Here is a 264,677-nt window from a genome sequence, read left to right as displayed (position 1 = left end):
GTAGATATTTGAGACCTCAACCTTTCAACCAGGCATACCTGCATCCAAATCTGACTTCTACCAATAACTAATTGTATTTACTTCTGAAGCTGACCCTCTGATGGCTATCTGCTAAGTGGAATGGATAACACTACTTTTGCAAGTGGATTCTAAAGGGACATGGGCTGGAGCAGCATTTATCAAAATGGAGTCCGTGGACGCCCTTTGCCATATCATCTAGAAGAGCACTTCTCAAAATTCACTATGCATAAGAGTCACCTGGGTATTCTGTGACTGTCCCCCTTCAAAGTTACAGAGCTGCATCATCCCATACAGTCCAATACAGCACTCACTAGTCACAAGTATTTAAATGAATTAAAATTCAATAAAATTGAAATCTAGTTCATCATTCACATTAAAAGGGCTCAATAGCCACATCTTTCCAGTGGCTGCCTTACGGCAGAGCAGTTGCAGCATATTTCCATCTTCACAGAAAGTTCCATCATTTAGAGCATTGACTAGTAAATGCACCTGAGATATCTGATTCTCGGGAGGATGTAATTATGTTTGATCTACTATATATTATTGATTAAGCCCCTAAAATTTTAGAATTACATGTTAATATCTAAATTGATAATTTACAGTTTGTTTTTGTCCTATGCAGATGAAAAGATTTATGTCCAATAGCAAAGAACCCTAAATGGCATTAGCCAGTTTTCCATCTAACTTGACAATCTTATCCAACATTCTTTTCTTCCCCTGGTGATTTTATATGTATTTATACATATATAATCTATCTTTCCCTTTGAAGCAGTTAGTTTCCTCACAAATAAATCTTGGACATTTGTTCACTGTATTTGTTGAACATCATGTTTCTAATTTTTGAAATTTATATTTTGACAGGGGCAAACTATTTCAAATAATACTTCGAGGAAACTAGCCAACAAAGCCTCACTTGGCTCATTTGTAAAATGAATAATTTCTAAAACAGAAATCATTCCTCATAGGTTCTTGAGAATTAAATGACATAATGAATATATAATATTTACCACAGATCTTGGCAAGGAAAATTGCCAACTAAACGTTAGGAATTTGTTAGCATTATTATTTAAGACTGTATTTCTAGATGTCGAAACATCTCAATTCCTCCTCTTTATGTGGCTCCATGAGAATGCTGGAAGTATTCAATGGCTTCTGGGCAAAATGCCTGATTCTTCCAACGTTGGCTTCACTCTATCTGTGCTCAGTACCTTCTCATCCTTTCTGTAGCAGTGGGAGAAGTTTTCTGACCAAGCTGTGAGGGAGTCTTCCAGACAGAGACCAACTGAGGAGAAACACCACTGCTTCTCCCTTTCCCCTTCCTGCCAGCCCAAGTCATTGACTCCGCACTTCCTGCCTTGCACTATAAACACTGTCCAGCTGCTGCCTGCCTTCACTTAAGCCTTAACCATTTAACCTCTAGGGACCTTCTCCTAAGAAATACTTAGAACATTCTTATCCTCTAGGCTGGGGCAGTGTTCACGAATTTTTTTCCTCCTTTTCCTTAAGCCTCCTTACGCATTCCATGAAGGCCACTTGCACTGTTCATACATAAAATTAGAATTTTTGTTGTTGTGAATTCTGGGAAAGTTGCCAAAAATAATTTTTCTAGCGCTCAGAATGGTTTGTTGAATATCTTCTATGTGTATAACTCTGTATTTTATTTATCATCTAAGGAACTACCCAACGAGGAGAAGAGAGGAAATTTTTGTTCTCTGTTTTCCAGAGTTTATACAACCAGACTAAGAAAACTCAATCTAGAGTATACCTTGGCAGAGTTCTGGCACAGAAGCACAATTCTGACCTTCACAATAAAGATGATGAAGACAGTGTTGAGTTAGAGTCAAATATAGGAACCCTGGAGGAAGTCCAGCAGAGCACTGAACCAGAGCTTCCCAGGGTGGCCCTCCGAGGTCCAAAAAGAAGTCCTCAGCTGAGTGGGCCCAGAAGCTGTGTTTCTGGTTAAGACATCAGGATCTTAAAATTGGAGTGCAATACCTTTAATTAATATTTAATCAATTTCAGTAATAGTGGGATGGAGGAAGCAGAGGGTATGAATTAAGTTTGAAGCCAAATACTCATATTTTGCCTTTAACTCACAACATCACATGTAGTTTTTAGTTTGATCACAGAACTCACATTCTATTTCAATTTTCAGTTGCATCTGAAAACAAATTGTCCTTAACATATTGACAAATGCTAACGCATCCTATTAGGATGTTAACAATGTGGACAAATGTCTAAGTAAATTTGGTAAATTCCAATTGTTTAAATCCCAGTTCTATATTTCTAGCTGTGAAACCTGGAGCAAGTTATTTAACATCTCTAAACCTGGTTTCTTCATCTGTGAAAAAGAAAAATAATATAACTAACATATAGGGTTGTTGTGAGGATTATATGAATCAACACATGTAGGACATTTAATATTGTCTGATACATTTTAAGCACTCAGTGATAGTGGCTATATTAATTCTCTTGTTTTTATATTTTTGCGATGACGCCATTTCACCTGAAATCACTCAGGGTTTTACAATTGTGGCTTTTTAATATTTGAATAGAAGTTGGCATGCTGTAAGTATGAATATTCAATACCAGTCTGTCATACTAAACAATGAAACACAAGGCAATGGAGTCAATCTCGAGTGTTTAAATGAAGAAACAAAAAGCAGAAAAGGGTCAGAGTCATTCCATTTAAGATGGATTCAGTAAGAATCAAAGAATGTTCTAAACCAAATGCCAGGCTTTGTATGTATATATTTCACATATATATGAATATGCATACATTCCACGTATACATACGTATATATACACACACAGATATACATATGTATATATAATAGGAATTGTTTTTGGAATTAAAAAGTATAGTGTTCTTCAGCAACAATTGCAAGAAGATAAATTTTAGTAACGTAAATGGTAACCTGGTTGGAAAATCAAAGAGAAAAAGAAAATAAAATCTATTTCAGAAAGTGACTTCAGGCTATTACAGATGCGTTTAGGATTAACTACACAAAACTGAATTTACACATACACACCTTCCTACTAAAAATAGCTATAGATTTTTATGCTTGTTACACTTAACACATATGTGCCTAGAACCTAAAACTACAGTTGTCTTATCCTCCTTTGCTTTGAGCACAAAGCAGAAATGAGTCCAGAAAAAACATGATGTGTGCTTCCCCAGAGTCCTACAAGGAACAGAATGAATGCTGTCTTCTGGAAGAAAGCAAGGCATTTAAATTCAGAGAAGAGAGGTTCTCAACACTGGCTAGCTATTTTTAGCTCAAGCTGTACTTTAATTTAGAAACAATGCAATTGAAATCTTGCCTTTTCTTGCATTGCATGTGTTTTAATGGCAGGAGACATCCATACATATGGAAAAGGAATTCTCCAAAAGCAGCATTTTAATAGTTCTTGAAGAATATATAATTCTAAATATGGTTGAAAACTAGGTTCAAGCTAGTTTTGAATGTTTTTATTTGTATTTTTTTTCTTTAGTTCTTGATGCATGGTCCTAAAAGACAAAGATGTTTTTCATTGGTTTATTTAACTATAGTGTGGTGAGAGGATATGCCGACCAGCACCACAGCCCGATAGCATAGCAGCCTCACCTCATTGTCTGATGCCTGGCTTGGGGACCAGAGAGAGATAAAGATGTGGGGAGTTCTTTTGGCTTCCAGAACAAAGGAGCTCCCTCGGCTAAAGAGCAGCAGGACACCTATTCTATTAGCTGGAGTGACTCGGCTGCCACAAAGATCTCTGCTCCTAACTTCCATGAAAACAGTTTAAATTGAAATTAAAATTCATTAAATAAAAGTTAATTTTCTCAATAGACACATGCAGTTAGAGGCTACTAACTGTATGGTGCAGAGCCTTTCCATTATCACACAGTTCCACTGGACACAGCTGGTCTACACCAATGACAAAATAGCATTAAGTAGTTTGTGAAAGTACTAGATAGGGAATCAAGAAGCCTAAAATTTCATCCATTTTCAGCATCTATTTTGTTTTTTTGAGCAAGCACTTTGACATGAACTTATTTAGCTTATGTGTACTAAATATTATTTAAACATCTTACAAATAGCTTATCCTCACAACAGCTCTAGCAGCTGGTACAGTTATTTCCATTTTCCAGATGAGGACACTGAGGCACAAAGTTGCTAAGTCACTCACGAAGCTGGTAAGTGGTAGAGCCAGGATAGGTACAAGGCGTTCTGCCTTCAGAGTCAAGGGTCGTAACTACTCCTAAACGCTGCCTCTCTTGAAATCCATGTGATTGGGAGAAATTGCTTCACCTCTGCACTTGTCTGTAAAATGAGGAAAGTAAACCAAATGCTCTCTAAGTTCCTTTCCACTGGCAATGGTCTGGGGTTCATTCATTTACACAATTGTTATTGAGTGCCTACTCTGTGCCAGGGAGGATGCGATATGCTGGATATACAGCAGTGAACAAACAAGGCATAGTCCTGGCCCATATAGTAAAAGGAGTAGACACTCACTAAACCCATAAATACATGTAATAGTGCTGGGAACAACGTGACAAAGGACGGGGTTCCAGCCCAGCCCTCAGAGAGCTGAGGTGGGCGCAACCCCAAGTCCAAAGAATACACTAGGCAAAGAGTCAGGTGTGGATTTTACTGGGACCTAATGAACTGGAGAAGTTCTTTCCTGGTGGCGGGTGCCTGGAAAATGGAAGGCAGTCTCCACAAGGGGAGTGCAAGGGAAAGCTAATAAGGGTTTAGGACAAAGACATTCCATAGGGTGTGAGATCTGCGTTTCATCAGGGTCTTGGGGCACAGGGGCCTGGACGTTTGTTATCAACAGTGATCAGGGGAGGGGAATCTTAATGGTTTGTTTACAATACCACCTGTACATTCTCCCTGCCCCCCAAGAGGTCTGAGGAACTTTGACTTCTGTCCTGGTCATTGCAGGTGGCTGTGTGCAGTAACTTCTTCTCAATATGGAGGGATACCTGGCCCCTGGCCCCCACGGATGCCTCTGAGTACTTTGAGGGCATGGAATAAGGAGATCTGAAACAGGCAGGGAGAATAGATGCAGTTCTTTGGAACAGGCAGACCAGAGCAGCACGACCAGGACTGAGAGAAGTGATCGTGGGATCGTCAAGCTGTGCTGGCTGTTGCATTCCCAGTAAGGGGCCCGCTGTGTCCCCATGCACCACCCCCCACCACATTTGCAGTGTGTTCCCCCTGGATCTGTGTGGGTAGGGAGTGGGTCTGTGAGCAGGACCCTAAGGGATCAAAAATTGCCATCCCTGCAGGGCAACCTTCTCTCTAATTTGTCCAGGTTCATGTATCCTGGGCAACCACTGTACTTGCCTATGTCACAGTTAAAAATGGAACAAGGCTAACATCTGTAAAGGGGATCAAAACCCTTTGGGTTTCAGCTTACAGACAGGGGCCATGTGCACACACGCATATGTCAGTAACATTAGTGTGTGACATGGTGAATACTGGCAAAGACTCAGCTGGTGGACAGGAGCTAGAAGCTTTGTGTTTGAGATTTGCTTCAAGGGCTTCTGAAAACAGAAGATTTTCTCCTGAAAGGGGGGAATGATACTCAACTCTGACAGTGAGAAGTGTAAAAAAAAATGGAGCAGACAGGAAACCCATTCTGAAGGGGCTCTTTTGCCTCCCCCCACTTCCCAGTCATGGGCTTTCCCCAAGGCTCAGTCTTCAGTTTCTTTCCCTTTAGGAAATGCATCTCTTCCATGTCTTTAGCCAGCACATCGGTAGATGGTACAAATGCAGACATGAAGCCAACAGGAAGGTACACTACTCCAGCCCTGAGCCACTCTGGGAAGAAAGATTCCCTTCTGAGAGTTCACTACCCACTCAATGTGATGGCTCAGCGAGTGATCCTACAGAGGCACTTGAAATGGGGATGCAAACTCAGACGCCTACAGTGGCAGACGAGAAACAGATGAGTGACAGTCTGGGTGGGGTCCATGGTGACCTGGAGATTGTGGGCCGCTACACTCCAGCTAGCAGATCCATGTTTCCACTTTTTTTTCTTCTTCTTCTTTTAAAAGGAAATCAGATTCCCTTATTTTCATTTGACATGTAGGCGACTCATGTTGCATGCTAAGTGGTACAAAAGCCTATCTGCACATACGGATGTCGTGTTTTGTTCTCTAAGACTTGATAGTCTTATCATATCTAAAGAAAGCGGTTGCCTATGGGCAGAGCTGTGGTCAGAAGTAATGCATAAAGAAGAGAGGAACTGAGCATAACAGGAGTCATGGTCTGTAGTTTGGCAGTATCAGGTGAAAATGGCAGAAAGATCCCAGTCCATGTAGCAGGCTCAGGCTGAACTAGCAGCACAGAGATGTATGCCTCAGAGGATCATGGCTTGATGATATCAGCTGTCAATCATGATGGAACAAACTGAGCTACAAGACAATCAATGTGTTTATTTGGGGCCTTAGAATTGTGATTCAGGGAGCACAGATTTAGGTAGCAGCCCAAATCCTGTCCCATCTTGACACTTTCAGGCAAGGGTTGTTTTGATTTATTGTGAAATATAACATATATACAAGAAGCAATAGATGTCAAAGTACATTTTAACGAGTAGTTATAGAACAGATTTCAGAGTTTGGTATGGGTTATAATTTCACAATTTCACGTTTTTCCTTCTATCTGCTCTAGGACACTGGAGACTCATTTGTTAAGTCCTGTCTTCTCTGTTACAATTCCTCCCTCTCCTTTGATCTCTCTCCCAATCTTTCGGGATATTAAGGCTATACCTGTTCTAATTTTTTCATGTTGTAAAGGGGTGTTAACAACATAGGATAGAAGGATGGAATTGGTTAATGTTCTTGGAGAGGCTGGCCTCTCTGGGTTTCAGAACTTATCCGGCCTCCTTATTTGGAGGTTATAGGCTTCAGGAAAGTAAAACTTAGTACATGAAACTTTTGTTGAATCTCAGATAGAGCCCTAGGCATTCTTTAGGGGTGACAGGAATGATGTTGGTTAGAGTTTGGCAAACCATGTCAATTAGCAATATCTAGCTGAAGCTTGAGAAAGACTAGCCTCCAGAATAACCTCTCGACTCTATTTGAACTCTTTTAGCCCCTGATACCTTATTCTGTAGCATCTCTTTCCCCCCTTTTGGTAAGGAAGGCCTTGTCAATCCTAAGGTGCCAGGGGCAGGCTCATTCCTGGGAGTCATCTGCCATATTGTCGAGGAAGAATTTCACCCTTGAATGTCATGTCAAGGGGGGGACTTTCCTTGCAAAGTTGGTCTTAGAGAAAGAGAGACCACATCTGTTCAACAAAAGAGGTTCTCTAGAAGTAACTGTTAGGCATAATTATAGGTAGGTTTAGCTTCTCTATTACAGAAATAAGTTTCATAAGAGTATGCCTCAAGATCAAGGATGTGACCTACTAACTTGGGAATCCCTAATGTTTGAGAGAGTTTCAGGGGTTTCCTAAGTGGGAAAGTTCAATAGTTCAATATTTTTTCTCCAACTCCTCAAGGAAATTTGCCAATACTTTTTTTTTTGGCATGGGCAGGCTCCAGGAATCAAACCCAGGCCTCCAGCTCAGGAGGCGAGAATTCTTGCCACTGAGCCACCATTGCACCACCCTGCCAATACTTTTTAATTCTCTTCCCAACATGCCCTGGGATGCATCCAGTTATTACATTAGGCTATAAAGATTTACAATCCCTAGTTCCCATTCTGGGCTCCATGTATTTGGATTGTTTAAATAAGCCATCTAGGTGGGTTGATTTAAATGTGGGTATAGAAGGGGCAAGGGCTTTTAAAAAAAAGATTAGATAAATTGTTTGTCACTGGTGAATATTTGGGGATACTCCAATTGTCCTTCAGGTTAGATAGGCTATTGAGTATTTTATCTTGTAGTTTGTTTTTGGTGTGCAGACGTCCTTAGGGTTTTGAGTAACATTATTGCTTGAGGTTTTGCATACTTCAGCATTTCATGATACCTGAGTGAGATTTGCTTAAGAGTAACTTCCGGAATGACTTCCTGACTCCATCTTAAATCTCTTAGCCATAATAACTCTATTTTGTTTTATTTCTTTTTACGTAGCCACCAGGATTACCCAGTTAACTCCCTTCATTGGGCTTGGTGTTCACCAAGATACTTCAGCTTCTAATTTGATTCCCCAAGAAATGCACACAGATAGAGAATGCAAGAATATCTAGTTTATTTGGTAGTTTAATTTCTTCTTCTCAAACAATAAATTGCCATTCTGATTTTTAAAAATCAATCTCTTTTTGTTACACCAAATGTATCCACCAGTACCTCATCATCTAAAACTTAATTGATGGTTAAATTTCTAAATCTGTGGAGTTGCCATCAGTTGAGACTATCAAAATCCTCTTCCCAGTGAAAAAAAAGCAAGATGCAGCAAGTTGTAAAAAAGTGATGGGAGTAAAATACCTATTTGCTTATATTTTCAAAAAGAAACACTGGAAGTTAAACCTAGACAGATGAAAATGCAAATGTAAGTGATTCCTCTCACTCCTTATTATATAGTTTTGGATTTGGTATCTTGAAAATATTTTACGTTTTTGAAATACAAAATTAAACGGAAAAGATAAAAAAATTTTAATTGAAATGAATGTTTTTAACTGCATGTCAAGGTGATGATACAATTGCACAGAGAAAACAATTACTTCAAGTTATTAGTATAGAATTTTGACTATACATCGTCAGTAAATTATATTCTAAGGATGAATAGAGTTGCAAAGAAATCATAAATTTTATGCATTCATAGTTTTTTGTTAATAGTAATATCAGTATTACTCTGAAACTATTTTATACATTGTAGGATAAAGCATTTAAGTAACTATGTTAATGTTGTTGGGAGCCAAGAACATAAGAAATACAAGTATATTTTATCAAAGTAATTTTATATTTAGAAACTGACTGTTATGTTAAATTTGAATTTGAAATACCAGAACAAAACTGTGATTTTTTTTTTCCAGAAATATCTATTTCTTAGCTCTGTCCAGTGAAAAGTCCTAGAAGGAATGACAGCACAGATTGTGGCCTTTAAATACCACTTCCCACTCAAAGAACCAAAGGTCCTTAGAGGAATGAGTGATTCCAGTTCTGGGACAAAAAATATGGTACAAGATGAGCTCAAGACAACTTGTTCCAGAACGTAAGGAAGACATCACAGACTACTGAGATTGTGTCAAAAGGATATAGAAGCCAAGGTGAAGAAGCTCCCTGTTTTGGTTTACTAAATCTTCCAGAAAGCAATATACCAGAAATGGAATGGCTTTTAAAAGGGGAATTTATTATGTTGCAAGTTTACAGCTCTAAGGCCATGAAAATATCCAAATTAAGCCACCAACAAGAGATTACCTTCACTTAACAAAGACTGATGTCCTCTGAAACACCTCTGTCAGCTGGGGAGTCACGTGGCTGGCATCTGCTGGTCCCTTGTTCCTGGGCTCTCTGTTGCTTTCAGCCTCCATTCCTGTGGGGGTTCCTCATGTTGCTTCTCCAGGGCTGGCTTTCATCTCTTGGTTTCCCTTGGTTCTCTCCAGGTTCTGGCTTGCTTACCATCTCATGGCAATGTCAGCTGGGGTCCAAGCATCTCCAGACATCCATGTCTCTGTTCTCTAGAGCAACTGTTCTCCAAGCATCTACATATGCTCACTCTGTCTGCTCTGAGGCTTTTCTGTCATATCTCAGGTTTCTCCAAAATGTTTCCCTTTTAAAGGATTCTAGTAAACTAATTAAAACCCATCTTGAATGTGTAGAGTCATATCTCCATCTAATCATAAGATCACAGCCACAACTGTGTGTCACATCTCCAGGGAAACAATTCAATTAAAGTTCCCCACCCTAAACAATAGGTCTGGCACCACAAGATTGGATTAGGTTGAGAGGTTATCTTGGGGGTTATTCTTACACATTACATAGACATTCATTTTTAGTTTATGGTGTATTGCAGTGGCTAGAGGGAAGTACCTGAAACTGTTGAATTGTGTTCCAGTAGCCTTGATTCTTGAAGAAGACTGAATAACTATATAGTTTTTACAACATGACTGTGTGATTGTGAAAACCTTGTATCTGTCTGATGCTCCTTTTATCCAGGGTATGGATAGATGAGTAAAAAAAGAAAATATGGATAAAAAATAAATAACAAGGGAAATAAAGGGTAAAAAATGAGTAGACCGAATAACAGTGGTCAATGAGAGGGAGAGGTAAGAGGTGTGAGATGTATGACTTCTTTTTTCTTCTTTTTTCTGGAGTGATGCAAATGTTCTTAAAATGATCATGGTGAAGAATACACAACTATGTGATGATATTGTAAGCCACTGATTATATAATACGATTGGACTCCATGTATGTGGATTTTTCTCAATAAACATATTTTTAAGAAAAGATTGGATCACGATTAAATCATGGCTTTCCTGGGGTACATAACAGTTTCAAACTGACACACTCACTCTGATTACAATAGAATAATTTGAGTATCAGAAAGAATGACTGGAATTAATTGAAACTCACCCATTGTATAAAAACCCAAGAGTTCATTCTGAAACTTGAAAAAGAGAGAGGCTACCCTCCCCCCAAATACCCAACATTTTGGTCACCACTGGACTTAAAATAAAGACTCATTCTGAAAATTAATAATTACAGAGAAAAAAATAAGTGTTTATCTTGCATGTCCTGTATACTGAACTGTATGTAAAATGGAAAGAAATAGGAGGTAAAGTCAGGGTTCTCTAGAGAAACAGAAGCAACAGGAGATATCTGTAAATATGAGATTTATAATAGTGTCTCACACAATCGTGGGGATGAAAGAGTCCAAAATCTGAAAGGCAGGCTGCGAGGCTGGCAACTCGGATGAAAGTTCTCCACAACCTCCACGGGAGAGACTTGCTGGTGGAAGAAGCAGTGAAAATTCTCTCTTCTTCCTTGAAAGTCTTCAATGGATTGGGTCAAATCCAACTGATTGGATTCTGTCACTTGTGGAAGACACACTGTTAGTTGATTGCAGATGTAATCAGTCACAGAGGCAATCACCTGACTGATGATTTCATAAACCAGCCTTCTTGTTTATCAACCAGACACGAAATATCCTTGCAGCAATGGTCAGGCCAGTGCTTGGGACCACTGGGCATCATCCCCTGGCTAAGTTGGCACCTGAACACAACCATCACAAGGAGGGAGGTCTATTCTAGATTAAAGGAGATTTAGAAGACATAACAACCAAGTGCTCTCTGTGCACTTTGGATCCTTGAATAAACCAACTGAAACATTTTTTTAGATAATCAGGGAAATTTGACTACAATTTCCTTTGATAAAAGGAAAGTAATTTTGTTTGGTGTGAAAAGGGCATTATGGTTATATAAGAAAATGTCTGTATTTTTAAAATAAACATACTGAAGTATGAAAGAGTTGGCCTGATGTCTGAGAATTCTTTTAAAATATTTCAGGGAAAAAAATGTGATAAGAAAAAAAAAGGAGAGAAAAGACAAGGATGGCAAAATTTTGATAATTGTTGACTCTGAGCAGTAGGTTTATGAGAGTCATTATTCTCTTTCTACTATTATATTTGAACACTTCCATTAAATTTTTAAAAAAATTATTTGCCCAGGAGACCAGCTGGCCTTCCCCAAGACTGATACCCCCAAGACAGAACAGTACATGTCTCCCTTTTCACCCTGCAATAATATTTACAATGGGCAACTTTCAAATCTCAGCTGAACCACTGACCATTCTCTCCAGTTCTAATCACTTCTCTATAACTACCTATTGGTCTTTTCCATTTAGACACTGTCAGTTAAAATTCATTATGCATAAAATCAAAGCATCAGTCTTTCCTTGAACTAACTCTGCCTCCAATCTTCCCTGTTTCTGTGTCTCAAATCTCCTAACCACCACTATAAAGCTTTAGTCAAGTTGAACTTCTCCATTTTGTTAATCTGAAATAGTTGCATAAAACAATTTCACTTTTATAAAAAAAAAAAGCACAGGGCCATGATGGTGGCTCAGTGGCAGAGTTCTCGCCTGGCATGCTGGAGACCCGGGTTCGTTTCCCAGTGCCTGCTCATGTTAAAAAAAAAAAAAAAAAAAGGCACAGACATATGAAAAGGCAAATAAAACTAGAAAGTTCAGAATTGTGATTAAGTTGAATGAAAGGGATTATAATATCAAAGAAAATCAGTTTTGAAAATTTGCCTGTCCCACCTATCCCTGGAAATCATTGTGATCAATTGGGGGAAAAGTATACTTGGAATAATCTAGCAATTCATAACTTCCTAGTTTAGCTGAATTTAGCTTTATCTATCATTAATCCTACAAGTAAAAGAAAGCAATATAGACACTGGGGAGCAATATTTCAATTGGCTGTGAGCAAATGAAAAGCAGATGGAAGAAGTTCGGCTTGTGACTCATTCTGCAATTTAAAGCCACTGCCCTTTAATTTAATCCTTTAAATGTAGTTATGGTAGATTTGCATCCTTGTATTTGGATAATGAGCCAATCCACCATGAGGGGAGAACGCTGTGCCTGGGGCTGCTGGCTGGCCTTAGATAGCTCTGGTCATTATGACAACTTAACTCCAACAATGATAATTACAAGGGTCTTAGAATAGAAATAAACATAGAGCAGATAATCAGACATGTTATTATTCACCACTAGAACAAATGGCAGGCCACGCCTGCTATGGCAGACAATCTCTGCTTAGAGATGAAGCCATTGAGGTACTGGCCAGTTACTAAAGCCCAGGATACTTGAAGGGACAGTGCAGTTGATAAGGATTTTTCCCAATCTTTTTATTATGAAAATTTTCAAAGATATAGAAAAGATTATAAAACTGTACAGTGACTACCATGTATCCACCACCTAAATTCTATTATTAGCATTTTGCTATATTTGCTTTATTAGATATCTATCTATTCATCTTTCTATCAATCCATCAACTATTTTTTTCTTTTATGCACTTCAAAGTAAGTTGCAGACATCAGTAAAACCTTATCTCTAAACACTTCGGCTTGCTTATCATAACTAGAGCTCAGTATTTGTTTATGGGATTTTTTTTTAAAGATAAATTTTGCATACAGTGAACTGCACAAATCTTAAATATGCCACTTAACAAATGCATGTATCTGGAAAATTGGGTTTTAATCTCTGGTTGAAATAACTGCCTTTTACTTTGAAGACTTGCATATGCCACCTCATCAGGGAATTTTATTGCAGTTAAATTTTTTTCCCAGACATTTGAATTTCAAAGATCATCAGCAAGACAAGCAATAGTTTACCAATACCTACCATTCAATTACTCCTCCATTCATTCAACAAATATACCATATACAAGCAATAGCAAACTAGCAAAGATAGTGATGATGCCATTCATGATGACATCCAAAATATAAAAATACTTCAGAATATGTTTAAAAGAGAAATATATGACACAAATATTATAACTTTTTATAAATATAAAAGATTTTAACAGGACAAAAATACATATTTCTGAGTGGAGAAATTAAACAATGTTAACAATGTCAATTCTACCCAAATTAGTTAATACAATTATAATAATTTCAATTGAAATATCAATGAGTCATATACCAATGGGACTTTCCCTCTAAAATATGGCCAAATTGTATGGATAAGCTCTGAAGGAAAGCACTTGTAAGTCAATCTACAAAGACTGGAAAAGGTATTTTCTTCCTCCTCCTCCTCCTCCTCTTCTTCCTCCTCCTCCTCCTCCTCCTCCTCCTCCTCCTCCTCCTCCTCCTCCTCCTCCTCCTCCTCCTCCTCCTCCTCCTCCTCCTCTTCTTCTTCTTCTTCTTCTTCTTCTTCTTCTTCTTCTTCTTCCTCTTCCTCTTCCTCTTTCTCTTCTTCCCCTTCTCCTCCTCCTCCTCCTCGTCTTCCTCCTCCTCCTCCTTCTCCCTCTTCAATTCTAGCATTCAAGGAAAGCTGTGTCATAACACTACCTGGATATAAGCTTAAGGAACAGACAACTCAAAGTCTAAATTCCAGTGATAACATATTAAAATATAAAAATGACCAGGTTTCAACAAAAAATTACAAAACATGCAAAGAAACAGGAAGAAATGGCCTAGGCAAAGGAGAAGATTAAAGCATTAGAAACCACCAACAAATGGGACCAGACCTGGGACATATTAAAGTCTTCTAAAACTCTAAATATGCTCAAAGAGATAAAGGAAAATATGCACAAACAACTAAAGGAAATCAGGAAAATGATAGGTGCACAAAGAGAGAATATCACTAGAGAGATGGAAATTCTTAAAAGGAACCAAACATGCAAAATTTAAATTTTGGGTAGCATATTATCTAATTTAACTAGTATGGTCAGTTTTGCAAAGTTCTCTTGGGGAACTGGGGGAAAAAAAGGAAATATCAAACTTCTCCATCTGGGGAATTCCTGATATTTTCCTGTGCTGATTTGAAAGGATGTATGTCCTCTAGAAAAGCCATGTTTTAATCTAAATCCCATTTCATAAAGGCAGAATAATCCCTATTCAATACTGTATGTTTGAAACTGTAATCAGAGCATCTCCCTGGATGATGTGATTTAGTCGAGAGTGGTTATTAAACTGGATTAGGTGACGACATGTCTCCACCCATTTGGGTGGGTCTTGATAAAAGAGGAAACATTTTGGACAATGAGAGATTTGGAGAGGGCAGAGAATGCTGCAGCACCACGAAGCAGAGAGTCCACGAGCCAGCAACCCTTGGAGATAAAGAAGGAAAATGCTTCCCAGGGAGCTTCATGAAACTGGAAGCCAGAAGAGAAAGCTAGCAGATGACGCTGTGCTCACCATGTGCGCTTCCAGCTGAGAGAGAAGCCCTGACTGTGTTCACCATGTGCCTTCTCACTTTTATTGTGCATTATATAGATATCACTTTTTAGTTTATTGTGTAGTAGAGTGGCTGGAGGGAAGTGCCTGAGACTGTCGAGCTTTTTCCAGTAGCCTTGATTCTTGAAGATGATTGTATGAAGTTATAACTTTTACAGTGTGACTGTGTGATTGTGAAAACCTAGCATCTGATGCTCCTTTTATCCAGGATATGGATAAATGGGTAAAAAAAGATGGATAAAAATAAGTAAGTGATGGGGACAAGGTGTAAAGTAAACTGGGTAGATAGAAATACAAGTGGTCAATAAGCGGGAGAGTTAAGGGGTATGGGGTGTGTGCTGGTCTGAATCTGTGGGGGACCCCAGAAAAGCCATGCCCTTTGATCCTCATTCAATATTGTTGGGTGGGAGCATTTTGATTGTTTCCATGAAGATGTGGTCCACCCAATTGGGGGTGGTAACTTTTGATTAGATGATTTCCATGGAGGTGTGTCTTCACCCACTGAAGATGGAGTTGCTTGCTGGAATCCTTTAAAAGAGGAAATATTTTGGAGAGAGTGCCCTTTTGGTAGAGCCATGAGAAAGCCAGCAGACGCCGCTATGTTTGCCATGTGCCCTTACAGCTGAGAGAGAAATGTTGAATGTCGTCAGCCTTCTTGAACCGAGGTATCTTTCTCCAGAAGCCTTTGATTGGACATTTCTATAGACTCATTGTAATTGGGACATTTGCTCGGCCTTGGAATTGTAAACTAACAAATTATTAAATTCCCTTTGTCAAAAGCCATTCCGTTTCTGGTATATTGCATTCCGGCAGCTAGCAAACTAGAACAGGTATGTATGAATTTTTTCTTTTTTCTTTTTATTTCTTTTTCTGGATTGATGCAAATGTTCTAAAAATGATCATGGATGATGACTACACAACTATGTGATGATATTGTGAGCCACTGATTGTGTGCTTTGGATGGACTGTATGTGTGTGAAGACATCTCAATAAAAATATTTTTTAATTAACAAATTTAAGAAAAGGAACCAAACAGAGCTGAAGACTCCAAGTTACATAAATTAAAAATTTCCTAGAGGGATTCAAAAGGAGTTTAGAGCTGCCAGAAGAATTCATGAATTTGAAGATAAGACCATTGAAATCATGCAATCTGAGGAGCAGAACAAAGAAAGAAGAAAGAAGGGTGAACAGAGCTTGAGGAACCCATGGGACATGATCAAGGTTACCAATTAGGCATTGTGGGAGTACCAGAAAAAGAAAGAAAGGGACAGACACAGTAGTCAAAGAAATAATAGCTGAAAACTTCCCAATTTAACAAAAAATATGACTATATACATCCAAGATCGTCAACAAACTCCAAACACTCCCACAACAACAAACTCCACCCACACCTTGGAAGATTATAATCAAACTGTCAAATGTTGAAGACAGAAAATCTGAAAGCTGCATAATAGAAGCCATGTGTCATGTAAAAGGGACCCTCAATAAGGTTTGATGCTGATTTTTCATCAGAAACCAGGAAGGCAAGAAGGCACTGGGATGACACATTTAAAGTCCTGAAAGTAAAAAAACAGCCAGCCAAGAATTCTATAGTTGGCAAAACCGTATTTCAGAAATGAGGGGAAAATTAAGACATTCTCAGAAAAACAAAAGTCAAGGGAGTCTGTCATCACTTGGCTTGCCCTACAAAAGATGCTAAAGAGAAATCTGTAAGTTAAAAGTGAAGGAAAATAGAAAATAGATTGAAGCCCAATGAAGAAATAGGATCTCCAATGAGAATAATGACATGGGAAAAAATAAATGCTAGTTCTAGTGTATTTTTGGTTTGTAACTACACTTTTTACTTTCCACAGGCTCTAAAAGGCAAATGCATAAAACGTAATGATATGTCAGTGGTTTTGGTATAAACACAAAGCACTACATAAAGACGGGGGGGTGGAAGGAACTATAACTGTGTTATAGGAACACAGTGTATGTATACTATTGAAGTGAAGTTGATATGAATTCAAACGAGACTGTTACAGATTCAGGATGCTAAATTTAAACCCCATGGTAACTACAAAGAGAAAGTATTGGGGGGATACACAAGCTCATAGAGACAGAAATTTGAATACAGTTTCTTGGGGGCTGGGGGAAGGCAGGGATAATGGGAATTAATGCAAAATATGGGTATGGATTCTGTTTGGGAAGATGGGAAAGTTTTAATAATGGAATGTGGTGAGAGTACTGTTAACATACTGACTATGAGTAATCCCTCTTATGGTATGCTTGGGAGTGGTTGAGATGGGGAAGTTTATGTTGAATATATATTCCCAGAATTAAAAAGGAAAGAGCAACTAAAGAGATAATGACTTATAAAGACAATACATGATCCTGGATGATGCCCAACAGGGGATGTGGGTGTGACCTTTTGATTAGCTTACTTCCATGGAGAAATGGCATGCCCAATTGTGGGTATGGCCCTTTGATTAGATGGAGATGTGACGCCATCCATTCAAGGTGGGTCTTGATTAGTGTACTGGGTCATATGAAAAAACTTAAATATAAACTGTAAGCTTTATATCAATGTTAAATATCTTGAATTTGATAATAATCTTATGGATACATAAGTAGATATCCTTGTTCTTAGCAAATGTACAAGGCAATATTATTATTTTTAATTTTTTACTTTTTTCATGGCAATTTTAAATGTTGAGTATAATGTATATAACTTATGCTCAGGTGTTTAGAAAATAGATAGATAGTGGATAACAGATATATGGATTGATAGAGTGCTGATAGGTAGACAAACAGAATGATGTGGCAAATGTGGCAAAATGTTAAAATTAGTGGATCTGGGTATTGAGAGGAGAGAAGTATGTTGGAGTTCTTTGTGTGGGGTTTGTATTATTTTTTAACTTCTCTGTAAATTTAAAGGTATTTTAATACAAAAAGTTTAAAAAGCTAATGTATACAGTGCTTTTTAATATATATGGTATTACTAAATATTTTATGGTTCTTAATTTAAATCTTATAATTTTTTCCTGGTAAAATAAATCGTTTCAAGGTAAAATAGAGATTGTTATTTTAGAGCCATGAATAGTCATATCTTATAAATGAAATTCATGTTGAATACTGAAGGAATTGACTTATTCAATGTTCTATATTTTGCTTTCCAAGTCTAAAGAAATTTACAGAGAGCACATGTTATACTGAATGACTCTTATTTAAAATGGGTTGGGTTAGATTTTGAAATAATGAAGTGTCTCATGCTTCGAATGAAAGCTTCTTTTTTCTTTCTTTCAATTTCCCTTAGAAAAAGCCATTATAAATAGGAGTGTTTTCTAACCACAATCCCAAATTCTGCAAACTTGATTTATGCCAAAATGTTTTTAAAATACTTGTTTGGTATTTAAAATTTCTGTGTGTATGTGTGTGAATAAGCCCACCTTTTATATGGTAAGACAACTTTCTAATTATTGAGAGTTGTTTATGAAGCTTTAGATTTTCCCTAGTAATTCAATCCATAGCAGTGCAGCAATTTGCTTGTGTACCTAGTTTACCGAATTTGAGTAATTTGCTTTTTAAAATGGATTAGCCGGTGTCAGACTGCCTAGTTTTCCTTCTAACTTGATTGTTATACTTTGTCACACCAAGTGAAATAGGACCAAAATCTGTTCCATCTCACCATGAACCCCTCTTGAATTTCCACTGGAATCTTATGAGTATTTGGATTTTTGCAGGAGATATCAAAGATTTTCTTGTTTCCTCTTTACCTTTCTTTTTATTATTGTTTAGCTGAAAGATAAACAGAGACGCTTCAACTTTAGATGAAGGTTAATGGCAGTACTAGGAATTGGAAAAGCTAACTTAAGAGTTCCTCAAGTTGATATTACAATTTTAAGATGGGGACAAATGAAAAATAAGCAGAGAAAAGTCTACATAATTGAAGATTGGTTCAATGAATAAATGCATGATTCTTTTAAAACTTTTAAGGGAAGAACAGCTAGTGGAATATTCCCAGCTGGTGGAAAGAAGGCAAACTAGAAGAACCAACAATCCAGCTTCAGCTTATGTTCCTTCAGCCTCCAGGCACACTAGGTTTGCAGTTTCTCCAGGCTGTCACAATCGATCTTTCCAATGAGCCTTCTCACAAACTATTCTTTCTCTTTTCCCTTATTTTCTTCAAGTTTCAGCTTGAATATCATTTCTTAATCCCTGGAAATAGGTTGGGCTTTTCTTGGTCTTCTGCACTTCTAGATGACCACTGTTGTTGGGAGGTAAACAAGTGAGCTGGACATCAACCTCATTTTAGAGATGAGAGACAAAGATAAAAACGAAGGTGATGATCTAACTAATACTGCGCAAATACTGAGGGACAGAGCTCTGACATTATTACAGCATGAGAATTTTAAGTTAGCAATTGGCTCTCATCCTTAACAAAACTTTCTGAGTAAGGTCCTCTAAATTTCTCAAAACAAAGAAATTGAAAAGGATGGTAATCATTGAAGGACAGACAATTCTACATTTGGGATGGGGCAAAATGTGATATCATTATTGACTAACAGAAATATTGATTTTCCAAAGAAAAGGAACAATAGAAAAGAACTTAAGTCAGTGGTTAACAGCTTAAATGTGATTTTTTCCCCTCTTAGGTGAACTTTTTATTTTTAAATTAGAGAAGTTGTAGATGTATAGAAAAGTCACGCTGAAAATAGAATTTCCATATGCATAATGCATACACACAGTTTTCCCTAACAATTTACATTAGTGTGGTATCTTTGTTATTATTAATAATAATATTGATAACAATATTATTGTAATTATTTTATTATTTCTATTCCATATAGTTCACATTGTTTTCACGTTTGTGTTATATACTCCTGTAGTTTTTTAAAACATTTTTTCTAATAATATATGTACACCATCTAAAATTTCCCCTGTGGTGATTTGTAAGTGTGTGTACCCCAGAAAAAACATGTTCTTTAATCCGGGCTTAATATTGCAAGGTGGAAACCTTTGGTTAGATTGCTTCCATGGAAGTTGACCCACTCAATTGCAGATGTGACCTTTTGATTAGATTACTTCCATGGAGATGTGGCGTACCAATTGTGGATATGATCCTTTGATTAATAGAGATGTGACTCCAGCCATTCGAGGTGGGTCTTGATTAGTTTATTGGAGTCCTTAAAAAGGGGAAACATTTCAGAGGAAGCCCAGAAGCTTGGGGAGCAGTTGCTTTAGAGCTGACAGAGATGCAGACATTTGGTCATGCTTGGAATGCTGAAAAAGAGAGAAAATGCCTAGACACAGATGTACGGAGAGGCAGAACCCAGCAGACATCTCTATATACCTTCCCATGAGACGGTAAGCAAGCCAGGAACCAGAGTTGTGTCCCAAAGAAGCTAAATGAAGGTCACACAGATGCTTAGAGAAGAAACCCGTGGCATCAGAAGTTGAAAGCAACAGAACTGGGAACAAGGACCAGCAGACACCAGCTATGTGCCTTCCCATATGACAGGCATTGGCCTTCCTTGAATCAAGCTAGCTTTCTCTGGATGGCTTAGTTTGGACAATTTTATGGCCTTAGAACTGCAAACTTGTAGCTTATTAGATTTCCTTTTTAAAAGCCACTCCATTTCTGCCATATTGCATTCTGGAAGCTTTAGCAAATGAATCCATTCCCTGTTTAACCTCATTCAAATATACAAGTGCTATTAATCACATTCAAATCCTGCTGCTACCATCACCACCATCCACTACCAAAACTTTTCCATCACCCAGACAAAAACTCTGTGCCAATTAAGCCTTAATTCCTTATACCAACCACCACCTCAGCCCCCAATAAGCTGTAGTCTGGTTTCTGACTCTCTGAATGTGCTTATTCTATTTCATATCAGTGAGCTCAAATGATATTTGTCCTTTTGTGTCTGGCATATTTCACGCAACATAATGTCTTCCAGTTTCATTCATGTTGTCGCATGTATTAGAACTTCATCCCTTTTATGGCTAAATAATATTCCATGTGTGGATATACCATATTCTGTTTGTCCATTCATCAGTTGATAGACACTTGGGTTGTTTCCATCTTTTGGAAATTACGAATAATGCCACTATGACAATCTTGATTGATATAAACTAAGGCTTCGTCCCTGTCTTTTTGGTATGTTGTGGCTCTCAACTTACAACATTTTGAGGATTAAAAATATATATCACTTTATTAAATGGCACCTCCTTGATGATGAGATTAAAAAAAAAACTCCTAACTTCTCTTGCTAAAAATAAAAATCCCACAGAGAGAATGAGAGTTGTTGGTTGGGGATGATGCGTCAGAGCCAAATAGCCCAGGTTTATACCATGGTTCTAGCACTAGTGAGCAGTGTGGCCCTGGGCAACTCTCTATTCCCCAATTTTCCCATTTGCTTAACCCATGGTAAGAACTAAAGAACTATTAGCTATCATTACTGCTGAAGAAATTATGAATAGTTTATTCACATCCTTTGAGAGTCCCAACCACATTACTTACATTATTCAAGAAATCTTGTGTATATACTATGATAATATTGATTTACAAGATGCCAAGGCACACCTCAACTTTACGCTCTAACAAATGATTCTATATAGTTGGTGGTGTTCACTTGTTATTAAATGGTTGCAATTCTCTTCTCCAAACACTTATCTCCAGGTACCCAATTGACCAAATTTCCTGCCTGCCCCTGAAATCTACTTTTCAACATACATTTGTCTTCCAAAGCCATTTAGATATCTAAATATGTTCATGTTCACTTCTTGTCATTGTTGAAAATTTATTTTGGAAGCAATATCATATGAGATTACTGGGCTACCAAATATAGGGACATGGGTCTTTATCGTGTACAAAGGCACCCAGCAGAAGAATAAAAGGGAGCTGGAAACCAGCTCCACTTTCCAGGCTGAGATCCTAGAACAGGGATATTTTGACTTCGTCAGTCCCATGGAAAGAAGGCCTAAGTTGTAAAGAGATTATTGTCCAAGCTATCGAAGGAGCTTTTTCAAAGTCACACAAAGGTGCTGTATGAGCTAAATGATTTGTTCAATTAAAAGTAGAAGAAACACTTATATGTAAAATGTGTAAGAGCTTATCAGAAAAAGTACATCCGTGAACTATATTCCTATACTCCTGTTTTCCACTTTTAAGCAATTCTTCTCACAAATTTCATGTTTATATATAATGAGTACTAAATCATTTATTTACCATTAGAAAGTAAAAAGTGGAGTTACAAATAAAAAATACAACAATACTGCTATTAACATTTACATATGTCATTATCTTTACCAGGAATCTTTATTTCTTCATGTGGCTTCAATCCATTGTCTGGTGTCCTTTCCTTCCAATCCAAAGAAGGAAATCCCTTTAGTATTTCTTTTAAGACCAGTCTAGTGGTGATGAACTCTCTCAATTTTTATTCATCTGGGAATATCTTAATCCCTCTCTCATTTTTGGCAGTTTTGCCAGGTATAGAATTCTTGGTTGGAAATATTTCTGTAAACACTTTAAATCTTGTGTTCCACTGACTCTTCCTTCCATTGTTTCCAGTAAGAAATTGGCACCTAAGCTTACTTAGGCTCTTGTATGTGACATGTTCCATCTCTCTTGTGGCTTTCAGAATCCTCTCTTTACCTTTGGAATTTTACAGTTTGATTATAACATGATGTGGCAAGGACCTATTTGCGTTTATTCTGGTTGGAGTTCATTGATCATCTTAGCTATATATATAGTAATATATTTCATTAAATTTGGGACGTTTTCAGCCATTCGTTCTTTGAATATTCTGACTGCCTCTTTCTCTCTTTCTTCTCCTTCTGGGACTCAAAAATGCCTATATTGGTTTGCCTGGTGGTGTCCAACAGTTTCCTCAGGTTCTCTTCACTTTTCTTCATTCTTTCTTCTTTCCTGTTCCCCAGACTGGATAATTTCAAATGTCTTATTTTCAAGTTCACTGATTCTTTCTTCTGCCAGCTCCAATCTGCTTTTGGATGCCTCTAAGGAATTTAAAATAGTATGTAGCATGGATTCTTCAGATCTGTTGGTTCCTTTTCATATTTTCTATCTCTCTACTGGTATTCTTTCTGTGTTCATCTACCATCTTCCTTTAGTTTTTTGTGTACGTTTTTCTTTAGCTCTTTGAGCATATTTAGCACCATTAAAAAAAAAACCTTTGTTTGGTATGTTCCAGGTCTGGTCCTCTTCCTTGATAGTATTTAATGCTTTAATATTCTTTTTGGCCAAGGCCATCACTTCCTGTTTCTTTGTATGCTATGAAATCTTTTGTTCTGGGCATTTTAAATTTTTCATATATTATCACTGGAGTGTAGACTCTGTGGCATCTGTTCTTTAAGCATGTGTCCAACTGGTTAAATATGACAGATTTTGTAAGATGCTAGCAAATAACAAAAAAAAAAGAAGGGAAAAAAAAGAAAACATCTTTCCCAGTCTCTGCTAATTGACTTGTGAAAATGGTGTCCTTCATAGTTTATCTATACAATGAGCTTAAAGAATAGCTTGAGCTCAGGGCATAACAGCTTCCCTGGTCCTTTCTGCACATAAATCTTGTCTTGGGAAAACACATTTGGTCCTTGGAATTCCTGTTTACATGGATATGAATGTCCCCTCTTTCCTACGTCCTACAGCCAATAATCCATTGCCCCAGGCAGCCACTTGATTGTTCTCAGCCACTTGATTGTTTCTAGCATAGTAAGTCCCTCAGGCCACTTTGGGTAGACATACATATACCCAGAATGTGAGTGAGGACTCTGCTCCCTCTGGAACTGGGACAAGGATCTGCACTGGAATTATAGGCCAGCTTTGTGCCAAGCATATGAGGGATGGTGGAGAGGAGGCCAGCCAGGCACCAAATGATCAGACCACTTTTAAACAGCCTTTTTTAAAATTCATTGCTTACACTGTTATTGCAATCTTTTATTTGTTTTACGAAACTCTGAAAAAAAATGCTCCTTTCAGTTGTTTCTGATTGTTCAAAGCTTCTGTGGGGGGATGGAGCCCTGAAGTTTTTCACTGTGCCACTTTGATTGATATGAGTGCTCATTCCCTTTTTGTCCAATGGACAAAATATAATGTTACCCTTTATCCGCTTTTTTCCTCTACTTATTTGTTTATTTCTTACATATACTCTGCTCATTTCGCAAAGGAGTGGAATATTTTTTCCCTTCTAAGCCCAAAATTATGATTGGCCACAAAAACCACATACAATAAAAGACAAAAATGAAATAGGAGTTATATAAGGATTGAAAAAATTATAAATAAGTAGTACTAAAATAAAAATTAATTAATATATACTTTATTATAAATAAATGCAGATTAGTCAATATATTAGAAATAAATAGTAAAGTTATAAATAAGATTAGGAAGGGGAAAAGCCCAAGGTCTTATAAAACTATATAGTTGTTATAACTGAGCCTCAAATTTCTGTCTAAATTGCGTGACAATTAGAGCAAAAGAAACAATGCACATAATTTCATTTTCCTTCATTAATTTAATGACAGCCTATATAGTGGATTTACTTGATGAAGCAATTCTTGAAATTACAAGTAACAGAAAATCTGTGATAAATAGGCAACTGTTTTTCATGATACTAAATATAACCACTATTATTAAGAATGAATAAATTAAACTGGATAATGGTTTAAATAATCTTTTGGCACTTGGATTATTTAAACGGTTGATTCCCATTTTGATTTCAAGAGTCTTTTCCTTTTCTAATCCTAATAAGGATTAAGATTATAAAATGTTAAAGTCTTAATATTTACCAAAATTTATTGCAATAATATACTTAAAATAATTTGAATTACCCTGCACCTATTCCTTCTCAAAGCTGTTTAGGTTCTCAAAATTGCAGAATTTAGAGATGAAAGAAAAGATTTTAGAGCTCTTCTAAGTATATCTGTTTTAGTAGTTATGGGTATATTTCCATAGTGTCTTAGTGCCTGATATTCATATAGTAAAATTTTTAAATTTAAAAAGTCATAGCTTTCATGCAATATAAAAGAATATATATCAAAGATTTGCTAGCCCAAGTTATTAATGAGGGAACAAGGATATTAAAACCAATTCAAAGGGCAGTGTGACGATGGCTCAGTGGCAGATTCTCGCCTGCCATGCCCCAGACCCGGGTTTGATTCTTGATGCCTGCCCATGGGAAAAAAAAATTCAAAGAATCTTTGAGAAACTAGGTATACATAAGAAATGTAATTGAGTTATACATTAAATATAAAATTAATAAGACCTCACAGGGTTGTTAATCTCTGCTCATACGGAGTTATAAAATAGCCTTGTAAATAAAAGTCAAGCCTAGCACAGACTGAAAGAATAGCCAGTATGTATTTTGTCTGTTTCTAAATTTCATATAATATTTCTGGCAATATTTAATTAGCTTTCTAAAACTTCTTGAACCCACTAAAGTCCCTGCTCTACCCTCGAGTTGTGAAACACAAAACAGGAATATAATTCTCTGGTAATGTTTGTTATTTTTTTAACTTAAAAAAAATTTAATCAGAAAATTCTGGTTAAATTCAATATTAATTCAAGTTCTTAAAAACCTTTTAGGAAAACTTTTTAGGTTCAAAGAGAAATGCAAGCAACTGCTGACAATTCTTCAGTGGAAAATAAGTTGCATTCCTAAAAAGGATGCCCTCGTAATTATCAACTCCAACTCTGTATCAGTTTTATTTTTCAAAAATAGGTTTCAAGATACACCAAAGAAACCATATAGATACTCTTTAGTAGTAAATAATTTAACAATGAAGTTTAAAGATATAGCAAAAGCCAAATATGATAACACACATTACTACTTTAATACATAAGCCTTTGCAATCTCAGAAAATTAACATGGGGAGATCTCACTGAATAGTAACATACATAAATGAGAACTAATAACAAAATCTGCATTGGTTTGTTAAGCTGCCAAAATACAATACAATAGAAATGGAATGACTTCTTTTTTTTTTTTTACATGGGCAGGCACTGGGAATCGAACCTGGGTCTTTGGCATGGCAGGTAAGAACTCTTCCACTGTGCCACCATTGCCCACTCTTTAAATGGCTTTTAAAAAGGAAATTTAATAAGTTACAAGTTTATCGTTCTAGTGCCAGGAAAATGTCCAAACTAAGGTAACCAAGAGGTTACCTTCAGTCAAGAAAGGCTGATGCTGTCTGGAATATCTCTGTCAGCTGGAAAGTCACATGCTGGCATCTGCTGGTCCCTTGCTCCTGGGCTCCGTTGCTTTCAGCCTCTGTTTCTGTGGGTGTTCCTCACTTGGTGGCTGTGGGCCTTCACTTAGCTCCTCCGGGAAACAACTCTGGGTTCTGGCTTGCTTAGTATCTCATGGAAAGACACATGGCAACGTCTGTTGAGCCCTGCATCTCCAAATATCTAGGTCTCGTGTTGGCTCTGTCAGCTCTCAAGCAACTGTCTCTAAGCATCTGCATCAGTTCTGAGCCTTCTCTAAAATGTTTCCTCTTTTAAAGGACTCAAGTAAACTAATCAAGACCCACCCTGAATGGGAGGAGTCACATCTCCATCCAATCAAAGGGCTACACCCACAATTGGGCATGCCATATCTCTGTGCAGATGGTCACACCCACAACAGGGAGCACCATATTTTCAGGGAGACAATCTAATCAAAAGGGTTTGCACCTTACAATAATGAATCAGGATTAAAGGACATGACTTTTCTGGGGTACACCACACTTTCAAACTAGCACAGAATCCTAAACATTTTCTCAGTGCTGAGCCACAAAATGGCGGTTTAGGGATACTATTGGCATGTAGTTTTTTTCTTTCCCACTCAATTGCTTCATTTAGATAAATCTGGCTATCAATGAATACATGCATAATTCTGGATAATTTTTTTCATACTCAATTTCTATCATTTCTTCCTGTTTACTGTTCCCCTCATTTACTCTGGCAATGTTTTTCCTTTGGTTTGGTCAGTTGAACTTAACAGGTTTGGAATCTAATTTGGGTGTCAACTCTCATTAAAGAAGTGCTTGGGAAATATAACCCTAGAAAAAGCAAATTTGAACAACTGGAACTGACAAAATTAAGCATCCATTTTCAGTGTGACAGTGCTCTGTGTTGGATGGCTTAGCACCAACAGAATGTCTTCTCTTGGGTTCTGTGGCCCAGTAGGATACAGTGTGCTCCTGAGTGAGAACTTTTTGTGCAAACACCCACCCACTTATGCTTTCAATAAATACAAAGCACCATTTTAAACCAGTTCAGTAGAATAAAAAAGTATTGTACTTCTATTGCCTGTTTTGCTTCTTGAACTGACATGGAAGACTGTTCATAAAAGAGGAGATAAAGCAGTTCATTGGGGTTGCTTCTCCAAGCTCTTTAGGCTTCAGTATTTTCTGCTTTTCGAGCCCCAGTAGTTTTTTCGCAGCAATGATGGTTTTCTTCATTAACATCACAACTGCCATGGGACTGACTCCCCCAGGACTGGAGGGATGGAACCTGCTTTCTTCCTAACTCTGTCAAAATCCACATCTCCAACGAAAATGGGCTTAGAGGTTACGGGATCTTCAGCTCTGTTCATTCCCATATGAATGATTGCTGCTCCTTCTTTGGTCCTACCTGCTATGATCAGATTTGAACAGCAGGAGAAAGGGTTGCATTAGAAGACAGGGTATCTGAAATGGAACAGACTAAAGAACAGATAGAGAAAAACAGTGGTAAAAATGGACAGGGTCTCAGGGAACTGAATGACAGTGTGAAGTGCAGAAACATAGATATAACGGAAGTCCAGAAGGAGAAGAGAAGGGGAAAGTGGCAGAAAGAATATTTGAGAAAATAAATGGCTGAAAATTTCCCAACTCTTCTGAAAGACATAGACATTCATGTCCAAGGAGTGCAACGTACTCCAAATAGAACAAATCCAAATAGACTTACTCTGGGACACATATTAACCAGAATGTCAAATGCCAAGGATAAAGAGAATTCTGAAAGCAACAAGAGAAAAGTGATTCATCTCATACAATGGACATTCAATAAGACTAAGTCCCAATTTCTCACCAGAAACCATGGAGCAAAAAGGCAGTGGTATGGTACATTTAAGATACCCAAAGAGAAAAACTGCCAGCCAAGAATTCTTTATCTGGCAAAACTGTCCTTCAAAAATGAGAGTATTATTCACGGGTAAATAGAAACTGAGAGAGTTCATTAACAAGAGACCTGTCTTACAGAAATATCAAAGGGAGTTCTTCAGACTGAAAGCAAAAAACAGGAGAGAAAGGCTTGGAGGATACTGTAAAAATGAAGATTATCGGTTAGGGTAACTAAAAGGGCAAAAAAGAGACAAAGATAAGATGTGCCATATGAAAGCCAAAGGAAAAATGGTTCAAGTATTACCTTTATAGTAATAACACTGAATGTTAATGGATTAAACTCCCCAACCAAAAGACACAGACTGCCAGAATGGATAAAAATATATGAGCCTTCTATATGTTGCCTACAAGAACCTGAATTATGGGTGTGATTATTGAAAGGGGAAGTTTAGGGTCATGTATGTCCTTAGAAGGAACGCTAGAGGATAAAACATGGGACTATCTAACCCAGTGATTCCTGTTGTGGATGATGATGGTGGTTAACTGTGTAAATATTAGAATATTCTTATGTGAACTAACACAAATATATGTCATCATTTCAAGGTGTTGAGAATGGGATGGTATATGGGAAAAATACAGCTAATGCAAACTATGGACTATAGTTAAATGTAATATTGTAATATTCTTTCATCAGTTGTAACAAGGACACTATACCAAAGCTAAGTGTCGATAATAGGAGGGTATAAGGGGAGTGGGACTTTTCTTTTTTGGAGCAATGAGAATGTTCTCAAATTGATTGTGGTGATGAATGCACAACTCTGTGATTATACCGAGAACCATTGATTATAAATTTTGAATGGTTTGTAGGGTGTGTGAATAAAAGCATTTTTTTAAATGAAAGGGAAGAAGCCTTAGTTTATATCAATCAAGACTGTCTTTTCCACCCTCTTTCTCCTCTCTCCTTATATCTAAACTGAACAGAGTAATTACCAGTATCCCAGTAGTCCAATAAATGGGAGAAGTGCAGCACAAATGTACTATTGAACCAAAACTGCAAATAAGTGGTTACATTTACAGGCTAATGTGGCAGAATAAATTATACAATATAATAAGTTGAGATGTCTTTTCAAACATCTGTGACTCAGGGTAAACCATAGGAAGTTTGAAAAAAAAATGCATTTCCCTGTTTTCAAAATAGAAAAACAGAAGGGACTGTAGACTTGCTTTTAGAACTGACATGGCTGCCTAGTGCTAATCTCACACTATAAGAAAACTAAAGAATTAAAAGCAATGAAATAATTTACATTTACAAGTTGCTTCAAGGAGATTGTAGGTGAAAGGTACTATGAACCTGTCTATATTATTTCCGCAACTTCCTGCAATTCTACAATTATTCCAAAACTAAAAGCTTTTTGAAAAGTCTGTTTGGTATAGGAAATGGACTTTTAAGCATAAAAGGAATTACTGTTTATATTTTTTAATTTAACAGGACAGGGAGGGGGTGTCTGTAGTCAGAACTTTGTCATTTTCATAGTGTAATAGATGTCCTATGGATAGTTCCCAGTGGCAGCAAGTACAAAAGGTGATAGAATGCTCATCAAAAATACATTCCATTCCCCTCTCCACGTGGGACATGACTCCCAGGGGTGTGGACCTCCCTGGCAACATGGGACAGAAATCCTAGAATGAGCTGGGACTCAGCACCAAGGGATTGAGTAAACCTTCTCGACCGAAAGGGGAAAGAGAGAAATGAGACAAAATAAAGTGTCAATGGCTCAGAGATTCCAAACAGGGTTGAGAGGTTACCCTGGAGGTTATTTTTATGCATTAAATCGATATCACCTTTTTGGTTAAGGCGTAACAGAGAAGCTGGAGGGAACTGTTTCAGTAGCCATGTTTCTTGAAGATGATTGTATAATGATATAGCTTTCACAATGTGACTTGTGATTGTGAAAACCTCGTGTCTGATGCTTCTTTTATCTACCTTATGGACAGATGAGTAATACATATGGACTAAAAATAAATTATAGGGGGGAACAAATGTTAAAATATACTTAGTAGATTGAAATGCTATTGATCAATGAAAGGGGTAAGGGGTATGATATGTACGAATTTTTTTCTGTTGTCTTTTTTTTTCTGAATTGATGCAAATGTTCTAAGAAATGATCATGATGATGAGTATACAACTATGTGATGAAAAAAAGAATGTTCATATTGTATGTTGATTGGTTTTATTAATAAAAATTTTTTAAACAAAAAAATAGTAAAAAAAAATATGTCCCATTGTTTAACAAAGTTAAGCGAATGCTCTACGATCTCTGTGAAACATGTTTGGAAGTGTGTGGTTCATGTTCTTCATTCTTCTGTAAGAGCTATTTATCTCTGCATTCAACTAAATTAGGTTCATATTTGAATTAACATTTTAACTCTGTAAAACAATATGTTTAGATATGTGTGCCAGTTTGAAGCTATCATGCACCCCAGAAAAACCATGTTTTAATCCTGATCCTATCTTATGGGGGCAGCTGTTTCTTTCAATCCTGAATCAGTAATGTAGGGCCTGAAACTTTTGATTAGACTATCTGCACGGAGATGTGACGTGCCCAATTGTGGGTGTGACCTTTGGTTAGATGGAAATGTGACTCTGCCCATTCAAGGCGGGTCTTAATTTGTTTACTGGAATCCTTTGAAAGGGGAGACATTTGAAGAAACCTCACAGCTGACTGAGAGAGCCAATGTAGATGTTTGGAGATCGAGTTAGAAATAGCTCGGGTACTAAACAAAGACTCACACAAATAGCCAGAACCTGAAGAGAAGAAATCACTGGCCCCGGCAGATGCTAGGCTAAGAGATGAAACCCAAAGTTGTGTCCTAGAGGAGCTAAGTGAGGGCCCACAGATGCTCAGGGAGAAAATCACTGGAATCAGAAGCTGGAAGCAATAGAAACAGGAACAAAGACCAGCAGATGCGAGCCACATGCCTTCCTATGTGACAGACATTGGCCTTTCTTGAATCAAGGTATCTTTCTCTAGATGCCTTAGTTTGGACATTTTCTCAGCAGTAGAACTCCAAACTAGAAAAAAAAGTCACCCTAGCTGAAGGCTTGAAATCTGAAGCAGTAGTCAAGGAGTAACAACTGTGAATTTTGTTGTTTTTAAACATTTTTCCTAATAAATGGCAATTAATGTTCATTATACAGATCTGATAAATATTGAAAGAAAAAAAGAAATAGTTGCTCACATTGTAAAACTGAGCAATAACTACTGTTGATATTTTGGTATATTACTTTTTCGGGTTTTTCCCCCACGAGTAAATACTTTATTTGTAAAAGTGGAACCATACTCCATTTTTATTTGGTGAGCTAACCTTTAAATTTATTGTATTGTGAGCTTTTCCCAAATTGAAAATAAGACTTTAATAGTACATTTTATTCCATTATGTGGACATATCATAATCTAGTTAATCATTCCATTCTTGTTGAATATATAAGTTATTTATAATTTTTCACTAAGATAATTAATGGTACAAACAACATTTGCATTACTTTAGCTTTGTGTATGTCTTCAATTATTTATTTGGGATAAATTTGGGGTCAAAGGGTTTTAATGTTCTTAGTACTTTTTGCCAAACCGTCCTATAGAACTAACCAAACATCCACCTGAATTTGAAATTTTGCTGGCAATGTTCTCTCCATTGTCTGCTCAAAGTCTATTTCAACTGTCTGTCCCTCAGGTCTTTTATAGGAGACTAATATCTACTCATCCCCAAAGGTCAGTTACAGGTAACTAGGCAAGAGCTTCTAATTATAGGCAACCACTCCTTGTCTTGAGAATAATGAAGATGGAAAATATGCAATCATTTTCAGAACCTTCTTACAACTACATTAACATTAGTATATGTTTCAGTTTCCCAGCTGCTACAAAAAATACCACACCATGGGCTACCTTAACAACAGGAATGTATTGGCTCCCAGTCTCAGCCTAGAAGAGTAGCTTTTCCTGGGGCTGTATCTGAAGGCTGGCCGCAATCTCTGGGGTTCCTGGACTTCTCCATCACATGGCAATGCTCATGGCGGCGTCTTCTCCTTTCCTTCTGTGTTTCGGTGACTGCTTCCTGCGGCTTCTCTTTGTCTCTGAATTTCATTTTGTTTATAAATAACTCCAGTAATTGGGTTTAAAACCTGATCTGATTCCTTAAGGCCAACTTGAAACAACATCTTCAAGTGATCCTATTTACAGTGGGTCCACACTCACAGGTCAGTGGTTGGGACCAGAACATGCCTTTGAGGAGGAACATGATTCAATATCCAACAGTGTCTTTTCACATTTTCCAAAACCATATTAGCCCAAACCGTACAGGATACTAAAGAAGTTCAAATGGGTAAAACTGGGGTGAGACGAGAGAGGAAAAAGTGATTTCCTAATGTTAGAGATTTTAAAATTCTGATGAAAAGGACCTTATTCATTGGTGCTTCTTAAACTTTAATTTGCTTATGAATCACCTGAGGGATCTTTTTAATAGGCAAATTCTACTTCTATAGGTTTGAGTTGAAGACTGTGATTCTGCATATCTAACAAGTGTCATGAGTCACACTTTCAGTAGCGAGGTTTAAAGGATTTAATACAACTCCTTCATTTTAAAGGAAAGAAACAGACCCAACAAGATTAAGACATTCAATTGAAATAATACAGTTAGAGCTTGAGTCAGGACCAGAATCCGAGTCTAGATTATGTTTTCCAATTTTCACAGGAAGACAGTTGTGAGATCACCATTGTAGCTTACATTGAATAGATATTTTCATTCTTTTTGTCCCCCCATTTGAAGTCCTAGGTCAAAGCACCTGTTGGGATAAAGCTAACCTGGGGATGGGGTGCCTCTTGGTTGAAACAAGCCTAGAGAATCTCTCACAGAAGATCCACCCAAGCATAAACTAAAGCTAAGGTAAAGAAGCCTGAGGACAAACAACTTCCCCATCTCTCCTTGCTGCTAAGTTTTCACAATTCTTGAAGGCAGTGATCAAGAAAACCCATGGGTAGGAAAGCCTCTGAAAAGAGTAGCATCAAGTAAAAGGTTCTAATCGGTAGGGTTCTAGTGTTAAGAAAGAGAATAGTTTTGAATACCAATTACTTAGTAGGTTCCCTGAAGGACTGAAAGACATGAAAGTAACAAGCAGGTTAGACTTAAGTAATTTCCAGGAAGGTCTGCTTGATTCCCCAGTAATTTTGGTTATGGAAATCAGCATCTCTTTTGCATTGATAGTTATCTGCAATTTCTCACTATTTTGTGAGCTAACACTGCCTGGCTGAGAGGTAATTTGGTGGATGTGAAAGATCAGCCATTTTTGGACTCAACATTTTGGATACAAGTCTCAGAGCTCTTAGGCAAGACGACTAAAATAAAGCGTACCTTACAGACCATTGAGAAGATTATATGAGCTTATGTTTCTAAGAACTTGGCAGGGCGCTTGGCTCCTAATAAACACTTAACAAATGTCTAGGGTTGTTAGTTTCACTATTATTACTAATGTGTACATTAACTCTTTTCCCCTCCTACAAAAGCAATGGCAATTTCATTTCAGACAATTGTCCCTAAACAATATGGTAAATCTCTTCTGTATGGAAAGACTAGCTAGCTAGTCTCCCAACATTTGCTGGATGCTTCTGCTTCTTTTTAATCCCATATTTTGAAAGATGTTGTAGAGGAGAAACAGATTCAGGGAGAAGTGAGTTGACTCCTGATTGACTCCCAGAGACAGCATTGCGTTGAATGACTATAAATACTGCTCCCTGACTCCGTGAAAGTACATACCAGTGATGAAACTTTGTTGAGAAATTGAAAAAAATTTTTGGGTTATCTTGTTCTTTCTTTTCTCAGCTGAACACCTGTAACACACATTCTTTTTTTGCCAAGGCTTCCTAGGCTTTCTTTTTTAAAAAATATCTTTTCTGATTTTATTTTATTTTTTGGCATTTATCACAATTGACTTTTTTTGTGAAAAATAACATATGTACAAAAAGGCAATAAATATCATAGTACATTGCAACTCAGTTGTAGAATAGATTTCAGAGTTTGGAATGGGTTACAATCTTTCGGTTTTTACTTCTAGCTGCTCTAAGACACGGGAGACTAAAAGAAATATCAATGTAGTGATTCAGCAATTATATTCATTTGTAAAACCCTACCTTCTCTGTATAACTCCATCATCACCTTTTATCTTTCTCCCACTCTCTAAGGATATTCTTGCTATCTCCACTTTCCTAGGCTTTTAGGGCAAGCTTTCTGCTTCTTTTAATTCCTTTGCCTTTGTTTATTCCCTTCCATCTTTATCTTTTTTTTTTATTCACAAATGGGAGTGAGGCTCAGTGGAAACATTTTCTTTTTTCCTTAAAATGATTTTGTGATTAACTCAAAACATAAAAGAGAGGGAAAGTGAACCAGTGCTTTTTATGGGTGAAGAAAATGAAAGCTCAGAAAGGTAGGTTCACGTGTCTGAAGTCATACAGCTAGCTCATAAGCAACAGAAGCAGAACATGCACTTAGATTTTTCCAACTCCATTGCTCATGTTCTTGCAAGCCATGCTATGCTTACTCTCAAATCTGGAGATAAAAGCAGCACACATATTATTATAACCCTAGCCAAAGAGGGCAGGAGTGACATAAGTTCACAAGAGCAGCATAACCAAATGTGCAGTTGAGCAGATCAGAGGAGGCTAAAAATTGCTTTGGGATGGGTCTCTGCATAGGGTATGCTAGTTAGTAGAAGTAACACAAGAGCAATGGGAAATTCCAGGACCTCTTCTCAGAAGTAGAAAAAGCCAAGTGTCAATGGAAAATACCGTAGTAGTGAGAGACAAAGCTGGAAAGAATAGGTTGAGGCCACAATAGAAAACTTCGAATGCCAAAATTGAGGTTAAAAAAAAAAAGATCTAGAAAGTTGTTATGTATTTAGTTGGTCTAGAAAGATTTATTAGGCGATAGTTGTCAATACAAGAACCAAGAAAGGTAGGCCTGGTTTTATGGAAAATATGTAAATCAGGATATTGAACTTCCTTGAAATTTATTTTTCAGCGTATTTGTGGACCCAAACAATAGGCATATCATTCCCCAAACAGTCAATTGCTTCCAAATATTAATACCTGAAGTCATTTTTTAGAATTATATGTTATTTAGGTATGCAATAAGGCCAAGTTTAGAGTATCATTTTTAAGTGAGAAAAAGAACAAATCTACAGTGAGTTTTATTTTTAGAGCTTTTGCTTTATCAACTAAACCAAAATGAAACAGTTACTCATAAATTTTTTTCTCCTCAAGTTCATTTCTGAGTCAATATTAAGTCTGACTCATTGTCACCAAAGAAAAGGAAACTTCTTGCAGAGACATGTGCAGCTGTCCTACGGTCAGTCTCTACAGAAAATATACTTACCTTTGTACAAGGCTAATAATGTAAATGCCAGTCAATTGAATCCTGATTTTGATTGTAAATAAAGTAATTCTGCAAGAATTGGTGAAGAGGACTAGAATTTTCTTTGCAAAATGAAATTTTGGGAAACGAGGCAACCAACTTGTTACTTGAGAGGATGCAAATTCCACACCACTGATTTATTTGCAATGAGAAAGTCTGTGAAATTCTCAGAAAGTAAGGTGGAGAAGAGCAATAGCCACAGTCAGTACTAATGCCACATTGCAGAAAAGGTAAGAATTAATGTCATTCTGATTTAAAGCTTTTAACTAGAAATCTACCTGATAGAAGGGAAACATCAAGTTCATTTCAACCAAAGTAAAACAGCACCAGTGATAAGTAGCTAATCCTGAAAAGGGAGGGCAAAAAGAGAGCAGCAGGAAAGTTGATGTTCCCAGGCTGAAAGAATTTGTGAAGTCTCTGGGATTTGGGTAAGTATTGGGGCAAGTTGGATGAGGGTGGGGTGGTTAAATACTCCACCTGCCTGATCTTCATTTATGAAATCCAAATTCAGGAGATTAATCAGAGATTCTGCCCTGATTTATTTAGAACGAAATACAACATTCAAAATGAAACCTAAGTGAAAGTGCTTGCATTATTGCTGGAGGATAGACTCCCAAGAGCAGAAGCAGGAGCTCAGCCAGGCATTGGGTGGGAACACTCCGGCCCCATATGTGAACTCCACATTTATGGGATATCTGACCCTACATAGGAGAGCCTCTCAGAAGTTGCAGTTGCTGGAGGAGGGACATGCTTCAACGCTGCATCTGCATAGCAAGAACACTCCTTTCCTTAAGTTCTGTAGTTATTGGGGGTAGCTAGGAGGACTGCTGGAAATGGGGGGGCAGGTGAGCGATGAGGAGGGTGGGAATTGAACCATACCTCCAGCCTCTTGCACTGCCTCAGGATCTTAAGCAAGAATCTTTACCCTGAGCCTAAATCTCCTCCTTGGTACAACGGGAGCCATAATATTACCTTATAAATCTGATGGAGATTTTAAGTAAACACTGAAGTTCTGACTCCTAAATGCTTAATAAACATATTGACATATTCATATTAAATGTAAAAGATATTAAAGGGGATATACTAAATTAGGAAATCTGTTCAAAAGAAGATTGTTTCTATTAAGAAAGGTCTTAATTCTGCCCTGTTCCTGGAGCATTTTAGATATTTGTTTTCATACATTCAGTCCTCATTGTTGATTTTTTTTTACCTAAAGCATTTTAAAGTAGAGAAAAAGCAGTGTTTGCTTAGACATCATTCATCTGCTGATACTGTGGCTCAATTTCCCAGGCTTTCCAACAGAGTACTTAAAAACAGGTGAGGATATCATACCCATTAGTGCCCTCAGCATGCTCTACAGGAACAAAAGCTGATTTCTGCCGGTTAGCTTCCTCCCATCCCAGCCCCCTGGGGAGAGTGAATTGTTCCAGAAACCCTTATTAACTGATGTTGAATAGTGAAGTGTGAGAGCAGCTCCCATTCTCTTCCCCACATCATGTTAAGAACTAAAATGGCAACACAAGGGAAATGCAAAGCCATCAAGTAGCTCAGTGTTCAAGGCAGAGTGTAAAATAAATGGCTCTGAGCTTAAAACTTGTGCCCTTGCATCCCCTCACCTCCACTCCAGCTTGACTATCTCATTGCCAAGAGAAGATTCCACTCCTAGAAGCAGCAGTGCTTAATCAGGCCTTTTTGTAGACTGGTTGTAGTCATTATTACATAGCTATGAGGATATCTTTTGTATGAGAGCTCATTAAATACTTAAAAATGAATGAATGAATAAACACAAGTGTGATTGCCTCTGCTCCCACAGACCTCTATTTTGAGCTGTGTGTTCATTTCATTCATATTCAGTCATTTATTGACCAAACACTGATGGGTGCCTACAATGTGAGGTGTTGTGATTGGATGGTGAATATATTGATAAGAAATATATTCCAGGAGCAGTATTATGGCATAAAATAGTCATGCAATTATAATCCTCTAGCTCATACAAAATAGCATATTATGTTCTAGGTTCTGTAAAATAGATACAATTATACAAGGGGAGAAGCTATGTAAAAAATAATTTTAATATATCATACACTTGACCTGAATCAAATTTGCTATCATTAACAATTTCACTTGACCTTCTTAGAACATATATGGGCTTTTGGAAACGTGATTTGGACGTTACAGTCCATTTAGAGAAGATGGCTAAGGAAGTCTGAACTTATGACTCCTTTCTCTCTTAAATATTCATCAGTGCAAGCAAAGCCATTCAAAATTATTCCATTAATCTTAGAATTTTATTCTAAAGAACAAGATCATTGTTTATTTCTGATGCAGAAAATACTGTTTCTACTGTCATATGAGAACGTTTAGAATGATAATTAATCCACACATCTCCCTTTCATCTTCTCCTATCTTGTAAGTAAACTCTGAGGTCCAGGCTAAGTGGCTTGGTATCAGACCAAAGCAATTATTTCCAATAGGAAACTATTAATGTTGTTATATTATTCTATCTCAGCTTTCACTGCTTCAGGAAAGTGACAGATTGTTGACAGCTATCAGAGTTCTTCACACTTTGTTGGAAAGTCATTTGGAAAATTACCATATCATTAAACTCAATTTAAAAAAAAGTCTCAAAACATCTCTCAGAGAACTTCCAAGGTAGGCATAAGATAACATCATTACTAAATATTGTCTTTGTCATCTAGTGTTCAGATATTGGTTAAGGGAATATGAGATTTGGGGGAAGAGTCCCCTCAGGAGAATGCATGGCCATGAAAACAGGCTAGTTCCTTCCTCTCTTTCTCCTCTGGAAGGGAAGTTGGCCCAATAGAGTTATTTAGAAAGTTCTTGTCTCTACAAGAAAAAGAGACTCATTCCCCAGCTGGATGCTTCCCAATCCAGGACTTGCTGATCTGCTCAGGAGGATGCGCTAAGAGAGCCTGGGCAGTGTCTAGGATAGAAGTATGGCATTGCTTAGTGATATTCCAGGTATGGAGGGGCAAGGACAGTACCCTCAAGTTCTTAGTTCTTTACAGATAGACAAGGGAGGACAGATGAAATTCTGCTAACAGTACTGCCAAAGGAGAAAAGAAAGGACCTATCAAAAGAGCAAAAGACCCAGGTGGGGAAGAAAATAGATAAACTAGTAAAGGATGGACCTGGAAATAAAGGTTGGGGGCAGATTATATAAGACTTTGCATGCCAGGTCAAGGCAGGTCTATGCAATTCAGTAAGTAATTGGAACTCATTGTAGGTTCTTTAGCCAAGAAGTGATATAATCACTCTTGTGTTTTAGGAAAACTAATTTGACAGAAATGTAGAGATTGGATTGGGGCAGGGAAAGACAGGAGGCAATGTGCAGGATGCTGACAAAGACACAAAGATAAACTACTGTGGTGAGACACTACTACACGACTATGTGAATTGCTAAACTTTAAGATACCGACAATACCAAATCCTGGGAAGTACATAGAGCAACAGGAACTTCCACACACTGATGGTGCAAATACAAAATGGACCAGCCTCTCTGGAAAATAGTCTGACAGTTTCTTATAAAGTTAAAAATAGTCTAGCCAATTGGCTCTTTGGGAAGATGGAGTAGGAAGCTCCAGGAATCAGTCCTCCACGAGAACGCCTCTTAAACAGGCAGAAACTGTCTGAATCACCTATTTCAAAACTCCAGAGTCCAACAGAATACTGTACATTATTCAGGGTAGAGTAGGAGAAAGAGGCTGGTAAACTACCATAAATACAAGTAAATCGTTCTCTCCAGGCAGTAGCTACCCTTGCCCACCCTCCACACTCGCAGCAGGCCACAGTGGGCTGACCCATGGCGTAGTTTAATGGTGTCAGAAAGGCACGTAAAATTCCACTTCCTCAAGAACCAGGGTAGGCTTGGATCAATCACTGGTCATGGCTTTTGATTTGCTACTTTGGATGCCTGGGGGCACGGTTCTGAGGGCAGCTATGGCTCCAGTCCAACCTGGGCAAAGGTGACAGAGAAGACTAAAAGGCAGGACTCGTCCTCAGAGCTGCAGAGGACAGTCAAGGAGCTTTATTCTAGGCAGTTCAAGAGCATGCAGCTTTGGAGCGCTGGGGGAGAAGTCCCTGGTGCTGTTTCTGGCTTCTCCTTCATCACCTCTCCAGGGCAGTGTGGAAGTGGCTGCTGTTCCCCTTTTGGGTACCTGGCCTTCTACAAACTGGGAAAGACTAGCCTGGGAAACTCCTTTCAGGTGTGCCCCTCTCCTAGAATTTGCCCTCTAGGCAAAAGCAGTTTGAGACATGAAAACAGTGTAAGAAACAATTGAGGCAGATAGCTTGAGGCAAAAGTTTACCTGCTTTACTTTCAGTAGTGGAACACCCAGGAGAGGCAGAAGTTCTGTCTCCTAAGAAGTAAGGGCATTCAAATTCCTGTAAGTGGGGATACTCCTAAGCCACTAGACAGCTAAGACCCAGGACATGACGGAGGCCCCAGAAAAGGCAGGGGGTACCCTGAACCTTACATTTGCCTTGGGCTGACCTTCATGGCAGGAGGGCTGGCACTCAAGAAAATCTTCATTCCATCACCAACTGGCTACAAACTCAAGAAACAGACATCCCAAGGAGTAAACACTAGAGTTAACATTTTAAAATATTAAAATGTACAGTGTGCAATGCAGGTACAAGAAATTAAAAAAATAGAAGAAACAGGAAATGAGGGTCTATCTGAAAGAAGAGGATAAAAATTCAGAAAACATCAATGAAGAAACCACATTGTGGACATATCAGACAAAGGGTTTAAAAAAAGACCCTCAATATGCTCAAGGAGATGAAGGAAAATGCAGAGGAAATACTAAAGGATATCAGCAAAACAATAATTGAGCAATGTGAGTCTAAGTAAGGAGCAGAAATTTAAAAAAACAAAAGAAGAACTACTGAGTTGAAGACCAAATAAAAAATTCCTAGGAAGGTTTGTTTTTCTGGCATGGGCAGGTACTGGGAATCGAACCTGGGTCTCTGGCATGGCAGGTGAGAATTCTGCCACTGAGCCACTGTCGCATTATCCCCCAAGAGGGTTTCAAGAGCAGACTGGAGTTGGCAGAAGATAGAATCAGAAAACTCGAAGACAAGGCAATAGAAATAAGTCAAGCTGAGGAACAAAAAGAAAAAATCATTATAAAAGCCAAAAAAGCCTAAAAGACCCTGGAACAATATCAAGGATATAAATATATGCATGATGGGGTCCCAGAAGGAGATGAAAGAGAGAAAAGGGCAGAAGGAATATTTTCAAAAGTAATGACAGAAAACTTCCCAAACTTAGCCAAAGGTGTGAATATGTATACCCAAGAGAACACCAAACAGAATAAACTTTAAAAGAAATACACCGTGTCACATGCTGGTCAAACTATCTAATGCAAAGAACATGGAAAGAGTTCTGAAAGCTGCAAGAGAAAAGCAGTGTGTTATGTACAAAGGAATACCAGTTAGATTAAACGCCAATTTCTCATCAGAAATCATAGAGGCAAGAAGGCAAGTATTTCAAATACTAAAAGTTCTGAGAGAAAACAATTTTCAACCAAGAACTTTATATCTGGTAACACTTTCTTCCAAAACTGAGGGAAGGATTAAGTCATTCTCAGATAAACAAAAACTAAGGGAGTTTATTACCACTAGACCTGCCCTACAAGCAATGCCAAAGGGAGTTCTTCAGACTAAAGGGAAAGGACCCCAGGCAGCAATTGAAAGTGGCATAAAGAACTACAGTAAAGGTAACAATTTGGGAGAATTAAAATGCCAATATTACTGTGGTGTATTGTTTGGCATATAACACCATTTCTTATATCCTACAGGTGGTAAAATGCAAATGCATAAAAATGAATGATGATCTATGGTTTTTGACAGACAAAACATAAAGATACAAATGGTAACAAGTAGAAAAACAGGTAGAGTGGGTCAGAGGGATATAGAAACTGTATATGTGCATGTTAATGAAATCAAATTGGTATCAAATCAAATATGACTGCTATATATTTACTAAGTTAAATTCTAACCCTATAGCAAAAACAAAGAAAATATGTTAAGAATACAGAAATGAGAACGGACTGAACATGATACAATATGAAAAATTAAAAAAAATGAAAGTAGGCAATAACAGAAGACTTGAGGGACAAAAAAAAGATATGACTTACAAAGACTAAATAACAAAGTGGCAAAAGAAAGTCCTGCAATATCAGTAGTTAATTTAAATGTAAATGGATTAGACTCTACAGTCAAAAGGCAGAGATTTGGTAGAATGGATGAAAAAAAAAAAAGCATGACCCAAACATATGCTATCTAGGATAGAATTATCTTAAATTCAGGGGCATAAGTATGTTGAAAAATAAAAGGATAGAAAAAAGATACCATGCAAGTAGCAACCAAAACAGAGCTGGGGTAGTTACACTAATATCAGATAAAATTGACTTTAATTAAAAAACAGTTATGAGTGACAAAGACCGTCATTAGAAAACAAAAAGGGGTCAATTCAACAAGAAGATATAACGATTATAAATATATATGCACCTAAAAACAGAGTCCTTAAAATATGAAGTAAACACTGAAAAACTTTAAGGAAGAAATTGATAGTTCTACATTAATAGTAGTAGACTTTAATACACTATTTTCAATAATGGATAGAGCATGTAGGCAGAACATCAATAAGGAAACAAGACAATATTCTAAGCTAACACATCTAACAAACATATATAGAATTCTTCAACAAACAACTACCAAACACATATTCTTCTCTGGTGTACATGGATCATTCTCTGGGATAGAGCACATCTTAGGTATAAAACAAGTCTCAATAAATGAAAAATATTTAAACCATACAATGTATCTTTAATAACCATTATGGAATGAAGCTAAAAATCACTAACACAGGGAGAAATGGAAAATTCATATATATGTGGAAATAAAGCAATGTACTTTTCAACAATTGATGAGATAAAGAGAACAAATTTCTAGAAACACACAAACTACCTATAATGACTCCAGAAGAAATAGAAGACCTCAACAAACCAATAACTTTAAATGAAATTGAATGAGAAATCAAAAACCTTCCAGCAAAGAAAAACCTAGGACTAGATGGTTTCCCAGGGTAATTATACCAAAAATCCCAACAAGAATCAATACCAATCCTGTCAAACTTTTCCAAAATATTGAAGAAGAGAGAATACTTTTTAATTCATTCTATGAGGCCAACATCACCCTCTGTAAAGGCCAGATAAAGATACCACAGGAAAAAATTACAGGTCAATATCTCTTATGAATATAAATGTAAATATCCACAACAAAATACTAGCAAAGCAAATTTATCAGCATATTCAAAGAATTATGCACCATATTTAAGCAGGATTCATCCCAGGTGTGCAAGAGTGGTTCAACATAAGAAAATCAATTAATGTAATACACCACATAAAAAGAAAAAAATGGGAAAAACACATGATCCTCTCATTTGAAGCAGAAAAAGCATCTGACAAAATCCTGCACCACTTCTTGATAGAAATACTTACAGTGCTAGGAATAGAAGGAAACATTATCAACATATAAAGGGCATACATGAAAAACTCATAGCTAACATCACACTCAATAGTGAAAGACTGAAAGCTTTTCCTCTCTGATCAAGAACAAGACAAGGATGCTCACCATCACTACTGTTATTCAACATTGTACTAGAAGTACTTGCCAGAGCAATTAGGCAAGAAAAAGAAGTAAATGTCCTCCAAAGTGGAAAGGAAGAAGTAAAACTTTCCCTTTTTGCAGATGACATGATCCTATGTACAGAAAATTCTGGATAATCCACAACGAAGTTCCCAGAGCTAATTAATGAAGTCGGCTTAGTGGTGGGGTACAAGATCAACACCCCCAAATCAGTAATGTTTCTACACACAAGCAATGGACAGTCAGAACAAGAAATCAAGAAAAAATTCTATTCACAATAACAACTTAAAGAATAAAATCTAGGGGTAAATCTAACCAAGGATGTAAAGGACTTGTATACAGAAAACTATAAAACACTGCTACAAGAAATCGGAGAAGACCTAAATAAATGGAAGGCATTCCATGTTCATGGATTGGAAGATTAAATATTGTTAAGATGTCAATGTTACCCAAAGCAATGTATAGAGTCAATGCAATCCTAATCAAAATCCCAACAACCTTCTTTGCAAAAATGGAAAAGCAAATCATCAAATTTATATGGAAGGGTAAGGGGTCCTGAATAGCTAAAGACATCTGGAAAAACAATAATGAAGTCGGAGGACTCACATTTTCTGATCTTAAATCTATTACAAAGCCACATTAATCTAAGCAGCATGACCCTGGCAAAATGACAAAGCTACAGATTAATAGAATCAAATTGAGAGCTCAGAAATCAACCTTCACATTTATGGACAATGATATTTGACAAGGGGTAAAGAGCACGCAACTGGGAAATAATAGTCTCTTCAACAAATGATGCTGGGAAAACTGGATCTGCATTGCAAAACAATGAAGGTGGACCTCTACCTCATACCATATACAAAACTCAACTCAGAATGAGGATCAAAGACCTAAATATAAAAGCCATGACTATCAAACTCCTATAAGAAAATGTATGGAAGCATTTTCAGGACTTTGTGCTGGGCAATGGCTTCTTAGACTTTATACATCAAACACAAGCAATAAAAGAAAAGATAGATAAATGGGACCTCATCAAAATTTAAAACTTTATGCACCAAAGAACCTTATCATTAAAGTAAAATGACCACCTACCCAGAGGGAGAAAATATCTGGGAAACAGATATCCAGTAAGGGTTTATTATTCAGAAAATATAGATAAAGCCTTCAACTTGACAGTAAAAAGACAAATAAACCAATTTTTAAAAATGGGCAAAATACTTGAATAGACATTTCTCCATAGAAGATATACAAGTGGCCAATAAGCACATGAAAAGATGTTCAACATTATTAGCCATTAGAGAAATGTAAATAAAAACCACAATGAGATACCATTTCTATACACTAGAATGGCCACTATTTAAAAAACATACAAGTGTTGGAGGGGATGTGGAAACATAGGAACACTCATTCATTCCTGGTAGCAATGTAAAATGGAGCAGGTACTAAGGGAAGACATTTACTTAAGTCCTCAGAAAGTCAAGTATAGAATTATCATATGACCTGGAAATCTTATTTCTAGATATATACCTAAAGGAATTGAAAGTAGGGACTGAAACAGATATTTTCACACTGATGTTCATAGTGGCATTATTCACATTTGCCTAAAGATGGAAGCAGTCCAAGTGTCCATCAACAAATGAATGAACCAACAAAATGCGGTGTATATACACAATGGACTATTATTCAGCCATAAAAAGAAATGAAGTCTTGGGTCACAGTGGCTCAGCAGGCAGAGTTCTCGCCCGCCATGCTGGAGACCTGAGTTCCTTTCCCTGTGCCTGCCCATGCAAAAAAAAGGAATGAAGTCCTGATGAAACTTGAAGATATCATGTTGAGTGAAATAAACCAGGCACAAAAGGACAAATATTACGTGATCTCACTGATATGAGTTCAAAAGAATAAGCAGACTCACAAAGTCAGAATCTAGAATATAGGTTACTAGGTGATGGTGTGTGGATAGATCAGAGTTGTGATTGTTAGAAGGTGTATGAACCCCCAAAAGACCATATTCTTTTAATCCATCCCTATTGACTGTAGGTCTGTTGTAGGTGGGACCTCTGATTAGATTATTTCTACTGAGATGTGATCAACCTCATTCAGGGTGGGTCTTAATCCTTTTTATTGGAGTCCTTTGTGAGAGGATAAATGACACACAGAAGCGAAGAAAGACAGAAGTTAACAGAAAAAAGGAAAACCTAAGAGAGAGAGAAGCTAAAAGAGAGCATGCAAAAGCCCAGACAGGAAGCCACTGATGCCAGAATTGGAAGCAATGAAACCTGAGAGGTAGAGACCAGCAGAGATCGAATGTGCGCTCCCATGTGACAGAAGATTCAATAAGTTATAAGCAGAGAGACCGACACATAATAGGTACTCTTTAAATAACAAGTCCCCTTCGCTTCCCCCTAAAAATGACAATGATAAAGCTCATGATTTAATCATTAAAACATAAAGTTACAGATGCAAGGCACTCTCTTCCACCCAGTTCCCAACCACTTTTTCTGATTCCTTGATCTGAAAAAGATTTGGCATTTCTCTTTCTCCTATTTAATGGGGAAAAAGCCACAACCATCAGGGAAAATGGAACTTTGAGGAAGAAAAAAAAAGTACCCATAATTTCATCGTCCTAACACCATGACTGCTTGCATTTTTGCCACGGTCTGGCTTTTATAAAAAGGGGTTACATTTTCTCCACAATCTAAGCAGGATATATTTCTCAGGGCATCATCTCTTTAAAGTACTAATAGATTTATTCCAGGTGCTAGTGGGAAGAAGCTGAAGAAAAACAAATGGAAGCCTGTGGGGGTGTTAAAAGTTCTTTTATGATATTCAAATCTTTTCCCAGCACAGAAACTTCACAAAGAACTCCTCTGCAGTTTTCGTTGCCCAGGGCTGTTTCTTTAAGTTGTTTGACGTCAGAGCAGGAATGCTATAGCAACAGTCTGTCAAACTGGAATTAACTCAGAAGAAAGATGGGGGTGGGGAAGAGGAAAACTGCTCCAGGGCGGTACTGCGTTCAGAGGGCGCAACTGGATAGATACATCTATTTTATGACCTTTTCAAACATAAAACATCGAAGGTAATGTGAGATTGTGCGCTTGATTTCAGATGCACATGGTGTTGGAAGTTTGCAGAGATGAGTGGCTTGACAATTATCAGCAAGGCCTTCTCGTGCCATCAGGGACAACAGTAACAATTACTTCCAAGTTACTGTTTGGAATCGTTTACTTAAAAGACAGATCAGTGCTGAGGTTACTTCATTTAGTATTTTAGCGCCTTTATGACGTAGGTTTTCACTGTCGGATTTCACAGATGAGAAAACTGAGGCCCCGAGGTGGTACAGGGTCACAGGACTAGAGAGAGTAGACCTGGGACTACAACGCAATTTTGTCTGACTCTGGGCTTCAATTTAGTCTCTAACATTTAGAATTCTAAATGTTCAACCTAAGCGGGATCCTGGGATCTTCTAGCTCAGCCCCACGACCCGGCCATCGAGCAAACTAAAGCCTGTGCGGTGCCAGGAAGGAAACCAGCTTCAGACGGGCCAGACTCAGGAGTCAGCTTTGGCCTCCAGGCGCCACACCAGCAAAAAACCGAAACTGCCCGGGATTGACTGTTTTTCTTCTTCTAGCAGGAAACAAGAGAGAAAATAGGAAGCAGCAGCTCTGAGCGGTTACCGCTCTCCGCGCTCTTCGCAGGGTCTGCGCGCGCCCGCTGCACGTCCCCGCCGCCCATGCGCGCCTTGGAGCCCGCGCCCCTCTAGTGGCGCCACGTCTCCGCCCCCGGCCGCGCGCTGCGGAGTCGGCAGCTCGGCAGCGCGGGCCAGGGTGTGGCCGCCTGGGCTCGGTGGGGCTCGGCGCTGCGCTGTGCTTTGCACGCCGGCTCGGCTCGCTGGAGGCCGGCGAGCGCCCAGCGCACCCGGCGGGACAGCCCGGCCTCCACGTGGCGAAGCTCCTTGCAGGTAGGTTGCGGGCGCGCGAGCTGCGCTGGGTCCGTGCGTACTGCTGGCCAACCCGGGGCGAACCCCAGGGGGCTGGAGGGCGGCCTAGGAAGATCCCCGACCCGGCTGCGGCTTGGAGCCGGGCGGTGGGCTCGGGGCGGTGGACCCTGCCAGGGAGAGTCGGACAAGTAGAGCGCGCCCCGGGTGCGCCCGGGTCGCGAGCGGGCACCGGCCTCTCAGCCGCCTCCTCCCGTACTTCCTGGGCCGCTCGGACCTCCGGCTCCGGGAAGCGAGGGGGCGGTGGGCACTCCTCGGGCTCGGTCGCCCTCAGGTTCCTCTACACGCCCCGATCCCCCTCCCGAGGCACCCGGAGCTTGAGTTGTGCGCCCATAAGGTAGCGCTGCTCGCGGATCGCCCAGAAGGGCTGTCGGGCGCAGAGCGTGAAGCCAGCTCGTCAAAGTTCTGCACCGGCTGCCCAAAACTACTTCGGTGGCTTCGAGTCTCCTGTATTTGTGAAATGATGTCCGACGTTTTTGGAGAAAATTAATGGGTTTCGAATGCTTGTTCAGTTCGGCCCGTAATCAAGGTTTTTTTCCCTTTCCTCTCCGCATTCTTTTTTCTGCTTCAGAACACAAATGATTTCCCTATAAAAGAAGATTGAACTTCTAAAAGTTTGAAAAACAGAGTTAATTTTTTTTAGAGGAGCAAAGCTTTGTTATTCTACATCTATCTTTGTCTCCACTTTTCTCTCAGTCCTTTTCTTTCTCTTCTAGTAAAGGATCTTCGCTTTCTTTTTTAGTAAAGGATGAGAATATATCGTTCTTCTTCGCAGCTACTGTCAAAATTAGCACCTACTGGGAAGTTTTTTCTTCAGACGTTCGGAAGTCTATCACAGTGTTGCAAACTGAGATTATGACCTGTGAGTACATCTAGAATAGAAATAGAATATGTACTTAAGATGAAAGCAACAGTCATTTCTGATCAGCTAGGGAAACCACGATCTGTATACATTTAAAATAGTTTGCTTTGCTACATTACAACTCCTCAGTGCGGGGCTTCTGGCTTGTTACTCATTCTAGACTCCTATAATTCGTTTCGGTGTTTGGTTAACCATCATTTCAAGATTTTCCAGGTTGCGTTTTAGTTTGTAGAGGAATTTGAAACTTTTAAAATGTGGTTGTATTGAACGTCGTCAATCCTCTTGTGTATATGCATTTATAAAACTGTCAAACCGGTCAGTATGGCTTGTGATACGTTTACGTTCATCTCTTTGTGAACCTTAGGCTTTATTTAAGTGACTACCCTCTGTCGTTGGTCTTTTCTAACCCTTACAATTGGTTTCTTTTAAGTCATTGACCTTAAATATGTCAACACTATTTTTACACTTTAAAAGTAGACTCTGGGGCAATTTTAAAATTAAAATTTGGAACCAAGTGTTTGACATTTTTCTGCTCTTAGGGAACACTGCCTGAGATGGTGTGACTGCTCTGATTTCTTCCAGGCGTGTTACTGAAGTCCACTGGTATGTTATTAGTTTCTTTCCCTTGTTAATTAGTTTAATCTGCCTTTGTTGTATAAACTAGTGAACATCCGTTCTGGGTCAGGGGAGATACTATACATTATTTTATTCATAGCACATGCTATCTTGGCCAAAGAGATGGTATGGATATACTTTTACAGGCGTACATCCTGAAGCATGTGGCTCAGAGATGTAAAGTAACTTGCGAATTGTCTGTTCTTAACGATTCTGTTAAGTAATTCAACTGAGATTAAATATGCCTTCCCCTGCATCGGTCCCTAACTTCATACAGGTTTTTTACTTGGGTTAACCTTTTAAAAAATAGCGTCTCTAGTTACCCTGTAGCCTCTTGCACTTTTTTTTAAATGACATTACTTATCTCTATTTGAACTTGTTCTTTATTTATGTGCTTTATTATCTGTCTTCTAGATAGAAACAGAATAAAGCTCCATGACGACGGGGACTTCTGTTTGTTTTGCTTCTTGCTGTAGCCTTGGGGCCTGGAATATGCCTGGCACATTATTGGACTCAGCTACTTGTTGAATGAATGAATACATGCATGAATTAATATTTGCCGACTCTGGCTGTATTTTAGCCAACTCTGTTTCAGATGGAGAAGGCTGTTTCTAGAGAATCCTATTATGTTAGTGCTGTTTACATTTTTTTGGAGTTGCTGCTGCAGCTTCCCTGGAAGCTAACTAGTTGTCAGCTTTGAAGGTTTCACATCACCTTTCTTTCGTCTGCCCTCTGGTGGAGGTAGGATCAGTAAGCAGTGGATGAGCAGAATAAGTCCTTAGGGAGAGACCCAGAATGGACTTTGACCCCAAACTGGGTCATTAACTTCTAAATTACAAAAACCTAAACAATCGAATTTTAGGTAAGTCTCCAAACTAATCATAATAAGATTGTAAAGGATGAAAAGAAAAAGGGCAATAGATTTGAAGAGCTGTCCGGTTTAGGAAAAAAAATAAAACTGTTAGCTCCCACAAATGTTTTTTTGTTTGCTTTTTTACTTTTTTTTAAAAAAAATTTTTACTGACAGATCTTCACACACATACAGTCCATACACGGTGAATAGTCTGTGGCTCACGATATCATCACATAGTTGTGTATTCATCACCATTATAATTTTTTTTAATTAAAATTTTTTTAGACATAACAACATACAAACATGAACATTCTTACCATATGATCATTCCATTCTTGGTATATAATCAATAACACATAATATCATCACATATTCATCACGAAGATCATTTCTTAGAACATGTGCATCAATTCAGAAAAAGAAAAAGAAAAAAAACTCATACATACCATATCCCTTACTCCTCCCTCTCATTGATTGCTAGTATTTCCATCTACCCAATATATTTTAGCCTTTGTTTCCCCTATTTTTTCTATACCTCTTATCATTTCCTTTCATTGATCACTAGCATTTCAATCTACTAAGTTTATTTAGCATTTGTTCCCCCATTATGTATTTATTTTTAATCTATATGTTTTACTCAACCATGATCATTTTTTAGAACATTTGCATCACTCCAGAAAAAAGAAATAAAAAAGAAAAAACTCATACATCCCATACCCTTTACTCCTCCGTCACATTGACCACTAGTATATCCATCTACCCAACTTATTTTACCCCTTATACCCCTTATTGTTTGTTTATTTTTTATCCATGTTTTTTTCACTCATCTGTCCATACCCTGAATAAAAGGAGCATCAGACACAAGGTTTTCACAGTAACACAGTCACATTGTAAAAGCTGTATCTTTATATTCTACAAATGTTCTGATTATGTAAAATAATTCCTGCTAAGTATACTTCTTTCACTTAAAATACTTTTAATATGCTTTTTATCTTTGGTTCAAAGACCTCTTTTTCTCAACTGTAATAATAATCTCAGTTAACATTTATTCACTTTACCATTGTGTCAGTTAACATCTACCAGTGAAGAATCCAGATTCAAACCCTGGCCATTGGGTACTCATTCTTGATCATTTCACCTCACTACCACCTTCCTTCTGTCCTGTGGATGTTACAGGCACAACACAATTTCCTTTGGTGCAATGGTTGTGAACAAAAAATGCTTAATAAGGTCACAGCATATGCTCCACATACCGTTTTCCCCATTGTGCATTATGGAGAGCATTTCCTTCCAGCATTGCTGAGAAGTATGTGTTATTTGATCTGTTTGAAGTAGAAATCACAAAGAATAATTTCTATACTTGTGCACTTCTGACTTGCTAAAGTAATATAAATTTAAAGTTTTCTTTAGGTCTCTGTTTAATATTGAAGGCAGTAAACAGCCTGAGACTTTCTGCTCTTTTGGCTTTAGCAGGGTTGACTCCTCTACTGTATGACCAGTGCCAAGGAAACTTAGCACACCTTGCTGGGTGTATCAGCTCAAGCTGTTCTAGAGAAACAGAAATGATAGGAGATTTATAGCTATAAGTATATAAAGACCTTTATTTTATGGAATTGACTCACAAGATTGTGGGGGCTGGTAAGTCTGAAATCTGTAGGCCAGACTGGCAGTTCAGACAAGAGTTGATCTTTACTTGGGGTAGAATTTCTCTGAGAAACTTTGGTTTTTACTCCTATGACCTTCACTGATTGGTTGAGGCCCACCCACTTTTTCGATAGTAATCACCTTTACTTAAAGCCAACTGGTTTGAGATGGAATCACATGTATAAAACACTTTACAGCAATACCTGGATCAGGGTTTGATCAAATAAATGCGAATACAGCCTAGCCGAGGTGATGCTGGGAGGGCCAGTTCCCACTGCATGCATAGCTTTCATTAAGAACCCAAAAGGAACAGTTTGTCAAGGGATATCATTTCATGTTTTAGTGTTGGCACCTTTACATAGAACTATAATGTTCTCTTCTTAATAGTAGTATCATATTTAATCATATGGTTGTACCAAATCTGTTTCCTATGATTTATATTGCTGAGTTTTTGTGAAACAGTTGAGTATTGAATATTTGTGAACATTAATCTTAGGTGTTCGAAGTATCCTGTTTTTAGAACCCTTACCATTTCTACTCTTAGCATTAGCTTGTCATATACCATTTCAGCTATAGAGAATGTATATAATCTGTCCCATAAAGTGAGAATACTGCCTGGCGAGGGATCAAGATGAGCGCTGCGGTTGCTACGCTCAGAGAGCGCCTGATTTCTGGGCTCTTACATGGGATTTTTTATATTTTTGCCTTGGGTAATGTTTAGCATTGATTTGACTAGGGTCTTTTTCTCCCCACCATGAGTTCTTCACCTAAACACCTTCACACAGGAATTGTTTAAAATGTGAAAATTGGGCTTTAGTGATTTGATAATGTGAAATTAAAAACCTAATATTGCGGCTTAAACTGAATAAGGCTTTGTTGTCTCACTGGCATGTGACAGAGACTATATGATGTATTTAGGATCATGAACAAGGCTTATAGCAATCAGTTTTTATAACAAGTAGCTTAGAATCTTTTTTTTTTACTTTGTAAAAATATACTTTGTGATTCTAGACTTCTGTTAATTGTATAATGTGTATTAAATGAAGCATGGTAAATAGCTAATTACTTAAGGAAATTGAAATTTGCCCCAAGGGATCTTCATTGCAGAAATTACTCATTAAAGAGGCCTCTGGGAAAGCTGTTGGGGGCAAAAAAAAAACATTTTTAAAAATGTGAAATCCTCCTTGTAGGTTGAAAAAGCAAAAAAATTAGTATGTAAATTTTAAGAAGTTGACCTTGTTTTTGTCAAACCTCAGAGCCGTTTCAAGCATGTAAATATCTTTAAAGCTTAGATCTTGATTTACCTGGTCTGTGCTGACCTTTACCTAGGGAAATTAAAGTTTCTCAGCAAGGACGTCATTATGTTCATATTATTAAATGTGCCACCAGGAAAGCCTTTGGGGAAAGAATGTAAACAAAGCAAAATAAAACAGGACCCTCCTTGCCTTCAGACATAAAGAAGGGGGAAATGTCTGTGTGTGTTTCATTCCTGGCTATGTGCTTATTGACCCTTTAGTAGAGCCCGTCTTTGTAGACTTTGGAGGTGATGGAAAGGCAGGTTCTGACCTGGTGGCGAAGCAGTGAGTCATGTATTTCCCTAATGCTGCTCCATAGCTGTGCTGGCACGTGTGACAGTGAGTGTGGCAGGACGGAAACAGCAATTAGAAGATCTGAGTAGGAGAACAAAACCAATTGCGAATGTTGGGTGTATCTTTTTTTTTTAACTCAGAATTTCCCATTTTTATCACTTACATGTATACAGTTCACTGGTATTTATTATAAATATAACTTACCAAAAGTTTTTGTTATCACCCGAACAGAAACTCTGTACCCTCACTAGGCAGTATTTATTCTTCTTTCCCTTCCATCCTCACCTGGTTTTGATTGCTTTTCTTGTGAGAAATTCTAACATAGAATTTCTTTTTATATATACATATATTTTTCTCAAGAAATCTTCTCACACGTATGGTCCATACGTGTGTACAATCAGTGGGTCACAATATCATCACATAGTTGTGTATTCTTCACCGTGATCATTTTTAGAACATTTGCCATCATTGCAGAAAAAGAAACAAAAAGTAAAAATAAAAAACATATAATGCCGTATCACTTTCATTGACCAACAGTATTTCAGTCTACCCAATTTTTATCCTTTATCCCCCCTTATTATTTATTTATTTAGCCTTATTTTTTTACTCATCTGTCCATACCCTGGATGAAAGGAGCATCAGACACAAGGGTTTTACAATCACATGCTCACATTGTAAAAGCTATATGGTTATACAATCGTCTTTAAGAATCAAGGCTAGTGGATCCAGTTTCAGGTACTTCTCTCCAGCCACTCCAACAGACCACAGACTGAAAAGGGATAGCCATATAATCCGTTAAGAATAACCTCAGGATAACATCTTGACTCTGTTTGAAATCTCTCAGCCATCGAAACTTTATTTTGTCTCATTTCTCTCTTCCCCTTTTTGGTCAAGAAAGCCTTCTCAATCCCGCAATGCTAGGTCCCGCCTTACCCTGGGAGTCCTGTGGTTGGGTCTTGAATGTAAAAGCCATGTTGGGGGGAGGGAGTTGGAGATGGGATGGAACCTCAGGTAACTAGTCTAAGTTAGTAGTTAGCTATTAGACTAAACCAGATGACAAGTGTATGCTATTTGGAAAAGAATGTGTGATCTTGAAGTAGCAGATGTGGATCTGCTCATCTCAGCCCAATAGCATCCAGGTGCACTTGGGTTTTCATTCCTAAAACCCACCAGATTTAGCTCATGCCTGGCAGCTGGACATTTTTTATATTAGGAAGAATGAAATCTGCATTTAGAGAACGACAGTGATTGCTATACAATATTGTTTCTACTTAGTATTGATAAATAAAAATCACCTTCTGCATTTCAGAATCCACGTTCCTTTTTAGTTAATTCCAAAAATAAGTGAAACACTGTTTTGTCTTGGTGGGTATTTTCTCAAATACTCTGCTCCTTTAAAAAAATTATTGTATTTAAGCCTTAACAATTTTCTTTAAGCATTTCTTCTTCCAGGTGTAATGATATTTCAGGATGAAAGGACTGCTTAGTTCTTAAGCTGTCCTTCCTAGCTCTGGTGTTTATTTCATTAGTATACTTCTAAACTGAGTGACCGCAAGAGCAAATAAGTACATTATTTTAAAGCAGGCTGTGGCTGCCAAAATAAATCAAGATTTTTACAGATACACTGTTTTCCTCAAGGAAAGGGAAGATAATACTTGAAATACATCGGGAAACTGCTAATGATCTCTTTGTAAAAAATATTGTAAGTAGGGAGTATTGAGAAATATGAAATTTATGTGGGAACTTCTCCATCTTTTGTCTCTATTGCCTCTTTCCCCATTCAGAGGCCACCCTTCAGGGAAAAAATCAAAATCTTGTCACAGTGCAGCTGTGGGAAATCAGTTTGCTCTATTTAAAAATCAAATTAATAAGAATGGGGGTAATTTTCTTCTATAATTTGCATCCCCTCATATCTTTATTTTAAAACAGCATTTAGATGTTTTGTTTAGGTAGGAAGATAATTTATTTGTTTGTAGGAACTTCTTAATGCATAAACACACATTCTTGAACTTTCCTCTAATCAAATAGTTGTAGATGTGTTTCCTCACATTAAAAAAGAGTCAGACCAGTGGTGATGAAACTCCAGAATGCCTCAGAATCGCCTGGGGAACCTGTTACAGCACAGATCACTGGCGTCCACCTGTGAGTCTGTAGACCTGGGAAGGGGCCTGAGGATGGGCATTTCTAACAGGTTCCCAGGTGCTGCTGCTGCCGGACCGAAGGCCACTGATTTAAACCACGTGGTTGAATTTGTGGTCATCAACCATGTTTCTTGCCGCCTACACCTGAAAGGTGTAACCTTAATGACACCGGCTCAGTCTGTGTGGTGGCGTTGCAGAGTGGAAGGTGGCTGAGGCACGGGAATGGACAGGCATCGGCTCTCCCTGTGAGAGAAAGGCGCAGGACTTCAAGCCGTTGAGAAGTTTGATTTCTACTTTTTCTCCCTCCTGTCCTTTCTCCCCCCTTCCAACTGTTTTCCCACAAGAGAGACGTGGGCTGTCACACAGGATTTTGTCCTCTCCCATGAAATAGAGCGAGGGAGGAAATACCGAGAGAAGTAGTTCCACTGCAGGTACCTGGGGTAGAAGGGCCACCAAAAAGGACCTCTTTTTGGTAGCGATTTTATTTTCCTTTTTTTTTAAAGATGTGTAACTGAAGGCTCAATAACTAACAAACTTAATAAATGCTGCTGCATCATAAAAAAAAGTAAAGGAAGGAGATAAATTGAAATGAATAAAACTTTGTTATACTAATATCCATCCCAAATGTGGATATTTGGAATTAATTAATCCATATATTTTGGTTATATTTTCTTAAAAATAAAAGATTTTAGAGTGAAGTAACTGAGCAATTAAAAAAAGAAAGAAAACCCTCTAGGCACCAGGGTTCAAGTCATTAGTATTTGTAGTTACTGTAAACAAACTTGGTATTTTCCTTTTTTTGAGTTTAAAATGTGATTGGATTATATATGGAGATAGAGATATTCTGAGTGATGTTTACAGTTTCAGCTTCTTCATGTGTTTCCCTTGTTGGTTCAGATGAGCTCTGACTTGAAGTTGTTCCAAGCATAGTTTTAAAAATGTGTATTATATAATCCCCCAGACAATACCACGGGGTCGATACTAGTTTTCCCTTGGTACACATGAGGGAATGGAGGGTCAGAGAAGGGAAACGATTTCTACAACTGCAGTTGTGTGACGGAGCTTTGTGGAGTCATATTCTGGCTCAGTTAGGTTGGGTCTACGAACACCATGCTTAACGTTACCTCACCTGCAGAGTGATAAGGTGTTACTAGCACCTATCTTCTGAGGTTGTTTTGATAAATAAATGAGTTACTATCAAGAGCTTTGAAGAGTGCTTGGCACGTAGGTATGGCTTATCTCGTAAGTGGCCAACTCTACATAGTATCTTTTGAATTCAGGTGCACTGATTTTTTTGCTAGGTAATCCTGTATATATAACAACCTCTCAGTAACAATTTGGAAATCCAAAATGTGCTGAAATTAAAATTTTTTCATAAACTATTTAGTGGTTAAAATATCAGGTGATCTGAATTTAGTTGGTGGCAAAATCTCAGGTGGATTAATGGGAAGCTCTTCAATAGTCTGTTTTTTCTCTGTTAGTGTGGATATACTTATATTTTGCTGCAGAAATATTGCTGCTGCTACCCCAGGGCCCGTTTTGGGGTGTTATGTGATATATGATAAGCATACCTTTCTAAAACCTGAAATATTCTAAATTCTGAAGCACATGTGGTCCTAGAGTTTAGGTAACAGATTGTGGACCTATGTGATTGTGTTGAAATGTCTGTCTTCCCTTTTTTCAGACTGTAAACCCCTTGAGAACTGGACCTGTATCTTATTCATGGGTAGCCCCAGTTCCTGGCAGACAATAGGCATCCAGTAAGTGTTTGGTGTGATTGAAGAATGAACTATGCCAGAGACATAGCAGATAGGTGAGGGAAAACATACTTGAGGGGCACTACCCTATTTATTTCTTGGAAAATAAACGCACACAAATCAGGCTGCTATTAGTTTGCAAGAGGCTGGCTTTTACTTGTTGGGTGCTTAAAATGCTCCATGTAATGAGTAATCTGGTAGCAAATTTAAAAGGAAGAAAAAACCCCCAAATTTAATGCCTTTTGCCACAATTACAGCATCTCTAATAGCTCTTTTCTTCTTTTATTGATTTGTTCCATGGAGCTCTAGATTTATGGTGAACTTCTTGAGAAAGAAAGCCATGTTGGTCTATCTAAATATTGGCACCTCTGGGTGCGTTTGGGACAGAGAGGGTGGAGTGTGGAGGTTATTGGTGGAGATGTGAGTTTTTAAATTCCTTGCCAAGAATGAGCATAAAAATGGAATGATCATATGGTAAGAATGTTCATATTTGTGTGTTGTTATGTTTAAAAAAATAAATATATATATAAATAAATAAAAAGAATGAGCATACAAGCTTTAGATACCTTACCTGATTGTTTTTTTTATTTTGTAAATAAAGTATAGGAATTATAGATCTGAATTGCAAAGACAAACGTATAATATTAGTGGATTCTAGTATTATAATAAACTTTTGAAATTAAATTTTCTAATGAATAGATTTCAACTTTTAGGAAGCAAAAATATTTTATGCCTAAAATTTTTAAGCAAAACTTGAAATATTCTTTCATGCCTTGTATGAGCTTTCATGATCAGCATGAAAATTACTAGTAGCTGAGAAATCCTTATAGTCTCTTGTTTCATATAGATTAAAATAGCTCTTCACTAAACAGCAGTATAATTGTACAGACTACATAATGCCTTGCTTTAGTGAAAATTCTGTGGACATTTTAAAAAGTGGAGTGAAAGGACCATTTGAATTATGCAACTGTATTTTTTTTTCCCATTTTACTTAGCAACTTGGCTTGGATACAATGGCTCATTGGTATCTTTTGATATTTGTAACTGGTACAGCTGAACTTTTTAATGATAACTGATATGCTGCTTTCTGCTCAACTTAAGAATGCTTTCACTATATGATAGTTATTTAAAATGTGTTAAATGAATCAAATATTCATGTTGAAAAAGTCAAGAAGTTAGTAATTGAAAATAAGAGCACTGTGCTCATATTGAACTAATTTGTTAGATTATTAGCCTAAAATTGCATAAGTCAAAAGAAGGAAAACAAGAAAAAAATGGCATGAGTCAGTCTCTTGAGTATCACTTCAAAGATTAATTGTGATAAACAGCTCAGATTTGATCTTGAGCAGAAATCACCACTGGTGAAATTCCTTGAATATTACACTGCACCCTTCTGATGAGATTTTTTGTGAAGGAAGGTAGGGCTGCCCGTCTGTATCACATGGTCTTATCTTTTTTTCTCCCTGGAGGGAAGTTTCTTAATTAGTTTGTTGACGATAGAGCCCTGGGGAACAGCCCAGAAAAAACTAGTCAGTGAAGTACGTACAGAGAGACTCCTGGGCGGGGTGAAAGCCCTGGGAGTAGAGTTTAAGTAAGAAGGGCACAATCTTTCAGTCCAGCAGGGAGGTTTCATACACAGAGTCAAAGCCTGGGTTCCAGAGGCACATATATATTGGGATTCAAATCCCATGGCAAGAACCAGTCTTAGGCAAATTGTTTAACCTGTCTAAGCCTCAGTTTTTTTACCTTCTTTATTTTGACTTCATTTCATTCCATTTATTTTGTTTTATTGTTTGCAGTGCCCTTCAGGTTGGGTTAAATATGAATGTTGGTTCATTACACCTACTTATCTTTGATACATGTATGACTCTTAAATGTTTGTTTGCTTATTGAGAACGTAGTAAACACCTGTAAAGCCAGTACCCCACTCAATAATCTGAAAATTAACAATTACTTGCAACTTGCTTTTAAAAAAATTTTGTTACATATGCATGCACTCCTAAACAATTTGTTATTTAGTTTTAGTTCTTCAATTTTGCAAAAAGGACATCATGCTGGTATGTGTCTTCTGGGGCTTGGTTTTTCTGTTTTGTTCCCCCACCCCCAACATTGTTTTAAAGATTTGTTTATATTGTGTGTAGCTGTAGTTCATTTCTTTTCATTGTTGTATAATAATCCACTGTGAAAATATGCTGCAATCTATCCATTGCCTTCTCAGTGGGCTTTGGATAGTTGAATCCATTTGGATAGTTTGTTGTAATAGCAGTAGTTTGTTGCTATTAGAAACAGTGCCACATGAACTTTGTTGTAGCCTGCTCTTGGGACCATGTGCTAGGGTTTCTTTTTAAAGGCTTGTATGCCCAAAGTAGAGTTGAATTGTTAGGTTGAAAGATATGCATAGCTTAACCTTTGTTAGATATTGCCAATTTGTTTCCCAGAGACTTGTCCCACCAGAATATGTATTTCCATGTTTTGACAACCTTGCCGACCCCTCTTGAGGTAAACATTTTTGTCAGTCCAATGTGTGTGAAATCATATTTTATTTTAACTTGCATTTTCCTGGTTTTTGAGACTAATTTATGTAAAGGCCAATGTCTTTGCAGTTTTACTTGTTTTCCTATTGAGTCATTAGATTTTTTTTTATTAGCTTCAAGGAATTGAACTCTAAATACTAATGCTTTATTTGAATTTTAGCTTTTTAGCAACTATTTTCTCTTAGTCTGTGGGAGAGTCCCCCATATGTTGATAGTATCTTTTTTAGAACAAAAGTTGTTTAATTTAGTGTCCAAATTATTGATTTTTATGGCTTGTACTCTTAGTATCTTGTTTTAAAAATTCTCTATCCTGAAGTCATAAAATTATTCTTTATTTTGAAATTTTCTCCTTAAAGATTTTACATACCTTGTATTAATTTTTTTTTTTTTTGCATGGGCAGGCACTGGGAAGCGAACCTGGGTCTCTGGCATGGCATGTGAGAACTCTGCCTGCTGAGCCACTGTGGCCCGCCCACATCTTGTATTAAATTTATTCCTACATATTGCAGTCAAATTTTCCTCAAAAAGTTGTATCCCTTTAAAAATTTCTGTGCCTTTTATTTCTTTTTCTTTTCATGGTTGTATTGCAAAGACCTTCAGTAAACTATGTAATACAGGTGGTGATAGAGGCATTCCTTTCTTGTTCCTGATTTTGGTTGAAAGTTTCCAAAGCCTTACCATTAACAATGATGTTTGCTGTAGGTTCCTTTTTTTTAATATTTTTCTTGTATATAACAAACATTCTTGACCTACAGACGTTCTATACACAATGTACAGTCAGTGGCTCACAATATCATCACATAGTTGTGTAGTCATCACCAGGATCATTTTTTTGAATATTTGCATCTTTCCTTTGTGTAGGTTCTTGATAGTAATTATTTGTCAGATTAAGGAAGTACTCTTCTGTGCCTAGAATTCTAACTGTTTAAAAATCATAAATTGTTGACTTTTTTCAAATGTTTTTTCTGCAAGTATTGAAATGATTGTATTTTTTCTGCTTTGGCCTCATGAAGCATCTTTCCTTCATAGATTTTTCTGGTTGGAATGGCCTTGAATTTTAAAGAATAATGCTGTCATTTTTAGAGTTAGTTTTCCTTGTGTTAAAAAATTTTAGTTTGATGTTCATCACAATAGGGTTTTTACCTTTTCCTCTTTACTGTCAACCATCAGAGGTTTAGGAGACCCCAGCCCAATTGTATTGGCGGCTGGGGGCTGCTGTTTTGAGGGACATTAGTAATACTCAGGTGCAGTTGCTGAGCCAGCTGCTGGTTTTGGCTGTAAGGCTCTCTCTGCTCCCTCCTCCCCCTTAGTTTTAAGTTGTAGCTCCAGGCAGTAGTTACCAAGCTTTTTTCAGTCTCTTTTCCTGGTAAGAAAATCCCAGTTTCAGGCGTTGAGCCTGGCTATACCTCCTTCTTCCCGTCATCATTCTTTGTCCAGTAACCATGAAGTGATCAATTACCCGGTCACCTCTGCCTACATCCAGATCTGGACCAGTTGATAAAGGTTAGTCACAAGGTTTTTACAATCGCAGGGACAGAAGATAAAAGCTGTACAATAATCAATTATAGAATTTCAGGTATTTTCATTTGTTACTTAAATATACCAGAAAGCAAAAAGAATATCTCCATAATGAGTCAGTAATCAAAATCATTCCTTAAATCCTAATTTCTAGGTTATACAAGAATGAAACATTTAAAATAAAGTTGCAGTTCTTTTAAGTCTGTCTGTATTATTGAAATAATATGCACACATAAAGAAGTTAGTTAAGTCTTTTCTCATAACCATATATCACTGGGTCAAAGTCATTAAAGATTTTTTCTCCTATTAAGACTTTAGCTGTGGAAGAACTGTCTGTTCTATGTTTTTATTTAGCATATTCATTTTAATATAATTTGCATGCCTTGCTAGTTCTTAGCATAGAAGGGTATTTTTTCCTTTTTTAATGTAAGGAAGTACTGAAATACAAAGTAGGTTGGTTGAAATGGTTTATCATTGATCTTAAACTCAAGTAAAAATTTTTCTTAAACCCAACACAAGTTACAACTTTTTAGTTTGTTTAAACAAGTACATTCATACATTTCATTCTTGCTGGCCAAAGTAGATATTCATATTTCAAACAGACTTTTTTTTTTTTTAGTTTTTAAAAAACTAAGTATTTTAAGTTGATTAGGAGATACTTTTTCAACAGTGAGTCTTAAGACCTCTAAACATCATTTTAAAACTCAGTTTGTTATATGTTTGTATAAATTACAAAGTTTTCTAAAGTTGAGGATCTTTTGGAACTCCCAGGTTCTTTGGGTACAGAAATATTTGATTATATATTAAACCATTTACTCATATTTGTATGATAACCTATAAATCAGTCTCAGCTCAATGAGTGAGTTTATTTATTTAAAGTTAAATAAATAGCATTATTTAACTTTATCCAATGACTGCTTTTAGCTGTAATTGATGTTATAACTTTCTTGTCTCATTCATTTATTAAAACTTGGTCCGGTTTAAAACTCTAATCTCAAATTAGATTTGTCTCCTCTCTTCTTTTCCCCTTAGCACAGCCTTGAGCTGAGAACCTAACTGTTGCAGTTGGGGGAGGGGCAGTGGAGAGCCTGGGTCTTTTGGCTTAGGAAATACTCCTTCCTTCTCCCTCTTCAAGACCTAACTCTTCTAGTGTATTTGGCATAGGAAGAAGGAAGAGAGTAACTGTCTGTATTTACTCTGTTGCTGCCTCCTCCCGTCTCCGTCCCCAGCACTGACTGGCTGGTTGTTGCCTTTTCTTTCAAGAGGCACTTCTGTGGATTCGTGAGATAACGTTTGGAAACCTCCACTCACTGTTGTTGACATGGGAGACTTACCTCTGACCACGTCTCTTTTATCCCTTATAATTGTTAATTACTGCTGTATAACAAATGATCACAAACTTTGCAGTCGAGAATAATACCCATTTATTATCTCATAGTTTCTGTGGTTCAGGAATGTAGGCAGAGCTCAGCTGGATACTGTGCTTCAGGGCCTCTTGTAGGGATCAGCCAGAGCTTTCAGTCTCATCTTGCCATGTGGACCTGCCTGGTGTGGCTCATTAAAGCAGGCAGGCTGGGAAGGCAGTAGAGAGAGTCTGAAGCAAGAGGGAATTACAGTCCAATGTAGTGCACTCCCAAAGGTATGCCACACAGCTTAGCATCACGTGGTCTTCGTTGCGTTCTCTCGGTTAGAAGCGAGTCACAGGCCATGTGCCCACGGGCCAGATGGGAGCTCTCCGCAGGGGCCTGATTACAGCCAGCCTGCCTTCTTCCTCTTCCTCACCCAGCGGCCTCAGGAACTCGTTCAACCTCAGTCACTTTCTTTCTTTCTTTTTTTTTAATTAGAGAAGTTGTGGGTTTACAGAACAGTCATGCATAAAATACAGAATTCCCTTATACCACCCTATTAGCCCCTTGCATTGGTGTGGAACATTTGTTATGACTGATATCACATTTTAACAATTATGCTATTAGTTATAGTCCTTGGTTTAACTTAGGGTTTACTATTTGTATAGTACAGTTACATGGATTTTTTAAAAAGTTTTATTGTGTTACCATATATACAATCTAACATTTCCCCTGTTAATCACAATCAGATGTGTATTTCTGTGCTGTTAATTATGCTCACAATGTTGTGCTAACATCACCATCTGTTACCAGAATGTTTCCAACATTCCAGACAGGAACGCTGTACATTTTAAGCCTTAAATTCTCATTCCCTGTTCCTACCCTGCACCCTATATTCTAGATTTTTTATTTTATTGGCTTGTGTATTCTAATTATTTCAGATCAATGAGATCATACAATATTTGTCCTGTTGTGTCTGGTATATTTCACTCAACATGATGTCATCAAGGTTCATCTGTATTATTGATTGTATTGGGACTTCATTCCTTTTTATTACTAAATAATATGCAATTGTGAATATATACTGCATTTTATTTAGCCGTTCATCAGTTCATGGAAACTTAGGATGCTTCCATCTTTTGTCAACTGTGAACAATGACGCTATCAACATCGGTGTTTGAGTCCTGCTTTCACATCTTTTGGGGTATACATACCTGAAAGTGTGCCAGGTCCAATGGTAATTCTGTACTTAATTTTCTGAGTAACCACCAAACTGTATTCCACAGTGGCTGTACCATTTTACATTCCTACTAGTGATGAGTGTTCCTATTTCTTCACATCCTTTCCAACAGTTCTTATTTTCAGTTATTTAATATTAGCCACTCTGATGGGTTAGAAATGGTCTCTCATCCTAGTTTTGATTTGCATTTCCCTGATGGCTGATGGTGTAGAGCATCTTTTCATGTGCTTTTTGGCCATGTGTTTATCTTCCTTGGAGAGAGAACTGTCAAATCTTTTGCCCATTTTTATGTGGTTGTTTATCTCTTTATTGTGGAGGATTTCTTTATATATTCCGGAGATTAAGCCTTTACTGGATATGTGGTTTCCAAATATTTTCTCCTACTCTATAGGTTGTTTCAAGATAATGTCCTTGAGATGCAGAAGTTTTTAATTTGATGAGGTCCTGTTTATCTATTTTTTTCTTTTGTTACTTGTGCTTTGTATGTAAAGTCAAAGAAACCATTGCCAAATAAAGGTGCTGAAGATGCTTCCCTATGTTTTCTTCTAGGAGTTTGATAGTTCTTGTTGTTATGTTTAGATCTTTCATTCAGTTTGAGTTGATTTTTGTGTAATGTATGAGATGGGAGGTCCTCCTTTTATTTATTTATTTATTTCACAAATGGAGACCCAGTTTTCCCAGCACCATTTGTAAGAGGCTCTTCTTTCCCAATCGGGTGGTCATTGCACCCTTGTCAAACGTCAGTTGGCCAAAACATTGCAGACTGCCACTGGGTGCCAAATTCCAACCAACGGTGTTCCTGAAACCTCTAGAGAACACCCTAAGCTCCGTGTTGCTCCTGCTTCTGTTCAGACAATGTGTATAATTTCTCACCCAGCTTGTGTCTTCCAGATTAGAAGCTTTTCACAACAGGCTTCTTCTCACCGGAGGCTACACTCCCATTCTGCACACTCAACCAGCTTCCCTTTATGGCAGTCAGAGACTGCAGTGCTCCCACAAGCAGGGCCTACAACCGCTGACAGCTTGAAGCAGCTCCAAGGAAGCTAAAACTCACTAAGGGGGAGTTGAGGTAGGGTTGGGGTTAGGGGGGTGGCTGGCTGAGCAAAGGGCAGATTCCCAGGAGTGGTCAGGCCTCAAGGAGAGAGATATCTCAGAAGAACAGCAGCAAACAGCACCTGGGGCCCAGTGACCCATCTGAGTGAGTCATCCATGGAGAAGGGTGAGCTGTCCGACCCACCAAAAGCACTCTCCACCACCAGGCACAGTCCTAAGAAGAGGGAAGGGGAAGAGGGAGAGCCCTGAGCAAGGAAGGGGGAGGCTGCTTAAATAGAACTTACCTATAAAAGCAGGTTGCCCCACTGTGTCAGGGTCTCTCACTCCTCAGCCCTCCTTTCCTTGTGAGTGCCCGTATGTTGGTCTCACATACATATCTAATCAATTTTCTGCCTGCTTACTTAATAAATAATAATGATAAATCAGTTGGCCATAAATGTGAAGGTTAATTTCTGGATGCTCAATTTGATCCCATGGGTCTGTATATATGTCCTTGTGCCAGTACCATGCTGTTTTTATTACTGTAGGTTTCAAATAAGGTTTTTATTTTTTAATTAAGAAAAAAAATTTTTTTTGTATGCTTTATGGTGGGTGTCACATTTTATTCTTTTTTCGTGTGACTGTCCCATTATTGGAGCACCATTTGTTGATTTTTTCTTGAAGTGCACAGGCTGGGAATTGAACCCAGCTCTCCCACATGGCAGGTAGGAATTCTACCACTGAACTACCTTTGCACCCCTGTAATAAGTTTTAACATTGGAAAGTGTGAATCCTCCAACTTCATTCTTATTTTTCAAGATGGCTTTAGCTATTTGGGGCCCCTTACCCTTCTGTGTAAATGTGATGATTTGCTTTTCCATTTATGCAAAGAATTCCATTGTTGGAATTTTGACTGGACTTGCATTGAATCTATAAATTGCTTTGGGTAGCATTGGCATCTTAATATTTAATATTCCAGTCTATGAAATTGGAATATCCTTCCATTTATTTCGCTCTTTTGTAATTTCTTTTGGCAACATTTTATAGTTGTCTCTGTAAAAGTCCTTTACATCTTTGATTATATTTATTCCTAGATATTTGATTATTTTAGTTGCTATTTTGAGTGAGGTTTTTTCCTTGAATTCTTGAATCTTGTTCTGATTGTTTATTGCTTGTGTATATAAACACTACTGATTTTGAGGGTGTTGATGTTGTACCCTGCCACTTATGCTGAATTTAGTTGTTAGCTCTAGGACCTTTGTTACAGTTTTTCAGAATTTTCCTCAAATAGAATATTGTCATCTGTAAATAGGGAAAGTTTTCATTCTTTCCAGTGTGGATGACTTTCATTTCTTTTTCTTGCCTAATTGCTCTGGCAAGAACTTCTTATACCATGTTGAATAATAGTGGTGATGGTGGGTGTCCATATCTTGTACCTACTCTTAGAAGGAAAGCTTTCAGTCTTTCACCATTAGGTAGTATATAGGCTTTTCATATATGGCCTTTATCAATGTTGAGGAAATTTCCTTCTATTCCTAGTATTCTATGTGTTTTTTACCAAGAAGTGATACTGGATTTTTTTCACTTACCTCTTCTGCATCAATTGTAATGATGTAATTTTTTTTCCTTCATTGTGTTAATATGGTGTATTATATTAATTGATTTTCTGATTTTGAACTACCCTTGCAAAAAGAGATAACTATCATATGTTCATGTTGTATAATTAAAAAAAAAATGCTGTTGGATTTGCTTTGTTAGTATTTTGTTGAGTGTTTTGACATCTATATACATCAGAGATATTGGTCTGTAGTTTTCTTTGTGGTATCTTTACCTGGGTTTGGTATGAGGGTGATGATGGCCTCATAGAATGAGTTAGGAAGTGTTCTCTCTCTTTCAATTTTTTGGAAGGTTTTCGAACAGAATGGAATTAAGTCTTCTTGAAATTGTTTGGATAATTCCCCTGAGAAGCCATTTGGTCCTGGGCTTTTCATTGTTGGGAGGGTTTTATTACTGATTCAGTCTCTTTACTAGTGGTTGGTTTGTTGTGATCTTCTGTTTCTTCTTGAGTCACTATAGGTAGTTTGTGTTTCTAAGAATTTTTCCTTTTCCTCTAGGTTATCTAATTTCTTGGTGTACAGGTGTTCATAGTATTTTCTTATAGTCCTTTTTATATTAGTGAGTAGGTAATAATGTCCCCCTCTTTCTTTCTTTTCTCGTTTTTTCTTCTAGCTGCTCTAAGACACTGGAGACCAACAGAAATATCAATATAATGATTCAGCAGTCATATTCATTTGTTCAGTCCTATCTTCTCTGCTGTACCCTTACTTCTCTTTAAATAACATATGTACATAAAAGCAATAAATTTCAAAGTCCATTGCAGCAATTAGTTGTAGAACAGATTTCAGAGTTTGGTATGGATTACAATTCCCTAATTTTCTATTTTTATTTCTAGCTGTTCTAAGGTACTGGAGGTTAAAAGAAATATCAGTATAATGACTCAGCACTCATAGTTATTTGTTAAATCTGACCTTCTCTGCGTAACTCCACCATGAACTTTGATCTTTCTCCTGCTCTTTAGGGGTATTGGGCTATGCCCAGTCTAACTTTTTCATGTCGGAAGGAGCTGTCGATAATATGGGTTTGGAGGATGGAACTAGTTGATGTTCTAGAAGGGCTGGCCCCTCTGCGTTTCCCCCTCTTCCCTTCTGATTTTCGTTATTTGTATCCTCTCCTTATTTCTTTGTTATTCTATCTAAAGTTTTGTCCGTTTTATTGATCTTTTCCAAGAACTGACTTTTGGTTTTGAAAAGAACTGACTTTTGGTTTTGTTGATTCTCTCTATTGTTTTTTGGCTTTCTATTTCATTTTGTCTGCTGTAATCTTTATTTCATTCTTTCTGTTCACTTTGGGTTTACTTTGCTCTTCTTTTTCTCATTCTTCCAGCTTTGGGGTTAGTCTCTGACTTTAAGTCTTCTTTTTTTTAATGTAAGCGTTTAGAGCTATAAATTTCCTGTCAGCACTGCCTTCACTGCATCGCATAAGTTATTGTTTGTTGTATATTTATTTTCATTTGCCTCAAGACATTTTCTAGTTAGCTTCTGATTTTCTCTTTAACCCAATGGTTTAAGAGTGTGTCATTTAATTATTACATATTTATGAATTTTCCATTTCTCTCTCTTAGTGATTTCTAACTTGTTGGAAAATATACATTGTATGGTTTCACTATTTTTGAATTTATTGAGACTTGTTTTGTGATCTAACATATTGTCTATCCTGGAGAAGGATCCATGTGTACTCAAGAAGAGTATGTATTTTGTTCTTGTTGGGTGAAGTGTTCTGTATATGACTGTTAGGCCTGGTTGATTTGGAGTATCATTCAAGTCTTGAATTTCCTTATTGATTTCCTGATTAGATACTCTATCTATTATTGAAAGTGGTATATTAAGCTCTTTTCCTATTAATGTAGAACTGTCAGTTTCTCCCTTAAAATCAGCTCTGCTGTTAGGTACATATATATTTATAATTGTTATATCTTCTTGCTGATTTGACTCCATTGGTCTATAGTGATGATCTTTGTCATTTGTAACTGTTTTTTGACTTAAGTCTGTTTTAAATGATAGGCTTAGCTACCCTGGCACTCTTTTGGTTACTATTTGTATGGTATATATTTTTCCATTCTTTTATTTTTCAACCTATTTTTGTCTTTGAATTTAAGCCAAGTCTCTTGTACACAGCATATGTTTGGGTCATGCTTTTTTTTTCTTCTTAATCCATTCTCCCAGTCTCTACCTTTGACTATAGAGCTTAATCCAAGACTCTCCACAGTCTGTAAGGAAGGTGCTCCGTCATCTGTGAAGCCTGGGGTGGCAGCACTCTTCTTGAACAACAGGGTGGAAGCCCTGCCCTCTGTGAGCTCCGGGGCAAACCAACCCTTTCCACATGCATGGTGGATCTGTTCTTCTGGCCTGAGACATCATTGCTCCAGACCTCAGCTTCCATGGTTCTGACTTTGAAGTCATTTTTCCTTTGATCTGTCCCTTTTAGTCCTGGCTGGCAATAATTCCATTTGTACAGATCTTACACAAAAAATTGTCAGTTTCGTATGTAGCACACAGGGTTCACAACCCTCAGACAGTAGGATTTTCCACAAATCCTTCCTGGTTAACTCTGTCTCCAGTTCTGACTCACACTTAAATGGCTGACTGGTTCCATGTTCAGTTAAATTCTCAAGGGACACTATTCTCTGGGGACTTAGTTTCTGGAAGCTTGGAATTTTCCAAACCATTAGTTTCTGGTTTTTTTGTACCCAAGAGTTCAGTTTTCAGCGTATCCCTTTCTTCCAGCACTTTACTGTAAGCTTCAAGGAGAAGCCAGGCTGTGCTTTCCACATTTAATTTGGAAATCTCTTCAGCTAAATATCCAAGCTCATCACTTTGAAATTCTGCTTTCTGTACAGCACCAGGACTCAATTTTGTCAAATTCTTTGCCATTTTAAAACAAGGATCACTTTTCTTCCAACCCTCAATCACATTCATCATTTCTGCCCAAGGTCTCCTTGGAAGAACCTTTAGCATCCACAAATCGACCAATAGTCTCTTTAAAGCAATCTAGGCCTTTTCTGTCAATCATCTCATAGTTCTTTACAAAGACGTTCCAACATTTTTGGTATTTGCGTATCACAGCAACCTGCATCTTGGTATGAAAATCTGTTTTGGTTTGCTAAAGTTGCCAAAATGCAATATATGAAAAATGGGTTGACTTTTACAATGGGGCTTTATTAACTTACAATTTACAGTTCTTAGGCCATGAAAATATCCAACTCAAGGCATCAATAGGACAATATACCTGGGCTCCAAAGACCACTAGCATCCAGGACACTTCTGTCATATGAGAAGACATGGCTGGCATCTGCTGTTCCTTCACTCCCAGGTTTCATGCTTCAGCTCCTGGTTCCAGTGGCTTCTTTCTGTATTTATGTGGGTTATCTCTCAGCTTCTCTTAATTTCATCTCTTATAAAGGACTACAGTAAAAGGATTAAGACCCACCTTGGGAGTTGAAATAACTTAATTAGAAAGTCCCACCTGCAATAGGTTTGTACCGAGAGAAATGGATTAAAAGAAAATGGCCTTTTCTGGGGGACATGATAGCTTCAAACTACCACAGTTGCCTTTTCTGTAGTTTTTAATTTCTTTTTCCTGCTTTGAACCACTGTCTAGTATCCTCTCCTTTCAATCTGAAGAACTCCATTTAGAATTGCTTGTAGGGCAATTATGACAAACTCTCCCAGCTTCTCTTTACCTGACAATGTCTTAATCTCGCCCTCATTTTTGAAAGAAAGTCTAGTTGGATGTAAAGTTCTTGGTTAGCAGTAGTTTTCTTTGGGCACTTCAGGTATTTCTACCCATTGCCTTCTTGTCTCCCGGGTTTCTAATGAGAAATTTGCACTTAGTCTAATTGGAACTCCTTTGTATATAACATGTGGCTTTACTCTTGCAGCTTTCAAAACTCTCTTTTTATCCTTTGCATTGAGTAGTGTGATCAGTATATGACAAGGTGTTCCAGTTTGCTAATGCTGCCATAACACAATATACTAGAAAAAGATTGGTTTTTGTAAAGGGGATTTATAATATACAAATTACAATTCTAAAGCAATGAAAATGTCCAATTTAAGACATCAAAAAGAGGATAACTTCACTCAGGAGAGGCCTATCCCAAAGACAGTAGCGCTAAGACCATGAACTTTTAGAAGAAAATGTAGAGAAATAACGTATAAATCTTGTGATAGGAGGTGGTTTTCTAGACCTTAACTCCAAAGCATGAGCAATGAAAAAAAGAAATAGATAAATGGGATCTCAAAATTAAACACTTTTGTGGATCAAAGGACTTTGTCAGGACAGTGAAAAGGGAGCCTACACAATAGGAGACAATATTTAGAAACCACCTATCAGATAAGGGGTAAATATCCAGAATATACCAAGAGATTCTACAACTCAACAATAAAAAGGCAGACAACCCAATTTAAAAATGGGCAAAGACATGGACAGACACTTTCCAGGAGAGGATATACAAATGGCTGAAAGGCCTGTGAAGAGACGCTCAACTTCACTAGCTGTTAAGGAAATGCAGATCATTACCACAGTGAGATACCATCTGATACCTACTAGAATGGCCATTAGCAAAAACAAAACAAAACAAAAAACAGAAAACGAACAGTGTTGGAGAGAATGTGGAGAAACAGGCACACTTATCCACTGTTGGTGGGAATATAAAATGGTACAACCACTGTGGAAGGCAGGTTGGTGGTTCTTCAAGGAAGCTAAGTATAGAAATGCCATATGATCCAGCAGTCCTACTATTAAACATGTATTCAGAGGACCTGAGGGCAAGGACACAAACAGACGTCTGTATACCAATGTTTGTAGTAGCATTATTTACGATTGCCAAGAGATGGAAACAGCCCATATATCTGTCAATGGATGAGTGGCTAAACAAGGTGTGGTATATACATACAATGGAGTATTATACAGCTATAAAACAGAATAAAGTCATGAAGCATGTAACAATGTGGATGAACCTTGAGGACATTATGCTGAGTGAAATTAGCCAGAAACAAAAGGACGAATACTGTCTGGTCTCACTGACATGAATTAACATTAATGAGTGAACATTGAGAGTTGAAATTGAGAACACAGGTTATCAGGAAATGGAAAGAGGGTAGAGATTGGGTGTTTGATGCTGAAGAACTGTGGAATGTTCAACAGGACTGATTGTAAAGATGTAGAAATTGATAGCAAAATACTATCTCATGGGAACACAATGTTGTAAATATACTGAGCAAAGCTGCGTGTGAGTTTGGTTGAGGGAGGAGGGCTGGGGGCATGTATGACACCAGAAGGAAAGATAAAGGATAAAGACTGGGATGATAAAATTTAGTGATGCCTAGATTGAACAATGATGATGATAATGCACAAGTATAGGTGTGATTTTACATGAGGGAGTACAAACGAATGTCAGCACTGCAAGGTGTTGAAGATGGGATGGTATACTGGGGGAAAATACAATCAGTGCTGTGCCAGTTTGAATCTATTGTGAACCCCAGAAAAATCGTGTCCTTTAATCCTCATTCAGTATTGCTGGGTGGAAGATTTTGTTTCCATGGGAGATGTGACCCATCCAATTGTGGATGATAACTCTTGATTAGATGGTTTCCATGGAGGTGTGTCTCCAGCCATTCAAATTGGGGTTGCTTACTGGAGAACCATTTTGGAAACCATTTGGGAACCATTTTGGAAAAAGTTTTAGAGCCATGAGAGCCACCAGAACTGACAGAGCCCTGGGAAAGTCGTTGAAGAGGAAGCTGGCAGATCTCACCATGTGTCTTTCCAGCTGAGAGAGAAACCCTGAATGCCATCAGCATTCTTGAACCAAGGTATCTTTTCCTGGATGCCTTAGATTGGATATTTCTATAGCTTTGTTTTAATTTGGATGTTTTCATGACCTCAGTACTATAAATTTGCAACTTAATAATTTCCCCCTTTTAAAAGCCATTCGATTTCTAGTATATTGCATGCTGGCAGCTTACAAACTAGAACAAATGCAAACTAGATCTATAGTTAACAGTAACATTGTAGGTCCAAGGTGGCGGCTCAGTACAGTGTGGGATTTAGTTCGTCCTCCAGAACATAAATAGCCAGGAACAGTGCAGAACAACTGCTTGGGCCACATCAGTGACCAGATACACAGTGTACACCAGTCTGGACAAACTGGACCAGCTGCGAGCCCACCAGAACAGTGAGTCCCCGAAGCCGTGGAAGCCGGTGCCCCTCTCCCACAGGCTGCTTCCCAGAGGGGAAAGGAAAGATACTTTACTAACAGTAAGGGACTGAGCACAGCCAAGCTGCAATTGTGGAATTAACAAATTCTGACTACTAAAAATAGGTCCCCAGCTCAGCTGAACCTTAAGTAAAAGCTGAGGTTGCTGGTTTTTGCCCTGGCACAGAGGGGGCAGGGCTGATGGAAAAAGAAAAAAAAACAGTGGAGTTTTTTTTGCACTGGGCAGCACAAAATACTTGAAAGGGTCTGGGCCCTGAAGGAAAGGAAGGGGCTCATAGGACCTGGAGAGACACGGAGCAATGTACCAACTTAAGCTGTTGATTGGCAAACCCCAAGGAATGGGGGTCCTGCTCTGAAAAGGATTTTTTTTTCTTTTCTCTTTTTGTGGCTGTGTTTCTATGGTTTAACTGCTCTTTGGATACAACTGCAAGACTTCTCAGGCTCCAGCTGTTCCAGGCAAGGGCAGAATTAAGCTCATCTGAGAGCTTGTCTGGAGGTTGTATCTTCTCCAGCAGAGGGACGGGGCCCAGCTCAGGTGGAATCCCTCCCTCAAGGAATTCAGACGTCAGGGTCTGGAAAACTGAAGCAGTTAAAGCCAACATGGCACTTCTCTTCTGTCTCAACCACACCCCGAGCAGGAAGAGTCTGCTGAAGTTAAAGGCACCTTATCACTTTACGCTTGTGGGACCCACAGGCAGACAAACGCCACATACTGAGCAGGATAGGAAAAACACAGAGCTCAGAGGCTTCATAGGAAAGTCTTTCAAGCTGCTGGGTCTTATGCTCAGGTAAAACTGATGCAGGTCATTCTTTCCTCCTGAGAGGAGGCCAGTTTGGTCTGACAAAATCTGACTGGGTCTATAATACCTACGTAGACCCTCTGCAGGGAAAAAAAAAAGTACTTACAGGTAGGGCAAGAAACAAGAAAACAAGAACTGAAAAATTCTGATCTGACGAACAAAACCTAAGCTGCAGGTCTAGAATAAGCTGAACTGAATGTCAAAGAATAGATAGACAACAGTGTCATCCAGCAAGAAAGTCCTAGGTAAAAAAAAAAATAAAAGCAATCTCCATAATAAATTAAGGAAATGAAATGTCTAGACTTCAGCAAAAAATAGTGAATCATACTAGGAATATTGATTCCTAGTTGAAACATTTAATTCAGGATGTTTGAACAGACATGGAAAACCTCATCAAAAATAAAATCAGTGAATTGAGGGAGGATATAAAGAAGGCACAAAAAGAAGAAATCAAAAGTCTGAAAAAACAAATCACAGAACATAGGGGAATGAAAACCACAGTAGAAGAGATGAAAAAAAAACAATGGAAACCTACAATGTTAGATTTCAAGAGGCAGAAGATAGGATTATTGAACTGGAGGATGGGCCATCTGAAATCTGACAAGCAAAAGAAAATATAGGGAAAAGAATGGAAAAATATTCTGAGTCCCATTATAGGGACTCAGGTAATTGAATGAGAACATGAAGTGCAGGAATATATTTGTTGTGGGTGTCCCAGAAGGAGAAGAAAAGGGAAAAGGAGGAGAAAAACTAATAGAGGAAATTATCACTGAAAATTTCTCAACTCTTACGAAAGACTTAAATTATAGATCCAAGAAGTGCAGCATACCCCAAAAATAATAGATCCAAATAGACACACTCCGAGACATTTACTAATCAGAATGTCAGATGTTAAAGAGAAAGAGAGGATCTTGAAAGCAGCAAGAGAAAAGCAATCCATCATATACAAGGGAAGCCCAATGAGACTATGCATAGATTTCTCAGAAGAAACCATGGAGGCGAGAAGACAGTGGGATGATATGTTTAAGATATTAAACAGAAAAACTGCCAACCAAGAATTCTATATCCAGCAAAATTGTCCTTCAGAAACAGGGGGAAATTAAAACATTTTCAGACAAAAAAACACTGAGAGAATTTGTGACCAAGAGACTGGCTCTGCAAGAAATGCTAAAGGGAGCACTAGAGATAGACAGGAGAAGACAGGAGAGAGAAGTGTGAGAAGAGTGTAGAAATGAGGACTATCAGTAAAAGTAAAAAGAAGAAAAATTAGATATGATGTATAAAATCCATAAGAGAAAATGGTAGAAGAAAGTACTGCCCTAATAGTAATGACACTAAATCTTAATGGATTAAACTCCCCAATCAAAAGACATAGACTGGCAGAATGGATTAAAAAACAGGACCCATCTGTATGCTGTCTACAGGAGATTTATTTTAGACCCAAAGATAAACATAGGTTGAAAGTGAAAGGTTGGGAAAAGATATTTTATGCAAACCACAATCAGAAAAAAGCAGGAGTAGTAGGTATACTAATATTCAGCAAATTAGACTCCAAACGTAAAACAATTGAAAAAGACACAGAAGGGCACTGGATTAATAAAAGGAACAATTCAACAAGAAAACATAACAATCATAAATATTTATGCACCCAGCCAGAATGCTCCAAAATACATGAGGCAAACACTGAAAAGAGAAATAGACACATCTACCATAATAGACACATCAATTCTCCGCTCTTGTCAATGGACAGAACATCTAGATAGAGAATCAATAAAGAAACAGAGAATTTGAATAATACAATAAATGAGCTAGACTTAACAGATATTTATACAACATTGCACCCCACAACAACAGGATACACCTTTTCTCAAGTGCTCATGGATCATTCTCAAGGATAGAACATATGCTGGGTCACAAATCAAGTCTCAATAAATTTTAAAAGATTGGAATCATACAAAACACTTTCTTGGATCATAAAGGAATAAGGTTGGAAATCAAAAATAGGCAGAGGGCCAGAAAATTTGCAAATATGTGGAGGCTCAACAACACACTCTTAAACCAGTGGGTCAAGGAAGAAGTTACAAGAGAAATTGGTAAATATCTCAAGGTAAATGAAAATGGAAACACAACATATCAAAATTTATGGGATGCAGCAAAGGCAGTGCTAAGAGGGGAAATTTATTACCCTAAATACCTATATCAAAAAAGAAGAAAGAGCTAAAATCTAGGAATTAACTGTTCACTTGGAAGAACTAGAGAAAGAACAGCAAACTAACCCCAAAGCAAGCAAAAGGAAAGAAATAACAAAGATTAGAGCAGAGATAAATGAAATTGAGAACATGAAAACAATCGAGAAAATCACCAAAACCAGAAGTTGGTTCTATGAGAAAATCACCAAAACCAGAAGTTGGTTCTATGAGAAAATCAGTAAGATTGATGGACCCTTAGTGAAGTTGACAAAAAGAAGAGAGAGGATGCAAATAAGTAAAATCAGAAATGAAAGAGGATACATAACCACTGACCCTGCAGAAATAAAGGAGATAATGAGAGGATACTATGAACAACTTTATGCTGATAAACTAGGCAATGTAGATGATATGGACAACTTACTAGAAAGGCATGAACGACCAACATTGACTAGAGAAGAAATAGATAGCCTTAACAAACCAATCACAACTAAAGGAATTGAATTAGTCATTAAGAAGCTCCCCCAAAAGAAAATTCTGGGACCAGATGGTTTCACATGTGAATTCTACCAAACATTCAAGAAAGAATTAGTACCAATCCTGCTCAAACTCTTCAAAAAAAAACAAAGAGGAGGGAAATCTACCTTACTCATTCTACGAAGCCAACATCACCCTCATACCAAAGCCAGACAAAAACAACAAAAGAAAATTACAGACCAATCTCTCTAATAAATATAGATACAAAAATCCTCAACAGAATTCTTGCAAATCAATCCCCAGCACATTAAAAGCAACACTGTAATTTGTTTCCATTGAAAGTAACAAAGGCAATATGCCAAAGCTAAATGTCCACAAGTGAGGGATATGGGGGAAGGGTTTGGGATCCTTTGCAGAGGAAATGGAAATATCCTTATATAGATTGTAATGGTAGAGGTATGGCCATGTGATTATGCCAGGAACCATTGATTGTTTTTACTTAGGTTGAATTGTATGTTGTATGAATAAGATTGTTTAACTAGAGAGATACAGATGCTGGAGAAAATGTGGAGAGAGTGATGTACCTATTCACTGTTGGTAGGGAAGCAGAGAGGTGCAGCCACTCTGGAGGACAGTGTGATGGCTCCACAGGAGGCTAGGGTTGGGGTTACTGTAAGATCCTGCAACCCTATCGTTAAATATATACTTGGAGGTACTGAGAGCAGGGACACAAATGGATATTTGTACAGTGGCGTTTATGGCAACAGTTTTTGCATTTTGCAATGGATAAAAGTGGCCTAAGGGGACATCAACTGAAAAATAGGAGGAGAACTGTGGTGTATACATACAATGGACTACTGAGTGATTGCAAGAAGCAATGAAGTTGTGAGGCATGCAGCTAGGTGAATGAAACTTTAAGACAGTGTGGTGAATGGAAAAAGCTAGAAATGAAAAGACAAATATTATAATATCTCACTAACATGGACTAACTATAATGTGCAAACTCTGAATTGAATTTGAGAGCATACGTTTATCAGTTGAACACCTATTATAAAGATTCCTAGAATATAAGCTCTTACATCATTTACGTCATGGAATTTTCGGTATTTGTGTGACACTTAAGACTCAGAGTTAGAGTTCTGCAGCTATGAAAGTCAGCATTCAACATACAGCAACTGTTAAAAACACTGAAAAAGTGACTAGACGTCAGTTAGAGATATGGATGAAGCTGATCTAGGTAGGAAATAAGGTAAATTAGACTAAAGGGTAAAGGATGATATTGACTGTATTTTAAATCTTAACTTCTTTTTGAGACCAAAGGAAGAGCTGTTTATTTGGTGTAAAGTTTGTATTTTTTGTAGCACAGATCTAACTTTACTTGTATGGTCAGCTTATTTGAACAGCATAAGTATATAGAACCTTGAATGGAAAGTGAGATCTTGTTGGTTTGTACAGGTCAGTGATGCCCTGAAACATCCCAGAGTTATCTGGGCAGAAGATGAAAACATATTTCTAAAGTTCCCTTGAGAGTCTGGGAAAAACATGAAAATATTAAACTCCCCCACCTGGGGAAGGCCTGGTATTCTTGCAATCACTGGAGACTTCTAATTTGTTGAGCCAGGCCCTTGATCTTGGGGCTTGCCCTTATGAAACTTATTTCAGAAGGAGAAGCTAAACCTACTTATAATTATGCCTAAGAGTCACCCCCAGAGAACCTCTTTTGTTGCTCAGATGTGGCCTCTCTCTCTAAGCCAACTCCTAAGGTGAACTTGTTGCTCTCCCCCCTACTTGGGACATGACTCCCAGAAGTGTAAATCTGCTCAGCAATGTGGGACCTGACTCCTGGGGATGAGCAGGGACCCAGCTAAAGGGATTGAGAGAGCCTTCTTGACCAAAACTGGGGAGAGAGAAATGAGACAAATAAGGTCTCAGTGGCTGAGAAATTTCAAACAGAATCGAGAGGTTATCCTGGAAATTATTCTTATGCGTTACATAGATATCCATTTTTAGTTTATGGTGTATGGGAGTGGCTCCCTGGAAGTACCTGAAACTGTTGAGCTGTGTTCCAGTAGCCTTATTTCTTGAAGACAAGTTTATAAATATATAACTTTTACAATTTGACTGTGTTATTGTGAAAACCTTGTGTCCAATGCTCCTATTATCCAGGATATGGATAGATGAGTAAAAAAAAAAAAAAAAAAGGATAATAAATAAATAATAATGGGTTTAGGGGGTAAAATAAATGGGGCAGTTGGAAATACTAGCGGTCAGTGAGAGGGAGGGGTAAGGGGTAGGGAAGGTGTTCTAGTTTGCTAGCTGCCGGAATGCAGTATACCAGAAATGCAATGGCTTTTAAAAAGGGGAATTTAATAAGTTACTAGTTTACAGTTCTAAGGCCGAGAAAATGTCCCAATTAAAATAAGTCTATAGAAATGTCCAATCTAAGGCATCCAGGGAAAGCTACCTTGGTTCAAGAAGGCTGATGAAGTTCAGGGTTTCTCTCTCAAGTGGAAGGGCACATGGTGAACACGGCATCATCTGCTAGCTTCTTCTCTTGGCTTCCTGTTTCTTGAAGCTCCCCGGGAGGCATTTTTCTTCTTCATCTCTAAAGGTCGCTGGCTGGTGGACTCTGCTTCCCATGGCTATGTCGTTCTGCTCTGCTCTCTCTGAATCTCTTTCATTTTCCAAAACATTTCCTCTTTTATGGGACTCCAGAAACTTGTCAAGACCCACCCAAATGGGTGGAGACATGTCGTCACCTAATCCAGCTTAACAACCACTCTTGACTAAATCACATCTCCAGGGAGATGATCTGATTACACTTTGAAACATACAGTATTGAATAGGGATTTTTCTGCCTTTATGAAATGGGATTTTGATTAAAACATGGCTTTTCTAGGGGACATACATCCTTTCGAACCAGCATAGGATGTATGGGTTTTTTCTTTTTCCTTTTTATTTCTTTTTCTAGAGGGATGCAAATGTCCTGAAAGTGATCATGGTGATGAATGTACAAGTATGTGATGACACTGTGAGCCACTGATTATGCACCATGTATGGACTGTATGTGTGTAAAGATTCATCAATAGAAATATTAAAACAATAAATTTTTAAAAAACCTATGGCTTCAAGCCAGCACACTGGGTGTATTTCTCTTCATGTTTATCCTGTTTGGTGGTTTCTAGGCTTCTTGGATGTGCACATTCACATCCTTTGCTGTTTGGGAAGTTCTTTGAATATTCCTTCTGTCCCTTTCTCTCTTTCTTTTCCTTGTGGGACTTCCATAATATATGTATTGGTATGTTTGATGGTGTCCCAGAGGTGTCTTAGGCTGTTTTTACCTTTATAATTCTTTTTCTTCTCCTTAGCCAGACACATTTCAAATGTCTTGTCTTCAAGTTCACTGATTCTTTCTTCTACCAGCTCTAATCTGCTCTTGAAACCCTCCTGGAAATTTTTCATTTCATTTATCGTGGTCTTCAATTCCAGTAGTTCTGTTTGGTTCCTTTTAAAACTTCTTTCCCTTTCCTAATATTCTTATATCGTTCATGCATTGTCTTCCTAATATCCTGTAGTTCTTTCTCTGTTTTTTCTTTCATTTCCTCGAGCATTTTTATGATAATGTTTTTGAAGGTTTGTTTGGTATGTACACCTTCTGCTCTTCTTCCTTGGCTATTTCTGGATTTTTGTCTTCTTTTTCAGATGGGCCATCGTTTCCTGTTTTTTTTTTTTGTTTGTTTGTCTTGTACATTTGCACTGTACATTTTAATATTTTAAAGTGTTAACTGTGGGACTTCCGCTCTGGGATGTCTGTTTCTTGGTTTTGTATCATGCTGGTGAGTTTCAGCCCTGCTATCGGGAAGATCTGCCCAATGTGAAAGCCATGTGCAGGGTTCTCTGTCTTTCTGGGCCTCTATCTCATCTTGGGCTTTTGCTTGTTAATTGTTTAGGTATTCCCCTGTTCACGTGAGTCTAGTTGTCCCCTCTGTTTCCCAGGAGACTGCCCTTTCTCTTCAGGGTATTTGAAGGTAGACCTTTGTCCCACATTATCTGCCTCTCTATTTTGTTATGTTCCTTTTCATGTCTCGCATTACTTTTGTCTGAAGGGCGAATTCTGGGAGGAGGGGCAGGCTGGAGAGGACTTTTCCAAGTAAGTTTGTTCTAGTCAAAACAGGGCCAAGGACCAGGCAGGGCACAGATTGGCATTGGGTTCAGGAGGGGCACCATGAGCTCCTTCTGTGGCTCCCCAGATCTGAGCTTTCTTCCCCTGCCCAGCAAATGCAGCCCTTTGACTAACCACCCCTTGCCGCGCTGAGGAGGTGCAATGGCTTTACGTCTCCTTCGCCCAAAAGCCATGATCAGTTACTTCTTCATCTCCAAAGGTCGCTGGCTGGTGGACTCTGCTTCCCATGGCTATGTCGTTCTGCTCTGCTCTCTCTGAATCTCTTTCATTTTCCAAAACATTTCCTCTTTTATAGGACCCCAGAAACTTGTCAAGACCCACCCAAATGGGTGGAGACGTGTCGTCACCTAATCCAGCTTAACAACCACTCTTGACTAAATTACATCTCCAGGGAGATGATCTGATTACAGTTTGAAACATACAGTATTGAATAGGGATTCACAAGACCTGTGAACCCCAGGTCTTGGGGAAGATATATATATATATATATATATATATATATATATATATATATATATATATATATTTTTCCCTTTCTGTCACCAGCGAGTTAGCCAGGGGGCTGGTCCCCCAGATGGTCTGTCATGAGGGTGGGGGGTGGGCAACCAGCTGCTGTACAGAAATAGTGATTTATGGTTCTTTACTGTAGTTTATTAGCCTCGTCCTGCCACTTTTTCTGGGGTATTTTACAGTGCTTTTCTGGTGTCTGGAGTTTCAGAATAGTTTCATATGTTTCTGCATGTTTAACTGTTCTTGTGAGAGGAGGGAGTCCTGGCGCTCTGTGCTATCCATACTCCTTCCTCCTTCAGGCGATCTCCACTTGGCCCACAGGAAGCTCATTCTCTTCCGTAATGGAGAGAGTGCAGATGCTCCAGAGCTTCCCACTTCCACCCTGCTCTCTCTGACTCTCCCTCCCCTGCGGGCAGAAATGCACATCTGCCATCCAGGTAGACTTCCCAGGCGGCAAGAAGGGCAAAAAGCTGCTTGCAGCTGCTTTTAATCTTTTTCTTGGCTGTCTGGGTGGTGACTCTCTTTTCACACTTGGCTTTGTGAAAGAAAGCACCTCCTTTTTGCTCTCTCTTTGGAGTGGGAGATGGAACTCTCTTCTCATCATGAATATATATTATAGTTACAAATCTGAAGCCCTGGCTCTTTTACAACTATCCTTTTTTCCTCTCCTCCGTCTTATTTGTGAGCAGTTACACAAATCACAGCACAGGCTGTCGGTATGTGTGTGCTGCTTGTCTTTGGGCTGGTCTACTTCAGGCCCTCAGAGAGATTCTACTCTCATGTGTTGGAAGTTTTTTTTAAAGGTAAGTACTTTTGTCTTCAGCTTTGGGACCTGTTTGCTAGTTCTGAGTCCTTAAAAGTTTCATTCAATTTTCTATTACACATATAACCACTGTTATATGCGTATAATATAAAACTTTAATATATAATCACTTAGTTTTTTGTCATTAGTTCAGGAAAAGTTTAATCAGTGAGACAGTATTTTTTTTTTTATTTATTCTCTCCTCATTTTGGGATCTTAATTATTTTAAAGTTTAAATAAGAAAAACTCTGGGCTAATTTATGCTGCAAATAGTCTTCCTGGTTAGAGCCAAATGGAGGATTTGATCAGTGGGGTGTGACTCTTTGGCTTAAAAATTTTATTTCTCTGTCCATTGCTTTCCATGTTTTTTTCTATACCCTACATTAAATTCACAGCATTTTTTTTTCAAAGAGAGAAAAAGTTTATTCATAGGTCTGTGGTAGGACAGCATATGACCTAGCAGCCCAAAGTCTGTCTCCCCGAAGCTGTAGTAATTCCGGTAGTTTTATTAGAGAAAAGATGGGCAGGGTTTAGGATGATGAGCACAGTGGCCCCAGATGATGTAATTAGAGGTGATCTGATTATTGATCATGTGTAGATTCCATGCTTAGTCACAGAATGTATGAAAGAAATGGCAGAATGAAGTCTGAGTGACTGGTAGGCTACAGTCTAAGCCACTGTGCATGGCAGGTGGGCCCACAATGGTTAGATCCAGTCTTGGTTAGCAAGAGAACTTTGGACGCTCTAGGCCAATCCAGGACCTTCATTAATAAACATTACAGACTGTCTTTAGCAATTACAAGACTAAAAACTGGATAACTGCGTACAAGTAAATTCACAGCATTTTAAAAATACTGCAAGTCCCTTGAGGGATGGGAGAAAAAATATGGAATTATTAAACTTTACCACCGGGGAAATCCCTGATACTGTGTCAAACATTAGGGACACCCAAATCAATAGACCAAGCCCTTGTTCTTGAGGCTTGCTCTCGTGAAGCTTATGTAGGTAGCAGAGAAGCTTAGCCTACCTATAGGTATGCCTAAGAGTCACCTCCAGAGGACCTCTTTTGTTGCTCAGTTGTGGCCTCTCTCTCCCTAAGCCCAACTCTGCATTGCCTTCTCCTCTATGTGGGAGATGACATCCAGAGGTGAAAGTCTCCCTAGCAGCATGGGAGATGACTCCCTGGGATGAGCCTGGCCCTAGCACTGTAGGATCACCAATTCCATCCTGACTAAAAGGGTGAAAAGAAGTGTAACAAATAAGTTATCAGTGGCTGAGAGAGTTCAGATAGAGTCGAATGGCTACTCTGGAGGTCCCTCTTAGGCGAACTGCAGTTAGATGTTTCTACCTACCCTAACTTGCCTAATCCCAACCAGAACCATTCCAGCCAATCCTAAAGGACATCTAGGGCATATTATATAAGATGCTACAGAGGTTCTATGCACTAGGGTAACTTTCTAGAAACCAACAACCTCCAGATGGGTCCCTGGACCACATAAGTCCTGAAACCTAGAGAGCCCAGCCTCTCCAGAATATCGTCTAGTTCCATCCCCCTTTCCTGTATTATTAACAGTACCTTCCAACATGAAAATTTAGAATGGGCATAGCCAAAATACCCCTAAAGCGTGGGAGGAAGATCAAAGGTGATAGGGGAATTATATAGAGAAGGTAGGGTTTGACAAATGAGTATGATTGTTGAATCATTAAGCTGAAAATTTTTTTTTAGTCTCCAGTATCTTAAAGCAGCTAGAAGTAAAATCCTAAAATGGTGGAGCTGTAACCCATACCAAACTCTGAAATCTGTTCTGTATCTACTTGTTGACGTATACTTTGAAAATCATTTTTTCTTTCTTTCCTTTGTGTGTGTGTGGAGGTGTATATACACATATGTATGTTATATTTAACAATAAAAAAACTTAAAAAAAATTGCTACTTCCCTAATGTTTGTCCTTTATTAAACTATAGATATAATGGAGCTGCAAGGGAACATGTAGCTAAATGAATTTGGTTGATCTGTTTGATTTGTTTTCATCTAGTCAAAGTTAAGTGCTTCTAGGTGGGCAATGGAGGTGCGGTGGCCGAGTTCTCGCCTACCATGCTGAAGGCCCGAGTTCAATTTTTTTTTCTACTTTTTTTTTTTATTAATTAACGGAAAAAAGAAATTAACCCAACATTTAGAAATCATACCATTCTACATATGCAATCAGTAATTCTTAACATCATCACATAGATGCATGATCATCGTTTCTTAGTACATTTGCATCAGTTTAGAAGAACTAGCAACACAACAGAAAAAGATATAGAATGGTAATATAGAGAAAAGAAATAAAAGTAATAATAATAGTAAAAAAAAAACCTATAGCTCAGATGCAGCTTCATTCAGTGTTTTAACATGATTACTTTACAATTAGGTATTATTGTGCTGTCCATTTTTGAGTTTTTGTATCTAGTCCTGTTGCACAGTCTGTATCCTTTCAGCTCCAATTACCCATTATCTTACCCTGTTACTAACTCCTACTGGACTCTGTTACCAATGACATATTCCAAGTTTATTCTCGAATGTCAATTCACATCATTGGGACCATACAGTATTTGTCTTTTAGTTTTTGGCTAGACTCACTCAGCATAATGTTCTCTAGGTCCATCCATGTTATTACATGCTTCATAAGTTTATCCTGTCTTAAAACTGCATAATATTCCATCGTATGTATATACCACAGTTTGTTTAGCCACTCGTCTGTTGATGGACATTTTGGCTGTTTCCATCTCTTTGCAATTGTAAATAACGCTGCTATAAACATTGGTGTGCAAATGTCCGTTTGAGTTTTTGCCCTTAATTCCTTTGAGTAGATTCCCAGCAATGGTATTGCTGGGTTGTATGGCAATTCTATATTCAGCTTTTTGAGGAACCGCCAAACTGCCTTCCACAGTGGTTGCACCATTTGACATTCCCACCAACAGTGGATAAGTGTGCCTCTTTCACTGCATCCTCTCCAGCACTTGTCATTTTCTGTTTTGTTGATAATGGCCATTCTGGTGGGTGTGCGATGATATCTCATTGTGGTTTTGATTTGCATTTCTCTAATGGCCAGGGACATTGAGCATCTCTTCATGTGCCTTTTGGCCATTTGTATTTCCTCTTCTGAGAGGTGTCTGTTCAAGTCTTTTTCCCATTTTGTAATTGGGTTGGCTGTCTTTTTGTTGTTGAGTTGAACAATCTCTTTATAAATTCTGGATACTAGACCTTTATCTGATATGTCATTTCCAAATATTGTCTCCCACCGTGTAGGCTGTCTTTCTACTTTTTTGATGAAGTTCTTTGATGCACAAAAGTGTTTAATTTTGAGGAGTTCCCATTTATTTATTTCCTTCTTCAGTGCTCTTGCTTTAGGTTTAAGGTCCATAAGACCGCCTCCAATTGTAAGATTTATAAGATATCTCCCTACATTTTCCTCTAACTGTTTTATGGTCTTAGACCTAATGTTTAGATCTTTGATCCATTTGGAGTTAACTTTTGTATAGGGTGTGAGATACGGGTCCTCTTTCATTCTTTTGCATATGGATATCCAGTTCTCTAGGCACCATTTTTGAAGAGACTGTTCTGTCCTAGGTGAGTTGGCTTGACTGCCTTATCAAAGATCAAATGTCCATAGATGAGAGGGTCTATATCTGAGCACTCTATTCGATTCCATTGATCGATATATCTATCTTTATGCCAATACCATGCTGTTTTGACCACTGTGGCTTCATAATATGCCTTAAAGTCAGGCAGCGCAAGACCTCCAGCTTCGTTTTTTTTCCTCAAGATGTTTTTATCAATTCGGGGCACCCTGCCCTTCCAGATAAATTTGCTTATTGGTTTTTCTATTTCTGAAAAATAAGTTGTTGGGATTTTGATTGGTATTGCATTGAATCTGTAAATCAATTTAGGTAGGATTGACATCTTAACTATATTTAGTCTTCCAATCCATGAACACGGTATGCCCTTCCATCTATTTAGGTCTTCTGTGATTTTTTTTAACAGTTTTTTGTAGTTTTCTTTATATATGTTTTTTGTCTCTTTAGTTAAATTTATTCCTAGGTATTTCATTCTTTTAGTTGCAATTGTAAATGGGATTCGTTTCTTGATTTCTCCCTCAGCTTGTTCATTACTAGTGTATAGAAATGCTACAGATTTTTGAATGTTGATCTTGTAACCTGCTACTTTGCTGTACTCATTTATTAGCTCTAGTAGTTTTGTTGTGGATTTTTCCGGGTTTTCGACGTATAGTATCATATCGTCTGCAAACAGTGATAGTTTTACTTCTTCCTTTCCAATTTTGATGCCTTGTATTTCTTTTTCTTGTCTAATTGCTCTGGCTAGAACCTCCAACACAATGTTGAATAATAGTGGTGATAGTGGACATCCTTGTCTTGTTCCTGATCTTAGGGGGAAAGTTTTCAATTTTTCCCCATTGAGGATGATATTAGCTGTGGGTTTTTCATATATTCCCTCTATCATTTTAAGGAAGTTCCCTTGTATTCCTATCTTTTGAAGTGTTTTCAACAGGAAAGGATGTTGAATCTTGTCAAATGCCTTCTCTGCATCAATTGAGATGATCATGTGATTTTTCTGCTTTGATTTGTTGATATGGTGTATTATATTAATTGATTTTCTTATGTTGAACCATCCTTGCATACCTGGGATGAATCCTACTTGGTCATGATGTATAATTCTTTTAATGTGTTGTTGGATACGATTTGCTAGAATTTTATTGAGGATTTTTGCATCTATATTCATTAGAGAGATTGGCCTGTAGTTTTCTTTTTTTGTAATATCTTTGCCTGGTTTTGGTATGAGGGTGATGTTGGCTTCATAGAATGAATTAGGTAGTTTTCCCTCCACTTCAATTTTTTTGAAGAGTTTGAGGAGAGTTGGTACTAATTCTTTCTGGAATGTTTGATAGAATTCAGATGTGAAGCCGTCTGGTCCTGGACTTTTCTTTTTAGGAAGCTTTTGAATGACTAATTCAATTTCTTTACTTGTGATTGGTTTGTTGAGGTCATCTATGTCTTCTTGAGTCAAAGTTGGTTGTTCATGTCTTTCCAGGAACCCGTCCATTTCCTCTAAATTGTTGTATTTATTAGCGTAAAGTTGTTCATAGTATCCTGTTATTACCTCCTTTATTTCTGTGAGGTCAGTAGTTATGTCTCCTCTTCCATTTCTGATCTTATTTATTTGCATCCTCTCTCTTCTTCTTTTTGTCAATCTTGCTAAGGGCCCATCAATCTTATTGATTTTCTCATAGAACCAACTTCTGGTCTTATTGATTTTCTCTATTGTTTTCATGTTTTCAATTTCATTTATTTCTGCTCTAATCTTTGTTATTTCTTTCCTTTTGCTTGCTTTGGGATTAGTTTGCTGTTCTTTCTCCAGTTCTTCCAAGTGGACAGTTAATTCCTGCATTTTTGCCTTTTCTTCTTTTCTGATATAGGCATTTAGGGCAATAAATTTCCCTCTTAGCACTGCCTTTGCTGCATCCCATAAGTTTTGATATGTTGTGTTTTCATTTTCATTCGACTCGAGGTATTTACTAATTTCTCTAGCAATTTCTTCTTTGACCCACTCGTTGTTTAAGAGTGTGTTGTTGAGCCTCCATGTATTTGTGAATTTTCTGGCACTCGGCCTATTATTGATTTCCAACTTCATTCCTTTATGATCCGAGAAAGTGTTGTGTATGATTTCAATCTTTTTAAATTTGTTAAGACTTGCTTTGTGACCCAGCATATGGTCTATCTTTGAGAATGATCCATGAGCACTTGAGAAAAAGGTGTATCCTGCTGTTGTGGGATGTAATGTCCTATAAATGTCTGTTAAGTCTAGCTCATTTATAGTAATATTCAGATTCTCTATTTCTTTATTGATCCTCTGTCTAGATGTTCTGTCCATTGATGAGAGTGGTGAGTTGAAGTCTCCAACTATTATGGTATATGAGTCTATTTCCCTTTTCAGTGTTTGCAGTGTATTCCTCACGTATTTTGGGGCATTCTGGTTCGGTGCTAAATATTTATGATTGTTATGTCTTCTTGTTGAATTGTTCCTTTTATTAGTAGATAGTGTCCTTCTTTGTCTCTTTTAACTGTTTTACATTTGAAGTCTAATTTGTTGGATATTAGTATAGCCACTCCTGCTCTTTTCTGGTTGTTATTTGCATGAAATATCTTTTCCCAACCTTTCACTTTCAACCTATGTTTATCTTTGGGTCTAAGATGTGTTTCCTGTAGACAGCATATAGAAGGATCCTGTTTTTTAATCCATTCTGCCAATCTATGTCTTTTGATTGGGGAATTCAGTCCATTAACATTTAGTGTTATTACTGTTTGGATAATATTTTCCTCTAACATTTTGCCTTTTGTATTATATATAGCATACCTGATTTTCCTTCTTTCTACACTCTTCTCCACACCTCTCTCTTCTGTCTTTTCATATCTGACTCTAGTGCTCCCTTTAGTATTTCTTGCAGAGCTGGTCTCTTGGTCACAAATTCTCTCAGTGACTTTTTGTCTGAGAATGTTTTAATTTCTCCCTCATTTTTGAAGGACAATTTTGCTGGATATAGGAGTCTTGGTTGGCAGTTTTTCTCTTTTAGTAATTTAAATATATCATCCCACTGTCTTCTTGCCTCCATGGTTTCTGCTGAGAAATCTACACATAGTCTTATTGGATTTCCCTTGTATGTAATGGATTGTTTTTCTCTTGCTGCTTTCAAGATCCTCTCTTTCTCTTTGACCTCTGACATTCTAACTAGTAAGTGTCTTGGAGAACGCCTATTTGGGTCTAATCTCTTTGGGGTGCGCTGCACTTCTTGGATCTGTAATTTTAGGTCTTTCATAAGAGTTGGGAAATTTTTAGTGATAATTTCTTCCATTAGTTTTTCTCCTCCTTTTCCCTTCTCTTCTCCTACTGGGACACCCACAACACGTATATTTGTGCGGTTCATATTGTCCTTGAGTTCCCTGATACCCTGTTCAAATTTTTCCATTCTTTTCCCAATAGTTTCTGTTTCTTTTTGGAATTCAGATGTTCCATCCTCCAAATCACTAATTCTATGTTCTGTCTCTTTAAATCTATCATTGTAGGTATCCATTGTTTTTTCCATCTTTTCTACTTTATCCTTCACTTCCATAAGTTCTGTTATTCGTTTTTTCAGTTTTTCTATTTCTTCTTTTTGTTCAGCCCATGTCTTCTTCATGTCCTCCCTCAATTTATCTATTTCGTTTTTGAAGAGGTTTTCCATTTCTGTTCGTATATTTAGCATTAGTTGTCTCAGCTCCTGTATCTCATTTGAACTATTAGTTTGTTCCTTTGACTGGGCCATATTCTCAATCTTCTGAGCGTGGACCGTTATCTTCTGCTGGCGTCTGGGCATTTAGTCACATTTCCCTGGGTGTCGGACCCAACAGGTTGTAAGATTTTTCTCTGAAATCTCTGGGTTCTGTTTTTCTTATCCAGCCCAGTAGGTGGCGTTCGTGGCACACGTTTGTCTCACGTGTTTGGAAGGGATCCCCCCGGTCTCCATTCTCCACGGCCTGGGGATTTCCGATCCAATTCTCTCAGTTGGTCCGGGGGGCCGCGCGTGGTGGGGGCGTCAGCCGCTGCGGCTTGAGGGGACCCTGTGGCTCCTATTATTAATGCCCCTATTGGTGTTTGGTTGGACCCAGTCCCTGCCACTGTCGGAAAATCTCTCCTCTCCCTGGAGGGGTGCTGGCTGCCGCGGCCTGGGGAACTTGCCACTGGACCCGGAAGCCGCCCGCGGGGGAGGGGCGCTGGTTGCCGGCCACCGTGGGTTGGGTAGCCCTCTGATCCAAGACTGGTAGCCGGTCCAGAAGCCGCCCGCAAAAGAGGGGCGCCGGCCGCCGCGACTTGGGAAACTTGCCTCTCCGAGACTCTCGGCCGGCCCGGGAAGGAGGGAGGGAGGTGCTCCGGCCGCCAGCTGCCGCCGCTCGGGGATCTCACCGCAGCAGAGTCTCGCAGTCAGTCTAGCCAGTCCAGACTGGGGTACGCTGTGTGTCCATTCCCTGCTGTGGCCCCGGGAGCTGTTCTGCACTGTTTCTGTTCACCTAGTAGTTGCTCTGGAGGAGAAACTAAGACGCGCGTATCTTACTAAGCCACCATCTTGGCCCCGCCCCCCCGAGTTAAATGTTTGCCTGCCCATGCAAAAAACAAAAAAAAAGGATAGATCAAAGTTAAGTGCCTCTAAACTTCAGCATGCTTTTAGGTGTGTATTTATATTTTGTATTTATGATTTTTTTTTGGTTAGAGTAAGTAGTAGGTTGACAGAAAAAAACATGTAGAAAATAGAGCTCCCATATACATCACAACCTCATTTTCTTTGTTAGTAATGGTTTGCATTAGTGTGTACCCTTGTTACAATTTATGAAACATTGTTTTTTTAATTAATTAAAAAAATTTTATAGCAAACCAATAAAAACATTCTTAACATGATCATTCTGTTCTCAATATATAATCAGTAATTCACAATATCATCACATGGTTGCATATTCATCATCATGATCATTTCTTAGAGCATTTGCATCAATTCAGAAAAAGAAATAAAAAGACAACAGAAGAAGAAAGAAAACGAAAACAAAAAAAAAGATTATACATACCATACCCCTTACCCCTCCCTTTCATTAATCATTAGCATTTCAAACTAAATTTAACATTTGTTCCCCCTATTATTTATTTTTATTCCATATGTTCTACTTGTCTGTTGACAAGGTAGATAAAAGGAGCATCAGACACAAGGTATTCATAATCACACAGTCACATTGTGAAAGCTGTATCATTATTCAATCATCATCAAGAAACATGGCTACTGGAACACAGCTCTATATTTTCAGAAAATTTCCTCCAGCCTCTCCATTACATTTTGAATAACAAGGTGATATCTACTTAATGCGTAAGAATAACCTCCAGGACAACCTCTTGACCCTGTTTGGGATCTCTCAGCCATTGACACTTGGTCTCATTTTACTCTTCCCCCTTTTGGTCGAGTAGGTTTCTCAATTCCTTGATGCTGAGTCTCAGCTCATTCTAGGGTTTTTCTCAATCCCTTGATGCTGAGTCTCAGCTCATTCTAGGATTTCTGTCCCATGTTGCCAGGAAGGTCCACACCCCTGGGAGTCATGTCCCACGTAGACAGGGGGATATGAAACATTGTTATAAATATACTATTATTGTAGTCCATAGTTTACATCAATGGTCAATTTTCACGTATATTTAGTCCTGTGGTATTTCTGTTTATTTAGTTTTCTAGTAATATATGTATAACCTAAAGTTTCCTTTTAACCACATATAAATTTTTTTTTCAGTGTTTTTAATTACATTTCCAATGTTGTGCTACCAACGCCACCATCCATTACCAAACCTTTCTCATCATGCCAAACACAAACTCTGTACCAGTTCCCTACTCTCACCACAGCCCCTGGTAACCAGTGTTCTAGTTTCTGACTCTACCCATTTAGTTATTCCAATTAATTCATATTAGTGATCAGTTTTTGCTCTTTTTTTTCCCTCATTGATTGTACTCAAGGTGATGTCTTCTAGATTCATTCTTATTGTTGTGTGAATCAGAACTTCATTCCTTTCTTTTGTTTGCATGGGCAGGCACTGGGAATCGAACCTGGGTCTCTGGCATGGCAGGCAAGAATTCTGCCATGGAGCCACTGTCTACCACCCCAGAACTTCATTCCTTCTTGCAACTGAATAATACTCGGTTGTATGCATGTTAGCACATTTTGTTAATGGGCACTTAGGGTGCTTCCCATGTTTGGGCAATTGTGAATAGTGTCCTATCAACATCACTGTGCAAACAAGTTCTATGGCAATTGTATACTTAATTTTAAGGAACCAGCAAATTGTCTTCTACAGTAGCTGCGCCGCTTACATTCCAAGGAACAATGAATGAGTATTCCTATTTCTCTACATCTGCTCCAATACTTATTTTCTGTTTCTTTCTTTTCCCGCCAAGTTATCTGTTTTTTACATTCTGTTCATCATTGTTGTGCACATACCTGCTAACAGTGTATAACAATTCTGGCACATCATCTTTGTTGTACATTTTTTAGTTAACATTCAAAGGTAATTTCTGATACAACCTCATAATTATGTTGTTATATGAAATTAGAAACTGACCAGAATAATAGAATTTTTAGCTACAGCTTTTACTTCATAAGTATTTGCAAGTATGAAACCATTGAAAAAGAAGCTTACAATTCATTACAATTGTCTTCAGTCAGCAGTCCCAGATCACTTCACAATCCTACATTTTTATTTATTTTTCATTAATAGGTCATTAGGCAAAATTCTGAGTTTATTGTTGAAACGTCTTGTTAGGTGTTTCTTCCAATATGTTTTTCCCAGTATAATATGAATTCCAGTCTAACAGTTTTTCACTTTGATTTTAGATTAACACTCAGTATTAGAACTTTGATAATGATGAAAAAACTCATCAATGATGAAATTTTTCTTCATTCTGTACACAGGAAATATTTTATATAGTGTGAAACTTCACATATATTCCATATTTTGCTCTGTAAGTAAAGGATCTGTCACATTTTTTTCATTAAATAACTACTCCATCAAAACTTAGCTCTTGTTCTCCTAGATAAAGACTTTTCTATTTAGTTTTCCATTTCATGATTTATCACTACTCAGAGTAGTGCTTGTGCACACCAAAGTTGGAGCTCAGCTGAAATCTATTCAGGTAATTACCGATTTAGGATTCCCAGGATAGTGCAATCATGTTATTCAAGGATACACTGTAAATAAAAGTATTTGCCCATAGATCACATTGACATAGTATTGCACTCCTGTGTGTTCCTTCATTTTTTTCAAAGGTTAGGTCTGTGGCTGAAGCCTCTTCCATTTGCATGACATATTTAGTGAGTTTTTTTTTTAATGTCATTTAATGCCAGAATAATGCCTGAAGGCTTTCCCACATAGATGACATTCATATAGTTTCTCTCCCGTGTGAATCCTCTCACGTTGCATAAGGGGAAACTTTGAGTAAAGACTTTAACACATAGATGGTGGACATATGGTTTTCCCCAGTGTGAGTTCTCTTATGTCATCTAAGGTTACAACATTAACTGAAGGATTTCCCACATAGATGTTAGGCATATGGCTTCTCTCCATTGTGAATTCTCTCATGTTGTCTAAGGGGAGAATAGTCAGTAAAGTCTTTCCCACAAAGATTGCAGCCAAAATACAGTGTGTATTTTCTCATGTTAAGGGCAGGACTACTTCTTAAGACTTTTTCACATAAAGTCATTTGATCTATGTCCACTATGAATTTGCTTATGTTGATCAAAAAAAGTATTGCTCTTTGAGGCCTTTTCAAAATTCTTTGTTCACACAGGGTTTCTTTTCCATGTGAAGTGAAATCTCTCAAATCATTACTTTCAAAGAGATCCTCTCCAGAGTAAGAAATTTGCTGGCTTTGTCCTTGGAGAAATCCTTGTCCTTCTTTCCACAATTCTTCTCTTTGTTCCAACTGGGAAACTACTTCTGATTTGCAGAACTGATACCTTTCCAAAGACAACAAATGAATTTTATTCTCCAGCATAACATCTATGAGTAGCTTTCTCTGGATTGTGTCCAGAAAAGCACATTCTTCCTGAGTGAAGTCCATAGCTACATCATTGAAGGTCACTGATTTCTGGAGGAGTTCCAGGAAGTTAATGGAATATGATAGGTCAAGTTCACCTCTGCTCCAAGAAACAGCTCCATACCTGGGCCACATCTGCCTCCAGCCATTATTTATGCAACGCTACCAATCCCTTTCTTTTTTAGTAGTAGTCATTCTAGTAGATAGAAATGGTATCTCATTGTGGTTTTTATTTGCATTCCCCTAATGGCTAATAATGTTGAATGTCTTTTCATGTGCTTCTTGGTCATTTATATAAATCTGTTTTGGAGGAATGTTTGTTCAGGTCTTTTGCTCATTTATAAATTGAGTTGTCTGTCTTTTGTTGTTGACTTGTAGAATATTTTTATATATTTTGAAAATTAAACCCTTACCAGTTATGTGCTTTCCAAATATTTTCTCCCATTTTGTAGGTTGCCATTTTACTTTGATGGTGAAGTCCTTTGAATGAAAGTTTTTAATTTTGATGGGGTCCCATTTATCTGATTTTTCTTTTGTTGCTCATGCTTTGGCATAAAATCTTTACCACCCTCATTCTTTTGCATAGGGATATCCAGTTTTTCCAGCACCATTTGTTGAAGAGACTTTTCTTTCTCAATTGAGTGGTCTTTTCTCCTTTGTCAACAAATAAATTGACCATAGATGTGAGGGTTTATTTCTGAACTCTCAGTTATGTTCATTGATCTATATGTCTAGTCTTCTGAGACTACTTGTTGTTTTGGTTACTGTTGCTTTGTAAAAATTTTAATGTCAGAATGTGTGAGTCCTCTAATTTCATTCTTTTTTTCAAGATGTTTTTGGCTATTTGGCTTCCATATAAATATGATGATTGGCTTTTCCATTCCTTAAAGAAGGGTGTTGGAATTTTTATTGGGATTGTATTAAATCTGTAAATCACATTGTATAGAATTAACATCTTAACAATATTTAGTCTTCCAATCCATAAACATGGAATGTGCATCCATTTAAGTCTAATTTGATTTCTTTTGGCATCATTTTGTAGTTTTCTGCAAGACCTTTACAACCTCTTCGATCGACATAGAAAAGGCATTGGTCAAATTCAGCAACTCTTTTGATAAAAACACTCAGAAAACAAAGGAAAAAAGAAAATTTCCTCAGCATGATAAAAGGCAGATTTGAAACCCACAGCTAACATCATGATACAATTAACCTTGGTTAAATTTATTTGTAGATATTTGATTCATTTAGATGTTATAGTAAATGGAATTTTTAAATTTCCTCTGCAGATTGTTCATTAGTAATGTATAAAAAGTTACTGACTTTTGTGTTTTAAACTTGTACCCCAATGCTTTGCTGAATGAGTTTATTAGCTTTAGTAGCTTTGCCATGAATTCTTCAGGATTTTTTGTAAATAAGTTTGTCATCTGCAAACAGAAGAAATGTTTTACTTCTTTTCTAATTTTGATTTATTGTTTTTATTGCCTATTTGCTGTGGCTCAAACTTCCAGTACAATGATGAATGACAATGTGGTGACAAGTGGGCAGCCTTTTCTTTTTTCTGACCTTAGAGGGAAAGGTTTCAGTTTTTCTTCGAGTATCGTGATGTTAGCTGTGGGTTTCATATCTGCCTTTTATCATGTTGAGGAAATTTTCTTCTATCCTTTGTTTTCTGAGTGTTCTTATCAAAAGAGTTGCTGATTTTGACAAATGCCTTTTCTGTGTCGATTGAAGAGGTCGTACGGTTTTTATGATTCATTCCATTAAAGTGGTATATTACATTAATAGATTTTCTAATGTTGAACCACCCTTTCATACCAGGGATAAATCTCACTTGATAATGGTATATCATTCTTTTAAAATGTCGTTGGATTTGGTTTGCTAATATTCTTTTGAGCATTTTTGCACCTATATTCATGAAGAATATTAGTCTGTAATTTTCTTTTCTTGTGCTATCTTTACCTGAATTTTGTAGTAGCATGATGTTAGCCTCATAGAATGAGTTAGGATGTGTTTCCTCCTCTTCAGTTTTTTTTTGGAAAGGCTTGAGCAGATTTGGTGTCAACTCCTCTTGGAATGTTTGGTAAAATTCACCAATGAAGTCATCTGTTCTTGTTTTGTTTTTTGTTGTTAGTTGTTGGGAGTCTGTTGATTCAATCCTTTTACTAGGTATTGGTGTCTTAAGATCTATTTCTTTTTGAGTCAGTGTGTAGGTAGTTTGTGTGTTTCTAGGAATTGGTCCGTTTTATCTAGATTATCTAATTTGTTGGCATGTAGTTGTTCATAGTATCCTTTTTATTTCTGTGAGGTTATAGTGATACCCCCTTTTATTTCTTATTTTAGTTATTTGTGTCCTCTTTCTTTTTTTCTTTTTCTGTCTAGATAAAAGTTTGCTGATTTTACTGATATTTTCCAAGAGCCAACTTTTGGTTTCATTGATTCTGTTTTTAAAATTTTCTTTCATTTACTGTGTTCAATGCTTTGTTTCTCCCTTTTGCTTGCCTTAGGTTTCGTTTGGTCTTCTTGTTCTAGATCCTCAAGTTATGTGGTTAGGTTTTTAGTTTGAGCTCTTTATTCTTTCTTAATGTAACCATTTTGAGTTATAAACTTCCCTCGCAGCACTGCTTTTGCAGTATCTCATAAGGCTTGTTATGTTGTATTTTTGTTCCAATTCACCTCAAGGTATTTCCTAATTTACTTGGTGAATCTCTGACCCATTGATTGAGAGTGTGTTGTTTATGCTGGTGCAATGGTGGCTCAGTGGCAGAGTTCTTGCTTGCCATGCAGGAGAGCTGGGTTCGAGTCCTGATGCCTGCCCATGTGAAAAAAAAAAAAAAAGGAAAGAAAGAAAGGAAAAAAGAATGTATTGTTTAATTTCTACATATTTGTGAATTTTCCATTTCTTCCTCTGTTAATGATTTCTAGTTTCCTTCCAGTGTGATCAGAGAAGATACATTGTATGATATCAATATTTTAAAATTTATTGAGACTTGCTTGATTGCATAATATATGATCTATCCTAGAGAATGACCCATGTGCACTAGAGAAGAATATATATTCTGCTGTTCTTGGGTGAAGTGTTGTATTTAAATCTCTTAGGTCTAGTGGTTTTTAGTATTGTTTAAGTCTTCTATTTCTTTATTGATCTTCTGTCTAGATGTTTTATCCATTATTGAAAGTGATTTATTGTCATGTCCTGTATTTATGTTGAACCATCTAATTCTCCCTTCAAATTTGTCTATATTTGCTTCATATATTTTGGGGCAGTACTGTTTTGTGTGTATATAATTGTTATGTCTTCTTGTTGTTTGACCCTTTTATCAGTATATAATGACTCTCTGTTCCTCATAGGTTTTTTACTTAAACTCTATCTGCTACTGTTTGAAGCAAAAATATACCTATTTTTTCTGTCCTTTCAGTTTCAGTTTCTTGTGTCTTTGAGTAAAGTGAGTCTCGTGTGTGTGTGTGTGTGTGTGTGTGTGTGTGTGTGTATGTATGTGTGCATGGTCTGGAAATTGAACCTGGGTCTCCTGCATGGAAGGCGAACATTCTACCACTGAACCACCAGTGCACCCAAGTGATTCTCTTTTAAACAGCATATAGTTGTGTCATACTTTTTTAAAATTTATTCTGCTAATCTCTGCCTTTTTACTGGAGTTTAATGCATTTACATTTTTTTTAAATTTTTTTTTTTAATTTTAATTTTAATTTTAATTTTTTTAATTTTTTTAAAAATATTTGCATTTACATTTAAAGTAACTACATTTAAAGTAAATACTGCTATTTTAGTATTTGGTCATTGTAAGTGTTTTTTGATTTGTATACTGTATTTCAGTCTTTTTCCCGTGTGAGTAGCCCCTTATCGCAGCACCATTTATTGAATTTTTGTTTTTGTTTGTTTGTTTGCTTACTTGTTTTTTTGAGGGGGAAGTGCATGGGCTGGAAATCGAACCCGGGTCTCCCACATGGCAGGTGGGAATTCTACCAGTGAACCACCCTCACACCCCCATTGTAAGTTTTTTACTTTTTTCCCTATCAAATATTTCATATTTGTTTGTTTGTTTTTGTAATGTACCTTTTCATTTTCTTCAGTATTTTTCAGGTATGTACTTTGGGGTTACTGTGAGGCTTAAATTTAACATCTTAAATCTGTAGCAGTCACATTTGATTTGATACCAAGTTAATTTCAATAGCATATGTAAACACTGTTCTTATACCTCTGTCCACCTTTTTGTTGCACTTGTTACAAATTATATCTTTATACATTGTATATACAAAGCCATATATTTGTTATTATTTGTTATGCATTTGATTCTTGGAAAGGGCAATAAGTAAAGTTGAGTTACATACCAAAGTGTACAGTACAGTAGTGTACTGAACAAAGGTGGTGGGTTCTTGTTCATGCATTCAAATGACCAGTTCCTGAAACACAGGGGTTTCAGAGAGAGAATGAATTGATTTTACTAAGTGTAAAGCAGCAAACCAAATGACCTGTTGACCTGGAAATGTCCCCTCAAATGGCAGTAATTCTGATACTTTCATAGCATTAAAACATGGCTAGGTTTTAGGATAATGAACACAGTGGCCCCAGGTGATGTAATTAGTGGTGATTTAATTATTGAGTCTATACAGATTGATTTCATGCTTAGTTACAAGTGTATGTAAGGCTTAATATGATGATGGGTGTGATTTTTGGCATTATAATGAGGTAAAGGTGACTTTTAGGTTGAAGTCCAAGCTACTGTGTGTGTATTGTGGGCCCATTTTGTTTAGGTCCAGCTTTAGTTATCATGATAACTTTGGACTTGGTGTGGGTTAGTTCTGAGCTGACCTAAGACCCTTGATTAATAAAACACTAGGTGTTGTCTTTAGTGATCACAAGGCTCTAAAATTGAAAAACTGGATAACTGGGTACAAGTGGACATTAGTCACAAGCTTTTTTTTGTTTGTTTGTTTGTTTGTTTTTACATGGGCAGGCACCGGGAATCAAACCCAGGTCCTCTGGCATGGGAGGCAAGCATTCTTGCCTGCTGAGCCACCGTGGCCCGCCCAGTCACAAGCTTTTTAAAGTCAGATGGGCACAAAATAAAGGCTAGACAATTATTATTAGAGATCAAGGCAGCTGGATTACAGTTCATAGATATCAGGTATTTCTCTCTGTCTCCTTGAATATACTAGAAAGTAAAAAGGAATATCTATATAATAATTCAGTAATCATAATCCCTTCAATCCTACTTTTCAGTAAAACAGTAATAGCATTTGTAATTACTCAGGGTTACCTTTTCCAAGGGTCTTTATTTCTTTATGCTGCTTCATTCCACTGTCCAGTGTGCTTTCCTTTCAGTCTGATGATCACCTTTTGACATTGCTTTTAGGACAGATTTAACAGTGACAAACTCCTTCACCTTCAGTTTATCTAGAAATATCTCAAGCTTGCCCTCACTTTTTGTTGGCTGACTTTGTGTGTGTGTATGAAATTTAACATATATACAAAAGGTGAATAAATTTCCAAGTACATTTTAAGAAGTAGTTATAGAGCAGATTTTAAAGTTTGGTATGGGTTACAATCCCACTATTTTTTGTTTTTTCTTCTAGCTACTCCAAGGCACTGGAGACCAAAAGAAATATCAGTATAATGATTCCACAGTCATACACATTTGTTACATCCTATCTTTCTCTGTTATACTCCTGCTTCTCTTTAAATAAAATATTTACATAAGCCAATAAATTTCAAAGTACATCACAACAATTAGTCATAGAACAGATTTCAGAGTATGGAATGGGTTACAAGTCCACAATTTTAGGTTTTTACTTCTAACTGCTCTAAGGTACTGGAGGCTAAAAGAAATATCAGTATAATGATTCAGCACTCATTTGTTAAACCTGACCTTCTCTGTATGACTCAACAATTACCTTTGATCTTTCTCCCACTTTTTAGGGGGTATTTGGGCTGTGCCCATCCTAATTTTTTCATGTTGGAAGGGGCTTGCCCTCGTTTTTGAAAGACAGTCTCACCAGATGTAAAATTCTTGGTTAGCTAGCAATTGTTTTCTTTCAGCACTTGAAATATTTCCTGTCATCTTACTTCTTCCTTGCCTCTGTGTTTTCTGGTGAAATGTTGGCATTTAGTCTTTTGGGGGTTCCCTTGTACATATCATGTGACTTTTCTCTTGCAGCTTTCGGAATGCTCCTTGACCTTCAGCAGTTTGAAAACTGTGTGTCTAGATGTGGTTCTCTTTGAGTTTATCCTGTTTGAGGTTCACTGGGTTTCTTGAATGGGTAGAGTCATGTTCCTATTACTTAATTAGTGAAGTTTTTTGCAATTACTTCTTTTAATATTACTTCTGCCCCTTTCTCCTCCTTACTGAGCTTTCATAATGCATATATTGTTGTTCTAGTCTACCAATGCTGCCGGAATGCAACACACCAGAGGTGGATTGGCTTTTAATAAAAGGGGATTTATTTAGTTAAAAATGCATAGTTTTTCAGAGGAAAGGCAGCTAACTTTCAACTGAGGTTCTTTCTTACATGGAAGGCACAGGGCGATCTCTGCTGACCTTCTTTCCAGGCCTCTGGGTTCCAACAACTTCCCCCACCCCCCGGGTGATTACTTTCTGCACCTCCAAAAGCCTGGGCTGAGCTGCGAGTGCTGAGATGAGGTATGCTGAGCTGCTTTGGCCGTGCTATGCTGAGCCCTCTCATTTAAGCATCCAGCCAATTAAATTAAACATCATTCATTGCAGCAGGCAGCCTCCTAGCTGACTGCAGATGAGGTTCACATGCCATTGGCTCATGTCAGCAGCAACAAAGCTAGGCACCTTCACTTGGCCAAGTTGACACCTGAACCTAACTACTGCCACAGTTGGGTCACTTGATGTTCTCCCATAGGTGTCTTAGGTTCCGTTCACTTTTTTGTTCCATTTTTCTTTCTGTTCCTCAGCCTGAATAAATTCTGTTGTCTTGTCTTTGTGTTCACTGATTTGTTCTTCTGACAGGTTTAATCTGCTGTTGAAACCCTCTAGGTAATTTTTAAATTATTGTGGTCTTCAACTCCAGTAATTCTTTTGATTCTCTTTTAAAATTACTGTCTCTTTATTGAGATTATTATATTATACGCTCATTCTTTTCCTGATATCCTTTGGTTCTTCCTCTGTGTTTTCCTTTATCTCTTTGAGCATAGTGGAGTCCTTTTTTTTTTTTTTAAGTCTTTGCCTGGTATGTTTAAAATCAGGTCTTCTTTATTCATGATTCTGCATTTTTATCTTGTTCCTTTTGATGGGCCATCATTTCTTGTTTCTTTGGTTGTCTTGTAATCTTTTGTTGTATATTATTTTAATATATAATTCTTGGATTTAGTTCCTAGATAAACAGATTTAGATAGCTATCTGTTCCGTAAGTTTGTATCCAGCTAGTGACATGACAAGGACTTCATTGAGTTCCAGGATGTAAGAAAAAGAAACAGACCAGACCTAGTGGAAGTAATTCTTCCGACTGCCTCAGAACCCACGGAGGCAGTCAGGTGAGGGTGGGATGGCCTTGCATTAGGGGCTGTGGCAGTGCTTGGGGACCTGGCTGTGGGGCTGAAGAGAAACTACTAAAGTTCCTGTGGAATCAAAGTAGAATTTCATAAGAACATAATGGATGAAGAGGAGAAAACCTGTGGTGGCTGTGAAGGCCCTGATGCCATGTACGTCAAATCGATATCTTCTGATGGTCATGAATTTATTGTAAAAAGAGAGCATGCACTAGCATCAGGAAAAATAAAAACCATGTTGAGTGGCCTGGGGCAGATGAGAATGAAACCAGGGAGGTCAGTTTTAGAGAAATCCCTTCACATGTGTTATCAAAAGTATGCATGTATTTTACCTACAAGGTTCACTACACTAGCAACTCCACCGAGGTTCTTGAATTCCCAATTGAACTTGAAATTGCACTGAAACTGCTGATGGCTGCAAACTTACTATATTTTTAAATAAAATAAATTATAAACTGTTAACTGTTTTCCATGTTGAATACCTGTAGTTCAGTTAGTGATTTTTTTCATATAGCATGTTGCTTGTATGCAGCTGAACTGTAAAAAGTTCATTGCAAAACAGATTACTTTCTGTTCTTTTTGTATAGCAATCGGAGTCAAAATTTGTTTGCTGCATGAACAAATTAAGGACGTTTTCACAAACTGAGAAATAAACAAATTTGCCATTTCGTAGGTGCTTTTGCCTTATCCTTTGGATAAGAGTTTTAAAATTACAGCAGCTTGATATAGTAAATGATCCAGTATTTAGGCAAACATGAACAAGTTCTATAGGTAAATAATGGGGCTAAGTATTTTTATGGTTTAGTGTTTTTTTTTTAAATCTTATAGTTTTTTTTGATCTTATAGTTGTCATTAGCATTATAGAGTTATGCGTATAATTACATTATAAACATGTTTATAACTTAACCTAAGCACTGATTTTTTTTTTTTGTATGGTGTATGGTAGGGTCTCATTTCATTATTTTTCCATATGAGTATCCCATTATTGCTGTATCATTTGTTGAATTTTTGTTTGTTTGTTTTTTGGGAAAGTGCAGCACTGGAAATTAAACCCGCATCTCCCGCATGGCAGGGAGAATTTTACTGTTGAACTATCCTTGTATCCCCAACACTGATTTTTATAACTCCCAAAGATGTAAGAGTTGAAATTTCTTATGTCTTTTGATAAACTACAGTATTGTTTAAGTATATTTTGTCTTTTTGTTTATTGCTGGAATTTAAGAACTTTATTTAAAAGCAATTTTGGAAGGTTGCTATGGACAGATGTTTGAGCAGTAACTTTTTAAGAACTGTAGCCAGCTGATTAACAAGTAAACTATATTACATTGATTTCTTGTACATTATGCATTTTGGCCAAAGTACTGTACTTTTGTTGACTATAAAGCTTCCTTTGTGATTCTCATTATTCTTATATAGTCCCTTATTGTGATTGCAACACTTCCAGATGTCTAAATGTGTTTTAGAAGATTCACTATGAACTTTATCCAGATCTTAAAAGCTAGATTTTTTTTTTGAGGGTTAGAGGTACTGGTTCTTTATTTCAAAAAGAAATTTTGTCAACTTTCAGTATCAAAACAGTTGCATTATTGGTTTCTCTTTCTCCCAATCTGCCCCCAGAAGAGACCACACCAAAGGAGGGTACATTTTAAGCCAATAAGCTGCAGAAGCATGTCTAACAGACCTTGCAAAAACTTCACCAAAAAGGGGAATTGGGTGGGGAAAAGAATTGTAAAAGATCAGCATACTGCCAGCCCAGGCTGTAGAGATGGGGTTGTCAGTGCTCCTCAACTCTAAAGAAGCAAAGTTTCAAAATAATATAAAAATTTTAAAGAGTTTTGTATATAAGCTATTCAAGATTTCTCTAGCACTGGGTGATACAAAGTATGAGATGGCACTTTTAGAGACAGCAGCTTCGGACCCAGAAAAGGGTGATGAGATGTTTCATATGGCTAAATCAGTGGCAAAAATGTAATTTTCTGTACTTTCTTTTTTAAAAAGAAGGCAGGAGAGTATATCAGTGGTCACCCCAACATAAGGGGCACATGATTCATACTGTAGCAGTTGGGAAGGGGTAGAGAAAGATTTGGTTTCAGAGGCCTTACTATATTAATTTGGTCACTTCTGATGAGAAAAATAAAAATAATGAATTTGCCCGATGATGCCTTAAAGTTAAAACCTCAGTAGTACTTTTTTTTCAGGCTAACTCCTAGAATCAACTTTCTGGTTTGGCTGGTGCTTTGTATAGAGCAGTGCGGTTTCCCTCAATGGAGTCTTTCCCTGAGCTGTGTCTGATTCTCAGAGGCAGGCCCATACCTTTTTCCCTCCTCTTTGGAGAGAGCAATATGTATAAAGGTGAAAAATTACCTTCCAGAAATTAGAAAGGGATTAGATTACTGCTTCAGAGCTATGGAATTATTTGGAATGTCTTATAAATGGTTGCTGCAACAACAAAGAGGGGGATAGTTACAATATGTATACATCACAACAGGCTTTCGGAGACGCTCACATTCCCTTAAATGTTGTTCCCAAAGGTGCTCAGCGCCTAGCCCAGCTGAAATCTCTGGGAGAGGGAGACAGTTTGGTGAAAAAGACACAGGGCCAGGGGTAGGTGGATGGATGGGTGTGGTGGCATGCAGCGAGCGGAGAAAGCGGCCTTCCAGTTAAAAATCAGCCCTCAGTTTAAAGGTCAGCTTTGGGCTGACTGGCCTCAGGCGGAGTTGAGGTCAAAGGGAGAAGCAGTGGTAGGACTGGGGTGCTCTACCGCTCATTCAGATCAAGCAGAGTCTGGTCCAGCATTATATGTGTACGGAGGTGCTCCTCTGTGGTGCATTTCAGTTTTTCTTCCAAATCATCAATTGTCTTTTCCAGTGTAGCTACCAGTCTCTCAGCAAACTTTGCACAGGTCTCTGCCTCCTTGAATTTATCAGTAAGAATCTCTATCTCGTCTTCATTTTGTCTTCTTTTTGAGAGTACTTTTCTTCAGCAGCGCTCAGGCACTTCAGGTGCTGATCTGTCGGTCTGATCTGTTCGTCTGTCTGTTGGCAATGGGACTCTGCCAGCTCAGCTCTCCCTCCGTGCATTCCGAGTCCCCTTCAACAGTCACCAGCTTAGGAGCCAACTCCTCATACTTTTGATCTACCTCTTCTGCAATGTGTTTAGAAAAGCTAGATTTTTATGAACTACATCCAAGTGAAATATAAAAAAGAAAAACACATGGAGAGGTATAGTGAAAATGTTACTATAATACACCTTGATATAGTGCATAAATTATCTTCTATTTATTACAGTATGTCCTAGTGAATATGACAGCCATAATCTGTGGGTTTTCTACTGAAGTCCAAAGCTAGTAAGGAGGTCATTCAGTGTTTATATTAAGATGACAAAAACATTTGAAAAACGATGATAGAGCACCTCTGCTTAGGCATGGGAAAAGAAGCATGGAGGTTGTCCTTGTGTTGTCCCTATCGTAATAATAGAGCACAGCTGTCATTATTATGTCTGCAAATGTAAATTTTCAGCTTAGATCTTCAAGACTGGCTTAATGTGGACCAGTTTTATTAGAAACTGCAAAAACCAAACATAACCCAAGTCAAGATAAGAGTAATTTTATCTTCTTTGAAAACCTAAATATTGTGCTTTCCAGCCTCTTAATATTTAAATGTGTTAATTGTGTATATTTTAGTAACTTCTTAAGACACAGTAGTGCATATCCATATTCATATTGATTCACTGAGTATAATATAATTTTTGTAATTCTGCTGTTTGGTGACAAATAATGCCAGTTATAAACATAAATGATGATCTCAAAGGTCAAGTTGATAGTTAGAAATAAAGTTCAACTTTGAACGATTTTAGTAAGTCACCAATTTACATGTGTTAGATCTAGAAGTAGCCTTAAGTTTATGACATTACAATAGAAATGAAATGAAAATTAGGAAAAAAACCTTTCCATCTTATGGCAAATGGTAGTGTAAGTTGGAAAGGTCTGATAAGCCCTTGGTGTTTGGTCTGTTAGGCCTTAATTTTCTCTTTTTCCAAAGATTCTGGAATGTTTATTTCAACATTTTGGCATGTGATTGAATAGTGATTTTTTATTTGCTTAAAGTTAAGAGGAAATTATTTTATGTAGCATTGAAACCTTAACGATTTTCTGACACTTTTCAAATTATGTTTAAATCTCCCCAATATTTTTTCTGCAAAGTAAATATCGTCACAAATCCTTTTCTGTATTCAGTTAATATTTCATTTTTGTACTGTCTAGATTCTTTTTTGCATTTTAGATCATTTCCTTAAACACACAGTTATTACTGGCAGATAATAATTACCCTATTTTTTTTTAACTTTTTTATTGTATAGTTTAGCATATATACAAAGCAAAGAAGTAAAAAAAAAAAGCAATAGTTTTCAAAGCACTCTTCTACAAGTAGTTACAGGACAGATCCCAGAGTTTGTCATGGGCTGCCATGTGATCCTCTCAGATTTTTCCTTCTAGCTGATCGAGAATATAGGAGGCTAGAAGGAATAAATATTTTTTTTATCATCCCAATCAACTTTCCCCCCCTTTTTTTTTGTGAAAAATAACATATATACAAAACAATAAATTTCTAAGCACAAAACCACAAGTAGCTGTAGAGTATATTTCAGAGTTTGACATGGTTTACAATTCCACAATTTTATGTTTTGACTTCAAACTGCTCTAAGATTCTGGAGACTAAAAGAAATTTCAATTTAATAATTCAGAATTCATATTAATTTAAGTCCTATCTTCACTGTATAAGCCCACCATCACCTTTAATCTTTCCATCCATCTCTTTAGGGGTGTTTGGGCTATGGCAATTCTAAACTTTTCATATTGAAAGGGTCTGTCACTAATATGGGGTAGGAAGATGGAACTACCTGATGTTCTGGGTCCTCTAAGTTTCAGGACTTATCTGGTCCAGAGACCTATCTGAAGGTTGTAGGTTTCTGGAAAGGAACATTAGTGCCTGAAACTTTTGAGGTATCTTATATGTTGCCCTAGTGTTCTTTAGGATTGGCTGGAATGGTCCTGGTTGGGGTTTGGCAGGCTATGATTGATAGGAAAGTCTAACTGAAGCTTGTGTAAGAGCAACCTCCAGAGTAGCCTCTCGACTCTATATGAACTCTCTCTGCCACTTATACTTTATTAGTTACACCTCTTTTCCCCCTTTTGGTTAGGATGGAATTGTTGATCTCATGGTGCCAGGGCTGGAATCATCTCTCACATCGCCAGGGAGACTTTTACCCCTGGATATCATGTCCCACATAGTAGGGAGGGCAATGATTTCACTTGCAGAGTTGGGCTTAGAGAGAGTGAGGCCATATCTGAGCAACAAAAGAGGTTCTCCAGAAGTAGCTCTTAGGCATAACTATAGGCAGTCTAAGCTTCTCCGCTACCTACATAAGCTTCACACGAGTAAGCCTCAGGATCAAGCACATGGAATATGGATTTGGGTGTCCCTAATGTTTGACACAGTACCTGCCTGTGATAAGGTTTAATAGTTCCATATTCTTTCTCCCATCCCTCAAGGGACTTTGCCAATACTTTTTAAATTAGTCTCCCTACTTTTAATGAGTCCTGTTGACCCTGAGAAATGTAACTTATTTCAAGCAGTAAATTCAGCTCATGCTAACATATGTTTAGAGATATCTCTCTGTGCTTGGATTGTCATGCTTGTGTCATTTTGCTAAGCTGGTAAATTTATTCTATCAAAATAATGCAAATATTCTGAAAAATAATATAAAATTGCTGTCAACAATTGAAGAATGTTTAAACTAACCCTTATATAGTTCCTCTCTACATAGAGGAAATTTCATAGAAACTAACAAAACTTGGATATACCCACACTTAGCAGTGCTAAGTGGAGCTTGTGGTTATATGTATGTTTAATGAAAAACTAAGTGTGGTATTCCATAGATACCATCTATTTTATATATATATGGTATTTTGTTTGCAATATGTAAATATGGCTTAATTCCAGACCACTTATATTTGTGTTGAGATTTTATATCCCTATGAGGCTAAACTCTTAATAATTGTACCTAATAGTTTAATGTGTCTTTGCTTTTTTTTTTTTTTTTTTTTGGCATGGGCAGGCACTGAGAATTGAACCCAGGTCTCTGGCATGGCAGGCAAGAACTCTGCCTGCTGAGCTACCATGGCCCGCCCAGTTTGATATTTTAAACAAATACTTGTTAGCCTAGAAATATTTTGGAATATTAGACAAACCGCCAAACTTAAGTTAGAAAGTCTGGAATCTTTTGCTAAATTAGCCATGTGAACTTCAACAAGTCACTCGGCCTTCATTTCACAGCTGTATTGTGAGAAGTTTGCATACCTATAAGGTGATGTTTAACTTAAACCTTTATTTTTTTGATGAGCAAGATTGTGAATGTTGCTTAAATCCAACATTGCAGTGTTACAGGTGATCAGTTCAGAAGAATTATGACTTAGAAATTGACCTTCTTGCTCCTTCTCTTTCTTTTTTTCTTAGATTTTTATTTTATTTTATTTTTTTAAATACCAAAAAACACCAAGCAAACACAAACATTACTATTTTGATCATTCCGTTCTACATACATAATCAGTAACTCACAATATCATCACATAGTTGCATATTCATCATCATGATCATTTCTTGGAACATTTGCATCTATTCAGAAAAAGAAATAAAACGAAAACAGAAAAAACTTTATGTATACCATACCCCTTACCCTTTCATCGATCACTAGCATTCCAAACTAAATTTATTTTAGCATTTGTTAAATAAATGTTATTTATTATTTATTTTTTATTATTTATTTATTATTATAAATAAATAATATCTATAATAATTATAAATAATTATTATATTTATTTATTTTTATTCCATATGTTCTACTTGTCTGTTGACAAGGTAGATAAAGGGAGCATCAAACACAAGGTTTTCACAATCACACAGTCACATTGTGAAAGCTACACCATTATACAATCATCATCAAGAAACATGGCTACTGAAACACAGCTCTACATTTTCAGGCAGTTCCCTCCAGCCTCTCCATTACATCTTGAATAACAAGGTGATATCTGCTTAATGCACAAGAATAACTCCAGGATAACCTCTCGACTCTGTTTGGAATCTCTCGGCCATTGACATTTTGTCTCATTTCACTCTTCCTCCTTTTGGTTGAGAAGGTTTTCTCAGTCCCTTAATGCTGAGTCTCAGCTCATTCTAGGGTTTTTCTCAATCCCTTGATGCTGAGTCTCAGCTCATTCTAGGATTTCTGTCCCACATTGCCAGGGAGGTCCACACCCCTGGGAGTCATATCCCATGTAGACGGGGAGGGTGGTAAGTTTGCTTGTTGTGTTGACTGTAGAGAGAGGCCACATCTGAGCAACAAAAGAGGTTCTCTTGGGGGTGACTCTTAGGCCTAATTTTAAATAGGCTTGACCTACCCTTTGTGGGGTTGTTTCATATGAACAAACTCCAAGACTGGGGGCTCAGCCTATAGCTTTGGTTGTCCGCACTGCTTGTGAGAATATCAAGAATTCAACTTGGGGAAGTTGAATTTTCCACCGTTCTCACCATTTCCCCAAGGGCACTTTGCAAATACTTTTTTATTCACTGTTCAAATCACTCTGGGATTTATCGGGGCATCACTCTGGACAGACCAACAAAATCTCATGTCCTACTCAAGGTTCCATGTACTTATGGTATTCAGTTGAGCTGTCTACATAAGTTATATTAGGAAATGCACCAGTAAAAATATTAATTTTATACCAAATATTTTTTGCTTTAGATTCACATATACGTTGAAATTTTAAAATATTAATTACCATCTATTTTCAGCACCCTGCAGTAATGACATTCCTTTGTTCTTCCTCACGCAAAAACATTTTTTTAAAATTTGTACCTTTTAGTCACTCTCATTATACACTCTAGGCATTCCTAGATTATACCATTTCAATCTTTATCATCTGTCTTTCTTTCTGATTTCATTTGTGTCCCCAGCCCTCCTCCCTCTCATTCTCACATTCATCTTCATTCAGTGTTTTAACATAATTGTATTACAGTTAGGTAGTATTGTGCTGTCATTTCTGAGTTTTTACATTCAGTCCTGTTGCACAGTCTGTATCCTTTCAACTGCAATTACCCAATATCTTACTCTGTTTCTATCTCCTGATGGTCTCTGTTACCAACAAAATTCTCCAAGTTTATTCACTAATGTCAGTTCATATCAGTGAGACCATATAGTATTTGTCCTTTTGTTTCTGGCTAATCTCACTCAGCATAATGTCCTTAAGGTCCATCCATGTTAATACATACTTCATAACTTTATTCTGTCTTACAGCTGCATAATATTCCATCGTATGTGTATACCACAGTTTGTTTAGCCACTCGTCTGTTGATGGACATTTTGACTGTTTCCATCTCATTGCAATTGTAAATAATACTGCTATAGACATTGGTTGTGCAAATGTCCATTTGTGTCCTGTGTTGCTTGCCCTTATGTCCTCTGAGTAGATACCTAGCAATGGTGTTGCTGGGTCATGTGACAATTCTATACTTAGCTCCCTGAGGAACTGCCCAACTGCCTTCCACAGCAGTTGTACCATTTGACATTCCCACCAACAGTGGATTAGTGTGCCTCTTTCTCCACATCCTCTCGAGCACTTGTCATTTTCTCTTTTATTGATAATGGCCATTCTGGTGGGTGTGAGATGATATCCCATTGTGGTTTTTTTTTCCATTTTTTTTTCCATTGTGGTTTTGATTTGCATTTCTCTATCATGTGCCTTTTAGCCATTTGTATTTCCTCTTCTGAGAAGTGTCTGTTCAAGTCTTTTGCCCATTTTGTGATTGGGTTGGCTGTCTTTTTGTTGTTGAGTTGAACAATCTCTTTATAAATTCTGGATACTCGACCTTTATCTGATATGTTGTTTCCAAATATTGCCTCCCATTGTGTAGGCTGTCTTTTTACTTTTTTTTTTTTTAATTATTTAAATTTTATGTTTTTAAATGTCAAAAAACACCAAGCAAATGCAAACATTCTTATTTTGGTTATTCCATTCTATATATATAATCAGTAATTCACAATATCATCACATATTGCATATTCATAATCATGATCATTTCTTGAAACATTTGCAGCTATTCAGAAAAGAAATAAAAAGAAAATAGAAAAAAAATTTATACGTACCATACCCCTTACCCCTCTCTTTCATTGATCACTAGCATTTCAAACTAAATTTATTTTAACATTTGTTCCCCCTATTATTTATTTTTATTCTATACGTTCTACTCGTCTGTTGACAAGGTAGATAAAAGGAGCATCAGACACAAGGTTTTTATAATCACACAGTCACATTGTGAAAGCTATATCATTATACAATCATCTTCAAGAAACGTGGCTACTGGAACACAGCTCTACATTTTCAGGCAGTTCCCTCCAGCCTCTCCACTACATCTTGAATAACAAGGTGATATCTGCTTAATGCGTAAGAATAACTTCCAGGATAACCTCTCAACTCTGTTTGGAGTCTCTCAGCCACTGACTCTTTGTCTCATTTCACTCTTTTCCCTTTTGGTCGAGAAGGTTTTCTCAATCCCTTGATGCTGTGTCTCAGCTTATTCTAGGATTTCTGTCCCACGTTACCAGGAAGTTCCACACCCCTGGGAGTCATGTCCCATGTCTTGCTGCTTCTCTTAAATATTAGTCTATAGGTTTTGTTTTTCTGCTTTTGTATTTGGCATTAAGTGTTTGAAAATAGTCCTACATATATTAACTAGATTAATTTTGAATTGTTAGTGTTGTTCTCACAAAGAGAATAGCCGGTTGTTCTTGCCGGCTATTAAAGAAAATCCAATAGAAAAAAAGTAACAGAACAATGCAAAAAAACAAAAAAAATCCACCAACCTTCACCTAGACTCTGCCTGGGTGTTGCTCTCCTTCAGAGTTTAGTCCTCATATCCAGGAGACTAGCCCAGGGTGAGGGACCCACGTTCTTCCCATCTTTTCTGAGCCTACATCTTATACTGAGCTTGTGCTCGCTCACAGTCTTAGGAGTTTCTTTACTTCTAGTTGTTCGAACAGCCCCTATACTCTCTGTGAATTGATTTTTCCTTTGCCGTGTGCTCTGTTATATGTCTTAAAACCTGTCCTCCTTTGTTTCAGGCCTCTTTGTCCTGTTTCTTACATGGTGTTAGCTATCAGCAGCTGCTTCTGCCTGCAGGGCAAGTTCTGGGATGCAACCCCGACCGAGTTCTGGGTCACTCTTCTCTGCTGCCATGTATTAGCCGGGCACTGATGCACAGGTCCCCCTCATGTGCACAGGGGTTCCTGCACTCCCTCGGGAACTGGGCCAGGGGCCCCCATAGGGCACACAGCTGGCTCCATGCTGTGCCACAGAGGGGTGGAGAAGATGGTGGCAAAGGGCCCTGAGCTCTCCCACCATTTCAAGCTCTGAGCTCTCGCACCATTTCAAGCTCTTTTCTTTATTTGGCCCTGGCCCTGTTATTGCAACCTTTTAAGTGTTTTTGGAGTTTTGAGGGAGGTGGGTTTGCCAGTTTTTTGCTAGTTTCAAAGATTCTACAGCATCTTACACTGCCATCTTGGTCAACTAGAAGTCGAGGTATCTATTTTGAGGTGGCTATTTAACTATACCTGTTGCAACCACATCATTCCCAAGAATTTATAACTTTTATAACCATTTTATATACACACAGACCATATCAATGTGCGTTGGATTCTTCCCTTCAAAACAGAATTTACTAAGACTTATATTAGGTTTTGCTGGTGGTCTCTCATTGCCTCATTTAAGACTCTAGACTTCTAGGTGTTGTTTATAATTTACTAGTTTATGCTGGATACACTGATTATTATGCTCAGTAATTCAACAATTGTTACATCTGAAGGAAAAATCAACATAGAAAGTGTGTAATCAAAATGTTCTCTCTGCTTAGTGACAAAACTAGTAAGTTCTTTTTGTAGAGTGAAAAGTTAGCTCCTCTTTTTAGCAGCAAAAAGAAATGGACGGGGGAGTGGTGAATGGGGGTGAAAATAGTTTTGATATTTCTTTTCAGACAGCCAAAGAAAGTTTGTAGTTGTCTGGCACAAGCATCACAAGTGTTCTGATTTTGCAGCTTGGAGACATTTTTTAAACAGCCGTGCTTTGTAACCGTCCTTCTCTTTACCATCGGGTTATCAAGCTAAACTGCCTGAACTTAGCTAAAGTCTGCTGGACGTGAGTGAGGTTTGAGAATTCACAATTCCACATGAGGGAATAGGGTCATATAAGGCAACTCTTTCCTAACCTTCTTAACGAAAGGAAGGAGAAAAAATGGACTGTAAGTGGTAGTGGAGGGTGGTGAAATGAATTTTGTCTTTTTTATTTTTATTTAAGGGACAGACTTAGGCATGTTTGGCTGCCAATGGAAAGGGTCCCCTTGATCCCCACTGACTACTGGATGAAAGTGGGACTGAAATTTATTTTTATGAGGACAAATCAGGCTCTTAACAGCCAAGCACACTGATCTCTCTTAGCTTTGCTTGGTTGTTGGTGAAACAACCAAGTATCAAGTTCATTCCAGGTACTACAGTAGGAAGTCCACAGAATCACCTACAGGTATGCTCTCCAAGCATAATGACCCTGAATGTTATCTAGTCTGTAGATCTAACTTCCAGTTTACTGGCAGAATAGGGAAAAGAGAGAGAAGTTAAAAAATTCCAAAGGAAGTCAGCAAAATATGGGACATTGTACAGGGTAAGTGGCTCAGTCCCTCCAATAAGCCAGTATCATGGGGGAGGAGGGAGAAATGGAAGGTGGCTACTTCTAGGTGGAGCTACTTAAGAGGCATAGCCAAATGCGATATGTAGTATTTAATTGAATTCTGTGTGAATAAATCAGATGTAAAAAAAAATTAAAACAAAAAACATTTGTGGAACAGTTGGAGAAATTTGAAAATGGACTAGGCATTAGATATTGGTGAATATGATGATATTGTGGTTTGGTAGAAAAATTTCCTGATAATTATAGAAATATATGAAATATTCAGATATAAAATATCTTAATGTCTGTAAGTGGCTTTAAAATATTTCAGCAAAAGCAAGGTGATGAAGCAAGTATCACAAAATGTTAACAATTCTTAAACCTTTAGGATGGTGACCAATTTCTGTACTTTTTTCCTGCGTTTGAATATTTTCATAATAAAAAGTCTAGAACAAAGTAGAACAAAAGTGAGAGATTGAATATACTAGAAGAAAAGGGATAATTGGAAGTGTCAGATTACAGCGAAGGTAGGCGTAGATAGGATTCAAATTACATTGGAAGAATTGCCCCAGATTGGAGAAAAATCAACTCCTCTATTGTAACAGGAAGAAAGGAGGAGAATACGATGAATTAGTCATGTGGGTAGGTTTGTATATCTAGAAATGGGAAATTAAAAGAGGTCATATCTGATGACTTCTGCTTTCCCTGTGAAGTAGGAAGCAAGGTCATCTGCTGCAACAGGAGTTGGAAGATCAAAAATCTTAAAAAGAGTGGAAAAGAATTGATATAATGGATACTAAGTGTAAAAGGAAAAATTGTACAGGGTTGCCAGGTAGTTTGGGGGGCCTGCATGTGATGATATAAATTTGTAGCAGACCTAACATGCCCTGTTGTTTCACTTTCTCAGTAGGTGTTTGGCCACTTGAGGGCTGGCTGAAAGAAAGCAGGTGGTTGGGTTCAAGTTATGGTTTTGGGTATTGGGTATGACAGTACACCCCTGCTAAGGTATTGGCAAAAAAAGTGCTCATGAAGTGCTGGACCTGGAATCTAATCTACATTGGAAGGAAAGTGCCACAAATGCACCATGTTCCACATTGGAGCCTTCAGCTTCATCCTTATTAGCCTTGTCTCTGACCGGACCGCAGACTCTGAGATTTGACCCTTCTTAGAAACTAATAGATTTGCCTGCTACTGTTTCACGGATGCTGGCAGAGGACACGAGACCCTTGAGTAAGAGACAAGGGCCTTTATTACACATAGTACAGCATAGTACAGTCTCAGCGTGAGCCTGAGACAGGTGTTCCATGGTTCCTATGTACTACAAGTCCCGCGGAGGTGAACAGGTAGGCTTGGGTGGATGCTGTCCATGCATTGGATTGCATCATGGCTTAGAAACACTGAGCCCAGCCGTCTACCACTTTTATAATGAGCAGAAGCAAGCCTCTTCTTTGTCTTGGGCGAGTTGCCTCCGCTGCAAACACAACCCTGAGAAAAATGACCTGGGTAAAAGGGATTAGGGCCTTGCATTCTTGAGTACCCAGCAGCAATAGACAAGAATGCTCAGGGCCTCCAGCGTCTTGCCCCTTGCCATGGCCCCTCATCCGCAGGGTGGTGGTGGTGAGGGAACTAACTGCTTTCCCTTTGTTTGCCACTTCTGTTCATGGTACCTCCATCCTTTTGGGTGCCCAGGCTGGAAAATCTCATTAATTTGGTACAGATGCATATCCTATCTGATATGCATCAGATTAATTACATTAAGCAACAGTGTAATGTAAGTAATTATCTCTTGCTAACTGCTTTTGAGGGTCACTTGTTTGAGGGTGTTGCTTTTGAGGGGGGAGCAGTAAGGGGATGTGTGAGAGATGCTTTTGAATGCCCTTAAAAGTTCTGCAACCCTTCATGTCCTCCTGACACTTCTTCCTAGTACATTAGGAGGTCAGCAGGAGGGACCTCAACCAGCCCACCTTGCTCAGAGTTTTCCTGGAACCCAGAAAATGAAGAGGCATCAAAACCTATTAGGGTTCCTAGGTATGGTCCAGCAAGGCAATTGGGTTTGTGAATTTAAAGAACTTTCATGCTCACTGTTGAACTGTGTTCCAGTAGCCTTGTTTCTTGAAAAAGACTGTATAACGATATGACACTTACAATGTGACTGTGTAATTGTGAAAACCTTGTGTCTGATGTTCCTTTTATCCAGGGTATGGACAGATGAGTAAAAAATAAAAATAAGGATAATAAATAGTAGGGAGAGATAAAGTGTACAATTCCAGTAGATTGAAATACTTTGGGTCAAAGAGAGGGAGGGGAAAGGGGTATAGATGAATGAGTCTTTTTTTTGGGGGGGGGGATGATACAATTGTTCTAAAAGTGGTCATGGTGAAGAATATACAATTATGTGATGGTATTTTGAGCCATTTATTGTACAATATGGTTGGACTGTATGTGTCTGATATTTCTCAATAAAAAAAATTTTTTGAAAAAGAGAATATGCCTTAAAAAAAAAAAGGAACCTTCGTGTTGCTTATCTTCAATTTGGCCAAATGACATTCTAGATTGACAGTAATCTAACTAGTCTGATGCTTTCTGAAGAACATACTAAGTTGTTAAATAATATAACTTTATCAAGAAATGGTTGACTTATGAAAGAAATAACCAACAGATGCTGAAAATTTCAATAAGTGGAGAGACATACTACAGTATTAAATTGGAAACAGAATATTAGAGCAATGTTGTTTCCTCTCAAACTGCTTTATGGTTTAATGACATTACAGTCAAAACCCCAATGGATTTATTTTTTAAGTTGACAAATAAATGCAAAGTTACCTGAAAGAATAAAGGTATTTGTGCACAGTTTATTTGAACTAAGGGTAAACACCAGAACCGAATTCTCTCTTAGGAAAATAACTCGCTCTCTTATGTGAATTTGGAGATGGGACAGTTATTTTGGGCTATAATCTTGGCCTGAGGTGATGTAAACCTCGGCCTGTGCTTGGCAGTGCAGAGAAAGTCATTCTGTAGAAAGAGAAAAGTAAAGCATTTGTGGATAGAAGAAAGAACAGGAAAGGTGGAGAATGAATGCTGCCAGCTTCTGGTCTCTTCCTGAGATAGTAATTTTCCTCCTGCCTTTGGAGGCATTTTAAATCCTTACAATGTATTTTCCTTCATTTCTGAAGGCATCTTAGGTGGGTTTCTTTTTTTGGTAACCAAAGCATGTTAGGGTCTAAGAATACAGCAAAAACTAAAATGGGCAGTCTCTGCTTCCAGTAGCCTGTATTCTACTAGGAAGATTTAGGTAACCATGAAGCAAATATATATGCTAGATGGTGTTAATAGTGAAAAATAAGAGAGGGAAAGGAACCTCAAGAATGAGAATCCTTGGGTGCATGTGTGCCATCAGCAAAGGTCCATGTGAGAAGAGAGCATTTGAGGAGAAGTAAGGGAGCAAGTCATGATAGGGGCAAAAGTTTTCCACGCAAGGGAAGAGCTTGTGCGGAGACACTGAGGCTGGCACTTGCTTAGTGTATTTAAGCAACATCAAGAAAGTTTTTGATGGTTATAGCAAGGTGACGAAAGAGTGGTATACAGCGAGGTCAGAGATGTGGGGAATGGTCGAGATTGTACGGGGCACCATAGGTCAAGATCAAGAATTTGGTTTTAACCTGAGTGTAGTGGAAATTTAAGCAGGCGTCACCTGTGTTTTAAAAGGATCTCTAGTTGTTATATTCAGAATAGATTGGAGTGTGGTCAAGGACAGTAGAAGGGAGAAAAGGTGAGAGATGAAGGTGGCTTGGAACAGGGTGTTAGAAGAAGAGGCAATCAGAATTGATTAGATCCTGGAAAGCTTTTGAAGGAATACCTGGCATGATTTGCTGATGGATTTGGATGTGGGGTATGAGAGAAATAGAGAAGTTAAAGATGACCACCAAGTTCTTGGCCTAAGCAGTTAGAAGGATGGAATTGCTATTTACTGTGATGGGGAAGACCTGGGGTAGAGTGAATTTCAGTTTTAAAGCATTAAGTGTGAGATGCCTATTAGACATCCAGATAGGGATGGCTTCAGGTGTCATCTGTACTATCAAAGTATATTTCTCACTGGACTGCATTCTAATACTCATTCTCGTAATTCAGTCTTGAACACTGCAACTCAAGATTTCTCTTCCATCCACTGCTCTGATCATACTCCTCCATAAAACCCTTCAGTTAAAAATGTAGATCTATATTTACTAAGCACATTTAAATTACATTAATAATTCTCATTTAAGTTGGTGAAGAACAAAAAAACGGGTTTATGTCAATATTTTTAAAAGTAGGTTAATATGTAAATGGAAGATTAGAAATCTCTCTTTCTGTCTTTAAACAGTGGTTTCCACTCGTTAGTTCCCGAAGTGAACAAGTTGAGAAGATGAGTGAGCTGGACCAGCTGAGGCAGGAAGCAGAGCACCTGCGAAACCAGATCCAGGTAAGAGCTCATTTTTCATTTTGAAATCCTAGCACATTTATTTAGCATCTTCAGTGTACAAAATTGCTTTGGTTTACCAGTCTATATAGACTAATGCCTTCTGCATTCCTAAGAAGTTAATATTATTGTTAATGTTTATATACACACACACACACACAAATACACATATACCTGCTAAATGATAAACATAATATCTTTTTCATTTACACACCTAGTTGATTTTGGTGCAGTATTAGGAAGCATGTATAATCACATGGTAATATAGTAGGAATCTCTAAAACAACATTAGATTGTAGAAAAACATTAAAAGTTGTCACATTTTTTACTTTAAAATGGCAGAATAAAGACGTGTGACATCTTTTATTCTTGGAATGAACTCAAAACAGCAGGGAGAACAGGAAGCAAATGCAAGCTCCATCTTCAGCAAAACTAAGACATAGAGAATTTCAAACCTTAATAGGTTGAGGAAGAGTTGCCAAATGCAGGGTTGTGACAGAGTGGTGGGAGATATTCCCTGAGGACAGCACAAGCAGCCTCTAGTTTGGAAGGAAAGAAACACGTGCTTCTCTGGACTTTGTTGACATCGAGTAATATCAAGGGAGGCCGAGCTTATGATGAAATGATATAGATGTGCTAACTTCTGGCAGCCTTTTCTTTTTTAATTTTTCTTAAACATAAAAATGTATAAACACAAGCATTCCACTCTTGGTATATAATCACTGACTCACAATCATCACATAGTTGTATATTCATCACCGTGATCATGTCTTAGAACGTTTGTTTCAATTCAGAAAAAGAAATAAAAGGAAAAAAGAAAAAATCTCATACATACCATATCCTTTACCCTTCCCTCTCATTGATAACATTTCCATCTACCCAATGTATTTTAGCCTTTGTTCCCCCTATTTTTTTTTCTATACCCCTTATCACTCCCTTTCATTGATCACTAGCATTTCAATCTACTAAATTTATTTTAACATTTGTTCCTCCTATTTATTTATTTTTAATCCCTATGTTTTACTCATCTGTTCATACCGTAGATAAAAGGAGCATCAGACACAAGGTTTTCCCAATCACGCAGTCACCTTGCGAAAGCTATATCATTATACGATCATCTTCAAGAAACATGGCTATTGGAACACAGCTCTGTATTTTCAGGCACTTCCTTCCAGCCTCTCCAATATACCTTAACTAAAAAGATGATATCTATATAATGCATAAGAACAACCTCCAGGATAACCTCTCGAGTCTGAAATCTCTCAGCCACTGACACTTCATTTTGTCTCATTTCTCTCTTCCCCCTTTTGGTCGAGGAGGTTTTCTCAATCCCTTGATGCTTAGTCCCAGCTCATTCTAGGATTTCTGTCTCACGTTGCCAGGAAGGTCCACACCCCTGGGAGTCATGTTCCCATGTAGAGAGGGCGAGGGCAATGAGTTTGCTTGTGGTGTTGGTTGAGAAAGAGAGGCCACGTCTGAGCAACAAAAGAGGTTCTCTTGGGGGTGACTAATTTTAAGTAGGCTTACCCTATCCTTTGCGGGATTGAGTATCATATGAACAAACCCCAAAATTGGAGGCTCAGCCTATTGCTTTGGTTGTCCCCACTGCTTGTGAGAATATCAAGAATTCTCCACTTGGGGAAGTTGAATTTTCCCCTTTTCTCATCATTCCCCCAAGGGGATTTTGCAAATACTTTTCTGTTCACTGTTCAGATCACCCTGGGATTTATTGGGCCATCACTCTGGACAAACCTACAAAATCTCATGCCCTACTCAAGGTTTCAGGTACTAAGGTGTTTGATTAAGCTGTCCACATAAGTTATATTAGGAAATGCACTAGTCAAAGTATAAATTTTGTACCAAATAAACATTTTTTGCTTTAGTCTCATGCATTCTTTTTACTTTTTTGGCAAAGTTCTTTGATGCACAAAAGTGTTTAATTTTGAGGAGCTCCCATTTCTTTCTTTCTTCAACGCTTGTGCTTTGGGTGTTGGCAGGCTTTTCTTGACAAGCAGTGTAGAGAAGAGAGACTTCAGAGGGTGAGTAGCTGGGAAGTTGTCTACTTCCTTTGGGTAGGAAAAATAAAGGCTAAAACAGCTAACAAATATAAATGAAGACCTTCACTAAGTAGGGAGAATCCTTGAGAAGCTAGGGCACTGCCTGGGGGCTCCCCAACATGAACCTTTTGCAAATAGCTGTTTTGGAAGAACTTATTTAATATAAAAGTGAGGGTTTGAGAAAGCCTGGGCTTTTCTCAAAGAAATTCTAATATAAAACAATTGACCAATACTTTTAAACATCCAAGAAACTCAGGGAATGTAGATCTCATAAGCACTTTATAAAAATTACTAGAGAAAAAACTTCACCTACCAAGAGATATATGTGGGAAAACTACAGAGAGAGGACTGATGATAAGCATTGAATTCATATTACTGAACAATGTAGCAAAATATAAATAGGTAGTTGATCCTTTTTTTTTTTTAACTTTTTATTCTGAAAAACTTTCAGACTTACAAGACAGTGGCAAAATGAATACAGAGTCCATACAGAGCACTCCAGTATGTCCCCAAATCCCCAGATAATCATGTCCACCAATTTTAACATCTTACCAGCTATGCCATAGGATTCTAATCTATTGTCTGTCTATATGTGTATCTGTCTTCTTTCTGAACATCTGACAGTAGGTTGCACACATGCTTCTTGAACACATAATACTTACATGTACATTTTCTAAGAACAAGGATATTCACTATGTAACCATTTTACATAAAGCTATCAAGCTCAGAAAATTTACCATTGATTTAAAGCTTATATCATACGTTCCAATTTTTATGTCCCAGTAATGTTCTTTTGAGACTTTTCTCCTCTTTTCTTAGGTCTCATTCAGTATCCTGTATTTCATTTAATTGTCATTATCTCTCTACTTTCTCTTTCTTTCTTGCCTTGTTAATTATGGAAATGTATATACCACATAAATTTCCCCGTCCCACCCCCTCCCAAGCACACTCTTCAGTGGGATGAATCACACTCACAGGGTTGCAGTACTCTCACCGCCATCCCTTATTACAACTCTCCCTTCACTCCACATAGAATCCCTACATTTATTTTGCCCATTGCCCCTGCCCTCCATCCCTGGTAACCTGTGCTCTACTTTGTGTCTCTGTTTGCATGTTCTCTGAAATTTACTGCCCTGGATCTGTAACAATCCCGTTTTCTTTAATACTAACTTAACTTCAGTAGCACACGTAAACTATGTTCCTGTACCCCTCCATTCTTTTGTGTGGTTATTGTCACAAATTAAATATTTATGTAATAGGAGTCCAAAACCTTTGATTTAGCTTGACATTTTATGCATTTGCCTTTCACATCCTATAGGAAATAAAAAAATGGAGTTACAAATCAAAAATACAATAGGACTATTTTTTATATTTATCCACCATTGCCTTTAGTAGAGATCTTTATTTCTTCATGTGGATTCTTTCAGTTGTCTAGTGTCCTTTCCTTTCAACATGCAAAACTTGCTTTAGTATTTGTTGAAGGCTCTGTCTAGTAGTGACGAAATCCCTCAGCTTTTGTTTATCTGGAAAAACTCATTTTTGAAAGAGAGTTACACTGGATACAGAGTTCTTGGCCAGCTGTTTGTTGCTTTCAGCTCTTTAAATATCTTCCCATTACCTTCCTGCATGCATGGTTTCTCATGAGAAATCAGTGTGTAATCTTACTGATGATCCCTTATATGTGAAATGTTGCTTCTCACTGGTAGCTTTCAGAATTCTATCTTTAGCATTCAACCATTTGATTTTAACGTAATGTCATGTGGGGACTGCTTGAGTTTATCCTGTTTGGAGTTCATTGAATATATCTTGGTATATATTCATATCTTTTGTTAAATTTGGGAAGTTTTCAGCCACTATTTTGTTGAATATCCTCTTTGCCCCTTTATCTCTTTCTTCTTCTGATACTTCCACAATGCTTTCATTGGCACACTTGATGTGTCCCACAGATTCCTCAAGCTTGGTTCACTTTTCTTCATTCTTTCTTCCTTCTCCTTCAGACGGCATCATTTCAGTTCTTATCTTCATGTTCACTGATTCTTTCTTCTACTAACTCCAATCTTCTGTTGAACCCCTCTAGGGAATTTTAAATTTGTCTCACTGTGGTCTTTGGCTCTGTTTGGTTCCTTTTTATAATTTGTTTGGTTCTTTTGTGTAATTTCTGTCTCTCTGTTGATATTCTCTTTGTTTTGTCCATTGATTTCCTGAGTTCCTTCTCCATTTTTCCTCTGGCTCTTTGAGCATTTTTAGGACCATTTTTGTCTGGAATGTCCAAGGTCTGATCCTCCTCATTGGTGTTTCCTAACCTTTGATCTCTTTTGCCTTGGCCTTTATTTCCTGCTTCTTTGTGTGTTTTGTAACCTTATACTGAAACTTGGATGTTTTGATATTTTATTGTCTTATCACTGGAATTTAGAGTTTGAGCCATCTGTCCTTAAGCATGTATCCAGCTGGTCTTATGACAGAGTTTTCCTTTAATGGTAGGAGCTAATAAAACTAAAAAGAAGGGGAAAAAAGTAAACATACCTCCCAGTTTTCGAAGCTTGACGTGTGTTGTCTCCTTCAGGGTTTACCCAAAAATGAATTTGGAAAATAAGCTCCAGGCCAAAGCGTCGGATCTCCCTGATTCTTCCAGCATGTGCCTCTTGTCTTGGTCATGTGCTTGTGGCCTTAGGAATTCCTGTGTTTACACAGATAAGAATGACCCCTTTCCCTAGGAAATAGTTTCCTCACAGATTCAGGTACTATACTGCATGGCCTACAGCCAGGAATCCCTTGCCTCAGGCGGTGTGACTTGACTTTCCACTGCATTCTGTAGGGGAGCTTTGTAAGTTGCATTCTACATGAAGGGCAGTTACTGGGATGGCGAGTCCTTCAGGCCGCAGCCAAAGAGATTGGGCCAGAGTTGCTCCCAGTATGTGCACAAGGGTTACTCTTGTGAGGGGTTGGGAGAGAGGCCAACTGGGGCACTTCAAGATCCTACCATTTTTAAGTAGCCTTCTTCTTGATTCTACATTTGTCTTGTTATTGCAATTTTTCACCATTTTCTGGAGCCCTTAGGAAGATGTTTCTGGCAGTTCTTGCTGGTTGTTCAAAGCTTCTGTGGTGTGACAGCGGCCTTCCATCTTGATCCTATCATTACTTTTTATGCATTTGCATTTTGGATCCTGTACAAAGCGATAAGTGGATATAGCAACTTAAAATACTGTTGTACTGTCATTTATATTTATGTTTCTAGTTATCTTTATTGAAAATCTTTATTTCTTCAGACAGCTTTGGTCTTTTTATTGTCTAGTGTCCTTTCCTTTCAACATGAAGAACTCAATTTAGTGTTACTTGTAGGGCTGGTCTGATGGTGATTAATGCCCTCAGCTTCCACTTATCTGGGAATGTTTTAATTTCTCCATCATATTTTTTAAAGCAATTTTATTGTGATTAATTTACATACTGTACAATCCCTCCAAAGTTGTACAATCATGGCTTCTAGTATATTCACAGAATTGTGCATACATCACCACAGTCCATTCTAGAACATTTTCACCCTGAAGAGGGTTTACTGTGTAATGCAAGTCCTGTTTCATCCTCTGGCTTTCCTTCTAGTGAAATACACACCACTAAACTTTCCTCTTTACTGCATTTGCACTGATGTGTCGTTCTTGTTAGTTACTCTCCATGATGTGTTCCCCTTACCTCCTTCCATTTCCATATATTTACAATCAGCCTTAATACATATTTTGCACAAATTAAGCACCAGCTCCCCGTTCTCTGCCCTCATTCTATCCTCTGATGGCCTGTGTTCTAGATATTAACATTATGAATTTTCTGGTTATAGTTAGTTCATATTAGTGAGGTTATACAGTATCTGTCCTTTTGTGTCTGACTTATTTTCTTCAGCATTATGTCATGGTTCATCCATGTAGTCATATGAGTCATGACTTCATTTCTTCTTACAGCTGCATAATATTCCATCATATGTATGTACCACATTTTGTTCGTCCATTCATCGACTGATGGACTCCTAGGTTGTTACCATCTTTTTTTTTTAAACATTTTTTTATTGTGCAATATATATAACATATATACAAAAAAGCAATAAATTCCCGAGTACATTTTAACAAGTAGTCATAGAACAGATTTTAAACATTGGTGTGGGTTACAATTCCAAGATTTTTTGTTTTTTGTCCTAGCTGCTCCAAGACACTGAAGACCAACAGAAATATTAATATAATTATTCAGCAGTCATACTCATTTGTTAAATCCTGTCTTCCCTGTTATACTCCTCCTTCTCTTTAAATAACATATATACATAAAAGTAATAAATTTCGAAGTCCACCACAACTATTAGTTGTAGGAGAGATTTCAGAGTTTGGTATAGGTCACAATTCCATAATTTTAGATTTTTATTTCTAGCTGCTCTAAGGAACTGGAGGCTAAAAGAAATATCAGTATAATGATTCAGCATTCATACTCGTTCGTTGAACCCAACCTTTTCTACATAACTCTACCATCATCTTTGATCTTTCTCCAACTCTTCATGGGTATTTGGGTGTTACCATCTTTTGGTAATTATAAATAATGCTGCTGTGAACATTGGTGTGCAAATGTCTATTCACATCCCTGCTTTCAGTTCTTCTGGGTATATACCTGGCAGTGGGCTTGCCAGATTGTATGGCAGTTCTGTACTTAGCCTCCTTAGAACCATCAAACGCTCTTCCATACTGGCTGCACCATTCGTTATCTCCAGCAACAGTGAATAAGTGTTCCTGTTTCTCCACATCCTCTCCTATACTTGAATTTTTCCATTTTATTTTAATAACAGACATTCTGGTAGGTGTGAGATGAAATCTCATTGTAGTTTAAATTCGTATTTTCCCAGTAGCTACTGCTATTGAATATCTTTTCACATACTTTTTAGCCATTTGTATATCTTTGGAAAAATGTCTATTCATGAATTTTGCCCATTTTTTAATTGGGTTGTCTTTTTATGGTTGAGTTGTAGGATCTCTTTAATATCCTGGATATTAAACCTTATTGGATATGTGGTTTCCAGATATTTTCTGCCATTAGAGAAAGAATAGGCTGCCTTTTTAGCTTTTTTGACAAAGCCCTTGGAAGCAAGAAAGTATTCAATTTTGGGGCGGTACCATTTATGTATCTTTTCTTTCATTACTTGTGCTTTGGGTGTAAGTTCTAAGAAACCATCTCCTACTACACAGTCTTTTTTTTTTATTAATTAAAAAAAAATTACAGAAAGAAACACAAACATTCCCAATATGTGATCATTCCATTCTACATATATAATCAGTAATTCACAATATCATCACATAGCTGCAGATTCATCATCCTAATCATTTTTTAGAACATTTGCATCAATTCAGAAAAAGAAACAAAAAGACAACAGAAAAAATAAAACAAAAACAGAAAAAAAAACAAAACATACACACCATGCCCCTTACTCCTCCCTTTCATTGATCACTAGCATTTCAAACTAAACTACTACACAATATTGAAGATGCTTCCTTACATTTTCTTCTAGGTGTTTTATGGTTCTGGCTTTTATGTTTAGATCTTTGAATCTGTTTTGAGTTAATTTGTGTATGAAGTGGGAGACGGGTCTGTTTTCATTCTTTGGATATGGCTATCCCGTTCTCCCAGTACCACTTATTGATGAGACTGCTCTGTCCCAGTTGGATGGCTTTGGCAGCCTTGTCAAAAATCAAGTGACCATATATATATATGAAGGTCTATTTCTGCACCCTGAATTTGATTCCATTGGTCAATAAGTCTATCTTCATGTCAATACCATACTATTTTTATCACTGTATCTTTGCGATATCCTTTAAAGTCAGGAAGTGAGAGTCCTTTGACTTCATGTTTGCTTTTCAAGGTGTTTTTGGCTATTTGAGGCCACTTATTCTTCCCAATAAATTTGTTCATTGGTGTTTCTACTTCTGCAAAGTAGGTTGTTGGACTTGTTATTGGAATTGCATTGAATCTGTAAATCAATTTGGGTAAAATGACTGCTTAACAATATTTAGTCTTCCTATCCATGAACATGGCATGTCCTTCCATTTATTTAGGAATTTGATTTCTTTTAGCAATGCTTTGTAGTTTTCTGAATATAGGTCCTTTATATCCTTGGTTAAGTTTATTCCTATCTAATTCTTATAGTTGCTGTCCTTCATTTTTGAAAGACAGTTTTGCTGGATATAGAATCTTGGTTGACAGTTACTTTCTTTCAGCGCTTTGAATATATCATCCATTGCCTTCTTGCCTCTGTGGTTTCTGATGAGTAAATGGCACTTAATCTTATTGAGACTCCCTTGTATATCCATCACTTCTGTTTTAGTCTGCCAAAGCTGCCAGAATACGACACACCAGAGATTGATTGCTTTTTTATTAAAGGGGATTTATTTAGTTAAAAACTTATAGTTCTTCAGAGAAAAGGTAGCTCACTTTCATCTGAGGTTCTCTCTTACACAGGAAGGCACAGGGTACCATCTGCTGGCCTTCTCTCCTGGCTTCTGGGTTCCAGCAGCTTTTTCCAGGGCAATTCCTTTCTGCATCTCCAAATGTTTGGGCTAAGCTCTGAGTGCTGAGTTGAGGTATGCTGAGCTGCTTGGGCTGTGCTGCATAGAGCTCTCTTCTGACCTCTCTCTTTTAAGCCTCCAGCAAATTAAATTAAACATTACTCATTGTGGAAGGCACTTCTGTTAGCCGACTGCAGATGTAATCAGCCATAGATGAGTTTCACATGCTAATGGTTCATGTCTGCAGCAACAGAACTAGGCACCATCACTCGGCCAAGTTGAGACCTGAACCTAACTACCACAGCTGCTCTATTTGCAGCTTTCAGGATTCTCTATCTGTGGCATTCAACTGTTTGATTATAATGTGTCTCGTTGTGGATCTCTTGAGTTTATTCTGTTTTGAATATGTTGAACTTGCATGTTTATATTGATGTCTTTTGTTAAATTTGGTAGGTTTTCAGACATTTTTTTTAATTTAAATTTTTTTTGAAATACCAAAAAGCACCAAACAAATGCAAACATTCTTAACTTTTGATCATTCCATTCTACATATATAATCAGTAATTCACATAGTTGCATATTCATCATCATGATCATTTCTTGGAACATTTGCATCTATTCAGAAAAAGAAATAAAAAGAAAACAGAAAAAAATTCATACATACCATACCCCCACCCCTCCCCCTCACTGATCACGAGCGTTTCAATCTAAATTTATTTTAGCATTTGTCTCCCCTATTATTCATCTTTATTCCATTTGTTTTACTCCTCTGTTGATAAGGTATATAAAAGGAGCATCAGACACAAGGTTTTCACAATCACACAGTCACATTGTGAAAGCTGTATCATTATACAATCATCTCAAGAAACATGGCTACTGAAACACAGCTCTACATTTTCAGGCAGTTCCCTCCAGCCTCTCCACTACATCTTGACTAACAAGGTGATATCTATTTAATGTGTAAGAATAACATCCAGGATAACCTCTCAATTCTGTTTGGAATCTCTCAGCCATTGACACTTTATTTTGTCTCATTTCACTCTTCCCCCTTTTGGTTGAGAGGGTTTTTTCAATCCCCTGATGCAGAGTCTCAGCTCATTCCAGGATTTCTGTCCCACATTGCCAGGAAGGTCCACACCCCTGGGAGTCATGTCCCATGTAGACAGGGGGAGGGTGGTGAGTTTGCTTGTTGTGTTGGCTGGAGAGAGAGGCCACACCTGAGCAACAAAAAAGGTTCTCTTGGGGGTAATTCTTAGGCCTAATTTTAAGTAGGCTTGATTTATCTTTTGTGGGGTTAAGTTTCATATGAACAAACCCCAAGATTGGGGCTCAGTCTATAGCTTTGGTTGTCTGCACTGCTTGTGAGAATATCAAGAATTCAACTTGGGAAAGTTGAATTTTCCCCCTTTCTCACCATTCCCCGAAGGGGACTTTGCAAATACTTTTTTATTCACTGTTCAAATCACTCTGGGATTTATTAGGACATCACTCTGGACAAGACTTTCTTTTTTTAACATTCTTTTTTTTTTAATTTTTAAAATTTATTTATTAATTTAAAAATAAAATAAAACAACATACATAATCAGTAATTCACAATATCATCACTTAGTTGCATATTCATCATTTCTTAGAACATTTGCATTAATTCAGAAAAAGAAATTAAAAGACAATAGAAAAATAAAACAAACACAGGAAAGAAAAAAAAGATTATACCTACCTTACCCCTTGCTTTCATTGATCACTAGCATTTAAACTAAATTTATTTTAGCATTTCTCCCCCTATTATTTATTTTATTCCATATGTTCTCCTTTGTTGACAAGGTAGATAAAAGGAGCATCAGACACAAGGTTTTCACAATCACACAGTCACATTGTGTCAGCTGTATCATTATTCAATCCTCCTCAAGAAACATGGCTACTGGAACATAGCTCTACATTTCCAGGCAGTTCCCTCCAGCCTCGCCATTACATCTTGAATAACAAGGTGATATCTACTTGATGCATAAGAATAACCTCCAGGATAACCTCTCGACTCTGTTTGGAATCTCTCAGCCATTGACACTTCGTCTCATTTACCTCTTCTCCCTTTTGGTCGAGAAGGTTTTCTCAATCCCTTGATGCTAAGTCTCAGCTCATTCTAGGGTTTTTCTCAATCCCTTGATGTTGAGTCTCCGTTCATTCCCAGATCTCTGTCCCACGTTGCCAGGAAGGTCCACACCCCTGGAAGTCATGTCCCACGTAGACAGGGGGAGGGTGGTGAGACTGCTCGTTGTGTTGGCTGGAGAGAGGGGCCACATCTGAGCATCAAAAGAGGCTCTCTTGGGGGTAACTCTTAGGCCTAAATTTTAAGTAGATTTGACCTATCCTTTTTGGGGTTAAGTTTCATATGAACAAACCCCAAGACTGGGGGCTCAGTCTATAGCTTTGATTGTCCGAACTGCTTGTGAGAATATCAAGAATTCAACTTTGAAAAGTTGAATTTTCCCCCTTTCTCACCATTCCCCAAAGGGGACTTTGCAAATACTTTTTTATTCACTGTTCAAATCACTCTGGGATTTATTAGGACATCATTCTGGACAAGACATTCTTTTTTTAACATTCTTTCTGCCACTTTTCTCGTTTTCTTTTCCTTCTGGGATTCCCGTAATGTGTATATTGTATGCTTGATGGTGTCCTTTAGGCTTCTCAGGCTCTTTTCACTTTTCTTCATTCTTTTTTTCTTTCTGTTCCTCAGACTGAATCATTTCAACTGCCTTATCTTCAGGTTCACTGATTCTTTCTTCTGACAACTCCAATTTTCTATTGAGCCTCTTTGGGGAATTTTAAATTTCAGTTATTGTCATTTTGATGTATTGATTTTGGAATTTAGTCCCTCCCTCAGGGGTATCCTCTTAAGTTTATACTCTGCTAGTATTATGATAGAGATTATCTTGAATGCCAGATTTTAGGTTGATTTATTCTTGATTTAGTGATTTCTGAGAAACAACATTGTGCTGGTTTTGCTACCTGTTTAAAGCTTCTGTACAGGATGGAACCCTTGAGCATCTTACTTTGCCATCATGGTAACATCATTCCCTTGAAGAATGTGCCTTTGAAATCAGGAGGAAAGTTGTCTTCAAGAGTTCAAATGAAATCTGATGGTATTACAAAAGGTAGTTTTATATACTGAGTGCTCTGAATGAGAAATGGAAGCAATTATAATTATGGAGTTGTTTTATTTTTGCTTTTGATGATCTTCAAATGTCAGTGGCTCTTAACATATTAACTGGACACTGAGTTCATTCTGGTGGCTATGCTGCTCACTGCTATGAGCCAAGTTTCTTACAGCTCAAGCTCTTCTCATGGTGCAGGATGGAGAAGCTGAAGCACTAGTTGAATTTTTGATAGTGGTATCTGTTTAAGCCTTCCTTTCTGCTCCCTCTTCATGCCATATTTTATCAGTGTTCTCTACTTTCTTTAAACTTCCTCTCCCTTTTTTTCACAACCTCTCCCTGTCCCTTATAGAAGATATTTTCAACATATAACTCATTAAGGTCTAGACCAGCCAATGTGAACTCTTTTAACGTAATAAATTCCACTTCACATTTTCTCTTTTTTCCCTCTTCCTTTCCAAAGAAATTCTTTTTTCAGTATGTAGACTCCCACTCCTCATGCATTCTCCATTCATTATTCTTTTCCTTACTTGCATTTCAGACTCCTTTGTTTAATGAAGCATGTTGACACATATTCTGCCTTTGTTCTCTTAACCCATCATATACATAAATAAATACTTAGATAGTTAGATGATAATTTCCCTCAATTACCTTTTCCCTCTAAGTTTCTCATTACTTCCAAAATTCCTAGAAGAGGACTCTATTTCTTCCAGTTTCTTACCTCCCCATTGTAAGTGGATTTTTTCTCTACTACTCTTCTGAAACTGCTTTCTTAAAAGATCACCAGTGATGTAATTAATCAGCCACTGTTTCTTTGCAGTTCACATCCTGCTTGACTTTTTGCATCTTTTAAAATTGATGATCATCCCCTTCCTCAAACCTGTTTTTCTTCCTTTGCCTCCATTACATCCCACTGTCCTGAGTCTCATTTACTGAGTCCTTTTCTTCCATCTACCGTTTAAGTACTGGCTTCCCTCTGAGTTCCATCGACAGAGCTTTACTCTTCTCACTCTTTACCTCATCCATTTCCATGACTTGAAATGTTTGTCTGCAGATGACACCCAATGCTTTTGTGCTGTGTTGTTGTTCTAGTAAATAGTTATGCAGTGCCCCTTCTGGGTCAGACCTGTGATAGGCATTAGAGATTTAGATATGACTGAAAATATGGACTGTTGATACCTTAGCTGTCCGAACAAGGCTGAAAAAACAAAGACATCTATTTTGCCTGCAACGATGAAAGAAGACTTCAGACTGATCTGTAGATAAGGTGTTACTGCCACCATCAGAACGAGCATTCTACCACTGAACCATCCATGCACCCTGTCACCTTTTCTTTTGCACAAAATTACCAGTATCAGTCAGGTCTTGTATTTCTTGTTTTGAATGATATGAAATTCAGCCTTGGGAATAATTCTTTTATATTCAGTTGTATAATAGATATAGTGTTCATAAAAGTAAATTCTTAGTGCGAATGGGTTGTTTCCATGTTGTAAGCTTGCGGGTAACTACTGGTAAGATATTTGTAGAATTCTTGTATTCCAACGTGGTATTTTAATTTTCAGTACCGATTTGCACTGTACTTCAGTCACTTATATTTGCTGTTTTTAAATTGTCTTTATATTATTATGACTGAGCTCTTTGAGGGCAGGGATTTCTTATCTATCCACAGCTACTTCCATAGTGCCTGTCATGCAGAAACAATATGACTGGGGGGCAGAGCAGACCTGGGCAGGGTTAGTTTATTGTCACAAAGCTTGAAATCAGAAACTGTTTTTAGAATTTATTCTTCACCTACACCATTTTTGGAACGTGATTCGAGCCATCATGGTCATTTCTGAAAACCCCTTTCATTTTAGGAAAGTGAGCTGAAGTATTCTTTGCCAAATGAGGTCTCCAAACCCACAGTGTGGTTAAGAATGAGAAAATCAAACCATATGTCTGTACCCCTACTTGTGAGCACCCTTACAGGGAAAAACCCAGGTTGAGAGGGCAGCCAAAAAGATCACGTTTTCCATCAGTCTTTGCTTCACACTGAAGCAGGCATTTCCCCCTTAGCTGACTGGAATAAATTTTCCATTTGGGACATTTATTCAACAAATATTGGTAGCCTCATCTTTGCACAGGAGTATTCTCAGCTCTGGAGGGAAGAAAAAAAGTTGAAGAGTATGCTAACCACCCTAACCTTTATGAAGGGAAAATTTAAGTCTAGAGGAAGAATTAATTGTTCTTCTAATTTTTCCATTTATGTGAAGCTTCTAAAGTTGTTATTAATTGATAAACTTGGCTTAAAGCATTTTAGTTCTAATTAAGTATGTTCTTAGTTTCGTTATGATCATTTCCATTCCACTGTCTTTCTTTTCATCATTCCCTTTAGTTTATATAAAAATTTCAGGTCTCACCTTGAGTAGGACATGAGATTTTGTTGGTTTGTCCAGAGTGATGCCCCGATAAATCCCAGAGTGATTTGAACAGTGAATAAAAAAGTATTTACAAAATCCCTTTGGGGGAATAGTGAGAAAGGGGGAAAATTCAGCTTTCCCAAGTTGAATTCTTGATATTCTCACAAGCAGTGCAGACAACCAAAGCTATAGACTGAGCCCCAATCTTGGGGTTTGTTCATATGAAACTTAACCCCACAAAGGATAGGTCAAGCCTACTTAAAATTAGGCGTAAGAATCACCTCCAGGAGAACCTCTTTTGTTGCTCAGGTGTGGCCTCTCTCTCCAGCCAACACAACAAGCAAACTCACCACCCTCCCCCTGTCTACATGGGACATGACTCCCAGGGGTGTGGACCTTCCTGGCAATGTGGGACAGAAATCCTGGAATGAGCTGAGACTCAGCATCAGGGGATTGAAAAAACCTTCTCGACCAAAAGGGGGAAGAGTGAAATGAGACAAAATAAAGTGTCAATGGCCGAGAAATTCCAAACAGAATCGAGAGGTTATCCTGGAGGTTATTCTTACACATTAAATAGATATTACCTTGTTAGTCAAGATGTATTGGAGAGGCTGGAGGGAACTGCCTGAAAATGTAGAGCTGTGTTTCAGTAGCCATGTTTCTTGAGATGATTGTATAATGATACAGCTTTCACAATGTGACTGTGTGATTGTGAAAACGTTGTGTCTGATGCTCCTTTTATCTACCTTGTCAACAGATGAGTAGAACATATAGAATAAAAATAAATAATAGGGGGAACAAATGATAACATAAATTTAGATTGAAATGCTGGTGATCAGTGAGGGGTATGGGTAGGGGGTATGGTATGTATGAATTTTTTTCTATTTTCTTTTTATTTCTTTTTCTGAATAGATGCAAATGTTCCAAGAAATGATCATGATGATGAATATGCAACTGTGTGATGATAATGTGAATTATTGATTATATATGTAGAATGGAATGATTGAAAGTTATGAATGTTTGCATTTGTTTGGTGTTTTTTTTGGTATTTAAAAAAATTGATTAATAAAAAATGAAGACACTGAAAAAATTTCGGGTCTCTTTGGAAGACTATGCTGTGATATTTAGACAAAAACACCTGTTTACATTTAGGGAATCTGCTGCTAATATAAAAATATAGATGCCACTCAGAGTTAAAGTTTTCCTATCACATAAAAATTATTTTCCTGATATAATCATGCTTTTCACATGATAGGTCTAAATTTAATTATAATAGCATCTATATATGATATTTTGCAGAGTATTTAAAGAAGTGTTATTTTCTTTCTGTGTTTTTTAAATGACCTGGAGCATACTATAAATACCCTTCTTATCACCTCAACTCTTAGAAGGCAGTGCAAATAGAAGGCAACTCAGAACTCTTGCTTTCTGCTGTAGCTTAGTAATAAATATAACTGAATATATGGGCTTCTTAAATCAAGCTAGTTCACTTTTATTCAGGGGATGCAATTAAAATTATTTTAATAAAAAATTAAAAAGCATATTTGCACAGTGAAATAGAATCGAGAATCTAGAAATAAGCCTATAAATCTATAATCATTTTATTTTTGACAAGGTGGGGGGGGCAAGACCATTTTGTGGGGGGAAATAGTCTTTTCAACAAATGATGGGACAATTGGATGAATATCTGCAATGTAAAAGAATGAAATTGGACCCCTTCCTCATACCACATACGAAAATTAACTCCAAATAGATCAAAGACCTAAAAATTAGAGCTAAAGCCATAAAACTCTTAAGAGGAAATGTAGATGTGAATTTTCATGACCTTGGACTAGGCAGTGATTTCTTAAATACAGCACGAAAAGCACAGAAAACAAAAGAAAAAATAGATAAATTGGACATCATCAAATTTAAAAGTTTTGTGCACCAAAGGAAATTATCAAGAAAGTGAAAAAACTTACAGAATGAGAGAAAATATTTGTGAATTTTACATCAGATAGGGTCTTATATACAGAATATATAAAGAACTCTAACAGCACAATGATAAAAAGACAACTCAATTTAAAAATGGTCAAAGGACTTAAATAGATAATTCTCCAGAGAAGAGATACAAATGGCCAATAAGCACATGAAAATATGCTCAACATATGTTCATTAGGAAAATACAAATCGAAAGCTATTACCTCATAGGTGGGCGATGGTGGCTTAGTGGCAGAGTTCTCCACCTGCTATGCCAGAGAGACCCAGGTTTGATTCTGGGTGCCTGCCCATGGGGAAAAAAAAAACAAACCAGAAAAAAAGTTATTACCTCATACCCACTAAGACAGCTAGAATAAAAAGTCAAATAAGTTTTGGTGAGAATGTGGAGAAATTGGAACCCCCATCCATTACTTATGGGAATGTAGAATGGTGCAGTCACTTTGGAAAACAATTTGAGAGTTTCTCAAAAAAGTTAAACTTAGAATTACCATATGACCCAAGAATTTCACTCCAAAAGAATTGAAAACATGTTCACACAAAAGCTTGTATGCAAATGTTCATAATAGCCAAAAAGTGGAAACAACCTAAATCACTAGCAACTGATGAATGATAAACAAAATGTGGTATATCACGATGAAATATTATTCTTCTGTAAGAAGGAATGAGGTACTGATACTGCCATATTGAAGAATCTTGAAAACATTATGCTAACTGAAAGAAGCCAGACACAGAAAGCCCTTATTGTGTAATTCCATTTATATGAAATGTCCAGAATAGACAGATCCATAGAAAGTAAATTAATGGTTGCCCTGGGCTAAGGGAAAAGGGAAATAGGGAGGTGTAGGGGGTTTCGTTTTGGGTGATGGAAATTTTCTGGAACTAGATAGTGGCGATGGTTAAAGACATTGTGAATATAGTAAAAACTACGGAATTATATACTCTAAATAGCTAAAATGGTGAATTTTATGTTACGTGAGTTTTATGTCAAAAATTTTTTAAAGATTATGTGGCACAGAAAACATTATATTTGCAAATCTACATTTTTCAATTAAAATATTCTATTACTGTTATGTGGAGCTTCCCAGGTCTAAATGTATTGTAATCATTTTTATTTCAGGATGCTAGGAAAGCTTGTAATGATGCCACGCTTGTTCAGGTAAGGTTTTGTTTTTTTTCTCTCATTCACTTTAGTAATTCACATGGAACAGCTCAACACTGAATGCAAATTACATTCAGATTCTTTTTATTAATACTGAATTTAAAAGTCAAATATGTCTTGATGTGAAAACATAAAAAGTTACAGTAAAAGTGCTTTTTAAACATACTTAATAAAGGATCTGTAGCTGTAAAATATGCAGATTCATATAAATATATATACTTGTCAAGTAGTTTCTGACTCTTTCTATGCTCTGATTAAACTTGAAACTTTTTTTTCTTATGTAACTCTTAGGAAGCTTTCATTAATTCAGTTAATATTGATCCTTTTTATTAAGGAAATATTTTATGTGCTATGTAAACATAAAACTGACTTTCTTATAGATAATTAAAAATGTTTTACCCATTGATCCTCTACTATTAGACTTTTGTGACCAGTTTTTCAATAAAATTTAGAGCTATGTCTGTTCTTTTTAGTTCATATTCCATAGAAGATAGTCTCACCTAAAATAGGAAATAGGATATTATATAAATCATACTTTAGTTTTTGAACATGTTGATCCAATAACAACTCTGTAGAATTTTTTTTTTAAATGGATTTTTTGTGTGTATGCTGTATGGCAGGGGTCTCATTTCATTCTTTTTCCGTGTGAGTATCCCTTTATTGCAGCACCCTTTGTTGAATTTTTCTTTTTTGGTTTTGTTTTGTGTTAGTTTGTTTTTGCTTGTTTGTTTGGGAAGTGCGTGGGCCGGAAATCGAACCCGGGTCTCCCTATGGCAGACAGGAATTCTACCACTGAACTACCCTTGCACCTTATTGGCCAATTAGCACCTTACTGGCTAATTCAAAAACCTTCTAGTAGAATTTTGAAATTAAATTATCTTCAATTATTATGATTCCTTTATGCCTGTATTTTTTTTCCCCACTAATTAAGTGTTACTAGTTTTAAGGAACCTTTTGAACTATATCTAAGGTAAAGGATAACATTTTTGTTGCTTTCTAAAGATCACATCAAACATGGACTCTGTGGGTCGGATACAAATGCGAACAAGACGAACCCTGAGGGGCCACCTGGCTAAAATTTATGCCATGCACTGGGGCTATGACTCAAGGTTGGTGCCTCTCATTTTCATGCTACTGAAATTATTTTCATTTACAACCATCATCTGCTTTTTCTTTCTTTAAAAACAGACTATACTTATTGTGTATTTCCAGAAAATACTGAAGACTTTGTTTTTGCTAAAAATAAACATTAACCCTTTAAAAATTTAAAAAACCTTGAATACCGAAAGATAATATGGAAAGGAAGCCTGCCTCTCAAAAGTATCCTGTATCAAATGATCCAGGAAAACTGTTCAGAAGAGGATTCTTTTCTCTGAAGTAGGGCATTATGCTTTTAAGACAATTCTTTGCTTTTTAATATACCAGAAATACTTTACTGTATACTAACCTTGAAATCTTAATTCTTAAGCACATGTTTCCTGGATACCTTCCCTGTAAAAATCACTGGATGTTATTATAATTATTTATCTGCCTTAGTTTCCTAAAGCGGCCACAACAAGGTGCTCAGACTTGTTTTAAAACAACAGAGCTGTGTGGTCTCACAGCTCTGGAGCTTAGAGGTCTGAAGTCAAGGTGCTGGCTTGTGGATGTGTTACTCCAGTCTTTGCGTGGCTGCCCTCTCTCTCTCCCTGTGTCTGTTCTCCTCTTTCTACTCTAATTCACTCTGACCACATCTTGCCTTGAATACTTCTGCAAAGACCCTGTGTCCAAGTAAGGTCAACTTCTGAAGTACTAGGATTGGAATTTCAGCGTATTTTTTTGGGGTAGGGAGACCACAATTCAACACAGCACATTATCTAAATCCACAAAGCCTGGAGTTATACATATAACACACACACACACTTGGGTCATGTGGCTCGTGATGGATCGTTTGACCATCAGGAGTTACTTTGTATGTGTGGTTACACTGTAGCTTGTGCCTTTTCCTGAGTATATCGTGGCATTTATGCTGGCTGCCATTGAGGTTAATATGTTCCTTTGATTTAGCTAACCTTATTGGGATGTCCTGTGATGGTTAAGGTTATGTTCCAGATGGCTAGGTTATAGTGTCTGGTTGTTTAGTCAACCAGACTAAACTGTAAGAGAGTATTTCATGGTTGTTACTGTAAGAGAGTATTTCATGGATTTAAATCAATAGTCAGTGGTTTGCCTCTACGTCTGATTACATTTACAATCAACAAAGAAGTTCGCCTTCAGCAATTAGAAAAGACTCATCCAATCAACTGAAATTCTTACAGGGAGAACTCATAAGTTCACCAGTCAGAAGAATTTCTGTCATTACTTCAGTTGGACAGCTTCTCCTGGGGAATTCAGTGACTGACAAGGCGGTGTCCTACATGCCAAAAGAACAACATAATTTTTTCAATTTATATAGACAGAAGTCGGGGAAATATATATGGGAATGGATGTGAATGTGGGACAATGGTAGAAAGAATGTAAAGTTGAATCAGGCCGAATTTATTGATACAGGCACAATAAGCAGAGATTCTGGATTCAGTGTTGTAGCTTAAGGGTTTAGAAAGGGCTCCAAAAGTTTGTTCAGGGGGTTGGATGAAACATGGACCAAAAAGTGGCCTCTGTCACTTGAACTTGAAATGCTACAACTGCCCTGATAAAATTTAGATGAGAGGACCAAGGGCTTAGAGACACTGGAATGTTAGAGCAGACTTCTCTTGTAAGAACTGCTCACCAACCCCTGGGACGTCTAGAGAACATACCGTTTGCCAGGACTGTGAGGAATAACTTTGGGAAAGCAGTTCCATCCTCCTTGAAGAGCTCTGTGATCACTCTTCTCTGTAGATCTGATATTACTGTGGGAATTGCTGCCACTGAATTTGGATCCTTTAACACAGTGGAGATGATCAGCTCCTGGGTTGGCATGAGCCAAGTGGCAGCACTTAACCACCAAAGACAAAGCATGCATGGCTGCTGTGATGGATAGCAGAGTCAAAGCAGCAATCAAGAAACCCTGACTTGCAGAGACCTATGGTACGGCTAGTTAGTCACAGAATACCAAGAAGTATTCTACCAAGAAGCGATCTACTAAGTTCTTACTTGATCTGCATAACAGAAGGGTTCTAGGTCAAGTGAACAGCGGTCTAACTTGAATCACAAAAACAGAGTCATGCCCCTTCAGGCAGTTCCTAGACTACAGAAAGTTTGCAGACCCAGGATGCCTGAATGAAGGGAAGGCCAGGTCCCTGTAGGGAAAGATGCTGTTACATTGCCAAAAATTTGTACTGTTAGTTTTCCTCCTGGGCTTTTCCCACAGAGATCTACAGCCATGTCTGTATGTGTGTGAAGAACAGCATATATACAAGAAAGCAATAAATTTCAAAGCGTACTACAGCAATTAGTTATAGAACAGGTTCCAGAATTTCATGTGTGTTTACAGTCTACAATTTTAGATTTTTCCTTCTAGCTGCTCCAAGATACAGTAGACTAAAAGAAATATCAATATAATAATTCAGTACTCATACTCATTTGTTAAATCCTATCTTCTCTGTTATAACTCTTCCTTCTCCTTTGATCTTTCTCCCAATCTTTAGGGGTATTTGGGCTCTGCCTGTTCTGACTTTTTCATATTGGAGAATGGGTGTCAATAATATGGGATGGGGGGTGGAACTTGTTGATGTTCTGGAAATGCTGGCTCCTCTGGTTGTCAGGACTTACCTGGCTTAGGAACCCATCTGGAGGTTGTGGTTTCTGGAAAGTAATCTTAGTGCATGCAACTTTTATAGAATCTCAGATACAGCCCTATGTATTCTGTAGGGTTAACAGGAATGGTTTTGGTTGAGGGTTGGCAATCCATGGTAAACAGCACTATCTAGCTGAAGCTTGAGTAAGAATAGCTTCCAGAGTAGCCTCTTGACTCTATTTGAACTCCCTCAGCCACTGAAACCTTATGTTAAATTCTTTTCACCCTTTTGGTCAGATAGGCATTGTTGATCCCACAGTGCCAGGGCCAGGCTCATCCCTGGGAGTCATCTCCCATGTTGTCAGGGAGATTTTTAGAGATCTACAGAATTTTTATCAGGGTAATTGTGCATTGGGAAAGAGGAAGTGAGGAATTATTGAATTCTGGCTCTGAACTGGCATTAATTCCAGGAGACCGAAAATATCACTGTGGTCCACTAGTCAGTATAGAGTTTATGGAGATCAGGTTTTCAATGGAGTTTTAGCTCAGGTCCATCTAACAGTGGTCCAGTGAATCACCATGCTCATTCTGTGATTATTTTTCCAGTCTTGGAATGCATAATTAGAATAGGCATACTCAGAAACTGGCAGAATCCCCACATTCATTCTCTGTCTTGTGGAGTGGGAGCTATTATGTTAGGAAAGGCCAAGTGGAAGCCATTAGAAGTATCTCTGCTTAGCAATATAGTAAATCAAAAGCATTAATGCATTCCTGGAGGGCTTCAGATACAGGACTAGATGGATGCAGTGGTGTTGATACACACCCCATCTCCATTCAGCTCTCCTATTTGGCTTGTGCAGAAAACACACAAGTCTTGGAGGATGACAGTGAATTATCATAAACTTAACTGGGTGATAACTCTGTTGGCACTGTTGTTCCAGATGTGATATCAATGCTTGAGAAAATCACATTGTTTTGTATCTGGTATGCAGCTTTTTAGCTGGCAAATGCTTTTTTCTCAATACTTTTAGGAAAGACCACCAAAAGCAATTTGCTTTCCGCTGGCAAGACTAGCAATACACCTTCCATTTCTTACCTCGGGGGTATAACACTTCTCGAAACCTATGTCATAATCTAGTCCTCCAGGACTTTACTTGCCATCCCCTCCCACAAAACTTCACACAGATCCATTATAGATGATGTGCTAAGCAAGTGAGCACGAAGTAGAACTACTGTAGTTTTATTTACGAGGCGTTTGCATGTCAGAGGGTAGGAGGTAAATCCATTCTAGGGGCCTTCCACTTTTAGACACACCCAGTGGTGTAGGGCATGTCAATATCTCTTCTAAGATGAAGGAAAAGCTGTTAAATCTGGCCCCTCCTATGACCAAAAAGAGGCGCCATGCCTAGGTGGCTCTTGGAGTTTGGAGGCAACATAGTCTACATTTGGCCCATTTCCTGACTAACCTGAAAAGTTGCTAGTTTTGAGTTGGTATTGGAACAAGAGGAGGCTCTGTGACAGGTCCAGGCTGCTGTACAAGCTGCTCTGCCACTTGGGCCATATGATCCAGCAGATCCAATGATGCTGGAAGTGTCAATGGCAAATAGAGATGCTGTCTGGAGCCTTTCGCAGGCCTATACAGGAGAATCACAGTGCAGTGGTTCTTATGACTTTGGAGTAAAGCCTATCTGCTGCAGATGACTACTCTCCTTTAGAGAAACAGCTTATTGCTTGCTACCAAGCCTTGGTAGAGGTGTACCACTTAACCATGGACCACTGAGTTACCATGAGACCTGAGTTGCCTATCATGAGCTGGGTGTTGTCTGACCCACTAAGCCATAAAGTAGGGCATGTGCAGCAGCACTCCATCATGAAATGGAAATGGTATATTAGAGATAGGGCTCTATATACCTGAAGGCACAAGTAAGTTTCATGAGGAAGTGGCCCAAATACCCATGGCCCCTACTCCTGCCAGTTACCTTCTCTTTTTCAGATCTATACTATTGCCTCTTGGGGAGATTCCTAGAATCAGCTGGCTGAGGAAGAGAAAACTCAGGCCTAGTTTACAAATGATTCTGCATGATATACAGGTGCCACCCGAAAGTAGACAGCTATTGCATTATAGCCCCTTTTGGGGCATCCCTGAAGGACAGTGCTAAAGAGAAATCCTCCCAATGAGCAGAACTTTGAGCACTGTATCTTGTTCATTATGCTTGGAAGGAGAAATGGTCAGTGGAGCATTTATATGTTGATTCATTAGCTGTAGTCAGTGGTTTGGCTCAATAAGTCAGGGACTTGGAAGGAACATGATAGGAAAATTGATGACAAAGAGGTCTGGGGGAGAGGTGTGTGGATAGAACTCTATGAATGGGCAAAAAAACGTGAAGATATTTGTGTCCCATGTGAATGCTCATGAGGGGATGACTTCAGCAGAGGAGGATTTTATAATCAAGTGGATAGAATGACCCATTCTGTGGCCTCTTTCCTCAGCCTTTCCTGTGATTGCCCAATGGGCTCATGAACAAAGTGGTCATGGTGGTAGGGATGGAGGTTATGCATGGGCTTAGGAACATGGACTTCCACTCACCAAGGCCAACCTGGCTACAACCACTGCTGAGTGCCCAATCTGCCAGCAGCAGAGACCCAGACTCAGTCCCTAATATGGCATAATTCTGCTATGGGATAAGCCTAATATCTGGTGAAGGTTGATTGCATTGGACCAGTTCCATCATGGAAAGAGCAGCATTTTGTTCTTAATGGAATAGCTGCATACTCAGGATGTAGATAAGCCTTCCCTGCATGCAATGCTTTTGTCAAAACTACCATCTATAGATGTACAGAATGCCTTATGCACTGTCATGTTATTCCATACAGCATTGCTTCTGATCACTGAGCCTACATCATAGCAAATAAAATGCTGGATTGGGCACATGCTTATGGAATTCTCTGGTCTAACCATGTTCCCTATCTTCCTGAAGCTACTAGATTGGTAGAATGGTGGAAAGGCTATTTGGAGACTCAACTATGACCCAACTGGCTGGTAATGCCTTACAGGGCTCAGGCTCAGGCAGTGTTCTCCAGAAGGTTGTATTTGCTCAAAGTCATTGTCCCTCTGTGGTGCTGTTTCTCCCTTAGCCAGGATTCCTGAGTTGAGAATCAAGGGGTGGAAATGAGCATGACACCACCCACTATTACCCCTAGTTATCTACTAGAAAAATTGTTGCTTTCTGTTCCCGTGGCCTTAAGCTCTGCTGGTATATAGGTGTTAGTTCCAAAACAAGGAGTGCTTCCACCAGGAGAGACAACAATGATTTCATTGAACTGGAAGCTAAGACTACCACCCAGCCACTTTGGTTTCCTTGTGCCTCTGAATCAACAGAAAGAGAAGAGAATTACAGTGAGGGCTGGGATGATTGGTCCTAACTATCAAGGGAAAATAGGACTGTAGCTACACAGTGGAGGTAAAGAAGAGTTTGCCTGGAATACAGGAAATCCCTTAGGGTGTTTCTTAGTACTACCATGTCCCATGATTAAATGGAAAAATGCAACAACACAGTCCAGGCAGGACTAATAATGAATGGCTGAGAAACCTTCAGGAATGAAGGTTTGATCCATCTGATCAGGGGAAGAACTGAGATGCTTGCTGAGGGAAAAGGATTATGGAATGGGTAGTGGAAGAGGGTTGTTATAAATAGCTGTGCCCATGTGACCAGCTGTAGAAACGAGGACTGTGATGGTTATGCGTGTTTCTTCCTTGTTTTGTTATGAATATGTTTGTATATATCCATAAAGCTAATATCTTTGTTTTCTTCCCTATCTGATACCCTTATATAGCTTAAGCTGTATTAATTTTGTCATAGTATTTGTGTTGTAGGAGAGTAGGTTTAAGAGTGATTATCTCCTAAGGACTTACATCCTCTTCTGGGGAAAAGCTTAGTGTGTTTCTGGTTGTACATAGGACAGTTGAATGTTAGGCAAAGGTGTGACTGCTACTGTTTTAGTTTAGAGATTAAGTATGGTTTAAGGAGATGTGTATGATGGCCTGGGTGACATGGGTGGATTTTTAAAAAATTATGTTTATTGAGAAATCGTCACACACACAGTCCATCCAAACTATAAAGTATCATCACATAGTTGTATATTCATCTCCATGATCACTTTTAGAGCATTTGCATCATTGCAGAAAAAGACATGAAAAGAAAAAATTCATACATCCCATACCCTTACCCCTCCCTCTCTTTGACCACTAGTATTTCCATCTATCCAATTTATTTTACCCCTTATCCCTGCTATTATGTGATTTTCATCCATATGTTTTAATATCTGTCCATACTGTGGATAAAAAGAACATCAGACACAAGGGTGCTACAATCACACAGTCACATTGTAAAAGCTATATAGTTGTACAATCCTCTTTAAGAATCAAGGCTACTGGAACACAGCCAAGCAATTTCAGATACTTCCCTCCAGCCACTCCAATACACCATAAACTAAAAAGGGAGTATCTATATAATGCATAAGAATTACCTCTAGGATAACCCCTCAACTCTGTTTGAAATCTCTCAGCCACTGAGACTTTCTTTTGCCTCATTTCTTTCTTCCCCTTTTGTTCAATCCCTTGATGCTGGGTCCTTACTCATCCCAGGAGCACATGGGGTGAATTTGATTAAGTTCATGCGTCAACCTGTATAGGTTCTGGTGTCCACTTGTTTGGTCAGGTGAGCACTGGCCTGGTTGTTACTGGGAAGATATTTCATAGATTTAAATCATTAGTCAGTTGATTGCATCTATGTCTGATTGCATCTACACTCAGTAAAGAAGATTGCCTTCAACAATGAGCAAAGAATCGGTTTTTAATGAGAGAACTGGTGATTTCAGCAGTCAGTAAGCTTTTCTCTCTCTGCTTCAGCTAGCCAGCTGAAATTCATTGAACCCTTCCCTGGGGTCCCCACCTTGTGGCCCACCCTACAGACTTCAGGCTCGCCAACCCCTGGGGTCACGTGAGGCCAATCCTATAATAAACCTCATAATATTTACATGTATATATGTATGTCTCCTGTCATTTCTGTTTCTCTGGAGAACCTTGACTTATGCATGTCCGGACCAAGAAATTATTTTTCAATAGAAGGTGCATAGTTATTCTCTTCTTTTAGGAGATGCTGAAAATGAAGAGGAAGTCTTACCTACCTATTTCTAATGCTGGCGCTGTAGGATATAAACGGGGTTCTTGAGTACTGTAATATAGAATGTATGTCTCTTAAAAGGGGATTAGTGGAATTATGTCTTTGGCAAGTGACATAGAGCTACTTGGAATGCTTTATTCTTTTTCTTAAAGAAGTTTAAGATAAAAATAATTTGCCTGTAAATGTACAAAACTTTTAAGTCCAAGTATAATCACTTGAAATACTATTGTTTCTTTCCTAAAAAATTTCCTCAGGACTGTCAAGTAGCATAGCAAAATAGAAGTATCGCCAAGGGGTCTATCTCACATTTTCTTCCCACCCATTCTGATTATCAACTTTTTTAGTTTTAAGGTTCTTTCTTCATATTTTAACTATTCTAATTGATTTTTAAAGAATTTCCTTTTAGATTCCATCCTATACACCATTTCCATATCTTCCCTTTCATAAAAATTTTTAGTGATTGCTACACAAGAACTGATAAAGTTAGTTTTCTGTAGGGGAAGGAAATGGGAGGCTCAGAGATAGGAACTCCATATATATATATATATATGTATTTTTTTTCACAGTATATTTCTTTTATATTGTTTACATTTTATACCATGGTGAAAAACCAAATTCCATGACAAAACGAAAAATTCACTGACTCCTTATTCAGTAGTGTCCCACTTCTTCACCTAGCAAAATAAATATTTCTACAATCTGAGTGCAATCTCCTTTTCTAAATTTTTTTCCTATTTCTAAACTACCAACTGTAAGATTCACAGTTCCTGAAATGCCCACTGTGTTTTTCTACCTCTTGTCAATTGATTGTACTTTACCCATCTCCTATAGTAAATTTCTCTGTCTTTTGCTCTCCAATTTCATTTTTTAGGAGTTTTCTTTTGAAAGATTACCTGAGTAACTCACAGTTTTGCCTCTTTTCATCTCCAATAGCATTTGTTTTCTACTACTCTGACAGTTTTCATTTGATTTATTGTTACTATGTGTAAATGTCTTCTCTCCACCAGCTGGTAGAGGGTTCAGGAGCAGGAGGTATGTCCTGAATTGTGCCTGTAACACAGCTCTGCATTCACAAGCTTTCAGTGGATGTGTTTAGATTGAAGGCAATATGATTATTTGACTTATACATACTCTGTTGTCATTAAAGTATAGTTGGTCAGTGAATCCTAAACCAGTCAGCTAAAATCTATCAGAATCTGGAATAAGAATTAAAATGTAGTCACCATGAAAAAGCCAAATCATAACCAGAGATATTTTTAATCAGTTGCTAAATTTTTATTTTGAAAATTTTTGTGATGCAGCATAAATATTTTTAAAGTTAGGAGAACATTTTTGTTCAAGATGTTGATTTTAAAAACTATGTTTTTCTTTTCTGAACTATTCTACTTAATACAGTGCGTATCTAATTGATACAACTTTTGTCCTCTAGGTATCAAATTATGTTTCTGTTTGTTCTTTCAGGCTACTAGTCAGTGCCTCCCAAGATGGAAAATTAATTATTTGGGATAGCTATACAACAAATAAGGTAGAATTTCTTAATCATTCTTTTAAGTGACCTTGTATTTGGTTTGTCATTTACCAATTCTTTCTTTTATTCACCTACTTCACACTTTATTTTCCTTCCAAGATAAATTTATTTGATTTATTTTAATCTAAACCCTGTCTTTAGGCTTGGTTATTTGGTTTGAATTTTTAGCCAGTTTTTATTCCCACGGACAAATACAGGAATATTGTTCAGTGTGCTTGAGTCTCGTATTTCATATCTAATATGAGAAAACAGTATGCACCATTTTTACATATTAATGATTTTTTTTAAATGTCCATTTCATATATGACAGAAACCCTGACACTTTTATTTCTAGTTATGGATAAGCTGCATGGGTAGTTTGCAGTTTTTTTTTTGGTCAACTCCTGGCATTGATTTGAGTTTGTGGACTGCCTAGAAGAGGTGCTGGATTGGAGGCAAATTACAATTTGATTTCCCTCTTGTAGTTAAAGACCATGGGTTTTAATATAACCACTACAAGGAATCCCTGACTTAAGTAGTTAAAAAGCTTGAAAAACTTTTACAAACAAATACCTTTAGAGTCCGTATACGTTTATATCATTCTTCTTAGTAAACATTTGAAAATATCATTTTGGGAAATAATGACTTCAGCCTCATTGAGTTTTAAAGCTAAGTATGGCAATTTTGCAATAGAGCAGTTTTCTAAATAGACATTAAGCTTGTCTTATTGTATAATCACTTGAAATACTATTTTTGCTTTCAACAATAATACTATTATTGTCTTATTTTCAACTGTATTTTCCTAAAGCAAAAAATGTTTTTGAGCTTTAAAAATACCAAGCGAGGGCCTGTAGTGAATACATGGTATGTTGATTCCCCGCATGGCCATCTTGCCTTACTGGTCCCACACACCTTCAGCTCTACCTCCTGACTTGCAGATCTGTGTGGGAGGACAAGGCAGTAGACAGTGCTGTGACTAGGTCAATGCAAAACCTATGACCATTATTTGAATGAGGTCCCAGAGCATGTGCCCTATTAATAGAAGAACAGTAGTGTCATCTTCATTGAAGAACCGTTTTTAATTGAGCCTGACACTTGTCACTTACATCCCATTTTATTGTTCAGTGTGATATTGGAGCAAATTTCTCTTTTAAATTTTGCTGCAGAAAACAGAATCTTGTTAAAATCTTTAACATTTTACCCTTAAATTGTCAGGTAGCTGTATTAACACTGAAACTCCTTATGATCATTGCTTCAGTTAGAAGAATGATTTCTGAAGAGAGCATTCTTAAATCCAAGTGGTTTGATAACCCAGAAAAAATGATAGGCACTTAAAATGTGCACTAAAATTTTACTTTTATTTGTTCACTTTCTCAAACCGTTGCAGTCTTTGCTTTATTGAACTTATTCTTCTTAGAGATACTCAGTTTATGGTAATACTTTGGTGTAAATAGGTTTGAAAGTAGATCATTGTGTTTCGGGTTCTATTTAGTGATGGTTGTTGTGCACTGTTTGGTCTGTAGATGCATGCTGTTCCTCTGCGGTCCTCCTGGGTGATGACCTGTGCTTATGCACCCTCTGGGAATTATGTTGCTTGTGGGGGACTGGACAACATCTGCTCCATATACAACTTAAAAACCAGAGAGGGAAACGTGAGAGTGAGCCGAGAGTTACCAGGTCACACAGGTGAGCTGCACTTAACCCTTTCCTGCAAACCTGATCCCTTTCCCAGAATAGTTGATCAACAATAGCTAGAAACAAATTGCTCCCAGCTGGCTAAAAATGAGTGTTAATTCAGAGAGAGGAGAAGTTACTATGAGTCAGAGAAACACTAATTTTTTTATAGTCATAGAAGTGGTCACCACAGTTTATTTTACTTTGAAACATAGCTGAATTATTTTTGTCAGCATGATAAATTTACTGCAAAAAATTCAAACACTAATGAAAACCGCAAAATAAAAGCAAATATTGTATTCATTTTTCTCTGCTGTTGTATAACAGTTATGGAATTTTGGCATCCATACTCAATTATATAGTGGAAAGTATGTATTAAGAATATATTTTCACTGAAAAATTCTTAAAATGGACAATTTTGTGTTATAGATATATTACCATAGTTTTGAAAAAATTATGTGGAAAAGCATATTTTGAAGTACTTTTCACTATTTGATAGCACATTGCTTGATTGCCAGTGTGCACAGCATAGCTGAATAATAATAGTGTTTTGTAAGCAGTATTAATGAGGAATTTATTGCCATGCGTCAAGTTTTCTGCCCCTCTGAGTTCTTGGCAATGCTGCTTGACTCTGCTTTTATAAGACCTATAGAATAGCCTTTTTCTGCCATTACTGTATTTTGAAATACTGATGAATGCAGGGCATTGAAATGCCACTTCTTTCATGAGAACTTCATTTATGTTGCTCCCGTAATTTCTCACAATGCTTTTTATTTCTCTAATGTGCTTTGATACCATCTGCCATAAATTATAGTTATTTACAGAGAAGAGTATATCTCTCTAGCAGCTAATTGTCTTAGGTGGCAGGGCCTGCTATTACTCAACTTTGTCAAGTATATTGTCATTGACGTAGTAAGTTCCCAAGCAGTGTTTGTTGAATAAAATTTAGATGCAGGCAGCATAGAGTTTGAAATAATTAAAAGTAGAACTATAGAGTACAATTAAAAAAAAAAAACACCTATTGCTTGGGTATTCTGTGTTTTTAAAATGAATTTCATATGGCAGTTGTTTTCAGTCAGTGATTAACTAAAATTTGTTTTCTGCACTGCAGGATACCTGTCCTGCTGTCGGTTTTTAGATGACAGCCAAATTGTTACAAGTTCAGGAGATACAACTTGGTGAGTTGACTCCAGAGGAACACTGGTTTTGAGGTTGGGGAGGTTCTAGGACCTAATGTAAGGAGAGCAGCTGTTGAGCATTTGCATTTGTGCATTGCATCCTAGTGCTCTGTGGGACATCGAGACTGCCCAGCAGACCACCACCTTCACAGGGCACTCTGGAGATGTGATGAGTCTCTCTCTAAGTCCTGACATGCGGACTTTCGTTTCTGGTGCTTGCGATGCCTCTTCCAAACTGTGGGATATTCGAGATGGAATGTGTAAGCAGTCTTTCACTGGACATGTCTCAGATATTAATGCTGTCAGTGTAAGTGAATAGCCTTTCTAAGGAAAATGTTTTGTCCATTTAAACTGTGAACCCGACAGAATGATTCTAAAACCTAACTGCCTGCAAGAATTCTGTTAATGTGCTCTTAGAACATTGAATCCCCAAATGATAAGGGTTTGATTAAAAAATCTGGAAGTTTTTAATGCATGTACCTCCTCTGCTGATTGATACCCAGTATCTTTAAAACTATTCATATGTTTTATTCACGGTGGGGTTTTTTTTGTTTGTTTTAGTTGTTTCAAGCATGAGGGTAAATTTGATCTGTTACTTTATCTTGACTGGAAACAGAAGTGTAGACAAGAAATAATTTTTTAAAAACCATCTTAGCTGAAGAAAGAAATTGATTTCTTAATTAATTTCTGAGCTCTAAAGGGGTTACCCAGTACTGAAAAAAAAAAAAGGTAATTAAAAGACACCACCACAGACATATACTGTTCAAGTTAGAACATCAAAATACAAGGACAAAAATCCTAAAAGTATTCGCAATGAAAAAGCAAATTATCTAAATACAAAATATAAAAATTCAGGCTGGCCTCACATCTTTCCACAGTACATGGCACTGGAAGGTTACTGAACAATATCTGGTGAGTGTTAAAGGAGAAATACTGTGAACCAAGAATTGTAAGTAGAAGAGATCATATTTTATGGTAGGGGAGAAAATAACAGTAAATGTAGCGTAAGAGATTAAAACAAAGCATAACCAGTTAAGACAATACCTGGTTACTGCTTTTAGAAGATAAAGATTAAATTGAACTATATGTTACTTTAAAAGATACGTATCTAAAACAAAATGGTCCAGAAATGCTAAAAGTAAGAATTAAAGAATGGGTAAATAATAAACCAGAGGAAATCTGGAGTAGTAATATTATTATAAGACTAAGTAGAATTGAAGGCAAAAAATTATCAGATGAGAAAAATTTTATATTAATAAAAGTTAACAGTCTGTAATGAAGCTACAACATTTAAATGCATGAAATAAAAACCATTAGAAATACAAGGAGAAATGAACCCAAAACACCATTGTGACTTTGATACACCACTTTGACATATTGATGTCTTAAGTAGGAAAGAAATAAGATATTGAGGATTTAAATAATATAATTTAATAGAGTTGATTTACTAGACATATTGTGCTCTGTACCAAACAAATGCTCATTACAAACCTATAAAAACCGATCATATGGTAAGTCACTCAAATAGTAAATGAGTTGGAGATAAATACTCAAGAAGTCAGAGAACGGGCAGTGGCCACTTGAGAGTGGGAGGAAGGAATGGCAAGTAGAAAAGCACAATTATGGAGGGCCAAGTTTAGGGTCTAAGAGCATCCTCACTTCTGGTATCAAGCTGAAGCTCAGGGGTCCCCAAGACCCTCCTGTTTGCATTTGTATCTGGTTATGAATTCAGTGTGTCCGAAAATGGTAACAGCACCCCTTCACTTCTGAGACCAAGTACAAGTTCAGGGTTCTCCAAGACTGTCCTCAGGTTCAGAAATTTGCTCAAAGGTCTCACTAAACTCAGCAAAGCTGTTTTATTCTCATTTGCAGTTTATGCCAGTGAAAGGATACAGGTAAAATCAGCCGGGGGAGAGCTGTGTGCAGGAGGCTGCCCGGCATGGGTCCCCGTTGTCTTCCCCCGTGGGGTCTCTATTGTCTGCCTCCTGTGAGGCCCCCAGCAGTGGCATGTCTGATCATGGTAGGGAGCACTGCCTGCCAGGGGAGTCCCCCTGAGCCTGGTGTCCGTCCAAGTGGGGCCCATGTAGCTGGTCTTGATTCCCAGGCCCCGGAGGTGGAGGTGACGCTGTGTGGCCTGGGGCTTTGCTGTCCATCACGCTGTCTGGGGTGGTCCAGGCCCAGGTCAGCGCGGACCCTCCTAGCGGGCCGGGCAGCCCAGGGCTCAGACTTGCTCCCAGCAGCTCAGGGCAAGGGCCAGAGATTTCTTTGGCAAGGTTCACCCTGTGTTGCACAGAGAGTAAAGCCTTTAAAAGGCCTGTCAGGGCCCTTCGGGACCCAGACCATCTTCCCTAAGTTGAATGTAAAGTTGTCCTTGGGCAAAACCTGACTGAGAGTGGCAAAAGGCTGTCAGAGTCTTTATTCCACTCAGTATGACTCTGTTTCTCTGCAGAATGCTGGTGTGTGGACCACAGGGTGCTGCCCACAGGGATCTCACCTAATACCCAGGATATTATCTTTTTATAGTCTGACAGATCCCGCATCTTGCAAAATGCCTGCCTCAAGGCTCCACAGGGGCCCTCCAGGGACAATGGCCCTGCCCCACCCACCTCCCCGCCACTGCCCCGCCAGCCTGGCCTCACCCTGCATGCTCCAGCCCCGGCTCACACTCGCTGTCCCTCTCCCTCCGGGCCCTTTTCCCAGACCTCTGCATGTTCCTCCATATCTTCTTTCAGGGCTTTAGGAAGTGTTTATTTCTCATTAAGGCCTCCTAGACACCCATCTGAGAATTTTCCCCCACCGCCCTGCTTCATTTTTTTCCCCCTTAGCACTTACCATTAGGTAATATACTTATTTTTACATTTATCTGTCAAGCATATTGCAGGTGTCCTTCACTCGAGTGTAAGCTTCACAAGGACAGGTTTTTATCAGTTTTACTAATGTCTATCTCTAGTATCTGGAACAGTGCACAGCACACATAGTAGATGCTCAGTAAATATTTGTGGAATGAAAAAATATTTAGAAAAATGTCTGAAAGAAAACTATTAGATCGAAAAATCCAAGTATACTTAAGAGCTGATTCTGTAAATCTCTGGCAGACCTAACTTAAAGAAAAATGTAAAAATCACAAAATCTCAAAATACAAAATTAAGAATAATAAATGTCTTATACTAACAGATAAAAGACTTTTAAAATTATAATATCTTTTATAACCTAATGATAATGGATTCTAAATCACAATGACCTACAGTATTTTCTAGGAAAATACAGATTGCCAGAATTGATTCAGTAAGTGAATCAATGATAATCAGTCAAAATTAAAAAATTAAAAAAAAATTTTTTTTTAAAGTTTCAGGTCATTTCATAGGTGTTTAGACTTGGAAGGAACAGAAATTTTTAATGCTAGTGAAATTATTCTAGAATGCAAAAAGACTGAACGTTTTCTAGTTTATCAAACTAGCATAACCCTTACTTCAAAACATAACCCTTACTTCCTCAAAATTAGGTGAAATTATCTCAAGAAAAAGTATAGCAAATCAACTCCAGCAGTGTAAGAGTTAAACATTGACAAAGTAAAAACGCTATTATTGTGTAAAATGTGTAAAAATTACTTAACATTAGGAAACCTATTAATAGATTTTACCATTTCAGTTTGTCAGCATATCAGAAACCAAAAAGGCATCTGATAAAAAGCACAAACCCATTTCTTAAAAGATAAGAACATTTTTCATGAATCAGGATGAAAAAGCTCTTTTCTATCATTAAAAATACATCTTATCTTAAATGAACAGCCAACATCATATACACACACACAATGTCGGACTATTTATCTCTGAAATATTTTCCTGTGAATATAAATCCATTAGAGCACATTCTAAATAATGTGTTTTCCTGGCTGCCAGGCAATTAAATCAAACTCGTTCTCTTGTTGAGGTAAGCATAATTTTATACCATCCAAACCAGGAAACTTTTTATTTTAAATATTGAGTTATCTTCATACATATACAGTCCATCCAAAATATACAATCATTTGGTTCCCAGTATCATCACATAGTTTATTTTCATCACCATGATCATTTTTAGAATATTTGTAACACTCCAGGATAACCTCCTGACTCTGTTTGAAAACTCTCAGCCATTGAGACTTTGTTTTGTTTGATTTCTCTCTGCCCCCCTTTGGTCAAGAAGGCTTTCTCAGTCCCCTAATGCCGGGTCCTGGCTTACCTGGGATTTCTGTCCCATGTTACCAGGAAGATTTACACCCCTGGAGTCATGTCCCACATAGGAGGGAGGGCAGGGAGTTCACCTGATGAATGGCTTAGAGGCCGTAACTGAGCAACAAAAGAGGTTCTCTGGGGGTGACTCTTAGGCATAATTATAAGGAGGGTTAGCTTCTCCTTTGCAGGAATAAACTTCATAGGGATGAACCCCAAGATTGAGGGCTCAGCTTATTCAATTGGTTGTCCTTAACTTGCTTACAAAAATATAAAGAATTCCCCTGATGGGGAAGTTGAGTATTTCCTTCTTTCTCCCCAGTTCCCTAAGGGGACTTTGCAAATACTTTTTTGTTCTCTGCCTAAATTACTCTGGGATATATTGGGGCATCATACAAACCTGTTCGAACCAACAAAATCTCACTCCACATTCAAGATTCCATGTAAGTATGATATTCAGATAAACTGACCATACATGTTGAATTAGATAATGTGCTACCAAAAATGTAAATTTTGCACAGTATGGGACTTCTTAACAGTGAAATGCACTCAAGGCGTTTCCATTATATTAAATGACAGTAATGCCATTATCAATTCAATTTAAATTGTTCTGAAACTTCTAACTAATATGGTTAAAACCAAAACTGAAATAAGAAATGTTAGAAAGTAGGAAAATATGTCATCACTCTTTGCAGCAATGCATTGTCTGGATATAAGATCTACTTAAAAATCAATAGCTTTCCCCTACCAATAATAAGCAGAGATAGAAAGGAAGAAAATCCTATTGGGAGTGACTTCAAAAATTATGGAAATAGACAACAAATTTACCAAGAAATATGTAGAATCTTTATGAATACAATCATAAACATTAAAGTTGTCTTCCTAACAGGAAATATATTCCATGTCCCAGATGGAAAGACTGCATGTTGTAAACTTACCATTTATCCCCCAAACTCATTTTTAGATTGCATCCAAATTTTAATCCAAATCCAAGTTTTTGGTTTGCTTGGTTTTTTGAAGAAAGGCTAGTGAATATGGAGAAAAGAGTCTTGACCAAATGTTTATGAAATTCAAGTGGAAGAAAGAAAGAAGACACTGATTTGAAGTAGGAGAACAGCAAGAATGTTTTGCTGTGACAGTTAATAAAACTTACTATCAAGTTAAAGTGATAAAAGAAAAAAAGGTGTGATACAGATAGACGGAAGAATAGGAGAAAAATAAAAACCAACACCACTGGATATATAAGAATTAGTGAATGATGTAGCAATAAAATCAGTAGAAAAAGGATTAACAGTGTTGGAACAATTGCTTAGCAATTAAGAAAATTAGATTCTTACACTTAAGGCTATATAGTAAATAAATTCCAGATGGATAAAAATGTGCAAAATAAAATTAGTGAAAAGGAAACTTGAAGAAACTATAAGTGAACATCTGTTGATTAATTGCCTGATCAAGAACTTTTTTTAAATAAAAACAATGAAAGATATCTTACAAGTAAAGTTAAACAGATTTGACTACATAAAAATTTAAAAAAGTATACTTTTTAAAAATAAGTAATACTAGAAGGTAAATGATAAACTGTAAAGTAATATTAATAAGAAATGAGTCAAATTTATATTTTTCATTTTATTCTTACAAATCAGCGAGGAAAGAACTAATAGCCCAGTAAAAACTAGGCAACAGGCATAAACTCTTAATATACAAAATAAGTATGAATAGCTGTTAGATATATGAAAAAAATATGACTTCATTTGTAAAAAAAATCGGTGTTGAGTGGTATCAGTATCTGAGAAATATAATTCACAGACAAAGCATGCATAATTTTCTTTACTACCAATTTAACTATAACTTTGCCTAACTGGAATGTTTTGTGTTCTTATTTTCATTCACTATTTATTTCCTATAATGGGATTTGGGAACATTTTTTTAACAGTGAATATATACATTCCATAAATAGTAATGTCTAATTTAAATGTTTTGGCTGGGACCAGAGCCAGTATTTTTGAGTACTTGCTGTATGCCAAGCAATGGGCTATATACTTTACATATATTATTTTATTCAACCATAATGAACATTCTGAAGCTGAAACTAAGGCCCAAACCGTTGAAACATCCTTAGTGCCCACCATTACTCAGCTGTGAGTTTGAATCTAGCTCTGTCTAGCCCCAGAGTCTGGTGACACTGCCTCAGATGATTTTGGTGTACTTCAGTGAAACACATGTATGGTGCTTTGCTTTTATTTCTAGTTTTTCCCAAATGGGTATGCCTTTGCCACTGGCTCTGATGATGCCACTTGCCGCCTCTTTGACCTTCGTGCAGACCAGGAGTTATTATTATACTCTCACGACAATATCATCTGTGGAATCACTTCTGTAGCCTTCTCAAAAAGTGGACGCCTGCTGTTAGCGGGTTATGATGACTTCAATTGTAATGTCTGGGACACGCTCAAAGGAGACCGTGCAGGTTAGTAAACAAGTGCACCTTAGGTTCTCTTCCTTACGTTTTGTCAGGAGACACAGAGCAGTCTCCATCGTGGCGTCTCTCCAGGCCCTTCACGTGCCCTGCACATGTGGGGAATGGCAGCCTGCGGCTCTCCTTTGGGCCTGTATTGTTCATCTTTGAGTGCATTCCCTTTTCTGAAGAGGAGTTCGGTAACATTTTCATGTTTGGTAAGTTTTGATATAATGCAGTGATGGTGATTCAACATGGTCTTTTCCCCATCACAGTTTTATTATAACTTGACAGGAGCACTGTGGCTGCTGAGGGCCATCTTCCTTCTGGGACCCAGGCCCATTGTCTTCCCTCAGCCCCAGACTTTAAATTCACCCCCTGCAGATTCCAAAATATCGCAGCACACAACAGGCCGTGCTAGACATTGTCACTAATTTAAAAAATTACCCAGAATGATTTTTAGATTTTTCAGTAAAAATTGTTTTTGTACATGGTTTAAGAAATTGAGTAATTATACATGGCTTGTTTTAAAAAAAAAAATCACTGGTCCTCTGAGTACCAGTTCATATTTTCTGCTCCCAAAGGTAGCTGTGTTTAATTTTTCTGGCATTTACTTCTATATCTTTAAATAAAGATATGTTGCTATTGCTGCTACCGGATTTTTTATTTTTTATTTTTTTAAGTTTTAAGCATTATCTGTTGTCCACCTAAGGAAGATGAGGGTTTGGCTTTCTTTATATACCTGCTCCCATCACAGCTGTAGCCTACCCATCCTCCAGTTTTCTCCATATAGATGTGCACTTACTATTTTGTTTAGAAAAATGTTCAGTGTTTATAGAATTATGATTTTTTTTTTTTGCTTTCAAAAGTCATTAAAGAATTTAAGAGAAAAACGGATTTTCACATATGCCGAGATATACCATTTTTGTGGCTTTTTCTGTTCCTGAAGTTCCACGCTTCTCTCCATGTCTTTCCCTTTAGCCTGAAAAATATCCTAACCATTTTTTTAGAACGAGTTGTCCTTTGGTGATTTCTTTGTTTTCTTTCAGTCTTTATGCTTGTCTTCAATCCATAAGGATATTTCGCTGCATATTTAATGCTGGGTTGATAGGCCTTTTCTTTCAGCACATTAAAGATGTCGTTTTATTCTCTTCTATCCTCTGTGTATTCTGATGAGAAATCTTAAGGCCTTCCAGTTCCCTTATATGTATCATTTTTCTCTTGAAAAAAATGAAAACAGTTCAGTTATAATGTCATAGTGCGGTTTCTTGAGCTTCTTAGATCTGTATTTCACAGAGTTGGGTCATTTCCAGCCATTTTTCACACATGCACTTTCCTCCTTCAGGACTAACAGTGGCATGAATATTAAAGCTTTTGATAATGTCCCACAGATATCCAAGGCTCCGTTAATTTGTTTTCAATATTTATTGGAAAGAATTAATATTATTGGTATGGAAAATTACTCTCAATGTATACCTGCTATGAAAACATCAGACTAAAAGTATTAACGTTTATTCACCCTTCAATTCATATATACCTCTTTAACATGGAGTTCTGGAAAGCTGTATGCCAGCATATAAAGAGGATTTGTTTCTGGGTAGTAGCATTCTTGGAAGTTTTATTTTTTCATCTGTTTTATTTCTACCAAAATTTTTAATAAAATGAATATTATTTTGACATGACAATTAGAAATATATACACATATATTTTAAGTAAATATAATATTTACTGTTTCTTAAAATTAGTTAAGTCTCATTTTCTCTATTTGTTATAAACTTTCATTGATATTGAAATCAGAAAAATGACATACATGCATTCTGGATTTAATTTCAGTTTTAAAAATACTTAGCCATGTGAAATTATATGTATATTTAAAAAATTTTTTTTATTTAAAAGTTAGAGGTTTATAGAAGAATCATGCATAAAGTACAGACTTCCCATATACCATCCTATTATTAGCCCCTTGGATTCATGTGGTATATTTGTTAAAATTCATGAAAGAACATTTGTTTAATTGCACTATTAATTCTAGTCCATTGTTTATGATAGGATTCACTGTGTTGCACAGTTCTGTTTTTTTTTTTAAATAAAATCTTCATTCTAGTAACGTTTATAAAGCCTAAACTCTCCCCTTGTTAGCCACATTTAAATATGCAGTTCATTGCTGTTGATTACTGCTGCCATGACCATCATCCATCACCAAAACTTTACAGTCTACCCAGATAGAAACTCTGTATCATTTAAGTATTAACTGCTCATTCTCTTCCCCCACCTTGACCCCTAGTAACCTATATTCTAAGTTCTGACTCTATGAGTTTGCTTATGCTAATTATTTCATACTCGTGAGATCATACCCTGTTTGTTGTTTCATGTCTGGTTTATTTCCCTCAGCATATCTACAAGTTTCATCCACGTTGCTGTATGTGTCAGAACTTCATTCCTTTCTAGGGCTGAATGATAGTCCATTGTTTGTATATACCACATTTAGTTTATCCACATTTCTCCATTTGATGGACACTTGTGTTGCTTCCATCTTTTGGCAATTGTGAGTAACGCCACTCTGAATATTGGTGTGCAAATATATGTTTGAGTGCTGCTTTCAAATCTATTGGGCATATACCTAAAAGTGGGATTGTTGGGTCCTATGGTAATTCCGAACTGCCAAGCTGTCCTCCACAGTCCCTACACCATTTTACATTCCCATCAGCAATGAGTGAGTGCTCGTTGCCCCTTGTCCGCTCCAACTTTTCCATTTTTTTTAATAGTAGCCATTCTCGTGGATGTGAAATGGTATGTCATTGTGGTTTTGACTGGCAGTTCCCTAATGGAGATTGATTGTGGGCATTTTTTCATGTTTTTTTTTTTTCACCATTTTGGTATCTTCTTTGGAGAAATGTCTATTCATTTGCCCATTTTTTAAATGGGTTTTCTTTTTATTATTGTATTATAGGATTTCTTTATATATTCTGGATATCAAACCTTTATTGGACATGTGGTTTCCAAATATTTTCTCCCATTGAGTAGACTCTCTTTTTACTTTCATGATTAAAGCCCTTTGAGGTGCAGAAGTTTAAAATTTTGACGAGGTCCCATTTATCTATTTTATTTCTTTTGTTGTTTGTGGTTTGGGTGTAAAATCTAAGCAATCATTGCATAAAACTAGATCCTAAAGATATTCCCCTACATTTTCTTCCATGAGTTTTATTGTCCTTATATGGTTCTTATATTTAGGTCTTTGATTTTGAGTTAATTTTTGTAGAAGGTGTGAGATAGGGGTCCTTTTCATCCTTTTGCACATGAATATCCATTTTTCCCAGTACCACTTATTGAAAAGACCATTGAGTTTTCCAATTGAGTGGACTTGGCTGCCTTGTCAACAACCACGTCACAAGATTTGACACTTTGAGAAAAAGATACCACTAATAAATTGCAAAAGAGAAAATGCTTCACAGAGTTACAGCAGACATAATGTTCAGCTGAAAATCATTTGATCAGAGTCAGGTTCTGAAGATACCAGACAAACTAGTATTTGTTTTGAATTCAGTGTGTAACTTTCTTACCAGATGGATTTTACAGAATAGACACTGGTCCTTTGTGGTCAGGATTACTGCCATAAAACCAATTTTAGCACAATTGTACTTCAAACTAAACCTCCTATAGTTGTGGTAGTCTACACAACATGTTGTATGCCCTGTTGGAAAAAATTAAAATGTGAAGACCCCCTTCTGTAATTACCTGTAGTCAATATAAATATATTCCTACCTTCCTGGCGACAGCAGGGATAAATTTAGGTGCAAACCCGATGTACTTAGGTTTGCTTTACAGCTGACAAGTCTTAGTGCTTCTAGACTGGGGGATATACAAGAAAGAATGTCTTAAACTTTTTCAAGTTGAGAATAGAAAATTAGGATCAAATGGGCACATATTTCCTGACCGTTCTGTCAGTAATTCTTAGCTTCTTTGAGAATAGTTAAGCCACCGAAACTAAACCAATAGTTTTTAAAATATTCAAATGCTTTTCCATCCTAAGTACACTTTAAAGTCACTGAAACTGAATATTATTTACTTTGCAGAAGCACTCCATTCAAAATTGACCTGATAAACTGCAAAAAATCCTGATCCCCCTCCCTGTGTTCATGCCCATCCTTTCTGTGTCTACTGTATATGCTGCGCCCACCTCCGCACCCCAGAAAGACTCATGTAATGGCCCAAAGCAACTTACTCCTGTTTTCTTTTCAGTAGCTTTGTAGTGTATAAGCTACTCAGTATACACACTCTAGGATGATACACTCCTGTGGTGTTTCTCTCCAGTTTAGAAATCTGCTCAGGTTCAGATACTCTTTAAATCCTTTTCCAATGAACATAAATAGAATTTGTGGCCCTTAGCTTCAAAGGCAGTACAAGGTTAAAGAGGCTAATAAGGGAAGCTGTTTGGATTAAACAAAGGCCACCCAAGTATTCTTTGTAAAAAGAACTGAATCTGAATTATTCCAGTCTGGCATTGTGTAAACATGATTTTAAGTTCATTTCGCTGGACTTTAGTAACCACTTGAGGTTCTGCAGGACTCCTGAACTTTTTTTTTTTTTTGGTTTTTAAAAAGGGGAATTTAATAAGTTGCTAGTTTACAGCTCTAAGGCCGAGAAAATGTCCCAATTAAAGCAAGTCTATAGAAATGTCCAATCTAAGGCATCCTGGGAAAGATACCTCAGTTCAAGAATGCCAATAAAGTTCAGAGTTTCTCTCTCAAGTGGAAGGGCACGTGGAGAACACAGAGTTTCTCTCTTGGCTGGAAAGGCACATGGTGAACATGGCCAGGGTTCGTTTCTCATCTGTAAGGGTGCATGGTGAACACGGCGTCATCTGCTAGCTTCTTCTCTTGGCTTCCTGTTTCATGAAACTCCCCGGGAGGCGTTTTTCTTCTTCATCTCCAAAGTGCTGGCTGATGGACTCATTGCTTTATGGTGCTGCAGCATTCTCTGCTCTTTCCAAATCTCTTTCATTCTACAAAATATTTCCTCTTTTATAGGACTCCAGAAACTTATCAAGACCCACCCAAGTGGGTGGAGACATGCCATCACCTAATCCATCTTATCAACCACTCTTTTTTTTTTTTTTTTTACATGGGCAGGCACCGGGAATCAAACCTGGGTCCTCTGGCATGGCAGGCAAGCATTCTTGCCTGCTGAGCCACTGTGGCCCGCCCTTTTTTTTTTTTTTTAATTTTTAAGAAAAAATTACAGGAAACACAAATATTCTTAATATGTGATCATTCCATTCTACATATATAATCAGTAATTTACAATATCACATAGTTGCATATTCATCATCATGATCATTTCTTAGAACATTTGCATTAATTCAGAAAAAGAAATAAAAAGACAACAGAAAAATGAAAAAAAAACATACACACCATACCCCTCACTCCTCCCCTTCACCGATCACCAGCACTTCAAACTAAATTTATTTTAACATTTATTCCCCCTATTATTTATTTTTATTCCATATGTTCTACTCATCTGCTGACAAGGTAGATAAAAGGAGCATTAGCACAAGGTTTTCACAATCACACAGGACTCCTGAACTTTTGTCACTGCAAAGTCGATTCTATATGTGCTGTTTGAAACTGCTATTTATCCAGAAAAGCCATGTTCTTCTAATTAAATCTTGTGGGTGCAGACCTATTGATTGGGCAGGACCTTTTGATTAGGTTCTTCCATGGAGATTGTGACCTACCCAATTGTTGGGACCACTTGATTAGGTTGTTTTCATGGAGATATGACCCACCCATTTAGCTTACTGGAGACCTTTAAGAGGAAAAAATTTTGGAGAAAGCTCAGACACAGATGCTTGGTGATGCAGACAGAAATGTCCTGAGAGATGCTAAGCAAGGACCCGCAGGAAAGTGAAGGAGCCAGAACCTAGAGAGAGCCAAGGATAGCTAAGAGATGAAATCCAGAGTTTGCCCTCGAAAGCTAAGAGGGGACCCACAAATGCTTAGAGAAAGCCAATGGAATCAGAAGCTGAAGGCAGTGGACCAGGAACAAGGACCAGTAGATGCTAGTCATGTGCCTTCCTCACTGATGGAGGTGTTCCAGATGCCTGTAGCCTTTCCTGAGCAGGTAACCTCTTCTTGGTGCCTGAATTTGGGCATTTTCATAGCCTTAGAATTGTAACTTGTACCTTAGTAAATTCCCTTTATAAAAGACAGTCCATTTGTGGCATATTGCATCCTGGAATTATTAGCAAGCCGAAACACACAGGTTAATGCAACGTCTGTCATATCTGCAACCTGGACCACGGAACTTTGAATCTTTGCATAGGGAGAGGTTGCCCTGCTGCTATGGCTTTCTGAAGGAGAAGGAGTTACGTGAAGCCCTGTCTCAAGTGCAAGCATGCTGGATCCAAAACCTGAGCTCTTTTTAATATATGGTTCAACTGGCAAGAACTGTGAGGCCTGTTATAGGAAAGGACACGTCTAATTCCAAGGGTATAGAAGGTATCTATCCTGTTGTTTCAGGTTGGATTTCTTCATTGGAAACTTGACTGGCATTTGATTCTTTCCTCAGTAGCCTGCTGCGAAACAGACATGGTGTCTCAAGGTGAACAATGTTCACTGCTGAGCTGTGGTGTATTATGACTTCTTTCACTATGCAGCTTTTTTTGTATCTTTAGAATTAATTTTTTGGTTTGTTTTCTTAGTTTTCTATGTGTGTCTCACTAATTGATTGAGCTTTCTGTCGGTTGTGGTATGTCATGGAGCAGTGTGTATTCAGTTGGCAACTCAAACCCTGTAGTATTGAGAAATTGAGGTGCTTATTTCCTTGATAATTTCCTCTTTTCAATTGTCTTTATTCTCTCTTTCTGGAATTCCTGTTATATTTATGCAGAGCCTCCTAGACTGGCCCTTTGTCTTATTTTTTATTTTCCATCTCTCTCTTTTAATTTGAGTTATTTTGTTCTCTCTCTCTTTTTGTGGTACCTGTTCTCTCTTCACGAATGCAGTCTTGTTACTGTTACATATTTGTTTTTGCTTTCTTCTTGTTGTCAGTCTTTTGTGCCTTCCAAGTTGCTTTTTTCTATTTTTAAATTTTACCTTGTTTTCATTTTCTGAATATTTCCTTAAATGTCCCTTGATGCTTGGGTACTTATTCACACATGAAAACTTCTGTTTGAGAGCCCTCTGCACATGGCATGCTGACTGGGTGATCTGGCTAAGCCGTCAGGAGGAGCCCCTGAGCATGGAGCCTTTTCCCCTGGGGCTGGTCATATTCCCCAGCTGGACCTTCCACTTTTGTATTTGTAGGGCGTAAGGGAGCTGATTTCAGGAGAAAAGCTGGGGGGAGGGTAGGGCACAGCATTAACCAGTAAGCTTGCTTCATTCTGTTTGTAGCACAATTTCATCAGTCTCAGCTGAGCCTGTTTTCCCTCCCCAGTGAATATATCTTTAGTTGTATGCCACCGTGCAGTAGGAGCTGTCACCTTACTTAAGAGGGAGGGGCCTTGGAGGTCTTGTTAATTCTTGAGCACTTTCTTAGGCAATCTTATTTCAGCTGCCTTTCTGCCCATACCTGGTTCCAGAGATACCTGGTTCCACTAAGTGTCTGACCTTTTTGAGAATTCTACAGTATAACTTTATTTTTTGGTTTACCAGACAGTTGGCTTTGAGTTTACCATTTTCAGGTCCACAGGTCAGTTTCCACTCCCTATCCAGAGTTACAATATTTTATTGCCATTGCTGCCTCTATTCTCACCGTCTTTGTGGGCTTATGGCCTTAACCCTTTTAAATTCTTAGATAGATTTGGGATTTCTGAAGGATTGGGGGGGCAATTATACCCAGGAATAATCTTCTATAATCTTTCATAAAAAAACTGCAGAAAAGTTCAGTTTTATAAACATGGATTTTTGGAGATACTCTGCTCAAAGCCAATTACTGTCTTTTTGGGTGGGTGGGGGAGCGCTCACAAAAGCACTTTTTATCTGAGGCAAGAAGTTTAGCTGAAAGGAATATAATTCCAAGCAGTCCAAACCCAACTATTAGTGCCACTATTTTGACATTATACGCATTTTCTCCTTGGTCAGAAGGGGGTATTCAACTTGGATTTCCTAGTTGGGCAGAAAAAAAAAAGGGCAAAGAAAACTGGAAGAGAGTTCTAACCCACAGATACTGCTCCTCCTACCCCACCATCCAGCTGTGTTGTCATCAGGTTGCTAATGCACAGCTGAGGAATTCCGGTCACCCAACACTTGCAAGAAAAAAAGGAGGCAGGAAAACAGGAGAGCAGGTCACTTGGAGAAGAGCCAGCATTCACAGCTTCAGAACTTAAAAGTGAAGGGGATATCCTTGTGGGAGGAAGTGCTAAGCATGGCACAGACCCTCCAGTTCCTGTTGCAACTGAGTAAGGTAGTCATATCCACACTATTTAGTTCAAAGTCAAAGACCTGAAAGTTCTCAGCGATCTTTTCAGGTGTCACAGACTTGGGGGCCACCACCAATTCCTCTGCATGGGGAACTGATCAGCACTGGCCTGTGGTTTTGTCATGCTCAGTTGCAATTGCTTTGATCCTGCGATCTTTCAATAAGGAAGGGTCCTCAGACTTGGCCAGGGCCTGTCAGAGAGCCAAGGGGCCTATAGGCTGTCACCACAATGCCTTTGGACTGACAGTACTGCAATAGCTTCCCCTGAGTTAGGTACGGGTGGCACTCAATCTGGTTAACCGCAGGCTTATATTTTAAGCCAGGTTTATTTAAAGTCCTGTCAATTTGGAGATGGTTGAAGTTAGATACTCCAGTAGCTTTGACCAGTCCTTTATCCATCAGCTCTTCCATGATGCCCACATGTCCACAAAATCGGTGTCACTGGAAATTGTGTTGTCTGCCTCCTCCAAAGGAAAAAGCTCCTTCCCAGTCTGAAAGCCTGTAGGCCAGTGAATAAGGTAGAGGTCCAGGTAGTCCAGCTTGAGGTCACTAAGTATCTTTTGGTAGGCTTCTTTCACCAGGCTTTTCTCATGGTGTGTGCACCAAAGCTTGCTGCTGCTGCTGGTGAGGTCCTTGAGCTTCACTGCCTGCTCCTTGAGCTTCTCCTGGATGGTGACCCCCACCTCACTCTCATTCTGGTACTCTGGATGCACTTAGTGTGGTTTTACCCAACATCAATGGCTACCTTCACAGCCTCCTGTCACTTTGCCTGAAGGGGCCTTCCAGGTGCCCAGCCCCAGGGTCATGGCGCTGTTGCAGAGCACAGTGTGGTTAACCATGCCTACTAGACTTTGTTGACCCCAACCCAGAACTGCCAAAGCCAATTACTTTTTTTTTTTTAACTTTTTTTTAGTATACTATAACATAGACAAGGCAAAGAAATAAAAAAGCAATAGTTTTCAAAGCACTCTTCAACAAGTGGTTACAGGACAGATCCCAGAGTTATTCAAGGGCTATCATATACTCCTCTCTATTTTTCCTTCTGCCTGCTCCAGGTGTAGGAAACTAGAGGGCTTAAATATTGTTTTGTCATCACAATCGACTTTTTTCCTTCTTTTTTTTGTGAAAAATAGCATATACAAAAAAGCTATAAATTTCAAAGTGCAACACCACAATTAGTTGTAGAACATATTTCAGAGTTTGACATGGGTTACAATTTCACAATTTTAGGTTTTTACTTATAGGTACTCTGAAATACTGGAGACTAAAAGAGATATCAGTTTAATGATTCAGCATTCATATTCATTTGTTAAATCCTATCCTCTCTGAATACCATCACTTTTGATCTTTCCATCCCTCTCTTTAGGGGTGTTTTGGGGTATGGCAATTCTAAATTTTTTATCTTGGAAGGGTCTGTAACTAATATTAGGTAGGGAGATGTAACTATCTGATGTTCTGGAGAGGCTGGGCTAGGTTTCAGGACTTATCTGGATCAGGGATCCATTTGGAGATCGTAGGTTTCTGGAAAGTTACTCTAGTGCATGGAATCCTTGTGGAATCTTATAAATTGCCCTAGGTGTTCTTTAGGATTGACTGGAATTGTCCTGGTTGGGGGTTGGCAGTTTATGATAGGTAGCAAGGTCTAACTGAAACTTGCGTAAGAACAACCTCCAGAGTAGCCTCTTGACTCTATTTGAACTCTCTCTGCCACTGATACTATATTAATTACACTTCTTTTCTCCCTTTTGATCAGGATGGAATTGTTGATCCCAAGGTGTCAGGTCTGGATTCACCCCTGGGAGTCATCTCCCACGTCACCAGAGACATTCACCCCTGGATGCCATGTCCCACATAGTGGGGAAGGCAATGATTTCACTTGCAGAGTTGGGCCACATCTGAGCAATAAAAGAGGTCCTCCAGAAATAACTCTTAGTCATGCCTATAGGTAGCCTAAGCTTCTCCACTATCTACATAAGCTTCACAAGAGTAAGCCTCATGATTGAGGGCATAGTGTATTGACTTGGGTGTCCCTAAAGTTTGACACAGTATCAGGGGATTCCCTGATGGTAAGGTTTAATAGTTCTATAGTCTTTTTCCCCTCCCTCAGGGGACTTTGCCAATACTTCTTGATTATCTGCTTAGTATATTCTAGGCTGTTTCCAGGCATTAAAATTATCTATACAGGAGTAAAGGACCTCTTTCTTATTCTGTGCTCCCTATGTTTCAGTTGTTCAAATGAGTACATAGATAGGTTGAATTAGATTATGCACTACAGAAAATTTCAGTTCCAGATCAAATAAGCCTTTCTTCCATTGGTCTCAATGAATATGTGTGGTTCTAAAATACAGGCACTGTCTTCCTTACCCTATATTCTGAATTACTTTAACCACAACCTGTTCGGCTTCATTCTTATCTCTAAATATCACGTTATATATATAAAACAGCCTCTCAAAACCCAGAGATAATAATCACCACTCCGGACTTAATGAATCTGCTCTAAAAGCTTATAATCTAGGCCCCTGTTATAAGCATTTTCTAAAGGTAACCATACCATTGTGGTTCTTTTGTTTCTGGCTTATTTTGTCTCAGCAAATGTCCCCCATATTCATTCATATCATTGCATGCCTCAAGACTTTGTTCCTTTTTTGAAGCCGCACAACCTTTGTTCATAAGTATACAACATTGTTCACCAGTCTACTTCCCTGTCAGTGCATCCTTCAGCCACCTGCATTCATCGGGCATCGTGTATAGGGCCCAAAGTCCACAGTCCGTCAACATTCTCAATTTCAGATAATTTTATTCTTCCCAAAAGAAAGAAAACCAGTAAACACACCCTTGCCAAAAAGGAAATCTAAAACTCCTGATAACTCTTGTCCCTCACCCCATTATTTATCTCTGCTGTTGCTGTGGTAGTGCTAATGGTTTCCTTTTGGACACAGCTCATAGCATGCAATAGCAGTTTTCCCCCTGTACCCTGGACTTAAAAACTCTTTATACAAGAATCATATATAGAAGTAATTCTTGTAAGAACTAATTCATATTTCTAGTGTGTATCAGTGGGACATGTAGGTCTATACAACCCCTTTCAAGCTTGTTCATCCTCAATATGGTAATATTACTTATATATCCATTAGAGAATCACCTTCACTCCTATGTGTTCCCTTACATTGGCGTACAACCTCATTAGCTAATGGTTCACCCATCTCTAGTTTCTGTGTATCTCTAAGTCCCCTATATTCTGTATTATAAACCTCTGATTGTACCTTTATGCTGGTCATAAACGTGGAATTATACAGTATCTATCCTTTTGTGTCTGACTAATTTTGCTCAGCATTATGTCCTCAAGGCTCATCCATGTTGTCATGTGCTTCAGAACGTCATTTTGTCTTACTGGTGCATAACAGTCCATCATATGTGTATACCACATTTTGTTGATCCACTTGTCTGTTGATAGAAATTTGGCTTGTTTCCATCTTTTGGCAATTGTGAATAATGCTGCTATGAACATAGGTGTGCAAATGTCTGTGTCGTTGCTTTCAGCTCTTCTGGGTATATACCAAATAGTGTTATTGCTGGGTCATAGGGCACCTCAATATTTAGTTTCCTAAGGAACCACCAAACAGTCTTCCATAGTGGTGCACCATTATACATTCCCACCAGCAGTGTGTAAATATCTCAATTTCTCCACATCCTCTCCAACATTTATAGTTTCCTTTTTTATTTAATAGCAGCCATTCTTTTTTTTTTTTACTTTTTTATTAATTTAAAAAATATTACAGGAAGAAACACAAACATTCCCAATATGTGATCATTCCATTCTACATATATAATCAGTAATTCACAATATCATCACATAGCTGCAGATTCATCATCCTGATCATTTCTTAGAACATTTGCATCAATTCAGAAAAAGAAACAAAAGGACAACAGAAAAATAAAACGAAAACAAACAAAAAAAAACATATACACCATACCCCGTACTCCTCCCTTTCATTGATCACTAGCATTTCAAACTAAATTTATTTTAACATTTGTTCCCCCTGTTATTTATTTTTATTCCATATGTTCTACTCATCTGTTGACAAGGTAGATAAAAGGAGCATAAGATACAAGGTTTTCACAATCACACAGTCACATTGTGAAAGCTACACCATTATACAGTCATCATCAAGAAACATGGCTACTGGAATACAGCTCTACATTTTCAGGCAGTTCCCTCCAACCTCTCCATTACATCTTGGTTAACAAGGTGATATCTACTTAATGCGTAAGAATAACCTCCAGGATAACCTCTCAACTCTGTTTGGAATCTCTCAGCCATTGACACTTTGTCTCATTTCACTCTTCCCCCTTTTGGTCTAGAAGGTTTTCTCAATCCCTTAATGCTGGGTCTCAGCTCATTCTAGAGTTTTTCTCAATCCCTTGATGCTGGGATTTCTGTCCCACGTTGCCAGGAAGATCCACACCCCTGGGAGTCATGTCCCACGTAGATAGAGGGAGGGTGGTGAGTTTGCCGGCTGTGTTGGCTGGAGAGAGAGACCACATCTGAGCAACAAAAGAGAGAACCTCTTGGGGGTGACTCTTAGGCCTAATTTTAAGTAGGCTTGACCTATCCTTTGTGGGGTTAAGTTTCATATGAACAAACCCCAAGACTGGGGGCTCAGCCTATAGCTTTGGTTGTCCACACTGTTTGTGAGAATATCAAGAATTCAGCTTGGGGAGGTTGAATTTTTCTCTGTTCTCACCATTCCCCAAAGGGGACTTTGCAAATACTTTTCCACTCACTGATCAGATCACTCTGGGATTCATCGGGGCATCACTCTGGACAAACCAACAAAATCTCATGTTCTACCCAAGGTTCCATGTACTTATGTTGTTCAACCAAGCTATCTACATAAGTTATATTAGGAAATGCACTAGTCAAAATATAAATTTTGTACCAAATAAACATTTTTTGCTTCAGTCTCACACACAAGTTGAAATTTTAAAATATTAATTACCTTCTATTTTCAGCACCTTGCAGTAATGACATTCCTTTGTTCTTCCTCATACAAAAACATTTTTTAAATCTGTACATTTAGTCACTGTCATTGTACACTCTAGGCAATCCTAGATTATACCATCTCAATCTTTGTCATCTATCTTTCTTTCTGATTTCATTTGTGCCCCCTGCCCTCCTCCCTCTGTCATTCTCACATTCAGCTTCATTCATTGTTTTAACATAATTGTATTACAGTTAGGTAGCATTGTGCTGTCCATTTCTGAGGTTTTACATTCAGTCCTGTTGCACAATCTGTATCCCTTCAGCTCCAATTACCCATTATCTTACCCTATTTCTATCTCCTGATGGTCTCTGTTACCAACGTAATATTCCAAGTTTAGTCACTAATGTCAGTTCATATCAGTGAGACCATACAGTATTTGTCCTTTTGTTTGGCTAATCTTACTCAGCATAATGTCCTTAAGGTCCATCCATGTTGTTACATACTTTATAACTGTATTCTGTCTTACAGCTGCATAATATTCCATCGTATGTATATACCACAGTTTGTTTAGCCACCTGTCTGTTGATAGACATTTTGGCTGTTTCCAACTCTTGGTAATTATAAATAATGCTGAATAGCAGCCATTCTTATAGGTGTGAGGTGGTATCTCATTGTAGTTTTGATCTGCATTTCCCTTATAGCCAATGAAAATGAACATCTCTTCATGTGCTTTTGAGCCGTCTGCATTTGCTTTTCAGGAAAATGCCTATTCATATCTTTAACCCATTTTATAATTGGGTTGTTTGTTCTTTTGTTGTTGAGTTGTATGATTTCTTTGTATATACAGGAAATCCAACCTTTGTACAATATATGATTTCCAAATATTTTCTTCCCACCTTTTTGACAAAGTCGTTTAGAAGTACAGAGGCATTTGATTTTGAGGAGTTCCCATTTATCTATTTTGTCTTTTGTTGCTTGTGCTATGGGTGTAAAGTTTAGGAAGCTACCTCCTATTACTGGTCTTGAAGATGTTTCTCTACATTTTCTTCTAGAAGGTTTATGGTGCTAGTTCTTAGGTGTTTGATCCACTTTGAGTTAATTTTTGTATCATATTTAAGATAGTGGTCCTCTTTCATTATCTTGGCTATTCATATCCAATTCTTCCATGCCCAATTATTGAAAAGACTATTTTGTCCCAGTTCAGATGATTTGGGGGCCTTGTTAAAAATCAGTTGACCATAGATTTGGCAGCGTATTTCTACACTCTCAAATCTATTCCATTGGTCAGTGCTTCTATCTTTATGCCAGTACCATGCTATTTTGACCACTGTGGTTTTATAATAGGATTTAAAGTTAAGGAGTGTTAATTCTCCCATCTTCGCTCTTTTTTAGAATGCTTTTAGCTATTCGGGGTCTCTTTCCCTTCCAGATGAATTTAGTATTAACTTTTCCAAATATTCAAAGTAGGTTGTTGCAATTTTGATTGTACTATGTTGAATCCATAGATCACTTTGGGGAGAATTGACATCTTAACTGTATTTAGCCTTCCTGTCCATGAGCAAGCAATGCCTTTCCTCCTATTTAGATCTCCTTTGATTTCTTTTAGCAGTGTTATATAGTTTTAAGTCCTTTACATCCCTAGTTAAGTTCATTCCTAAATATTTGATTCTTTTAGTTGCTATTTTGAATGGAATATTTCCCTTAACTGGCTCCTCAGGTAGGTCATTGCTTGTGTATAGAAATGTTACTGATTTTTGCACATTAATTTTATATCCCACCACCTTGCTAAATTTATTAGCTGAAGTAATTTTGCTGTAGATTTCTCAGGATCTTCATAATATCATATCATCTGCAAAAAAATGAGAGTTTTACATCTTTCTTTCTAATTTGGATGCCTTTTATTTCTTTGTCCTGCCTGATTGCTCTAGGTAGAACTTCTAGCACATGTTGAATAACAGTGGTGACAGTGGACATCCATGTCTTGTACCTGATCTTAGGGAGAAAGTTTTCAGTCTGTCTCTGTTGAATATGATGCTGGCTATAAGTTTTTCATATATTCCCTTTATCATATTGAGGTAGTTACCTTTGATTCCTATCTTTTGGAGTGTTTTTGTCAGAAAAGGATGCCGAATTTTGTGGAATGCTTTTTCAGCATCAATCAAGATGATCATGTGATTTTTCCCTTTCGATTTGTTAATGTGCTGTATTACATTGATCGATTTTTTTTGTGTTGAAGCAGCCTTGCATTCCTGGTATAAAAAAGAATTCTTTTAATGTACTATTTGATTCAATTTGCTAATATTTTACTGAGAATTTTTGCATCTACATCCATTAGGGAGATTGGCCTGTAGTTTCCCTTTCTTATAGCATCTTTACCTGGTTTTTGGTATTAAAATTATATTGGCGCCATAAAATGAGTTAGGTAGAGTTCCTTTTTCCTCATTTTCTTTGGAAACGTTTGAGCAGGATTGGTGTTAGTTCTTTTTGGAATGTTTGGCGGAATTCCCTTGTGAAGCCATCTGGCCCTGGGCTTTTCTTTGCGGGAAGATTTTTGATGATTGATTGAATCTCTTTACTTGTGATTGGTTTGTTGAGATCTTCTGTTTCTTTCTGAGTCAGTGTAGCTTGTTTGTGCTTCCCCAGGAATTTGTCCATTTCATCTAAGTTGTCTAGTTTGTTGGCATATAGTTGTTCATAGTATCCTCTTATGATTTATTTCTTCAGGGTCTGTGTTAATGCACCCCTTCTCATTTCTGATTATGTTTATTTGCATCCTCTCTCTTTTCTTTGTCAGTCTTGCTAGTAGCTCATCAAACTTTATTGATTTTCTCAAGCAATCAACTTTTGGTTTTAATTGATTCTTTCTGTTCTCCCATTCATTTATCTCTGCTTTAATCTTTATTTCTCTTCCCCTGTTTGCTTTGGGGTTAGTTTGCTGTTCTTTCTCAAATTCTTCCAGGTATGCTGTTAAGTCCTCAATTTGCTGTTAAGTCCTCAATTTTTGCTCTTTCTTATTTTTTAATATAGGCATTTTGGGTAATAAATTTCCCTCTCAGCACAGCCTTTGCCGCATGCCATAAGTTCTGATAAGTTGTATTCTCATTTCCATTCATCTCCAGATAGCTAGCGATTTCTCTAACAATTTCTTCTTTAAGAGGTGTTATTTAATCTCCATATATTTGTTAATGTTCTCATTCTTGGTGGTTATTGAGATCCAGCTTCATCCCATTCTGATCAGAGTAAGTGCTTAGAATAACTTCAGTGTTTTTAAATTTAGCAAGACCTGCTTTGTGCCCCAGCATATAACCTATCCTGGAGAATGTTGCATGAGCATTACAGAAGAATGTATAACCTTGTGCTTTGGGTTGCAAAGACAACCAAACCTATGTTTGTTAGGTTTAATTCTTAAGTATCAGGTTATTTAACTTCTCTATTTCCTTGTTGATCTTCTGTCTGGTTGCTCTATGTGTAGAGGAGGGTGGTGTATTGAAGTCTCCTACTATTATTGTTGAAACTTCTGTCACTCCCTCCAGTTTTGCCAATGTCTGTCTCACTGTCTTATGTGTTTTGGAGCTCCTTGATTGGGAGCATAAACATTTATGATTGTTATATCATCTTGGTGAATTGACCCTTTAATTAGTATATAGTGTCCTTCTTTGCCTCTTATGATATGTTTACATTTAAAGTCTATTTTGTCTGATATTAGTATAGCTACTCCTGCTTTCTTTTGGTTACAACTTGTGTGGAAAATCTTTTCCCATCCTTTACTTTCAGTCTGTTTGTATCCTTGTTTCTAAGATGAGTCTCTTGAAGGTAGCATTTAGCTGGATTTCATTCTGCCAATCTGTATCTTTTAATTGGTAAATTTAGCCCATTGACATTCAAAATTATTAGTGAAAAGGTGTTTCTTGATTCCACCATCTTATCTTTTTTATATTGTTTGTCAGATCCATATATTCTTTTCCCTCTTTCTCTTTGTATTCTTTAAATTACCCTTAGTGGTATTCTTCAATTCTGTGCCATCCTCCAGACCTCCCTCTCCTATCTTTTTTTTCAGCTGACAGAACTCCTTTTAGTAGTTCTTGTAGGACCAGTCTCTTCTTGCCAGATTCTTTCAGGACTTCTTTGTCTGTGAAAACTTTAATCTCTCCCTTAATTTTAAAGGACAATTTGGCTAGGTACAGAATTCTTCACTGGAAGTCTTCCTCTTTCAGGACCTTGAGTGTATCATATCACTGCCTTCTCACCTCCAGGGTGCTAGTTGAGTAGTCTGAACTCAGTCTTATTTGATTCTAAAGGGCTAGGAAGAGTAGTTGAGGATATATTGGGGGAGAACTTCCCAACCCTCATAAAGGACATAAATATACAAGTCAAAGAAGCCCAACAAAATCCAAATAGAATAAATCCAAATAGGCCTTCCCCAAGGAACATACTAAACAGTCTGTCAAATATTGAAGAGAAGCAGAAAATCCCTGAAAGTGGCAAGAGAAAAACAATCTACTACATACAAGGGGAATCAAATAAGTTTTGCTTTTACTTACAGTTGGTTTCAAATTGGGTTGATTGGAACTTTCATCTTAGAAAGAATTGAATCCTGATTAATAAATTGCTGATTCATCTTCCTCTCCAGTATATTTAGCCACAGTATACATTTTTTGGTTACCCATGATGGTAAATTTTACCATTGCAAGTAATTACCATATTGGATGTATTATATAAAGAATATTAAGAGTTAGGCAAAATGAGCTTTTGTTCCTGAGGTTAAATCATATAAGAAGATAATCCAAAATCAGACATACTATATCAAAGAAAAAATTGGTGAGGATTTGAAGGGTTCAGTTTTTTTCCATTAATCCTTAGATTTCTAATCCCACCCCCACCCCCAATATTTGGGAATACTTAATTTTTACCCTGTCTGGTGGCCAAGATATCAAGTGAATTTGAACTTTAATAAACAAAAGAAACTAAAGCCAGATATGTCCAATGGTTTCAGAACATTACAACCAATAATGATTTATGTGTCAAAGTAATTTCAGTGGACTGTGGACTATAATGAATTTCTTTAGAGATGTAGAATATAATTCTACATCTGTTTAGATATAAGGAAGGGTTAGGGTTAGAATATAATTCTACATCTGTTTAGATATAAGGAAGCTTAATTATAATTTTTTTTTAATAAAAACACTAATTGATGCACATGTGAAAAATTTAAGTCCTACAAAGCGGGTGTATTTGAAGTTCATCGCCAGCTTACCCTGTACCCTCACTTTACCCACTCAGAGCAGTCTGTTAATTTAAGGATCCTTGTAATGATCTCTTATGCATATGTTTGTTTAATTCTTAAACTCTGCAAGTGCTTACATTTTACTTTTTTTTTTCCAGGTGTCCTTGCTGGTCATGACAACCGTGTCAGCTGTTTAGGTGTAACTGATGATGGCATGGCTGTGGCAACAGGCTCTTGGGATAGTTTTCTTAGAATCTGGAATTAACTCATGCATATTTTATTCTTCACTGTTATCTGGAGAAATCAGTCCTACATACAGCCTATAGCTGTGAAAAAAAAAATTCTACCTTATATTGGCAGGTGAAGATTTTTCTAGTGAGATTATATACAAAGAGAAGTTTTCAGTAACGCCCCCCGCCCCCGCAAAAAAAAAAAGGTGGAAAAAATACACAGCAAGGCAAAGGTGCTGGCTAAGATCAAAAGGACCAATGTATTAATTTGAGGAGTTTGATTAATTTGAACTTCGTGAACTTTTGCCTGTGTGAAAGTCTAATGATTTTATTTCTGTAACATGGAATGTATGCATTATAGCAGTTTATCATGTTTGTGTTTGAATTCTTTAACGAACTACATTTTTAACTTTATATATACAAGAAATGTTACATTCTTGGGTTTTGTAATGGAAGAACCAGGCACAGTAATAGATGAAAATGATACTACATGTGTGTATACTTAGATTTGAAGAAAAGTCTCCTTGAATTCTGATCTTCCTTTTTAATCTGAAGAGATCCTGATGGTTTAATGTTTTAAGATTCCTGTAGGCCTTGGTACCGAGGGGAGTCCTTTTGAATGCTATTAGTTCTTCAAGCATCCTTTGCCATTCAATTAGTACAGATAATAAGTACTCACATTCAGTCCTTTGAGAAGTAATCTGAAGGCCAAAGAGTAGAAATTTCACGTTGTAATTTTAGACACATAAGAAAATGGTTCTTGTGCCATTTTTAAAGGCTAGCTATAATCAGTCGACACTTTGAGCAGCCTTCTCAACAGCTGATTGAATTTTCTCATGTATTTCACACTCTGGAACTGAGTTTATAGAGAGTACTTGTATTTCAAATCTAATAAACATCTGGATTGTTCTTGCATCTAAGGAATCTTTCCCAGTATTATCAGTATACATTTGGTAGGAAATAGTAGTGTGGCATCATTGTTCAGAAGTGAGTTTAAGCAGTCATTAGCTATGATTTGTTATAATTATAATAGAGAGGTTTTATGAATTCTATGTTCATGTAATACCCAAGTTGATGTAAATTTCCCCTGCCTTCATATTTCTTAAAAGGAAACATTTAAGTTTTTTTTGCTTTACTGTAATACTATTTCACTTAGTACACTTATTACAAAATATTGGTTTCTAAGTGGTTTTACTCCAAAGTGTGCTTAGAACTAAGTGATACAACTTAAAAGCCAAAAGAAAAATTCTTAAAGCAGTTCTTGAAGTTGTCAGAGGAAAATACTGAGCAATTCCTTTATTGATGAAATAAGAATGTGCCTACTACTAGAAAAAATGCCCACCTTCACGAATTCTAAACAAAGATACTTTTCATCTGGACTTTCTCTTACAAATAAATCTGAATGATTGACAATATAAGATTCTTGGTCAACGTGTGAAGTCGCAAACAGAGGTATATTATACTTGGTAATGTAATAACTGTGTAAGTTACTGTTGAGATCACAGCTAAACTTTTATTAATATGTAACTGTAAGCTAAATAATCGCAAATTTACCTGTAGTTTTCATTTTTATATTGAGAATGTAGATTAAGGCAGATTAAGATATAGGGGCAAAACAGAACATTGATAGATGGCAGGCATGAATATATATATTTTTTGTTAAATTCTATGAACTTTTGCTATTAATTTTGTTTGTGGACTATTTATCACCCATAAAGAGCAGCAATTTGAGTTTATATAAGGCAAGAATATTTTTAAAAACCGAAGTCATCCATCTACCCCCCCAAACTGCCATCATTGCAAGATCCTGCTCAAGAATGTACTTCTGCTGTGCGAAAAATAACCTTATAGAAAGTATATCCTCTGCTTTGAAAGCTGTTCTAATAACAAGATACTTTATTCAGAGGCACATGGACTACGATACACACGGGCTACAAGAATTGTATGATCATAAACACATTATTTAAAAATGAAATTTTATTTTGATGGTATTAAATTACCTAGAGAGGAGTTTAAAACAATTCCCATAATTAAAACTGTACTTGGCAACTGAAAACCAACCAGTATTGAACACTTGTGGCTAATTGTTCATATGACCAAATGGACATAAAATAAGGTCATTGTTCCCAAAAAAAAAAAAGTCATTGCCACAGTAGTGGTAGGTTTAATTACTGATTAACCCTTTGCTTTCAACTGATATTAATTCCAGTTGCTAAAATTCTCATTTGCAGTTTGAGTTCAGCTGGTTGCCAATTTAAATGTTGTGCTTAAGACTTATGGACATATATTGCAGTTATCTGGTGCCTATTACTTTTTCCTCTTCACTTAAGAAACATTTAAACATAGTATGCCTTGGTAGATTTATTTGTGAGCTATTTATATCACTATATATACAGTACTTGAAACCTGGCAAAAATATTTCAAAGGCACACACTCTTTTCTGTAACAAAGGACTGCCATGTAGTTCATCAAATCATTCAAAAACCTGAACAAGAAAGAACTTGCTGTTAGCAAGATGGTGCCTCCACTTTGACGGACAGGCCTCATTTTCACCAGCTATATTATTAGGGATCTATACTAAAACATCCAAGGTTCTTCCCTAGTTCACATTTTATAGTTGTGATTATACGATTACATACAACACACCCCAAATTGGCTTCTATCCTTAGGGGCAAAGATGTGGGCTTAACATTTCAATTACAAGAGAGCCTAGTAGGCAGTTTTCACCATGTTAATTCAAACTCTATTGAACTGATGGTAAACTAGTCCCATAGATACAATGGCTGTAAGTACTTCTGGAATACATTAATCAATTTAAAAGTTAATGTATTAAAAGAAAGATGGATGTTTATTTCTTCAGGTGACAAATACTAAAATTTTTATTATTGCTAAACATACTTTGCCAATATTATATAAATGAGCTCCTCCAAAACTACTGATATCTTAGGATTTACTAATAAACTAAGACTTCGTCCATTTTCAAAGTGAAATTGTTCAGGGAAACTTATGCTTTGCATCTCACATTTTAAATTGTAAACACATATGAATACTTGTAGCATGCTGATGTACTTTAAATTTGTGGAAATTGATTCAACAATCTTCTATATGGCCCTATCATAATTTTAATAGTGAAGATACTGTATAATTAGGGAGTGCAGGCTTTAAAAACAATGTATTTTAATTATTATGTTCAGCTTTTTCCCTTTTGTCATTGTGGAAAGCAAACTCAAAATATTTCAAACATCCTGTTAGAATTTTTTAAATGCATACAGGTTAGAAATCTTTCTTATGAGAAAGGAAGTTAATTTACAGCCAGCTGTAGCACAATGAGTAAAGCTGGTATTTTAAATTAAAATAGGTACTCATTAAAATGGTATGTAGAATGTCAAAGCAAGCATTACATTTTTTAAAAAAGTATTAATTGTACATCCCTTGTATTTTAGCAAATTTGTGTGCATGGCAGTAAAGTTTCCTGAGGCCTTTTTTCTTAAATCCAATTACTGATTTTGTAAAATAGCTATGATAATGCAGCATTTTGATTAAAACATTGTTACAATTAATATTAAATGTGCCCAACAAAATCATACACCTTTTTTTAAATGAATAGCTCTGCAGTGATATACTCGGTATCTCAAAACTTTTCTGTCATTTCCAGAATGGTGCTCTATACTTTCATGTTTTCTTCAAAGAAGCATCTGAACACTTGCATTTGTTTATCCCTATCAAAAGGTATCTGTGGTTTTTTTAAGTTGATAAAAATATTTTCATATTCTTCACTCACCTAGAATGGTTTCCACACTTGTTACCAGTTAACTAGGAATAAGAATAGTATTACTAATTACAGTAAAGGTAAAATACCTAGATTAAGCTTTTATGAAGGTATAAACCAACCAGTAAATTAGATGTGATTCAACAGTATTCTTGGATCTTACTTGTATAGTGACCATGTGTATAGTAGCTCAGTGAAATATTGCTGTGAATTGATATTGTAGTCAATAAAGTGCTTTTAACCAGACTTTACTGTAGCATGTTTTAAGTCCAGTTTTAGTAGGATTTTAAACTTCCAGAACTAAACTTTAAGCCCAGTATTTTATGTTCAGCCTTAATTCCTTTATCTCAACACTGGCAATTATTTTCTTCAGGAAAAAAAGGGCAAAGGACAGAGAACGGACTGTCAATGACCCATCCTTCAGCTCTAGAAACAATGCCTAGCTTATTAAAAGGCTACAGGCTTTAAGTAAAAAGCAAAATCAAATCACTGTTACTCTGTGGCTCCTCTAGGATATAATTTAATTTCCTTCTATGTAATTTCTAAATAACCAGTTCTGCTCAGAATAAAACTGTTCTTACTACTTTCATTACAATCCTGTGGGTGGGGTGAGTGGATGAATAGGGAAATTAAGTTAGGTAGATATTTACATATTTATATCTCAAGTTACTCAAAATACTGTGGGGAATGTAGATAAAACAATCTTGGCAGTGCGTTAACAATTCTTGAAGCTGGGTGATGGGTCAGAGAGGTACATTATGCTTTCCTGACTACTTTTGTCTGTGTTTAGTATTTTTTTCCACAATAAAATGGGTTTTGCTTTTGTTGTTTTAAATTATGATGCAAGTCCATTAAAGGGCACACAGCACTATGGGTTGCTGGACCAGGGACAGAGTCCTAGATTTGTGAGTTGCAAGACTAATGTAGAAAACCTCTCAATGTATGTTTCCACCATAGTAGTCGATGACCACTTAGAACTGGTGTGTATAACTTTCTCTTACACTTTCAATACTTGGTCAGTTGTGTTGAACAATGGTTAATTCAATCATAGAAGGAACCAATCTACTCATACTTAAGATAGCTTAAATACCTACAGTAAAAGTGGTTAAATATGAAAGATTAAAACTCACTGAATCCCAGTATAAACCTGTCAGTACAAATGCTACATTTATCAACTATCAGACAAACAAGTGTGCTTTATTTTCCCCTTACAAGCTTGCATACTTATAAAAGTTTTTATTTTGTAGAAAGTTTAAGATTATACAAAGTAGCTTATAAATAATCCTGCAAACAGACATAATAAACAACTAGGTAAACTGTGTGCAATAACTTTGAACTACCTCAATCATAAAGTACATAGACAAAAAGGCTGGGTTTCATTATCATAGTGTTCATTTCCAACACTCATACATTTTCAACTTGATCATATGTACATTCAAACTAGTGACAGAGAATGTACTACATCAGAGCCACTATATTAGTGCTTCCCAAACTTTAGCATGTATTACAATCACCTGGATGGCTTGTTAAACTATAGATTGCTGGACCCCAACCCTAGTATTTCTGATTCAGCTCTGTAAATGCTGTATTAAATAGTTCCATATTCCATAAATGCTTTATTATAATAAATGAGGTAATACCAAACCACTACACTGTTTTAAAAGTTCAAGTAGTTTACCATATAAAGGTTAAGATCTTGAACTTGTAACCTAAATTACCAGCCAATCCTGAATATCAGTTTTTCAGATTGTAGTTGTCATTCCCACTTGGTCTGTTCCATTTCTGGATTAAAAATCAACAAAAGCTATAAAATGAATATAAATATAAATATTCATTTGGATTTGAATAGTGTATCCATTAATCTGATTTGCATAAAGTACAAATATTTATGCAAGGCCCCTATGGTCTAAATAATGTGATTTTCTTCTTAAATATCTTGAAAACTAGAGTTACATCTCTTGAAAAGACTGAATAGCATCCAGAAGCATTCCATAAAAGGCTCAGAAAAGAAAGGATGGACTATTAAAAAAAACTTTTTTAGAAGTCTGAAATTCTCTCTCTCCCATGAAAAGAAAGCACTTAAACTATAAATCCAATGCCCTGGGGTTGTACATTTAGTCCAACTCCTAGGTGATGTTAATCTGGTCCTCAGACTACATTTGCATAATACAGTCCTAGAATAATTTCATTTTTGTACATTCCCATTAAGTTTCAATTTTTAATACAGAAGCAGCCATGATGCCTGAACCTATAAATAATTTCATTAAGGTAAGAAATGCATTAATAATTTTTAACCCAGCCCTGGAAAACTCACGCAATTAAATAAAAGTAAAACCCTCCTGGGGAGAACGATCCGATAATGTACTAGGCAAAAAAACCTTCTGAGAACAGCTTTTGTACATTACTAATTCAAAATTCAGAACTCCCATATCTTTGGCTACTTTTAATCACTAAAAACTTCACTCTGAAAACTGAGATAGAAAAGCTTTCCTTCCTGGAATCATAGTTGGGGCGAAGCTGAAAATGTCCCTTTAGAAATAACGAAAAAACTATTTAGACCCAGATGCTTTTATAAGTGACTATTTATAATAACAAACCTTTATACTATTTTATACCAGTTTTAATGGGAATAAAACAGCACATTTATTAGTGGCTTACACACCTGCCATGACAGTAAAAGTGATTGTAACTTGCATAAAATAATACACTCAAGAACATTCCACTCTCCTTGGTGGTGAGAGCAGCACAATTAATAAAAGAACAAAAAGTGACTACTGTCATTTAAGTAGGCATCAAAAATTAGTTTTGACAAAGAAGATGAACGGAGCATTCTCAAACTCCTGGATGCCAGGAAGCAGAGTTTTTCAGAATCAAAAAAGAAAGCCCTAATTAAGAGCTCAAGGCCCCAACCCTCAGGGGTCACAGAGTTGGTTCTGTTGCTTTAAATGAATTCATAATTTTAACACATCAAATAACTTGACCTTTTCTTAACCCAAAATTAAAACTAAGGACATCAATACATCATAATACTCTTCAGAACTGCAAACACCCTGAAACAGATCATTATCAGACTCTTCACAAGGACTTCCTATTTAGGTACAGTTAGTAGAATTTCATATTTGAAGTCAATTCATAAAAGTACAACGATCCCAATCTTACAAGTTCTGTTTCCTCCTCCTCTTGTTCACCAAAGCACTCTATTGTTAAGATTCTTCTTCACTGCGTGAACGTAGAAACTGCTTAGTAAAATTCTCCAGCTCATTTTCAAGTTGAACAGCCTTATTTCTAATTAAAAAAAAAAAGAATAAAACATCATTACTACAAAGCCCAAGGACAAAAGTGCATTCCATCTGATCTTAAAAATAAGAACTCCGAGCCTGCTGCTGCTACATTTCTCTGAACATTCAAACTATTACCAACTATTTTCAGAGAATTATTTTTAAGTGCTAGTATAGCTTTACAGGAAACACAGAACCCCAGTGTTCAAGAGCTAAAAAATTATGCTGCGTGGCCAGCATCAAGCTAATATCAAAGCCAATAAAGATATCATATCCCTTATAAATATAGATATAAAAATCCTCAACAAAATATTAGCAAACCGAATCCAAAGCATATTAGAAGGTTTATACACCACGACCAAGTAGGATTTATTCCAGGAAGGCAAGGGCGGTTTGACACAAGAAAATCAACATAATACACCACAATAAAAGTTGAAGGGAAAAAAACAAAACATACCTCAGCCAACATAGTAAAGCCATGAAAAAAATCCAGCACTTTTCCAGAAAAAAAAAAATCCAAAAACTAGGCACAGCAGGAAGCTTCTTCAACACATGAAAGGGCATATATGAAAACAAGCACTAACATACTCAATGGTAAAAGACTGAAAGCTTTCCCCCTAAAGTTAGGAACATAACAAAGATGCCGTTTTCATTACTGCTATTCAACACTGTACGGGAAACTTTAGCAAGAGGAATTTGGCAAGAAAAACACATTCAAATTGGAAAGGAAATAAAACTGTCCCTATTTGCAGAGAGCATGATACTATATAGAGAAATATGCCCCCCCCCAAAAGCTACTAGAGCTAATAAATTCATCAAGTCATGGGGTACAAGATCAATATGCAAAAACTGATGGTTTCCATACACTAGTAATGAACAATTCGAAAAGGAAATCAAGAAAACAATTCTACTTACACCACCACCAAAAGAATAAAATATCTAAGAATAAATTTAACCAAGAATGTAAAGGACCCATATACGGAAAGTAGCAAGTCTCTGCTGAAAGAAATTTTAAAAGACCTAAATAAATGGGAAGACATTTCTGTGTTCATGGATTGGAAGACTTAATATTGTTAAGATGTCAACACTACCCAAGCAATATCCAGATTAAATGTAATTCCATTCAAAATTTCAACAGGCTTCTTTACAGACAGGAAAAGTTAATCATCATATTGCACAAAGTGCAAGGACCCCCAAACAGCCAATGCTATCTTGAAAAAGAAGAGCAATGTTGGAGGACCAGACTTTGCAATTTCAAAATTTATTAGAAATGTACATAAAAAACACTGTGATGCTGGACAAAGACAAACTCACAGACCAATGGAATAGGATTTAGAGTGCAGAAACAAACCCATACATTTGTGACCACCTGGTTTTTGACAAGGGTGCCAAGACCAGTCAATGGGGAAAGAAATGGTGCTAGGAAGACTGGATATCCACATTCAAAACAATGACAGTGGACCCCTACCTCACATTAACTACAAAAATTAACTCAAAATGGACCAATGATCTAAAAATAAGAACTAAAGCTATATGACTCAGAAGAAAACACAGGAAGTGTCTTCAGGACTTTGTTATTAGGCAGTGAATTCTTAAGACTTTATACAAAAACAAAAGCAAAAAAGAAAAAAATAACTGACTCCATCAAAATAAAAAACTTGTGCATCAGAGGACATTATCAAGAAAGTGAAAAGACAATTTACAGAATGAATAAAAATATTTGGAAATTATATTATCTGATAAGGGCTTAATATTCAAGAAATATAAAGAACTCCTAAAACTCAACAAAAGATAACTTAAAAATGGGAAAAAGAATAGACTTTTTTCAAAGAGGATATCCAAATTGCCAATAAGTACATGAAAACCACGAGGCTGGGGCAGGGTACCCAGGCCCTAGGCCCAGCACCCAGCAGCAGCACCAGCAGTCAGGAGTTCTGCTTGATTCTTCCCATTCTCTTGAGGAAGGGCTGGATGGTTCCTCAGTAGTGGCTGCTGTCCCATCAGAAAAGCCACAGGATCCATTAACATTTTAGGATGTGGCTATGTATTTCTCCTGGGAGGACCTATGAGGTTGATACTGGAGAATCACAAGAACTGGGTCCCACTGGAGGAGTAAATGCTAGAGCGCACAAACTAATTCCTATTTCCTTCCCCATTAGCAGGATTTCCAGCTTCCAAAACCGCTGTGATGCAAACTGCTGTGACCTCTAAGCTGGAACAAGGGCCACGAGCCTGGGCTGTGTGAGAGCTATGAATAAAGAATTCCTGATAACCACTGAAAAAAGACAAAGTACAACAAAGAAAGATGTGACTATCCTAGGTGGGGTATTTATAAGGTAGCAGATACAAATGGAAGCTTTGAAGAGCCCTCTAAATCTATGAGCTGTTTAGAAACACAGCAACAAAATCTCACCAGAGGAAGAAGAAAAGTGTATGCCCTCCCCCCAGGTTACATTCTAGCACAGCAACCATCATTCCCAGAAAATTCCCCACCGGACAAACAGCCTATAAAAATAAGAAAGTTGACAGAAACATCAACATTCCCTAAAACAACAATTTTGTAATAAATACAAATTGGATTGCTCAGTCACTGAGAATCATCAGAAAATCCCCAGAGTAAAGAAATTCTATATATGTAGTGACTGTGGGAAAACCTGCTGTCAGAAGTCCCACCTTATAACGCAAATGTGAAAAAATACAGGAGAAAAACCCTTTGTGTTTACTGAACATGGGAAAGTGTTCATTGGCAACTCCGCCCTTACTAAGCACCGGAAAATCCACATGGGGGCAGAAGCCATTTAAGTGTGGCTGTAGAAAATCCTTCAGGCAGAATTCCCATCTTACTGTACATCAGAGAATTCATTCTAGAGAAAAGTATTAAAAATGTTTTGTGTGGAAAAGCCTTCCATAATTGCTTGTGGCACTCCTCAACATAAGAGTATACATCCTGGAGAGAAACCCTATTCCTGTAATCAGTATGAGAAATCGTTCCTTTTTAGCACACGTCACCAAACATCAGTGACTCAACACTGGAGAAAAGCCTTATAAATATAATTAACTGTGGGGAAGCCTTCTGTCAGAAATAAATCAAGTCTTATTACACATCAGAGAATCTACACCTAAGAATTAAAAGCGATTGCCTCTGGCAAGTAGGATTTAGGAATGGGAAAGGGGTGGGATAAGACACATTTGTTTTTCACTCTAAGCTTTGATGTATGTACTATTTGATTATAAACTATGTGTTTGTACTACTTTGATGAATTAAATATTTTTTAATAAGTTACAAGATAAAAGACAAAAACGTCAATGAGAATTAAAAGCACAATAGACAGTGGTGTCATATTCTAAAGGGGAGTTATATATAATTATATAAGCTCAAAGTTACATACAATCTAAGCATAAAGTACAGGACAATTAATTTTATGCATATACTAAGAAGATGGCTTATGTCAAAGGGCCCTGGAATACCAAAACTGGTTCTCTTAAACACTAGAAGCATACTTGATTGCAGTCAAATGTGCACAGAAAGAAAGGAACTCTGAATGAAGACTGATAAGACAGATCTGTGTCTCCCATTCTCATTATATGCCAGGGCACACACTCATTGTGTGGAATTCTCTTTTTTCTTTTCTGTTTTTGTTTTACTTTTTGGCTCAGCACATAGAATTGAGGGTATATAAGTTCAATGTACATATGCTATGCTGTGTACTCCACTGTATACTTCACAGAACTTTCCTGAAGTAGTAGATAAGTTAAATTCCATCTGAACAACTGAGTGTAATCTAGTGACAAAGAAGAGTCCAACTGTCATGGTAATTGTTTTTGCTTTAAATTTTTTCCTGTTAGTAAAAGGAGTAATTAGCAGATCAAAAATAGTCAAAATTATTCAAGTGATTCCAGCTAAAATTGGAAAGCTATTGTAAATACCAAAAATCTATTTTGTCTTTCATGTTTTAGTATAACAAGATGAAATAAAACCTACACAGATGTTTTAAAAACCTATACAGGTAAAAAATTTAATGAATAGTTTCATTAAATTTGAAGGGTATAGTTGGGATGATCTAACTTAAAATCGGTACAACATAATAATACATAACATTCACTTGGGTGGAGGTGGATGGGTGAGGAGAAGGTAGTAATATCTAATGACGATAGGCAGTCATTTTTTCCAAACATTATTAAACTGAAGTACAATGACAATGTGTCAGCTGATCAAAAAAGACACACTAGTGAGAGATGATATCACAAGTGTTTTAAATATATGTCACAAATCTCAGGTCACAAGGACAGTCACTCCAAATTGCAAGCACTGGCTAATAAGCTGCTCTCGCATGGATAAAACTGTATGTAGCAATGTTCCCTGGTAAGTAGCAACAGGGATTAAATGATGTCCAATGATTCTCCCAAACATGAAGGTAAAAGCTGACCTGCCATAGACTTTATGGGGACACTTGCCTTCTTGTTCCCAAAAGTAAAATTGATTTAGACTTCAAAGTCTAAATATAGACTTTAGACTTTGTATAACAATTTGTATAATAATATTTGTATAATAAATAATTTTTTTTGGGGGGGTGCACGATCAGGGAATCAAACCCAGGTCTCCCGCATGGAAGGCAGGCATTCTAACCACTGAACTACCCATGCATCCAATAAATCAATTTTAAAAAATCCATATTATATCAGGTAATCCTGTTAACTTTAATCTCAATTTAATACCCAGTAATCTCCAAAACAGTAGCTATGATTCTCAGATATATAGGACTAAAAACTCATACACATAATTACAGAATTTATGTTCTGAAAACGGACTTGTGAAACTTAATGAAGATTTATTAGTTTAGTTCTATAAAATTTCCTTTAATTCAGTTCCAATGTGAAGAGTCTACGAACTTGTAATGAATGAGAAAACTGTCTTCTTAAACTCTATTTTTCATTTGCTCTTGTTGAATTAGCTTTCACTGAAACTGCAAAAAGTATGAAATTAAATATGGAAAATTTTAACTTAAGCCAGCACAGAAAGCAGAAGTTGCAATACAAATTCACCAGTGATTTCATATAATTATATTTTTATAATCAGACCACTAAATGTTCATATTACTGAGAAAAAAATGTTCAGATACCTTAAGAGCTTTGAATGGTTTTGTATCTTCTCCAACTGATCTATTTCTTTGGATAATCTATCGATTTCTTCTTTCAGATGTCTTTGAGTAACATCAACTTGTTGGCACAGGCGCGCAAAAGTGGTAGCCATCTCCCTTAAATTAAAAAACAATCTCATCAGCAGTCATGAATATTATTTTTAAATGAGTAAGCTTTAATTTATAGCTTACATAAAAAGGAGATCACAAGTTCAAAAACATAACTAAAAAAGGTATATCAAAGAACATGGCTAAACATAGTATGAGGATGGGTATGGCATTTGTAACCTTAACATGGTATAAGTTAATTTCATGTGCACTCAAGGGCACTGTTACCTCTCCTATGCAATTTTGATTAGTCTAGATAAAGGTGAAAGATTTCTCTAGAAATCTTTATCTAGATAAAGGTCAAAGAAAGTGTATCTCTTTATAAGCACAATAAACAGTACCTCTGTCCTCAGCCCTATAAAAATAATTATCAAGAACATGAAAGAAAAGGATTCCATGAACTTCCGTGATATACATAAAAAGACTTTAAATCATAACAAAATTCAATTGTGTTTCTAGAACCAAAGGTTTGTATCTACCATTAGTGTATGAGTTAATATAACAGAATTGGTAAACACCCTTTGTATTTTCACAACTTATTGACCTATTTTTCATTTTTCTTTGCATCTGTTTTCCTGTGCATCTTCCCTATAATACCAGTAACAGACAGATGAAGCATTTCTCTTTAATATTTTATTAAGTATTAAATGAACACTTTTGTTTAAAAAATTAACATTCAGTAAATATCTATGAGAAAGTCTTAAGAAATTAACTTAAATTGAGCAATTATTAGGACTTCCCTCCATTAGGGAATCACACTATCTTCAACTTTTAATTTCCTTCCCATTGCCCCTAGCTTAGTTATTGTCACATGGAGGGCAATTCATGAAAGTCTGATGACCAAATTAATGAAAGCTACATTAACTTTGTGTTAATGTTTACCTATGTATTCTCAGCTGATTTATTTTGGGGTCCCAGGTACCTTCATTGGCAGAAAGGATTTTCCTTGATATAAATCAATTAAAATTAAAACTATCGTATAAAATGCATAAAAGCAGAAACTAGGTGGATCCAGTTATTTTTTTGTTATAATAATAAAATTCTGAGTTCTGAAAAAATTGAACCTTTAAATTACAAATCTAGACTGAGAAGGTAAAAATAAATTACAGTCACCATAAAATTAACAGTCTACCTACTATCATGCCTTTTGAACCTAATTAGTAACTGCTAAGAATTCAGTTTTCATTACTGATGAAACAATTTTGTTATGAAACAAATTTCATAATTGAGAAACAAAATATTTTAAGGGCAGGAACATAAGTTTAGAATAGGTCTGCTAAAGGACTGCCTTTTGGATGCTCCCTGGAGTTCTTGCGAAGTTCTATCCACCAACTTACAAATGTTCAACTCCGATCTATCAGAACGCGGAAAAAAAAGTGATTAGAAGAGTTAAGAGGGCAGAAGTGATGCTTCTGAGATTTGCAATACTATTTCTTCACTGCAGTGTCAGTTATAAAATTTTGTGATAATTCTTGAAATGATAATTATCATTTTGTGATAATTCTTGGAGCTATAAGCTTGCTTAACTTGTACATTTTCTCCAAGGATATTTCAAGGAAACTTTTTTATTTAACAAAAGAAGCATCTTTCCACTTACTGTTGTACTTGATGACTGCAGTTTGCACTTGTGAAGCTAACAATCATCTGCAGTTTTTCAGTTGCATAGTTCACAAACTGCTGTTTAAAGGCTCTCTCCTTGGCACGAGTGGTCCAGGACAATCTTTCATAAAGATACAAAGCTCCATACATACTTAAAGAAACAGATATTAGTTTCCAGCCTACAGTTTTCCAAATCTGTAAGACAAAGCCATAACTTAACTTAGAAGGAAAAACACCATTTGGGAGAAGATTTCAAAAGGAGTTTTAGGACACTCATCATTTTGGAAACAGATCTTCAAGATAAATTTTCTAAAAATGTATTACTTCTCCATGAGAAAATCTGAAGTGATTGGAAATCAATCAGGCTGAAAAGGGAGAAGCATGTATCAGATCAGGAATTTTTATATTCTGTTCCACATTTGGTGGGTTGATTCAATCTATCTGTAAATGAGTTAACTTTTTTTGTAGGTTAGAGGCTTCCAAAACCAAAAAGTAAATATATGCTCTTAATGACATGAAATGTTCTTTTAAAATGTAAGAACTACTACTAAAAAGAATCTTTTAATACTTTAAAGCTGAGCTTCCTAACATGACTTACAAAGTATGTTAAGAAATATCTGATGTGAGTGCTGTGATGTGAAAATGATTAGGAAGAATTATTTTAAGGACCAGCTAGTTGGTGGTGTTTCTCTTCTAAAGACATATAGATACTATATATTTTTAAAATTTAAGATCAGACTTCTAAAACTCTTTGCAATTCCCACTTTTAACCTACAAATTGTCAAATCACTTCATAGAGTCTGGAAATAAAATTGTGCATGCATGTTTATGTGTGTCTTTTATGACCTTACAGATAGCTTTGAGAAAACTTCTATTTTAATTATACTGAAAATTAGTGTTTCTTACCACTCCTCCAACAACAATGATGCCCATAGAGGTTCTAGATGTAAGAGAAGCTAATCCTGTTATTAAGGTAACCATGAGTTCTTCCTGTGATGCATTATCTGGTATTGCTGGATTGGTAGAAACAGTGGGAGTAGAAGCTAAAGATCTAGGGAGCTGGTAAGGTTGAGGAAAAAAGATTATTTCAGTTAAACAACTACAAACAAAAAAGTTATATTTATAAAAATTTATAATAATGCTTCAAAGATCGTAGTAGTAAATCTATAAAAAGAAAAACCCCCAAATGAATTTACCATAAAAATATATGAAGAAAATAAAATGGTGTGAAAATTATTTTCTATGACACAAACCAAGGATATCATGAAGAATAATTCATTCCCATAATATACAGTGGAGTCTACCTTCAACATCAGGCCCTTAAATCTCAAGAAGAATTAATAACAAATGTTGATGAGAATGTTTCAGAACTCAGAACTTTCATACACTGCTTGTGGATATGGAAAATAGTACTACCACCTTGGAAAACAGTTCGGCTGACTACCATGGTATCCCAGCAATTTTATTCCCAGCAAAATATACCCAAGAGAAATAAAAACATACATCCACATAAAAACTTGAAAATGAATGTTCATAGCAGCATTACTCATAACAGCCAAAAAAGTAGTAACAACTCAATGTCCTTTAATTGATGTATGGATAAACAAAATGTGGTGGTATATACATGTAACAGATTGTTATTCAGCCATAAAAAGGGATGAGGTACTTAAACAGATTACAACACTGATTTAACATGATGACAAACTTTGCAAACATCAAAAACTGAAAGAAGTTAGCCACAAAATGCCACATATCTATGATTCCATCTATATGAAATGTCCAGAAAGGGTAAACTGATACCAAGAGAAGGCAGATTAGTGGTGGGGCTGGGAACAGTAAATGACAACTAATAGGTATGACGGATTCTTTGAAGTTGACAACGTTCTAAGGTTTTTTTTTTTTCAACTCCAGAAATTTTCTGAAAAGCCCTGAGCTGATATAAAATTCAATAAGGTTTTTCTTTAAAAATGCATTTATACCAGCTTATTTAAAGTCTGGGGAAAAAAAAACTTTTAAGACAAAAAATTTACAAACACCTACAACAGTACGGGATGAAAACTTCAGACTGGCTTTCCCTTCTGCACAGTACACCTAAGCCAGACTGATAAAGCTAGTCCTGGGAAAAAAATTTAAGCAAATGAAAAAAAAAAGGTTCTCAGGAGGTAGAATCAAAAATACATACCTGAAAGATAGGTTCTGATAATCCTAGCAGCACTCTCTGAGCATTATTAGGTCCCAAGAAACGATGTACCAGGGAAGACCAGCCCAGGGAAAAATGGAATACAATATCCTCTTGAAAATCAGAGCATAACTTGTGGCAATTTAAGTCATAGCTGAGATCAAATTTCTTGCAAGGGATCAGTGTATGTAGTTTACTTTGTATACCAGCTGGAAGTAATGGCTTCAAATTTTCTAGACAAAAATAGGATACCTATTTTAATAGTAGTAAATAATGTTTTACCTTCTATAAGACATAACAAGGAAAATAAATCCTTTTCCAAAGAAAGAAAAAAATAATTAAAGAGCCTTGTAGACATAAATATTACCAATAATTTCCTGCTGGGACTGAAGCATTGAGGCATTGACTTCACTGGTGCACCGATCAGCCAAATTCCTTCCCATACCATCTTCTATGTGCTTATTTAGCTCCTATTAACAATGGTAAATGATCACATTACTCTTTCTCCAGAGTATGCCAATTTCTTAGAGACTTAAGAGAGTTATCCTCTCTTACTCAACAGTATAATACAATATAGCTTACATTCACTGCAAGAGTGCACAAGAGATTTAACAGTTTAATTCTATACGAGTCACCACAAAGATACTAAAAAACCCAAACCACTAAATAAGAGTAGAGAATAAGGTGAGGTAATTGTCTCGGAATAATTTTTAACTACACTTTAACTTACATTCTTATACACTTTCAATACACTTGGAGTAGGATGAAACTCAGAACAAAATTCATCAACCAAAACTGAGAGTCGACAAATTTCATCTGTCATTGCACATGAAACCTGAAAATATTAAAAAACCAAGAGACCAAGAATTAAAAGATTACCAACCACACAACAAATCAAACTGAAAACAAACAAAATTTAAATATTCCTTTACAATAACAAGAATTTTTCTAACATTACAAAAATATTTCTACTTTCATATATTTTAATCATAAAGTTATTGTCACCCACCTTGTTTGCCACCTCCTCTGTTACCTCCTTGATTTTTTTCTTAACATCCAATGTTAAAAGATTCATTTGATTTCGAATAAAATCCAATCTATCAATTTGATCTTCCCTCTCTTCCATTGAATAAACCCTATTAAAATATGAAGAATAATTAATATTTAGGGTATATTGAAGTCCCAAAGCAATTAAACAAAGACACTCATTGATATATTGAACCCTTTAGTATAGCACAAGAAAAAAGCTATCTCATATTTCAACATCTAAAAGGATTCAAACAATTTAATAAACAAGGGTCAAGCAAACAGTGGCCAAGAAGCCAAATCCAGTCACCTGCCCTTTTTTTTTTAGGTGCATGGTCCAGGAATTGAACTCGGGTCTCCCGCATGAAAGGCAAGCATTCTACCGCTGAACCACCTGTGCACCCTGCCCATTTTTTGTAACACAGCCACACCCACTCATTTACCCATTTTCTCTGGCTACTTTCAATAGACAACTGTAAGGATGAGTGGTTGCAAAAGAAACGGTATGGCCACAAAGCCTAAAACATTTACTATCTGACCCTTTATAGAAAGTTTGTCAACTCCTGGATAATATGGGAAAACAAAGACCTGAGAGCCTTTTAAAATAATTTTGAGCTGAAAGTGTGCCCAAGAAATTATGATAATAAAAACTGCTCACATCATATCATCTTTGTGCCATACTTAGTTCATTTTCCTACATTTAGAAAAATCAATAATAAGGTCAATCCACTGGACCAAACACTAGTTTGGCTACTACAATAAAACACTGAAAAGGACTTCAATGGCAACATAATCTCATATATTATCTACAGAGGAACCTTACAAGGCTTAAGGACTTCGGTTCTCTCTCTTCTATTTTATGTGGTGGCAGCTCTCTAGTTTTATGCATAATGCACTCCTGAAAAAGTGTCAAAAACCAAACAATAGACTTGAAATGTGATATGAGGGGAGTTTTGCTCCCCTCTACGTCAAATACATTTAAGATTTCCAGTTATATTTCATCTTGCACACAATCTTTGATGCTATATATCTTTCCTTCCAATGGCTTAACTCCAGTAAACGTTCAACTGAGGCTTAACACCATCATTTTTTTCATATCTAGTAAGATTCTGATATTTGTTTCAAATGTACCAAGTTTGTGAAAACTATACTCTTCATCAATGGTGACAGCACTTTAGTATACTCATTTCCACTCTTTGTAAGGCTAAAAATGGAATCAAACAGCACAGTACAGTATGACAAGTAGGGTAATACTTACCAAATTGACACTCTGGCTGGCAAGCAGTATTTACTAGCCAATAATCAAAAAACCACAACTGCATAAAAAAGTGATTTTAAGGTGTTAATACATAAATTTATGAAAGAATGGGTCATGAGGTGAATTTTAGAAAAAGGATCACAGGCTCTTCATTTTTGCAAAGAATTCTGTTTGAAGAAATGGTTCTTCTGCTTTGAAGATATTTTAAAACCACTAAATATTTTTAAATCATTAATTCATACATGGTACTACTGAGATGAAGGGATGGTTAACGATTTCCTCAAGGTTAAAGAATATTTGCAATTTCAAACATCACTTTAAAAATATGCAAGTAGGGAACAGTTAAAACCCACAAAGTTGATTTTAGTGTGAAAAGTATTTACAATATAACAATTTTAAATCTTAATCTTAGGAACTTACACTGACACACAAAAAAGTAACACTTTCATGTTGCAATAAAATGAACTCATACCTTTTCTCTGCTGCTGCCACGTTTACTGAATCCATTATGTTTTTCACAGTATCTAGTATCTGTTTAGCTCTGATAGTGTGCTGTTCAAATTTTGTTTTCACTGCTGACTGCGAGATACACTCCTGCGAGGGGCCCAAGCCATAACACATTACTGTAATTCCATCACAACATTTTCAGGAATTTAAACACAAAAACTTGCTGTTTGTAACTTAAGCAAAAACAGAAATAAGAATGCAAAATAAATGCATAAACACAACTTAAAATTACAAAGGTTAAAAAAAGGACAAGGATTCAAAACTAAAAAGTACTTTAACAGCAAGTTCAAAGCTTTGTGTATTTTTACCCAGTAATGTGCAATGGTTCTGTCCACTACAACATTAAAATATATAAATAAACAAAACAGGGCACTGTTTTTTATTGTTAAAAAGGGTTTCCTTATTAGAATTCCTAATTTTATCTGGCTCACCTTAGATCCAGTTCTAGTTCAGTTTGATTTTTCTCATACTTGCAATGGACAACCTAATAAAAATTCTTGAGTTATGAATTAGAATTCTACCTCATTAAAAAATACCAGTGTAATTCTCTAAAATGATTCATGTAGAGTTAGTAAAAAGGACCTCTACAGATTAAAACATGAACAATTTGAAACATATTCTTTAAGAAAAAAAGTCTAATATTTCAATAGCTTATCTGCAGTTATTTCGGATATCCTTTTACTGTCACTGGGGTATAGTGTCTGCATCAGGCCTAATTAATGCCCTATCTCATTTGTTTTACCTTCAAACTAACAGACTAAAAATCAATTTAGCATTTCATAGTCAGCACTTTCTGAAATGGAAGCGAATACAAGAGAATGCATTACATATAGTGATGAATATACAAAATTTTTGCTTCATTTTAAATATGTGCATACTAATTGCTATCTAAAAATTTATGTACATACTTTTTACTGTTCATCACCAAGTTTGCAAAATTATTAAAATAAAATTGGCCTCATTCCATTTTTACTTAACAGAAAGTCCTCTCTTCTACTGACAACATTTAAAAACAACTACTTTGTGTTAGGCAATAGTTTCTTAGACTTTACACCCAAAGCACAAACAACAAAATTAACGACTTTTGTGCACCAAAGGACTTCATCATGAAAGTAAAATGAAGACACACACAATGGGAGAAGACATTTGGAAACCCCATATCTGATCAGGATTTAATAATCCAGAATACATAAAGAAATTCTACAACTCACCAATAAAAAGACAACTCAATTTAAAAATCAGAAAAAGACTTAAAGAGACACTTCTCCAACAAAGATATATAAATAGCCAAAAAGCTCACAAAAAGGTGTTCAACATTATTAGCTATCAGGAAGATGCAAACCTAAACCACAATGATATATCATTTCACACTCACTAGAATGGCTACTATTAATAAAATAGAAAATTACATGTGTGAGAGAGGATGTATAGAAATAGGAACACTCATTCATTATTGGGCGAATGTAGGGTACAGCTACTGTACTGTGGGACAGTTTGGTGGTTCCTCAGAAAGTTAAGACTAGAATTAATATAGGACCCACCAATCCTACTTCTAGGTATATGCTCCAAATAGATACTTACACACCAATGTTTATAGTAGTGTTATTCACAACTGCCAAAATGTGGAAATAAACCAAATGTCCATCAAAAGAGTAATGAATAAATAAAAAGTGGTTATGTAAATACAATGGAGTATTATTCAGCTATTAAAAAGAATGAGTTCTGAAACATTCAACAACATGGATAAACCTTGAAGATACCATGTTAAGTGAAATAAGCCTGGCACAAAAGGACAAATAATGTATGATCTCACAATATGAAATAATTAGAATAAGCAAATTCATAGAGTTAGAAACCAGAACGTAAGTTATGAGCTGGAGTAGGAGAAGGAAATGGGGAATTAATGCTTAAGTTGTACAGTTTCTATTTGGGTTTATAAAAAAGTTTTGGTAATAGATGATGCTGAAGGAAGCACAAAGTTAGGAACATAATTAACAGCACTGAATTACATATCTGAATGTGGTGAAAAAGGGAAATTTAAGTTGCATATATATTGCTAGAATACAAATTGAAACATAGGACTGTACAATACAAAGAGTGAATACTATTGTAAATGATGGGCTGCCGTTAATTATACAGTTATTAAAATGTTCTTTCATGAACTGTAACAGATATACATGAATACAAGCTGTTAACTGGGTGGTATAGGGGAACTCTATCTTAAGCATGATTTTTCTGTAAACTTATAAATTCTCCAATTAGAAAAACAAAAACTCAAACAAGCAAAAAACAACTACAAGCATTTACAGAGAAACATTATCTGGTCTTCGAACAACCTAAGAATTACTAAGCTGGTCCCATCAAAAAGTTATCTGGTCTTTGAACACCCTAAGAAATACTAGACTGGTCCCATCAACTGCAATTAACTAGAAAAGATGTTTTCTAAGAGACCATATTTATTTTCTATGGCAAATTAAAAACATATTAGGGATATGTCCCAACCGTCCGAGGCTTGTATGAATTCATCTCCTTATTCTATTTACCTAGTATAATGTGTACTAAAATTCACTCCTGTACTTTCTTTGTCACAAGAAATAGCTTTCACAAGTCTTAAAAAATATTCATTTAATACTCTATCACTACACTCATCACAAAGTCATTAGTATGGTACATTCATTGTTTTATTTATAACCTACCCTTAGTCTCCATGTCTCTAAAATGATTACATGTCCACTTTACTTACACAGAAAGACTTTTAATCTCTTCTGCCATTTTAGCTAAACTCTCCAGTATTTTTGAGGAAAAAACAAAACAAAACAGATTCCTTTATTTAGCTATACTGCATTTGTAGGTAATCCATTTAGGCGAGTTTATAAAGACTTCTGGCTCCTTTCTTGCACTAAACTCAGAGTCCACACAACTTTCTTTTATTTGTAAAGCCTCACTTTTGGTTATGATGAAATGCATTTTATGCATCACTTATTTTCACTAATTCTAAAGATATTAGTGATTGGAAGTTACAGCATTCCTGTTCTATTTAAATGCCTAAAGCAAGGATAAAATATTTCTGGATGCTTCCTTCTTTAAAACACCAGGAACTACTCAATTTACATTAAATATTTAAAAACCAACAGAAAATTTAATTTATCCCTCATAATTGTGCCAAATTAACCTCCACAAGAAATCATAGAAACATAATATTTTTAAAAGGAAAAAAAATATTTAAAAAACTATGTTCCTCGATGAAGCAGATCTAGATATCAGCAATGAAGATCCAAATGTGTAGATAACAGCACAGTGTTAGAGCTAGACTAGACAGGAAAGAAAAGAGCTCCAAAAGTTATTAGGCAAAAGTTACTTTTGATTCAAGAATGTACAATGATGAATAAAGAAACAGAAAACAAGTATTTTCTACTTAAAAATATTCCAAACTGATGTTCTCACTAAACTGCAGGATAAACAGGTACCCTGCAAAATAAACTTTATTCTCAAATAGAAGTATAGGAAAAACTAAGTTAAAGTTTATTTACTGAGTTATTTCTCGGTATACTAATACATATATAAATCTCCAAGAGGAACATATATAGTGTGCCACCAGTTTCCAGGCTTTTTCTATCAGAAACTCCTTTTTTTTCTTCCAATTTTCTAAGGAAAATTTTAAAATACTACAATAATCCAATTAAAATTTGACCTTTAAGAGTAAACTATTGGTTAATACTCTCTAAAGAGTCAGAACCAAAATAATAATCACATCCCAAAAAACAGTTTTCTGGTTTCCTACAAACATCTAAAGATAGAGCTAATAATTAATCATACATAGCTATACATATGCAAATATTAATATTTGTACATTCAATTAAAACATAAAATCAACAAACTTGTCAAGTCACCTTGATTTCAGACCCCAACACTCAAAAATGCTATCCATCATTCCTTACTATTTCAAAATATTTTAAACCAATAAGAAAGAGTACAAGAATGAACACCAATATACCTTTTTTCACATATATATACACCAATTGTTGACATTCTGCCTCATTCATTTCTTTCTTTATCTCTCTCTTACAAATACATACATTCTTTTTTTCTTATTTGCTGAACAATCCGAGAGTTTACTGCAGTCATTACAACCTTACTGCTAAATATTTACAGCAGATCTTGTCTACTAAGAATGGTAACATTTCCCTACATAACCACTAGACAATTATCATGCTCAGAACATTTCCATTAAGACAATACAATTCCTTGTTACAATTTCACCAATTGTCCCAGGAATGTCCTTTACAACAAATCCATTCCCATTATAAAAAATTTGTCTATGTCACCATCCCATCATAAACCAAAGAATAGTTTAAGACCAAAGATTTGTGCACAGAAATCTGGATTTTCTAACTTGCCTTTAGAATATATGCTGTCCAAATGCAGGTTGAAAACAATAAGAAAAGAATATTATTAGAATAACATTGATGTAACTCAACTGTACCCAATTTAACTTTATTTTATTTTATTTTTTTTATTATTATTATTTTTTTACATGGGCAGGCACTGGGAATCGAACCCGGGTCCTCTGGCATGGCAGGAAAGCATTCTTGCCTGCTGAGCCACCGTGGCCTGCCCCAATTTAACCTTAAAGCTTTGTTTAACTTAGTGTGAAATTTTTCTTTTCACAAAGATCCATCCTATAAGACTATAAAGAAACTGAAATGACTTCCAAAGGAAAAAAAAGTGTATACAGGCCATATTCTGTTACCACAATGCAATGAAATCAAGAAATGACCGAATGTCAGATTAAAATAATCAACACATTTCAATTTTAACAACTCCTGTTACTAAAAGGAAATGCCAAAAACTGTCATTCAAAACTAATCAGAAACAATGCAAACCTAACTAGATATTCAAACTCACGAGATAAACCCAAAACTGCACTAACAGACAAATGCAAAGCACTAAATCCTTTCTTAAAAAACAAAAAGTAAAAACAATTCAACTGAAAAAACAAATAAGTTAAGTCACTGACAAGTCCAGCTAAGGTAAAAAACATATATATATAAAAATGGAATATATAGGAATGAGAATGGACAACAATTTTAAAACTGAACATAATTTTATGCTAGTAAAGTATAAATTTTCAGAAAGGCATCAATTTCTAGGAAATCACAACTTGTCAAAATTAATTTAAGAAACAAAGCTCAGATAAATGTTTGGAAAAAAGGTGAAAAATGTTGTCAAAGTCAGCACCAAAAATCGCTTGGCCTTTAGTATAGCTGAACATAAAAATTTTTTGCCCATCTGATTATTTTTTTTTAGATAAATTTGAGTAATTTTTAGCTGGTTCTCACTTTAGATATATCATAGTTTTACTTACACAAAATGTTCCAAATCTAAAGCTCGATACTCTTCCATGGCTTTATAAAAAAGCAATTGCTCACATGCAATTTTTTTTCCATATAACTCTCAGATTCCCAAAGAAACTTATACAATTAAAAAAAATGCCCTGCCACATTTCTTTGAAAAATATTTTTAAAAAGTAGTTTCCAAGTTTGCCTGATTATTACTATTTTCATTCCTACCTCTTTAAGGATATATCCTGGGAAAGCAAAAGGTATACCATGAATCAATATGAAAAAGGTAAAAGTGCATAATAGAACATTATATGATTTGGTAGGAGAAATTAATGATAAATATTCACAAAAAAATATTGTGAATGGTCAATAAAAAGCAAATGCAAGGGAAATAGAACAATAGATCCTCCCTCATGCTTTCCCCATAGATTAAATAACTGGTAAGAGTGAAGAGATCATCATTTCTCTTGGGGAAGGAAAAGGGAAAAAAAACAGACAGACAACAAAGGTCTTTAAGTAACTTGGAACGTCAAGTACTCTATTGCTTGGTTTGAGATAAGAGAACCTCTACTGAGATTCCAGGGGAATCTGAACCATTAGAGAAATCTTACCAAGACAGCTGGTGGTGGGTTTTCTTTTTCTCTCACACACTTTGTCTATCTGCATAATGGGCCTTTCTTCCTTTCACCAAATTAAAGGTGGGATAATTAGCAAAGTTTCAATTTGAAAAATTCTGCCAAGTTTAGTCAATAATCATGTCCCAACTATTAAAGTAGCTACTATATATATAATATATATATGGAATAATTACAGATGGAGGTTTCTTCCATTCTGAAGTCTTTATGTTTCATTCATGGGTGAGGAAGGAATATGGAATCTAAACAGAAGTAGATTAAATGTGAGTTCAGATGATTAACGTCTAAAGAACTTTTTGGTAAAATGTAGATTAAGTTCAATGTGTCTGAATAAGGCACTCATGGTGCAACAGATGGAATTATCCTTCCTCCCTAGCCACACATCAAGCACTCCTGTGCTTCAGTAGTTTCCTGCAAGATTCCTCAAGTATGGGAACTGTGTATCTTAACTATTTTTGTATTCATTCATTTGTTCACACAAAGTATGGAGAATGAAAAGGTGGCCAAAGTTCAGGAATGTAATAAACCTTGGTCAAATGGCATAACCACATTCTATATATAGCTCCGTAAATAGTATGATACTCAAGAAAAAGGATGATCTTCATTATATCCTATTGGCCATCCCAGCAGCCTGTCTATCTTACTGAATATGGACAATTTTACTCACTGTTGGATAGCACAAGCAACTGGGAAATAGCTTCTCATTTAAGTGTGTATATATACACACACACAAAGAATAAATAAAAATTATAATCTTTAGTTAACAATTCTTCTGGATCACTTCACAAGGACTTCTTTTCTTCAAGCTTTCTGTGTCTCACTTGCAGTTTATGAGTCAGGGACTACTAAATAATAGCAAAGGTTGTTGTCAAAGATATATAATGAAAATAGAGTACAAGATTACGATCAATGCTGAAGTTTTGTATCTGCCTATATAGCCAAAAAATTCCTACCTCAAATATTTGCTCAAAATGCTGAAACTCCCGTAATCTTGCCTGAAATCCTTCAGCAAGAGCCCCACCTGTAACATATAAGTGAAAATTTTCAAATCTTCTATCTTGCAAGATAAGATTTCTAGCATGCAGGTGTTTTTATAACCCATAGTAATCCTCAAAAGGAAATGTATAGTTAATACATACCACCTTCTGGCATCCCTTGTGCTCTGTGCTTTCTAGCACTAAGAACTTCCTTTGCCGAAACAAAAAAGATGCGATTCTGAGCTTCTAGGGGATTAACAACTCTGAGCTCCTCCACCAAGAAATTTAAGCATCTTTCCATATGCTGCCTACGTACCTACAGAGGAAAGAAAGGGTTTAAAATAATTCTAACAGTTTAAACAAATATAATTATAACCAACAACTACAGGCCTACACTAAACTTTAATAGTGATATTACCCATATATTTAACTAATCAAAAAATTCTAATACATGAAGCTTGACAAGAAACTCCTTTCTCTTGATCTGAAATAATGATTCTTTCATTTCAACATTTAAAATTTTGACATACTAACAAATACCACACAGCCATTATAAAACATGTTGTTGCCAAACATTAACACTTAGTTGGATGGCAAAAGGTTCCCAATACGATATTAAGGTTGTACGTGATTATACTACCAAAAAAATGATGTGTGTATAAATTAACAGTAGTAGCAGTCTCAAGGGTGATATTTCATTCTTTATGCTTTTTTCTGTTTTCCAAAGTTTTCTACAATGAAGCTGTTATTGCCTTTGCAATTAGAAAATAAGTATACAATAAATTTGCCACAATGTAGCAATTTTTTACTAGAGAGTAGAATATAAATGTTATTTTTCTTAAAACCACTGGGAGTTAAGGTTGGGGACTATGCATTCCTTAGGAACAGAGCTGCACTGTTATATTTAAGATCAGCACTTGACCTACAACTGAACAAAGATAACACAATTAAAAAACAGGCAAAAGATGTGAATAGATGTTGCTCCAAAAGCCATACAAATAGCTGACAGTATACATGATCAACATCACTAATCATTAGGAAAATGCAAATCAAAAACATAATGAGATCCTTCCTCTCACTCACAAGAACGGCTATATAAAAAAAAAGAAAAAGGAAAATAACAAGTGCTAGTGAGAATGTAGAGAAAGTGGAACTGCCGTACATTGCTGGATGAAATAGAAACGGGAGTGGCCCCTATGACAAACAGTTTGGCGATTTCTAAAAAAATTAAAACACAAAATTACCAAATGACTGACAATTACTACTCCAGGTATATACTGAAAGAGAAAACAGGGACTCGAACAAACACTTTTAACCGATGTTCACAACAGTATTATCATAACAGCCAAAACTGGAAACAACCCAAGTGTCCATCAATAGATGAACAGATAAAAAAATGTGGCACATACACAAAATGGTGCATTATTCAGCCATAAAAAGGAATGAATGCTTCAACATGGATGAATCTTGAAAATATTATGTTAAGTGAAACAAGTATTGTACCACATATCCAGAATAAGCAAATTCAGAGACAGAAAGTAGATCTGAGGTTACCAGGGGCCAGAGGGAGGGACAAGAGGAAGCTACTGCTTTATGGGTAGAGTACTGCTGGGAGATGAAACGTTTTGATAAAGGATGGTGGTGATGGAAGCACAACATTGTAAATGAAACTAGCATATGAGTATTAAAGCTAGGATTAACCATTACAGATCAGTTTAGTACTAGCCTTTACCACAGAGCTATAAGAAGAGAGCTCTATAGTAAGAACAGTGACATATATCCAACAAAAAGGCATAAACACGTGCACCAAAAGGATATATACAAAAATATGCATGACAGTATTACTCACAGGAGCTAAAAACAGGAAATCACTCAAATGCCCATCACTAACAGAATGAATAAATCACCTGTGGTATATTCACACAATGAAATAAAGAGCAATGAGAATGAACCACCACTACACAAAAACAATATAGATAATTATCAAACATAACATTCAATGAAAGAAACTAGAAACAAATGCAGATACTCTAAGCTTATCCTGCATAAAGTTTAAAAGCTGGAAAAATTAATCTGTGCTGCTGTAAATTAGAATATGTGGTTATCCCCTCAGGGAAGGACAGAAACCGGAAAAGGGCATGAAGAATGGTTTCTGTGTTAGGAATTGCTTCTTTTCTGGATACAGACACAGGTGTGTTAAATTTGCAAAATGCACTGGGTCGGACACTTACGATTTGCATACTCTTCTGTTATATATGTCATACTTCAGTAAAAAGTTCACACAAGAAATAAATTCTCTACCCCCAAGAGAACCTCTTTTGTTGCTCAGATGTGGCCTCTCTCTCCAGCCAACACAACTAGCAAACTCACCGCTGTCCCCCTCTCTACGTGGGACATGACTCCCAGGGGTGTGGACCTTCCTGGCAATGTGGAACAGAAATCCTACAATGAGCTGGGACTCAGCATCAAGGGACTGAGAAAACCTTTTCAACCAAAAGGGGGAATGGTGAAATCAGACAAAACAAAGTGTCAATGGCTGAGAGGTTCCAGAGTCAAGAGGTTATCCTGGAGGTTATTCTTATGCATTAAATAGATATCACCTTGTTAGTCAAGATGTAATGGAGAGGCTGGAGGGTACTGCCTAAAAATGTAGAGTTGTGTTCCAGTAGCCATGTTTCTTGAAGATGATTGTATAATGATATAGCTTTCACAACGTGACTGTGTAACTGTGAAAACCTTGTGTCTGATGCTCCTCTTATCTATTTATCAACAGACGAGTAAAATATACAGAATAAAAATAAATAGGGGGAATAAATGTTAAAATAAATTTAAGAGATTGAAATGCTAGTCATCAACGAAAGGGTGGAGAAGGGATATGGTATATACGAATTTTTTTCTGTTGTCATTTTATCCCTTTTTCTGAATTGATGCAAATGTTCTAAGAAATGACCATGATGATGAATATGCAACTATGTGATGATATTGTGAATTACTGATTATATTTGTAGAATGGAATGATCATATATTAAGAATGTTTGTTGTTACATTTAAAAAAAAATAATAAATTCCAAGTGCTTACTCAGTACTTTTATAGTACTATTTTCCTTCAAAATTACTTAAGACTTTGGGTCTACCTTGTATTTACTTCAAGTTTTCTATTTTATATTCTTTTCACACATAAGAGAATAACTCTTTTATGATACTCTATTTCATATCATAAATTGGCTTTTCAGATAACAAAATGCATGACTGTATTTTAAAAATTGAGAAAAGAAAAAACTCACGTCTTCCATATACTCTGGCTCTGATGCAGAAGCATCCCAACGATTATTCAGAATAAAAATATTAGGCTTCGAAAGTCGCTCGTTTACCTTGTGAAAAAACTGTTTTTCCTAGAAGACATTAAAAAGGCAAAACAAAAACAGCATGTTCACTTTTAAAAGCTATTTTTATTCCCGGCACGGCTGCCTGAGGCCAGTGAGGTCACGGGCAGCAGGAGCCCACCACTGCCACATAGAGGACCCTAATCAACAATCTCCAAAACAGACGGTAAGAAACAATAATCCAGATGGAGTGCAGGTGCTGTAAGATGATTCAAAGCAGCCTCTCTGATCCAGTTCAAGTGCCCTCCCCTAATCAGACAATGAAGTAAACAGCTGCAAATTAGATGAAGAGGATACTGTTAAACTGAAAAACAAACGGAGCAGTAAAGTCCTGGTACACAAAAAAGACCTTCAGAACGAGGGCTGGAAACTGAAGAACAGAAGTAGGACAGCCACTCTACAAGTGCCCTGCTGGCCTGCTGAGGACCTGTTTCTCAGGGTACAGAGGAGGAGTCTGTGAGGAGACCAATGTGCCATCAATGACATTGATCCTGACTGGGAATCCCAGGCTCCAGCAGGGTGACAGGGGCCCCTTGGCCAGAACTGTAAATGACGTTCACCCAACTCAACCCTTCCTTGAGGGAAGGAGCGCTAGGAAACAGGACTGTGCAGTCAGCTTCAGAAGAGCTTTAGTCAACCTAAATGGAGACTTCAGGGCTCCTACCAAGGAGGAAAGCCATACTGTAGAAGTAAGTATAAGACCTTATCATACAATCCCAGCTCCAGATTATCCTCAACTTTGGGACTAGTAGTGACCAATATTACTCATGAAGAAAGGGACTGTCTTTTCCAGAATCATGCTGAGGATGAGCCCCTGGACAGAATTTACCTCAGGGCAGGGGAAAATGATTAGAATATACCCTTCTCCATGAAGAGAAGCTGGGATTCATGAAATGATGCCTGTGATAACAAAGGTTTTATGTATATACTTTAAGGAGATGGCTCCTGCTCATGCTGTGCCTGTGGTCGATACAAGAAATGGATGGGAGCCTGCCCATGGCTCCCACGGAGACTGGAATGGACAGATGGTGGATGAGGATGCAGCAGTGGCAGAAGCCCTTACAGCTTTAGAAGCTACTACTGCAGAAGATGTAGATGAAGTAGACTAGGGGATGGGGTTTGTGCAGGCAAGTAAGCTATTGTTTGGACATAACTGAGCATGTAGGGATGTGTGTGCTCCTTAGATGCAGGGCTGATACTGTACGAGCATCCATGTGGGCAGCTTGAACAGTGTTTATATCCAGCGTCTCTTCTAACTGTCAGTACCTGTGTCACACTGCTTCTTCACTATTTGGCAAGTAACTCTGTTTAGATGGGCTATCATCCAGGATACTAAAATAGAAAATCAGAGTAGGCCATTGCACGTATGTCCATTGCAAATCTAGAAATTAAACAATCTGCTTGCCAACCCTCCAAGCTCCCCATAATATATGGTAAAGATGTTCATGAGAATGCTCTGAGATGCCGACCCTTAATTCCAAAGGCACAGAATCACAGAGCATTGTTCGACTGTAAATTCCCTATTTTGTTTTTAGAAGCCAAATACTGGACCTACCTGCAAAAGGGTAACGACCTCAGTCAAAGTGCCTAATGTGCACCCAGAGCATGGCTTACCTTCAGGGACAATCACCCAGGGAACAAATAACTAATGATTCGTTTGACAGTGAGTTAAGCTCAGCATCTTTCCAACTGGAGCAGAAGTCACCAGTAAACAAATTGTTATTCGTTAGCTGTGATATTAAAACAGCTTGACTTTAGCTTGTAAGGCTTTTACTTTTTAACGTCCTTTGGGACTGAGGAGGCTGGCTAAAATAATTCTTAAAACTGCTTGTGTCATATCTGGGTTTTAAATTCCTGAGGTTTGGAATGGCAAAGTGATCTGTGGAGTGTTTTATGCCATTAAATATCTGGTTCTGATTAAAAAATTTTTTAAAAGCTATTTTATATTTACATTCATAACTTAAAACAATCTAAAAGTTTGAACCACTTAGGCATTAGTGATTAATACTCATTGACAAAGTACTCATAGTAGCAAAAGTGAAGAACCCCTGCTTCTACCATGAGTTTTTGTTTTTTTTTAAATTCCATTTAACAAATATTTTCCAGGCTCTGTCTCTATGTTCAGGTTGTAAAAGGTACGGCCTATATGATAGCCCATGTACTCAAATAGTTACTACTTCAATCCTTGGCAAGAGTTAGGCTACATAAATTAAAAATAATGTAAGACACAAGTACAACTCACCAGAATAGTAAAAAGAGTAAGCTATGTGCCATATATAATATAAATAAAGTGCTATGACTATTCAAAGAAAGGAGACACTACATCTATCAAAATTAGAAAGCAGTCCATAAAGAAGAACATGGTTAATGGAAATGGGCTTTAAAGATGAAATGTGGAAAAGTAGAAGAATTATAGGCAAAGAACAGCATAAGCAAAGACACCAAAATCACAATATACAGAAGTCTGTTTATTTGGCATCTAAACAAGTTTGTTATTCTAACACAGAATTTAAATAATCACTGTGTTTTTTTTATATCCCCAGATTATAACTGACTGAAAGCATTGTTGTGGCAGCCCGGTCCATGTGATATAGACTAGGCAGGAGAAACACTAATGACACAATGACAAAGCAGAAGTCTTGCTGTTAACACCTAGGATATAACAACTCTCATTTATATATTTCAGTGATAATTTTTTTTAAAATCATGCTGTAATTCTGAATATCAGATATCTAACTAGAAATACCATTTATCTGGGATGGGTCTGGCTCCAAATATTCCAGACAATCTTCTAAGGTTTGAAAGGAGCATAAAGTGTACACAGGTATGATGGAACCTCAAGTGTATACCCAGGTTAAACTGGAAAAGGCTGACAAAAGTAAAAATATGAAAGGCTTCACCTGTTGGACAGGGGAGTTTATACTTTAATCCAAGAGATTTAAGTAAACATCTAACAATTCTGGCATACTTTCCCTCAGAAACTGGCAAATAAACAGAGTAATGTCAACATCACATACCTATCACCCTGAACACATAATAATTCACCAGACACCAAAGCTATCAACCCTAACTGCTACCAAAGCCCATGGAATCACATATCCATTTCATTCATTTCTATTAGAAAGTCTCTCTAACCAATGATTTGGATTTCCATCACTGTTCAAAATTTAAACTGGCAACAATTCATTTCCTACACCCAAAGAATAATATAATTAAATCCTACCGTATTCATTAGTGTTGATTCAGAGTTTGCAACCAAAATGAAGACATCAGCATCTAAACAAAATTTATCAATCCAGCTATCCAGCTCTGTAGTGACATCTGTGCCTGGGCTAATGAGAATGAAATAAAAATTGTATTATATAATAATTATTTTTTAAAAAGAAAATTTGGGCTATAGAAAAACAGTTATGTTTTCACTTTTTTTGTATTATCTATAATCTAAAGAAAAGGATTTCTTCTAGTCATCTGTAAAAAGCCTAAGAGATTTAATATTACTTTCTCAACTGTAAGAGAGTTAAAGCAGATGTGCTTTACATACTTCTATGTATCTGTTCTGTGGACCAGTAACTCCCAGAGCCTGTCCAAATGCCAATTTAACAAATGCTTAAAGAAAATAGTTTAATTACTGAAAACAAATAATCCAGTAATTTTTTGATAAACAATATGGTCTATACTTTACTTTTTAAAATCTTTACCCTTCGAAAGGCTGAAAAACAATTAGGCCAAAACGTAATTAGAAATGAGGGTACAAGCAGCTATGTCCAGTACAGCTCAGAGAAGATTTAAGTCCTTATAAGCACAAAAAGCAAAAAATAACACCCCTATGCTGCATACAAATTTAACATACCATACGTTATAAAAATTGCAGCGCAAGATACGCAACTGTCTAACTACACTTTGGATTGCTATGTCCTGTGACAAATGGGCAAAATGGTTGGCCGTCATGGATACAGTCTGATCATGAAATAAAGCAAATTTAATTAGCTAATACTGCATTTAAATGAAAATTTGATATAACAAGTATGTTCTCGTTCACCTGAGCTATTTCTGTTGGTTACCTAAAACACTATTCCAATTCAAAGGAAAGTGCATCATCAAAAACTAAACAGTTTCCAAGGAACACTGAAATTTAACTGAAGAAAACAAAAGGGCACACCAAAATTTTTTTAATTAATTACATACCTTTTTCATTAATGACACTGTTTAACAAACATACATCATCATTTTGTTAAGCATCAGTGTAGTAGTAGGATGACATAAAAAACATTTAATAAATACAAAACCTCAGGAAAAAAATCCAAAAGTACTCTGTAATTCTTGAACCATAAAAAGCTACATAAGTTGTTCAGTAGTTACTTTGGGTCACTTGGTCTCAAGATCAAATTCACTGCTGGTTAAGAAAAATAAATATCTGTAATTAGGGAATTTCTAAAGTCTAATAACCACTTACACAGACCACAAAATTAGTCTTGAGAAACCAAGGCAAAGTGGCTATCGTTATAAATGCTTGTTAACAGAATTAAAACTAAATGAGCATTTTTATGCAACTATTAAAAAACAAAAAACACTTTACATGTTTCTTAACATTTCGACAAATGAGAACAAATCAGCAACTGACCATTTTAAATGCTTATGCACCTCAAAGTAACATAAGCAGCATTATTTCATTAAATAAATCTCCAATAGGAAAAAATACAATTCATACTTAATTTTACCTGTCTACTAAAACCAGGTCATCTCTCAAGAGTGCACATTTTGCCTTTGGCCAAAACACATGTACGAGACAGCCAGCTTTCAAGTCATTGTCCATATGAAGGGCATGGGCCAGCTGATTAACTGTCTAAAGGACAAGGAGGGGAAAAACTTGTAATAAAATGCAGCAAAAAACAAAAAAATACCATGATGTGGGACATTTATTTTTGCAAAACATATAAAAAAAGGTAGAAGTTTGAAACATTTTTAAATAAAACCATCTAGACAATCGTGAGAAATCTGTTTTAAAATTACCAAATTTGTAAAACAAAAAAAAAAGGCTCCCTTCAAACAGCTTACTTACACCATCCTGCAAAAATAATCAGGGTTAGGAACATCCTAATGCTCAATAGAAATCTATCCATTGGCATGAAAAGAAAGCTACAGTAGTTTAAAAAAATACAAAAATAACACATATCATATAAATTATTTTGTTTAAAAAATATACCCAAACACAAATTTAACTCTACACCACAGAACTTCCACTGGGTTTGAGAGGCATGTGAGTTTAGTATTTGCTTTCTTTGCCTATTTATATTTTCTGACTCTTCTGAAATGCATATGCATCACTCAGTAAAAAGCAGGGAAGATAATGAAAGAAACTTCTTTATTAAAATAGGCTCACAAACCCTACAGACTGAGGCAACACAAAAGAAGCAAGATACATACTCTTTTAATAAAGGGTTTTTCTCAGCAGGCAGTTACTTATTCACACAAGCCTGCTTAAAACCAAGGTCTGTGCCTTCTCATTTCATTTGAATTTCTACTCCTTGATGCAAATGTTCTAAAAATTATCATGGTGAAGAATACACAACTATGTGATGATACTGTGAACCACTGATTGTACAATATTGTTGGACAGTATGTGTGTGGATACGTCTCAATACAAATACTTAAAAAAATGTATTTCTATTCAAAATTTCTGATGTATCTTAACTTACTGTTTTAACAACTATGGGCTAAATGAAGTACACGTTAAATATAAAGGCCTTAAGACAATCTTGAGTAAATTACGGGAAGGACATCAGCACACATACCCATATGGTTTATTTGTGATTACCTATCACAAATGTTTAAGAAAAACACCTATTTCCAATGGGTTCAAGAATTCAAATCAGGGCTGAACTAAATTTCAAATTAATTTCCACAGTGATAATGTTTGGTTGGGTTGTTTAACTTTTCTTTTTTTTTTTTTTGGCTTGCTTTAAATAAACTTGTGCTAAAATCATGCTACCTCACCTATAAAATTAAAATAATAAAATTTGCTGTCAGTAGGGTATCCAAGTGGTTCAGTGGTAGAATGCTCACCTTTCATGCAGGAGATCCTGGTTCGATTCCTGACCATGAACCCACCACCCCCCAAAAAAATTCCTATCTGACAGAGTTGTGATAAGTTTTGAACTTTTATAAGTATTTAAGATAGTCCTGGTACATAGGTAAGTGTTCAATAAAGTATTAGCTATTTCTGCTGTTTCTTTTATTAAGTAAACTACCACAGCATGACACTCAAAAGTCTATTTAGTGGGTGCACAGGTGGTTCAGTGGTAGAATGTTCACCTTCCATGCGGGAAACCTGGGTTTAATCCCCAGACCATGCACCTCCCCTCACCAAAAAAAAAAAAAAAGCCTATTTAAACTTTAAAGCAGGCCATTACTTGAGGGATACGAATCTAAATTAGGAAGCACAAAATAATAATTATTTTGATTTGTATGGTGCTCAATAGTTTAAAAAATATTCTCACAGGCTTTTGTGGCAGTGGATCAGCAGGCAGAATTTTCGCCTGCCAGGCCAGAGACCCAGGTTCGATTCCTGGTGTTTGTCCATGCAAAAAAAAAAAAAGAGATCTCATAAACATCATCTCATTTGTTTCTCATTACTAATCTGAAAGGTATGCTGATTCTGAGTTGATAAAAATCACAATGACCAAAGGAAAAACCTAAAATTGTGGAACTGTAACATATACCAAACTTTGAAATCTGTTCTATAAGTAAATGTTGTGGTGTGCTTTTTGAAATTTATTGCTTTTTTGGATATATGGTATTTTTCACAATAAAAAAAATCACAGTGAGCTAGGTGGTAAGATCAGACAGCAAATTCATAGAACTACAGACATGACTTCACCTGGGGGTTAGCAAAAACTAGAACAACCTGGATTTTCAAACATAGAACTTCAGATTTGTGGCAGAGATCCTCAGACTTAAGAGAAAATGACTACAGTGAGAAATGGTCCTTTTACCAACTGCTTTCAGTTCAGATTCAACATCTAATACCTTAATTTTGTTTGTCTAAATTTCTTTTTTAGATGAATGAGTTCAATGGCACTGAACTGTTTTAAGAACTCCAATATTAATGGTCAATGAAAGGGAGGGGCAAGGGGTATGGGTTTTTTCTTTTTATTTCTTTTTCTAGAGTGACACAAATGTTCTAAAAAATGATCATGGTGATGAATATACCCTCTATGTGATGATACTGTGAGCCACTGATTGTACACCACGTATGGAATGTTTATATGTTAAGAATGTTCATGTTTGTATGTTGTTTTGGTTTGTCAATTAAAAATAAAAATAAATTTAAAAACAGAATTCAAAGTATCAGTGATGGCTTTAAAAGTTATGAATTGAAATACAAACAATTTTTCCATCTCCAGCAGTGCAGACATCTTACAAAAATGTTTTTCTTTTTTAAAGAATAATTTAAGGACATTGTTTCAAGTACATTATGTTGCTAGAATAAAAATATTTTAACTCTTATACCTTCACACTCCTTTTTTCATCTGATCCTTCTGTCATAAGATAGGCTTTATCTCCATCTGTTCCTTCAACACTCAGGAAGCAGTTGGTTGTATGGCCAATCCCACTAGGGAGAACTTTATCCCACAACATTGCATTGATAACAGAGCTTTTCCCACTACTTGTCCTGAAGAAAACACAAAACCATGAAAAACAAGGCCAATATTTTAAAAATATAAATTTTGTTAAAATCTCATCAGATTGCATTTTTCATGAAAAAATTTACATCTTGACTTATGCAAATATTAGCAATGTATATTTTAGAAAAAATAAAGTAGGAGAAAATTAATTCCATCTTTCCCATAAAGCTATCCTTGACCTTTCTTAGATAAATTCTTGCTTCTTGTGGCAACTGCTATCTTGATCTTTGTTAGGTAAATTCTTGCTTTCTGTGGCAAGAATTTGAAAGCAGTGCCCCAAATTCTTTTGACGCCTCCCAGCACAAGATGGGGTATGATGTTTGACAGCCTTACATCTTGGCAGCTTCAACTGTATGTGACACAAATAATATGTCAGAAGTGACACAGGATGAACTTCCATGGCTGAGTCATAAAAGGCAATGCAGCTATCTTGTTCACTGGAACATGTGTACTTGGAGCCTTGCCATGTAAGAAGTCCAACTACCTGGAGTTTGCAGGAGGAAATCAAGTCTGTGTAGATTCTATTTCAGGCTTAGTCTTTGAATCATCCCAGCTCAGGCACCAGACATGAAATGCCTTCAGATGATTCTAGCCTCCAATCACTGACTCAGCACTACTGAGTCTTCCCAAATGAAGTTCCAGAAACAGAGCACAGAGAAGCCTTCCGAATCATTGTCCTGTCTGAATTCTTGACCAACACAATTTGTGAGCATAATAAAATTATTGTTTTTAAACTGTTAAAATCTGGGTAATGTGTTATAAAGTCATAGTATCCAGAACACTTATGATGGCAGTGAAGTCCCAAGGACAATTCATACTCACTTCAGGGACTTGCTTTCAAATTAGTCAACCCAAACTTCTGAGGCCATTCTGGGTTCAAATTTTATGCATTTGTTCACAATACATAAACCACTGCATACCACACAGGCCTGTTCAGACTTCCCGGGGCTAAGATTACTACTATTACTTCACTGCAAAAACAGCATCCGTTTTTAATGATATATGCTTCACCTTCTTTCCTCAGAGTAAGAGTTGTACCTTTTTTACTGATGCACTGGATATGATCTCAAAGAACCATCATATCTCAATTATCTCAGCACTGGCTTCTACTGCCACTACACGACATACTGCAAGGTCACCCATGACCTGCTAGTTATTTGTTCTTGGACAAATTTAGGTTCTTTTCCTTAAAAAGTAATCCTCTCTATCAATGCACAAAGTCTTGCTGCAGTGATCCTTAAAAGCAGCTTGAATGCCCCCACCCATATCAGAATTATCTGGGGTTCTTGTTTACACTCCTCAGACCCACTATGTATCTGCAGTATTACTCTTTGGGGGTACTCCAAGGGTGATTCTTGTACATTCTAAACTTTGAGATACCCGTCACCCTGACTTTCTAAAACATTACAAACAACAACAAAAATCCTTACTAATTTTCCTTTTACCTCTATGGCATCTTGATTTCATTGAAGGTAGCACCCTCCTCCATCCTGTCACTGTTTTTTTTCATTACACACTCACCCCTTGGATCATCCTATCAACTTATGTGATCTCAATCACCAATATAAGCCAATGATTAACTTTCCACCCCAACTAGAACTCTTAGTTTCAGTCCTGCATCTCCAAATGCCTTTTAGATAATTCCACTTGAATGCCTAATAGGTATCACTGGTACACATCCAAATATATTGAAAACTGAACTTCTCACCTTCTTTTCCCAAACCCACCCCAAAGAAGGGCACTCAGTCAAATTAACCCCAACTCTTCTCGAACCTCCCTGAGATAATTAATCACCAGGCCAATCTAATTTACTCCTGAATATCTCTTTTATCACCCCTTTTCCCTCAACTTCACATTCAGGCTCTCACAGTTTCTGGATTATTTCAACTGCCTCCTATCATCACTCAGTCCTTTCTCCCCATTATAGCAAGGTTATAGTTTAACACCCAATCCAGATCCATTCATGTCTATTTTCAAAACAAACAAACAAAAAAATGAACAACAACAAAAATGTGAACTCCTCACCACAACATGTAAGGTGCTTCATGATCTGGCCTCTGCTTATTTCTCTATATAGCACTTTCTTTTCCCACTGCTTCCTAATACCCTAAATTTAACTATTTAAGTATAGTTCTCCAAACAGTCCATGGTCTCTTTCTCCCTTTTTAATTTGCGCTCACTGTATGGAATGGATCTTTCCAATTTTGTCACACCAAAACTAAAACCTATTTACCTTTCTCAAGTAGGATAGCTGAATCACCACCTCTTCAGAAGGCCTCTTCACCACCACTTCTACTCCACCCTCATCTGAGTTACTAACCTCTTTTACAGACCTACCTCATGTCTGACTCTGTATAAGATTCTGCAGGTATGGTCAAGTGGGAAAGACAGATAATAAAAACATAAACAAAATAACAGAGTTCTCTGAGTATTTGAAGGACATAAACAGAGTGCTTTAAAGGCAATGAGAAGTAATATTTTAGATAGAGTAGTCAGGGAAGTGTCTGAGGTGGTAATTTAGGCTGAGATCTAAAGGTGAAAGGATCGAAGAAGGCAAAGAGAACTCCAGGCATGGGGAAATACCCAGTGCAAAAGCCCTAAAATGGGAAATAGTTTACAAAGCCTGGGAGGTTAGCTCATTGAATAAATAAATGTCTTTACTGGAACTCATCAGATCATATTTGAGCAACCAAGTGTGGGGGTAGTCATTTGTCCTTGAATCTCTAGTGCCTAACATAGTACATGGTACACATGCAGTTAACAAATGAGCATTAAATGAATGTATAAGCTATGGCAGATCACTCCAGACAGGTGCATTAATGTACAGAAGAGTAGGCTCTCCTCCTGCAAATCATGAGGAAGAAATACCTGAATAATCAAGAGAAGCTTAAAAGAGTAAATCACAAATTATGCACATCACTTATTTCTATTTCTGCTCTTAAAAATTAGCTAAGAGCCCATCCTCAGAATTAAAAATCCTTAAAAGATAAAATCTGACTGACCTTCATATTTACACTGGGAGCTAAGATGAACAAATTCTTTTACATGCTAACAGCTTTAACATTTTACACAAGTAGAAACTGTGGTGGGGGAAAGGGGTTTTATATCACTTGCTAATACATCAGAAACAGAGTTTGGGATATAACCAAGAAAAACTGATTTCTGGAAAACAATCTGGAGAAAAAATGATAAAGGATTACCTGCCAAAAAATGCCACTTTCATATGTCTCCGAGACAGCACCTCACCAATGACGGAAAGTTTGTTTTTATACCCCTGTATTTCTAGCAGATCATCCTCAGTGGCTATTCGATCGAGTTCTGGATTCTTATATGTTGCTACAGAATTGAAATGGTATTAAAAAAAAGTGATACAGATGAATATTAAGTTAATTATACAATGGAATACCTAATATTTGTATATATTTCTTCCTTTATTCCATAATATTAAAATGTCATTTGAAAAAACAGACCCATAGTTAAAAATCAGACTACCTGGTAAAAGTTGCACCCCTGTTGCAATGGATGATAAGAAACTTGCCCAAAAGAATTTCAAAATCAACAAAAATGTCTAATCTTTAAGAAAAATGCTTTAAGAATACATTTCCTATAAGGGCAGGGGCCATATGGATCTCAAAAATACAAAATACCCACTTGAAACAAAAACGTATTTCTGAACATAGAAACTAGGACCTATTACCAACCTGGTGTTCAACAGTAAGAAGATAAATAGATCTTAAACTAAGAATAGGTACCCACATGCTGAGAAAAAAAGGTTTAAACAGGAACTTCTCAGAAACAAACCTATGATCCAACGAGGCCTCCATACTCAGAAAGACTTTACCTCCTTATTACCTTTTATCTGCTTCCCAAAGGGATGGAACAGAAGAGCTTGTTTAAGATAAAAAGGTAGAGACGAAAGAACTGGAAATTGTATCCCACTCCTGTCAGGTCTGGGAGTAAATGCCTACCCCAGCCCTAGCTCCTACCCCACCTCATTTATGGAAAGAGCTGGGCTTGAAAAGTAGAAAAGCCCTCACAGTTGCTATACAGTTTTACAAAACATTCCAAGAATTAACAGCAAACCTGAGGGAATACTTCTTAATTCATTCTATGAGGTCAACATCACCCTAATACAAAGCCAGATAAAGATATCACTAGAAAAGAACATTACAGACCAATACCTCCTATGGATACAGATGCAAAAAACCAACATAATACTAGCAAAAGGACTCCAACAGCACCTTAAAAAGATTATACTCCATGATCAAGGGAAATTTATCCCAGGAATTACAGGGTGCTTCAACACAAGAAAATCAATTAACATAACACACACCAACAGAATAAAGGGAAAAAAACACACATGATCATCCCAACTGATGCAGAAAAGGCATTTGACAAAATCCACCTACTAAACCTAATAAACAAATTCAGCAAAGTGGCAGGGTATAAGATCAACAAACAAAAAATCGGTAGTGTTTTTTAAACTAGTAATGAGCAATCTAAAGAGGAAATTTTAAAAAATCAATTTACAATAGCAACAAGAGAAATAAAATATCTAGGAATAAATTTAACCAAGGATATGAGACCTATACATGAAAAACCATAAAATACTGATGAAAGAAATTAAAGAAAACTTAAATTAATGGACAGACATTCCATATTCATGGATTGGAAGACTAATTATTAAGATGTTGATTCTACCCGAAGTGATTTACAGATTCAATGCTATCTCAATTAAAATTCCAAAGCCCTTTTTGCAGAAATGGAAAAGCCAACCATAAAATTCATACTGAAGGACAAGAGGTAACAAAGGTAACTACTGTTAAAAAAAAAATAATAGTACAATTACAAAAAAGTGTAATCAATTGTAAAATGTTACGCACCAATGCAAGATGTTGGTGGTAGGTAGTGTATGAAGATCCTATACTTTACAAATGATTGTACTGTAAACACAATCAGTGTTTCCAGTGTTGATGGTAGCATAACACTGCAGATAAAATTAACACCACTCAATTGTATACATGAAAATGGTAAAAATAGGAAATTTTAATTAGTATATGCTACAATAACATTTTATAAAACTATAATCCAATAAATGAACCCCAATGTAAACTATGGACATTAATTAATAACATAATTATGATAATATTGCTTCATCAATTATGACAAGTATACCACACTAATGAAAAATGTTAACAGGGAAACCTGTTTGGGAGTTATATGTGAACTGCATACTTTCTGTATGATTTTTCTGTAAACATAAAACATTCTAAAAAATAAAAATTTATTAAATTTTTAAAAATAAAAAATCTACCCAATGCTCATCTAGTTAAGCTTCACATTTTAACATATTTTCCAGTTGCATTTTGGTGAATGGAAATATTGGCCAAGTATCATTACATTTACTTCTGTTTTTTCTTGCTCTTCTAAGTTGTTTCTGACTCACATTTTTCCTCTTTCTACTACATTGAGGTTCCAGAACCAATAGAAGCAAAGTTAGATTCTAAAATCTGCCATTTTCCAGCTCCTAGCATAGTGCTCAATCTACAACAGGATCAGTATACAGAAGCTATTATGTTTACTTTTTTTTTCCTCTTCCTAATAACTTTTTAGAAAAAAAAATTATTCAAAAGTCACTGCCAACTCAAGTTCTTTCCAAATAAAAACATAAAGATTACGTCAGATTTGGTGTGTTACTTAAGTTATGATCTTACCTTTGGAGAGCTTAAAAAATGGTAAAGTGAGGCAGACGGTAAAAGGAAACAGGTTTAATTCTACCCCTTATTATTCATACCCATTTAATGTTCTCTTCTGGAGTTTAGGAATGGAATGGGATTTAACTGTTATGGTCCTGCCCTGAGGGTGCACAGCACAGTGCCCTGTATGTGTATCCAGTAACTACAGTTGAAAGCAAAAAGCACTTTCATGCGTTTTTTTAGTAATCTCCTCAAGAACTTAGAGGAACTAACCTTCAACAAAATGTGATCCTTCAGTAACAAACTCCAGTAACTGATCAAAGATTGCAGTAATTGCCTTCTTAGCCAGCACAAAGTGCTTCAGTGGAGAAGCAGTTTCTGCCATTATGGTACTAGGGAAAGAAAACAAAAGATAAGAAAAGCATAAGTTAAACCACATGACAAAGACATGCAAGTTAACTGATGACTTGCAGTGTTCATTAACTCTCCAATGAAATAAACTACTAAAATATTTTAGATAAACTGTTTTTTTGGGGAGAAATGTTTGAATCAGACAACCAGAGACTACTGCTGAGTGATCATTTCACTAAAACAAGAAGATCTATTAGCTGAGGTCATGGTTGTCATTTCTTTTTCCCTTTGGTGAAGATGAAACTAACCACGGCTAACTCAGGAATTGCATGGGACTTTCAACACACTAGGAACTGGATTAGTGAGAGCAGGCCAAGTTCACAAACAAGAAGTTATTAAGTTTCTCAACCTGAAGCTCTAGGTGGGTGGAAGTGGCAGGACAACTGGCAATGCAGAGTGAGGAAATAAACTTCAAAGATCACAATGCAACACTGACGTTTGAAAATTATCTCTCGTCACAAAAAAACCCACAAAAAAACAAAAACGAGGCAAAACACAGCAAACTTCAAACCAAAATACAAAAACTTCAAGAGATGGAGTTACAAAAGTTCTTGTTCTGGTGACTTCTGACGAAAAAGAGACCAAAGACAAGCAATCACACTACACTGTAATCCTGGTGTGGGAACATGTGCGTGGAAATGGAGCGTGGTGGTCAACACTAAGGCTGCCCTTCCACAGAGGGTCACGAAATGACTGCGTGGAGTCCTATAGGAAAAGCAGGAGGTTCAGCCAGAAATGAGACTTATCTTGGGGAAAGGCCTTCCAAGCCTCACACACCCGACGCGGGTGGCACGTCCGCCGGGCTCCGGGCCGGATACCCTGCCCCCCACAATTCCCCCACGGAGCCGGCCTCGAAAGCGCGTTCCTGCCAGCTACCACCCCCCCATCCCGTCTCCGGGGGCCGGCCTCGAGGGCGCGTCCCGGCCGCCCTGCTTGCACGCTCACTCGCCGCAGGACCGCCGCGGTGCTTCGTCACACTGCGCCCCTCACACAACTCCCTGTCTCACTCCCAGACGCAAGGTCAACCCCTGCGTCGCAAACGGGACAGCGGCCGAGAGAACTCGCACTCACGCTGTCCCAGCCGGACTCGTCACCCAGCAACCAAAACACGGCCACCTTCTCGAGGGCGCCTCATCCTCTCTAGAAAGCAGAGAAAAGTGGGAAGGGGGCGTCGGCTTCCGGTTTCCTGTCCGTCCCGTGCCGGAACTACGTCCCCGCCCGGCGCCATCTTTCCTAGGGGCAGAAGGCGAGGACGCTGAGGGCAGGGCTGACCGCTGAGGCGTGGGTTCCGGCCCGCGGGACAGCTGTCTCCGTTCCGTTTCTAGTAGTTTCCAAAGCTCTGCTCAGCTGGGCATGGTTAGCAGCAGCTGGTTAAGTGATGGAGAGCAGGAAGGGGATGGCCTGGGGCTGGATTCCTGCCTGCCTGGGTAACTGGCTGTGTGTGTGTATGCTGAATTAATTTAGAGGCGACACTTGGGCAGCGGAGTTGTTCTTATCGAGTGCTTCTCAAACTTTGACCTAAGGGGTCATCTGTTAAACCGGATTGTGATTCAGTGAGTTAGGGGTGAGGACCAGCCCACCCAAGTTACTCAGGATCATCTCTACATAAAGCCCACTGGTTGTAGGTGCTAATCCCATCTACAGAACACCTTATCAGCAACTGCTAGATTAATAATTTGATTGAATAATGGGGACGATAGCCCTTCCCAACAACCCTGGAGAGCTGCTGGTGTTCGCTCTGTATGTGGCTTAACAGGACACCCTGGGAATTCCTCTCCAGAGCTTGCAAGTGAGATGCACTTCTGCAAATAAAGCCACTGCTGGGCAAATAAAGCTGTCTTTCTGTGCACTGTCTTTGTTGTAGTTTGCTAGCTGGGGGTATACAGAAATGGAATGACTTTTTAAAAAGGGGACTTTAATAAGTTACATTTACAGTTCTAATTGTAATTGTCCAAATTAAAATAAGGCTATGGAAATGTCTAATCTAAGGCATCTAGAGAAAGATACCTTGGTTCAAGAAGGTGATGACATTCAGGGTTTCTCTCTCAGCTGGAAGGGCATGTGGCGAACATGGTGCATGTGCTGGCCTTTCTAGCCAGGCCTCTTGTTTCATGAAGCTCCCTGGGAGGCTCCAAAGGCCGCTGGCTGGTGAAATCTCTGCTTCTCATGGCTATGTTGCTCTGTCATCCTTCTCAGCTCTCTCAGAAACTCCAAAGGTTGCTGGCTGGTGGACTCAGTGCTTCTGTCAGCCCTGTGACTCTGCTCGGCTCTATTGAGGCTTTCTCCTCATTCTCAAAAGGCATTCTCTCCAAAAAATATCTCCTCTTTTATAGGATTTCCGTAAACTAATCAGGACTCACATAGAATGGGTGGAGACAGGTCTCTGATAAACTTTTAATACCTACATTTGATTGAGTCACATCTCCATGGAGATAACCTAATCAAGTTTCCAACCTAAAGTGCTGAATAAGGATTAGAAGAAACCATTACTCCCACAAGATTGATAAGGATTAAAAATAACGGCTTTTCTAGGTTACACAAATTCTTTCAAACCAGCACCGTCTTCATCTTTAAAATGGGAACACTAATAATACCTCTTTATTAGTTATTTAAAATTAAGTGGGTTGATAGCATGTAAAGTGCTTAGAATAGTTCTGGGTATATAGTAAGTGCTGGATGAATCTTAGCTATTACTCTGTTGGGACAGATGATATCAAGTAAGCAATGCAATAAATCAGATAATTTCAGACAGTGCTTACTACTCTGAAGAAGAAAAACAAAGCATGGTGGTGGGATAGACTACCTAAAGGAAAATGAAGAAGAGATTCTGAACAGTATAGGGTAGTCCTTCCTGAAGAGCTAAAAATTCAGCACTTCCCAGGAAGGAGCCAATCCTGGGAAAATCTGAAGGAAGAATGCCCAAGATTGTGGGAACAACAAACCCACAGTCCCCTAGAAAGAAAAGTCGTATGGTTAATAAAAAAACAGAAGGCAATATGGCTGGAGTATAAGGAGAAAAATAGAGAAGTAAGCTTAAAGAGATAGACCAAGATCAGAAATTTGAACTTTATTCTAAATGTGATGGCAAGCAGATTTTAAGTGGGGAGCATGATATAATCTACTTACATTTATTTAAAGGACACTTTTGTTGTTCTGTGGATACTGTACTTTACAGAGAATCCTCAGTGTTTATTAAAGGTCCCAGTCCATTGCCTGGAATTAGAGGCATTCAGTAAAGGATGGCTTTTATTATTGGTGCTATACTAATATATAATTATATATCATAGTCCTAGGCATAATAATGAAACAAGCCTGAATCATTTGATTTTGCAGTGCTTTATGCTTTGTGTGTGTGTGTGTGTGTGTGTGTGTGTGTGTGTGTGTGTGTGTGTGTGTGTGTGTGTGTGGGCAGGCACCAGAAATCGAACCTGGTTCTCCAGCATGGCAGGTGAGAACTCTGCCACTGAGCCACCTGTTTTATGCTTTTTAATCCCTTTTTTCCTCTCTCCACCCTCCCTCCCCACACCATAAAAAATAGATACACATTAACATAATGTGATAGGCATTTGTTCTAGTTTGCTAGCTGCTAGAATGCAATATACCAGAATCCGAATGGCTTTTAAAAAAGGGGAATTTAATAAGTTGTTAGTTTACAGTTCTAAGACCAAAAAAAAAAAAGTCCTAATTAAAGCAAGTCTATAGAAATTTTCAATCTAAGGCATCCAGGGAAAGATACCTTGGTTCAAGAAGGCTGATGAAGTTCAGGGTTTCTCAAGTGAGAAGGCACATGGCAAAAACAGTCAGGGTTTCTCTCTCATTTGGAAAGGCATGTGGCAAACGCATGGCATCATCTGCTGGCTTTCTCTCCTGGCTTCCTGTTTCATGAAGCTCCCCAGGAGGTGTTTTCCTTCTTTATCTCCAAAGGCCGCTGGCCAGTGGACATGAGAGAGCTATGTCATTATCTGCTCTCTCAGAATCTCCCTTATTCTTCAAAATGTTTCCTCTTTTATAGGATTCCAGTAAACTAATCAAGACTAACAACTACTGTTGATTGAATTACATCTCCGGGGAGATGACCTAATTATAGTTTCAAACATACAGTATTGAATAGGGATTAGAAGAAACAGCTGCCTTTACAAAATGGGATTAAGATTAAAACATGGCTTTTCTCAGGTACATACATCCTTTCAAACCAGCACAGCATTTCTGCTAGGAATCCTTAGAATTGTACTTCTATCAAAATTTGCTTTCCAATAAAAACCTGAAACTATTCACAATACAATGCAAATGAATCAGGACAGTCTCGTAATTTCATACTTCGCTTGCCAGTGTTATTGTTGTGTATGAGTCAGGGCTCCACTAGAGAAACAGCCTGTCTTCTTGCAATATTCATATTTTGCATATTTTGCAAGACACTGGTCTATGCAATTGGGGGAGGAGGGTGGATGCTAGTTAAGTTAATGCAAAATCTGTTAGACAAGGGAGGGAACCCTTGGGTAGGATTTCACACTGCATTAGAGCCACCTACATTACTTAGGATAATCTCCTTTATATAATGTCAACTGATTGTAGATGTTAACCCCATATACAAAACATCTTATCAGCAACTGCTAGATTAATATTTTCATTGAATAATGGGGGATTATAGCCAAGCCAGTTTGACTCATAAAACTGACCCTTATACTGTGCACCTTCTGTTGAAGGAAACTTGGCAAAATATTTCAAAATTTACAATATGAAGACCTTTTGATACAGTGCAATAAAGTTCTGTTATTTATCCAGAGTTCAGTCAGACCTCATAGGTTATGGGTACACTCCTTCTCAGACACCAGTCTCAACTTCAGGGGGGTCCACCAACCTCCTCGGGTTCAATAATTCATTAGAATGACTCAAGAACTCAGGAAAATTAGATTTAATGATTACTGTTTTACCATAGCATAAAGAATGCAAATAAGGAGCTAAAAGAAGAAATGCATAGGGCGACCTCTGAGAGTGTCTCTAACGCTAAGCTTCCCATGTCCTTTCCCCGTGGAGTTCAGGACACATCACCCTCCCATCACATTGATGGATAATATCAATCAGGGAAGTTCACCCAAGCTTCAGTGACCAGACTTTTTAATGGAGCTTAGTTGCATAGTTGTAATTGATTGAGTAAATGTTTATCTGGTTGAACTCAATCTCCAGCCCTACTTCCCTCCCCCCATCAGGCTCAAAACACCAGCCAGTCCTCTGATCACACGGTCTTACAGGTATGGCCAGCCCCCTGCCCCCGGCCAGCGTGGCTGGCCCTGCCCTGGGTCATGTCCTCAGCATATACTATCAGATGTGTTGGGTGGGGCAGGGCAGGGGGAGTGTACCAGCAACAAAGATGCTCATATCACTGAGGAAATTCCAGAAGTGCCACCTTAGGAGCCAGCCAAAGTCCAGTCCTCTCTTTATGTGAGATCAAATAATCAAAGACGTGGACAAAGAAATAGCTATAAATTTATTCATCAAAATATTGTTTGTAATCATGAAAAACTGGAAACAATCCAAGTGTTCACCTACAGATTAAACATAAATTTATAGGTATATGATAGGTATATAGATTGTACATACATAAAATGGAATATGAAGCATTAATAAAATATGTGTTAGAAAAGTTTGACAGAAATATTCATATTGCTGTAGTATATAAAAATATGACATTTTTTGTAAAGCATATATGTTATACATATATTTTCATCTCTGGATGGTGATGCTGCAGGTGATCCTTTTTCCTTTGTATTTTTCTGTATTTCCCAGACTTTCTGCATTGAGCATGTATCGTGTTGTTTTTTTTAACTTTTTTTATTGTATAGTATAACATATATACAAATCAAAGAAATAAAAAAGCAATAGTTTTCAAAGCACTCCTCAAAAAGTGGTTACAAGATAGATACCAGAGTTTGTCTGGGCTACCATATGATCTTCTCATATTTTTCCTTCTAGCTTCTCCAGAATATTGGAGGCTAGAGAACTTAAATATTTTTTATCATCACAATTGACTTTTTTTTCCTTCTGTTTTGTGAACAATAACATATATAGATAAAAGCTATAAATCTCCAAGCACAGCACAATAATTAGTTGTAGAACATATTTCAGGCTTTGATAATGGCTTACAATTTCACAATTTTAGGTTTTTACTTCTAGTTGCTTTAAAATACTGGAGACTAAAAGAGATATCAATTTAATGATTCAGCATTCATATTCATTTGTTAAGTCCTATATTCTATGTATAATTCCATCATCACCTTTGATCTTTCCATACTTCTCATTGGGGTTGGTTAGGACTATGGCAATTCTAAATTTTTTATATTGGAAGGCTCTGTCACTAATATGGAGTAGGGAGGTGGGACTATCTGATGTTCTGAAGGGGCTGGGCTAGGTTTCAGGACTTATTTGGACCAGGGACCCATCTGGAGTTTGTAGATTTCTGGCAAGTTACTCTAGTGCCTGGAACTCTTGTGGAATCTTACAAATTGCCCTAGGTGTTCTTTAGGATTAACTGGAATGGTCCTGGTTAGGGGTTGGCAGGTTATGATAGGCAGCAAAGTCTACCTGAAGCTTGTGCAAGAGCAACCTGCAGAGTAGCCTCTCGACTCTATTTGAACTCTCTCTGCCACTGATGCTTTATTAATTACACTTCTTTTCTCCCTTTTGGTCAGGATGGAATTGTTGATCCCATGGTGCCAGGTCTGGATTCATCCCTGGGAGTCATCTCCCACGTCACCAGAGAGACATTCACCCCTGGATGCCATGTCCCACATAGTGGGGAGGGCAATGATTTCACTTGCAGAGTTGGGCTTAGACTGAGGCCACATCTGAGCAACAAAAGAGGTCCTCTAGAAATAACTCTTAGTCATTCCTATAGCTAGTCTAAGCTTCTCCACTATCTATATAAGCTTCAGAAGAGTAAGCCTCATGATTGAGAGCATGGCCTATTGATTTGGGTGTCCCTAAAGTTTGACACAGTATCAGTGGTTTCCCTAATGGTAAGGTTTAGTAGTTCCATAGTCTTTCTCCCCTCCCTCAGGGGACTTTGCCAATACTTCTTGATTATCTGCTTAATATACTCTAGGCTGTTTCCAGGCATTAAAATTATCTACACAGGATTAAAGGATCTCTTTCTTATTCTGTGTGCCCTATGTTTCAGTTGTTCAGTTGTTCAGTACATATAGGTTGAATTAGATTATGCACTACAGAAAATTTCAGTACTAGATCAAATAAACTTTTCTTCCATTGGTCTCAATGAGTATGTGTGGTTCTAAAATACAGATACTGTCTTCCTTACCCTATGTTCTGAATTACTTTAACCCCAAACTGTTCAGCTTCATTCTTATCTCTAAATACCAGGTTATATATCAATCCTGTTACCCCATCAAGTTATATAAACAGCCTCTCAAAACCCAGAAATAATAATCACCACTCTGGACTTCCTGTGTCTGCTCTAAAAGCTTGTCATCTAGGCCCCTGTTTTCTTATAAGCATTTTATAAAGGTGACCATACATTGTTGTCCTTTTATTTCTGGCTTATTTTGTCTCAGCAAATGTCCCACATGTTCATTCATATCATTTCATGCCTCATGACATTGTTCCTTTTTGTAGCAGCACAACCTTCATTCATAAGTATACAACATCGTTCACCATTCTACTTCTCCATCAGTGCATCCTTCAGCCACCTGCATTCATTAGGCATCATGTAGAGGGTCCAAAGTCCACAGTACAGCAACACTGTTAATTTTAGATAATTTTATTTAAAAAAGACAGAAAACCAATAGACACACCCTCACTAAATTGGAGATTTAAACCTCTTGTTAACTCTTTTCCCTCCCCCCATTATTTACCTCTGCTGTTGCTGTGGAAGTGCTGATGGTTTCCTTTTGAACATAGCTCATAGCATGCAATAGCGGTTTTCTCCTTGTACCCTGGACTTAAACACTCTTTATATGAGAATCATATCTCTGAAGTAATTCTTACAAGAACTCATTCATATTTCTAGTGTGAGTCAGTGGGACACGTAGGTCTATACAACCCCTTTCAATCTTGTTCATCTTCAATATGGTAATATTACTTCTAGACCCACTAGAGAATCACCTTCTCTCTTATCTATTCCCTTACATTGGAGTTCAACCTCATCAGCTAACAGTTGACCCATCTCTAGTCTCTATGTATCTCTAAGTCCTCTGTAGTCCACATTATAAGTTTCTGATTATACCTTTATGCTGATCATAAAAGTGGAATCATACAGTATCTGTCCTTTTGTGTCTGGCTAATTTCACTCAGCATTATGTCCTCAAGGCTTATCCATGTTCTCATGTGCTTCAGGACATAATTTGTCTTACTATTGCATAATATTCCATCGTATGTATATACCACATTTTGTTGATCCACTCATCTGTTGATGGGCATCTGGTTTGTTTCCATCTTTTGGCAATTGTGAATAATGCTGCTATGAACATCGGTGTGCAAATGTCTGTTTGTGTCGTTGCTTTCAGCTCTTCTGGGTATATACCAAGTAGTGCTATTGCTGAGTCATAAGGCAGTTTGATATTTAGTTCCCTAAGGAACCACCAAACAGTCTTCCATAGTGCCTGCACCATTGTACATTCCCACCAGCAGTGCATAAGTGTCCCAGTTTCTCCACATCCTCTCCAACACTTATAGTTTCCTGATTGTTTAATAACAGCCATTCTTATAGGTATGAGGTGGTATCTTATTGTAGTCTTGATCTGCATTTCCCTTATAGCCAGTGAAAATGAGCATCTCTTCATGTGCTTTTGAGCCATCTGTATTGGCTTCAGAAAAATGCCTATTCATATCTTTAGCCGATTTTATAATTCGGTTGTTTGTTCTTTTGTTGTTGTGTTGCATGATTTCTTTATATATACAGGAAATCAAACCTTTGTCTGATATGTAATTTCCAAATATTTTCTCCCATTGAGTTGGCTGTCTCTTCACCTTTTTGACAGTCTTTTGAGGTGCAGAAGCATGTGATTTTGAGGAATTCCCATTTATCTATTTTTTATTTTGTTGTTTGTGCTTTGGGTGTAAAGCTTAGGAAGCTACCTCCTATTACTAGGTCTTGAAGATGTTTCCCTACATTTTCTTCTAGAAGCTTTATGGTGCTAGTTCTTTTATTTAGGTGTTTTATCCGCTTTGAGTTAATTTTTGTGTAAGGTGTAAGATAGGGGTCCTCTTTCATTCTTTTGGCTATTGAGATCCAGTTCTTCCATGCCCAATTATTGAAAAGACTATTCTATACCAGTTGAGAGGATTTGGCGGCCTTGTTAAAAATCAGTTGACCATAGATTTGTTGGCCTATTTCTGCACTCTCGATTCGATTCCACTGGTCAATGCTTCTGTCTTTGTGCCAGTACCATTCTGTTTTGACCACTGTGGCTTTATAATAGGTTTTAAAGTCAGGGAGTGTTAATACTCCCACTTTTTTCTTCTTTTTAAGGATGCTTATAGCTATTCCTGGTCTCTTTTCCTTCCAGGTGAATTTGGTAGTTAACTTTTCCAAATCTTCAAAGTAGGCTGTTGGAATTTTAATTGGTACTATGTTGAATCAGTAGATTGATTTGGGGAGAATTGACATCTTAACTATATTTAGCCTTCCTATCCATGAGCAGGGAATGTCTTTCCACCTATTAGATCTCCTTTGATTTCTTTTAGCAATTTTATGTACTTTTCTGTGTACAAGTCCTTTCTGTCCCTAGTTAAGTTCATTCCTAAGTATTTGATTCTTTTCGCTGCTATTTTGAATGAATTTTTTCCTTAACTGACTCCTCAGATAGGTCATTGCTTGTGCATAGAAATGTTACTGATTTTTGCACAATAATTTTATATCCCACCACCTTGCTGAATTTCTTTATTAGCTCAAGTAACTTTGCTGTAGATTTCTCAGGATCTTCCAAGTATAGTATCATATCATCTGCAAAAAATGAGAGTTTTATTTCTTCCTTTCCAATTTGGATACCTTTATGTCTTTGTCCTGCCTGATTGCTCTAGCTAGAACTTCTTGCACAATGTTGAATAATAGTAGTGACAGTGGGCATCCTTGTCCTGTACCTCATTTTAGGGGAAGGCTTTCAATCTATCTCCATTGAGTATGATGCTGGCTATCGGTTTTTCATGTATTCTGTTTATCATATTGAGGTAGTTACCTTTGATTCCTATCTTTGGAGTGTTTTCATCAGAAAAGGATGCTGAATTTTGTCTAATGCTTTTCCAGCATCAATCGAGATGATTATGTGTTTTTTCCCTTTGGATTTGTTAATGTGCTGTATTACATTAATTGATTTTCTTGTGTTGATCCAACCTCGCATTTCTGGTATAAACCTCACTTGGTCATGGTGTAGGATTCTTTTAATGTGTTGTCGGATTTGATTTGCTAATATTTTATTGAGAATTTTTGCATCTGTGCTCATTAGGGAGATTGGCCTGTAGTTTTCCTTTATTATAGCATCTTTACCCAGTTTTGGTATTAAAGTGATATTAACTTCATAAAATGAGTTAGGTAGAGTTCCTTTTTCCTTAATTTTTTGGAGAAGTTTGAGCAGGATTGGTGTTATTTCTTTATGGAATATTTAATAAAATTCCCCTGTGAAGCCATTTGGCCCTGGGCTTTTCTTTGTAGGAAGATTTTTGATGACTGATTGAATCACTTTACTTGTAATTGGTTTGTTGAGATCTTTTATTTCTTCTTGAGTTAGTGTAGCTTGGCATCTCCATGAATTCCTCCATTTCATCTAAATTGTCTAGTTTGTTGGCATAGTATCCTATTATGATTTCTTTTATTTCTTCAGGGTCTGTGTTAATGCACTCCTTCTCATTTCTGATTTCGTTTATTTGCATCCTCTCTCTTTTTTTCTTTGTCAGCCTTGCTAGTGGCCCATCAATTTTACTGATTTTCTCAAAGAACCAACTTTTGGTTTTATTGATTCTTTCTATTGTTCTTTTGTTCCCCCATTCATTTATCTCTGCTTTAATCTTTGTTAATTCTCTTCTATTTGCTTTGGGGTTAGTTTGTTGTTCTTTCTCAAGTTCCTCCAAGCATCCTATTAAGTCCTCAATTTTTGCTGTTTCTTGTTTTTAATATAGATGAGCATGTTTTTCAATGAGAAAGAATGCAATAAGTAGCTTATATTTTAATTTTAATAAAAGTATACCTGTCTAAAACCAATCCTGACTGATAAACATGATAATTTACACTGGTGTTAGGGCATTAAGCAGAAAGGAATGAAAATTTAAGGATGGAATTTCAAGCATCAACTAGCATGTGGCAGTCAAAGCATCCACCACTCTTGAGATCATTCGTACACTCATTCAGTAACTATGTACTGAAGTGGCAACCCTTTAATAGAAAAGCATGGGGCTTGAAATCTGAAAATCTCAGTTCAAATCCACACTCTGTCACTTAATGTAAGACCCTTAGCCACTCAAATCAGTTTTGAGCATATGAAGTCTCAAAGGGACATTTTGCTTTATTTGTGTCATTTGAAATTTTAAAATCATGATGGTACACCTTTACTAGTTCTGTAATTAATAATTATATGTTGAATATAATTATTGTATTTTAAAATAAAGTGATATATTGCATGTTATAAATTATAATACTATAATAATGAAATGTTTAATATAATAAACAATTTAATTCACTGCCTTTCTTTTCATGGAACTGACTCAGCAAAAAAACAGCAGCATAAACATGAAGAAAGAATAGGAAAGAAAAATTAAAACATAAAGACTAAAACCAATAAAGTAGAGTTTTAACAATAACTAAATTTAGTTACTTGAAAAGAGTTATGAATCTGACATATTGCTGCCAAATCTGTTCAAGAAAACGAGAAGGCTCAAAGGGGGAAATATCTACAAATATATAGTAGTATAAATGCTAATATATTTGAAAACCTAGATGATATGTAAAATTTCTGGAAAAAACATCAAATACCAAAATAGTACAAAAAAGTAGAAAGTGAATAAGCTAATAAACATTTGGAATATTGAATTGCTTTTCCCCACATATACAAAAAACAGGACTAGATGATTTTATAGGCAACGTTTTACCAAATCTTTAAAGAAAAGTTTAATCTTATACAGGTTTGTGCAGAGCATGGAAAAATAGAAGAAAGTCCCTAACTCATTTGTGAAACTAGAAAAATCTTGATACCACACTGGATCAGGAGAGTACAAGAACATCACACTTATGAATATGGATGCAAATATCCTATATGAGATAGCTAACTCGGCCCAACGCTGAATTAGAAAAAAAATTTCATCACTAGTTTTTTTCCTAGAAATATGAAGATAATTCAACAATGTCGTATCAATCAAGGATAATTCATAATATTGTTAGACTAAAGGAGAAAACCCATATGTTTATCTCAATAGATACAGAAAAAAAGTTATTGCTGAAGTTTGATACTTATTAATAAAAACGATTCTTAGAGAGCTAGGAAACCTGATAAGGGCTTTATCTACCAAAGCCTAAAATAAACACTGGGGAAATCCTAGGAGTCTTTCATTTAAAACTGAGAACAACAACAACAACAACAACAATAAAAAACAGTGCCTGGTATTGCTGCTTGCATTCATTAAAGCAAGCAGAGCTATTAAGGACTATCAGATGGAAGAGAAAAATCTGTAATTTATACCATGCTATATTATATTTACATTAAAAATGGAACAAAGTCATCTATTAGAACTAATAAGAGCTCAAAAAAGTTTCTGAATAAAAAATCAACATTTAAAAAATCAAAAACCTTTATATGTACAAGTAATTATAAGTTAGAAAATAAGATGCCATGTCAAAACAACCCAAGCTATGAAGAATCTATGACCTGACCTAAAAAAAAACCTGCATATAACTTTTATAGAAAACTGAAAAGAGCATTAGAAAAGCCTGAATTAATGGAGTAATACACCGTGCTTGCAAATGGAAATTTTCAACACTTGAAGATGTCAAGTCTCTCTAAAATGATCTACAATTTAAATGCAATTCCTGTTAAAATACCAATGAAAGAATTGGAACTAAACCTAATTTTACATGGAAAAAGAAAAAGCCCACCAATAATTAAACAGTTCTCAAGAAGAACAGAGAGGATGAATTCACACAACCTGATATTAACACATATTGACCTGATATTAACACATATTACATAGTGGTAAGAGTTAATGCATACCAGTACTACTAAAACATGAGATACTGTTGCAGGAAATAACAAACAGCAGAGTGAAGAGTACAGAAACAAACCCATATGCCAATTTTTTCCATGAGATGTTGATAAAAGTTAAAATTTGTATAATGAATCACCAGGGGAGGATAAATTACTTATTAAATAATAATGAGGAAACTGGCTCAATTGTTAATCATACCCACGCACAAACAAATTCAAATGAAAATAAATGTGAGAGGTAAAACTAAAAATTCTTAGGAGAAAATGTAGGAAATATTTTGTGACATTTGGGTTGAAAAGGATTTTGTAAACAATATGCAGAAAGCACAACCTGTAAAGAAAAAATGATGCAGAACTGTCTACATTAAAGATTTCTGTTCAACAAAAGATATTAGTCCCAATATATCCCATTGTTTAAGCAAAAAAAGACATTAGTAATAGATAGATGACACAATGGGAACCTATTTTTGCAGTGGATATAACAAAGTATTAATATCTAGAATATATAAAGAACTTTTGAAAAAACAACCAGGAAAACCAATGGAAAAAGTGGACAAAAGATATGAAGAGGCAGTTCACAAAAGGAGAAACCACAATGAGTAATAAGCTTATCAAGATATTCTCAACCTCATCAGTAATAAAATGATACAAATTAAAATAATAGTTGTGCTGGTTTGAAAGGATTATGAACCCTAGAAAAGCCATATTTTAATCAAATTCTCATTTCATAAAGGCAGAATAATCCCTATTCATTACTGTATGTTTGAAACTGTAATCAGATCATCTCCGTGGAGATGTAATTTAGTCAAGAGCGGTTGTTAAACTGGATTAGGTGATGACATGTCTCCACCCATTCGGATGAGTCTTCATAAATCTCTGGAGTCCTATAAAGAGGAAACATTTTGGAGAATAAGAGATTCAGAAGAGAGCAGGGCAGAATAACATAGCCACTAGAAGTGGAGTCCACCAGCCAGTGACCTTTGGAGATGGAGAAGGAAAATGCCTCATGGGGAGCTTCATGAAACAGGAAGCCAGAAGAAGAAGCTAGCAGATGATACTATGTTCAGCATGTGCCCTTCCAGATGAGAGAGGAACCCTGACCATATTCACCATGTGCCTTTGCAGATGAGAGAGAAACTCTGTGTTTACCATGTGCCCTTCTCACTTGAAAGAGAAACCCTGAACTTCATTGGCCTACTTGAACGAAGGTATCTTTCCCTGGATGGATGCCTTTGATTGGACATTCCTATAAACTTGTTTTTTTTTTTTTTTTTTATTTCCATATGAAAGTATATTTGAGGCTGAAAAATTACAATAATCATAGTATCTATATACAACTATATAAAACACTGTTAAATATATATTCATTAATGACCTATGACATTTTATCTGACATAAATTTGTCAGTTTCTATATTTTGTTTTAATATATTTTTTTTTTTTTTTTTTCTTTTTTTTTTTTTTTTTTTTTTTTTTTTTTTTTTTTTTTTTTTTTATTAACGGAAAGAAAAAAAAGAAATTAACACAACATTTAGAAATCATACCATTCTACATATGCACTCAGTAATTCTTAACATCATCACATAGATGCATGATCATTGTTTCTTAGTACATTTGCATCAGTTTAGAGGAACTAGCAACACAACAGAAAAAGCTATAAAATGTTAATATAAAGAAAAGAAATAAAAGTAGTAGTAATAGTAAAAAACAACAACAACAAACAAACCAACAAGCAAACAAAAACAAAAAAAAACCCTATAGCTCAGATGCAGCTTCATTCAGTATTTTAACATGATTACTTTACAATTAGGTATTATTGTGCTGTCCATTTTTGAGTTTTTGTATCTAGTCCTGTTGCATAATCTGTATCCCTTCAGCTTCAATTACCCATTATCTTACCCTGTTTCTAACTCCTGCTGAACTCTGTTACCAATGACATATTTCAAGTTTATTCTCGAATGTCCGTTCACAACAGTGGGACCATACAGTATTTGTCCTTTAGTTTTTGGCTGGATTCACTCAGCATAATATTCTCTAGGTCCATCCATGTTATTACATGGTTCACAAGTTTATCTTGTCTTAAAGCTGCATAATATTCCATCGTATGTATATACCACAGTTTGTTTAGCCACTCTTCTGTTGATGGAGATTTTGGCTGTTTCCATCTCTTTGCAATTGTAAATAACGCTGCTATAAACATTGGTGTGCAAATGTCCGTTTGTGTCTTTGCCCTTAAGTCCTTTGAGTAGATACCTAGCAATGGTATTGCTGGGTCGTATGGCAATTCTATATTCAGCTTTTTGAGGAACCGCCAAACTGCCTTCCACAGTGGTTGCACCCTTTGACATTCCCACCAACAGTGAATAAGTGTGCCTCTTTCTCCGCATCCTCTCCAGCACTTGTCATTTTCTGTTTTGTTGATAATGGCCATTCTGGTGGGTGTGAGATGATATCTCATTGTGGTTTTGATTTGCATTTCTCTAATGGCCAAACTTGTTTTAATTGGGACATTTTCTCAGCCTTAGAACTGTAAATGAGCAACTTATTAAATTCCCATTTTAAAAAGCCATTTGGTTTCTGGCATATTGCATTCTGGTAGCTAGCAAACTAGAACAATAGCATACTACTTTATACCCCTCAGATTTGCAGAAAATTAAAAAGTTGTATGGCATTAAGTGTGGACAAGGATATAAAGAAATATGATCCGCTGATAGGAGCATAAACTGTAGCCATGCTGAATAATATTTTGGAAGAATATTCAACACACATTATTCAAATGTGTGTTGCACAACAGCACAACACCTACAGGAATGTCTGTGGCAACAAATACTTAGAAACTCAAAAGGCACTTAATTTGGTATTCAACTGAATTAAAGTCCAGAAAGGTGACAAAGAAGAGTTTCCAAAAGTATATAAGTTCTTTGAGGACAAAAACCATAGTCTTACTATCTTTGTAACCCTGAACACATGGCTTGATAGTAGATATTCCATAGCTTATTTGTTAAATTGAAGAGTCAATGGAACCGTTGTTTTGAGGGAGCAGCAAAGAATTCATGGACGATTTCAGAGAAATTTAGTCAACATCAAATCCATTGTCCACTGTCATAGTCACACAATTTATAGTTAATGAACAAGTGTGTCCTCTTCTCTCTTCAGGTGACCAGGTGTATGACACTCCATGAAAAAACAGGGCACACTTTAATTGTCAAGAGAATTCATTAGAATGATGAGGAACTCCAAGTCATGTTCATGCTAGCTTAAAAAGCAGTGGACTAATGATGCTAGTGAACCACTTTTCTAAGCTATAAATAAGAAATTCAGATCAGAATTTAGTATTCTCAAATTTAAGTCATTTATATATAACCTACCCATTTTAGGCTATATTTATACATCACTTTTAACATCTACTTCATATTTTTCTTTAAATCAATCTTCTTTTTTTCATAGAAACTTAATTTTGGCCAAGTGAAGTATTCGTGAATCAAAGATTTGAAATACTAGTTACATTTTACATCATATAAATCAGAACCATGAAAATAAAAAGTATGCACCATATAAAATTATTCCATGTATATGCTATGCACTTTATCTGGACTAGATGATCAGGTCTGTATTCTAGGTTAGTTCCTTCCACCTCTGCATTTTAATTATTCCCTAAAGAACATTGGGTCAGTGCCATAAGAATCCAGCCACAATCTTGTAACCAAAAGGAAGTATTTATTAGGATCTGTGCCATGATGACCTGGTGCTTAAAATAAAAAATAGACATACTTGCAATTTACAAATTCAGAACCAACTGCTGTTAGACTGGGATATATAAAATATTTACAGAGTACATAAGCAAGTAATATGGCAAATGGAATGAAGTGAGTAAAGTGCTTTAATATGGCTCAGAAACTAGAAGGAAGAATCAAAGGAAACAAACCCACTCTCACCTTGTCTGTTGGGAAAGCTCTTTCATCTTCTGAGACTTTCTGAAAACCTTGAATGAGGCTATGAACTGAACTACTGCAAATATGAGGATAATCAATCATAGAATATTGTGGGAGGAATGTGTTCTAGAAACAGATGACTAAATGCCATTGAGGTAACCTTAAATAAAACGAACAGAGTAGACAGGAAGAGCAAAAACTCAGTATTCTCAAAGTTTAGTATGAAGTTCAGAACAGCATTATGAATAGTCTTCAGGCAGAAGATTAAAAAACACCACCAACCTATAGATATTAATTAGGTGGGTGAGAGTATCAATTATTTCAATGCTTTTCAGCAGGGAACACTTTCTGGGTAAGAGACTAGTAACTGGAAAATTTGGGGTCTTCGCTCAAAACATACTTTTCCATTACACTTTTCAGGATATAATTCAATCATTTAGCCTTATATTTTTAACAAGATCAAACAAATAAACAAAAAATGACAACAAAACTATCCAGGTCAGATTCATTTGCCAGTTTAACAACAAATCTACCAGGACAACAAACAACAAACTTGAAAAATTTGTGACAACAAAAATTCCTCTTAAAAAGTATGTCTAAATAGTCATCTCTCAAAGTACTGGAATAAGTTTAGTAGGTACTGCAATACAGCAGTATGAGAAAATGTTCTTTTTATAATTAGTTTATGTGCCAGTAGAAAGGATGTACGTAACCTAGAAAAGCCATGTTTTAATCCTAATCCCATTTTGTAAAGGCAGCCATTTCTTCTAATTCCTATTCAGCACTGCATGCTTGAAACTTTAATTAGATCATCTCCCTGGAGATATGATTCAGTCAAGAGTGATTGTTAAACTGGATTAGATGGAGACAATCTCCACCCATTCCAAGTGGGTCTTGATTAATTTACTGGAATCCTATAAAAGAGGAAACATTTTAGAGAAAGGAAGAGATTCAGAGAGAGCAGAGAATGCTGCAGCACCATGAAGCAGAGTCACCATGACCTTTGGAGATGAAGAAGGAAAACACCTCCCAGGGAGTTTCATGAAACAGGAAGCCAGGAGAGAAACCTAGCAGATGACACCATGTTTGCCACTTGCCCTTCCAGCCAAGAAAGAAATCCTGACTGTGTTTGCCATGTGCCTTTCCACTTGAGAGAGATACCCTGAACTTCATTGGCCTTCATGAACAAGGTATCTTTTCCTGGATGCCTTAGATCGGACATTTCTATAGACTTGTTTTAATTGGGACATTTTCTCAGCCTTACAACTGTAAACTAGGGACTTATTAAATTCCCTTTTAAAATTTATTTGTATTAAATTCCCCTTTTTAAAATTTAAAATTTATGTTAATAAATTAAAATCTATTTCTGGTATATTGCATTCCAGCAGCTAGCAAACTAGAACACATTTTGGTACCAGGAGCATGGGGTGCTGCTGCTTTGGTTTGCAAATACCAAACATGTTGGAACGTCTCTTTAACTGGATACGGGGAAGATTCTGGAAGAGTTGTGAGAAGCTTGATAGAGAAGGATTACAATGCTTTGAAGAGACTGTTGGTAGAAATGTGGACTCTAAAGACACTTCTGACGAGGTCTTAGACAGAAATGAAGTGCATGTTATTATAAACTGGAAGGAAGATAAGCCTTGTTTTAAAATGGCAGATAATCTGGTAAAATTCACTAGTGGCTGTATTAGTTAGGGTTCTCTAGAGAAACAGAATCAACAGGGAACACTTGCAAATGTAAAATTTATGAAAGTGTCTCACGTGACCGTAGGAATGCAGAGTCCAAAATCCACAAGGCAGGCTGCGAAGCCGATGACTCCAATGGATGGCCTGGATGAACTCCACAGGAGAGGCTCACCAGCCAAAGCAGGAATGCAACCTGTCTCCTCTGAGTCCTCCTTAAAAGGCTTCCCATGATTGGATTTAGCATCACTAATTGCAGAAGACACTCCCCTTTGGCTGATTACAAATGGAATCAGCTGTGGATGTAGCTGACGTGATCATGACCTAATCCTATGAAATGTCCTCACTGCAACAGACAGGCCAGCGCTTGCCCAATCAGATGAACAGGTACCACAACTTGGCCAAGTTGACACCTGTCCCTAACCATGACAGTGGCTTTGGTTGAAAGACAGATTTTAAAAACCATGAACTTGGATATTTAGTAGAAGAGACCTCCAACTTAAATGTCAAAAGTGCAGTCTGGTTTCTCCTCACAGCTTGTAGTGAAATGTGACAGGAGAGAGATAAGCTGAAAACTGAACTCTTGAGTACAAAGAAACCAGAAATTATGTTCTGGAAAATCCTGAGCTTCCAGGAAGAGAGACCCCAGACAATAGTGCCCTGTGTGTGGATTTGGCCAGATGTGGAAACTGTCAGCCATTTCAGAGAAAGCCAGGATCAGACATGGACTTATCCAGGAAGGATTTGTGGAAACTCCTTATGTCTGATGGGCACAATCCAAGGATACTTCATAGAAGGCCAATGAGAGTGCTGTGGGACTTGTATAAACAGAGCTGTTGGCAGTCTGGACTGGGGGGTTCAGAGAAGGGACACATTGAAGGAAAAATAACTTCAGAGGCAAAACCATGGAGGTTGAGGTCTGAAGTCAAGAAGCCTCGGGCCAGAAGAGCAGACCCACCCAAGCCCAAGAAGAGGGTGAGTTTGCCCCAAAGACAGAGGATGGGCCTTCCACCTCATTGCAGATGCCACCTCAGGCCTTGGAGAGGGTGAAGCACATTCCCTGGGGTTTGGGGAGAGGCTGGCTGCCACCACGTGGTGGGGTTGAGCGTGTACCCAGGAGATGGCAGAGAGAGGGTAGAGCTGAGAAAATGGTGGTCTCCCCAGTGTCCCCCAAGGTTGCATTTGGAGAGAGGCAGGCCTCTGTGTAGGCCTTTGGAAAGGGTGGGACTGCCACTTTCTAAAGCCCCGAAGATAAATGATTCTCAGACTTTGAAATCTAATGGAGTTTGCCCTGCGGGTTTTCGAAACTATATGGGTCCGGTGATCCCTGTGTTCCTTCTTCCCTATGGAAACGTGTATTATGTATCCTATGACTGCTCCTCCTTTGTATGTTGGCAGCAAATAACTTGCTATGAGTTTTCAAAGGTCCAAAGCCAGAGGATAATTTTGCCTTAAAACAGACCATACCTGTAACTAACTTTGAGAGGAGTTTGTATGTTTCTAACTTTGTATTTCATGTATATTGCTGCTGAAATGGTTTAATGTTCTCTGATATTGTTATGGAATGAATGTATTTTGTACATGGGGAAAACATGTCTTTTTTAGGGTCCAGAGGGTGGAATGTGCTGGTTTGAAAAGAAGTATGTTCCCTAGAAAAGCCATGTTTTGATCAAAATCCCATTTCATAAAGTCAGAATAATCCCTATTCAATATCGTATGCTTGAATCTGTAATTAGATAATCTCCCTGGACATGTGATTTAATCAAGAGTGGTTGTTAAACTGGATTAGGTGATGACATGTCTCCACCCATTTGGGTGGGCCTTGAGAAGCTTCTGGAGTCCTATAAAAGAAGAAACATTTTGGAGAATAAGAGATTCTGAGAGAGCAGAGAACGATGCAGCCATTAGAAGCAGAGTTCACCAGCCAGCGACCTTTGGAGATGAAGAAGGAATATGCCTCCCAGGGAGCTTCATGAAACAGGAAGCCAGGAGAAGAAGGTAGCAGATGAAGTCGTGTTTACTATGTGTCCTTCCAGATGAGAGAGAAACCCTGAACTTCATCAGCCTTCTTGAACCAAGGTATCTTTTCCTGGATGCCTCAGATTGGACATTTCTATAGACTTGTTTTAATTGGGACATTTTCTCAGCCTTAGAACTGTCAACTAGCAACTTACTAAATTTCCCTTTTTAAAAGCCATTCTATTTCTGGCATATTGCATTCTGGCAGCTAGCAAACTAGAACAAACAGTTAGTCTTAACTTTTAATTTTCACTTAAATTCTTTATGGTTATTGACTTTTTTTGTAACTCAGTGTACCTCCCCAAAATATTGTGATCAAATGATTTTCTTTTTCTAGCTTTTTAATATGTACCTTAGCTTGTAGTGCTTTTTAAGGCATTAAAATTCCATAAAAGATCATAGTGATTTGTGAAATAAACTGCTTGCAAAAGGTAGTTAGACAAAACAAGCAAAGAAAGATTAATGGTAAACAACCAGAAAGTAGTTGAATGCTTTGTAAATCACATCAAAAAATTAGGTATAGGATAGTGTAAAAGCCTATTTAAAATACTACAACTGCAACAATTCAGCAATCAACTAAAAGGTTATCAGCCCTATAAAACTGAGAAATTGGTTAATATGTAATTATGCATATTCAGGCCAACGTATAAGCAGAAAGAGGCTTGAATAGTGCACAACTGTTTTTAAATTCTGGAATACAGGGGAAATGCTTTTGAATTTTCAAAAGCCATAACTCATTGCAAGGTGAAGATAAAAAGGCAGAAAGCAATTAAGATCTATTGCTGCTGTTCACTGCTACCACACATTCTACTGTTGTGTTAGTAAACATCACTATCAATCAATCAAAAGAGTACAGTGGAAATGTTTTTAAGTGGGAAAAGGAAATTCAGAGGTTAGAAGATTTTTAGGTAAGTTTTTTCAAAACCTTGTTGACCAGATCATCTACCTCAACAATTTATGGTTGATCATAGATATTATTTGAAAACTGAATCAAAGCAGAAGTTTTCATTGGACAAACTGCCAGTGAGATGTGGCCTCAAGTAACAGACTCATCAAAAAATTCTAAAATTTGAATTTATGTCCTTAGAGTAGATGTATTACCGTCTCTTTTATTTGATCCACATGATCAAATATAAAAGGTAAAATACAGAATTGAAAAAACAAAAACACCAAGAAATTGTTTAAGTAAAACCAAATTCCTGAAGTTGGATGTGTATAGAAAAAGGATAAAAACAGAATAAACACGAAGCTTGCAGTGGTCATTAACACCCCAAGAATAAAGCTTACCATGGTATAATGGAAATATCACTAGACTGGAAGCCAACAGTCTGGCTCCCATTCCTTTCTGCTACAACTCGTTATGTGACCTTGGGCTAATACAACCTAAATTTTTATTTCTACAAGAAAACTTACAAAGTTAGAGGTTGGGGCCAGATGGTTCTCTTCCAATTTAAACTGTTAAAATGTTAAGTCTTCTACGAAACATTCGTACCAGACAGCCTATCTGGAATGTTATAATCAGATGGAATGATAATTTCTAGTAACAGACATGCATATGTGACAAAATAGATAAGAATGACAGGTTTTGAAAATGATTGTTGCAGCCACCATTCTCGAAATAGACTGCACTCCCATGATCCTTGAAGGGGAAAAACGAAGGTCACACATTGATCTTTTTCAAATACACCAAATATATTTGGATGGTATTGTTAGCAGTAGTAGCAATTTGTTAAATTTAATACCAATGATAAACATTAATTCTACCTTCTTGATACTATTTCAGAAGCTAAGACTAATTTACCATTATCAAAAGTTATTCCTTTATCTCCCAGACCTTCCTAACTCTGTATTAATATTTCAGTGGGTTTTCCTAGTGAACAAATGATTTGGATGTTAGATGTTTGGGTATAACATTGCAATTGTATAATACTAAAAACTAGTCATTCTGGGATCTATCCTGTAACCACTTTTTGAAAAGTGCTTTGAAAACTACTGCTTTTTTATTTCTTTGCTTTGTATATATGTTATAGTAATACAATAAAAGTTAAATAGGTTATGAATGAAGTATGAAATGGCTACCTTTATTGTCTGATCCCTTATCAGTTCTTTCCTGCTCCCTCCCCTCAATCTTAATACACAGATGGGAGCTTAAAAAAAGATGGGAATGATTAAAAAACAAACAAAAAACTGGACTTTTCTTCCTACAATACTGGCTGCTCTAGTTTTTTAGCTGCCAGAATACATAACACCAGAGGCAAATAGGCTTTTAATAAAAGGGGATTTATTTTTAGTTCTTCAGAGGAAAGGCAGCTACTTTCAACTGAGATTCTTTCTCACGTGGAGGGCACAGGGTGATCTCTGCTGGCCTTCTCTCCAGGCCTCTGGGTCCCAACCACTTTCCCCGGGGTGATTCCTTTCTGCATCTCCAAAGGCCTCGGCTGAGCTGCTTGGGCTGTGTTACATTGAGCTCTCTCATTTTAAGCACCAGCCAATTAAATCAAACATCATTTATTACAGCAGGCACACCTCTTAGTCAACTGAATGTAATATGCATCAGAGGAGATTCACATACCATTGGCTCATGTCCACAGCAACAGAACTAGGCAAGTTCACCTGGCCAAGTTGACATCTGAACCTAACTACCACACTAGCCTCCCAGTGGTATCAAAAGAATCACAGATATGGAGGGTGCACTGATGGCCTTGGGGATACCTGGGTTCTTATGAATGGGTGCATCAGTGGGCTTATCGTATACGGCCCTGTATTTCATTTTGGGTAGTGCAGAACTTCAATGACTGCACACTGAAAACCAAGCTTGTCTTGTGTTTAAAAAAAAAAGAAAAGAAAAGAAAAACTTAACGGCACCTCTTTGTATGTAAGGAAAACTGTAATATAGTTTCTTTAATACATGTTCCCTATCAATTCATGAAATCAGAGCACTTACAAGTAACAGGACGATAGTCACAATAAGTGGTTAAAACTATCAACTATCATACAGCTGAAAATACCATATTTAAGATGCAATTATATACTGAAAAATGCAGCAATGACAAGATAAGTGGACTATTTTAAAAAATCGTGTTAAAGGCAATTCTCATAACTTATATTTAAAATCATCCATTTAACATCTTCCAAAAAAGTTGAATTTATTATTTTACATTGACATAATGCAAGTTAAACGAAGAAAACAGTCAAGTTGTTTCATGGACTGGAAGGTGACTTATTAATTCCCTTTCATTTCCAAACCTCATCAAACAGTCGCTACATTTATGAGGTAAATCGGCCGAATGTTTGAAGTCTAGATGAATCTTAAGATCTTCTATTTGTCCTGTTGAATATTCACAGTATTGACATAAATAAATCCCTTCAGATAAATGTGAATTTAAATGCTTGCAATATTCTAGCATACTTGAAAAGCCTTTTCCACAATCATCACAAACATGGGGGAAAATTTTAGTATGTTCAATAGCAACATGCCTGTTAACATTTGTATGAAGTCTGCTCCGAAAACCACACACTTGACACACAAAGAAGTTTTTACATTTGTCAAAGGTAATTTTGCTTAGGAGGCTGTACTGTCCATGTTCTCCATTGTTATACTTATCACTCAGCTCTATTAATTTGCATGCATGCTCATTCACCACATGGCTGTGCAAGTCTTCTGGGTCATTTGTTTCATGTTCGCAGAACTGGCATAAGTACTGCTCATCACAGCTGTGCTCTTGGAAGTGCAGGTAGAGCTCACTGCTGGAGGAGAACTGTACATCACACTGCTCACACCAATACAGGTGGTCACTGAAATGGGTGTCTGCAATGTGCTGGCTAAGGTTCTCAAAAATTACTGTCTTATAATCGCAGTATTTACAAATGTAGGGATCCTCCTCATGCAGTTTGGCATGTTCAATCAGAAGCATGTTGGTAGAGAAACTTTCCTTGCACACTCGACACACATTTGAATCAGTACGCTTATGCTTCAGGATCATATGTTGCTTTAAATCAGAAAAATATTTGCTATTGAACTCACACAGTTCACATTTATAGAGGCCGCTGCTATTAGCTCTCAGTAAGGGCCATTTCTGCTGGGCAGTCACATTCAAAGCTTGACTCTTGTCAAGAACTTTACAAAGTTTAGCTGGTGGTTCTTCATCAGTCTGGTCTTGGAGACTCTCAGAAGAATTGTTCTCTGTCTCTATATCATAATCCTCAGAAATTGCATGCACTTCTGCAGCAATCGGAACATCTTCGGCAGTATGAACTTCTACAGGACTCTCCTCTTGCGTTTGTTGATTGACTGATTCAGGAGAGTCACACTCTTCATCACATATTTCAATATCTGCAGATTTTTCTGAAAAATAAAACAAGCCTATTATTATTACTATCATAATAAAACCTACTAAAATAAATACAACTGGCAAAAGAAATTTTTGTTTTCTCACTGATCTATACAAACATGTGTAACTATTAGTTTCCCTAACCTGTGGAAAAGGAATTGTGGTCTAGAATTCTAAGAACAGGACTGGGAACCAGGTAGCTCTGATTTCTGTTTCTGGCTTTGATTCCATCTGTAAATTTTGGCAAGTCATTTGATGCCTCCGTATCAGAATCATCATCTGTAAAAAGGGATTGGGAAAAATACTTATTATGTATATCAAACCATTAAGCATTAATTATTATAAAACAATGAAACTAACAAATATTCTTTAATATAATTTTGAATTCCAGCAAGAACTAAAGACTTAGATTTAGCCTTGAATAGATGCGTTATCTATTCCCCAGATCTACAGAAAACTTCTCATAATAAGGACCTGCTTTTGTTTCGAATGTCCTGTGCTTTTAAAAATTACTTAAGGAAACTTTAAGGTTAAATTATTGAGTTTGAATAAACATTTTCTCCCTAGGCTGGCATCCAGTGTTTTGAAGCTGGGATGGAGAAACCCACTGAAAATATAGGTCAGTAGAGAAAAATGGGCTTCAACATTTTAAAAATAGTTTTTATTCTCTGGAGCAGATTTAGATTTACAGAAAAACTGAGAAGATAGTAGAGAGTTTCCATACACTGAACACCCAGGTATTCCTATTAACATCTTACATTAGCATGATATATTTGTTGGAATTAATGAACCAATTGAAACATTATTAACTAAAGCCCATACTTCATCCAGATTTCCTTAGTTTTCACCTAGTGCCTTTTTCTGTTCCAGGATATCACATTACATTTAGTTGTCAGGCTATTAATTAGGCTATTCTTGGCTGTGGCAGTTTTTCAGATTTTCCTGGTTTGTTTTTTTCTTTTTTTTTGGATGAGCTTCACAGTTTGGAAGAGTTCTGATCAGGTATTTTGTAGGATGCCCCAACAATGGAATTTATCTGGTGTTTTTCTCATCCTAAGTTTGGAGCTATGGTCAGTGGGTTGAAGACCACAGAAGTAAAATACAGTTTTCACCACATTATAACCAAGGGTATATACCATCAACTTGATTTATTACACTTGTTGTTGACCTTGACCACCTGGCTAAGGTGGTGTTTGTTAGGTTTCTCCACCTTCAAGTCACTCTATCCCCTTTCCATACTGTCCTTCTTAGAAGGGAAATCACCTTGCACAGCCCACACATAAGGAGTGGGAGCATGTTCCCCCTTCTTGAGGAGTACCTACATAACTAATTTGGAATTCTTCTGCATGGGAGATTTGTCTCATTTCTTTTCTCCCATTTATTTTTAACAGTGTGGACTAATGGATATTTACCTTATACTTTGTGTTAAAAGCCAATATTGCTTTATTTATTTATTTTTGGTTGCTCAAATTATTCCAACTTTGGCTCCTGAGAGCTCTTTCATTTGGCTCCTATGCTTCTTTGACATACTTTGATCATTTTTTTCTTTTGAAGGACTTCCTTACTTTCTGATACTATAAGATGCTCCAGGTTCATCTTGAGTATTTCCTGCCGCAGTCCTAGAATCAGCTATTTCTCCAAGAAGCCCTGGTTCCTTCTTTGGAGAATGGTATCAGAAACCAAGCTCTGGCCACTAGATGTGCTTGCTGCTACTAAGCTGTTGTTTCTTTTAGGGCCTCTCAGCTGACAGAACAAAAAAAATGTGTGTGTATACTAACCCATGTGCATATATAGACTTATAAGTACTTTTCTCTGTAACCACCTTTATCTATTTTAAGCTAAAATGATGCCATGCTGAGATCTCCAATTCTACATGTTTTTTATAAGTTATATTTCTGTGCCTATAACAGGAGCTCAAGGGAACTGGGAACTTCTGTGGTTGAAGAGAGAGTAAAGAACAAGTACAAGTATTTATCATTCACTCAAAGCTCTAGAAAAGAGGAACCAACAGAAGACACAGGACTGGAAAAGATCAAACCCTTCACCCTCTGTTCTTTTCTCACTAGCCCTCCAGACCGAAAGGCCTGTATGTAGCACCATTGTTAACCTCTTACTGCAAATGCGCCCCAACTCTGTGCCACTCTGGGTGGCCATCAGGTCCCAGTCAACTCGAATGGATTTAGGTGAGTATGGTTTTTACTTACATGTCTAAAATAATTTTAAAAATTAAAATTGATTTCTTAAAAAGTTTTTTTCTCTTAAATTATAAAAAATTCAAACACTTGCTGTTTTGAAATCATCACTTTTACCCATATTTTCAAATAAGGAAGAAATAAAAGTACATAAAAGTGGTTCAAAGAAAAATTATTTGGAAAAGTATAGCAAGGATATACCTTTGTTGTCAAAATATTTTAAGTCTGGCTGTCTCATAGAACAGACACTATAACAATGATCAGAAAAAATTCCACTGAATCCATCTGCAATTCTGCTTATTCCAGAGGAATCTGAACATAAAACAAAGCAAAAAAATATTCAGGCACAGTACACAGGTATACATTTAATGTCAGCCATCCCTTCATCCAAATTATATAAAATTTCACAACTTCAACCAAAGTATCAGCAATACAAGTATTAATTTTTCCTCAGTAGTTAAAACTTTTATATTTCAGACCTGTTTCTGATACTGAGCTTTGAAAGAACCACAAATATAAATTGGGAAATACAACAAATTGGAAACACATGAAGATGTATTTCCTTTACAGGCACAATCCCACAAAAAATAAATAAATTGTGTGTTAACTGCACAAACCATTAAAGACAACCTGTCATGTGGTGCAGAGAAACCATAATACCCGGAGGAAATGGCCTGAGGACGAGGCAGAGCACCTGCGTACAGCGTTTCAAGGCTCACCTGGAAGGGGTGGTAAGCAGAACACCAGGCTCAACTGCCTTAAGTATGAAAAGTAGATATACTGTCCCAAGCACATGAGATGTATTAGAGCCAGCCAGAGACCTCTTTTCTTATGCTGCCAAGAACACAGGGCTAACCCCAACAAAGGATCTAAATTCACAGCATCACAAGGAAAGTTCACATTTCTGAAAATAATGTTCAGGTTCAAGATATTTTCCAATGATGCAAATTATCTTCCTCTGACATTAACGTCCTGCCTTAAGCAGAGGTGCTGGAATCAGGCAAATCCTAATTATGCCACGTATGTATATAAGCTCCGATAACTAATTCTAAATATCTGTAACTCATGGAATTGTGAGAATTAAATGAAATAACATCTATAAAGTTTGACGTCTCTCTGACACCATGACAGACAGTGAATTGGAATATAAAGAGAGGATTTATTTAAAGTTTCCTCTTACTTAGAAAATTAATCTAGATATTTAACTCTCACCTGACCATTTATGAGAATTGATGAGAATACAACTTCATGGAAAACTGAAATAATTTATGCTCTAACTTTAAAATAATTCAATTACACACCAACCTGAATAACGAGAAGGGTGTAAAGTCTTCCTTTTTCTTTTTTTAGGATATTCATTCATATCTTTTTAATCTGAAAAATGAAAATTAGTAAATGTCACAAATAACAATTTTGATTACCATTCTAATAAAAATTCTTTTTTAACCAAAGAACTTATTGGCCACATTTTCATAGGAAAAATGTTAAATGATGCCTCTGTTTAGAGTTTGGATTTATATTTCTGATAAAGTTTAATGGTAAGAAATTGTCTTTCTTAGTGAGGCTGAAAAGCTTAAATTATTTTTTATAAAAGAACATGGGGACTATGGCATCATATTAAGAATTTAAAAGCACATTTCATACAAATGGGATTCTGACACAGGTTTTAAGCTAAAGGCTGATACATTCCCTTAGAAAATATATGATTACAAATCTTTATTGATCCCCTGGCTTTCAGAGAAAGTGCTCATCAAATATAAGCTCAGACTCTAAATAAATTTTAAGGAAAAAAGACACTTTCCTTACTTATGAAATCACTTTCAATATTCTACAAAGAACAAAACAAATGTGGAAACCAATGTACAATTAAATACACATGAATTGTCGTAAAATTTACTAACAGTTTCATTACATTTCACTTACTTGGTATTAATTCTTAATACTGGAGTAAGAAAAAAGGAATTACAGGAAAATTTCCACAGATGGTAAGAAAAGCCTATAGGTAAAACATATCAGAAGTCATATAAACAAAAATGCAGCTCACTTCTGAGATGTAAGAACATAATGATAGCAGATTTTTAATCAACTGGAAGGTTACACAGAATTAATTCGAGTACAATATTCTCCTGAGTATACTATACTAATGCTAAAAACAGTATATATGAAGTGTGCGTATATATGCAAATGTGCTTCATACTGCTTTGAAATTACCTTCTAGAACTATATCTTGACACCAAAATAGTTCAGTTACAGAATTAATTTTAAACCTTTAAAGTCCTTAGAGATCATTTAATAATATAAGTAGAATAATAATCATCACTTACTGAGTACTAATTATGTACCAGGCTGTGAACATACTTTATTTAATCCCATGATATGCAAAATTCATAAAAGCCTCTCAAAACAGTTTTTATTAATCTCTTGTTATTGATGAGGAAACTGAGGTAATCATCCCAATTCAAATAAGTAGATTAGTCCCAAAATCAGGGCTGTATCTTCCATCTCAGATTAGTGGTTTTTCCACTCTAACAATGGGAGGTAAGGCATGTCAAGAAAAAAAAGCAGTATGAAGTCTTCTATATCCTCTTTATATACTACCCTTTTTTTTTCTTTTTTAATCCGTGATGTGATTTATGGGTTAGGAAAAATTCGGTATCATTACTAAGACCATCTCATTCTAATGAAAAAGAACTCGGGTGCACATACTATTTTTGCTTCTTCATTAAGCTGTGGGTACCTCAGCACTACAGGTGATGTGATCACTTGGTAATAGGATAGTACTTTGAGTTTACTGAACATTTTTCTAACCCTTATCCTATTTGATCTTCACAATAATCCGATGAATTAGATAAAGGGGCTATAATCAAACCCACGCTGTTTTTACTAATGAGGAAACAGACTCAGTTTCCTTGAAAGTCAAGTCAACTAGGAAGTGGCAGAATCAGAGATGAAAATGCCTATCTTCTGACTTCTAGGCTTTGATCAATTGTGCGTAAATAAATCTTCATGGTTAATCGCCATCACCAGCAAGCTGTATTCTTGCTTCGTTTATGCTCAGCCATCAATTGGGGGAAGGGGTGGCAATCACCCAAAGAAACTGACAACCATGAGATTTACAGAAATGATGCCAATACCTAACACAAATACTATTTCTTGAGTAACCATTTCAATGCAGTGTACTAAAGTATCAAATAAAGAAAAGCAGTTTTCATCTTTATGTAAGAAAGTAAAATTCCAAGACTTATTCCTAATATATCTTTGATATACATCCAGAATTTATATAGTCAATAGCCTCACACTTCATATTCTAAATGCTCAAAGTATCAGCGAGAAGAAATTGAAAACCATTAGCAAAACATGTTATGACAGTGTCTTGTTATTTCAGAACATATTCCAATTTCTTTAGAAAAGAAGAACAATAAAGAAAAATAAATCAAGCATGGTGCTAAAATTAACTGTTGCCAGCGGGCCTGGAATCAGATCGCAGGGTTAGAAGAAGAAGATTATCTCGATCAGGAGGACTTTGCCCTCTACCCAGAGCTGAACAATGGCCAAATACTTATCGGACCTCTTTTCAGAGAGCTGGTGAATGCCCATTCAAGGTCAAAAACGCTAACCATTCTTAATTGTAGCAGAAATTTATTATATACCTTTTATTTGCGTTTCTGCTGTTATGAAGACTTTTGCTCACTAGTCCTCTCATTGGGATATTTGTGAATTGCATGCAATTTATTATTTGCTCCACCTTCTCCACTTAAAAAAACAAACTACACATGTAATATGCAGATGTGCAGGAAAACAAACAAGAACACAAAAAATTTTAAGTTACCCAGGGACCCTTCACCCCTCCCCCCAAAAAACAGTTAACATTTCTGTACATATTTCTAGCTCTACGTGAAGGTATACATATATACGCTACATTTACAAAATGGGATCACACTACAGTAAACATCATTTTTTTTAAAAAAAGCAACTTTGAAATACACGTTAAGCACCCTATTACTTTTCCAACCAACAATAAATGTCTATGTAAAAAACACAGTACATAAAGGGCAGTAACACATCAAATAGAACCTTCTTTAATGCCTTTCATGCAGTGTAAATATTCTCTCCTAATCCTTATTAAAATAAGGTAAATATTTACAATTAAAATCTACCTCTTCTACTAAAAGGTTTAAAAAGCACTTTCACCTCCATTTTAAAATCAGTATACCTATTTTCCACATTTTAAAGGAACTGAAACACAAACACGCAGGAGAGCTGGAACTAGACAAGCGTCCACTACGTGTTCAACTCGGCGTCAAACCTTTGATTACAGAGATGGTCACTTACTGGTTGGGCATATCCTTCAGTCAGGCACCAACTTTTACCCCTTTGCAAAGAGAAAATCCGCTTCAATTACTTGTGTGCCTAGGCTGTACTGAAAAAATAAAACCAAAAGGGCTAGGCAGCGTGGCGAGTGGTTAGACTACGGGCTGGAGAACCGCACCGGGCCCGACGCGAGTAGGGTGCGAGGGACGCAGAGTGTGGGGTGCCCTAGGGTGCGGTTCTAGGCGCTGGGGAACCCAAGGCGTGCGGGAGGCCCTAAGGTGCGCGGGGCGCGGGGCACGCCTGGACCACGCCACCCGCATCCCCGCGCCGCGCACGCAGACGGTGGGCCTGGGGTGGGGGTGGGGTGTCCCGGGAGCGACCCCAGAGGCCCAAGCTGACCAGCAGCAGGAGGCCGAGGCGCGCCGAGGGCGGGATTAGGTGTGGCCCTGTCGTCGCGAGGGCGGAGGGTTCCGCCATCCCGCCCTAAAACGGCGGCAGGTTTTCGGTCCGCACGCCCGGCGGCCCCGGGCCCGCCCTCCCGTCCTCCCTCGCGCTCCCCCGTCCCGGGCCCGCCCAGGCGCAGCCCCGCGGTCCAGCGGCCCCGGCACGGGCGGAGGAGTGCGCGGCCCAGCGGCCCAGTGCCCCGGCAGGCCGCACCGCGCTGGCCTTGACGGTCGCCGGTGCTTCCCGGGCGACCCGTCTCCCTCCCGCGCGCCCCACGCTCTGCCCAGCAGTCCCGGCCCGGGCCCCAAGGCCGTACTCACCGCCGCACGCCGCGCCTGCGCAACTCTCCTCAGGGGACCGCCAACCGCGAGGGAGGTGACGAGCGCGGGCGGGGCGGGCGGCTGGGGCGCGCGACCGCACCCCGCCCCCTGCTCGGGAGAGACCACCGGCCTCCTGGCCTGGGGGTGGCCGGCGCGGGGGTGTGGCCCCTCATACGCTCGGCGGGTGGGCCCTACCGCTTGGTCCGCTGCTGGCTCGTTGGCCCGGGGGCTCCCCTAGGTCGCCCGCGAAGGAGTGGGGGCGTCGCTGCGGGTGGGCAGCCTTGTCCCCAGGAAGCGCCTCGGGGCAAGCGCGAGAAGGGTTTTGCCGGGATCAAGGAAGGTATATAGACCTTGGAACCCCCGAAGTGCCAGAGCGTCCCGGGGCCGGAAGCGCCCGGCTTCTCCTGGCGTCCCGCGAGGAGCCGTGCCGGGTGGGTGCCGCCGCAGGAGTAGGTGGAGGGCGCCCGGGCGGCCCTGGGTCCGGCTGGCCTCAGCCCCTCCTCGACTCCAGGGCCAGTGTGGTATTGGGGCTGGGTGACCTGACCTACGCGAGGCCCCGTGAGCGCGCGGGGGAGCGTCAGTGCTGCGAGAACGCGGCTGCAGGACCTGTCCGCCCTTGCACGAACTAGCGCGCACGTACAAGTTGATCCTCACGACCACGTGTCGAGGTTGTTCCCACTTAGCAAGTTAGAAATGTGAGCCAGTGAGGGGCTGGATACGAGTCTCAGCGCCCAGGGTTCAGGGAAGTGGCAAGGGAACGAATGCTCCCCTGGGGCTGTTCGCGTTCTAGGCCTGTTGGTGGTCAGCGCTGCAGTCAGGGTCGCGTCCGCGCCCGCGTTGCCTTCCCCACTCCCGCCCGGCCAGCGACCGGTGCGGCTGCAAAGTGACCACTGACCCCAGTTCCATCCCCTCGTGCCCCCAGGAGGTGAAGCCACGCTTTTATGACCGGGTAACCTTGTGGATGTGCTCAGCCCCAATAAACGGTTGTTCACAGATGCTAACAGGGCCCGCGTAAAGCAAGTTGGAGACGTTTAATCTCTAGCATCTCTAGGACCCGGCACAAGCGCGTGGGTGCGCGTGTGTAGGGTTGGTGAAGGGCCGCGCTTGTACCTCACCCGCTCGGCCACATCGAATGGGGGCACCAGGGCCCTCACCCGACAATCTTCAGTGACCATTTCCTTATGTAGAGCTTTGGGCCAAACAAAATCTTTACACTCGTGTTCTGCTCCAAAACAATTTGTAGGGATTGCAAGCATTCCCCCCTCCCCCCCCCCCCTTATGGCATTGCTTAAAAATAAAAGACCTACACTGCTTTACTCCTATTCAACGAAGTTAAGAAGAGCATTACACTGTTAAGGTGCCCTTTAAGGAATAAGCACTGGAGGCGACTTAAGTTACATGATTAAGTGCTGTACAGTTTCCCGTTTCTTTTATCACTCTTTCCCTTGGTTTCTTCCCTTGCACACCCTCTTCCCCCCCTCCCTCTTTCTCCTTTCCTCCTTCTTTCCTTTCTTAGAATGTATGGTTTCCCTTGGTTCTAAAATCTAGTTTCATTTTTGCATCTCTCTTTTCCTTTCCTCCCTCTCCAGGGAGTAAGGGCGTGGTGGGGCTGGGGGAGGGTGGGAGGTGCCTCAGGGACGGGGGGGAAAAAACATGAAGTCTCAAAAGAACACCAAATTGTAGAGTTTAAGTCATGTTGTAACTTTGGAAGGAGTTTTAATCATCATTCTTCCAACTTTTTGCCACGTTTGTGTTATGTACCCCAGAAAAGCCATGTATTAATACTGATCCACTCGTGTAGGAGCAGTTGTTTCTTTTAATCCTGATTCAGTACTGTAGCATGCAATCTTTTGATTAGATTTTCTCCCCAGAGATGTGACACACCCACTTTTGGCTATTAACTTTGATTAGTTGGAGATGTGACTGTACCCATTCCAGGTGGGTCTGGGTTAGCTTACTGGAATCGTTTAAGAGAGGAAGTATTTTGGAAAGAGGCAGAAACAACAGAGCCAACAGAAACTTCAGAACAGAGATGGTGGGCAGAGAACAAAAACATGGATGTTTGGAATTGCTTGGAGCCCAGCAGATGTCACCATGAGATGTTAAGCAAGCCAGAACCTGGAGCGAGCCAAGGGAAGCTAAGAGATGAAAGCCAGCCCTAAAGTAGCAAAGTGAGGAACCCCCACGGGGACAGAGGCTGAAAGCAACAGGAACCCAGGAGCAAGGGACTAGAGTGCCTTCCTAGCCAACAGAAGTCAACCTTCCATCAACCTTCCTTGGATTAAGGTATCTTTCCCTGGATGCTTTAGTTTGGACATTTCCACAGGCTTAGCCCTGTAAATTTGTAATTTATTAAATTCCCCTTTATAAAAGCTGTTCCAGTTTGTTATTTTGCCTTCTGGCAGCTAGCAAACTAACACACTTAGCTTAATTTTTTTCCTGACTAGAAAAGAGATACATATTTTTTATGTAATAGAGACAATAGAAAAATACGAAGGGCAAGAGAAAATTTTTACCATAATCCACAGCCCTGAGCTATGGTATTATTTTGCTCTATATTTGTCCATATTTTTATGCCTATATACTCACAGTTTTTTTCAAAATTGGGATATTATTGTTTATGTTGTTTTGTGACACCTTTTTTCACTGTTAGACATTGCTTGAACATTCTTTATGCTGTTAAAATGTTAATGGCACCATATAATTCTGTATGGAACCATACTGCTAAATGGTGAACATACAAATTGTTTCCATCTTAAAAATCTGCTTTGCCCATTTGATAAGTAAGATATAGTATACTGTTATAATGTGTATTTTTGTTGTTAAATTGAATATTTTCTCTTATGTTTATTGGCGATTTGTATTTCTTTTTGTTAATTTTCAGCTTATATCCTCTGTTCATTTTTCCAGACTGTCCTTTTTTTAAATTAAACTTTTTAACCTTTTGCCTATGATACTTTACAGTTTGTTGTTTGTCTTTTTAAAATCTTCTTATTGGTACAAATGTTTGAAATTGTTGTGAAATCAAATCTATTAATCATTTCCATTCTCCTCCCCAAGATCTGTTTGCATTTTTTACTTTAACTTTTTAGTTTATCTGTAATTTATTTTAACATATGATGAGGGGAGTTTTCTCTCTCTCTCTGCCTTTGATCTTTTTTTTCTTATTTCTCCCCATCTTGTAAAACAGCCTGAAACTAAATTTGTAAGAATAAAATAGCTTCATTAGATGTTCAACAAATTTCCTAAGACTGTAGCTTTCAAACTTGAACTGCATCAGAATCTGGAGGTCTTGTTGAAATACAGATTTGTGTGCTCTCTCCCTAGGGTGACTAATTGGATAAGTCTGAGATGGGGTCTAAGGGTTTGCATTTTTAACACGTTCCCAGGTGATACTGATGCTGCTGGTACAGGATTACACTGTGAGAACCACTATCCAAAGGTCCCCCCCTCCCCCACTAGCCATCACCTCTCCTCACCTGCCCACCAGGACATCCTTGTCACAGGTGTACCACACCTACAGCCAGAACTCAGGGGTGCCATCAATGCCAGCTTGGCCTGGAGCCCTGTTCCTCTTACTCTGCCTGTCAGAGTCTTACTTCTTTGACCATGATGGTGTAGCATTGAAGAACTTTGCCAAATATTTTCCTCACCAGTCTCATGAGGAGAGGGAACATGCTGAGAAACTTAAGAACCGACAAGGTGGCCGAATCTTCCTTCAGAATACAAGAAAACCAGAACAAGACAGCTGGGTGGAATGCAGTGGAGTGTGCATGACACTTGAACAAAGGGTGGATCAGTCACTACTAGATCTACACAAGCTGGCCACTGACAAAACTAGCCATTATGTGCCTTCATTGAGACATGTGACCGGAATGAGCAGGTGAAGTCCATCGAGGAGTTGGGTGACCACGAATCCCACTTGTGCATGGTGGGGCTGTGGATTTGGGTTTTGCAGAGCACCTCTTTGACAAGCCCACTGTGGGAAATTGAGTGTGAGAGCTGAGCCTTGTGCCATCTTCCCCAGAGCCATGGGGTGTCTTCTGTGGTGCTTGTAGGGCTTACCTTTTTTTTTGTTGTTGGGTTTACTTTTACATTTTCTATAAGTTGTATCAACATCCACCAAGTTCTTTCATGTGAACCATTCCTTCAGATAGAGTTATTAAGTACCAAAAAAAATTGTGCTTCTCACTGTTAGGAAATAAGCTCCAGCTTTTTCTTACCTGGTTGCTCTAACCTTACTTTTTTTATTATTATTAAAGCAGTTTTATTTCCACACAAGACAAACCACCATGTACAATTAATGGCTCTCAGTATAATCACAGAGTTGTGCTTTCATCACCACAATCAATTTTAGAACATTTCCATTGCTGCAAATAGGAAGACCCTATAGTCCTTATAACCCTAGTATTGACACTTAGCATTGATGTGGTGTGTTTAAGAGTTGAAGGAAGAATATTATAATACCTTATATCACTATTAACTATAGTCCTTAGTTTGCATTCGGTATATTTTTTCTTATATGCCACCTTATTGTTAATATCCTATAATAGTGATGTACATTTGTTCTAGTTCATGGAAGCATATTCTGATATTTTTACTATTAGCCACCATAATCATCCACAACAAGGTTTGGTATGGTGCCCAGTTCCGTTTTTTGCCCCCAGCTTTCCTTCCAGTTTAGCACATTTCTTCCATCTGCAGTCCTAATCCTTTATTCCTGTGAGTAAAATCAAGCTCACATGTTGTTTCTTCTATGACATCTTCTATTTTGCTAGCAGATATCTCTGATCAATCCTCAGGGAGTCTACAGTACTAGTGTTCTAGTTTGCTAGCTGCTGGAATGCAACACACCAGAGATGATTGGCTTTCAATAAAATGGGGTTTATTTTATTAGTTCTTCAGAGGAAAGGTAGCTAACTTTCAACTGAAGTTGTTTCTTACTCAGGAAGGCACAGGGTAATCTCTGCTGGCCTTCTTTCCAGGCCTCTGGGTTCTAACAACTTTCCCCGGGGTGATTCCTTTCTGCATCTCCAAAGACCTGGGCTGAGTTGCGAGTGCTGAGATGAGGTATGCTGAACGGCTTTGGCAGCTCTCTCATTTAAGCACCAGCCAATTAAATCAAACATCATTCATTGCAGCAGGCATGCCTCCTAGCCGACTGCAGATGTAATCAACAACAGATGAGGTTCACATGCCATTGGTTCATGTCCACAGCAATAGAACTAGGCACCTCCACCTAGCCAAGTTGACACCTGAACCTAACTATCACATGTCCACCCCTCGTCAACTTGGCAACTATACGCATCACCTTAAATGACATTAAAGGGCAAAAAATTCTCTTCTGGCTGTGGACCTATGACTCTTAAAACAAATAATCTGGTGCCAATATGCAAAGGAGGAACAGTCACAGGATCCATAGGGAGAAATTGGATGGAAAACCTGCAGGGCAAACACTACTGGATTTCAAAGTCTGGAAGTCATTTATCCTTCAGCTTTAGAAAGTGGTAGTCCCACCCTTTCCAAGGGCCTATGCAGTGGCCTACCTCTTTCTGAATCAACCTCGGGGGACATTGAGGAGACCACCTTTTTCTCGACTCCTCTCTCTCCAGGCACCGGGGCCACACCTGGGCTCTCTGCCATTTCCGGGGCACACGCTCAGCCTCTCCATGTGGTGGCAACCAGGCTGTCCTCAGTCCCCAAGGAGTGTGCTGTACCTTTTCCAAGGCCTGAGATGGCACAACTCTTCCAGTGCAACAAGAGAGATTCATCCTCTCCATGTATATGGGTGGGTCCACTCTCCTGGCCAAGCTTTCTTGGCTCCAGACCCAAGCTTCCATGGGTCTCTGTAAACCCCAATATGTCTCTTTTATGTCCCCCTTTGTCCAGATTGGCATTGGTTCCATTTACACCAAATCTATTCAAGCACTCCAGAACTTCTCCATCATTCTCTTCATAGTTCCTCCAAAATCTTCCCCTTATCCATCCAAAAAAACTGGTCCAACATGTCTGATATTTGCAAACTGCAACAGCACCCTACTTCTGGTACCAAATGTTCTAGTTTTGTAGCTGCTGGAATGCAACACACCAGAGATGGATTGGCTTTCAATAAAACAGGATTTTATTTCATTAGTTCTTCAAAGGAAAGGCAGTTAACTTTCAACTGAGGTTCTTTCTTATGCAGGAAGGCACAGGGTAATCTCTGCTGGCCTTCTTTCCAGGCCCTGGGTTCCAACAACTTTCCCTGGGGTGATTCCTTTCTGCATCTCCAAAGGCCTGGGCTGAGCTGTGAGTGCTGCAATGAGGTACACTGAGCTGCTTTGGCTGTGCTACGTTGAGCTCTCTCATTTAAGCACCAGCCAATTAAATCAAACATTCATTGCAGCAGGCATGCCTCCCAGCCGACTGCAGATGTAATCAACAACAGATGAGGTTCACATGCCATTGGTTCATGTCCACAGCAATAGAACTATGCATCTTCACCTAGCAAGCTGACATCTGAACCTAACTACCACAACTAGGTACATGAGTTTATTCAACACCAGGGATGCATTTACTATGAAGTATAGTTATGAATTGAACTATACTGTACTTTACTATGAATTGAAGCTTAAGCTTTAAGTCCCTTCAATTGCATGAACCTCTTTCATCATGAGGTACTACATTTGGTATTTATAATTTTATATTCTTGTTCCTAAATTAGTCACCCCCAAGTTACATAAGCATCTGCTCTCACAAAATTTGGCTCCAAATTTTGCTTACCACACTGTGTCTCTGCACAGACCATGAGTTCCTGTCTATTCCATCTCTCCCGCTTAGCACAGAGCTTTGCCAGTACTTCAATAAAATAGTCAGTGTGTATCTTCCATACAACAGTATACTAGATACTGGGCATACAGTGTGAGCAAGGTAGACATGGCCCTGCCCTGCTGGGTCTTAAGCCTCACAGGGAAGGTAGGCAGTTAGATAACACAGACGGGTGATAAGTAAACATCTACAAGGCAAGTAGAGTGTTATGGAAGCACAAAATGGGCCATGGCTTGGTGTAAGGAAGATGGGACAGTAGAGGCTTGTGTTCAACTTGTTGAATGAATTGATAGACTTTGTCCTGGCCCCCAGCCTGCTGATGGCAGTGCAGGTCTGATTGGGCCATATATCCCCAGCTCAGGCCCAAGCAGCTGTGTGCAACAGCCTGGAGTCGGGGACCTCGCATGTTCAGCAGAGGCACCTGGACCCCATAACTGAAAGCCATCTACACGACAGAGGCCTGCCAGCTAGCCAGGACTTCAAAGCCAGCCAGCACAGACTTAACCAGCTGGTCAACCCACTCAGACACTTTGTTCTCCTACACTGGGACAGAGACAGCCTTCGACTTTAAAAGACCTTTCCCACATCCCTGAGAGAGTTTACTTTATACTTTATTAGACATGGGCTCTGCTTGGCTATAAAAGTTTCCTACTCAGTGCTTCAATTTTCCGTCTCTTAGTCTTTCTTTTTCTGGTACTGAATAAATGAATGAATGAATGAAATATAACTATTTTTCCTTATTAGAATATTAATAGTGATTTTTATACTGAGTTCTTTTTGTCACTTTTCATTTTCTAGAGTACTGACTATTGACAGCATCTAGCTGTGAAAATTAAGGCCCAGTGTTGTATCCATTTGAGAGATTTGAATTAAGAAACACATACCCACCAAGATCCAGAGGCTGAGCCAAGCCAGGGAGATTTAGATTAATAGGTGATAAAAGGAAAGATTACCCCAGTACATAGATATGTTTTCCCTAGGAAGAAAACTCAGTGATTGTTTAGGTTTGTTGTAGGCACTACAACTCTTGAGCAATATCCTCTCTCTGTTTCTCTCCACATTCAGGCATACAGGAGGACTATACTTTCTGTATCCCTTCAAGTTACATGTGTCCGTATAACTTGCTTTGGCAATTGGAATATCAGTAGGAATCTTAAGTGTCACTTCTAGGTGAAGGCATTTCATTTTCAGTGCCCAATTCTCCAGCCCTCTCATCTTCTGCCAGGAGAGTTATCAGGATCCATAGCAGAGATTGCATGAGCAAGAAACTAACTTTTGTTGTAAGTTCCTAAGCTTTGGGGAGTCTTTGTTATTGCAGAATCATTAGCCTATCCTGACTGACACAAGGCCTGAACTATACATTCCTTCAGCAAGAGTTTAAGACTAAAGAACAGATTCTATTCATCTATACTCCATTAATTATGTCAAGATTCAAAAATTTATGTATTTAACAAGCATTTGTTAAAATCTATTTGCAAGATAGCCCTGATAGTCTATGTAAGGGGAGCAATACAAAATTATGTTTGTAGTTACTTTTATGGTGGTCTTATAAGGCCACACTGAAAATTAGAATACAGGGTAAAGGATGATATGGTCCATATTTTAAAATTTCAATTTGTGTATGAAATCAAAGGGAGAGATGTTTATTTGGTGCAAAGTTTATATTTTGGGTAGTGGTCAGTTTAGTTGCACACCATAAGTACATGGAATCTTGAATAGGGCATGAGATCTTGTTGGTTTGCACATGTTAGTGTGATGTCCCAATATATTCCAGAGTGATTTGGGCAGCAAATAAAAAAGTACTTGCAAAGTTCCCTTGGGGGACAGGGGAGAAAGACAGAAATATTCAACTTCCCCATCTGTGGAATTCCTGATGTTCTCATAGGCAGTGGGACAACCAATTCAATGAACTGAGGCCTTGATCTTGGGGTTTGCCCCTATGAAACTTGTTCCTGCAAAGAAGAAGCTAAGCCTACTTATAATTATGCAACTCAATCCCATGTTGCTGGGTCCTGGCTCATCTCAGGAGTCCTTTCCAATGTTTTCAGGGAGATTTATATCCCTGGGAGTCATGTCTCACATAGAGGGGAGGGTAGAGAGTTCACCTGCTGAGTTGGCTTAGAGAGAGAGGCCACATCTGAGCAACAAAAGAGGTGGTCTGGGGGTGACTCTTGGGCATAATTATAAGTAGTTAATTAGTTTCCCCACTTTGTAGGAATTTTTCATAGGGGCCAACCCCAAATTACTATCCATATTACTCTGGGATGTTTTGGGACATCACACTAACCTGTACAAACCAACAAGTTCCATGCCCTATTCAAGATTCCATGTAATTATGGTGTTTGAATAAACTGACCATACAAGTTAAATTATACAATGCATTACCCAAAATATATATTTTGCAACAAATGAACACCTCTCCCTTTGATCTTATATACAAGTTGAGGTTTAAAATATGAATCATATCATCCTTTACCCTGTATTTTGATTTACCTTAGTACTGTTCAGATCAGCTTCATTCATATCTCTCATTGAACTTTTTCAACTTTTTAAACAGTTGCTGTATGGGCTATTGCTGACTTTCATAGCTTCAGTGCTCTAACTCAGAGTCTCAGGTGTCACATACACACCTGCCATTTCAGGAAATGACCAGATTATATACAAATAGCTCAGTATCACAAAATTTAGAAATAACAGATACAACTCCTGGATCTATGCAACTGTTACAAGAGCTTACCATCTAGGACCCTTTACAATAGGCCAACCTGATAACCCATGCTCTTGACTTCAATTCACTGGGCTTGTATATTCTAGTTAGTCCATATGAGTGAGGCATGATAATATTTGTCTTTTTGTTCCTGACATTTCATTCAACATACAATCCTTAAGATTCATTCATCTAGTTGCATGCCTCATGAATTCATTTATTCCTGCAGTCGCTTAGTAGTCCATTATATGTATACACCATAATTCCCCTTTCCATTCCTTAGTCATTATACCCTTAGGCCACCTCCATCCATTGTGAATCTCAAACACTGCCACCAGAAACACCAGCATGCAAATGTCCATTCATGTCCCTGCTTTCAGTTCTTCCAGGTATATACTGAGCAATGGGGTTGCAGGATCATATGGCATCCCCACCCCTAGCCTCCTGTGAAACCAACACACTGCCCTCCAAGGGTCTGCACATCTCAGCTTCTCAACCAAGAGCGAATAGGTACATCTCTTCGCATTTTCTCTAGTACTTGTTTTTCTACATATTTTCTCTAACACTTGTTTGTAAAATAGTTTTAAAGCAAACACCCATGTAACCACCACCCAGCTTAAAAATTTAAACATTGTGAGCATTCTGCCCTGTGAATCAAGTTTTGATCACAATGAACTTTGTTTTGTTGCTGATTAAATTCTGATAAGCTTGTTGAAGGGAGTATGGTTTTTCCTAAACTGAAATGGCTAGTTTCAATATGTAAGACAAACTGAATGGATATGGAAAGTTGTTGAAGGTTTTTGAAAGTGAATTTTCTATCATAGTCAATGCTGACCAAAAATTTGATAGGCCTGTTTATAATTTTTTAAAAGAGTTTTTGCGTCAAACCATGTATTCAAACAAAACTGGAGTTCACTTTTCCCTCTGTTAAAATAACGTGGGTTGTTGACCTGATCTTTTTTTCAAGTAAGCAGGCAGAAAACTTACTGAGCACTCATGAAAGAGGACATGCCGTCACTCTCACAAATACAGAGGAGAGGTAGGTGAGAGGCCTGTTGGTCTCTCCCAAGGCAACTATTCTCTCCCAAGGCAACTATTATTCTTCTATGTTAACTATTTTCTTTATAGTTTTATCACATATGTACATGTCCCTGTGACTACATGTACTTTTAGAGAAGCAAAGGTGTGTAACTGATGTTGTTTCCATGATCTGTAACTTTCTTCTAGGAATACCTAAACCATGATTAACAACATCATACTGTTGTCTAACATTATACAGATCAGTATCAGGTCATAACAGACAGTGAGAACATTGCCAAGTCTTTAGGGATTTTATCCAGTCTCTAAATATAAGAAACACTTCACCCATACAAAATTAGCTAACAGAAGGATAGAAAATCCCTTTTATTATTGTGATACTTACAAAACACATCCTATGTAATATGTTAAATTATTTTAGCACCTCACTTTACAAAGTGAAAGTGCAAATCCTTTGCAACAGCTTTCATTTAAAATGAGAAGACTTGTCTTCTGAAATAAAGCATGGCAAGGTCAACATAAACATCAACAAGGATGTTATTCTGATATGTGAAATCTTCATCTTCTAGACAGAGTACTCAGATGGTTAGGAACAGCTTTTTGTAACCTTTAATTAAGAGCAGACCAACAGGCCTCTCACCTACCTCTCCTCTGTATTTGTGAGAGTGACGGCATGTCCTCTTTCATGAGTGCTCAGTAAGTTTTCTGCCTGCTTACTTGAAAAAAAGATCAGGTCAACAACCCACGTTATTTTAACAGAGGGAAAAGTGAACTCCAGTTTTGTTTGAATACATGGTTTGACGCAAAAACTCTTTTAAAAAATTATAAACAGGCCTATCAAATTTTTGGTCAGCATTGACTATGATAGAAAATTCACTTTCAAAAACCTTCAACAACTTTCCATATCCATTCAGTTTGTCTTACATATTGAAACTAGCCATTTCAGTTTAGGAAAAACCATACTCCCTTCAACAAGCTTATCAGAATTTAATCAGCAACAAAACAAAATTCATGTTCACAAACCTTCTACAACTTTCCATTTTCACTCAGCCTTTGTCCTACATATTCTCAAGGATAAAATTACACACTTTTCTTTAACAAAGCACATCTGGTATATTTTACATACCTGCACACTTCATGCTGCCAAAAAGATCTTTGATACTGTCTTTAAACATCTTACTAAGCATAATTATTTTAAAAATAAAGTTTGTCAAAATAATAACATAATTTCATTAAAATACAAACTTACTCTTTTTGTCATCTAGCTTTTTTTTTTTTTTTTTTTTTTTTTGGCATGGGTAGGCTCCAGCAATTGATTCTGGGTCCCTGGCATGGCAGGTGAGAATTCTGCCTCTGAGCCACTGTTGTGTTGCTCCATCTACCTTATTTTATTGGTAAACTAGTATAAATTTAGGGAGAACATACCTAAGTAGGATAGAATTTTATTTGTTTGATCAAAAAAGCCATCATAGAAACAGGATTAGCACCAGACTTTGTCATGGCATTTTTTTTTTTTGCATTGGTGTTTGCTTTTCATAGTCCTTCTATTGGGGGTTAAAATAAGATCTCTTTTCTTTTACAATATCCCAAAATTATGAACAACGTCAAAAGTATATTGACTACCAAGCTCTGGAAAATATACTACCTAAACACAAGTCCTTAGCTCTCAAAGACATTTTCTTTTACTTACTGAAATTTGGCAATTAGATCTTATTCAATTCCTATCCTGAGACTATCTGTATTTTAATAATGATTTGTTAACTATGGTTACCATTGCAATGGTATTATTTGTAAAAATTTTAATTATGGAATTCTTTCAGAACAATCATGACCTTTTCTGCAGCATTTCTTCTGTGCCTTCCATTTCTAATCTCCAGACTGAGATTTCTAAACCAGGCCCATCCTCCCCCATCTTCCTGCACCCAGCCCCTCCGCAAGCTGGTTGGGCTCTGAGGGCAGGGTAAGTGAGGAAGAAAGAATGAGGCCTGGTCTTTTGAACTTGGCTTTAAAAGTTTTAAATGAGGGCAGTGGTATTCAAGAGCCCCAATGTGGCCTTAGCGTTAATGAGAGTTCTACACCCTTCTTTCAATCATTTTCACGAATTAGATCTAGTTCACCTAAATGTGACTCAGACAACTGGAAAAGTCTTTCTTGCTTCCCATGGCAGCCTTCTGATTTTTCCAGATGGCAGTTCCTTTCCAATGTCCAGGATTGTTTACAGTAATTACAAACACTAAGGTCTTGAACCCTGATGCCAAGAGGGTTTTTTTTTTTTTTTTGGGTGCATGATCTGGAAATCGAACCTGGGTCTCTCACATGGAAAGTGAGCATTCTACCAAGAGGGTTTTTAAAAATTTTTCTCTGGGATTCCATGAGTACTAATTTATATGTATAAGTGCTTATTTATCTTATCTATCTTATTTATCAATTTGAATACAGCTTTTTAAGAATTTTTTTTGTTAACTTGCTATTACCATCCAGAAGCATGAAACCATATCTTGAACCAACAGACAGACAGAAATACAGAGTCACACAAAAAAAGCAGAAACAGAAGTTTACTTTGGAGAAGAACAAATAAAGAATTACATATACATCATCTCATCCCATTTCTGCTCTCTTTTGCAGAGCAACTCTAACTAACACAGTGTCCTTTTCTACAGAACCCTTTTCAGGCCATCTCTTTCTGATTTTAAATTATACTGAGGCTATACTGTGTTATAGAAATAAATTATTTTTCTTGTTTTTTTATAGGCTCATAATTAAAATCTTCCTAATTTTTCAAAATATAACGTGAAGAACTATATTCAGGAATGCTATTAGAATTTCCCATTTTAAAGAATTTCTGCAATCAATAACCAAATAGGAACACTTTAACAATATAAATACAGTAACACTCAAACTAATACATTTAAATGGACACAATATTTACTATGTATTTATGTCACACACCAATTAATAACTAGATCAAACACACTGTTAACAATTAAACAAATTAAACAGGCATTAGACCAAACACACTGTTAACAGTTAAACACTTACTATACCTAAATAACATACCAATTAAGAGTTAAACCAACATCATACAGTTACTTAATTTCATTAATACCAATTAACTATTGGATTGCTTATTTTCTAAAAATACACTCAACACACAAACTCAGGTCATGGCCTCAAACCCCCATACAGAATAGTACTCAAATACAGAAAGACGTAGAGGTCAGAGAGGAGGGGTGGCATTCAGGAAGTAGGACCTCGACCTCAGTCCCATGTCCAGGGAACTCAAACTTTCCCACCCCACTTTTACCTTGGTGATACATTCACTCAATCTGATGTCTGGCCTTGGAACTGGAAGTTATTTCTTTCTTTGAAGCTTCTTAAGATGCTGAGGTTCTAGAGTGCTGACAGAACAGAGAAAAACCTGGCTGCCAAGCCTCTAGACTTAAAGAGGCTGCAAAAGGCTCGACTGCTGTGTCCAGCTATCCAAGTGGGGCTCCAGAGCTTCAGACAGTCGGACTCCTTCTTAGGAACCTTGGTCCCATCTGGAGTGCCAAGTTGATAATGATCAATTTGATCAGTAATGGATTCTCTGCCTGATACACTCAAATTCCCAATTCTTGAGATATCATGGTTTCAAAGAGAGAAAAGGTTTATTGCTAGATACAAAGCAGGAGACCAGATACCAATTGAACTACAAATCTGTCTCTCCAAACTGCAGTTACTCTGATAGTTTTGTAGTATCAAAAGAAGGGCAAGTTTTAGGTTAATGAGCACAATAACTCGTGATGACAAGGTTAGAGATGATATAAATATTGAGAATGCACAGATTGATTATATGCTCAATCACAGAATGTATGTAGGAAAATGGTGGCCTTAATATGATGATGGGTATGATTTTTAGTATTATAATGAAGTTTAGTCACTTATAGGTTAAAGTTTAAGCTAGTACACATGTCAGGTATGACAATTTTGGTTAGATCCAGCTCATTTAAGCTAGTTTGGAATTGAGGTGGGTTAGTTCTGGGCTGACTCAAGGTCCTTCATTAATAAACATTGGGGGCTGTCTTTAATAAGCATAAGGCTATAAAGTTGAAAAACAGGATAAGAGGGTACAAGTGGGGCCAGTCACAGGGGTTTTACCATCTCAAGTGCACAAGATAAAGGCTATATAGTTATACAGTCATTATCAAATATCAAGGCAGCAAGATTACAGTTCAGTAATTTCAGGCATTTCCCTCTGGCTATTTTGATGTATGAGAAAGTAAAAAGAAATATCTATATAATGATTCAGTAATCACAATCATTTCTCAAATTCTAACTTCTCAGTTACAATTATATCAATGTTCACTACCAGCATTGTGTAAGAATCCCTGTTGTTCCACATGTCTAATGACACTTGGGAATTTCTGTCTTTTTATTGTAGGCCACTCTGGTGCTGGTATAGTATGTATCCCTGTAGTTTGAATTTGCATTATTATGATGACTCTAGAGGTTAAGCACTTTTTTATTGGCCCTTTGAATTTCTTTTTTTGTGAAATGCCTGTTCAAGTCTTATTCACTTTTTCTATTGGATCGTACATCATTTTCTTATTAAATTTGGTCTGTCTTTCAATAATTATAAAGAAGTGCAAAGATAGACATGGAGTTCTATGTTTACTTTTTAGAAAACTGCCAAAAGTTGGGTAAACTTTTGGGGGATTCTGTTCAGTTGGGTCTCCTTTTCAGTTGTTTACCTTCAGGTTGTTTGTGAGCTGTTTGCCTGGGAGTCTGAGCAAGTGACTCTTGGTTAACGTTGAGTCAGTGCTTTCAAGGGACAACACAGGAAGCAAAAAAGCCTGATATCAGGCTATCAAGTAATAGGGTATATCAAAGGATGCCTGTTTTGTAGTCTCCTGTTGCTTGGGAAAGACCTTTGGTGAATTATTAGCAAGAAGCAGAAGGCAGAGCATGGTTTAATCAATCCCCTAATCTGGTGAATCCCCTTTCATCATTGCTTTAAAGAACCTCAATTCCCATTAGACCCATTAACGCATCTGGAAAGTACTGTTCACCTGGAGATGAGAGAAATGCAGAGGGAATTCTCTGAAATAATTACTAGGAGGAATGTACTGCTCTCCCTTAAATAAAGTAAAGATAAGTTGGAAGATAGAAGAGAAGTAGGAGAAAGTTGATTGCAGTTTCTAGAAAATAAGCTTCTAGAGCATTTCTGCATGTCTTAAACACCATTTTAGAAGGGCTGTTGGGCTGACTGTAATGTAATGAGTGATAATTAAAGTTCTGAATACTTTTCTTTTATACAGAGGATTAATCTTATTCACGAAGGGTTTTTACTTTTATTTTTTAAGTAATGTTTGAGCTGGTTGGAATTTTTCAAAGCATTATTACTCACATAAGACTGGAATTACAGCTTTTTGTAAGCTCCACAAGATCAGGGATTTTGATTTCTTGTATACACCATTGTTTTACAGAGCCTAGAGCAGTGCTTGGTATATCATAGGCCTGTAAATATTTTTGAATAAATGAACAGACAAATGCTTTTTTTAACATTGCATGTTGAATGCTAACAACCTAGAAACAGAGGGAAATGAAGATGATGCTTGTTATTATATGAATACATACTTATTTGACCATATTTATTATTTTCATGGAACATTTTGCAAAATTCTGCCCTTCAAAAAGTAATGGATGGTGGTGATGTAATTAGCCTCTATGACCTTGCTGTATCTGTTGTCCTTGGTCTTATTTGTGCATCACCTTGTTATTAATATGTGTGCTATCTTAGATGAAAAATATTAGTTTTACCTTGCCTTTTGTTTAGATGATAAAATCTCAACTATTAGGCTATTGCACATCAGTCTTTTCTATTTTAAGTTCAAACCTCAATCCTATTTGGAAAATTCAAGTAAATGCTATGACTTAGATAAATCTAGAAAAGAGAAAGTGTTCTAATCTTAACTCTGCTTCTGAGTCATTATATAATTTAAGGTAAATTGTCCAGCTTCCTATGGACAAACATAAAATAATGTTAATAAGAGAAATACACGGCATTCTGTTGGAGGATGGTGGCAAGCTTAAAAATTCTTGGCATATAATATTTATTAGTGTAAAAATGATTACCTTTGAGTCACTTAGTCACATATATATAGTATATCTAAATTATTAAAATAATAATTATTAAATTATTATATATAAAATATGTGTTTATATTTCTATGAATAGGATCTGTGGGAATGACTTTGGGACACTTGTTGATTGACATTTACAGACTGGATCAGGT

At 37.3% G+C, this 264,677-nt stretch overlaps 3 protein-coding genes and 3 pseudogenes across 22 annotated transcripts; 3 read left to right on the top strand and 3 right to left on the bottom strand.

Moving 5' to 3' along the window:
* Positions 1–46,885: 46,885 nt before the first annotated feature.
* Positions 46,886–176,442, top strand: GNB4 (G protein subunit beta 4). 7 transcript variants are annotated; one of them, XM_077161129.1, is made up of 12 exons: positions 46,902–47,030; positions 47,842–47,928; positions 48,468–48,531; positions 116,299–116,397; positions 133,627–133,665; positions 134,671–134,777; positions 144,010–144,073; positions 145,579–145,741; positions 146,841–146,907; positions 147,013–147,214; positions 153,366–153,582; positions 172,356–176,442. In XM_077161129.1, exons 4-12 carry the CDS (start codon positions 116,341–116,343, stop codon positions 172,460–172,462), a joined length of 1,023 nt encoding a protein of 340 aa, XP_077017244.1. In that variant the 5' UTR covers positions 46,902–47,030; positions 47,842–47,928; positions 48,468–48,531; positions 116,299–116,340; the 3' UTR covers positions 172,463–176,442. The 7 variants fall into 7 exon arrangements, with proteins under 7 accessions (XP_077017246.1, XP_077017241.1, XP_077017244.1 ...); XM_077161125.1 differs by having other exon boundaries at positions 46,903–47,030; positions 47,809–47,928; XM_077161127.1 differs by having other exon boundaries at positions 46,903–47,030; positions 47,783–47,928.
* LOC143682536 (elongin-C pseudogene) lies at positions 100,213–100,964 on the top strand (annotated as a pseudogene).
* LOC143684276 (aldo-keto reductase family 1 member B1 pseudogene) lies at positions 161,258–162,913 on the bottom strand (annotated as a pseudogene).
* MFN1 (mitofusin 1) lies at positions 165,772–216,618 on the bottom strand. Of its 4 annotated transcripts, XM_077161122.1 has the most exons (19): positions 216,490–216,618; positions 215,281–215,399; positions 212,512–212,647; positions 209,136–209,298; positions 206,345–206,469; positions 204,850–204,958; positions 201,528–201,635; positions 198,406–198,559; positions 198,220–198,287; positions 191,255–191,376; positions 189,508–189,634; positions 189,229–189,333; positions 188,866–188,968; positions 188,502–188,731; positions 187,226–187,378; positions 186,318–186,514; positions 184,595–184,729; positions 179,356–179,481; positions 165,772–166,514 (listed from the first exon to the last, which is right to left on the bottom strand). In XM_077161122.1, the coding sequence occupies exons 2-18, from the start codon at positions 215,390–215,392 to the stop codon at positions 179,400–179,402; spliced, it is 2,229 nt and encodes a 742-aa protein (XP_077017237.1). In that variant the 5' UTR covers positions 215,393–215,399; positions 216,490–216,618; the 3' UTR covers positions 165,772–166,514; positions 179,356–179,399. The 4 variants fall into 4 exon arrangements, with proteins under 4 accessions (XP_077017237.1, XP_077017236.1, XP_077017238.1 ...); XM_077161121.1 differs by lacking the exon at positions 165,772–166,514 and having other exon boundaries at positions 172,415–179,481; XM_077161123.1 differs by lacking the exons at positions 165,772–166,514; positions 216,490–216,618 and adding an exon at positions 215,768–216,244 and having other exon boundaries at positions 172,415–179,481.
* Positions 201,812–202,735, top strand: LOC143682178 (PDCD10 and GCKIII kinases-associated protein 1 pseudogene; annotated as a pseudogene).
* A 21,900-nt stretch (positions 216,619–238,518) lies between the features above and the next one.
* ZNF639 (zinc finger protein 639) lies at positions 238,519–247,942 on the bottom strand. Of its 11 annotated transcripts, none has more exons than XM_077161113.1 (8): positions 247,852–247,942; positions 247,109–247,196; positions 246,427–246,529; positions 244,700–244,772; positions 244,082–244,150; positions 242,978–243,088; positions 240,729–240,863; positions 238,519–240,598 (listed from the first exon to the last, which is right to left on the bottom strand). In XM_077161113.1, exons 5-8 carry the CDS (start codon positions 244,137–244,139, stop codon positions 239,445–239,447), a joined length of 1,458 nt encoding a protein of 485 aa, XP_077017228.1. In that variant the 5' UTR covers positions 244,140–244,150; positions 244,700–244,772; positions 246,427–246,529; positions 247,109–247,196; positions 247,852–247,942; the 3' UTR covers positions 238,519–239,444. The 11 variants fall into 11 exon arrangements, with proteins under 11 accessions (XP_077017228.1, XP_077017231.1, XP_077017234.1 ...); XM_077161116.1 differs by having other exon boundaries at positions 247,109–247,191; positions 247,852–247,868; XM_077161119.1 differs by having other exon boundaries at positions 247,109–247,148; positions 247,852–247,867.
* Positions 247,943–264,677: the final 16,735 nt, after the last annotated feature.

Source organism: Tamandua tetradactyla, chromosome 5 (genome assembly GCF_023851605.1).
Source record: "Tamandua tetradactyla isolate mTamTet1 chromosome 5, mTamTet1.pri, whole genome shotgun sequence".
NCBI classification, from domain to species: domain Eukaryota; kingdom Metazoa; phylum Chordata; class Mammalia; order Pilosa; family Myrmecophagidae; genus Tamandua; species Tamandua tetradactyla.
The sequence above is the reverse complement of the archived record's forward strand: the minus strand, read 5'-3'. Positions and strand labels throughout refer to the sequence as shown.

Excerpts from the sequence above, each read along its gene's own strand:
- GNB4 (XM_077161126.1), top strand. The coding sequence starts at position 116,341 with ATGAGTGAGCTGGACCAGCTGAGGCAGGAAGCAGAGCACCTGCGAAAC. Across the intron at positions 133,666-134,670 it reads ATGATGCCACGCTTGTTCAG|ATCACATCAAACATGGACTC; the intron begins GTAAGGTTTTGT and ends TGCTTTCTAAAG. Across the intron at positions 134,778-144,009 it reads CACTGGGGCTATGACTCAAG|GCTACTAGTCAGTGCCTCCC; the intron begins GTTGGTGCCTCT and ends TTGTTCTTTCAG.
- MFN1 (XM_077161122.1), bottom strand. The coding sequence starts at position 215,392 with ATGGCAGAAACTGCTTCTCCACTGAAGCACTTTGTGCTGGCTAAGAAG. Across the intron at positions 204,959-206,344 it reads GACCTGGTTTTAGTAGACAG|CCCAGGCACAGATGTCACTA; the intron begins GTAAAATTAAGT and ends CATTCTCATTAG. Across the intron at positions 198,560-201,527 it reads AGCCAGAGTATATGGAAGAC|GTACGTAGGCAGCATATGGA; the intron begins GTGAGTTTTTTC and ends TTTCCTCTGTAG.
- ZNF639 (XM_077161113.1), bottom strand. The coding sequence starts at position 244,139 with ATGAATGAATATCCTAAAAAAAGAAAAAGGAAGACTTTACACCCTTCT. Across the intron at positions 243,089-244,081 it reads ACACCCTTCTCGTTATTCAG|ATTCCTCTGGAATAAGCAGA; the intron begins GTTGGTGTGTAA and ends TTTTATGTTCAG. Across the intron at positions 240,864-242,977 it reads AAAATATTTTGACAACAAAG|ATGATGATTCTGATACGGAG; the intron begins GTATATCCTTGC and ends CCCTTTTTACAG.